The sequence below is a fragment of the Amia ocellicauda genome, chromosome 4 (genome assembly GCF_036373705.1).
Source record: "Amia ocellicauda isolate fAmiCal2 chromosome 4, fAmiCal2.hap1, whole genome shotgun sequence".
NCBI lineage: Eukaryota > Metazoa > Chordata > Actinopteri > Amiiformes > Amiidae > Amia > Amia ocellicauda.
In genome coordinates, this window is record NC_089853.1 from 28,719,530 (window position 1) to 29,007,887 (window position 288,358).

Below are 288,358 nucleotides of genomic sequence, written 5' to 3' on the forward strand. Positions count from 1 at the left end.
ACTCCTTTGCCCTTAATTTGCATGACGTCAAGTTAACAGCTACTCTTCCCGAGATAAACTAATACCATGTAAACCTTGAGAGGGAGAGGGTCATTTAATCTTTGACTCGAGCATATTGTCTCGACTAAGATCAAAACTACACCTTTGATAGCAGCAGCGATATACCATTTGACCAATTCATGAAAGTTAGAAAAAAATCATGAAAAGTTTGTGTTTTTCTAGTTTGCACTGATGCAACCAGTAGAAAAGCCAAGTCAAAAAGTCACAATCTGGAGCCCTGCTCAGACATGCAGGAGGTAGGTTTCATAAATCAGTAGCAAGCATGATACCATGACTAGATAGCATGAGCATTTGAACAAATGTCTGAGGTTTCCTGTTCCATTATTGGAAAGCACCTGACATTGCAGTCAGTCATGTTCATCCCTCAGAGCTCCCTGGTTTAGACAGTTTCTCGCTGGGAACGCATTATAATATATGCAAACAACTATGCACATGGACTTATGTTACAGTCTGCACAGACTGATCATTCTGGCACCACATTAAACAATCATGTCAGTGACCAAGAGCCAATTTCCTGACTTACTTACTGACTTAGATTCCATAAACAAATAGGACTTGTTTTCAAACAACACCATAAATAGCTTCTGCACTGGTATAATTAAAGGTGGTCGGGGAACTATTCGCACTATGTACAAATGGTTGTTTATGACATGGCGATTTAGTAAGATTAGCTTTATTACAGATGGGTGTTTTACCTCCAGATAATTTCTCCTCCAGCCAATGAGATTAGCAGAAGGCATCTATAAGTTCATAGTCTGTAGATAACATTGAAGAAGCTTTACGGTTTAATACAAGTCTCTAGGAAGTCTTGGCCGATTGCCTCAATATCTTGCCTATTGAAAACAAGGGTGACATCTGTTTGGCTACAACAGATTTTACTGTACCAGCAGGTGAAGTCCACTTCATCCCCTCCCAGATGGATGTAAGAGTCTGGGAAAATCATTGCCACCTCTTTGAAGAGGCTGCTCATGAACTGATAGCTGGAGTCAAGAACAGGGTTCACTGGGCCAAACGTCCCTGAGGGAACCGATCCTTTGTAGCATGGGGTCAGTAAGCCAGGCTGCCCTGAGAGCAGAAATACAACACGGAAATTAGCGACAACATCACAAGAGCAATGTGTACAATCTCCAAATCTGTTCTGTGCAGGTTGCAGTGGTTGAGGAGATTTGGAAATACATAACTTGTTTTGAGAATGTATGTAATGCAATCTTCCAAAAGATTAACCCATTTTAAATATTGTATCATTACATCAGTACCTACACTTAAGACCACCTAATGGTTTTAATGTTCTAGAGTAGTAGTGTATAAAATGCCATGGTTGACTGCCTCACACCATGCCTGACACAATGTTTCACACATATACACAGGTTTACCTTTGCTGCTCTACAAAATGAGTTAGATTTCTGAGTTCAAAAAGTTCCTTGAAGTGGCCTGATCCAGCAGCCTAGCAAAACTGAGCCATTCATTGTCCTGGTTCACTGGCTACCAAAAGCAAGCTTAATATTCAAACTTAGAGCACAGTGAGTCTTGCCGTGCTTTACCTGGTCCCCAGGACTGGGTGTGGCCTGGAGTGTCAAACTCAGGAATTACTCGGATTCCACGCATCCTGGCGTGCTCTATAACCTTCTTCACATCTTTGATGGTGTAGATGTGTGTCTGGGAGTGGTAGGCCCCCTTTAAAACAAGGAGCGAAAAACTAACACATAGGCCTACACTCACCATTGTGCTGTACCAGTTTATTTACCTTAAAGTCAACAATTTGTTGTGCGCCTCTCTGGAGTCAAAGTTTAGTATTTGCTATACTTCCAGAAAGCCGATGTGAATGCTATGTTGGAAGTAATATTGCAGTTTAATTCAGCATTTTATATAGTTTTATTTTCCATCCATTAGGTTGTATAATCCCAACTCCACATCTCTGCTGTACTTTACATGAGATCAGAGTCACAGCGGTCCTCCAACTTTACCTCCAGGACAACAAATCAGTCAGGCCAGGGAATGCGTTCTTTACCCAACATTATGGTTAAAGCCCAAGACTGTCAGGATTTGTAAATTATTATTTAATTCTCATCAGTAATCGTTCGTGTGAATCAGGAATTAGAAATATCCTAGTTGATAGGCAACAGTAGTTCAAGAGGGCATCAGTCCTGCAGGTTTTATGCTTACATATACAATTTCCATTTTAACCTTTAAATTATTAGTACCTCAAAATTAAGGACCTAAGTGGAACAAAAAACAGAAGACCTTTTGTGTCTCCAGCGCTTCAATCTCCTGGACCTGATTACTGGTTCACTGCATGTTCCTTGTATTCAGTATTTTTGGAAAGAGCTGCTGTTGATACCTTCTTACTAAGGTCAGGAAAGGTGATGCTCTGGTATGGGAAGGAGGGATCATCCACAATGTGCCAGTGAAACACGTTAAACTTGCTGTAGGCCATTGCATCCTGTGTAGGAAAAGAAGAGTTTTTTGGTATGATTTTAAGCTACCAAAGCTGCTGTGATTATTTTTGTTTTCTCAAAACATCCCAATACCCTTCCCCCTAACAACATACTATGGGAAATGCAAATCAATTTAAGCTAACTGACACTTATTTTGTACCCTGAGCTGACAAACCTGACAAATCAACATAAGCTTCGATGTAAGAACAAGATAGCGAAGCCCCATTACCAGTGTCTTTAGGATGGTGTGGAGAGGTAAGTAGTGTCTGGAAGAGTCCAGTAGGAGTCCCCGGTGTTGGAAACGGGGAAAATCGGCAACCTCTGTCTTGTTAACATAATACTAAGAGGGGGGGAAAATTCATGTAGTCAGTGCTTTCTGCTGAGTGGTCGAACTTCCAACACACAAAAAGCATCACATATTCTGTCCTTTAAGAATCAACCATCCTACTATGGCTATAACTGAAAAGGGTTTTACAATATTGATTGATGAAAACACCAACCCACACCATGTTCTCCATTACTCATTCCAATCCATCTCGGCAGACTGATCACTGGTGTCAGCCCAGGATTCAGGATTTGTTGCACTGTCAAAGAATGTGCTTTAAACGCCGAGTGCAAGGTGCTCCTCTGTGTGATCTGCACATGTACACTTTCAAAGATAGTCTTTTTGCTTTTGCATGGTGCCAAGTAGCCACACTGCAGTACAGTGTGATGCTCCATGCTGGGCTCAGAGCACTGGTATTAGTGTTCAATGAGTGTATAAATACCCATCTTGAGCCCTGACTCCAAATTGTCTCTGCAATGATGAACAGTGTGTTGGTTCTGTGATTATTTATTCATTTTGAGAGACCAAGGCAAGATAAATGATCCTTTTATTCAATGTGAGTGAAATGATGAAATGCATCTTAACTGAGCAATTGCACAACTGGGTTATCAAATTAGATGAGAGAGACACTCCGTCTGTATAACATGAACACTTTTTTTCTGTAATCAGTACTTACAGTGCCAACATCATCCTGGTAAACAAGCTGACTGAATGTCTCCAAGCCTTATGAAATAAATCACATGAAATTTAATGTTACATGTTTAAGTATTAATCCTTGGGTAGACCTTTAATACTTCACACACACATATACATATACACTCACCTAAAGGATTATTAGGAACACCATACTAATACTGTGTTTGACCCCCTTTCGCCTTCAGAACTGCCTTAATTCTACGTGGCATTGATTCAACAAGGTGCTGAAAGCATTCTTTAGAAATGTTGGCCCATATTGATAGGATAGCATCTTGCAGTTGATGGAGATTTGTGGGATGCACATCCAGGGCACGAAGCTCCCGTTCCACCACATCCCAAAGATGCTCTATTGGGTTGAGATCTGGTGACTGTGGGGGCCAGTTTAGTACAGTGAACTCATTGTCATGTTCAAGAAACCAATTTGAAATGATTCGACCTTTGTGACATGGTGCATTATCCTGCTGGAAGTAGCCATCAGAGGATGGGTACATGGTGGTCATAAAGGGATGGACATGGTCAGAAACAATGCTCAGGTCGGCCCATTCTCCTCTGACCTCTAGCATCAACAAGGCATTTTCGCCCACAGGACTGCCGCATACTGGATGTTTTTCCCTTTTCACACCATTCTTTGTAAACCCTAGAAATGGTTGTGCGTGAAAATCCCAGTAACTGAGCAGATTGTGAAATACTCAGACCGGCCCGTCTGGCACCAACAACCATGCCACGCTCAAAATTGCTTAAATCACCTTTCTTTCCCATTCAGACATTCAGTTTGGAGTTCAGGAGATTGTCTTGACCAGGACAACACCCCTAAATGCATTGAAGCAACTGCCATGTGATTGGTTGGTTAGATAATTGCATTAATGAGAAATTGAACAGGTGTTCCTAATAATCCTTTAGGTGAGTGTATATATATATATAATAGCATCCCCCAGCCATCGATTATAATGATATTTCTGTGCAGCGCACCATTTCTACACTCAATTTAACTAGCAAAATACATATAGGCAAGAGCTAACAACATATTCCAAAGTGGGTTTGAATGCCAATGTTATTCCCACAACTTAAATTCCATCTCATTACTTTTATTTGGTTATGCACAGTCATATGCTGAATCTTGGGTGATTTTTGTTGTTGTTTTTAATGAAATAAACATTGAATTACATCACTTGGTTTTGTTACTTTTTGTTACCCAAGTTGAAACTAGAACTCCACTATTCTGTCCCATTACATCACCCAAGGTTTGAAATTTGTTATCTACATTGCTAATGGATTTTCTGAAATGGTGTTGAAGCAGAGGTTGATAGAAAAGAGCAGGATACCTCTGAGTGCTCCCCACACTGAGTCTGCAGTCAGCATCCCCCAGCCATCAGCTACACTTAGCATATCTGTAAACACAGAAGACAAACAGCATGCATCATTTCTTATATTACACAATTGTGGTCAGATAAATAAATAACTAGTCATATTTCCCTTTTTCTTTCACCCCAATTGGAATTGCCAATTTCTGAACTCAATTAAGCACTATAGCTTAGGTATTGTTTCAGGAGACAAGGTATGTATCCTCCAGTTCAATATCAGCTTGTCCAGCATCTCTTCACTGGCTTTACAGTGAAATATAGAATTGATCCTGAAGTCCTGCCACTGACCTATAAAACATGTTGCCCAAGAATACCTAAGCATGTTTATAGTCCCTAAAATTGATGGTCATAGTGGTCAACCAGGTCCCAGGATGCCAGCTATCTGGTGGTCCCTAAAATTAGCAACGGGTAGAGGCCCCACAACCTGTGGATTGGCCCTTGTTAGATATGCCCCTTCTGTCTCAGGTTTTAAATCCAGGCTGAAGACATATTTCTTACATAGTCTGTACTTCCTAACAAAAAAGGTTTCTGGACATGTTGCACATTAACATCCCAGAGGGTGGACCATAGAGGTCTACAGCACCCCTAGTGGCAGACCCTTTCCCCACATTCATACATCATCAGATCCTCTGACTCTTGTGACATCCCAGCACTACCAAAGGACTTTGATCTTTATTTGCTACTAACTACTACCAGAAGGGAAGGCAACCATTAGGCCTAGGCCTTAAATCTTGAACGCCCAAAGAGTTTTCCTATAACAGTCTGTCGTTCTGTAGGAGCTTTGTGGGTGTTTATCTCCTCCGTGCCTAATGGTTTACTTTACTTTTTGTATTAATAGCACAAGCTTGTGTTGTTTATTTCAATGTCTGAAGTGCTCTGTGGCAACTCAGCAAAGGGCAATATACCAAATTGAACAGAAATTAATAAAGGACAGTGGATGAATAGTGGTTTGTATAGTAAATAAAGAATCACTGGTTCACTTGGGTTTGCAAGCACTGCTACTTCAATCCATGTTGGTCTCAGCCAAACAACAGGAAGTGTGTGCAGGACGTAACAGGCAGAAAACTCACAGTTCTCTTTGGAATCCAGGTCAGGGTAGCCATCACAATCAGCTACCTTTACATTCACAATCAGTCCGCCGGGTTGTGCATTTACATAAGAGGGTCCACCACGGGCAAAGACATTCTGCTTCTCTCTTACTGAGAACAAATAAAAAAAAATAAAAAAAACAGTATTAAGGGGTGTCCACAATTGCATTTGCTGAAAAAGATGCCCACTTCCAGAGAAAAAATAATATTACAAGAACATTTGACAAAAAATATTAACCTATTCCCAACCCCCCATCCCCCATCCCCACATTATTTACTGGTACATTAACTATCCAAGGGCACAGGTTTGGCCATTGCTAGAACCATCCATCGTTGCAGGTTAGTTCCTTCATACACCCATATATAGTATAGTCATAATGACTTATCCCTCACGTTCATTAAGCAAAGACCTATTGTAAATACTAAATAAGACCAACAAAGCTACTCACTCAATACAAAGGCTAATATGCAAAGTACCAGTATTAGTTTAGACTTCATATTTTCAGCTCTTTTTACAGTTTTAACAGACCTGCACAAAGCTCCACCATCATCATTGTTCTGTGAAACCTCGCTTAAGCAAAACACTTTTGTAAAAGGCCTTACAAATGCAATCTATAGCTCCATGAGCCCCTTTCAAAAGGTATTTGAATACCTGATGACCAATACATTGACACAGCTATGTTAATCATGTGACCTGACAAATGACCAACTAAAATCACGCACAAAAGACTGCTTGCCCTTTGTCAATTAAATGCTTTTGATGATTTTGATAGTTCATAAGAATAGCCTAAACTACTACTACTACTACTACTACTACTAATAATAATAATAATAATAATAATAATAATAATAATAATACATTTTAGCTAACATGCTTAATATTAACATTTATCTGAAAGCACTAACATATTACGTATGACCATGTTGCAAAACAAAACCTGTCTGTAGTTGGCCAATCACATTTAAACAATTTATTTTCATGTACTGTATTGTTTAATTGCTTTATGGTACAATGTGCACAGTCATATTCCTCAGAGCAGTATCAGTCTCAGCAGCTGGAAATGTTTTGTAGCTGAATTTATATTAAGTTTATCTAGCATTGTTCTGTTTGCATATACTGCTATACGTGCTTGCTTGGCATTAATCTTTCGTCTTAATGATTTGTTCTGCAAATGGTATGAAGTCTACAGTAGTACATGTAGTTTGGGCGTGAATTAGTTAAAGTCACATGATGACTATTCCCAGCACCAGTTCTTCAGTGCTGTCTGACTGACGCTGCCAGTTTCCAGTGAAAGAGGAATTTCAAAGTAAAGGCGGAATATCAATGTCAAGTATACGTGCATCTCCACCATGAAACGCAAAGTGGTTTCATGATCTGATAAGAGCTGATCATCGCGATTGTGTGCAGGTCTTACGACATCCCCTCCACTGCATTTCCGCACTCTCTCATCCGGCGTTTTATGAAATAACCACCATTAAACCAAAAGTCTAGATTACGTAAAGTTACCTGTTCGCAAACTTTCACCGTAACCCGGAAAAGTCAGCATGAAGTATCTCTTGAAAGCCGAGTCCAGGAGCGAGCAGCCGGGCTGCGCGGCGGACTGCTTGGCGTACTCCAGGCTGAACACTTGCGGGCTGAGCGGGTACCTCTCGGCGGTCTGGACAAACTGCTGGGGCAGCGGCCAGACCCCCTGCGCCCCCGGCACCAGCAGCAGCCAGAAGCCGAGGCAGGAGAGCCACCGTGCAGCGCTGAAGCGGGACCCGCTGCACTTCTGTTCCCAAAGGGAGACATCCATATTGTGAGATGGAGAAGGAAACCGGGTCGTTTTGGCCGCGGTGGCGAGTGGCTTTGGGATAAAACTCGGCCGTCCGGCTGTTTCCACAGACGCAGGGCGGAATAGCAGAGGCAAGCGGCCGCAACCAGCAACACGCAGCTCTGCAGTCATATGACACACAAGCGCGACCACGTGACTGTGACCTCCGCACACAGCGGGCGCACTTCCGGGTTGAACTGCGCACCCGTCTTTTTCCAGATGTACAGGAAATCTCGTCCCCTCTAAACACACACACACACACACATTTCACAGTTGACACAATTTAAGTGTTTTAAATAAATTGAAGTTTTGTTTGTAGCCAATTTCTATATTTAAGCCTGTTTCAAGATGGACTGATTATGAGGATAGCTCATCTTATTAGGTTGAATTATATTTACCATTCAAATCAAATTGTATTTTGAGTGAAATAAATATTTTAAATGTGTAATTTGTCAGTTTTATATGCATTATTTTTAATTAACTAATGTACTGAATTGTTAATTATTTCCACTGGTTGTGACATATGGAACTGTTCACCCCTGATCTAAAGACGTTTACATGTACATAACTGTTTAGACACACTAATCCAGAATCTCCTGAAACAAATGCAAATTAAGATAAGTAAATAATTGCCATTCAGTGATCATTTAACCTAAAAGATAATGGACTGATAGTGGTGGGGGAGAATGCAGGGAGGGGTAGACAATATTTATTATATCCCTTAATGTACTTACCTCAGTCACCAGCAAACATCTGAGCCTGAATTTGAGCCCCAGTCCTCCTAGCTTCTAGACCAGCACTTTTTACAATCAGTTACAAAGGGCTCCCCTTTTAAATGATCAAGTATCACATATGTCAACCTCACACTGCCCTCCTGACCCTAAAACAAAGTACCAGAACATGATCAGGAGATTTTCAGAAGAGAGCTGCTCCACCAGGATTTGAACCCAGGTGCTAACCAGGATGTAGTGCAGAACTTAATGCAGTATCTTGTGTATCAACGTCACATTGCACTGCAAACCAGCTCAAAAACAACAGGAACAAGAAGGATAAACAGATGGTGGACCAGGATTTGAACACAGGTCCTGCCAATTTACATGCAAGCACTGCATGCAGTGGGCCACAAAGTATTCTATTACTTAATCAAACATCTGGTACAGTGAGGGGGAAAAAGTATTTGATCCCCTGCTGATTTTGTACGTTTGCCCACTGACAAAGAAATGATCAGCCTATAATTTTAATGGTAGGTGTATATTAACAGTGAGAGACAGAATAACAACAACATAATCCAGAAAAACGCATTTCAAAAATGTTATAAATTGATTTGCATGTTAATGAATGAAATAAGTATTTGACCCCTTCGACTTAGTACTTGTTGGCAAATCCTTGTTGGCAATCAGGTTTGCACACATCTCAGGAGGGATTTTGTCCCACTCCTCTTTGCAGATCCTCTCCAAGTCATTAAGGTTTCGAGGCTGACGTTTGGCAACTTGAACCTTCAGCTCCCTCCACAGATTTTCTATGGGATTAAGGTCTGGAGACTGGCTAACCTTAATGTCCTTCATGGCATAGTGTGTTACCAATTGTTTTCTTGGTGACTATGGTCCCAGCTGCCTTGAGATCATTAACAAGATCCTCCCGTGTAGTTCTGGGCTGATTCCTCACCATTCTCATGATCATTGAAACTCCACGAGGTGAGATCTTGCATGGAGCCCCAGACCGAGGGAGACTGACAGTTATTTTGTGTTTCTTCCATTTGCGAATAATCACACCGACTGTTGTCAGCTTCTCACCAAGCTGCTTGGCGATGGTCTTGTAGCCCATTCCAGCCTTGTGTAGGTCTACAATCTTGTCCCTGACATCCTTGGACAGCTCTTTGGTCTTGGCCATGGTGGAGAGTTTGGAATCTGATTGATTGATTGCTTCTGTGGACAGGTGTCTTTTATACAGGTAACGAGCTGAGATTAGGAGCAGTCCCTTTAAGAGAGTGCTCCTAATCTCAGCTCGTTACCTGTATAAAAGACACCTGGGAGCCAGAAATCTTGCTGATTGATAGGGGATCATTTCCCTCATGAACATGCAAATCAATTTATAACTTTTTTGAAATGCGTTTTTCTGGATTTTGTTGTTGTTATTCTGTCTCTCACTGTTAAAATACACATACCATTAAAATTATAGACTGCTCATTTCTTTGTCAGTGGGCAAACGTACAAAAGCAGCAGGGGATCAAATACTTTTTTCCCTCACTGTATATCAATCTCACACTGCCCCCTCTAGCACTAAAACAATGCACAAGCAACATATCTTTAAAAGACATGCTCTACCCAGCTTCAAACTCAGGACTTACCAGCTTTGAGACTAGCACCCTGCATGGTGAGACACAAATGACTTCTCATATAGCTTATTGAAGATCTGATATATCCACCTCAAAGTGCCCCAACTGACACCAAACCAATGTGATTTACGGAATACTGCACAAAGATTTAAACCCAGCTTCTGCTAGGTTTCAGGCCAAAACGTTATACAGTGAGCAATTTGAACTCAAGTCCTGCTAGCTTTAAGACTAGCGCCCACAGCTGTGAGTTACCAGGGACTAACACCTTTTGTCCTCCATGATCTTGTACATCAACTTCACACTGCCCCCTGCTGGGCTTTAACATCCTGACTCACACCCCTGCCACAAAGACAGCACTATAAATCCAGCTTCTACATAATTGTGGGACAAAGACAACAAAACAGGCAAAACTATACAAAAAAAAAAAACTATACAGTGTGATAGTTAGGAATCCCTTCCTCAATGATTTGTAATGTCAGCATAATCCTGTCCCCTCAAGCAAGAAAACAAACAAACAAAAAAGAACTGCACAAACGTCAGAAGGTGGATTGAAGCACTCGTAAAGAAGGTTTTGGAAATAAACACCAAAATTATGATAAGTCACTGCCCAGTATGGACTTGTACATGTACCATGCTTACACATGGGGACTGTGACAGAGGAGAGAAGATCACTCCTAGAGCATTGCCTCTTACACCTGTGAACTGGATATTTCAGGTGGACCTCAGGAACATCAGAAACCACATATATATATACATATATATCAACAGTGGATTGATATGGGCTGATGGTGATGATATATGAGGGGTGAAACCAAATAGTGGAGACTTTGTCTATTCGTTAACGCATCTATGTACAAGTGAATCCAACATTCGGAAATACAAAAATTAACATAATTTAATTTAAAGCCTGTACTGATGATTGGCTCACTATGTAGCGATAATGAAGATTGACTGGAGAGTAGAATGTGTTATTTCTTGTCTGTTAACTACTTCTGCTAACAGTGGCTTCGTCACAGAAAAGTTCTGCATGGCAATACTTTGACAAAGTAAATGAAAACTAAAATATGTGCAGTGCATAGACTACCACACATTTACAAATGGTGTAAACCCACCAAACTGTGGCATGAGCAATGACAGAAATGGAAAGCGGAGCAACAAACAATATTATTAAGCTGGTTACATTACAAGCTATTGCCTATATAGGATATTTATATTTTTTTGTGCTGGAATTTGAATGCATAGGTTTGTTTCCAAATTGATTTAACGGACCAGCAGTTTACAGAGTGCGGTTTGAAAACGCGGGAAAAGCAGATTTTCTATTTAAGATCGTATAAAGTAGGCAACTAGCAAGTCTAATACATTTTGTATTTCACCGATATAACCAGAAAAAAAATTGCCACATGTTTCGCCACACAACCAGGTTAGGCCACCTTTGACTAAGAATTTGTGACCGTGACTGGGGCGGAGTTTTGTAAATAATGTTGTCGCAGCAATCCTGAGTGTTACTGATGAACCAACAGGTTGGTGACATATGTAATGCTAACTATTGTCACACATATGTCAGAAGTTATATATCAATAAATCACGCAAAATATATCCCAAGGCATAGGCAAATATGTTGCACTGCTTTACAATGTAGACTATGGGTAGTTTGTTTCATGTTATTTTTTTATGTCAAACTTTAACAAATCAAAAATTACATCTTGGTATAGATATACATTGAATGTAAGTAATTTCATTTTTAATTTAATTTAGTTGATTTAAATGTGCTGCAGTATATGTCAAGACCCCACTCTATCCCATGATATTGTGATCTATGGTCTCCACTCAGTTCACTGGTTCAAATGATCTGTAACCGCTGGGTCCTGTGACCACAGTGCAAAAACAAACATGCACCACAGGACACTAATGTTAAGACATTTGCGTCACAGCTCACATTGCTAAACTAATATTAAAATTAAATTGAATATAAATGTAAAAACAAATACACTTGTGTATGTCAGGGTACAACTGTAATTGCACAATATTCAACTCTTTATACAAACACCTCATCCCCCAAAATTATGTCGCAAGTCAAGACCAATGTTGAAACCTATTCAAAGCCATCATAAAATTCAGGAATAAACCATAAAATATTTGTTTAGAAAAATGAGAGATTTAAATAAAGGCAGAATGAAGCTCTGGGCCCTCGTATACACCTGTATATCAGAGATGCATCATACATACACACATGTACATATGGAATAATTAAGAAAAAAAAAAACACTATTGCAACCGAGAAACACAAAAATGTGACAATTGAAAGTGAAAATGTTAAAATGGCAATGGGACAGAAATGTATATACACATACATTCACACTAATATCTAACTACATATTTATATCCATAAATAGGCCTACATATATTAAAAAACTATCTTTTGTGCAATTAATGTTAATTTATATACATAGAGTGTGTGTAGTTTTGGGGGATAAGTAGGTGTAATGTGTGATGCAATACTTACCGTGGTTTATCCAAAGATCCTTGCATCTTTCCTGGCATTTCAATATAACCTTTATGATCTGGAACCCACAAGCCTAGGATGCTTGGGATCAGTAGTTAATGGTACTTTCTGGCTAGGCCATAGTTTTTCCAACCATTGACAGTGGTTTGTTTGAAATACTGGTAAATGGTCAGCAGCTGTAACAATTAGACAACGGTTTTACATCTGTTCTGGAAATGTACTTTTCTTTCATTTTAATTTCCCTTTTCTAATCCAAATACTTTTTGCAAAAGTATAGATACAAATAATTCTTCAACAATGCACATTGTGGTTTGTTTTCTGTAATGAAAAACACTTCAAACACTGTAGGCCTTTTCTTTCTTTGCATTGCACGACTCACAAAGCACAGAGCTAGATATTTGAAGGTGATTACAAAACCAAAATAAGCAAAACTTTAGCAAAAAGAGGTGCATTTTCTTTTGGGGACAGTCATCGTTTCTTAAGTTTATTGACACAAGACAGGTATTTATGGGATGTTTGCAGTCAAATTCAGAAGGGGGATTACACAGCCAGGCTATATATAAAATATTTTACAAGATTCCCTGGCTATTTGCCTTGCATTTACCTCACAGCTATTCTTGTCTGATAATTCACACAAGACTCTCTTCAAAGATTTTTTTTTATTTTTTTATGACATTTATTTAAATAGTACAGTCTTTTTTTTTTTTTTTGTCCTTTTTTAAGAACTGTTATAACCGATTAAACCAATTGGGTCTGCAACTCCCCTTTCCCAGAATGTTTTAGAAACTGAGAAAAAAATATCTATCCATTTAACCAATTTGTATATCATATAAATACATGATATATAAATTGGTTAACTTCAGTGAAATGTTTTTTATTTTTTACTTCAAGGGCAACATTTCCTGCATTACATGCAGGCTTTTTGTTTTTTTCAGACTGCCACACTGTAGGAAAAAAGTACATTAACAATAAGGAATACCCACTGTGACCACTCAGATACAGGGGGTGCCTTGTGGTGAGAAGTCTCAATGCAGATAACTTGAATAGTTTCTGCCTTGTATCTCAACTAAAGAAATTAAAAAAATAAAAATACGACATTTTGGTGGGAAGCATTGAGAAGTTAATTGGCATTTTTTTGTACATTCCTGTCCAAACAGCTCACAATGTTAAATGCAAAAGCTTTAGAGCATCTATAACAATCTGTTTTTATACAAGTTGTTTCCAAGACTGTTTAACACAAAATCGATTTCTTGGGCCCCCCTAAGGCCCCTTTTCTTTTTTGCCACTGAAGCGTCAGTTAGCCCACATGAAGGGACTTGTTTAAAGCAGCATTAAAATATAAAGACAGCAACAAGAAAATTACAAAAAGTTAGCCCTGCGACCACCAGCTCCAAAGAAGGTTGCCATGTAGATGTGATTACACCTGTTTTTGTTCAGAGATCTTCCTCAACTCTACAAGCTTTAAAACCAAGCATTTTCAAAACACTATTCTGCTGCCATGTTCGAATGGCCGACGCCTTGTTAGAGCGCACAGACTCTTTGGAGAAAGACTTCAGGTGATCCCAGCATCTCTTTCTCAAAGAATTAAAGCCTGTATTCTACCTAAACTGATTTTCCCTTTTTGACCTGAGGAAGTATTGGGAAGTTTATTTGGGGTATTCTGTTTGCGCTATTAAAATAAGTATTTGAATAAAAAAAAAAAAAGATTTTTTTCCTGTCTTCGTTGACAAGCATCTTGGTAAAGAAACCTAAATAATCCCCCCCCCCTGTGGATTACAGGCCATAGTATGCAGTTTTATGCTAAAAGCAACGGAATTTGAGGATCAAACATTTCTGCTCTAAATTATCAACACAAGAAATGCTAACCCTAACTTGGTTACTTCTTTTTGACTGAGAAAAGCCGAGGCTCAAAGGCTACTAAAGCACTGCTACGGTTGTGGAGAGCTGTAATGAAAACAATGGAGAGAGGGATGAATAGGTTCATTATCCTATGTTAATTATCCAGCCTCCCACCCTCCACATAAAATATTCAAATATAAAACAAAAAAAGCAGGGAGAAATACTTAAACTACACAGCAAATATACATCTTGAAGATTTGTAAAGAATAAATATTTTTTTGTAATTTAAAAATTATGCAAACACGTGCCACGCTTGCTCTTTAACTCTTCCATGCATATGCATTATTTACAATTTGAAAAATACTGATTTCCTTTTTTTTGTTTTGCTTTTTTGTTTGTTATTTTACTTAACAAAAGGTTGAACCCCCTTACAATCAGCCAATCAACATTCAGCAACCTGGAAGGGGATCTTCACCATGTACAGCATACATGGCTGACGGGACACAAAGCTGTGTTGAAAATAAAATGTCAGTCCATTTCCTACACACAAGGAAATGAAAAATAAAGCCAAAATGGAAACGAAGATGAAAAAAAACTGCAAAAAACTGCAAAAAACAAAAACACAAAGCTTCAGGTTGGAAAGATGAAGCTACGATACAAGCCTGGAGGGTAGGGTCTTTTTTTCAGTCTTTTCACTCCACTCTGCCGTTTACAATACTGTTGTACAATTTGTATTTTCTCTTTAATATTCTACCTTTTTTATTACAATATAATTTACTTAAAGTTTCCATTAAACAAAACAGAAAAAAAGATGATGCAAGGTTGGGTAGTAGACCAGCGGTGACAGCAGAGGCCCGGGCTGCCCAGTTGAATTGCATCAGCACTCTAGTGGGTAGAGTTATTCTTCACAAGTTCATGGTAAGCAGGGTTCATCCTCAATCCTCAATATACTCCCACAGGTCTTTCTCGTAACCTTCGTGCACGTGCTGTAGCAACACTCTTCGTCGACTCTCACAGTATCTGGGGATAAAATTACAAATGTTAGGGTTGAGGATCTTTGTGTATAATATTATATATAAAAAGCTCCAGGCTCACTTCATTCAACAGGATGGCATTGTGGCCCGAATACTGGTTAAATCAGCTGTTGAGAAGACGTGAGTGGTTTGCAACAAGTGCACAAAGAAAACACAGGAGAAGCTTTATTGCATGTGCTGGTTTATTAAATTTGGTAATATAGGAATATTCAATTTATCAAGAATTTCAACCACATTCTTCAGATTTAAGAACTGAAACATTCAATGGCTATGTGTATGTTCAGATAAGGAAAATAAACTAGAACAGCTGCACTCAATATAGATTTCTGACAAGACATGTAAAACAGTGGGCATTGGAGATAAAAATAAGTTTCTCTACGGAAAATGGCCAGGGACCTGGCAATGGAAAAATCCGATTAATTTTGGTGGAATGGTATGAATAAACAATATCCAACCCACAACAATCATGTCAGTAATGGAGTATGTCAAACTATTACAATTATGCATTTCAGTTAAAATGATTGGCACTTGAGAACAAAAGTGTGTGTTCCGAGTTTGGGTGATTGTACATTTTGAAGATAATGTGAAACTATTTATCCCTCTTACTACTGTAAGACATTAATGAGATTAGCTTTGGTGCTTCATTTCCAAGGAGATAATTTACCTTTATTTATCTCTTACTCAGGGTGACAAAGTTGTCACAATACAGTATAGAATACAGTAAAATAAGTGCAAAATACAATGTACAGGCTATAAAGTTAAGATGAACTAAAAACAAGTAAAATACAGTGCAGTTGCATCCATTGTGTGCAGTGGGTAGATCAGGCATAATGATCAAAATTACATTTAGCATTTATAACTAATGTATGAATAATAAATGAGAGAAAAACAGCAACTATGTTATGAAGGTATTATTGAGTGACGGCAAAGACTAATACAAATGTCATCAGTCTTTATGCGCCTGTATTTATCGTAGCGCAATGGGACTCAGTTTGGCAATAGTATCCATAATGCCCGATAATACAATGTAATATAATGTTTCTGTTTAAAGGCTACTTGCCCTGTCTCAATGTCTCGAACACGGAGCAGTATGGTCACACTACCACTGAATATAATTTAAACCCGAGCAGCTGCAGGGAAGACTAACCCTGTGCTCATTGCAACTCATCTTTTCTGCTGTCCAGTAAGTGTTGAAATTTCACAACCTTACAGCAGCTGTGATCATGATAACGGTTATATATTAAGTTTTAAAAGTTACTAAAATAATAGAATAGAATGGGAAAAATCAGATTAACTTATACACTCCTACTAACACATTATGGTATACATCATATTTACACAATAGAGAAGTGAAAATTAAACCGAAAATGCATTAAAAAAAAAATATATGAACGTCCTTTGTTTTTAACTCCTTCAGCAAAAGACATCTTGAAAGATGATGAGAAAGACATGCCCCACAAGCTGACCTGTATTTATCCTGTACTTTCTGTTTGATATCCTGCAGTGAGTCCTGTGAAATATCCCGCTCCAGATATCCAGACAACACCTCGGTAGCATTTTCCAAGTCTGCCTGATTGTTCTAAAAATATTAAAAAAATGTGTATATACATATTATATAAATCTATACATACACACACAAACTAAATGCAGAACCTCTTGAAACAAAATGCTAATTAATCCAAAGACTTTTACATGACTTTCAATAAACATCTAGCATCTCTTACCTCAAAGATAATGGACTGATTATTCTTCTTGAGGTAGAAAGCAAAAACGTAAGTGTACATAAGGGTGGCACGACACTGGCAGAGCACATCCACCGCCTTCTTCAGGAACTGCACCTCGATCCAGGACATGTTGTGCTGCTGCATCTCCTCCATCTTCTGTTTGACCTGAGCATACAGCTTGTGCTCGAAGCGCAGGCTCTGCATGTGGTTCATGTAGCGGTTGCAGTAGAACAGGTACCTCTGCAGGGCTGCTCTGGATCGCTGCAATATTGAAACGTCTACCTATTAATTGTCACCACATTGTCATTGTTTGTAAAACTGCAAAATCCCCCAATCATCCCTGCCCCACATCAATTCACATTGTTAAATATGTCTGTTACAGTAACTGCAACTTGGTTCCCTCATACTATTCTAAATGATTATGCTGTGCCCACGTGTTTAATGTGCTCAAACTTCACAAGTTTCTGCCCCCCTACACTTCCCACAGCTGTGCCCTCCAACTATCTGCAGAAGCACAAGATGCTTAGTCATCCTGTGAAAGGTTTTTTAGGTTTCCTACATAACATACAAACATCACTATCCCTGCTATACAAACAACAAAAACACAAAAAAAACTCAAAAAGATCAGAAGCCAATTGTAAAACTAACAGTAAACACTGCATGTGTAAATTTATCACATGATGGAAAGTAGTATACATTTGACCTAAACAGCAGAAAATATCTAAAACCAGTTTAAAAAAAACCTGAAACTAATCATTCCATAATAAACAATAAATGGGATAGAGATTTTTAACCTTTTGACATTTTGTATTGGGTATTATTTTTAAAGAGCTAGGTAGTTCCAACTGAATGGTGTTTATATTGAATGATGAAAATTTACCTCTTGTGCATCTCTTGCTGCCTTCGCATCATCTTCATTGTAGCGATTGCAGTTGTACCTTCAAAACAAAATAAGTTTCCTAAAACATTAATATAGGACCACAGCATCTTTTTCTTTTTACCATTTGCAAAATGTATTTTTCCAGCAGCATTATCACCACTTACCACACTGTAGACTATATTCACTGATGAGTTTAGTGAAACATACAAAACAGAGGTTCCAATTGTGATAGTCAGAAAAGTGTTTGAAATGCATCTTGTTGACCCCTATACAGATACTAATATTGATGATATACTTTAATCTGAGAACATTCTCAAATCAATAAAGTTGGTATATGTTCCAAAACTGAAAATTCACCAGTCCTCGCACTTATTTCATGCTGTGCATATACATTTTTGCCATTTTAATATGTGCACCCCCCTGCATAAAAATGCTTTATAGATCTGTGTGCTTCTTTACGGGGAATGTGGGCATCTGAGGTCAATGGCAAAATCAGGACTATTCATCTACTACAAATATTTCATTTTCATAAATAGTTCTAAATGATTACTCACCAATACAAATTTTACCTTAAGTTCTTACAAAATAAAGCCATTAAGAAGTAAAACTCACCCATACCAGCTAGCTCCATTTATAACCACGAATAATGGTTTGTGGTTGCATTTTACAGAAGTACTTGTCGGTTTGCTTAAGTTAATGTAGTATATGATCAGTGATAAAATATATAAAAATGCCACATAGGCAATCCACAAAAATTGAACTATACGGTTAAACACAGTACTTCTAGTACACTCTGCAACACATCCCTTGAGGGGTATCCAGTTTTCAGCCCAGACCAAACTGCACAACAAACTACCAAAATCATTTGAAGGTGATTTTAGTGGGAGGCTAAAAAGTGCTTAATTAGTTGTGTGAAGCCAATTAGAGGATGCAGAGAAAAGGGGTGTACTTAAGCAATACAGTAGAAACCTTTCTACATGTATAAACAAAATAAGATGCTTGTTTATGCAATCTTAAAACACACTGGCAATATGAAATTAGAAAGCCCATGATTCAATTTTACCTATGTACAGTCAGTCCCAAAGACACAGACCGATTTGTATGCACTCACTCGGATGTGGAGATTCAACATTGAAAGACCTGAGGTCTTGTCAGAAATTTAAATACAATAAATGACACATCAGCTCTGCATAAATATTCAAATGTATATGAATATGTATATTTCTTTGAATGGAATATGTAAAATGTTGTTGTATAGTTCCGTCTGTCTGTCTCTCTCCCCCTGCACACCCACTTTTCTCGTTCCACGTGTGAAACACGTGGAACAACTCTTCCTTCCCCCTGCACAGCCACTTTTCTCTTTGTCTGGTTCCACGTGCAAAACACACTGAACTACTCAATCCCCCACAGTCCTTTGCGCATCCTAGAATGCTTTGCGGAGGAAACCGTGACATCACCCCCGCTGCTTGGTAACCCTACACTCCCAAGGAGGAAGAGGAAGTAGAGAAGCGAGGGCTGAGCCAATCCACATGCACATCCGGGACACTGCCCCCTGCCGATTGGACATTATTCACCTTCTGTTTACAACTGTATAAAATACAAAACCTGGAAGAGAACTGTAAGAAAGCTGGTTGAACACGAGACTGATTTGTGTTCGCTTTTTCTTCCAGGCTGGCCTGAATAAAGACTTATTTTTCCAGGATTTCTTCAATCATAAAATTGCATTCAGTTCTACGTCTGAAGTTGACATCTTTGAATATCAAGGAGTAAAATGAATTGTGTTCCAAAATATTACTCATTACAGAGTTAAATCCACACGTTATGGCTATACAGGAGGCGAAGCATGCTCACAATAGATCTAATTTACTGGCAAGACCAAGGGTCTGTGATGAAGTTACTTGCATGTCTTGTGTATCAGGAGGAAATTAAGGGGGAAGTAAGTAATGAGGCAGCAGGGCTTTGAGAAATTCAATAAAACCATTTTAAATCATGTTAAATCAGATTTCCATCTCTAGTTACATAGATCAGATGCAAAATGACATTCACATACAATGGTAAATCTTTAGAAATTTAAATTTCAACTTACCAGGCAGATCCATGGGGCTCCCATGGACCCAGGCAAACCCAACAGAACTCTGCTTTACAGTTCTGGTTACGACAGACCATGTGATTGCAGCCCCCATCCTTCTCAATGGTCACGTGGCATTTGGGACATTCCTGAAGACCAAAACAGGGTTATTCTTCAAACAACATTTGCAATGCAATATTCAGATGTTCATTCTGAATTCGAAGACAGTGTGACACCCAAAGATTAAGTTCCAAATACCTTAGTGTTCGCTGCAATCCAGTTTGACGTTTCACTGTCATCGTCGCACTTTTTAATCCATTTTCTTAACCACTGAAAAATACAATGAGGAAAGGGCAATTCAAAAGTCAACTTTTTACTCTGGACTAGCAAGGTGTTTAATCACAATACTTAAATGTGGTGATGTCATGCTGTTGGCACTCTACATATAACCAATACATTTTATTGCACCCAGTTAATTTACATAAGTTTAAAACTCCAACGAACACTAGGGAATTGTTCTAAACTTAAAAATATATAGTTTCAGCACTTTCTTCAAATAAGGAAAATGCATGATCTTCTACTGCCCTGTAAAAAAGACTGAACTCCATGGAACTTCTAGGAGTTCTCTTCAAACACTTTGCTCAATTTTCTATGAGCCTATTAAAATCAAATGATGTAGTTGTTTTAAGTACCCCAGATTCAATGCACAATGCTCTTTGCCTACTTATAAAGACAATCATCCACATCCCTCATCATGTTATTTTGCAAGGTTTTATTTATTACCAAGACTTTGGTAATAAAATAATCCCCATTGTTTTCCTTTAAGAACTAACAAAAATAAAAGGGGGGGGGTTCATGTGCATCCATCTTCGGGGTCCTTTTAAGTAAAGGGGTAGACATCTCAGATCCATCTTTGATTAATTGAAGTAATTTATAAATAGGAATCCTATTCACATATTAAAAATGTAAATTGTCCAAGACATATCAACCAGCACACATTAAGACAAGTCACATAATGTGTCAATTTCTAAAAAAGAACAAAGATTGCCAATACAGTAATCCCTCAAGGTATCTGAATTTGATGTATCCAAGCAGGAGAATCAATTTTAGAAATGAGCGACATTCTGGTATATACGCGACCAAGCGTTTGTTCTTAATGTTTACATAAATCCATTGCAGGCTGCAGGGAGCTGGCAAGAGATTATTCTACTAATCTGAATCTTATTTTTGAAGCGCTTGGTCTCTCTCTACCCAAGCTGTGCAGACAGCAAACACAGTCACACACAGCTTGAGTTTCTGGGGAGGGAAGTGGGGTGCCTGCTCAGCCAGCCCACTCAGGGTTTTGCCCTTGTGAAGCAACATCTTGGCCTCTGGTTATATGCATTAAAGACAGCGAGTTCCAGGGGGCCTGATTGCAGCGATAGGTCTTAATGATTAAGATTGTTCAGTTGAGATCAAGGACATTTTAAGTGTTTTTATTTTATAGTGTTTTAAATCTTAATTGAATAGTCACTGAATATGACTTCAGGTAACTTTTTTTTATTTTTTATGGAGCATACAAAGGGTAAAAATATAAAATTCAGACCAAATATGAGACGCAATGTGATTGCCTAATCCATCCCAACCCCAACCCCCCCATCCCCCCCACCACACACACAGAATTTGTTCCTGGACCCCAACTATACCCCTTCCCGCACTTTCTGCGGGAAAAGTCAGAGAAGTATCAAGTATCATTCTACCTAAGACAGGAACCTTTTATTTTGCACGGGAAAACTCTGCCCACACTCGGGGAGGATGGGCAACAAATATAAAAGGGTCCTTGCATGTAGTCCTACCAACATTATGCATCTGTACTCTCAAAGGTTGAAAAGATGAGCAATATGAGCAGAGTAATGACGGTCCAGGATGCTCTGGAACACATCCTTGATCAAGATAGTGAAGTAGAGGAGGAAGTGTCTGAAATTGAAGACGATCTTGAGATCAATTCTGATCATGATGATAAATTTTCAGATGATGAGGGTATTGTCCCACAGCCATCAACTCCAAGAGAGACACTGATATCAAAAAATGGCCAAATAGAATGGTCCTCATCCCCGAACATGTGTCGGGGAACAATATCAGCTGCAAACATAATAAAGGCAGTGCCAGGGCCCACTAGGATGCCAGTGACTCCTGTCACAGATATAAAGTCTGCTTTTGAGCTACTCATTCCTGATTCATTTCAAAAAATTGTTCTAGAAATGACTAATTTAGAAGGGAGGTGTATTTTGGGGCAGGAGTGGAGAGAACTGGACGAAACCCATTTACATGCTTATTTGGGGATTCTCATCCTGGCTGGGGTTTATAAGTCCAAAGATGAATCGACAGCCAGCCTGTGGGATGCAGACAGGCAGGGCCATATTCCGAGCCACCATGTCTTTGGAGACCTTTCATATTTTCTCAAGGGTCATTGGGTTTGATAATCGGGAGACAAGAGCTGGCAGAAAGGAGAGAGATAAGCTGGCAGCTATTAGGACAATGTGGGACAAGTGGGTAGAGCGGCTGCCACTACTCTACAACCAGGTCCTAATGTCACTGTGGATGAAAGGCTGGTGGCATTCCGAGGTTGCTGCCCCTTTAGGCAATATATGCCTTCAAAGCCATGTCCAAGTCAAAATAAAATAAGAACAAATAAAACAAATGTATTGAATGTCTAGTTTTTGCCAATGTACAGAAAACACTGTTTGAAAATGTTTTTTTAAAGAAAAACGAGTGACTTATCATAAGTAAACCATGATCCATAAGGGGTGAAAACTTGATTACACTAAATATTGATTAAATTGATATTAATTGAGCTAAAGTTAATGTTTATGGAGAAAAAAAAATATATATATTTTTTTAAATCTACTTTCGGATGGTTAAACATGCACCGGGTCAATTTGACCCGGGAACATTATTGCTGTTCCTTATAGTTGAACATAACAGGAGTGTTAAAATTGTGTAGTGTGACCCCAGCATAAAGTGTAATAGGTGTATAAAATATGGTTGTGAGTAACACAGATCATTTCCATTGTTTGCAATGCGATAATGCTCCCTAACAATTCTCCTCAACACGTTTACCTTGTATGTTAAGGGATCACTGTACTTATATTGGATGTAATTGTGTATTTACAACCAGAATGCGAGAATAAAAATGTTTTTAAAACAGTTTCAATAAACTAACACCTGTTTAGGTTTCCATTACTATCCCCATCAAGATTAAGCTGGAAATCAGGACATGGGCTTTTACACTAGTTCTCAATTCTGAATCCTTACTTATAACATGCTCTACCCCAAGGCAGGATTACCTCATCATTTGATTTCCAAATTTCCCCCATTTAATTCCATGTCCTGGAATTTACAAATAACAAATGTCACCGCAGTGCTGCTTACCATTTAAAGAAAAATACTACAGTGTGAGGTAAAAAACAGTCTCATACCTTACACTTCACAGGATCATGCCAGTTTTCTCCACAGTTGAAGCTGGAATTAAGAAAGAGAAATGTATTCAATATAGAACACACTTGCTGTACAGGCATTTGAGAAGAAAACTAATGCAGGTAAACAAAATATAAAAACATTTTATTAAACGTAGGCCCTCAAGTGGCTCATCATATAAATGCCTATGCTATTAATACATTTGCCCTGTAGGGTGGAAATGTCTGTTTAGAATATGGCCGGCGATTGTGTTCAGGGGGCTCCAAGAGATATCACAGGGGTGGGATCTGTAATAGTTTTCATCAACTGCCCTGCACTCCTCCAACCAGTAACGGTAACTTGACAACACACATATTGAAGTCTAACGAAAACTGAAAGGCATTGCTGGAAAAAGGCCAAATGGATATTCCAGTATTCACATTTCACACTAAAATACTTAGGTTTGAGTAGCCTTATGAAATTAAATCAACTGTATGATCCCCATCAATGGAAATTTAATTTGGTGTTCCTTCTTAATGGTGCAGAAGTTAGGGAAAGCACAGAGTATAAGGAGCTTGCTCAAATGCTAGTTATGGCTAAAACAAGGAAGTCAAGTGCCTTTTTGCACATTTAGCAGCTTGCTGGGGAAATGCAGGTGCCATGATCAAGCAACAGGTGCACTGCTGCTCAGTCTACAGTTAGTTGGATGAAGATGTCACAGGAATAGCAAAGAAAGGCTAAAAACGTTAACTTGCAGCGATGCTGGCCTATTTAGTTAAGAATTCTAGTCATCAGAAACATTACAAATATTGTATGAAAATCACTCACCAAAACTGGCGTCCACATTTGCACCGTACAGGCTTGGCGTCAGGGTATTGGACTTTAACGACATGATGGCAGTCTGGAGCAGGACACCATTTTAACAGTCGATTGCACTGGAGAAGAGGAGATGACTGACTGATGACTGAGTGCAAGAATGCCATACTAAGTTGCACTCAATGCCCAAAAACCTATCAGGCCTATAGTTCATGGTTTCACTCAATTTCTTTCATACAAATCAAACAATTATGTTGGCATTTTTTAAAGTACTCATTTTCTCAACAATTAATATTGACATGCTTCATAAAATACAAATTCAACCCCCTTGCCTGCTGTGCTATCTCACTTTCTGTACTAATTAAATCAATGGAGAGCCTTAAAAAACAAAAATACCACCTTACCTCTACAAAACTATTAGTAATTAAATGTTGGTACTTCAACTTCACTTTTGAATCTGTAATCAGTCGCCTGTAGAGAAATAGAAGTATCCTTAGATTCAAAGAAATGCTACCAGCATCTGACACGTCAACAACATAAAAAGGTATGTATAGTTTTAAATAAGCACTGCATTACAGATATTTATACTTGATACAATAATTATTTAACCATTTAGCCCGATTAGACCATTGCTTTTTTCTTCAACAAACAAAACCCTTGAATTTTGTTTCCATTAAGCATATTATGACCGCAACTAACTGGCCTAGTCATTCCGGCTCAATTAACCTTCAGCAGGAGGGAAACAAATTCAATTTGTTCTTATGGTTTAATACTTAGGTTTAAATCATAGAACAAAACACTGAAAGGGAATTTTAACATTGACATTTCTGAACATCCCAAAAAAGGCAACTCAAGCCTCAGAGCTCTGCTTTGTGCTGCCTTTGGTCTATTGTTGCCATCTTCCACATGCAAGCACACAAAAACACAGTTATCAAGTGCTGACACCACCTCATTCTCTGTGTAGAGAGATCGGGATGTAGGTTAAAACAATTACTAACAGTATTAGTGTTGGGTAAGGAGGTGATGCAGAGAGATTAACATCAGTGCCCTCTACATGGGGACTTAAAGTTGATATTCTGCAAGACAACCATCTACATAGTGAGCTGATTTTTCAGGAAATAATAGCCTGCCCTACTTGTGATGCATTATATAAGATTTAAGCAGAACAAATCTACACTACTTTAATAGCAGTGAAAATACAATGATCTCTTTATTCATTTCCCCTATTCTGCACCAGTATAAACTTAAATACTTTGATGTGTTTGTGTGTATTGTCCGTTGGCCTACACATTAAAAAAACATGGAAAAGTAATACAAATAAAATAATTACTTTATGCTTCTAAACTGGTGAGAGGCAGCAGACAAAAGCTTACATTTGAATGCATTTACTAGTCTTTTTAAACTTTGCATATCTGCTGTTTGCAAATGAGAAAACCGTGGAATTAGAAATCAGAGCTAATTATCACTGTGAAATCTTTAACCAGAGACAGGAATGGGTATGGTGACCTACTTCTATTGCAAAAAAAGCACAGAAATTCCAGCTGTATTTGTAATTGAATTTGAAAAAAAAAAAGAAGAAAATAACTTAAAAACAGGCACCTGCTAAAAAACACAAACTGATTCAGTGTTTTACTTTTAAAAATATATTATACATTTAAAACTACATTTCTTTATGGAAAGAATGAAATGATTTAGTGCTTATGCTGGTCACAATCAACATAATAAGCAAAACACATGTACATCACAATACAGTAAGACACAGATAGGTGACTTTTAGATCAAAGACTACTTACATGACTGTATTGTCATCCACTAAGATATCGCAGCTGTGAGCAGGACAGGAAATGGTCTTAGAGAAAAAGAAAAACATAATTCAACTAATGCCACGATTAAACTGAACTCAAAACATTGACAAGCATTTTTTTTTTTTTTTTTTTCTCCTCGGGCCTACAACAGAAATGTCCATTTCCCTTCACTTCAGCGGTCTAACGGGCTTTCAAATGAGAAAACATACTCTCAGGAAGTGTCTGTCTCTCACCAGCATGCTTTATAGCAAGTACTTCAAATACATCAGCATTGAAATAAGGCATGGTTCTTCCAGCAGGACTTTATTCTAAACATTCTCACCATCATGTAGATCATATATACAGTTGAGATTTTAGCATGCTGTTTCTGTTTTATCTGGGTATAATTCCCAGTTTGGTTACTTCCTCAATTTCTCAAAATCCAAGAAAGTCCAACCTAATTCATATAGGAGGCAGAATAACTGATGATTAGCTTTCCCCACACAGAGAGAATGACTAAGCTCTGGATATTTTCAAGTCACTGAACCAAACTGAACATGAATGCTGAAGTCAATCTCAATTCTCAACAAGCAAGGTAAATATTGTGACCAATAAACATACCTATTTTCAAAATTATTTTCTACAATTAGATGGGGACCAATATCAAAACCAGCTTTGTTAAAAATTAAAATAATTCAAAGACCAAATCTTACCTGTCCCATTCCCTCCTCGATGATTTTGGTTGTTAAATATTCACTCCAACACTGCATGCAGAACTTGTGTCCACACTCTAGGCCAGTGAAGTACTAAAATAAAAATACTGTATTAGAGAACATATCACTAAAAGAACAAATGAAAACATCTATACAATCCTTTGCCTTCAAGACATATTGCCTTACGGCCCGAGTACAGTGGTTTTATTATCCTTGATGATGCTACAATAAAATCAATACCAATGAATCTGAAATTAATAACATAATAAAAAGCAAGCTGGAGTTAAAGATTGAGCTCCCACAGGGATGTACTCTCTTACTGCCCGTCACTTCTGTGTGGCTTTTTGTCTGTGACCAAATCAAAATGTACTTTTCAAAGACGAAACTGTGCCTTAACAACACTGGCATACATTAGGTCCTGGATAACAGGTTAAAATGCATGAACAAAAATCCTGCTTCCATTTCCATGTGGGCAAGCATGAACAATCAAGTATCCGAGAGCAACAGCCTCATTCTCAAAGCTCGGAAGTGCAACACAGTAAGTTTCTGCAATGATACAATGCAATGCAGTGTTTTGTTGTGTTGAAAATGCACACACAGATACAATTGATCAGTATCCTCCAATGCAAACCATGTAACAGAGACCTATTGTTTTACCTTACAGTGGCCACTAGAGCCAACCTCACATTAATCTCTGCAAGGACCACAGCTAGGCTTCAGCTTCCTTACTATTAAAATACACAAGCTGAACTTTCTCTACACTTGTGAGACGAGAACATCTCTCTTATTAAAATATTTGCCAGGAGTCATTATGTCATATGGCACCCACTGGGAATATACAATTTAGGAAGTTATTTCCTTTTTTGCTAATTACACTGATAACTACAAGACATTTTAAAACAGGAAATATACTGCATATTTGCAGTAACAACTAGATAAAACCTAGCAGACCACAATATCTTTAAATTGTACAGTAAAGTTATTCGTTCTCAAGCTGGACCAAGTGCAAATAAACCTTTTCACAGAGCAGTGTGTAGTCTGAGAGAATATAATATTAACATGAAAATAAAAATCATTCACACTAAAGATATTAAAAACAGAATTAACTTAATTACAATTAAATAAGAATTCCTTGTACATTTGAAGCTAGTGCATCCTTGGCGTTACTGGCAAATTAAAGATGTGGGGCTGAAACTCAAACCGGGGGACTGATTTCTTAAGGCAGGAAATAGCACCTCTGGACACTAAAGCAAATCAGGAAAGTAGCTGTTGTACAACATCCAACCCTCTAATTCAGAAAGAAAAGTATCATTAAATACTTAGGCACCACAAAGCTCTCACTGATTATTTTATGTTAAGTAGATTACTTAAAAATAAATGTTCATAACTTGGGAAATGGGAACAGGTAGTTTTGATTCCATTTGGAAGGAGTGCTGGTGTACAGTTCTCAGCTACTTATTTAAATAATTGTGGGAAAGGCTGGGTGTCAGGAACTTCTAATTTCACTCTTTGTGTAAGGAACATCTCAAGTAAAATAAATAAAGGTTTCAAAATGTAAAGCTAAGCAGATGCCTGGTTGTTAGCAATGGAAACTTATGAAGCCAAAGCCTTTAATTTAACACCTTTTCAGAACAAACTAATTGAATCCAAGCAGAAGTATCATCCCAGATGTGCTTGAATTCCTTTTCTATTTTTTTTTTGGTTGATTCACAAATTTGAAGGGAGGAAATGGATTTGCTTTCAATGGTGCTGCTACTTACTGGGATGCAGCCTGAGAATTAAAAATCTAGTAGCTATTCAGGTGAAAGACCGCAATAAAATGAACATATATTAAGTTATTCAATATTAGCATATTTTAACAAAGCATAAAAACATTTATAATATAATCTGCTAAAATAAATCACCATTTTAATTTTAAGCTAGAAACTGCTGCTTTGTAGAGCACATTTCAGAGTGGAGGACAAATCAAAACTCCTACTTGAAGCATTTTGAAGGACATCAACCCACACACAGAACATAACACCCCCTAACAAACAAAATACATACATACATATTAACCACAAGTTAAAATATTGTATGCATCAGAAAAATAACTTTTCCTTTTCAGTACCTAAAGCAGGATACAAATAGTTAAACCTGAGCTCATGTCTCAGTTCTATCTTCCGGTGTGCTAATTTAGTAATCCTGTCAAGTGATTAGTGTGGATAGATGCTCAGTAGAAATATCTTTCAATAGCCTGGCATAGGCCTCATAGTTCACAAATCAAAATCGTTTTCAGAGATGTCACTATATAAAGTACTGCCACTTGCATTTCAAAACTCCATGCCAATACAGTCAAGATGTTCAATGGATGTACACCTCATTCACTGTTTACTACTCAACACATGCTAGTAGTACTTTTACAAGATGACCTGCACACAAGGAGAATGAAAAGCCTAAAATCTTCAGTCCAAATGGGATTTCTGCCACATACATGTGCGTGGACTGGGTGGGTGCCGTTAGTAGGTACTGACCGAATTAGGATAGTTCAGGTAGCAGATCTGACAAGGCATGTCCTGTGCAGAGGATCTTGTGTTCATCTGGCGTGTCCGAGACTTCTTACTAGGGTTTATAACGTGACATTCTGAGAACAGCTTCTCTAGATTCCCATCGAAGTACCTGTGGAAGGTATAGACCGTTAAAACAGGCAATTCCAAACACAAAACCAGGGGATGTTGTTATTCTTCACAACTCTAAACATCTAGAAATAGTGTTCACTTGACTGTTGGTTGGGCAAGTTGACGGATGACCCCCTGCATTTTGAAACAAGACATTAACATAACATCTTTAGGCTATTCAATATAAACTTTAAATAAAAATTACCAAAATTAATTTATAATTATTTCAAGCACCTGATATTTTGGTGAATTACAGAGTACATTACTAAAAATGATAAAAAGCATAGGGCAGGTCTTGAATATCAAGTTAATCTAAATCTATATCCATCTACAGAAATATACACATTGTATTTTTTTCCATACACAAGATGACTCAGTTATTTAGTTACCTTTCCATCAACTTCTCTTTGTCCCAATTAAAGTGGCTAAGAAGTATTCTTGTAATAGTTGCAGGGTTCTAGAAAACAGAAATAAATAATTACGTTAAGCCTGAAACAACTACAAGATTTGTTTCGATTCTCATCCCAAACAAATAGTTGCTTCCCAAGCTGCCCATCTCAAAAACACTCACCTGCACCACAATAAAAATACAATAGCAGAACAAAGTTAAAATACAAATGTACAGCATTTCATAATTTAAAAAAGCTTTTGAAAGAAGTATATATTTTAAGTATTATGTGCAAAAAAAAACATATGCATCCCACTTCTTCACATGACTACTGCAGTTTCTTTGACTTCTCTGTAGACTTGATTAAATGTTTGATGTTGCAAAATCAAAAACTGTGTGTGGTTTCTGGCAAGTGCCAAGATTAGCTTACTTTAAGAAGTGGGGTGGGGTTACAAAGGTAAAGGGAGCGAATGTATGAACTCAGTGAAAAAGGGCATTTTCCCTCTATCATATTTTCCTATTTATTATTAATTGACTGACTCCATTTCCTATAATTGTGTTAAACCAGTTTCTACATTAGTTCTCTTACATGACTGAAGTACAAAGAAATTAGACTCTCGCAAACACTGTTCCTCTGACATACACTGTGATGTATGATTAAAGTAAGGCAACTTTCAAATAAAATAAATCACAATTAATGATGGGTAATGCTGGAGAATCAACGTGCTGCGATCATATCATTATAACGTACTCTATCGAATGGTAAACCATGCAGGAAGGAAAGAATCACAGAAAGACCAAGTTTAAAAAAAAAAAAAAAAAAAAAAAAAAGCATTTCAGTTAGGTACAGATTCAAATGCAATTTTTGATTTCCCCTTGTCAAGTGTTCTCATTCAGTTAACATACATGTAGGTTATTGGAGCTAAAAGCACCAACTGAAGAACATACATTTCAACAGATGCATGTTCTGACATAGGGGACCACCCGATGGAGGTAGGCTTCTTTGCTAGATTACATGCTCAACAGGGAAAGTAATAGTTTTAACCGCCATACTGACCACTATTTAAAATCAATAAAACATTTTCCTACGGATTAAAGCACAGCTGATTTGTTTACATCAGAAACGGACATGCTACCTACAAAGTATTAATTTCCGATGACCATAGTTGGCACTCGGCCATCCTCAAACAAGTTTCTGAATGAACTAAGTCTATCCGTGGCCAATCAGAAGTCATCAAGCATGAGATACATGCTAATGTGAGTGGGTGAACTGAGATTTTGACACTCATGGCTAACAGTCTGCACCCCCCCACCCCCCACCTGGCCTTCTATACGTCCTGTGTGTGCACAAAGTTCAGTTTGTGTTTAATTGAATCACAAAACATTATACCAATGGACCAAAGACATTTCAGATTCAGATGTTTTATTGCGAAATCAAGCCCCCTCTTTTTATGACACTTATTGAGAAGAGAAATCTTCAGAACTCTACCACAAACTCTATTCATGCAGCTCGACGAATGGTAGCCTTGGAGACGTGTTATCCTATTGCCAAAGTTTCTTGAAGATACCCAATCATCACCCGTGGGTTTGAGGTACCCTCCCCACTTTATTGACCACACATTTGTGCAAAACCTTTTTGCATCCTGTTCCCGATAGGGTAGCAACCTTCCCACTAGCCTCAAGCGTCTTGATGATGAAAGTTACAGATGGAAGTTACATTTCGACTTTGCACAAAACCCTGAATATAAAGTTTGTAATGGATCAGACTGATAGAGCAAGTCCCTAGATGGGGAATCTGTTTTTGTAGGTCTCTTTTTAAAAAAAAAACAATCCATGATAGCTTAATCATCCTGACTCATCCCACACTTACATTTAATACATCAACTCCTGCTAAACCTTTTACTGACTAATATTAAGCCCTTGGAAGGACTTCTTGTAGAGAAAACAAAAAGTATTTTGTCACCATGGAGCAAATGTCGAGTTATACCAATAAAACTTAATAGCAACCAACTTCAGCAAACAGACTTCATCCTCTATTATTCTATTACGTAAATTAGTCATGTGGTTGCTAATTTACAAGCTGAAGCACTTTTTTTTTAATTTATGGTTGACTTCATACAATGTGGTTAAGCCCTTATTTATTTTAGGTTATAAAATGACCATGCTTAAATCCGCAAATAATGTAGGGGGGAAATGTTGAGGAAATGTAAATTAAAGTGCAGTCTACATCCAAGATGATTTGCTTTGGTGAGAAGGCCAGGAAATCTATTACAGAGCAGGATCCGAGACATCCCAACTGTGATGTACAAAAATCTTTTAAATTAATGAGCAGCAGTGTGACCCCCTTATGCTCCAAATGGTTAAAAATGCACAAGAGTCCAGCATTAGGATTCAAGCAGCACAAGATGAAGGAATGCATATCTCTATGGAGATATAAGGACAGAGATTTAATAAAAAGGAGCTAGGGATTAACTATACTATTTTTAGATGAAGGGACAACCACAATGTAATGCCAGCAACTCTAGTGACCGCCTGCAGGGCTAAAAGTAATGGATCTACCGGTTGTCAAAATGCAAATCCATCCAAATTTTCATCTATACACATATCAATATACACACATGATAATACAAATCTGATTTTAATCAATCTATAATCTGACAAGTTCAAATGAGGATGGTGTCAGAGCTTCAGATGACTTTCCTTTGTGGATTGTGAGTTGTCGGTATATTGTCCATACGTAACAGGCTATCTGGAACAGGGGAATTCCACAGCTGTTCCAGTGTAGTATCTCACAGCAGGCCTTACTACTGAGGTGGAGTAGAGAACACCGTCATTCAATGTATGTGCCTGTAGGTAAATATACATATAGTATAGTCTGTACATTACATAGATAAAAGGAAAAAGGGAAAGTTGCAGGTGTCCGGAGCATGCTGCCGATTGTAGGTCATGCATCTCATCTCATTTGAACGTATTCAAATTCAGTCTTTCACCTGACTAATCATATCCTAGGGGATTCTTACAACCGAGTCACCTTTTCCACATGAACAGTTCCCTCATAGTGACAGTCTTGTGAAAGGTTCTCATTAAAGTATTTAAGCAGTAGGAAGTTTCCTTCTTGCCTTTCTGCTAAAGCCAATTGGCAGGATCCCATTTTGTCTATGGGGCAATCGGGAAAACACTTACAGGGGTTTCAAGAAGTGTCCAAGAAAAGAACAAAAACTACATGAAGGGGGTATTAGAAACCCAGGGAACCAACCACATTCAATTTCTTAACTCCTGGTCCTCAAACTGCCTATTCGTGTTTTGGCAAACTCAGGTATTAAGGCAGGGCAACTGAATCCCAAATCACAGGAACATAGTCATAAAGGAAATCTGAACCAGCAGGTAACTTCTACTAGGTCCCATACTTTTACATTCACCGGGCATACACAAGGACTGTTTACCCAGCCCCATCCCATGCCATGATAGGGAGGAGAACATGTTTGCTCATGGTCACCCACTGAACATACACAATCCTTCCTATTAAGTGCCCTGCTGCTCTGCCAGAGGTGTGGAAGTCAACTTATTTATACAGGAGAGGCATCAGAGGAAGTCTGTTTGCACACAGCCCTAGGAGTGTGTGTAAGTTTAATCATGATTTTGTTTATTTAAATGGTGCCTATTTTCTCTTTTCTTTCTCCACAAAAGAAAGGATTGGCCTCCAATAATTACATTTGATTGTGATTAATAAGCAGTCAATACATGAGTTTTAAATACACAGATATACTTTACTGTAAGAAACACTTGACATTTTTCTAAACTGGATAGATGAAATGGCATGGAAAATCCCGTTGTAATACTAAACCTGGTGCCTTCACTGCACACATTCGGTGGTAAAACTGGAAAGAAAAATATATATCCGCTGAATTTATCTTATTATTGGTATATGGAAAGTGATTATACTTTGAAAGGAATGGTCTCCATTGCTTGTGTCTGTTGTTTTGCCAGTGCTCAAAGTAGAACCTTAAAATGTGAATCTAAGCTTATTAGAAATGGCAAGGCTGAAGTGAACTACAAATTACAGTAAATCCCTGACCTAGAGTAGCTCAGTGAGATCTGAAGGCATAATGAGCACAGTATATCTGGCAGCACAAAGTCTGCACACTAGTTTGTGGTCTCCCTTCCTAAATGTTGACTTTAAACAACTGGGACTATTCTTTAAAATTTGTATAGAGAAAATGCAATCTGAACAAGAATAGTTATTGTTATTGGTATTTGTTATTTGAGAGGAATAAATTAAGACAATGTAGACATTGGGTCCCAACAGCTCCGTGAGAGGGGGGTGTTTCACTTTTGAACCCAATATGTAAAATAGGAATAAATGTGCTCCTAATGCCAGTTATAAAAAGTTGTGTATAGTTGCTGATAACCAGGGCAGACATCTAAACTTTCGTCACCCATGAAAATCAACCACGTAAAAGCATTTAACAAATATGTGCATGTATGTATGTATGTGTGTATATATATATATATATATATATATATATATATATATATATATATATATATATATACACACACACATACACATACACATACACACATATATACCAGCTCAAACTATATATATATCTAGAGAGAGAGTATGTAAATGTATATTGGTAAAATGTGCGTGCACTTAACTCATTCATACATCCAACATATGCACTATAATGAGGTGCCAAAAACACTGTGCCTTTCATACCATAGTATCCCCCCTTCCCTCTTATATTGACAGATAAACGTATTTCTTTTTAGCAACACGTCTACAAAACAGCAAATGAATTGAGTTTTGGTTTGAGTCAACGGCATTTACAGATTCGGATCAGACGAATCGGCTTCTAAAACACCAACCCGGATCAACTGAAATGCCTGTGTCAGCACCTTCTCTAAATAAATAAAATTACATTACATCCATGAACATGCATGAAAACATCAGATAAAGGCCCTATGGAAGAAAATGTGGTCGTTTTCTAGAATTTAGGTTTACTCGTCTATCACCTAGTTAGCTAAATAAACTAGTGGTATGGTTTTCTAAAATGGTACCGCGAACTAATCGATGTACCGGCCCATTGCCGACATTGTTGTCCGGAGAAAACTACCAATGTAGTCCGCGAACTCCTCCATGAAAGTCGCTTGAATACAGAGCTGACAGTTACATTAAACTACCTTTGTTACACTTTCAGACGAGTACTTTATCAACAGGAGAGGCATCGGTTCCGCCATGTTGTTGTTGTTGGGCCTAGAAATATATCATCATTATGCAGGTGTGTAGTATGCATTAAGACGTCTTCTTATAAAAGACCCTTTCACACCGATTTACAGAACCAGAAAAAGGCGTCGTTGTGAAAAACCCATCTCATGGAGACAGGTAGAAAGTATTAAATTAAGACTGAACACCGCCCTGCTAAAGTTATTTCACTCACTCTACAAAACACTACACTTTTTCTTCTTCTTCAGTAAATTCATTTTCAAAGAGGCATTTCCCGCACTCCTACTGGCTCTTAATATCCCCATTTTGTTTTCAACTGTCTCTTCCCATTCGTAAAATAACCATATACCTGCTGCCATCTCATTCTGCCATCTCCGGCCTACCACCTTCTCCTCATCCCCGGCCTTTCCTGGAGCCGGCTTGCCTCAAAACACCTCACCTGGATGACCTCGTTGACCTCCCTGATGCATTCCACCATGTGCTGGAGAATCTGCTCGGCGGTCAGCACTTCGAAACGGTAGTCCTCCTCATCCTGGCCGGGCCCCAGGCCGCTACCGCCGGTCTCTCCGCACACGTCCCGCTCGCCGCCGGCCTCGGCAGGATCGACCAGCTCCACCTCCCCGAGCTCCAGGGTGTCGTCTTCGGGCTCCTCTTCGGCGCTGTCTTCGCTGCATTCCTCCTCCTCGTCGTCGAATTCATAATTGTAACCCTCGTCCGAGTCCATTACTATGTTAATGTTAGATTGAGACAAGTAAAGGTCCAAGAGCGAAAGGTATATTTACAGGAAAAAACTAACAAAAACAAAATAAAACAAAAAATATTTCACACAGACTAAAAAATTTCAGCCGCAGAGAAAATAACAACACAAGCGCCGCCGCTGCCGAGCCAACAAAGAGACGCGGCGTCACGGCCTGACGACACCAGCGCGTCACCCGGATCAGACAAGAAGCGCCGCCGCCTCGCTGTAAATAAAGTCCGTTGAAAGAGGGAAAAAAACTTTTGGTCATGGATTAACGCCATGTTGAAAATCTCCTCAAGCGATATTGGCCATATTGAGTGTGGCACAGATTTTTACAAAAGTAACCCATTATAATACTTGCACATTTAAATGATTCGGTCACAGATTAATGTACTCCGTATTTAATCTAACCCAAACCTTTAATATGCTAAGGTGTAACTAGTTACAGGCCAAATCAAACATTCATTGACTGGTTATGAACTGGAGCTTTATCCTGCTGCATTTATCTGTAGATCTCCAAAGTACACATGTGTATTTGTGAAATATGTCAACTAGGAAATTCATTTTATCAGTACATGGTGCAGATCCTGAACTATATTCCTGCAGTTCGTTAGACGGGAGGAAAATGTCATGGATATTGGGCTGGGCCTTTTCAGTGCCTTGAAAAATAAGTCTACTTTATCACTGGTTAGAATCAATATGAATTAAACCCAGGTGTGTATCTTGTGTTAAAAATGCATATATAATAGATGAGTTCATCTAAAAATGTGCATCTAGACTATACAAAGTAGTTCAATAAAAACAAGGACAACAAAACTATATAAAAAGCTGAACAGGACCCGTTTATTTCTTGTCATTGCTCAGTGGATATTTATTACTCACCCATAACTCTGTGTTCAATCATATGTCTATTAACAATTGGTTAAACATTTTTTATTAATAAATTGCTGTCTTGGACAGCAAGGGATACAATTTTAAATTAACAATCTGAATTCTGACAAAATAATTTGTAATATTAATATCAAACTTAAAATTAATGCCTCCCAATACAATTTTGGTTATGCAAATATATGTATAACACATTTATATAATGGGTTGTATCAGAGATCACATGGTTTATAGAGGCTGTTCTTTGTGAAGGATACTATAAAAGGTATGGTTATATTTATTTTAAATGAAGGATCTGAATACGATGTGCATCAAAAACAACTTGATGGCAATGCATGGCTTCATATGTTGTGCAAGCTGATCACAGTGGACCGTCAGGAGCGAAACAGAGTAGTTAAGGAGCACAGTGCTGAAACAGTTCATGGCCTGATTTTACACCTTGCCTAGAGAGAGAGAGAGAGAGAGAGAGAGAGAGAGAGACTGAGACAGAGAACACACACAAAATTACTACAATTTTAAATTGAGAATATTTATTAAAATTGGAAAGCAACCATTGTAGGGCTAACATTTTAGAGTACAACTGTAGGACCCTTGAATGTATAAAATGCGTTGACCATTTCATAACTGTTATGCTCCCACCCACAGCAACAGGACTAACAGGTATCAGTACGTGGGCTGGTACATTGTTAACACCTGAGGAGTTGTTGATGGCACAGGACAGATGGGCAGATCTCAGCCCAGGCTCAGAAACACTTACCTGGCTGTCCATCTGACTACTCCAAACTGCGTGTGGTCTCAATCAATCAAAATAAATAAATACATTTCAGAATCTGGTTCAATGCACTTAAGCTTACTGAGCTCTGCGATACAGTTCCCTGGTTATTGTTCCAGATCTATGATGCAGTTGGGCCTATTGTAGACCAAGAGTTTAGATGCAACAGATGTAGGAAGGGGAATTAACAAATTCATCATGTTCACAACACTCTGCTTTCCAGACTTTTGTCTTGCAGTCTACATGCACTAGATTCATGTGATGAGAAGTCTGTAGTCAAAATGTCTGTGTATTAGTGTACTACTAATGATGAATTTTCAGGATACAACTGTAACATATTAAAAGCATAATCTATTACCGTCAGCATTTTATTTTAATAGAAAGAAGGGGGTGACCCTACTCCTTCCTATTATACACAGCAATGACCTTGTTTTCAGAATTGTACACAGGTAATAAAATCCTACCTTGGAACCAAAATGACTTTGTATGTTGGATTAATTTTTCCAATATCACAAGTCATAAAGAATTACAGGTCAGGGAAATATAAAATAAAGCAGTAGACCTAATGCAGTGTGTGGAGTACTCCCCTCAGACTATAAATAATTAGAAGGGAAGACTGCTTACAGCAGACTCTTACAAATATAAATAAATTGACTATATGGCTTTTCAACCTCCCTAAGCATAACAGCCATGTTTGTTTTCTGTAAGCCTCAATATTACTGGTTAAGTTGAAGCACCATAAAGGCACAGACTTAATTATCTTCTTTTTTTTTCTATACTGCAGTAGCTTGGGATGGCAATAGGCAACACAGTCTCATTTGCTTTGACCTTATTATTGGACAGGGACTCTGTATAAACTTAGCTGGATGAAACTTGTATATTTAAGTTGATCTTTTCAATGCACCTTTTCTCTATCTTGCTTTAATCTGTATTTCATATAAAAAAAATAACAAAAGGACGATTCATGCAGCATCTAAATTTGATACATGTATTCTGTGTCATCCCCCTGTCTCTTTGCCCAGAAACAGATTCAAAAGCAAAAGCCTTGCACCTGCAGGAAGAAATCCTGGATTTATTTTACAGGATGGCTTCTATCAAAAATTCTTTGCTCAATGGACTGCTCTAGCCTAAGTTTCTTTGCCACAAATAAGTCACAAGTTTTTTGTCCTCCTGTCTCCATTCTGCTGATTCAGTTTCACTGTTGACTTGAAGCAGGACTGAACAAGCTGAACTGGCTAGGCAATGTTTTCTGGGCTTGGCCTTGTTTCGGCTTTCTTTTAGGTGAGCCTGTGGTACCCCATCCCCTCCAGCAAATCTCCTGGCATAGCAGACACAAGTGTCACCACACCTGGATGTCCCTGATCAAGACTAGATGACTAGTAATCTTGGTATGGCCAGACACTGTGCTACTATATACTATATACTATACTAGGTTTCTTTGTTAAGAGACTGTTCAAGAAGAGTGCTGTTCTGCTTGAATGTAATGTGTGCAGTTTATGTGGTGTCTCTACATTTCAAAATGTATATCACCTGTACACTTGTTCTTGCAATTTGAGGCATTTCAGACCACACACAGGGTATGCCAAGAAACCTTGTGTGTATTTCCAGGAATCGATGCACCAGTCTGAGGCCGGTCAGGGCCCTGCTTGAACGGAAGACGATGATCAGAGACACAGAGACCATGACTGAATTCCCATTCAGCCTTTCAGCTGTTTTATCACAAACCAGATTTTATGGAATAGCAAATGTAAACTTGCAAAGCTTGTGAAAAAATAACAAAAAATAATACTCAAAGCTTAACCAAGATAGATGTAAAATATACACAACAAACTGTATTTTCGACTCGTAATGGTTGGATATAAAATGTATTGGGACACCAATACAAAATAAAAACATGAAGTTTGTTTTTTTCGCATTTTTTTCTCCATTTTGTTTTTTAAAAAAAGCCACAGAGTATTCTACAGAACGCAAAGGTCTTTGTACAGAAAGAAGCAACAGTAGGGTTTTCTCATTTCCTACACCATAATAAAACTTGCAGCTCCAATTAATTTCAGAGGCAAAATAACAATAAAAAATAAGAACAAAACAAGAACAGCTGCCAACTGCTAACCTATGACACTACAGATACACAAAACATAGCTTTATATTTAAAACACAGGATATGTAAGAAAATGTATTTTGAAAATTGTGAAAAAAGTGCAATACAGGTTTGACTGTCTACAACTTAATAGTTCAATTCCCCAATGGGTCCTTTTCATTTTTTCATTTTTTTTTTTTTTTGCTCAACTTGGAACAAGTTTTCTAACATTTTTGAATCCATATGTAAAATTTCTTACAGTTATATTAACATTCATGAGGATGTACATTATGAGAAACATGATATTCACAAAAGTAGAGCTAGTATTATGATTGCAATGACATCATTCTTTGGGTAAAAGGGTGGAGGAAAAACAAGTGTAACAAACATTTTAATTGTTTATCTTTTTAACATTTTAATTGTTTACAGAGCTTTATATCTTTTCTTCATATAAAACCAACTACATGTTAAAATAACCATTGTCTGGAGGTCACGTTCAATAGGGAAACCCTTTGCAATTATTATTTCAAGTAAGTGACTAGTTGGCAAGTTTAGTTTCCTTCCCATTAAAGCATACTGAAACCTAAAGGAATATGTGTGTGGTGCCCTGCCAAGGGCATGTAACATGAACTCCAGAATGCACTTTACCTACAGCATCATAACTTTTTCATCATCTCCAGAAGGAGTTTGTATTCTATAGATCTGAAATCCTCAAGCCATGAAACCAGTATTTGCTGTGAGGTGTTACCTAGAATAGTTCTGAAACTGGGTCCCCAAGAAAGCCTGGAAACATTTCACCCAGCATATGAAGGATGCTGATCAACTCTCTCAATGATGAATACATTTTGACCATATAAGAATCGGTTTGACTGAGTTTACTGTGGATTTGCAGCTCCACATGACTTAGATTATGATTTATGATATTTAAATTTTGTGATATCAGTTCAAGCTGTTGGGGTCCCAAATGATAATCCAAGGTGTTCAGTTTAAAGAGTTCAGATACCCATGATTCAGAAAAACTGATTATGGGATCAGGGAAAGGTTGGTTGGGAGAATGGAGGTTTAGGATGCGACTAGAAACCCCACTGTGGGCACAGGGCTTAATAGAAAAAAATTCCACTGGCCAAAATTAATTAATGCTTTCTTAAGGTTCAAGATAAGTAACATTTGTCTGTCTTCTTAAGGAAAGGTATCCTCAGAGGTCCACTGAAATTCAAATTCCACAATTCAAGATATAGTTTAACAAGAACTGTGGATTTGACAATTAACTTATTCAGCGAGCCAGGATCATACCTTTGAATATGGGCTCCCACACAAAAAACATATCTAAGTTACAATGGGGAAATAGTAACTTGATGTAACAATCGTCTCAATTCATATAAAATTAAATAAGCCTCACAACATTCTCCCACTGGCTAGAAGCTTATTGAGCTACAGGATTTCAGAGTGTTCCCCACGTGTGCATCCTACAACACTGCAATGATCGAGAATGAGGCAGTTTATATATATCAAATCTATATAGATATAGATCTATATATATATATACACATTTATAAAATAAAAGAAACATAATAGAAAATTATAGAAATGTGGCACAATATATAACAGAAAGGGGAAACAGGCACATCATTCGCTCTGATCGCTAGATAGAAAATGGCCGAGTTATGGAAATCAAAAGATCAGGATGTCCTACATTCACCTCACATGAAAAATGGGGCAATTTATGAAAACGCACAAGTAAATGACACACGAATGCAATGTCCAAACACTGTAGATCTGTGCCCAAGAGCACCAAGACAAACACCGGCATACTTTTTATTTTTTCCCCCTCCTTTTTCTTTTTCATAGAGTTACAAAATGGTGTCTGTCCGAACAACGGTCCCTCGATGGTAACCACAGAAAAAAAGGAGCTCCCATCATTGGCTGTTGTTGTTGTCACTGAGTGTTATTTCTTCTTAAAAACTTGAACTGTCTCCTTAAAATGGCCATCTCCTTCCTGAGAGTAAGTGAGGTGAGCCAAGAGTTTTAGTTTGTGTTTTTGTTGTAGTGTTGTAAATCTCTCTTCTTTTTTCTTCCCAACTATCTCGCCCCCCTCCCCCCCAATTTTGGGCAATATTGAGACATTCCTTTGCGCTCAGGCTGTGGTGATGGCATTGAGGTCCTTCATCAATCCCTCCAGATGGGCCATTTCCTCAGTCAGTTCATCCGGCTCATAACTCTAAAGGAAAGGAACAGGGTTAATGCTGGGGGTGGGGGCGGTCTGGGGGTGGGGACAGAGGGGTCAGTCAAAAGGACTGCAGAATTAACACGATAGGGGGATTATCCAGCCAAAAGCAACCATTGTCATTACGAAGTGAGTAGTTACAAAGTGCGGAGCAAATTTGTTATTTCAATTGGTGGTTTAGAAAGCAAAAAATAAAAAGAAAACGACAGCAGCCAATAGAAATATACAGAAACAAGCAGAGAGAACAAGAGGGGAGGAACAGCAGAAGAGAGAAAGGAGATAAAAACAAAATGCTAATTAGAAAAATAAATCAATCAATGAATCCCTTTTTGTCCCCTTTTAATGACAAAACCAGTCAGGAAATTATATATATATTTGGGGACAGGAGGCATTAACTACAGGCAATTGCACATAATAAGGCTGATGTCATCGAGGGCTTCTGTCAGCAACATATCATAGCTCTAATGAACGAAGGGGCAGTGATGAATTCCTCAGCAATCCTTTGTTCTGCTGTCCCTTTGAAGTAGCTTTACCATTAGTTGTTGTGGTATTTTGTGAAAAACTGCAACGTATAATGAGTTATCTGAAGTCTTATAAATCTCATTCGCAGATGCTGTCTAACATGGATGTAAAATATAGCAATTTATGGTCCAGTCCACATTCGGTGGCTATAATAAGTTAAGCAGGATTTTCCAACTTTTCCCTGGATACTCGCAGGTAATTCAACATAACAGAAAGGGACCCTCAACCACTTAAGGGTCCTAAAGTTAGCCCTTTTGAATCCCCTGTATGGCTCATTAGCTGAAAGCCACAGACCCAGAAATTGAAGATACCACTTGTGAAATATCACCTACTCACACCTACCCTTACTGCCTCCCAAACTATGACTAAAATCAGACGCCATCAAAAGAGGGAGCAGGGAATGCACTCTAATCTCAGAGTCCATCCAAATAGTAAAACACTAAGTATTTAATATACACATACACACACATATGCATGTAAAGAGAGACTATTTTGAAATTACAAAAGAATGCAGTACAGTGGGGGAAAAAAGTATTTGATCCCCTGCTGATTTTGTACGTTTGCCCACTAACAAAGAAATGATCAGTCTATAATTTTAATGGTAGGTGTATTTTAACAGTGAGAGACAGAATAACAACAAAAAAATCCAGAAAAACGCATTTCAAAAAAGTTATACATTGATTTGCATGTTAATGAGGGAAATAAGTATTTGACCCCTTCGACTTAGTACTTGGTAGCAAACCCCTTGTTGGTCAGACGTTTCTTGTAGTTGGCCACCAGGTGTGAAAACATCTCAGGAGGGATTTTGTCCTACTCCTCTTTGCAGATCCTCTCCAAGTCACTAAGGTTTCGAGGCTGACGTTTGGCAACTCGAACCTTCAGCTCCCTCCACAGATTTCCTATGGGATTAAGGTCTGGAGACTGGCTAGGCCACTCCAGGACCTTAATGTGCTTCTTCTTGAGCCACTCCTTTGTTGCCTTGGCTGTGTGTTTTGGGTCATTGTCATGCTGGAATACCCATCCACGACCCATTTTCAATGCCCTGGCTGAGGGAAGGAGGTTCTCACTCAAGATTTGACGGTACATGGCCCCGTCCATCGTCCCTTTGATGCGGTGCAGTTGTCCTGTCCCCTTAGCAGAAAAACACCCCCAAAGCATAATGTTTCCACCTCCATGTTTGACGGTGGGGATGGTGTTCTTGGGGTCATTCCTCCTCCTCCAAACACGGCAAGTTGAGTTGATGCCAAAGAGCTCGATTTTGGTCTCATCTGACCACAACACTTTCACCCAGTTCTCCTCTGAATCATTCAGATGTTCATTGGCAAACTTCAGACGGGCCTGTACATGTGCTTTCTTGAGCAGGGGGACCTTGCGGGCGCTGCAGGATTTCAGTCCTTTATGGCGTAGTGTGTTAACAATTGTTTTCTTGGTGACTATGGTCCCAGCTGCCTTGAGATCATTAACAAGATCCTCCCGTGTAGTTCTGGGCTGATTCCTCACCGTTCTCATGATCATTGAAACTCCACGAGGTGAGATCTTGCATGGAGCCCCAGACCGAGGGAGACTGACAGTTATTTTGTGTTTCTTCCATTTGCGAATAATCGCACCAACTGTTGTCACCTTCTCACCAAGCTGCTTGGCGATGGTCTTGTAGCCCATTCCAGCCTTGTGTAGGTCTACAATCTTGTCCCTGACATCCTTGGACAGCTCTTTGCTCTTGGCCATGGTGGAGAGTTTGGAATCTGATTGATTGATTGCTTCTGTGGACAGGTGTCTTTTATACAGGTAACGAGCTGAGATTAGGAGCAGTCCCTTTAAGAGAGTGCTCCTAATCTCAGCTCGTTACCTGTATAAAAGACACCTGGGAGCCAGAAATCTTGCTGATTGATAGGGGATCAAATACTTATTTCCCTCATTAACATGCAAATCAATTTATAACTTTTTTTTAAATGCGTTTTTCTGGATTTTTTTGTTGTTATTCTGTCTCTCACTGTTAAAATACACCTACCATTAAAATTATAGACTGATAATTTCTTTGTCAGTGGGCAAACGTACAAAATCAGCAGGGGATCAAATACTTTTTTCCCTCACTGTATGTATTAACCATATTTGTAGTTGAAAGAATTATTTTCCTTTCACGTAAAACTTGTGACAGCAACAAAAACAAGTGACAGCAACAAAACCAAAAACCAAACCAAACAAAACAGTGCAATATTTGCTCAGTATGATGTAACATTCATATTTATAGTCTATATAAAATAACACACATAAAAATGAACTGTGGATTTCATTTCTCTGAGCTGGCGCTGTGTTTATGTTTGTGTGAGGAGTGTGGGTTTGTGCCCAGGCTGTGCTGTACTCACGCTCTCAGCATCTTCCAGCATTTTGCTGGTCTCGGGCACGTCGGGGGCACTGGGCACAGTGACTGGCATGGGCGTGCGTGTCCTCCCCAGCGTGCCAATGGAGGCTGTCTTCACCGAGTGCAACTGGGAGGCTGGCCCTGCAACCGGAGGACACATGAAGGAGGAGGATGGGTGGGGTGTCTTTTACTGATATACAAGTAAAGTTTATGAATGCTAGTCTTCTATGCTATTCCATATAGAGGTGTACTTGCTAGGAGTGACCATCCATACACAATAATAATAATAATAATAATAAAATATGTAATTAAAGAACATATGAAACCCAAGCTATTGACTCAGCATGTGCTTAATGTCCCTACTGCATTGTATCCCCCTCCTCTCACCTGTCTGGGTGAGCAACGGGGTGCTGGGCAGGGCAGGGGACTCAAAGGTAGGGTTGGAGGACGGCACGGCAGGCACTGCGAAGCTCTTGAGGGGGTGTGTGGGGCGCACGTGTGCGGTCGGGGGGTTGTAGCTGGGCTCCTCCTCCGGGGGGGCACTCAGGAAGCTGGTTGCACTGTCGGGCTCGGGGTGCTCCACCGTGCAGGCTGGCTGCACTGGCACAGGCAGGGGGTCCGCACTGGGTGTGTTCCTCACCGACTCTGCAAACACACAGCACAGCATTACAGCCCACTGCCACCTTGTCTGTGGGGACCCTCAGCGGTTTGTTGGGGGGACTGGTGATTGTTTCTCCTGCCACGTGTTTTGGGAAGAGTTAAACCAGCAGACAGAGCTGGAGTTTCTATTGTTCTGATCTATGAAGCACTGTAAACCTTAAAGCATATTGAGTTTAAACCCCCACACAATTATATTTTCTTCAATAGGATAAATTAAAGATTTTTTACAGGTAATGTAAAGATGCACAACTATGGTCTTCCAGTGCTTGAAAAAACAAGGTTTAAAAACAGTGATTCAACACCAGTCTTTTCAACAGTACTTTCACTTCATTTGAGTTACAGAAGCAACACTGTTTTGCAGCCCACTGTTGTTGTTTATTTAAAAGTTAAACTCGCCAAGTTTTTCAAAGGAAACACAAACCAAAGATTTTGCACCACCTTATAGGCCACACATAAACCCGTACACAATATATGAAAATTCAGATTATTCTTTCTTATTCTGTTACATTCTGAGTTGAAGAGATTAATTAAAGTATACATAATTAATTTCAACTTGCTTTAATACACTCTTTGTCACTTCTTTCATTTCTAGGATATGGTAGGACTCTCTATAACCAGTATTGACTGCAGGGGACTGTGAATAACCTTCAACTGAGGGTTCAGTTTGTTTTCAAATGTAAACAGAAATGTTATATTCCAGCACAGTCACCCCCTCTATAAAACACACAAAACAGAATGTTCCCATCCCAGCCAAATCATTTCCAGGGTCTGTAACAGAATCAGCAGTTATTCTGTGAATGTTACCAACATTAGTTATTTGCAGCAGAAACAAAAAATAAACTGCCTGGTCATTTAACAGCACTTTAGAAAGCATGGAAGGCTGTATCACGCATCAAACTAACATCTTGTGTGGCACAATTCAAGAAATGGAAAGCTCATCTCTGTCAGGGTTGACTGCCCACGTGAAAAGAAATAACTTGTTGTGCAAACACAGCCAAAGGACTGAGGAAGGAAAAAAAGAAATGAATGAAAACAGGGCACCTGGCAACCAGCTATCAGGAGACAACACATTGCTTGAGCTTCAGTACCATAAAGGAATCCGTGGAAGGCATTAGTGACAGCTCTCCTTGTTTTGTAGTATACGTAGACCTTTATGTCAAACTATAGAAGCCACTACCTTCAAGTTCAACTGCACTGATACCCAGAGCTTCTGGGAAGAATGACAGACAATTAAGTTACTGCAGAAAGAACATTTTAAAAAGAAAGTGTTATACATACAATAATTTAGTAGATACATTCCTCATTACCTTCTAAACTGCTCCCAGAATTCCTGCCACAGTAGAAGACTTGATTCTTTAAATTTAATTGAAATGTATTAATTTATTCCATGCTAGTATTTTATATATGTATGACATTTACAGACATGGCGAGCAGGGATGCCTCATGTTTAATAGAGAACCACCTGTTTTTACGTTATGACATTTTTATGAGCAATGTCATGACGTTATTTGAAAACTACTGAAAAAATTAAGTGTCTTAAACTACAACCTTCATACTGGATGCCATACAATAATGCTTAGGAGTTACAAAACATCCCTCAATACAGCAGTACTACCTGTATCTTTATAACAATGAGAGGGAAATGTTTACTTAAACACACCTTTTTTCTTCTGCTGCCCAGTGTCTTGATTGTCTTGCAGAAACTGACAGCTGGGCTCTGAGCGCAGGATTGGACAACCATGGTGTATCAGAGTTTCAAAGCCTCTTCAGGCAATACTTTTTAGTGTCGAAATATTAAACTATCACCTCAACATTTTATTTGCACTAAATTTCATGTTGATGTGATTCTTTGTTGACCAGCTAAACCTATCCTCACCATGCTGCTCATTATTCTGATATGCTTCTCAAGGGGCGGGCACATACAAGTTACATGGTTCATGGTTCATGGAACAATGGCATAGTCAAACATGGGTGATTAGGAGGCTTGGTTAAGATTGATCACATTACATAGATGGTTGTTAAGTACACATAGAACTGCTGCTTTGGATTACATAACATTAGGATGGCTCCTCATGAATGTCAATCAGAGGCCCGGCCCTGGCGCAGGCCTCAGGGATGGTGCCCAGGCTGGCAGTCTCACCTGCGGAGTTGGCCCTGTCTATGTGGGAGATGGGAGTGGCGAGGGGCCGTGGGTTGATCTGGTGATGGAGATAGCTGCGTGTCGGGGAGGCCAGGCTGCCGGAGTGATAATGGTGGTGATGGTTATCGAGGGAATGGATGGGGTGAGCACTAATCACAGCTGTGAATGAACACAACACAGAGAGATGGCATTTACACTCAGAACACACACACAGGAGGGAGGCAACACAGAAGCAGCACAGCCGGACACTGTGCAGGCAAACAAGCAAAGATTACTGCCTGCAATTTGGCTATAGTGTGAGCTAAAATAGTCAATTAAATGTGTGTGTGTATATATATATATATATATATATATATATAAAAATAATGATTAAATCAACATAATTCACAAGGTAATTCAAACCATTTGTTCTGACTTTTGTGAAGACTTGGAAGTTTGAAAAGAAAGTAGCCAGATGAGAATAGAGATCACTTTGCCAGCTGTATTAAAATTATATTCTATGCGTACTAAGTTAATGGCAAGAAAATACTATGCTTCTAATTGATCTTAATTCTTCAATTAATTTAACAGTCTGTAGTAAAGATGCTTACAATTAATTTCAAATTGCACAGTAAACTGTTTTTAATATCAATGTAAATGAACACACTGACAAGAAATCAATACCTGGCAATTCCAAGCCTACAGCAATAGATGATAGTAGACCAGAGAAAGGTATTTCCCAGGAGGTAGCGGTCTCTTATTCTGTACTACATAATACAGAATACATACTTTCCAGCATGAATACAGTACGTACTGTTTGTAGAAGACAGTGAAAAATCTGCCAAATTGAGCAGTTTATTTTTGCAATATGGGTAGGATTGATGTACCTGTAGACTACCAACAAGTCTATTTCATCTCAACATCCCATAAAGAAAAAAAACACTGTTCTACAACAGTGTGTGGTTAAAGTCACCCTCTTACTGAGGGGAGAGAGGAGTGGCAGAAAGAGACCGCAGGGGACTGGGAGACAGACTTACGCTGAGGGGGCTGGGCATCAAAAGGCATCATCATTTTGGGTCTCATCCCCCGCCGCCCTGCCAGCGTTGACATGCTGTCCTCCGACTCGTGCCCTGCAAATCAAACACCGACCGCCCTGTCAGACTGAGTCACTGCCCCAACGGCCTGGGGAGAGGCACCTCCAGATATAACCCGTGCCACTGTGGAGCTAGCCACTCAGGCACCGAGATGCCCACCTGCTGGTTAATTGAACCCTAATGAATGATCTGTCCATTTAGGAGATCCTGTGGAATATCCAATCAGATTCTGTACAGGAACCCACCTTCCCATGGTGCCTGGCAGTCTTTCAGTGACAAAGCGGTAGATTTCCTTGTAACAGTATTCCCTTCAGTTCTCAAAAGATATGTTTCTCAGGTTTTTATAAGTTTCCACGACATCACCCTTCATAGCCTCTGGACCTTAACCTTTTTAATTTAACACACATTTACACACTTAACCAGCTGTGTTAGTATTTTTATACATCTATAGTGATATAGTTTTTGGTCATTTATTCCAAATACTTCAAGGAGATTTCATTTTTGTGTTTCAGACCTGATAAATAAATGTCTAAAATGTTTCAGAACACATGGGGACCCTATTTAAACATCAAAACTATAATTTCAGACAGATTGTACCTGTACTCAGTTTCTCCTAATTTAATGTGATACTAAGCTAACAGTAGGCCTCAGTATAAGTGTTTTAATGTTGGTGTTATACAACTCTTTATTGGTAAAATTACCTCTTTTCACAATGGCTTTACTGATGTAGTTTGCAGAAAGCTCTCCATATTTACATTATCTCTTGCATGAACAATGTTTTTGCTTTATTTCCCTCTAGAGGGCAGTAAAGAGACACATATAGTCCTAAATATATCTAGATACCAATTAAAAACACACCTGTGCAGTTCTATTGCAAATAGAGTGATTTTCAGGATTAGAAATGAATTTGAGGAATTTATAATCCTAGTGTATCTTTTCACGCAAGGTTTCAGTTAAATACTTCACACTGCATTACCGATGGAATTTGGAAATATCCCACTTAAGTACTCCACATGGCTAATCCAGTTTATTTCCTATTTTGTGACTTTTCATCAAATGTAATTAGTTTCTTCGAAGTGGGATAATCTTTCAATTACCATATTAAACATTATATTTTGTTGAATATTCAGCAGCCAATAACTTCTCCAAACAATTGATCAGTTAAGCCTTTTAACACGTCCCCAACAGCCTGACGATGGGAAAAAACAAAGTCCTTTCCTCGATTGTGTGGATGTTAGCAGCATTTCAGTAGTGATGGTCTGCTACTGACCTCAGCTAGAGGGACCATCTGTGAAGCTAGACACTCATACCATTACCCCTGTCCTGTAAGTTCCAAACCTCTGATAAGCTTTTTGAGTGCGTAACACTGCAGTGTAATCAGGACTGGGCACATTGAGCTGCCCAGAGGTCTGCAGCAGGGGCACTGTCAGCCAGCAGCCTCACCACGGTAGGAGTTTCGGCGCTGGTGGATGGTGTTGTCCATGGTGCTGTCGACCGGCGTGATGTCCTGGGAGGTGCGAGGGATGGGCGTGTCGGTCATGACAGGGTTGGGCTCAGGGGACTTGTCGATGGGTTTGAGCTCCAGCCGCTCGTGGTGGATCCACAGGTCGGGGGGCTTCAGATCCTTGGAGTTGCCCTTGTATTTGTGGGAGCCGTTTGCCGACTTGCAGGCCGCCCGCTTCCTGTCGAGTGAGAGACCGCAGAGCGCACATTGAGAAGGGGCAGAAGAAAGGACAGTGGCGACGCGTGACTTTGATTATCAGATGTGGGATGCGGAGTAAGAATCTCATTGAGGTTCTTTGTCGTGGGGAGGCTGAGAAACAGTTTTACAAATGGCGCCTACCAAACTACGCCAGAGGGAAATTAACTCAAGACTCACAGCACTCAACACAGAGCAGCCCAAGAAGCCACACTGCACCCTGCAGCCAGTAATACACTTAATTGACAAAAACACAGCTGCTGGTCAGTGTAACCAGGCACTTACTTTTTCTGCTGGGAGGTGGTGCGGCGGGTAGTGTAACCAGGCACTTACTTTTTCTGCTGGGAGGTGGTGCGGCGGGTACACATGACAGCTACAATGACCACGATGATGATGGTGAAGGCCCCCACTGAGATGATGATGATCAGCAGGATGCTGTTGTCCAGGGGCTGGGTGGGACTCCCAGAGTGACCCGGTTTTCCTGAAGGACAGGGAGAGGGCCCACAGTTATACAGCAGTGTGAGGACCACTAACAAAGACCACCCAGCTTCCTCACAATTCTGAAAAATAACTTCTGCACAAACAACCAGAGCTAATTTGCCTGAGTAACGATCTAGATAAAACTAATACAGTTCACAATGACATGTTTTAATATATGTAATTCTCTGTGTGGTGTATGCAGGGATATATAGATGTAAAAAGTGCCCTTATTCATGCACCCATAGCTGCTCCAGCCATGCTAGAGGAGAGAGACGGTGGTTTCAGGATAAAGTTCTTGCTGCAGATGTATTGTTACAGTATTTTTAAGTTATAGTGCTGCTATTTTTAAGGTGTTACACAGATGTGGACATTCCATAATCACATGTAAAAGCGCAGTGTATTATTTGTTATAGATTAAGAGCATAAAGCAGCCAAAAAGTGAAAAACTACAAATACATATTTTTAGAAAGCAAGAGCATAAAATCTGAACAAAGGAATCCATTTGGTTTCAACAATGCAAGATGGTTATAAAGTTTCCTCACTGTGCATAGTAATGGTTCATTGTCCCCCATGCCCACTAAAGGCACATAGCGTCTGCATTAAGGCTGTGGATGACTCAACCCTTGGAGGTTTTTGGGAAACATAGTGTGTATATATCTGGCTATACAGGTACACACACACTTCAAAGTAAATTGAAGAGCAAGACCATGATCTGTAAACAGCTAGAAGCATCAGCACGACTGTACGTATTTTCTGATTATAAGACTAATCACAGACACAAGACTTAAAGATATATGAATGGCAGAAGTAAAGGTGTACATTACCAATTGGAGGGCCAAAACCGTTCTCTGAATTAGGGTTTGGGGGCGCTGGCCTCCCAGAGGAACCAGAGGCTGCATAAACAGAGACAGGATAAACAGTTCAAAACAACTATTGACAAATAAGAAGAATGACCTGGGCCTCGTTATGATTTATAAGATAAGACACTCAATGGCAGAGAGGCAGCACAGAGTGCAGGGGGAGAAAACAAATATCCTTTGGGTCTGAAATGGCAAGTCAAGATTTCTGTCTTTTAAAGTTTCACAATCCATGGCCTTTCTTAAGAGGTAAGAAAACATTTTGACAAATGCACATGTACATTTATCTGAGACTAAAAGCACTGCATTTCCCAAAATACCCTGAAGCAATAAGGGGCTGTATTTATGGGCGCTTCACTTAAACTGCAGCTGAGGGCTTGATGCTTACTTTATTTTCCTTTATTTTTGACATGACTGTAATAATTATTCCCACACAGAACATCCTGCCTGATACAAGTCACTCAATCTAGATGTTGAGAATGCAACACAGACATGGTAACAGAACAAATGGTGGTGAAACAAAAAAGTCACTAAAGACTAAACGGCAATAAAACCCAGCAATGTTTACAACTGCATGTTTCCCAACAGCCCCCTTCATACCCCCACAATATAATGTAAAAACTTTCACCATGCTAATTTCAGACTATATAACAAAAACAAACAAAAAACTTTGGAGTTACGGAGATACAGACCAAAGCTTGTTCAAGGGAAGCATGCGGTGTCGTTCGAAACTGATACTTTTTTCAGCCAGTAAGCAGGAGGAATGTTAAGCTCTGATCCAGGAACTGGGGGGGTGATCTACCTGGTCTGAGAATGACTGGTTGGCAGAACATCAAAACATATTTTTCTGGCCTTCATTTCTTTGCTGGTGCAGGGTCAGTGAAGCCAAGAACTCACCAACAGCCTATGCTAGTTTCTCAAAAGGTGGCCAGTGCACTCATTTCAGATTAACGTCATATGGTGATTGAAATCTAGGTGCAATTTATAACTTACTAAATTGTAAAGCTCACAAAGCCAGATTAGGTTCTCTGAGGCTGTCTTCTAACCTAAGTTTTCTTATCTCTTCTAGCCAGCTTGGGTGTCTTGATCCAAGAATTGAGCTTTTTTTTTTTTTTTGGAAGGGGGGGGTTGAGGTTAGATTTATTTATTTTTCATTTCTTGTAAATTAGGACCGCTGTGGTTGCTTGGGAATTGAAAAAAGCATGAGCAGAAATGGTGAAAGTAAACTCAAAGAATGTGAAGATAAGGTGATGAAGGAGAAGAAAAGCACCTTTACCTTGGTCATTAGCCATTTTGTCAGAAGATTCAGCTAACAGGTCAAGCACAAAAAGCAGGGAGAGAAAATACAAAGCAGTTCAGTTAGAGGGGAAAAGCAGGCAAGTGGGGTTGTTCGGGGGTGGGGTGGGGTGTACTTGGAGAAAAAAAAAAGGCTCTGGCTAATATAACATCAAGCTCTTCACAGAGAAGCTTTTGAATCAGTCACTTCAGTGTCATAAACCACCTGAGAGAGTGGAGGTCTCGGAACCTGGAAAACTGCTGACAGCCCAGAGAAGAAAACCCCAAATCTGTGCACAATAAAAATGTGAGGTCTGAGGCATTACTAATTCCCCCCCTCCATTTCCTGTTCCTATTCTATTTCATATCAAGCGAACAGTCTGCTTTTGCACAGTTGCTAGATTCTTTCATATGCAGCAACATGCTCATAGTGTTTCAGGACAGACCTGGTATATATCCCTTCAATGAATAATGACAGCTCTTTAAAATAACACACACACTTTAAAAAGAAAGCTACCATTAGCTAATAAGCACATGCTACATAAATACCAGAACACACAAGGGCTGCAGCTTTCGTCTCAGAATTATTTTTTATCAGGCTATTACTAAAACTTGACCATCCAATGCTAAGCCAAGATAATAAAATCTACTTTTAAAGGCAGGAAGATGAAAGCTAATCCCTTTTTTTAATATAGCTATGACACATAAGGAAAACATATAGGTCATTTTTAGTTGCAGACAACACTTTCAAGTCTACATTTCTAAGTTGTTCAAATTAAACAGAAAATTGCTTGGAAAATGTTGCCCACAGCTGGTAGTTTCCCTGGACTAAAGTCGCCTCAGAAGTTCCTTTCCTGTCTGAAGATTTTAAGTACCGATATGACAAATAGGATGAAGTTAACCGTTCCAAGGCATCTGTACTGTGCCACCAAGTGAACAGAAACTCGGTTTAAAGATAAATGCCTCTAGAAATTAAATAGTCAAACATTTAAATAAAAGTGTTCAGGGGAAAAGATCTGCTTGATATCCAGTGTTGGCATGTGCAGTCCTCATCACGTTAATCACTCTAGAAAACACACCATTACTTAACTGACGACCACATTACAAAGGTTAGTTGGCCTTATAGTATATGTTGGCCCAATGTAGTCAATTGTTTTTGGTGTTGGAAGGTACGCGTTTATAAATATTTCCTGAAAACTGTGTTCTATGAAGACCCTGAAATTCTGTGCCGCTAAAACATTAAGATCTGTTAGCAATGGAAAAGCAGGGGAGGAAACAAATGCATGCACATGGCAGCAATAGCCTTGAAACATTAATTCCCCCAGCTCATGAGTAGATACACGTCGCATATTGTCCGATAACAACTAAAACCCCTGCGTTCTCGTCAGTCTACCTTTGGGAGTTCTGAACTGCACAGCCTCAGACATGGGCCCCATTCCCTTGGAGTTGCGGGCCTGGATTTTGAAGTAGTATGGCGTGTCTAGGGTTAACTCCTGTATCTGGTGTGTCAGCCTGTTCCCCACCACAGGCTCCACCACCCAGTCGTGCACCTCAGCATTCACATTTGTGCTGTAATAGATGATGTAGCCTGGGACACCGGAGAAAGAAAAAAGAAAAATTGCCAACAGCCTGTGAACCCCCTTCAACCCCTTACTCAACTGTTCTGTCATAAAACACATTTTAGTGGCACAATCCAGCATGTGCTAACTCAGCTCAGGTTATGATTATCCTCTAAGTCACGCACAGTGCTTTGGGGAGGGCATGTCTGTAAGGTAATTGTATATTTCAGATCCAGAATCAATTTTTTAAAGCTGTTTTGTTAAATGCACCATGAACAACATTCTCTGAAATGTTGAAATATAAACACTGGCTCTTTACAACCTCAACAGAAGTACACAATTTGAATACACTGTTTGTTTAACACTTGGCACACAAAAACTGTGCCATTTGACAGCTTTAAATATTGTTTGTTTGCAATGCTCTCATATATAAATTTCTTTTAAGTCTCAACAAATTACAATTACTTTTACTGGTCCTCATTGAATATTTTTCTTTTTTTGTGAAGCTCCTGAATTACACCCAGGATGTACGTCTCCTCATAACTCACTGTACCTGTGATTTTCCCATTGGCTTCAGAAGGGGGCTGCCAGTTGACAATGATGGTGCGTGGCCTCCCCTCCTTGCTCACCACAGTCACGTCTTTGGGGGGAGAGTTGGGGGCTGTGGAAACAAAAGGCATTCTAGTGCATAATCCGTAAGTGTGACATGTTAAGGCCCCCCTCTAATTATACACACTTCCTCATCACATTTTTTCTTCCTTTTTGTAGGTGTTGGATTATTTCTGTCCAAAATGATTTGTTTCCATCTTCCAAAAAACAGACCAACAGCCTCTGTAAAGACGTCTCCAAAACGATAATTAAAATTTGCAGCTAACAGCAAAGCACGTCCACTCAGTTCATATTATGTTTTTACATTTCAGTTCTACCTAAGTCTGTTTGTTACAGCAAATGACAGGCTAAGCAGAACTGCCAATAAAAAAATCACACAGAGCACAGAAAGTAAGATCTACAAGGAAGAAATAATAATAATAAAAAAAAACATCAAGCCATAAATAATGCAAACTATTCCTAAACCAAAAGTGAAACGCACAGATCAGCGTCCAACACTGTTCTGCGTTTGAAAGCACACACTAGCTTGACCTCCCTTAGGATACTTCAACAATGTTAACAACAGTGAAGGAAAGTTATGAACACAGGGATGGACTGACAGTCGGGGGGAAACTGGGGGAGACCTTGGATTACTTACTGGTCTCAAAAGTGGTTCCGTGAGCAGTCATGCTCCATGTGCTCATTCGCCGGCCCTTGGTGACCATGACTGAAAATTCATACAAAGTGTTGGGCTTCAGGCCTGTGACCATATGACTGAGGTTCGTTGTGTTGGCCGTCTGAAAATAAAAGTAGAGGATACATTAAGCAAAATGAGACAACTTAGTACAATTGCCACTGCATTCAGACAACACAAAATTCACAAAGCTTGCTGACATTTGAATCCATATTCTTTTTTCATAATTAATGCCAGTTAAAAAACAATAAGACACAAAGAAGCTAAATTCAGAAAAGGGAGGGGGATAAAGATAACATTATACAAAGATACAATGCGATAGTTGTTACACAAGGTAAGGTATGTAACAAAATGGCATTGTATTTCTCTCCCATTAGAGAAATTCAATTAGTATTTTCTTCATATTTGATTGACTATTATCAGATTCTTCCTCAGTAACTAATTTCCCAGTTAGAGCTTGAGGGCAGTTCTACACTTCAGCCGCCGGGGGGAGCCCACTGCACATGAAAGCAGACCTGTAGGTTTCCTCAGTGGAGTTTAACAAAGAGAACACTGGATTCGATCTTAGAATCACACAGGCAACGGAGTGACGTTGGTCTTCATCTCAGGGTCTAACCTGCCCTTAACAACAAGGCAAGGGTTATTGGAGAACTGTGAGTCCAGACAGGCTGAAGCATTCTAGCGGAGTGAGAGTTAGCAGGCAATATCGAAGGCAGGTTTGACTGATCTCAACACACAAGGCAGTGGGGCGGCCGGTGTTGAAAATGGCTTTTCTGTTCCAGGGAGGAGATTTGCTGGCATGGCTTGGACAGTGCAAATCCAGTAGAGATTAATCAGATCTGGCCTGGCTCAGATCCCAAAAGAACTAAATAAAAGTCCTGTGCAACACTTACCCGTGAGCTGTGCCTACTCTCTAGCAGTTACGCAGTGTGATTTGAGAGAAAAGCGCCACTCAACCGCAAGTCTTCGGCTCCAGTGTACTACTTGAGATTCAGAACTCGTGTGATGTACAGAGCGGTTTAAACGTAAGTGACGGTTCTGTTCTATAAAACGAATGTGCTGATGTAAGGGGACTGCAGCTGTAACTAACAAGGACATATTTCTCCTCGCTGCACCTCGACTGCAGAAGAAGGTACAATTTTAGTACTTTCTATCCTCCTTGTAAAATAGGCTAGCGTGGAAAGGACTAGATTAACAATGCACAACCTCTCCAGCCCAGGATCCACAAAGAATTGCCTGTTGTTCTCAATGGACAAAAATACAATATCTAGTAAATGATATTTAGTAAAAAAAAATACAATATCTCAAATTAGGGTGTACTAGACTAGACTGCAAAGCAAGCGTGAGGCAACACTTTTTCTTTTTCACTGTGTAACGTGAACAGCATTTTTTTTTTAATAGATGTTACTACCAAGCGCTTGAAGTTGCAACATGACACATTCGTTCATATGAAGCTAGCAAGGCCTCCTTCAGTCGGAGGCACTAGCAGGCCTGTCATATTAAAATAACAGTTCTTGAAATCTCGCCTTACGCATTCATTTTACAGCTGGGATTGCTTAATGTGTGTGATTAGTATTCCAACTGTCTGATGTAATTGCGTTTTTATCTAACGTACAAATGTCCTTGTTGAATAATTTATAAATATCCCTTTGTCAGATATTTTCCTGCTAATGTACACATTCACCATTATTATATTTACCATCTACCACAAGTTACCGACACTTTCCTAATTATTTGTCTGCCCTCACTTTCCTTTGACATCATGGACGTTAAGATCTGCTAAGATCTGCTGCTGAGGGAGTGAGCTGAAATGCAGCAGAATGTAATGTGAATTAGTCCAAGCCTGGTGAAATTAAGAGGTTCAGTTACTGATCACTTTGACAACGATGATATTTGTATATTTACACAAGGAAGACTGGAAACCTTAAAAAGGGAACAAGAAAATAGTCTAGATAGGAAAAAAGGTACCAAGGTTGCAAAGTGGAGCCAGTTAAATCACGACTCCCACACGCAGTGAATCCCCATAGTCACATAGTACCTTGTATTTGGTGTTGGCAGGGATATTGGTCTTCCAGCGCACGGTGTAGTAGCGAGCATCGGTAATCTTCTGGTTCTTGGGCAGCGAGTTGTCGGCCCAGGTGACCTTGATGGTGTCGTGGCTCAGAACAGAGGCCTGAACTCCCACAGGTGGCAGCATGGGGGAGGGATCTGGTACTGGAGTGTATGGAGGATTGAAAAGGTCGTATAAATCAACTTCAGGGTCTAAGGGGTCTGCGAGCAGTTAAAACAATGTCAAATGATAATTGGAACAAAATAAATAAAAATGAGGCAAGGTAAAAAAGCAAGCAAATAAAACCAAGGCGGAGGAGGGTGGGGGGGTTGTGTTAATGAGTTAACATGGAGGGAAGGGAAGGATGGTGGGGTCGGAAGAGGGTGAGGGAGTGGGAGGGGGTGAGGAAAAAGAAGAAAGAATATTTTATTAGTACACCAAGAGGCACTACCACTACAAGCATCAAGACCATGGTTTTCTAGAGAGCACTACTGCTATCACTACAAGAAGTAAAGTGAAGCGCTGGACACCAAGGTTCACTCTCATAATCTGGAATCGGAAGCACGATCTGCCGGCATGAGAGGGACAGGCTTGTGGAATTAAACACACATTCAGGTACCACAGAAAGAAGCTAGCCCATTTTGTTTTGGCGAATAAATTGTCATCGATATCAGTTACATTCTGTACACCGTGAGCATCTGCCAGCGGTTAAAATGGCAGAATAAGACAAAAGTTCTGCATTAAAAAAAAACAGCAAAACTCAGTGTTTTTCTGTTGGAGATATAAGTGATAAGAATGACAAATACATACTTGGGCCTAATTAAATGACTGTGAAAAAAGATTAACAACTTGTGTACAATTCATGCTGTCACTTTTAAAAGTGGCAATTACTTTACAATTTTTTTTTTTATTATAATAATAATAATAATAATAATAATAATACTAAAGTAGGGCTGCCTTTTCTGCGTTTTCATACACAGACGTCTGGTAGTAAAACGCATAATGGAAACACACCCTGAATTTGTGTAAACATTTTATGAACTGTGGCTTAGATGTAATCCAGTCCTAAAATATTCCTAAAAATAACCTGTCTACATACTGAACACTGCATACACAAAGACAGGAGTGATAAGCAATTCACAGTACTAAACAGTGCTTGTCTTTATATACCACAAACACATCCTCTGTCCTATGCAACATCCTTCGATATTCAGAGATGTCTTCTCCATACTGCCCCCTTTCTGCAGAAAAGAATATGCACTGATGTCTGTGTAAGTTGCCCCCTTCCCTTTATTTTCGGGACAACTTTTCCCGACAGTGATGCAGCAGACAAAAAAAAATAAGGTTTGTAACGAGGATGTTCGTGGGAGTCTGGATATTTGCCCGAGCTACTTGTTGCTTTCTCAGTCAGTGTTATCTTTGGAGCGAGGGAATGTGATGACCGTCTAACTATTATGTCAGAAAAAAATCTGTTTTCAAGACATCTCTGCCCACCACATTTCTACAGAGCACGCGTTTCGTTCAGATTTAATAACAGCAATCACGGCTGATCTGGACGCGCCCACACTGTTATTAAAAGCGTCTTGCCTGAAAGATGTTTCTCAGAGTGTAAAATCCAATGAATTTCCCCGTGCAACTGCCAGAGACAATGGGAGAAGAATCCACACCGGACCCTTCATAGAGCTGCACTACTAACAAGGACGGCTGTTCTCTTGATTGGAGGGTGGAAAGACATATGTAAAGCACTCTGGAAAAATGTCATTTTCACAGAGCCAGACCACACTGAAACATGATCTTTTTTTTCAGTAAAACTGGTGTAAAAAATGGGCTCTTTCATTATTTAGTAATAAGCACGAGTCAAAGTCAATAAGTGTTCACTGGCACACATGGCTGCATTGCAAGCTCTAAGTTTTCAGGATAAACAGGGTGAGAGTGTTATCCCCAGCAACACAGACTGATTTCAGTCCCTTTCAAGGTCAATGCTCAGCAATGAAATTCAGCATTATCATTAAGTGCACCCATATTTCATAACAGATGCATGTCTAAGTATTTCCATTGCTGAAATCCAGTTTACTTGCTGCACAGTCCTGTGGTGGGTAAAGTATTCTGCTGTGGAAAAATGTTTCTCGTGTGACACAAATTGCTTCAGCGTTTCAGCCATTAATCTGTAGTCTGGTTAAAGGGAGCTGAATAGGCCTTATTTGGTACATATGGTCTGATGTCTAACTGATAGGCGGCAGTGTAGATTGCGGCCTCTTATTTCGGAGGAGGGATCAGATACAGGTCTCGTATATTTTTGACCAAAAAAAAAAAAACACTTTCATCCATTTTCAAGAATTCCTTTTGTTAGGTAATTGAAGGCTCCACTTGGGCTTAAAAAATACATCTTTTGGCTTTATCAACGAACGAGAATGTGGGTACAGTACTGTTTAAGATAGTTTGATTGCTTGACACAATGGCTGTTCTTTATCCTGTACTCTGAATACTGATGACTGCATCAAAGCTTCAAAATGCTTCCTGATAAGAAGAGACTGTGGGCTCATAAAATTATATCTGGAAGGAACAGAACAGCATTCTACTTCTTTTTTTTTCTTCTTTCTTTTAATTTCACTCAAATCAAAATCATTGGTAGCACATATCACTAACATGTTTTTTTCCAATGTGACAAAAAAAAAATAAAAGTGTTTATTGTGTGGCAGTTTTTTGGAGTTCACTACAGCTCAGGTTGAGGCATGCAAAATACCTTGCTGTGCCATGTAGACAGCAAAGAGGCTGATTTTAAAGTATCTGTAACAAACAATCTGACAATTGAGTCACTGACAGCAGAGCTTGTGAAAATACCATTAGTAATGATCAGCTCTAATAATCTGAGGCTGCCGGTATCTGGTGTTGTAAATGTATAGGGGGCGAGGACCCCCCTTCGGCACACTGGTGTGATTTGACGGCCTATGAATTGAGTAATGAACGACAAACTGGATGAATGTTCCCTGAGCGGCCAGCTTGTGAGCTTTTTTTTGCAATTCCTCAATAGATAGCCTGTTTGTGCTGCTAGGGAAAGCACTGTAATCACTTTCTGAAGAAGGCAAAATTATTTAGGGATATCTTCCCATGTTCACGTGGTGTCTATACAAATGACAAATCCCATGCCACAAGATTTGTTTGGATTTTCCAGTGGCGTTATCCGTCATATTATATATTCGTTGATCACTCCATCCTCCTCTCCTGCCTCGCTGACCTTGGGATCTCTGGGACTGCTCTCACCTGGTTCTCCTCCTACCTCAGCGACCGGACCTACCAAGTGACATGGCGAGGCTCCTCATCCACCCCCAACCTCTCTTCACAGGCGTTCCCCAAGGCTCCGTCCTGGGCCCCCTCCTGTTCTCTCTCTACACTCGCTCCCTGGGCGCCCTCATCACTTCCCATGGGTTCTCCTACCACTTCTACGCTGATGATGCCCATATCTTCCTGTCTTTTCCCTCTTCTGACCCTCTCATCCCCTCATGCATCTCTTCCTGTTTGTCTGCCATTTCCGCCTGGATGCACTCACACCACCTCAAGCTCAACCTCTCTAAATCAGATCTCCTCTCTTTCCCCCACTCTTCCTCACCTTCTGCTGACCTCCCCATCTCGATCCCCTTGGAATCCACCACACTCTCTCCTTCTTCTTCCGCTAAAAATCTAAGAGTGACCCACGATCCTGCGCTCTCCTACTCCCAGCACATCACCACACTGACGCGCACCTGCAGATTCTTCCTGAGCAACATACGCCGGATCCGTCCCTTTCTCACCGACTACTCAACTCAGCTACTCGTCCAGTCACTGGTCCTCTCCCGCCTGGACTACTGCAACTCCCTCCTGGCCGGCCTGCCTGCATCTACTACCCGCCGCTCCAGCTCATCCAGAACTCTGCAGCTCGTCTGATATTCTCTCTGCCACGATTCGCACACGCTACTCCACTGCTCCGCTCCCTCCACTGGCTCACGATAGCGGCACGCATTCAGTTCAAGACTTTGACCCTCATCTACCGCTGTCTCGACCACACTGCACCAAGCTACCTTCAGTCACTCGTCTCTCCATACATCCCCTCCAGACCACTGCGCTCCTCCAGTGCCAGAAGACTAACTCTGCCTCCTCTCCACTCTCCTTCCTCCAGAGCCGCTCCTTCTCATCCCTGAACCCTAAGTGGTGGAACGACCTGCCCACCGAAGTCAAAACAGCAGAGTCCTTGACCTCATTGCGGCGCTTACTCAAGACGCATCTCTTCCGACAGCACTTGTAATATTAGTCCTCTATCCCTGCTAGATAGCACTTCAGCTTATTATGCTCCTCGCGTTCTTGATTGTTTTCCTCCTTGCTCCCTTTCCCGTAGCCCTTGTCTGTAACCCTACATATTGACAGCACTTAGCTTTCACCGTCCAGGATGTAGGAAGTCTCTTACTGTACTTGTGTAAATTGTAAATTGGAATTTGTAAAATATATTATTTTGAATTGCTATGTTTTAGCTAAGTTGAATTTGTAATGATTGATGCCGTGTACTTCTCTGTATTTTTGCACTTGTTTGCACTTATGTTGTAAGTCACTCTGGATAAGGGCGTCTGCCAAGAAATAATAATAATAATAATAATAATAATAATAATAATAATAATAATATTCAATTCAAAAGGCTTCTTGCTATTCCTATTTAATATTCTAAGAGTGATTCAAACTTGCTCAAAATTGTGTGTTGCTGCTGCCTGGCAGAAATGAAGTTTCCCTGCATACAATCCCTGGTTCATCGGCAGTTGAAATGAGGGATTTTTATTTTTACTGTAAAACCCAGATGTCCCACACTCATGCTGCAAATGAGATTATATTGGGTCAATCGAAACAGGTAGCTACTAACATTAAAAATTGGCTGCACTGCTAAAATCCATTTCTGTTGTTGATAAAGCTGAATGTAAATCCCAAGCGCACTGTATGAATATCTTATGCTAATCATATTTTAAGTGAAATATTCAAGGACAACTGGAACGGAAATATAATTTAGTGTGAATGAGGAAAAAATAAAAGGTTAAGGTATAATTCTTAAAATGCTGGTCTCAATTCACAACCAGCCTACAGACACGCGCATTTTGCTAATAATTTACTTCAAAGTGCTATTTACATGTTACAAGTAGAAAAACGCACCCTGAAGAAAAATAATGAAACACTAAAAAATTAATTAAAGGGCTCTTAGGTATTTTTCTGTTTCTAGATAAGCTGCCTTCCAATATATCCTCCTCTTACTTAAAAAAACTAAGCAGAAACAAACAAAAAAAAAAAGGCTTGTGCTACAACATGGCTAAACTCACTCTGCATTATAGTATAGAAAGTGAATTTTGGAGCAATGTACAGAAATAGTGCATGGCAATCAGGATTCGTGTTTGCTGGTAACAGGCTCCGAGGTGAAGCTGTGCATCGGTCTGTTCAGTGCCTTAATGTATGCGAAGGCAGAAAACTGTCTGTGTCTTGGACATCAACTTCATCACTTACACAACTCTCAGAGTCGCCACAGGGAGACTCGTTCCCGTTGCCATGGAACATGAATAGGAACGGGCTGGACTGAATGTATTGAATGTGATTAACTTGATGCTGTTTCCACACTCCAGTGTCCGATAACACAAGGTGATAATAAAGTCTATTTGTAAGCTCTCTGTCTGGAAGACGTGCTCAATGTCGACTCAAATGACTTGCAAATTTACTGTCATAAAAGGAAAAAGGACTTCAAACCACACAAAGTCCATTAGAATAAAGGAAAGAACATTGATCAAGGTTAGTGACTGAGCCTGGCTACCATTGGAAGAATTGACATAATTATAAAGAGAAAAAATCTTCTGAATAATCTGAATTTCACATCCTCAGGCAGAACTGAACACAAGGCCTCAGAGTTAGATCTGAATAGCTATTCAGGAATAGGCTGTATTTGTAGAGATTTCTCCTTTTAAAAAGACAAAAACCCCGAAGAGGCCGGATTCATTTAACCTGACCTTTCGCCTCAGGCTCCGTGCTGTGATGGGCCCCAAGAGGGCAGAGAAATTCACTAAAAATGAAGTGGAAGGGCATGTAGGACAAAATCCTGGAAACACTCCTTCAAATAGGGAGTGGAAGCTGTTGATGGGAGCAAACTAGACTGTCATACTGTGGAGGCTCATGTACTGGGATGTTTTCTGAAATGCTCTGCTGAGGATCTGGAGTCAACAGGCTTCTGACAACAGGACAGGTAAGATAGACAGAGACGCCTGTACATGTATGAGTGTGGTTGGTGCATTAAGACAGATAAACACTTTAATGGTGTTTTTTTTAATGGTTGTTGTTTTATCCCTCAGTTAAATGGAGATGTTCTTGTCCTTTTCCAGTATCGTTACCTCGAGGCAGTGTCCTACCTGACAGTGGTCTAGTGGCTGCACTCTCATACACAGGAATCCCTTCCCCGATATTGTTGAACGCCTTCAGTGTGATCACGTAGTGGGAACTGGGGTCTGCACAGAGGAGAGAAGAAAATGGAATCATTCAGTTAATCAAACGGCTGCTCCACCGAGACCTCTTTTCAAATTAATAATCTCCGCAAAGCGCATATTTAAACACAGTCATCGCACTTTTTTTTTTCCTGTATAATAAAGTGAATTATGAAAAACTTCAATTATGCACATCTCCCCCCCTGCCTTTTTGTTAACGGATTTTAACTCTCACTTTAATTACAGAGCTGCTTCTGTTCTGACAGTCTTTCACTCCTGTGGGAACGTGAGCCGTGTTATAGAAGGGAAATTTCTGTGTTAATAATGCAGCATGTTCTCATATTCAGAACAACTTGGTAGGAATAAAAAATAGAAGAAAAGAAGGTAGAATTTCAATAAACTGCCTTTATTGTACAGGCTGTGTTTGGAAACCTGCTACAAGTTCCAAAGCTTTGAAACATCAAGGGAATAGGTTTATTTTGAATTCAGTGGCATTTGACATCTTGCTATCGTATAACCTGACATTTTTAATAATGTTGCCACAATTGAAAAAGACTTAAAACTGGCACCCTTAAACCATTATGTCACCGATATAGAGCACTCAGGATGAAATCCATACTAATCTCAATGGAAACCCACAACAACGAATTTGAATAGAGTGAAATTTAATAATTCAGTGGTACCGACATTATTTATATATTTTTTTTGGTTGAAAATTGCCATTTCTGACAACAGTTTTCTAGTACAAACCTTAACATTTAACAGTTACATAGATCCCGGTGAAAGTGACTAATAAGCAATCTCCTAATGTTTTCATATGTTTCAATCTGAAAAAGACACTTGTTTGCAAACCAAGCCACACCGCTCAACACAGCACATCTCTCCTACCCAGGTTCTCGATGGTGTAGTAGCGCTGCTTATAGTCCACTCTGATGGTCTGGGCATGGGGGCTGCCGATGCCATAGCCAATGGCGTAGCCCCTGACCACGATGTTCTGGTTCTCGGGGGGCGTCCAGCTCACAACGATGCTGGTGACCAGCGGGCGGACGTGCAGGGAGCTGGGAATATCGGGGACACGGGTCTCTGGAACAGGAAACGACATGACCATTAGAGGAAAATAAATAAACTCTAACAGTATCTAAAAGACAGATTGAAGGTACAAAGTATTTTACTACCAATCTAAATCAATCTACAGCCAATGATTAATACAGTGCATTTAAAAATTAACTTAAATTTCTTAAAAATGTATGAAAAAAAAATGTCTTTATGTTTTAAGTGAAATATACAGCCAACATCAGAGAGCAGCAACAAGCACTAATTTTAAAATATTTTCTTCACAGTCAAATGTAGTCATAGCTGGAAACTTCAATTTAGGCACTTTAGCTAAATTGTTGTGTAAATTCAAACCCGTATTTATATATCTTATGATTTTTGTGTTGCATCAGTTACACTGGTAATACAAAATCAAGATGCGTAAGACATTAATCAGGACTCTCCAACCCTTAAGGTTTCTTTCCCATTATTTCAAACACAGACACATTTGTATAGCAGTGATTTAACATGAAACAAAAGATATATCGCTACATTAGTACTTGTGAGAAATTTGCCAGTTCAACCAAAACCACTGCATTTTCTTTCTTGACTGATATAAGATGTCTAAAACAATTAAATGGCTTTTACTCACTATAATTAAGTACTAAAGCTTTTGTGTAGTATGTCAAGGCTTCAGTTCCATTAATGATACATAAGGCAAGTTATTAACCAAACGTATATATACCACTAATCAGTTTGCTGTGTAATTATATTATCCTATTTACAACAAAGTTTATTTTCCTGGGAGCCTAAGTGAAAGGCGGCTTTGAAAAATTTAATTAAACATAGATAAATCGCAAAAGCCGGTCTTTGATCTTGCGGATTGGAAATAAAGACATATAACTTTCTTTTACTGTAGAAAAAGGGAGAATTCAAATGTATGAAAGAAACAAAGGAAAATGTATTATACAGATCTCTGTTTTGAGAAAAAAAATTTTTTACAAGAGCAGATGTTTTGCACATTTCATTTCTCTTTGCAACAGGACAGCCTAGAATGAATTCCAAACCAATGCATGCCCAAACCTTCCTGTGCCATCATTCAGATGACAGCAATAATAATAATGGTAATGAGACACATTCAAGTAAATGCTTTCTTTTTGAATGCAAAGAAGCTGCTTATGGATTAAAAAAAGAAAATAACCCCATGGGAAAACATTTCACTGCCTGTGACATCAAAAGCAGCAACAGTGAGTGTCAGTGAGTTTAAGAGAGACTGACATGAATCTCACCTGCACATGCTCTTCAAGAAGAACAACTATTTCAATTCATAATGAGGCAGCAGAATTTTCCACTACTCTTCTATGGCAGTTGTGGGCAGTTAAGACTTACTCAACATCTGTCTCTTGGTTAAATGGACACAGCCTTGCACAAGATTACGCATTTTCACTTTTTTGAGATGTAACTGACTAACACATTAGTGACTACAGCAGCCCTTAACTAAAAACTGAAAAGAGAGATTACTAATAGAGCATTATTTTTTTTAATTCTCAAAATGCCACGGCTATATTTTGTTGGGTTCTAACTTAAAAGATCTTACCATCCAGATCACTTTCAAAAGTCTCGGCCGTGCCCCACTCAGTTGGGGGGCCCGTTCCATTCACAGTGATGGCCGCCACACGGACAGTGTACTCGGTACCTCGCTCCAAACCTGAAAGAAAGGTGCAAAGGAACTGGCCTCATCACTATGTATAGGAGCGGTACACAGAAATACGGCCGGAAGTCTGAACAGTATCGTATATAGTCACGCCAAGGGAAGAATCTCTCCCCCAGCAGAAAAGTAAATCATTACAAGAAGCTAATGAACAAAACAAAATGCAAACAAGACAGAAAAGCAGAGCAGTTTGTTCTTGTCAGTCCGAGACACGATGATTAAAGGATATGAGAGCACAAGCCTTATTAAGAAGCACTACGCATGGTTTAACACATAAATATTTCCTCATGATATTTCTTCTCATTTAGTGTCCAATCAAAAGAAACGAGAAACAGAGCAAGATGTGAAACACTCAAAGGCTATATGCAGTGAGGAAGAACTAAACAATAAAAGGTTAACACAGACAATATTGTCAACTTTAATATTCATAATCTTGTTGCTGTCATATCCAGCAGTTGCTGTTCGCCTTGTCAGGATGTGAGACAAGACTCGCCACTGTGGGTGGCAGCAAAGGCTCACTCCCCCCCTGCGTAATGTAACAGCTCACAATGACAGTGAAATAAAAAAAACAGTAAAAACACTCCCAACTCAACACAATTGTCTACTTGTAAATGAGGTCAAAAAAATCTAATCCTTTATTACAATTCCCTTTCTTTGAAACTCCATTTAAAGTTTTAAATGAATAAATGTAATTATTCTTTTTGAGCTAAATGGGTTACACCCCAAGGCTGTTGTTGAAGAGAATCGCTGGTATAGAAGAGAGGTTAAGACGCTTGCTGTGCTGAAGCTTTTACTGAGCTATTGTCTCACAGCGAAGAGCAAGATTCCCCCTGGCAATGCGAAAAAAACACACGTGGCAGATTTTCAGGGCCGCCGATGTTTAGAAGTGCTCATGGTCTTCTGTGACCATAATTGTAGTTTCTTAAACTGAGAACAAGAACTCTTACCTCAGCACTTGGCCTTCACAAAGCCCCCTCACACTCATTGTCTTTCTCTTCAAGGAATTAAATACCCTTTAGAATGAATGAATAAAACGAATTCCATTTGCTACTCAGCATTTTTTCTCACATTTTTACTATAGAAAATTGTTTCAAAGTTCAAAACACTTTTTTTGCATTACATCTTCTGGAAATTGATAACATCAGCATCAATTAGAAAAAAGGACACACCATTGCCAATTGCATGCCTATATGTGGGTTTTCCCCTAGGGCCATTCAAAATCCTTTCAAGACCTGTGAAGCTATCTGCTTTTTCACACTTCTTGTGGAATAAGGGAAGCTGATGAAAAACACCCACAGGTTAGCATTGATTTTTCAGAATATCCTTATATTTCTTTGGGGCAAGATTTCTATCTTTAAATTTGCCGTTACTTCCAGAATATATGGAGCACAATTTGTTCTTGGGGGAGAGAGGAAAAAATGCTTTGTAATAACGCGCCTTTAAAAAAATCTGACAGTGGCAGAGGGCAGAAGCAAGTTGCTAGAGACTTCTCCACAGATACTGTGAGATGTAATATAATATGCTGTAAGAGGACAGGCTTGTGAGAAAGGTAATTCCTCAGATTTGTAACTTGATGAAACGTGGCCAATGCAGCACTCGTGTTATGAAAAGGCGCTCCTGCACTCAATTCAACCGTTGTCTGAAATCTCGCACTGATGTCTGTTCAGTTGTCATGTTTTAATGGCAACAAGGTGGCCGCTTGCGGTTTAAATTAATATTTCAAACCAGAATACTTTAACAAGCAGTTTGTTTTGACGAATAAATGAGAACTAAATAAATTATTCTTTCAAAGGAAGGCAGATTTAACAAACCACACAGGTCCAATTTACTTTGAAGAAGCGCTGTGAACTCAAAAACATATTTATTTGTTGCCACTGATCAGACTACAACCGTGAAGGGATTAGCATATCCACAGTTGAATTCCACTCTGTTATCCCGGTTAGCACTAGTTGCTCAAAGTGAACCGAACATCACAAACTCCAGTGGAATCCTGCTCCGGCCTGTCAATGCCAGCACATCTACACAGTGAAGATCGCGGCCCGAGTGTGCCTTTCAAACTCAAACTTGTGGGAACGCCTGATGTCTTTAAATAAGACAAGACTGTAGTGAAGCTTTAAAATATTAATAAGAATCTGATTTGCTGCTGTTTGTATGTTAAATGCAAATGCTGTCGTAGCCCTTGAGTTATCCCTAAGGCCACTGCTGGGGAAAAAAAAAAAAAAAACATGGTGTTCTCTCTCCAGGGCTCATATTCTGGTTAAATGGCTTTGAACTTACAAACATCTCTTCCTTTCTGCCCCAATATAATCGGAATCAACTTTTAAGTGCATATTCTCTTTGATGCCGCTTCTCAGTGTGATACCAGATGTATCTCTTTTTATTACTTTCTAACAAAACAAACAAAAAAAATGCTGAGATTGCATTTAAAATTTAATATCTTGCTGAGCTAAAGGAGTAGGAGTAATATTTTAAAACGTTATCAAGAAGGCATATTGAGAAGGAACAAAGACAGGGTATCAGATCATGAAATTTAAATAAGAGGTCTTGTGGAGCTGGCTTAGGACAGCTGCCTCGGCTTGTGTCATGTGATCAAAAGATGCCGAGATTGGCAGTGTGACTGGAAATTTCCCATGAGCCAGGCTAGGCAGTCAGAACTTGAGAACTAAGCAATCAAGACTAATAATTTACATCTCGGGACAAACTTTATTTGTGAAGTGGAAATGGCAGGCATTTTAAGTAGCATCTATCCAACATCTTTATTAGCCTCAGCCCAGTCTCTCCATCCCTGAAGGATTTTATTGATTTTGTTTTTACAACATACTCCTTTAAAAAATAAAAATAAATCAGGGATGCACACCCAAAACCTGATGTGCATCTAACTCTTAAAAACAGGCTTCCGTGTCTTTGTCAAGCCGTAGGCCTACAAAACCAGAGACTGTAGATAACGGATAATACATAAATGATGTCACTATAAAGGGAGCATGAGGAAGGAGGGAGCTCTCATCCCAGTATGCTGTTCGATGTGTGCGACATCCTTTACAAACAGCACAGCATACATAGAAAAGAGCAGTCATTGTAAAATAGCATTTTCTTCTCTAGAAACTGCCCTGCAATGGTATGTGTTCTCATTAATAACCACCCACTGTTACCTATCTTTGTCTTTTGGTTATGAACCAGCATCACTCGTGTGTGGAGGACACCATTTTATACTAACGGCCTGGGAAAATGAATACATACAGGTGGATATTAATTTCCTTCAGGTAGTCCTGGCTAAGAGATGCTCCTTTATTCTTGTCTAAGGTATTAGCGCAATGAGCTGGTGTCCCACGCTTAGGCAAGAAGTGTTTTATTCAGGTATGTTTTGCTGCAGTTGATATAGACAGATGACCCACCTTCTATGAGTTGGAAGAGCTGCGCGCCAATCGTGCTTTCAACAATCTCGCTCTTTCGCACCACTTTCCGGTATCGGATCTTGTAGCCGGTGATTTCTCCGTTTTGGGTGCCAGGGGGTGGGGGCTGCCACCGTACCATAATGCTCTGGGGGGTGGGAAAGAAGAAGCACAGACAAGAGAGCGATCAGTCTACTCTTCTTTATACCACACCATCTGACCGCAACTTGGGAGACAAGCATGTCATGAATGTAGTGGTTTCGCAGGCATTAAAAAACAGGAAACAGTTAAGAAAAAATACAGATCCAGGCAAGAGGTTTATCCCTGAAACCACCTGCCCACAACAGATTCAGCGCACGTCCACCACGGAACAAGAAACACAGCACTAACAGGAACCTCGGGCCTCGGCAGGAGAGATGGAGATGCCAAGAGTGTCAAAACTACCGACACAGTGTCAGTGGCCTGTGACAAACCTCCTTTCTTCACTGTTTTACCCCTCAAATGACTCTGAGAAGCCATGCATCTGTCTGCATAAAGCACATATGTATTTATATGTGTGATGCTGCAAAGAGCATTAGGAGAACCATAAAGCTCTGCATGAATAAATAAATGAATAATAAATAACACTCCTGGAGTTACCCTGATTCATGCAGTCTTGCACTGCAAGGCACTCGGAAAAATAGATGCAGCTCTGTAGCTGCAGGCTCACTAGCTTATGATGGGGGGTCTGCTCTCAGTGTGGTACAGGATTTAATTAATGATACCAACAGTCTCAGAGTCTGAGCCAGGGGAACTGCACAAAATTAAATCTTCAGTAAGTGTGATCAATTAGTTTATTTCCATTTTTTCTTCCCATTCCATTCCCATTTAACTCGTTACATTTCCCCCCCACTACCCCTGGAAAACACTCACTTAATTGGGTATTTAAATCACAAGGGGGAAAAGAAATGGTTCAACTTATATTAACAAAGAAAGGAGGGGGAAAAATTAGGATAGCCTCACGAGTCTCTGTACCTTGTAGATACTAAGATCACCCTCCATCAATTACATTATACTCTGACTTAAGCAGCTCTGGGAAAACAGCTTTAAAAGGTATGCCAGTGGAATGAAGAAAATAACAAATTAAAACATTTGGCTTGAATGGATCAAATGAGCGGAGCCACACGGCTGAGCTTATGGAGGAAAATGCAGGAGAGATGATAGGGAGAGAGACTGCAACCTGAGAGGGATTCAGCAGCAGGTTTGATTATATTTCAATGAACAGAAACACACTTCCATGCCACACACTGCTCAGGACCGAATCCTTCTGATGTTTTAAATTGTGAAAAACCTTCTAAATATGTATCTGTATCTTTTCAAAGCTTTGAAGGGTTATCACCATTATAGTTCAATCACAGGTACAGTGGGCAGTGGAAACGTGAAGTGGAAATATTAATTTGTGACCAGCCAGCTCCATAACCCATTCAGCCTTCGAGCAGATGTGCATTTAGCGTTTGAAGGTTTGTATAAATCAGCATAGTGGAATTTAGGAAGGAAGAGTGAATGTAGAGATAGATAACAATAACTAAAGCAAAGAAGAGATGAATATAGAAAAGATAGAAAGAAAGAAGTGTGTGCTGAGAATATAAATACACTGACAGATTTACAGTTTTCAACTCAACACAATCTGTTCTAGAGGTCAGTTCCCTAAAGATCCTTGTGTGCTGGACTTAATGACCAGCAGATGTACAAAAACCAGAGGAAAGAGAATAGAGAGACATGTATAATTTTTTATGAAGATAGGATGCATTTATACCAACTTTCAAAACAACATCTAAGTGACTGGAGTGTTGCATTTATGAAAATATTCCTGCCGTTATATAGCATTGTGCATTAAAGGACAATGCCTTTGTCCCACTTTTTCTCATGTCTTACCTTGGAGTTTAGCACTTCCAATGTCAGGTTCTGTGGTGCAGCGCTGGGGACTGAGGATTTAAAACAGAACAGCATCAGTGAGTATAAAAAGGAAAACAAAGTCACTTACTGTACTTGTGTAAATTGTAACTTGTAAAATGTATTATTTTGAATTGCTGTTTTAGCTAAATTGAATTTGTAATGATTGATGCAATGCAATGTATTTGTTTGCACTTATGTTGTAAGTCGCCCTGGATAAGGGCATCTGCCAAGAAATAAAAATAATAATAATAATAATTACTGATTCGGCTTTTGAAGGTGATACTTTATAGTAAATTTAATACTGTGTCAATGAGATTTTAAATCGGAAAACTGTTCCTTTTAGCACTTTCAACACCTTCAGTTCACTGTTTACTCTGCTGGTGTGGTTGTGTGAGACTATGGGTTTGTGGTTTGCGTTATGTTTTAAATAGGTGAAAATGAATCACAATTACATGTGCGTCGGTGGTTAAATAAAGTTCATGATTACATACATAACGTGAAGCATAATAACACAGGCTAAAGTATGCCAAATGAGACTCCCAAAAATGTATTATTGTGAAAACGCAGAATAGAGAGAGAAAAAAGCAACTTCTAGAAATGGACAAACCACTATGATTCAAAGGCCTGGTTTTCATCCTAAATGGGACAAGACATTCAAGATTATGTTATGCACACAAGATGGATTACGCATGTGCGTGATCACGCATAGGGACACAGTTCATTTTCACATTTAGTTTTTTTTTTTTATTGTTTTATGTAGAACAGCTGATAAAAACTAGTGATTTCAAATATTCAGGTGTTTCATTAGCACCCCCATTTTCTGACAAACATTCTTGGCTGCCACCAGACACACATTATCTCTGCAACTTGACAGCAGCCTCTGGCCCGAAAACTGACACTCCATCATCCTTGCAGATAAACTTGTCTTATCGCTTGACTTAAATGAATGGAGAGGCTAGGAAGATACCAAGGAGTGTACAGTGTGCTTAGTGTGGGGCTGAGTATCATTTATTAAGTAGACCATGATGAGAATCCTCAATCAAACCCGTAGACAAACGCCTGACAATGAGCTATCACTTATGTTATGCCATGGGGAGGGGAACGTGTTCTATGGCTCATACAGAGACAGCTTTTTAGCTTGAGAGATTTCAGTGGTTATTTTCGCTTATATATGGAGTGATCTTGTGGTTGCAAGTCTTCAGCCTTAACCCGTCTTACTCAGTGCACTTCTATAGCATTGTTTTTTCCCCAAATCTCTCCATCACCCCAGATAAAAACAAACATTCAAGTGAACGTGACACGATTTCATAGTTCCCGCTTGGTTTTCCGGATTACACATTAATCTCTCTCACCGTCTGAATAGGTCTGGGCTACGACATCTGCCGTTGACACTCCAGGGCCATGCTTGTTGTAGGCCACAACTCGGAAGCTGTATTCTGTGAACTTCTTGAGGCCATTCATGGTGTAGGATAGACCCGCCACGTCTATATCCTGAGACAGAGGAGACACGGAGAGCCAGTTACAAATAAAAAACAGATTTGTTAACCAAAAAAGGAATCCGATCCTTCGTTTCACAAGCACTCCAGCATGTTCAAATACGCTGGCTGCTGAGATGTATACAGTACATTAGGATACAGGTTACATTTGACTATGGTGGCCAACCTGTGCAGCTTTAGAAATCTGATGAGGTTCTGTGAAGGAGCCTACTTAAAAAACAAAATGGAATCTGGGACAAAATCCTATGGGTTTCTGAAGTTTTTCTATCCATTGTCTCAGTTAGATGGTGAGATTGTAAAATGTACTGCAGCGTTTCTTGTCCTTGCATTACTAAAACTACTGCCTTCCTTTCGAACAGGTCAGATTTCAAAAGCCTCAGTTCCATTTCCTGACAGGACAGACAGAGACTGGAATTGGGCTCCTTTCGCTTCCAACAGCACTGCGATTGCTCAGGCGGACTCGTTTAGAGAGCGTCTGAAAGAAATCAACTGGGCTGCAGTTGCTTCAGGAGAAGAAGTGACAATACAAACAGTTTTCCAAGTATTTTTTCTCCTATTTTTAAATTAAAATTCCCTCCTGGTTCAGACTCCATACCTCAGTAAGCACAGGTGGCACGAATCGGGTAATGCAAAGGAAGAACCAACTGATTACTTTTTCCTTCATCTTTTTCAGAAACCCCGCGGCTTAGTCCTGTTAGTTTTGAAATATACCCACTTAAGAATGTTAGTCCAAAGTTTGAAAAATGTCAGCTTGAAACCTAATTTCATTTTACCTGTATAAGCCGACAAAATATTTTGAAAGATTATAACATATTTTAGGTATCCTGCAGAAATGGGGGCCAACTTAAAGCATCTGTTGAAAAAGATGTTAATTGTTATATACTGAAGTCCTCAAAGAAAGTTCCAGCCAGTTCCACTAAACCTTACAGACCTTGAATGGAATATTTACCAACTGGGAGCATAAAACATTTAAAATTGACTAACATGTTCAGGTTCAATTCTGTGTGAACACCGTCACTATTCCTGGTTCTCCATCCCAATTTATGAGTGGTATTGCCTCCCTGGAGTCTATTAATTTAATAATTTCCTCTTAATAATTAATACAGTGGTAGTCTTCCCCCTTCAAAGCATACACTGCATTCTTGGGAAAATTACACCTCTGCACACCCACCTGCACACAGTCAATTATTCACATGAGAGCTAGCTTATTTCTCCCTCTTCGCCCACCTCTTCAGGGACAAGAGACATCATTACTTGAATTCTCCCTGACATTCCATCTATTATCATATTAAAAGCTCTTTAACTCTGCAAAGCCTCTTGTCTTACTGAGGGATGAGTGACTCAATACGCATTAAAGGCTGTGGGGGGGCTGGGGAATGTCGTGACCTGACGCACAGCCGGTCGTTCTGCAGTGGCTTGGAGCGATGCTTTCAAACTTCCACTCTCGGCTGACTGACTTTCCTCCTGACCCCTATTCTAACTGATGACCAGCCTTTAAAACACTCTTTCACAGTGTACAGCTTCTAACGCCAGGACATCCCATTTCTCATAAGAAAAGAAAACGGGGTCCATTTGGTCACTATTTTTTTTTTTTTTTTTTTGCTATTCTCCCCTGCCACCACAGTCTCACCTGCTCATTGCCCATGCCCTTCTCCATGTAGTACAGCTTGTAGTTTTGGATCTCGCCATTGCCAGTGAGGGGCATCTCCCAGCTGACAGTGACGGAGGTTGGGGACGTGGCAACAGCCTGCAGATTGGGGGCAGGGCCGGGCACTTGAACTAGAAGAGAATGGAAACAGAAGAGGCCATTTTCAGTGTCCTATCACCACAGCAAAGGGCAACTTTCTGCTCAATTGCCTTAGGTTGGACTACCTGTGGACTGTAAAGTTAATTTAACAATATATACAGTATGTGTTTATCAGTTTATAATGATAATTTATAGGTAACTGCATTATAACACTTACAAGGGACTGTTAAAAGAGAATTAGAGCAGCACGAAATGTACAACATCTTATGCAATAGATCACACAAAATTCAGCAACTACCACGAATGAGGTGCAGGATTACAATTCTCTTGAACAGGAAGCATGTGGAAGGATGAAGAATGAAATGAAAAGGTTTCAATGATCTGATCTTACTCAATGGGCAGTGCTATATTGGTTTTATAGATTGCAAAGCAGAGATAAGATGAGAATCTATAGTTTTAGGAACAACATCAACATCATTGCCTGGAGAATAACCACAAAACTCTTCTTTCCATTGTCGGCTGCTAGGCCAATAACTCACTTAAATATTAAAATGGTAAATATATTAAATCTACCTCCGGCGTTTATCAATCTTGGTAGCCGTCAGGAAACTAATGTTGCGTAAGCCAATTTCCGCATCTGCTGACTGATCTGTTACCACTGAAATTACTCTGATCATTCTTCAAAGAAAATGAACAGATTGTGGCTTCGTCATACAACACAAGGCTGTGAAATTGCGGTGCGAAGTGTCATGATATTTCTTTTTCATTTTTTTGTTGTAATTTTTGTTTTCAGAGCAAACGACAGGCTTGGTAAGTTTTGCAGCACCTCAAAACCAAGCAATAAGCAATTGTTTAATAAATTATTAAAATTAGTAATGAATGCACAAAAAGTCATTTAGCACTCAATTAGACAAAATCTGGCTAACAAATGCATCAATTCTGCAATAGAGGGGCCACAGCTGGACCATTCAGAGCTCACTATTATAATGAACTTCAGCTTCAGTCCATCAGTGCAATTATCAATTGGCTATAGTAAGCAATGAAAAGAAAACAGGTTTCAGCCTGAACTGAAAAATAATACAATTCAAGTATTCTTTAATTAGGTGTGGTTAACAGAGCAGGGAGAATTGAACACTGTTTATGGTGTCTAAGAGTTGTTTACTCTGTGGGGTCGTGAATCATTACTTTCAATTAACAGTCCTAGTCTCTGTTTGCAGCATCATTGGACACCAGAGAGTGGGTTTGGGTACCGCTTTAATCAAAATAATAATACTTGTCTGCTTATTTGTGGTTTGGTGCCACTGATACTGCATTCAGTTTAAAACTCAGTTAGGATGACATTTGTCTTCTCATCAGACACCTTTGGCTTCAGTTAGACTACTATCTGTATGAGCATGTGACTAATGAATGGCTAGAAATATCAAAAGACAACGGGTTATTCATTAGGAAGTTAAATAACATTAAAAAAAAAAGATACTAGATCTTTCAAGATGAACAGCCCCCGCTTGTTCAACAGATCCCATCAGACACAGGGTTAAAAGGGGGTCTGTGGCCATCTCAGGAGAGGGCAGCTGCTGTGGCTTTGATTGGGGCTGCTTGGAGGGATGGCTATGGACTCAGGTGTTTTTTTGGATCCAGGTCAACTATTTAGCCCTGATTCCTAATCTTGCGAGAGCCTCAATATGGTCGTCAGACACATCAGTGTTCTGACACCCCCCTGGGAGCCGGGCTCCTGCTGGCACACATTATTAAGCAGTGCACCCAGCCATTGCCAAAGACACAGGGAGCTGCAGAGCTGACCCAGAAAATACAGGTTTACAAAGCAGAGAAATCTGTCAGGGCTTCACAGCAGTCACGGCAGGAGAGAGGGAGATGGCTGTGGGAAGCAACAATACACTCAATGAATGTTAGGAGGCCACTTAATTAGGTATAAAACTTTTTGTATTTTTTTTTTTAAGAATTATTTATTTCTTGTTTGGATTTTACAGTCAAAAATTAAAATTACACCCATGGCGAGGGATTCTGAAGACTTTTCAATCAGACCTTTTAAGTAGTTATAAATAGGTATTCCTCCCACACATATCCTCCTTCTGAACAAACACCTTTTTAAATCTAGTATTTTCAATTAATTTCGGGAAATATCAAATGCAAATACTTCTGTAACATGTGAAGGCATGATAATGTCCTTTGTGGCTAATTTACAGCTGTAGATGTGACCCCTCGCTTAAACTTAATTAGCTAATATCTACCACAATAAACCCAAAAGGTCGTAGCTAGGGGTCACTGACTACATGGATAAATAAACGAGACCATTTCTGCTGTCCTCACGGGAGGGCATTTTTAAAGAGCAAGGGCTATCATTAATTTTTCTTGCAGTCTGTCAAAAAAAAACTTAAATACAAAGAGAATATATTTAGAGGTATTATATTCCTGCCTTAAGATTGCATTGTGGGTAATTAAGGAATAATGTTTGGATAACATGTAAATACTGGGGAAGGCTTCTCAAACCAAGCATCTCAGGGCTGGATATAAATCTGACTACCCTGTTAGTGTATCAAAGGGAGAAAGGTTGGAGGAGTCTATCATCTCCTTACAGTCTTGGTCCTGAATGTGAAGTGTAACAACCCTGGACACTTGAGCCTGTCACCTGTGGTCTTGCCGTCAATCTGTGTGGTGTTACAATGGCACATCGGCTATGAATAATGGAAAATGAAAAAGGCCCCAATTCTTTATCTTTGTTGTCTTGCAGGTCCAGAAACTATAAAGCAAAAATAAAGACATCTCTCCCCATGGCTTACCTTCAGGCTGTGTGGCCACCTTGAGCGGTGTGGAGCTCTCGCCCAGGCCGTTCTTGTTGTGTGCAGCTACACGGAAGACGTACTTGGTGTCGGGCATGAGGTTGTGGATGTTGACCTGCAGTTCTCCCGGTCGAGTAGTGTTCTCTATCCGCTCCCTGTCACACAGAAACCAGCACGTCAGACCCGACAAACACACACACCTTGGACGAATGCGAACTGCCGCTTAGGGACTGCACAAGTAGGGGTAAACAGCATATAATGGCTCGAACAAGGCCAACACTGCAAAAGCATTTACTAAGAAGGGCAGAACTTTTTCCAGTAACAAACCCTGTCATTTGTCTTTTCGTTGTTCACATCCTAGCAAGTCATGAAACCTATGGGCAAAGTATCAAGCAACTAAGTTTAAGATGTCAGCTCCAGGCAGAGGGTGTGTCCTCAAGCCGAAAATACAATGTTATTCTGAATTCGGTTGCGGCTGCAGGAGAAATGGTAACTACAGGGGCTTTATCGCTTCAGTTATGGATAGAGGAACAGCTGGGAGTGACAGACCGGAAACCAGGCGAACAGTTCCCCGGCAAACCTGAGAGTGACTACATTACAATTATAAGGTAAAAGCTGTCAAACTTGTCAGGATGTGAACAGTATAAACAAAATGAATGAGCAAGTTACCTAACCTGCTGAAGCAAACGTGTGCACACTAATACAATACAAAAACATGATTGTAATTTAGAGATATTTGGGAAACTCCAAGAACAAGTACATTTACTCAAACCTGGTCTTACTCATTAGTGAACTCTTCACCATCCCTAAGTGATGTATATATCACTGTACACAACTACTCAAAGGGATGAGCCATGCATTGGACATATCTTAGGTAACACACACCTGCTGGTGCCCTCCAGGCTGTAGTACACAGAGTAGGTGATGTTGTCTCCATGGGGCTCTGCAGGGGGACGCCAGGTCAGCTTGATGAAGCGGGTGGAGACCAGCGATGCCACGACGTCGCGGGGCGCGGAGGGAGTGGGGCCTCCACTGGTGCCTGGCGCTACATGGTCAGTAGTGGCACTGGTCAGTGAGGTGGGAGGGGGTGTTGGGATGGCAACATCTTGGCAAGTGCAAGGAAATGAAAGGCAAGGAAGAGGGAGGGAGGGAGGGCAAATACAACAACAGGGAATTGGGGAGGATAGGGAAGGGAGAGAAGGGGGACCACAAAATAGGAAAGAAAAGAAAAAAGAAAAACAGAACAAAAACAGAAAAAAAAGTAACAAAAAGGAAGCCATGATAGAAAAAACAAAAACAAACAAAAAAAAATAACATAAAATCACAATGGAATAATCACAAAGACATGAAGGCAACTACAAAAAAGGCCATTAAAACTGCAGGCGGACATGCAAGCCTACTTGAAAAAGAAAAAAAATGTATATATATATATATATATATATGGGAGGGGGGGATACACACCAATACAGATCAAGCAGGTCAATCACTGGTGGGATGAGATTGTATGAGGGGTAGGATTCTCTATCATAGTGGGGAAGAGCATAAAACATTCTCGAATAACCAACGTCTCCCCACAGGCTCTGTCCCGGCCTTTAATCGAGAGACTGTAAACCCACACCACAGCGGCCCCAAACTCTCTAACCTTATACATCTACAATAGATATTACTGAGAAGAGCACCCTATATTTAAAAAGCAGGGGTTGTGGACTGCTGCGGTGCCCCAGACACTGGAAGATCCTTACTCTGCATGCAGCACAGACTACAGCACAGCTACAGAGCAATTTTGAGCTGAATTTCAGCAAGTCTGCTGTCCATATATTTGTAGAAGATAATCTTGCTCCCCCTGTAGTATCTGCATGTAGCAATGTCAAAGGAAGAAAAGTTATTTCACTGAAATTATTTTTGGGGAAATGCATGACAGCCTTCCTTTAATCAGAGAACCTTCCTTGCCCTCACTGAACACTCACTGCATGTTGATTCACAGCCTAATTATCTGTAAGTTTTGGGGAAATGGTTACCCACAGAGAACTGGGGTGAAATCTATCAGAACCCATTCGACATGGATCACTCTCAATCCCAGACGTGATGCAGCACGCTACTGTCAATGGCCCGACGACCCAGCATCCCAGAGGTGAGAGACTCCTATTACTTTAGAGCCACGATTCTCCCTTGCATGCAGCCAACAAACCTAAACTCAGTCCTTCTATATCTGACACACCACTAGTATATTTTCTCGAGCACCTTGATAAATTATTATTGTGCACTTTTTTTCCTTGAAGGGAGCCCAGCAGACTAAAAAATGATCCCTCCTCAGCACTAAAGGGTAATCCATTATCTTAATTTATTAAGGAGCAGGGCAGCAACAGACCTGCTGAGCACAATAATAGAAGTGGAGGATTGCAACTCAGCTGTGAAAAGGCCAGCCCATTATGATGGGAAGGAATTCATTGGAACAAAACCAGATGGCAAACAAAATAAAACAAAACACACAGCCCTCCCATACCTCTATGAAAACTGAGACTCCTATACAGAACAACACACATCTCCAAACAATACAGGGCCACCTGGGAGTAACAAACACAATCAATTGGAAATGGAAAACTATGAACCACACACACAAATCAAGTGTATCAAAAGGATAAGCAGAACATTTCAAATTATAATAAAAAAATATATATGAGAATACTCCTCCCTTGTCCCTTGACCCCCTTGTCACTATTGATGCTCCACCTAGATGCTTTACCTAGTGGTAGGCATTTGGTTTCACACTATGCCATCAGACTCCATTATGGTATGGACTTCTCAGTGACAGATAGTCAGTGAAAAAGCTTCTTTCCATTTGTGATTGGTGTAATTCATACTGCATTTAATTCTCCATAAAAAAATGATGCATCCTTCCTTTTAAATCTACAGAAGGCTAACAAGGACAGATAACTTGCTCTTAACACAACAAATTTATATAAATATAAATCCCATTTCTGTTGTGGCCTATTTTTCCTTTACAACACTTTGCCTCAATGACACAACCCATTAAGCAGCATTTAAATCATTTGTTTTAGCAATTAAGGGATATGGTGAGGAACATTTCCCAGAGACTGGGAGTGAATCTCATAACTTAATGATTTGATAACTTAAAGATCCTTTAAAAACAGCATTTATTTCAAAATGGTGAAGTCAAAATAAGAAGGTAAATGACATTTATCCAAAATTCTGACACATATGTGCTATTTATTTTAATTGCCCCACTTTAATTGAAAGCAGAGACAACTGGTAATCCTGATTCTCAGTACCCAAGCCACCAGGCTGCTCCTCTCTGAACTGAGTAAATTAATTTTCATTCTAGAGCCCTATCCTTTACACTGATTGGGATGTCCAAGTGGAGAAAGAAGAATGAAGGAAAAAATGCTGTCCTTCAAACACAAGCCTTTCATGCGCTTATGCTCTGACAAGTTTGTTCTCTTCAGATCAAGCTTAAAGGATCTAGTTGAGGATTACCTTCAACGAAGATTTCAGTTGTTTTGGAGAACAAACTGAAAGGCTTTTGGTGAGTGAATAAATTGGAAGCCGTGTGTCAGAGATGAGAAGAAGGTGACGTTCCTTAAAACAGGAGAGCGAGGTGGGAGAGCTCATGGCCTGTGTGATGAACAGCTGGCATCAGGTGACTTTGCCAGTTGAAGCAGATGGCTGTGGCCTTTCTTCAGTGAGGAAATCTCTGTGGTTCCGGAGCCACACTGCCGGCCATATCAGACAACCAACCAACCAACCAAATAAAGAGTTAAATGCAACCTGAAAGTATTCTCTCAGGCTTTATACTTGCATTCACCTCACATCTGCAGAGTCGAAAGTGTTTCATATTTAATGTCTTAAACTTACCATATGTACCTTAAATCAATTGGTATATGGCTATGAAACAAATACAGACAATCATGAGTTAAGCCAGAAACATCGATGTTTGTTTTTGATACTGAGGTGACTTTTGATGCGTCAATACAAATTAGATAAACAGTGAAAAATGTGTTGGCAATTATGCTTCATATGGAACATGACTATAAGTTCAGTGTACAATGTGTCCAGTATCCCCTACTACCCACCAAAACTAGCCCATGATACCAAAAAAAAAGCCAAAACATGAATTAATACTTCAGAGAGGTTGGCGATTATAACATTACACATATGGTCATTGAACTCCCTTAGAAGCACCTCAATTTCAAGACCATCAGTTCACTGAAGCCAGTTATCCATTAAGACTTTTCCTTTTCATCAGTGCTATCTAGATTGAAAATGAAGGAATCCACTGCCTAAATAAGGCAGGTAGGCCGCAGGTCTGGCTGTGTTTAGACAAAGACAAATATAGATGGCTGTAATGAATAGAAACGCTAAAGAAATTTGCACAATAACACTTTAGAAGGCGATGCCTGACAAACTGCTCATTACAGAACACAGGCAGTCAAAAGCTGCTTAGCCTAATTGACCTTTAGTGCTCTGCAAACAAAATGGTTCAATTTGTTCATGCGGCATCTTATTTAAAAAAAGCTCATTCTGAAGACATGGCGCATTCTCTGTGATCAGATCTCTCTCCAGCTCCATGTGAGAGGGGTCTGTGTGTGTGGGCTTGTTACCACTTGCCAAGAGACCTCCACCACACTGCTGTAACTGGCAGGAATAAATTCAACCACTCTTCAAAGTACGTCTTTAGTTTGGGAATGTGTTTTGACTTGAAGGTGCCCATTGGATGGCTTTAGAGCATCCTGTATGATCTTGTTAACCACCTGAATTGTACGTGGCGCTGCAACACATTTTTATATATATTTTCATATATTTCCTCTGCAATCATAAGATTACTTATTTAGTTATCACTGGTCAAAGGTTTTCTATAGCAGCTAATGCTTGTGTTTTTCTGGTTGTAGTGCCACTGTCTTTCATAAGTTGGGTAAAACAAACCCAATAAAAGGCTATGTTTTAATTTCCAAATACAGACACTGATACACTTCTTTAGTATATGGATATGGAAGAGAAACCAGAAAGACGGCCGTGGGCAGCCTGCCACAGTTCACAACACTGTGTGTTGTCTTAACTCTTAACTGTAATTAAATCACTCCTGAAGTCCACATGACTTCACCAGTGACTAAAATAATCTTTTAAAGGGGGGCACAAAAGCTAATGTAATTCAAGATAGATACAATGCCATTGACATTAAAACTATAATGAAATCACTTAACCTGCTCTGTAATGCATTCAATGTGGGTGGTGTACTTCCCCTTACCCAGGCTGATGACCCACGCAATCGGTTCAAAACCAGATGATTCGATGAAATATATAGAACTGGAAAAATGAATATATAAATCACCTATAGAACCACATCCAACTTCAGTTTTAGTATTATGAGGTAATAACCAATCAGTTAAGCTCTACAGCATGATAAAAGGCACTATTGTAGCAATATTAACATCAGACATAAATATCAGTCTTTTTCCAAGCTCTGCCCAGCAGTAAAACGGGGTAACAAACCAGACGGACCTCAGTCAGGACATCCTCAGGAAATAATGGGAAAATCCAGACCGCCTAGGTGTACCAAACAGAATTGCCTACTGACGCATCTTAGGTAAACACATCCCAAAACACCCACCAAGAAAACAAAACGGAGCAATTTAAAAACTGGCACCGGGAATAACAAGCTGATCTCCCCATCGCACGAGCAGGCAATCAGTAAAAAAATGATGAAATTGCACAGTGGAAAAGTGACACCTGATAAGTAAAGTCTGACTGACCTTGGGGCCCTGCGTCACTAAATGCCACGAAAACATCCTTTTGTTCTAACCGTCGCCTCGCTGTAACCCTCCACATGCATCTCTCTCTCAAGGGTGTAATGAGGGTGGATGTCTACAAACACTGATACGAGTTATGTTGGATGATTTCCTGTTTTTTTTTTTTTTTTTTAAATAACACTCCAAGCTAGGAATTTGAAAAGAAAAAAAAAAAAAACTAAACTTACAAAAGACTGGAATTTATTTTATTTGACCCTTTGGAATCACAAACAAATCACAAAGAAGAATATTAGTAAGAATTAATATGCAGATATTTTGCTTAAATAGTCCTTATTCAGAAAGTATGTTGCTGAAGATGACTACATCCGTGGCTACATCTCTGTTTTCCACATACGGTTCCTGGTCTATAAACAACGAAGAAAAAGAAACTTGAAAGCGCAAGCACACATGCTACACCCACACTCTCATTCGCTATGGCAAAACCCCCCTGCTCGACAATAAGCCACCCTCATCCTACTGACAGGTAACAGGTTTAATTAACTCTTTATGCATACATAAAGAAACGGGATGTTCAATGTCTAAGTGTGCATCTGAATGCAAGCACATTTCCACCACTCATGCCGATGTTGCCACAACAGTATCCCAGAATTCACAAATAGTGAGCGTTATTTTCTGAGCACTTACCACCTGCTTACAGAATTAAAGCAGTTAGATATTATTCTTGACAGGGTACAGAATAATGTGTAACCGTGTAACTAAGAGGTTTCCATGAAGCCTTAGCCTTCCTCAGTGAGCGTCGGCTTGTGTGTCCTGATTTTGAGATGAGTGGCACAACAAATCAGGTCCCAGGATGCATGACTTAAAAGGGAGGCTTCCTGTAGTTTTCAAATTGAGATCTTTTACACATTGGTGGGATGTTCAGAGCCAGTCTATTCAGCCAGGTGGTGTAGCTCACCCATCTGCTACCCTGCGCACAACCTGAGTACTAACTGGTGCAAACCAAAATAATACTAACATGGCTCTTGATGCTAATGGGAACTTGATGCTAAGAACCTAGTAGTTGCCTTCGATCCTGCACTCTCCTACACACAGCACATCACCACGCTGACGCGCACCTGCAGATTCTTCCTGAGAAACATACGCCGAATCTGTCCCTTCCTCACCAAACTACTCAATTCAGCTGCTTGTCCAGTCACTGGTCCTCTCCCGCCTGGACTACTGCAATTCCCTCCTGGCCGGCCTGCCTGCAACTACTACCCGCAGCTCCAGCTTATCCAGAACTCTGCAGCTCGTCTGGTATTCTCTCTGCCCCCGATTCGCACACGCTACTCCACTGCTCCGCTCCCTCCACTGGCTCCCTATACAGGCGCACATTCAGTTTAAAACAATGACCCGCACCTACCGCTGTCTCGAACAGACTGCACTGAGTTACCTGCAGACCCTCATCTCTCCATACATCCTCTGCAGACCACCGCGGTCTTCTGGTGCCAGAAGACTAACCCTGCGTCCTCTCCACTCCCCTTCCTCCAGAGCTGCTCCTTCTTATCCCTGGCCCCTAAATGGTGGAACGACCTGCCCACCGAAGTCAAAACTGCAGAGTCCTTGACCTCCTTCCAGCAATTACTAAAGATGCATCTTTTCAGACTCTACTTGTAATTTAGTAATTTATTCTCCTGTAAGATTGCACTTATACAATGTTTTGTCATACGCTTGCTTTTGCATTGCTTGCACTTGTATGGTTTATTTTGATATCCCGTAAGCTCCCTTTCCATTAGCTCTTAACTTTGACTTAACATCTTGTCTGCACTTTTTGTCTGCTCAGCTTTTTCATTCTAGGATGTAAGACCTTATATATTGTTTACTGTATAGCTCGTATACACTTGTGTAAATTGTGAATTTGTAAAATGTATTATGCCTTGAATTGCTCTGTATTAGGGTATCTGTTAATAAATAAATACATACATAAACAAACAAACAAATAAATAATAACAATAATAATAATAATGAGGGAATGAGTTAGTCATACAGAATTCCTAACCAGACAGAGGATGCAACAACGCAGGTAGCAGACAAGGGTACACATGAAAAGCTGCAGGAAAAACTACTTGATTTACAGTATGTTGTAATGAACTACAAAAAGGCAGCTCCAGACAGAGTCATGTTTTTATGTGAATGGCTCAAACAGTAGTGATAGAAAAAAGCATGAGAAATAAAGGGCCTGGGATGATAGGGGACTGAAAAGAACGAAGCTACTAACAACCACATAGGCATTTTCTCATCTTGTGAGATCAAAGCATCATTCAATGGAGTGCTGAGCATCTGTATTAATGACCTGGAAGACAGAGATGGCAGTAGGGCCTACTGGAGCTGAGCTGAGCGGAGAAGTTGAGATGTAATGTACATATGAAGAAGGCTGAAAACACACAGCAAGCTACCTCGGCTCTGGACGGAAAGGTACTTCACAGAAGTAGGCTCAGTGCCAGGGAAAAGCAATGAGAAGATAGTGCAGAGAATCCCAATGTTTAGACAGAAGGGCCTAATTCTTTTTTTTAGTGTTTTTCCTCTAATGAATACATCAAAAGGATGAGTTTAGGATATACGACAGCTCTTAAAATCTTGAACAGCCTTTGATGGCATAATGCAGGCATACAGTAGGCTACATACTCCATGGTTATTGAGTAAAAAAAAAAAAAAAAAAGTAATCTGTTGCTCTCATTTGATTTCCTGATTTACAATTCTGTGCATTCAAACTCCCCTTGTGAAGTCTTTCACCATCAGCTCTCTCCTGAAATGACCAGCTCCTATTGCTATCAGCTGCCTGCGTATTCACGTTCAGCACACTCTGTTCTGCCCATACAAACACAAAAGCTGTTGCAGTATCTTTGTTCAGTATCTTTCTGTGTAAATATATACAGATGAACCTTTTATATATTACACAATGCTACAATATTTACTTAATATAATGCATCTCAGTTACTTTGCTTGAGAAATATGTTTCACATGAGAGGAATGGAAAATAGAAAGGGGTGTAATTATGCCTCGTCTGAGCAGAAAATTTAAAACAATCAATAATGTGCTGTTCTTGCTGGAGTGGTTAAATTTATTGCACTGACAAGGAAGAGTGGGCAAGCCATAGTAGTCCTAGTGCCGAACACAACGGGATTTAACAAAACACTACAATATTGTAGGCCTCGGCCCAAGCCTGCCCAGAGGTTTTCCACCACGTAGGAAACCGTTAATCTTCATATTGCTGACAAGAGTGATAGGGGTGAGAGATATCGAGGCTTGCACACCCTCTGATGAAGGGAATGTGTCCCTCAAAACAAACGAGAGACAGAAGAAAAAGAAGGGGGGGCTGCAGCAGGAAGGAAAAGGAGGAAAGCTTGATTGCTATAGAACTGGCCCTCCTGTCACAGGCACCCCTATAATTAACTTTAAAGAGTTCTGCCCACAAGCTCGGGCCGGAGCCAAGGCCACGTCTCGGGTGCCTTGCCCGTTTTTCCATGACCTCTGTGCCAAATACTGCCTGGGTTGCAAGATCCCCACCGCAACAACAACAGACACAAATAATGAATTCAAAATTAAATTCTGGACGTTGTCTAAAAATAATAATAAAAAAAAAAAGTAAGTTGGAACAAAACATGTAAAAAGTTGGTTTCCACAGACGTTAGGCGGTGCATTTGCTAAACATGTTTTTTTTTTTTTCAGTCAGCTGGGGCTAATTGTACTCCTCACTGCTCTACTGAAGCACATAATACAAGTGAAGTAAACCCAAGATGGAGTCACTGTACCAAAGTCAGGAAAAATAAACAGGGAGATTGTGCTTATTGTACTAACAGGACCCACTATACAAGTACATGGTCACCCTTCACCCCAACATGCCTCTTCTTTTATTTCTGTTGTAAAATAATAGTTATCATTTTTAATAATGGTAAATACAGTCAGACTGGTAACAGCCTTTAAGCTCTGGTTGAAATCCATCAGCTGTACTCTATGTCAGAATATCAACCCTTACAGTATGTTACATTTAGAGTTGTTGATCTCTATGGAAAAACATTTGCCCACTATTTAGTATCACCCTGCAGGCGTGTATATATTATATATAAACTCATCATGTCTTAATTTCTGTGATGAATAGCACTGTTAGAATACAGCTTCCAAGGTCTACATTGGTTTTAGAAAGCCAAGGTCAAGGAAGTCCCTAACTGCTTCAGAAGACTTGCTCATCTCTCTGCGTGTATTTTATTTTTTATATCCCAGTCTGCCAGCCAACACTGCAAACATGACATCAGCCTCATCATAGTCAAATTTCAAGCACTAGGCCGCCTTATGACATTCAGCGGGGAGCAAACATTTTAAATTAGGCTGCATCTGTTACATATTAATTGAATATAAATAAAAAGCCCAGGAAATAAAATCTCAGAATTCCCATTTGACTGAACTAAAGATGCCCAGTCCCCCCTGCTCTGAAGTGTGCCGTCTCAGTCCACCTCCGGGCTATTTTAATCATCGTGCCCATTTCATTTTCCTCAATTTGAAGATGAAAGCCGTGGAGCAACGGGACGCTCCCTCTGAACAGATCAGGCAGGGAGGGCGGAGTCGTGGTGGAAGTGCATCTCTGAACAGGATTAGCGCTGGCCCAGCATGGCAGGAGCGGGTGATGTCTTTTGGGGCGTCTATAAAAGCCAGGACCCATCTGCTGGGCCTGTGTTGAAACACACTACCCTGCCTGTCGCATACAACAGAGGATCATGACCGCTGGCCCTTTGGGTCTCAGAAAAACATGTTCCCAAGAAAGCTTAATCTCTGCCACCCCACCCTGGGACGTCATCAAAGTGCTTCTCCTATCTCAGCCTCCTCCTTTCCCCATACCCAGCATGGGAGCAGAAGCCTATTTCAAAAGATCTGTGTCGCTATAGAGATTTATTTATGATGATCCCCCCCCCGCCCCCATTTAGATTATCTTTTGGAAGAAAAAATTGAAAAAAGAATCTTTCAACATATGTCACCACAGCTGCTTTCGCAAGAGCTTTAAATCAAATGCTACGGTTCAGCCAGTTTAGATCAAAAAACATTACAGTTGATCCACTAATTTCATTTAGATGTCACAAATAAATTTATATTTATGCCTGCATTATGTTTCTCCTTTTAAACCTGACTTACCCTATCCAGCTTATTTTTTTTTAAAAAACACTTCTTTATCATGGTTCCACTAAGTATTTGTGAACCAGGAGTACAGACAAGAAGAGTAGCCAATTCATTACTGGTGGGCATAAATATAACAGCAATGTCTCACGGCATGCTTCACATCTTTGTGCTTTAAAGTAGAATAATGAAAAAATAGCGTGATTACAGTGGTTTCTACACAAAGTAAACAATTTGTGTGTGCTGTAAAGCCTTAACACAGCTGTAAAAAGTTTAAATGTTTGAAAGAAAACTAAATAATAAACTATATTTATTTAATATCAGTTCCTCTCTTTCTTGTAGTCTTTGTGGGGATAATACAAATAAAAGCTGTATTTCTTATGCTAGGTTTTCTGATGTAACGAAGAATCACTAGACGAGCCCAGTCTTTCTTTTAAAGGAATACATTATACCATGACTAAATAAAGTCAATTTAAAAAAGCTGTCCAGATTAAATGAATAATGTAGATTTATTTTGTAGATGTTTAGCCTTCCCATTCTCTGAACTTTTTCTAGGTTTTGAAGTTGCTCATAAAGCACCAGCTCGTTTGTTGCTTGACCACACTTCCTGTGGCTGTGGCCGGTCACTGTGGGTGCCTGTGTGCTGCTGAAGGTGTGTTTGTGTAACCTGTGTCTGGCCCAGCCCAGGTGTGGTGTTGCGTGTGCGGGGAGCTGCGGCTCGTCAGGGTCCAGGAAAGGGAAGCCAGCCTGGCCAGACCGCACACATCCGAGCCCTGTTCTCCAGCAGGCCCCATGCTGCCTCTGCCTGGGGAAGGGCAGGGCGCCCTGGCGCATGGGCTTTCATCTTCCGTGAGGATTAGATCCCCAGAGTGAAATATATATTGTAATCAACTTGTAGGTTACAACAGCATCCTGTGGAATCCATGCCCAGTGTCCCGTTAAGCTGGACTTAAACAAAAACAACATTCCAGTTTTAGGAGAGGTCAGGAATTTGAAATGGCTTAGCTTGATAGGTGAAACCCAAAAACTTTTGTTGTTGTTGCAATTTTACTTTTGTCCATTCTGTAGACACAGTAGAGATTACAAGTTTACTATTTGTAGTAAGAACTCTGGCTTTAAAACAAATGAGAAAGTAAATATTCAGCTTTCAGACGCATTTGGTTTCAAACCCCAGAGGACTACAGGGCAGAAAATCGGCCCACCCATGGGCGTAGGTGGAGGATTACAGGGTCGATTTTCGGCCCAACCTTCTGCCCTCTTTTTAGATTTGCATTTTATAGTCTGTTCTCAACGATGGTCCATTCCATAGTCATCTCAAAATGCTACCCATCTAACAATAACCATTGAGTCAAACTTCACACAGGGATGATAATCGCAGGCTTCAGGAAGCTGCAGTGAGGGAATCAGAAGTATCCCTCACTTCATCAGTGAACACTACTGGACATTTTACTCTTCTTGTAATAACAAGCATGTGTATCAGCCATAGTCACATGTGTAAATACAATAGAGGTTAATACAATCTGTCTGACTCTTCTCCACACAAGATTAAAAGCTTACTCATTTGGCCTGTTTGGTGTGGTGTGAGGATACAGACAAACTGATGTCCTACCGCAGAAGTGACGGCACTTCAGTGTTCACCATGTGCGACTGTGGATGTGAAGTGAAGAACTTCAGGGATCGTTGATTACAACGACAAAGCATTTTATAAATGCCTTATTCGCACAGTACATTTAATTATAGATCTAAGATTTTTTTTCTTTTTCTTTCCTCCACAACCTGTATTTACACATGGGCATAGTTTACCAGATGACGGCACTTTACTTTAAGCTGACAAGCACAGTAAGTATAATTGCTACATTTTACTGCACCGCTGAGACATCCTTGCTCAGATCTGTGAAATAAACAAATATAACGGGATCAGTCTGTCAACAAACCTGGCAACAGAGACGTCTTTAACATCTATCAATCACCTCACGGTGTCTGTGGGAGGCACTGGAGACAAGCCCATTGATCTTACAGAGCACAGTCGTCACCTGAGCATTCTGTTTGGGCCATGGAGCAATCTCCACAGCACAGAGCAGCACAAAACAAGAGCTGTACTTGACCGCCACTGTACTGTACTTCGACTGCACCTGTTTCACCAGTTCATTACTCCTTGGCCACTCAGGTGCTGTTTCAGGTTAAAAAGGATTCCTGACCAAACGCTGGCTTAATAATAATAATACAAATAATGAAAACAAAGCCATACCATTCCTCCTCGATCATACAGCAGAGAAGAAAAACAATAATAATCGGATTGGACAACCCTAAAGTAAATACGCACATTAAGTGATTAAGTGACTAGACCGAATCACTGCTGAACATGGGTCAGACCAGTCTTAACTGGAAGAAAATAGGAGACGGGAAGTAGTAATAGAGGCTATTTTTCACATCTGGGTTATAAACGCATTTCCAACCAAGACCAGTTTAAACCCGTAGACACTGAATGTTACAATATTACATATGTATGAAATATACTTGAGTAAATTTGCAGCAGGGTTGTCTCATCATGACAACTGACAATAAATCAACAAGTAACTTCTAATTAATTTGGCCAAATTGATAAACACATAAATATGCCAAGCATTTAAAAAGAAACATGTGTACATTCTGCTCTGCCTCAACACATGTCCTATGTAGTCCCTACTCACATATAAATCATGGACTTGCATAGACACTGGGCATGCCATGCCATACAAATGTAAGACTTTGCTACAATTACAGCCTATGGAATGTGGCTTAGAAGATATCTTCAGATTGTGACCCTTCTGAAGTTGACATCAACAGGGAAAGCAAATGTGTTGAATGGCATGTTCAGAGGTCTCCTTGTTTTGAAACACTGCTTCAAGGTTCAGGTAAGAATCAATAACTGGGGTGTGATGCTTATCAACATTTTCCATTGCAATCATTAGGGCAAATATATGGAAATATTTTCCCCAAAATAACTTTATTTTGTCTCCCCCAGCCCCCTCCTTTCCTTCCCTGCTCCAGTTCACACAAACATGGCAATCGCGTCGGTGTGCGGAATCGAGAGCCTCACATTTCTTTTTTTTTTTTTGGTGTGCTTCCAAGATTAAAACACCCTTTCTTCTTAGGAACATAATTACCTACTGCAATCTGTCAGTTCTGTTTCATGTAATCACAACCTGCCAACTAAAGAGCGGCTAGGAATAATGGTGCTGTCTTTTACCGCAGCATCAGAATCTGTCAGATTAGTTTAAAACTACAAACCCCTCGATTGCTGAAAATTGCGCAATGACGTCTACAATCATCTATTCTTTTTTTCTTTCGAAAATAAAAATAACAAATAAATACATTAAAAAGGAAAAGCCAGAAAGCATACTTCCACAAATAGAGCAAAAACATTAATACATTTGTATTGTTTTTAATTTCACGTTTTTTAAATGTCAGTCATATTCTCACATTGTTTAATGTACTCTCACTGAATAACACAACCATTTTCACGAATTCTGTTAAATAGCTTCTGCAAGTATGATTTATGACCATAAAAGGCAACCGCAATGCCTGGACTGAATTGTGTCCAACACAATGGAAACAACGTCAACAGATAGAATTAAAGAACTGATCAAAGATAACAAAATCCTAAAGGGAGCTGTCAGTCACTGGGATGCTGTTGTAAGACTGAAGTTTATATAATTTCGAAAAACAAAAAATGAATTTCTGTGGCACTTTTAGGATGGTGGTTCAATAGGATGTTTGGAGACAGGGCTTTTAAGACCCATCAGTGGCTGGACATGTTGAACAAGGGGGTTTAACTCATTCCACGCACTTAGCAGACATTTTTGCAGTTCACGAGTATTCTATTTTGTTTTTATTTTAAAAAGGGGAGAGAAAATCTGTTCTTTAAGGACCAAATTAAAGAGTCTTCGATTGAGTTTAACTTGGCCACCCTATCGTATAATTACTACTTTTAGCATCAATTCATGCTTTTCTCTGTCACATGTGTTTGTAACTGTGTACACAGCACCATTTGCAGTATAAAATGATATAAAAGCCCAAGGAGGTATTCAAGACCATGTGTTTCCTGTCATTTGCACTACAATTTGGGAGCAGTTCATAAAGTCTGGGTTTCTTTCTTTTCTCCCCCCCCAAATGGAGAACTGCAGTCCTTAGAGTCTCAAAATAACAAATTGTGGCTTACACACATTCTGTTATTTTCTGGTTTTATACAGAACCGGTATTTTCTGCTTAGTTAACAAAAATAAGTATTTAAGACAGAGGTGTCTCTTTGCTTTAAAGAGATAAGCAGCATGTTGTGCCCATGCTCTGCTAACAAGCCCCAAATTAAAATTGTCTTTGGTTTCCTTAAAGGCCACAGAGAGAATGATGTCTGTGATTGGTCCCACCCAAGAAGCCAAACTGTCCCTTAAAGAGCAGCATCTTGGTGAGGCCTAGCATGAGGTGATCCACTGTGTTGAACTCTATATTACTGGGCTTAGTTGCTTGGCCAGCCAGTGCTGACTAGACTCGTTAAAGAGGACTGAGGCAGCCTGCTAGACAGACAGGAGAGGGAAACAATCTGATAACCATTTGTATATTGGTTTATTTTAAAATTCTAAAATACAAGACTATACTCCACCCTTCACTCCTCCCAAATGTGTGTTTTAAGTGTTATAGTTTATAACGCAATAATTCTGTAAAGGGTGTTTTAATTTGTTATAGTTGATGTTTTTATTACTTTTTGTGGGGGGGTATGAATGACAGGAGTAACACTAGCCCTGCCTGTGTCAAACAAGGACAATTTATTAAGTTAGAATCCAGGGCCCTGGAGATTCAAAATGTATATTTAATGAAAAGTGCATTGACACAGAGGAAAGAAATGATTAAATAAGCCATCTTTTTAAAAGACTGTGAGATGATGGCATCATCAAATTAAATAAATAGAAAGTACATCTGTGTATTGAGCGGAGATAAATTAAGATGACAGAGAAGACAATACCAGCTCTACTTGTTGTCTGTGCTCCAAGTCCCAGAGGTGAAGGCTAAGGTCTAAGCAAGGACTCTTCCTCTCAGCCTGTCCAGATCACTGCAGGCTCCTTTCTGTGCCATTTCCATTATTTACTGCACAGATTGTTTCCTGGCTTCCTTAATCCACAGATCAAGTCCAAGAATGCTAATTTGCCCCCAGCAGGAAGGGGAGAAACAGAGCAGAGATAGGAGTGTTGATCGCGGTGACAGGAATATGATAGAGTTGGAGTGGGGGGGCGAAATATCCTCAAGTGGGGCGGACTGGACCCTGCAGGTGTGTGTTCTGCTTGGGCCAGCCAGAGAGCATGGAGTGTGGCCTTGGGGGTATCAGCCCAGACAGGGAGCCTAGCCCACAAGATGTCAGGGCTGAACAGGTGGCAGGGAATGGAGGGGAGAGGCTCCAGATGGCACCAGGCTGCTCTCGGTGAAGGACAGAGGGGAGGAACAGCCAGACACACCTTAAACCAAATTCAATTAGTTTGTCATGAGTCAACTAAGCACCTTAATTATCTCAAATATGCTCACACTGAACACCGACCTACTCAGGTCTGATGAGACTGATTAGAAGTTTGTGAAGGGTTAACCAATGAGGAAATCCAAGCTTTTAAATTGAATACGTAAGATCAATAAAAGATAATTACATAACATGATTAATACACTCAAATGTAGTACATACAAGTATTCTTTATATACCCGCAAGCTGGAGTTCAGTGATGCATTCTCGCTTTAAAGTTTCTCAGATCCGTTTTGTTATACAAAGCAACAACTGTTGAGTTCACATAGGCAGCTGCTACTGCTAATTAGCCTGCTGTTAGGTAAGCAATAAATTGGTTGTTTGTTAAATTAATTACATAGAATTGTAGTTTAACTCCTGGAATACACCTGTCTGTCATATTTCTAAAACACAAAAATAAATCAATGAATCCACTGAACCGTGATCACTTTTAGTTTATACTTTAATATAAAACCCTAATAAGAATAAAAACAGTACAAAGCGTATTAATATGATATCATTACTATTATATCTATTAAAAGATATACTCGGGGTGCTGCACACTGAGTAGAGTGTTGGGGAGTAGCCAGGGGAAGAGAATGCTGTGGAGGTTCCAAGCCTGTTACAAAGGGCCTCCTACATGCTCAAGTACATGTTCAGAACTGTTACACTACTATTCACTTCAGGGTGGCACAACATTATCACAGGGCTTGGCATTGCAGCCACCGTCTGGGCGATGCAACAACAAACTTTCCCTCAGCAGTACAGCCACAGGTGTGAAGTTGCAGCTGGACTCCATGCTCCTAGAGTTTTGCAACTGTATTAGGTACAGCAGGGAGGAAGAACACCTACCAGATTTGTAAGATCAGTCATGCAGTAACACAATAAAAAAAATACATAAATAATTGTAGCATCCTAGAACTGAGGAGAAAACAAACCATAGGCTCTCTGAATGTCTGATTAACATAATTGATTGACTCAAAGTCCTGCTAATTACATGTATATTATCTCACTGCATTGAGGTCCTCAGGCATTTTATCTCCTTTGTTAAAAGAGATGAAGAAATGTGAACAGATGGCATGCAACTCAGTGTAAATAAAAGTGTAAACCTACAGAACACACTGTAGACATTTAAAATAACTCAAGGTGACTGTCTTCAATGCAAGAAGAACCCCACAAAAAACAAACAGTCTAAGTTCCCCATTGCATCCACACAGCTAAAAGAAGGGCCGTCCAGTTACCAGATTAGGCTATTATTTAATTTATTTTGGCATGATGGTTTACTTCTGAGAGGGGAAAGGTTTTGCATACTGGATAGAAATACCTGTAATGACATACCTAATACTATCTCAGTGACTATAAGCAATGCTTGACTTGGAAGAACCACATCGATACTAAACTACTGGAAAGACAGGGATGCCAGCACATATTGCACCGAAATTAAGTATCTGAAGCCACATGTGTGAATTTCAAGGATGACTGCATTTCTCTACATGTAACTTTTCAGCGGTTTTCATTAGTGATCCACCCCCCATCACCCCGGAGGCTCCGTGTAACTAAAGACTGCCAATTCCTCAGTCTGACTTATTAGCAAATCCATCTTATGCCACAAGCCCAAACTCTGCCACCTCCTGTCCCGTTCGGCGGCTAAACCACCACATTGATTCAGTCAAACGTCAGAACAGATGGAAACTTGGGCTGGTTGAGACTTGTAAAAACTGAGCCAATTCATAGATGCCATACTTCAGATGAAACATTATCTCAGAATGTGCTTTGTGGGCTCCAAAGCTGCTATTAAACCTGCAAAGAGGACTGGCTCTGATGGCCTTGTCATTTCTTAAATCCAACTCTATACAGCAAGAGGAATTCATTGCCAAGTTCTTAACCAATCAAGAGTGCTCATAATGGCTAATTCCATAAACAGGGTTTCTGTGTCCAAGATAAACAAGTACAGTACCCCCCCCACACAATCTAAAGAAGAACGGAAACCCTTCCAGGATTAAATTCTTGACTGAAGAACTTGGTGTGGTTAAGGAAGGTATTTTTATCTCTGTTTGCGTTTCCACCTCAGGGTTCTCTCACCTCCCACACAGGCACTGAAAAGACACCAGGTGTGCTGCTGAACCATCAAGGGCAGCTGGGTACAAGAGGACCTCCCAGACTGCCTAGAGCAGCCGTTGTGTGAGGCCTGCAACACCTCTAGTGCTCCACATCTTTTCTGGTCACAGCAAAGGACCCTTGCCCCCGGTACTCACCATGATCCAGGATAATGAGCTGGGCGCTGGCCTGCACGTTGCCCACGTCGTTCTCCGCCAGGCACTGATAAAACCCCTCGTCCGACTTCACCAGCCCCAGCACCTGCAGGTTGTGCTCCTTCTGTAGAGACAAGCAAACAAACAAGAGGTCCAAACAGGTTGATCGGACATTTCTTTGAGCAACAGAGCTCAGGCAGCAACTCATGACACTGTAACAAATCTACTGCTAATAATGTGGCATAACAGTGGCATAAAAATGCATCTCACAACACTACCAATTATGAAAGTAATGCAACAAAGACATGTTTTCTTCTCTGTTTTGTGCCTACATTTTTCCCCATTATTTTTTTCATGCAGTAATTGTAGGGTTAAGATTAGAAGGAGAAATGAGCGCCTGCGACCGGATCAATGCTTGCCGGGGATATCGTCAACATAAGTCATTATCAAAATGGCAAAGGATGGAGGAGCTGCCGATAGCTGTAAAGGTCAAGCAGAAAAACAGGGCAATTAGTCACCTGACCCTCAGAAGGCCTATTAGTGTCTCAGGCCTAATTCCTCACAGATAGCACAAGTGTTATAGAATATAATTTCACTTTGGAGCTTTGCGTTTCCCCTGCAGGAGGTATTACACTCACTACGGAGCCAGAAAATGACACTTTGGGATAATGCTTTAGCAAACTATGATAACCTCCACACGTGAGCAAAGGAGGCTAAGGACAGATGGCTGTTTTCTGGCCTCATTGCCTCACCCAACCTAACCAGAAGCTCTGATCAGTTCAATCACTGAGCGTCTGAGCCCTAGAGGACCGAGCTGAAGCCCAGAGCTCTCCACCTGGCCCCATCCCAGCTACTCAAGGAGTTAGTGGAGGTGTCAATGGTAGCTACTTTTTGCTAAAAAGGTTTAACGTAGATTAATCTTGTTTAAATTCTAGTCAGTGTCTTGGAACCTTTGCAAATGGTCAGTCTAGAACTTCCCAATATTATCCATGAGAAAATGTTCCTTAAACTCAAACCCTTCCTGCAGATACTTTACAAGAAGCAAGGGTAAAACCTCCTGATCATTTAAAAAAAAAAGTCAAGAGACTCCTTCAAAATAACATAGTAATAATAACATAACCCCTTACAAAATAAGCTACTTGTTTTAACATGGCCTAATACACTAACACACACATCTGCAAGAAGCTTAGCAGACAGGAACCAGAACACCTCTCAATACGGTTTGACAAACGGGGGTATGCAATCCCATAACCTAATAATAACACGAGCTTAATGTGACTTTTGTTGCATGTGAAAATGAGTGAAATGGCTTAACGGGAACCTTTTGTACATTAAACCACATTAGCCATTTTTTTCTGCATGAAGTGTTTGGAACATCCCCTTCCTCAATGCTGCCATGTCCCCGATTCTCTTGTGTCCCCAGCTGACACTGGCACCCAGGGTGCAGGCATGGGTCTGACCCAGACTTACAATGATTTTGAAATAGTCACTGGGGATGACGGCGTCTCCGTTTTTCACCCACTTGACAGTGGGGGGCGGCCTGCCCGTCACCTCACACTCGAAGATAATATCCATGGACTCGTAGGCGTAGATGTTAGCGGGCTTCTTCAGGAACATAGGGGGGGCTGGAAGACAAGGCAAGACAACAGCATGGATTCAGACAGACTGCTGAGAAAAAGTTTAATGGTTTAGAATTAATAAAACAAATCCCATAAACGTGTGTGGCTGATGCCTATCCAAAGGCAAGTAAGAGGTGTAATGGAGACTCCACTACAATTATGATTCCTTATCGTAGGGGTCCATTGTAATCTTCACAGCTTTGACCCTAATGATTATCAAATGTTAGTCCTGCCATTACATTTCCAGTAGACATAATAATTAGTACCTTACTGGTGTAATAAAAATAAATATAAACACATTAACAATACATTGAGATTTGGCTTCAAGAGATAGTGTTGGTTATGACAAATTGACTGTTATACTGCCCTTATTATTGTTATTATCTTCAGTAATGAATACCATCATCACCCCATTACCACATGCAGAAAAATGTATCTGTATGTATGTTCTATCAACACTTACACAGTTCTGTCACAAAATAAAGCACAAACCTGAAACATATGCTACATATAACATCAGCCTGGAATCTATTTGACTTTCAGGGGGATATCATTTCTGAACGTGTTGCTATTTGGCAACCTAATAGTTTTTCCAGTAATCTGGTAGAAAAACTGTATGCATTCTTAAACCTAAACGCAATTCCCACCTTTAACTCTTACAGCGTGCACAAGAAATGCGTGTGCACAAATTTCAGCTGACTGTGAAGTGCAGGATGTTCCTGAAAGTATTCTTCATTTTAACTACATTTTATTGAAATCAAAACAATTTCTTAAAACAATAAGTAACTTGGAGTAGCGTGGGGGCCATTTTAAAATGTGTAATATACAGGACATGTGGCAGAGGCTTTGAACGTAAAGGATTCCTAGTGAATCTTCACTAATGTGTTTCTTTTGATCAAGACCCACACATATTCATCAAGCACTGATAGTTGGTTTCTTTTGACAGTACGAAATGAAAGAGGCACTCATACAGCATGGAGAAGAGAATGGAGAGGCTCTCTCTTAGACCTGACAGTACTAGTTGCTAAGTTCCTGCAGTGCTTATCTAAGGCCTGTGAATAATCCCACTTTCTCACTCAGTCTGCTGACATGCACCATTTACCCTAAATGGATTTCAGACATTTGGAACCTATTTGACGAAGCTGTAAGCACAAAAAAGCTAAAAATACTGGTTAAGAAACTTGGTATGGCTTGGAGCCACGTCTCTGCAGCCAGCAGCACAGGACCACAGAAACACAGTGAGAGTGACGGGGGAGTAGGGGCTGCCAGAGGTCAGATTGTTCAACAGGAATTCATCCTCAGGTTTGAAAATGGGACAGGAATGTAAAACACTTGTCAATTTCAGTCTTCCTCAGTAATACACAGCATAATTTTGAGTGGTTTGTGCCAAGTGACAACTCATCCTGGCTTGGACCTTTCAAGGACCTTTGATTTACTGTACCCATTGTCATTGCTGAAGTTTATGTTTATATACTGTTGTTCTTAGAGAAGGGGGAATAACATAGCATGTATTTAAAAACTTCTACTGGCTTATGTGGATGTCAACAGTAAGTCAAATCTCCAGTACAAGGAGGTAGCTGCAAGAAAGAAAACAAACACACACACACAAAAAAAAACTGGTAACAGATTAAGAATTGAGAATCGGATATTTATTTTTATTTTTGCTACACAAAGAACCATACAAGATCCAGCTTGGGCAATTCTTGAAGAATTATATCAGCTATCAAATAAGTAAAATGTGTATCCTTCTTTTGTTTTTGATCATACTAATGTTCTTATAAAGAAGGATACTCCAAGGTCAGACATCTAAGCTCTTAAGATTAATGTCAGTTTTCAAAATAAATAGCAGTCCTTAATTGGATTGTCTTACGCACTACAAAACTAAGTTGCACACTAGTCGTCTCATTCCAATTTAAAGACAACAAGGAAGCAAACGGCAGCACGCTGTGCAGCACAGCCAATTCCTTCACATGCAGAAACAAGCCAGAGAATAGAAATAAACACACTCTACAGTGGCTTTGATTCCTGGCCCAGCGCTCACTGAATTACAATACTATCCAATGAATTGTAAAACAAGAGCCCAGCCCCCACCCCCCACCCCCTGGGGGGCTAGAGCCCAGTTTTTAGCTAATTACAGCTCTGTTATTTTTACGATAACGACTTACTTTCAATGGCTTTTATTCCTCCATCCCAAATAAAAACAACCGAAATAATAACCCATTCATTTAGGATGTTAAACATTTTTCCATTCAAACTGCCAGCAAACCAGTGCAAATTCCACACCAATTACCTCAGCACGTCATGTCCCTGGAAGCTTTACGACCCCTCCACATCCCCTGTGCCCAAGCCTTTAAGAAGGACTAGGCGTCTGCTTTGGCTCTTCTAGAAAATACTCCCCTCCAAACGGAGAGCCCCAGGCCTCCAGGCCCAATCCAAACAAAATGTTGGACGTCAAGTGTCTACAATGAAAGGCTGTTGTCTACAGTATTATGTGTTTGGCTCTTTTTAATACTTAACATTAATGAGGCATAATAAAGTTGTCCATTTGTTACAGTATTTCCCTGACAGACTGCAGAGTCGTCTGCCCTTTAATCTCCATGCCAAAAAAAAACTATACTTGAACCAAAGGCGCTTCTCATCCCACCAAATCCAGCAAAGTGTCCTGAGGGACAATCTGTAAAAACATTAAATACTAAATATCATTATACAATAATGTCTAGCTTGAATAAATGCATATACATTTAATAAAGCCAAAATTCTCGATATCCTGAAATCACTTGCTTTCTATTCGAAGCGCTACAATTTATTCAGTGGTATTAAAATAATTACGTTAATACTTAAAAAAATCCAATTAGTAGCCTATGATTAAATATCCCAATTTCATGTTCTACAACTTTCACACGACTACAGTGCTAAGAGGCCACACAACAGAACAGTTAGGGTGGGTTAAGGGCAGTTGTGCCAATGCAAATGCAAGACACTGTCTTCGCTTCCTGCGGTGCTCATCTACCTTTAAGGCAGGCCGAGACTGGGACTGCCATTGAGGAGTAGTTACCTCATTTATATCTGCTGTTGTTCAACAAGTCTAAACGTAAAACCCAACACAATAGCGCTGCTATGTCTGTTGAAAGCAGGGGCACACTGTGTAGTGGTGCTGGGGCTTAGATGAGTGGAAGGCCACCAACCAGGCTCAGTAACTCCGACACTGGCCGGGCAGGCTGTTTTTTTTTTTTTTTTACAGAGCACACATTTGTTATGGAAACTGAACCTCCTGCCATTTAGTCTGCATAATTCACACAGATAAGATCTGTGGAGAAAGAGATTTTTGTTGTTGTTGCTGCTGGCGGGACCACCTTCACTTCAAGCAGCTGGTTCTGTAAGTCGGAAGCATGCGTCTCACACCCATGAGAGTGGACTTGTGACTAAAGTAAAGGCCAAAGGAAGGGCAGGCTCAATGTATTATACTATCATTGCTGGAGGATGCAAAAGGAGTATGCATGTTTTCAGATCAAGACATGCATACTTGTAACAATATTCTGTTTTGTTTAAATCTTCAGGATGATAACCTTGGAAAAGACGCCACTTTATGAAAACACAGCCGGCTGAGGTTTACTTAAGAACTGATGAACAGTTTACTTTATGAACTGTAAATCATTATGAAAATTATATTTAATATAATGAACTGAACTCCCTGTACTCTGCCAATACCCCTCATAAACTGTTTTAATGTCAGAGTGGTCTAACATTGAAAACATATTTTCAAGTCACTCATTTGGATAATATTAACAATTAACAATATTCATTTTCACAGTGGTATCAATTAGATTTTTGTACAAACAAAAAGGATTTTTCAGTAGAGGTCTGGTGGAGAGCTTTCTATATTAAAGCAGGTCTCCGTATGTCTGTGACTGAACCTCCTTTAGTCCTCTTAAAGTCCACTTAAAGAATACAATCTGCAAATTCTTTATGGGTTGTGACTGCATTTATTAAAATGAAACCATTGCAAACCATACTGTACACAGATCAGCCATAACATTATGACCACCTGCCTAATATTGTGTAGGTCCCCCTTTTGCCGCCAAAACAGCCCTGACCCGTCGAGGCATGGACTCCACTGGACCTCTGAAGGTGTGCTGTGGTATCTGGCACCAAGACGTTAGCAGCAGATCCTTTAAGTCCTGTAAGTTGTGAGGTGGGGCCTCCATGGATCGGACTTGATTGTCCAGCACATCCCACAGATGTTCGATTGGATTGATATCTGGGGAATTTGGAGGCCAAGTCAACACCTTGAACTCGTGATTCATCAGACCAGGCCACCTTCTTCCATTGCTCCGTGGTCCAGTTCTGATGCTCACGTGCCCATTGTAGGCGCTTTCGGCAGTGGACAGGGGTCAGCATGGGCACCCTGACTGGTCTGCGGCTACGCAGCCCCATACGCAACAAACTGCGATGCACTGTGTGTTCTGACACCTTTCTATCAGAACCAGCATTCACTTTTTCAGCAATTTGAGCTACAGTAGCTCGTCTGTTGGGTCCGACCACACGGGCCAGCCTTCGCTCCCCACGTGCATCAATGAGCCTTGACCGGCCATGACCCTGTCGCCGGTTCACCGCTTTTCCTTCCTTGAACAACTTTTGATAGGTACTGACCACTGCAGACCGGGAACACCCCACAAGAGCTGCAGGTTTGGAGATGCTCTGACCCAGTCGTCTAGCCATCACAATGTGGCCCTTGTCAAAGTCACTCAGATCCTTACGCTTTCCCATTTTTCCTGCTTCTAACACATCAACCTTGAGGACAAAATGTTCACTTGCTGCCTAATATATCCCACCCACTGACAGGTGCCATGATAACGAGATTATCAGTTATTCACTTCACCTGTCAGTGGTCATAATGTTATGGCTGATCGGTGCATGTGATAAAAGGATAATTTTCCTATGCATAGATATATACATTTATCATGATCAGCAGCAGCCTTTATTGATCTGCTGCTGGATAAAGGCCAAGATATTTCGTAACACAGATACATGTATTTATATATTTAACCCCTTCCAATAACTAATTAAGAAACCAGGAGAAGCTAGATTTCAGATTTCATCTTGAGTTTCTTTCTGGGTAATTGTTTTTTTTTTTTACAGCAGAGAATCGAGCGTTGCTGTAGTTTTGTTGTGGGCAGACTACATTATTGTCAGTCAAGCCTTCTTCAACCATGAATAGATTGTACGCAGAATCATGTGCTCTTCAGAGGTTGTTTATTGCATAGGGGACCATGACAACAAGTAGACAAGTCTTGATGGGAGTTCACGGTGAGGGTCTGTACATCTCCCAACAACCATCAGGTTGAGGGTCTGGCTTTTATTGCTGCATGAGGGTTGTGAATTTTCAGTCATGGCTGCTCATTTTGATGATTTGTTTTTGACAAATGGAGTTCATTACTTTCATTATTAGTTACCTGGAATTGAGTCCTCAAGCTAAATTCCAGTTTTACTTTGTAGTATTCCCTGGTGCTTTTGTTGCGAGTCTTCTGTGTAGTGGGCATCAGTTTTCCCCTTTTATAATATGCCAATACAGCTTTTTTGTAGTGCTGCAAATGATTTATTGCAAATATGTTTTTGAATATGAATCACAGCAGACCAAAAATATTTCTTAGGCATCAATTATTTGCCATTTATGCCGTGTATACACCTTTGAATACTCCAGCATGCAAGGGAATTTTTTTTTCCTGCCACAAGTGAAGATAAAACAGTTCTGAAAACAGGCCATTTTGCAGAGGAGTCAGTGTATGATTTTCTGATACAGGTGTCAAAATAAAAATAAGCAGAATGTCACGGCAATAGAATGGAACCTGCACAAATCTGAAACGCATCAGGATTTGATGTGAAGTGACCTGATCCCAGTTATAATGAGGCCAACAGAATTGTGGTAGGGGCAGTCTGGGATAGCTCTGACTGCTATGCTAGGTACTCATAAACAGCCATGGGTTTGTTAGAAGGAACACTGTGTGTCATCTGTTGTTGCCTCTTGTGTGTGTGTAACATTGGGATTCAAGTTTTTTTGTTGTATGGTATGTTTTTCATGTTTTTATTTTATTTTATAGAAGTTAAAATATGTTTGAAGATCAACTGGCCACCTGAATAAATATGATGTTATTTAGCAAATGCCCTCATCCAAGGCAACTTACTTAACTTAACAATCACTATACTCTACATATACTAAGTCTTGCAGGGGTAACAATAACTTCATCTACACATTATATTGAATATAACTGAGATATGAGATACACTATTACTTGTAAACCTCATTTTAACATTAACTTACATGGCCCACCTTCCATGTGCCCATTTCTGCACTGGAAAACACAATTTACGGATGTGTGTGAAAGTCCTTCAGTACATATCTTGCAAAGTACTGAGAACATTGTTTATTAACAACAGAACAAAAAAAAAACCCTATGTCTGGACACTGTGGTTTTACAAAGGCCTTCATTTTTTTTTCTAAACGTTGGAAATAATTTAAAGTGTGCAGTGCATACCACAACAGTATAAAAAAAAGCTAATTTACAGCCCCATAAGCCACTGGCTATTGCTGCTGTGATGCAATGACGCCAGGCAATTAAGACCGGCTGTGTCCGACTCCCTGCCCTTTCGTTCTTCTCTAAATGTGCTTGACGTAAGAAAATCAATGCTCTCACGGCACTAATGTATTAATAAAATTAAGGCGAGATCTGTGACGTATTGACCATCCCCTTCACATTAGTGGGCCCCTGTCTTCAGCTAGCTAACTCTTCCATGGAGGCCTCTTTCCAACAGCTTGCTACCCAGAGACACTAATCCAGCTCTCTGGGTCATAATGGCTTTCAGGAAGATCCATCAGTAACCTGCAACTCTTTTAAAGGGGGCCATGAAACCAGATACATTAATGTTTGTTTTTTAAATTATTATTTTCAGATATCTTATTTTCCTTTTACACATCCAGTCTAGAGTTCACATTGTATAATAGTGAATTGGTCTTACACTGGTCAAATGTGACTTGTACGTGCACATCGGCAGTTACAATAATTGTATTGTATTATGCCAGGTACCTACCCAATGAAAATGCTTTAACCATAGGCAGCACCTCAAACCTAGACTACAATAAAATGTAAAGATACACCAAATCTGCCACTACAGACATCTTAGTTATCTCAGTGAAAACACAACCCTAACCATAATGTAGGTCCATCTTTACAAGGGAAATTAACTATATCCCTAGTGCAGACTAAAATGTAACCCTACATTTGATCCCTCAACTAATTTCTAGTGCAACATCTAGGGAAATTAGTCAGAACATGGCATATACTCAATTTTAAACCCTACAACTGTTGAGTGATACTGCTTCCCATAATGACGAAACCTGTCTACAGGCAATTCTGTAAGGAGCTGTAGTGATTATCTCAAAGGCAGTGATCAAAAACAAAAAGATACAAGCACAGGGGTTGAATTTTTCATTCATTAACAGCATCAGCAGCCACACGTCTTTAGTGCACAGCTGCAGCAGGAAACTGGTGGGTCACTGTGGTGTGGTGTGTGTTTTATGATTCGCCACTGTTTGAAATAAACTATCCAGGCATGTGGACAAAGCTGATTTTCCAGGGATCCTTTGGGAAAAGGCTTGATGAGATCCTTGGATCAATAAGCTCCATGAAACCAAACAGGCAGGATGGGATGAATGGCCTGCTCTCAGTTTCACCCTTTCTTCTGTTCTCTCTGAGTGCAGAGCCGCATCAGTGTGGCATTAAATGGCCCTCCAGGTAGGTAGTTCAGTCATTGAAAACTCTCTCAAATTATGGAGGCAAGGCTAGCGAGGAACGAGGCTGAGCAACAGAGGCAGTGGAGTCAGACGCGCACTCCCTCGGCAGCCAAATGGCCTTGTTGCCTGAAGCACCAGGATTAAGGCCTCTGTACTGTCAATCTAGCACTTGGTGTACAATCAGAAATTCACTGCACATACTCACACCAGCAAGAGAGATAATAAAAAAATAAAAAATCTTTCCATGTCTAAATATAGCAGCTCTCCATAGAGGAAAGGGAAATAACTATTCCCAAAATGTAACCACAGGCTCATCACACCTAGTGCGGCGATCGCAGGACCACCACCAGCTGATATTAAAAAAACCTTTTTGCGTCACGGCAGTTCCCAAATCCCTGGAGGGAGGAGTCATTTGGTTTTCTTTTCCTATTATTTTTGTGGTCACTTTCATTCTGATTATTGAAAGACTACACACAGTTGCACACACACGCACGCGCACGCAATTTCTAACTGCCTCCCCATGCAGCCTGAAAATTGCCTCCCCCACCACAGTCCAAAAGTGCAAAACAGCTGAAACGCAAGAAGGCTCATCAAAATTTAATATTGTTCAGCAGGGCCAGGCAATGAAATTTTTATTGGATCCCAGGCCTTACTTCTAAATGAGGAACACATGGAAAAAACCGGCTCAAAGCAAGAAAAAAGAATAAAAGAAAAAGCAGCAGCCCCTCTCCCCTCTCCTAACCAACACCCCTATACAAGCCACTCAACATTCAGGCTTCGATTTTAGGCCCCTCTGCAGTGATACTCTCGTAGATCCCCCTAATTAAAACCTGCTGCCTTCCCTACTCTAATTTACGGTCTTGCCCTCTCCAATAAAGGTCGAACAAGTACAGTGCAGCCACTGCTCTTACTGTGAGGCCTACTGTATCGGTTTTGTTCAAGGGCTCCATTGTTCCCCAGGGAGAATTATAAAACCATAGCATTCTCTATAAATAAGTAAACAAACAAAAAAATAAATAATTAATTAATTAATCAATTAATAAAGGCTACTGGGCTTAGACAGCTACAGAACCCAGACCACAGAATACATGTGTAGTGGAACAATGTAATCCATGGAGTAACATTTAAAAAGGCATAATCTAAATTGTATACCAGTCAGTTTCTCTGCATCAACTAACAATATAAACTGGGTCCAAGCTGGTCCTTGGTTTAATAATGCCTGTGTGAGCAGGAATTCAAAAAATAATAAAGAAGCTGGTAACAAGCACTTTCATAATGTTCTTTTGCAGCCATTCCTGGATCCAAAAAGAAAACAAATTGCTACAAAGTGACTGATGGCCTTTCATTACCTTTCCCACCGCTGCCTGTACTAGGAAAACCAGCAGATATGTGGAATGTAGGCTAAAGTGAAGCAAATGGAGTTTCGGCAGCCTCAGAGCGGCAATCTACAAAATACAGGGCTATGAATTTTTTAAAGAACGAATTCTCACACAAAACAGTATTGTCATTTAGGAGATTAAAACATCCATTGAAGCCATGGAATTAAAGAAAGAAAAAGGCTTGGGAGGGAGGGGAGGAGGATGTGTCATTTAACTTTACAGCAATTTCTGTGTTTATGATGATGGTCTTGTTCCCCAGAAGGATGCTTAGCTCCTGCGCTTCTGAAAGACACATGCAGAACCATGGTTTTCACAGATAGCAATCAGACATCAGACATGAAGCGCTTGCCAGGCTCTTTGTGGAAGCCAGGAAGGGAGTGGGGGGGGAAGACCAAAGAGAGGGAGGGGGGGAGGGAGGGACTGGAGTGTGAGAGAGAATGTAGCCTCCATGTAAAGCGAGTGCAACTTTTTCTGCCTGCTCCGATGGCTCAGAACCGATTTGTAATTCAATGACAGTGGGTCAGAAGTGCTCCGCTCAGACACCCCGGTGAAGTGACCCGGATCACTCGCCCCCGTGTGCAGGGAATGCTAATCAGCCAACTGTACCGTTGCTCCAGCATAATTAATCAAACATCCAGCACAAAAATGAAGGTGGAAAATAACAAGGAATAGTGAGTGGCCAAAAAGCAACGCCACGCAGTTTTCCCTTCACTGCAAGCGCCACCAGTGTGTCGTCAAGGTTTTACAGGAGCTGGAGGGCGGCCGAATAAATCTCGCGCATAGACCCAAGCAATCATCAGCTCATTATACAGCGCAGATTTGCGTGAAAATCAATCAGCAGAGAAAACAACAAAGCGGTTATGTTCATTTTGTCTGTGTCTTGCTTTCTTAAGGTGAAGGTGCTTCAGACGTCTGCATGGTGGATCTCTTGGAAATCACCCGAGTATGGGCTAAATCTGTACTGGTTCACACGTGATTCCTAACAAGGTAGGCATTTCTGATGGTAGCTCAAGATGGAACCAATGCCATTAGGTTTCCAATGGGCAAAACCACAGCTACAAACCAGGCCCAGAGGGATGCAACAGTAGCAGGCACCCCGTCTTGTGAAAACATGGCTGCAGAGCTGAAGACAGGGCCAAGAATCCTAATAGGACTGAGGCATGGATCCTGGTGCAGAACAAGCTTGTTTACAGAATCATGTTTGTTACTGTCCCTGTGACATCTTCACTACTTGAGGGGGCACCGTTTCCATGGAGACTAATTAGATCTCATTTGTATTAAGTCATTAGAGCAAGGGAGACAGCTGCTGCTGGCTGCAACAAGCACCACCTTCTCTTTGATTCCACCTCTTTTTTTTCCTCGATACATCATGGCAAAGATGGAGTGATTCGACATACACTCTGCGATTTTCATGGTTAACTTGCTGTAGCTGTAAGGCTCTGATCTTCATAATTAGATGGAGATGTAATCCAGCTCACTGGAGGGGCAGACAATGGAACCATTTATTTTGTCTTGAGATGTTTGTACATGGCATCCCTCTGAGCAGACACGCGTGCTCTCATAGATGGCCGGCGCTTAAGATGAGGAAGGCCAGGGAGACGAGGATGCTGAAATCAGGTATCTGCCGGCGCTACAGTGCGGTGCCTGTCTGATAACACGAGGGAGCGAGGGAGATATGGCAGCCCACTGCATGAGATAGGAGGCACTCTGGGAGGGCACTTCAAAACTAATTTTGATTACCAAGACCCAAGCCAGGCTCGCTGTCTTTATGACAGCAATGATAATGTTTCTGCATTAGAAGACCTTAATTCTTTTTGTGGGCCTCTATGCACACTGTGCACAAATGCATTACAAATTGCTAGACATTTATTTTTTTATTTACATTTCTTTAGATGCCAAATGCTTTCTGACAGCTAGAGTGCATGAAGATCTGGCACACAGGCACAGAGCAAGAGCGAGTGCATCTGGAGATCTTTGATCAGGAGCTGAAGTGTCACTGTGGCGGCGGCACAGCACTTTTAAAGGGCTGGATTGAAAGGGAGGGAAATGAAAATTAAAAACCTGACAGGTAAAATTACATGCATTAACAGAAGAATATCAATGCAACGGGAAATGAATGACAGAACGAAGTTGAAAAAGGTTGTGGTAAAATTACTTCTTTTCATCCAAATGTTGGTTCTTATTTTATTAACTTTTCCATGCATTTAACAAGTTTTTGCTTCTTGGGTTTCAGAAAAAGCCTGACCAATGGAATTACATTGTGTTACCAACAACAGGCCTTATGTATGTAGAACTTTTGTTTTTACTTTATTTATTATTTAGATGGATGCAAATTGTTAAAAGAATTGCCATTATGCTCAGTTCAAGAAAACTAAGAATGCCTTCCACTTCTTTGAGTGATGGAAACTAAGATGGAAACTGTTCTCAGATAGAATTAAAAAAATTGAGTAACACCACACCAAGATATTGGATGACAACTTTTATCCTTATCAAACAAATGTGTGGGATTGGCTTTGAATTGCAACAAAGCACATACAAACAATGTACTCTTAATATGCATTATACATTTTTGCAGGATTTAAACCTCAAAAACAATTAAAAAAACTAAGAAGAAAACCGTTGGCCAACCACGTGTGAACAGACACAGTTGGAAGTCCACAGTAATGGTCTTCTCCATTCAGAGAATCTGGAAACTGACAGTTTATAATGAGAACTCTGGGGAGAAGCTGACTGGTTAGTGTGCGGCCAGGAAGGCCTACATAGCTACAGATAACCTCAACAGATCATGCTGTTGAGGACACAGGCAGTAGAGGAAGCCAGATGGACTCACTGACTCACTGTAGTTTAGCTCTATTTCTGAGAAACAGTTCCAGTGCTTTAGGGCACTATCATGAAACTCATCAGTTCCTGTTTGCATAGATTTTATGCACTTGGCTTCTAACACTAACTCACTAATGGTCTTTCAAGTTTAGTTTGTGATCTCATGCTCTCTTTGAAGGCTCACTGCTGCTCTAACATATGTATTTTTCCAGAAAACAACCAAATCAGAAGGTAAACTGATCCATGCCAAAGCTCTCTTTGAAATGCACTATAATGCAAAACACATTTAAGGACCATTTGGGATTTTGATTGTCTGTTCTACACGTAATTGTGTACATCATCATGTGACAGGTGTTTTTTATGGTTTCCCTGTCCTACCACAGCTGTGTAAAACCTTGGTTTCAAATTGCATGGTTTAGAGATTGGGCTGACACTGTCTGCTCCTCTCCTAAATCAGAGTGGGGATGCTATAGGGTGAAACAGCCATATGAACATTATCTATTCTAATTACATACAAAATATTTCTGTTCTGGTGCTGCAGATGTACATAAATAACTATTGGAAGTACACAATTAAAGAGTGAAAATTTGATTGTAAATGTCCCAAGGTCAGAGTTGGGATGACAGAGTATTAACGTGACAAGTGACTGACTGGATGATGCATTTTCTTCCTTTGAACATGTGTTGGTATGCACCACAACAAGGCTCGATTGTGTACCCAATTGTGGATGGCTATCACTTGGTTTATTAATGGAAGGTAGGTGGAATTCTTCACTTAGTAACTGAGCTCAGTTATCACATCTAAACCTATTCAGGCACAGGGCTGCGGTAAACAAGCCTGGCTGAACAACCAAGCATGAGTGCTCTCAGTGGGCCAGGTGGGCGCGCTCTCGCCTCTGCTCTATTAGTAAAGCCGAGCAGCTGCCCTTTGACCTCTGCCACTCTTTCACACCTCACTCACACTGCCACAGAACCGCCTGACAGGGGCTGGCCCTTGCGAACAGTGCAGGGGAGGATAGAAATAATTAAACTTGGAGAACAAATCAGGTCAGGTAGAGCGAGAGTGGGAATGAGCAGCTTCGGTATGGAGGGGAGCCGTTCGGAGAGGGGGGGGGGGATCTTGTGCCTCTCTGGGAAGAGCTCTGTGTCACACTGGGCTCCCCCGCAACTCCATGACAAACAGGCATGCTGAGGGGAAGAAGGAAATACGCCAGGGCTTCAGACAAGCTCCCCCCAAATGAGCCGCACAGAGTCTTCCACTAGACCTGCAGCAGTGTGATCCCAAACAAAGCATCTCTCTCTGATAGTCATGAATCGCTTCAGTTCACCACCCACTTCAAACAAACAGTCACTGCTGAAGAGCCGTTTGTTGTTTAAGCATCAATATTAAATATACTAAGGTAATGAGAAGAGACTTTTTATTACTGGTGTTATTAGTGTTAGAATTTCAAACAACTTTGTTCTAAACCAGGGAAAATGAATAATTCAGCAGGAAACTAATTCAGTAACTAGTAAAAGCTATTGTGATTTACTACATACTGTCATGATGCCCTTGGAAATGGGAATGTGGTCTTTAAAAATAAATCAGGAATGTAGACAATGTAAACTGTTCTTTTTTTTCTGTATTGCCATTTAGTCTGGATGCATAACGCACATTTCATATATTCACAAAACTATTTATCTTACAGGAAAAAAACAGAAACTATCAAATATTGATACTGATTCAGACAGTGAAGAGATAAGTGATTAAAGTGGGTTGGCAATGCAAATGAAACATAATAAGGTAAACAGCATGAAAATGACAATATGCATAGCTGCACTATAACCAGTTTAACTGGTTCATGATTTTACAGTTACGCAAACGGTTTCTGATTTTCATTTCTCTGTGGAAACAAAAGGGGAGATATGGGGCCCCAAACCTTCAACATTCAGCTCAGTCTCCCCAAACACCTACTGAAAAATGTTTGGCATGCACAGAATAATAAACTCAAAGTGGCTGCTTGCCTAAATACTGCATAAAAACAAGCCCCATTAAAGTTCAGAATTTTATAGCCCGCAGTTCCTGGGCCACTCAGGGCTTGTTTCCCTCCAGCTGAGTCCCTAAGGTTTTAAAACGTTGCTGTGTTAAAAGTGAAGTCTGCAGAATCAGAAACCAGTTAAATACTTGCTATACAACTTAGATTACTGAGGGATTTGGCAGGAGCAATCAGGAATGAAAAAATCTGGGGGAAAAGTAGATATATGGAATGCAGATAATAATGCTGAAAAGGATGGGAAATGGGACTGGTTTGGACACAATGTTATTTAAACATAACCAATGAAAAACAACAAGATCAGGCAGACTGAGGAAAAAAAAAAATATATTTTCACCAGATCCGAAAATAATGAAAGGTTAGCACACATGGAATTGTCTGGAATTGACCATCCAGCAGTTCAGTGGTGACAATCTATGTGAGAGCTGCACCCCATCATGAGTAAAAGGGATTAGGCTAGTGAAGTGATTACTTATGTAATGACACGATTAATCAGATGGTGAAAATGGAAACAAACTGAGAGAAGTGAGACTGGATGCTCTGATTAGCAAACCAAGGATGAGACAGACTCAGTACCTTGGATTGTCAGTTCAGCCTGGAACTCTGCGGTTTCATTCAGATTGCTCGCCAAGCAGCTGTATATCCCAGCATCCTCTTCTGTCAGGTTCAGAATCTGCAGATTGCCACCCCCAATCAATTCAAACCGGCCCTCGCTGAGAAAGAGAAAAGACAAAGACAAGGTTAGCATTGACACTTACCAGAGCAATAAGCTATTGCATTTGCATTTCAATACCGACGACTCACTTAAATATATTTACTCTGTGGGGCAATGTGTATTAAAAAATCAAATCAAGTTTTAGTCTGTTTTTATTAAATGTGACACCAAAATAAGAATGTCTGAGTATATTACAACCCCCCCTCCCCCCAACCCTGAGGACACTGGTCAATTAAAACAACAAAGAAAACAACCATTTTGCAACACACAGAAGAACCATGCAGGGTGAATGTTAATTACATTGCGTGGCCTTCGCTGAATACACTTTTCGTAATGAGCTGAAGACCAGCAACAAGAACTTTAAAACTTTAACCAGTTTCTCACAAAAAGTACATGTTTTTGTGCGTAAGCAAACATTCGGAAAACGTACCAGGATACATCCCAACCATAAAAGGTCAAACCAGACAACCGAACTGGCTCCATAAATCCTACTCAAAAGAGAATGAAACAAACTGAGAAATAAATAGATTGAGGGGGGACAATAGGAAGTGAAAAATAGAAAGTGCTGGCGGGGCAAATCAATGGTTTCCTGTAGGCATGCTATTGAGTTACAGGTACATTTAACATAAACCCCCCTCCCCTCCATGCACACACTACCTTCTCATGTTCCTGAAAGCCACCGACCTGCATGCACTGACCTTTCCCCTCCGACCCCACTAGTAATGGAGGAGAGGGACACTGGTGCAGTGTTGATTTAACTCGCCGCAGAGCAAAGGCGAAAATCAATAGGTTACAAGCAGCATAGCTGGAGAGTTATTGGCGCTCTCCGAACAAGAGATTGCCCTCTGGCTCACAAACACAGAGATGTAGAGATACCAAAGGCGGCTGTATAACCTGATCCACCAGCTATTGATTGGGTTTAAACATGTACATTAATACTATGATTTCTGTAGCATGTAGAGCTTCTCGAACAGGCATTTGTCTGATCCAACGCCATCTGTTGTACAGAGGTCCTGGTTACTCGCCTTTGGGTCTTCTGTGAGGTGCATTGGTTGCACCAGTATTATAAAGGGAAAATAAAATGAAAAATAACTCATGGGACATCGCCCACTCTTGCTGTGGCCGGAGGTCATTTGAATCAAACTGTCTGCTTGGATGCTAAGGGATATTCTAAGAACTAACAGAGAGGCTGCTGAGACAGAACACTATGGCAAACTAAGCTGCTCCAGAGCCCGAAGAGTGAAGCGCCAGGCAGACGTGACGCAGAGCTAATGACCGGTAATTTGTTCACACTGTGCACCTCCATGTGGTCTGAGACTCTTAAGTTAAGGCCCATGGAGGAGTAATCAAAACGATAGGCATAGAACCAGAGCTCCAGCTCACGAATATATAGAAAAGTAAATTTAAGCAACATCTAAAATCAACACCTTGGTTTCCAGGGCTCTCCATGATCTGTAAAACACCTCAGCAGAAAAAAAGAGAAAAGTATTTTCATAAAGGCTACTTTGTTCCCCTGGATTTGCACTTGCTAAATGGGACTCATACATCAACCGCCAAGAGCACACTTTGGTTTTGTATCCTTTACAATGGGCTTTTTACATGCTTTACAAAACAAACAAATACTAATTAGTGGCTTCCAAATGTTGCAATTTAATGCCGCAGTGACCCCAATAATGTTCAATTTCACAGATCAACATATTTCCTTTGAGTTGTACATTAATCCTCTCTCCACTCACTCTCTCTCCTGTCAAACTGCCTGCAAACCCTTAGCTGCCTCAGTGAAACTTTTCTCCATCACCTGCTTTGTCCTACTGGTTCAGTGAGATGCTTTGGATGAATATGCTATTAGCGATTTTCTTATTGCCTCTGCTAAGATTTATCTTATGCTTTGTACTCAAGACTATTCATACAAAAGATACAAAAGCGGCATCGTGAACTTGTCCGATCAGACTACAGGTTGGTGTGACGAAGGTTTATAGTCTGTGAAACAATCTGAAGCGTCTCATGAGAGTTTCAGCTGACAGGCAACAGCGAATTTGCCCCATTTCACCTTAATCACGCATCCCTGTTCAAAAACAGTATCGCCACACAACATTGCAGCTGAAGAAGAGACGCCCCTAGAGAGTTTCGTTTATTTAAAGATACTTGAAGAACAACACTCCCTGATACATGATAGCTTGTTAGCAGGTACTCCCCGGTGACTGGGGTAGGTGAGCGTGAATTAATTAAAAATGCATTAAAACAAATAAATGAAAATGCGGCAATCTAAAAAGCTATTTTTAATTAGTTTCAAATTCACACTGTCACCATGTATGCAGATTGCGCAAGGTATTTGAGGAGGCAGCGTCTAGCTTTCATCTGGAGGTTATTTTAGACAGTTGCAGGTGACAAAGTGTGTGCTGATTAGAAGGTGTCAGCTCACATGCAAAGCGAAATGTTCCTTCACGTAATGACATGCCTTTGTGAAAGGTACAGGGTACTGCTCGTCCAATTATTATTTTTTTTGCCTTTTTTTACCTCTTTAGCGAAAGCAAAGATTTTAACTTGAATTCTCTTTGTAAGCAGCAGCTCAAGAGATAAATACCACAGATCAGGTTTGACTCGGTGGTGTCAGGTAGAGAACTGCAACTCTGAGGACATATTCGATTCAGTTAGCCCAATCATGCTGATCCAACAGTGACCAACACTAGAGATTCAATATCAGCAAAGTAACTAGTGATAATAAACCAACAATCCACAGCCCACAACAGACACAAGCAGGAGTCCATTCTTCAAACACAGAAGTAAGGAATGAATGGTAACTGGAGCTGCGGCCAGCAACCCAACACACTGACTGACTGCCAACATTGGTTATCTGGGGCAGAGGGGACACAATCAACAGAAGAGCAAAGATTGACACACTTGTTTCTGTCGGTTCTTTTCCGAGCTACAAACTGTGACACAAAGGACACTGTTTGTCCAGCTTTATACAGACTAGCAGTGGAGATATTGTCTGTAGAACATGTTTCTGCTAAACCATTTTCAGTACTAACAAGGCTGGAGAATTTTCAGTTCATTTCCTTTAGAATAAATAAATAAATAAAGGACAGAGATTGTGAAATTCTGCAAACAATTTTTTAATGCGTATTACCAAGCCACAGAAAGACCGACAGCTGAAATGTGGAGGAGTATGTGAAACAAAACGTGCAGCCTCAACCTGCTCTCTACATTAGCACTGTTATAATAAGGGGAATCGTTGGGTTTCATTAGCTAAATACAGGACAGAGAAAGAGAGAAAGCATCAAGCCTTGAGTACAATCTACACAATCAGTGTGGTTTTAAAAGGGAATGAGAGAAGGAGAGAGAGGCCCTCAGTAAGAGGAGCTAACACGCTCTAGTGAGAGAAAACAGCTTGATTGTCCGTTTTCTCGGCTCCCAAACTCCCCACGTCTGCAACTCCACTTCATTACCCCGGCACTCTGCTGCAATTTATTATCCCAGCGGCTGCTAGTAACTCAAACTCATTTCCACAGAAACCGACCAACAAATCTCTGTTTGTCCGATTCGCACTGTTATTAATGCCTTCCCAGATAGTATCACAGCCAGACACCCGCCCCCCACCACTATCCTCAACTGACAGACCTCCACGTAACCAGGGAAATGGATCAAGCCTTTGGAATTGCTCTTTGCTCAGCACTGCCCTCGTCTCCCACAGCAGGCTCTGCACAGCTCCTCAATCTCCCCCCCTTACCCTCATGAGGCATCTGCACACAGTCCACCCCCTGCAATGCCTGAGCAATGAAGTTTGGAGTCATGGAGGGGGGGGGGGGGGGGAGTCATTGCCATTACCTGGTTCAAAGCTGCCTCTCCAGTTAAGTACAATTTTATAGTAAACTGCTTTTACCATCCATCCATTTTCTACACTGTTTGTCCTGGTGAGGGTCACGGTAGCAGCATACTCAGCAGGGCGGGCCAGACCTCCCTTTCCCCAGCAACAGATTCCAGCTCCTCCTGGGGGATTCCCAGGCATTCCCAGGCCAGCCATGAGATATAATCCCTCCAGCGTGCCCTGGGTCGGCCTCGGGGTCTCCACCCAGTGGGATGTGCGCAGTTAAGCTGCACCGGCAGCTACCTCAACTGTGCACCTTTTACTTCCCCACCTCACTCCCTGTCAAAGAGTTTGTGCACAATATAAATGATCATTCTAGGCATTTTCATCAACCACTTTCCATTATATCCCATTACTGGAAGCATGACTAAAGCCTCCTCCTGTAAGAGCATCTCCATGGGTTTTTATAGGCAGGTGGACTTGTGCAATGCAGAGAGGAAAAGGCGTCGGATTTTATTTTTAAATGAACCCCCAGAATTATTTTGCAGCATCTCTGGACCATGTGTGCTTGAGGAACCACATCAGCAGTTTTCAGTGACAAAAAGGCATGTATTTAATCAACAGGGAAAAACTTCAATCTTCAGAGGATTCCAGTTACCAGTTCCATTTCTTCACCACCGAACAGCAAAAGAATGGAAAGTACCATTTCATTTAAAAATCCAATTATCAACCTAAATTACCGAGTGCTGTCCCAGCAACCAAAAGAACTAAGCCCTGTAACTAAACTGCAAGTTTCTTTTCTCTCAGTAGTGACAAAATGAGTGAAATGTATAAATATCAAATTTTGACATTTCTTTTTTTTTTTTTTTTTTTTTTTTTTAATCTTCACAAATCAGTTCTGTGTTAGTAGAAATGAGCATTGACCTTTTCATTAAAGGCTTAATACTAGATATCTGGAAAAGGTGGGAAATGAAAATAACTCCTAGAACTACTGTATTGACTTAAGGAACCCTCTTAACACCGAAAACACCTTTGGAAAATCGTACTCAGCTGAAATTTACCTTCAAATGGCACCAAGATTAAGTGATTTGCATGGTACCTTTAAAATATATCACATTTTAAATTAATTACAGATCCAGGGCATTTAGAAAACATCTAATCTAAAAATTTTGATATCAATAAGTTCTCTATCCCTCTCTCTCTCTCTCTCCCTCTCCCTCCCTCCCGAAAAAAAAAGTTTTGCAAAACCCTATTCTCACATTTGGGGCGCAGTGAATTGAAATGGAAATTGAAGTAGATAAGATCAAATTTGAGATCTGATAGGAAATGTGTAAGTAACAGAAATCTGTTCCAAGATAGATGTGTTAATTTTCCAGGCTCTTATAGTAAGTTGATTAAATAATAATGGAAGGCTGATACTACTGAAGACCTGATTTCCAGCCACAATTTATATGTATGTATTTAAGTTGGCATTAAGCCTATATAGAAACAACAGCAATAGCCCACAGCAATCCTATATCACATGTGAAGACAGACACATTTGTGTTAGGGCACTTCCACACCTAATTCACTTGCAAATACTTCTAATTGTGGTTCACTTGCAAACAAACATTATTATTATTATTTTAAAAGATTAGGTTTAGTTAGTTTCACACCCGGAAAATGTAATCAAACTTGAAATTCTTTGAAAGTAAATTCAAGTTTTTTTGTGTAGTGCACCTGCAGGTTTTATTTTTAATGTTGGTATGAGAACCAGAGTGTAGATAGATCCAATACTTTAACTGAAGAAAGGACTAATTACTTTTTCAACAATAGGAATTACCCTTATAATACTTACCCAGCATAGACATACTATATCAAATACATTTTTTTAAGTTTCAGATCCCTCTGAAAACAAAAAGTTTCCCGGCTTGTCATACTAAAGGATTTACTTTTCCCTTAACCAGAGAGGAATAGTTTAAGACAAAAGAACGAACACTTTAGTGAAAAGTCTTTGAAGATGCTGGCATAGATTGCTGCTGTGCTTTTCTATAGTAGGCACTTGAGAGGGATTGTTCTGAAATACCCTTCAGAGCTGAGCCCCTACCCACTCCCACTGATCTTACATGGTTTCCACAGTATCCTCCACTTGAAAAACTCTCCCCTGTACACGAATGAAGAACTTGATCTGCTCTAAAATGGACAGTAGCCCTGACAGAGCTCCCCTTCTGTGAGAACGGCGTGTGTGCAAATCTTCAGCTCTCTTTGCGTCAGTACATAGAAGACACCCCCAAACCCCTGGACTCTATTATCAATACCCAATCTTTTGTAATAAAAGCACACACCCCCCCGTCCCCCTTGCCTCAATTCCTGCCGAGTGCTGCACTCCCTTGGTCTCCAGTTTCTTCTGAAACTCTAATAAAAACGCTATAAATTTTACATGGAGGAGCTGAGCACCAGCCAAGAGAGAGAAAGAGAGAGAGAGAGACAAACCCACCGTTAATCTTGTTCATACTGGTACTGAACAAAGAGCAATAAAATTGCAGGCCATTAACATTGATTCTATAAAATTGCCTCAAAGGTTTCTTTCCCCCTCATACTCACTAAAATGGGTATTTTCCACCAACTCTTTTGGCTGCATTTCATTAAGAGCAATATTAAGAGGCAGGGAGATAGGTAAACAACCTTCAGTCAAACTGATATCTGATGAGCAGAACATCATGTTGAAATTAATCAGATGGAGGAAAACAACAAGAATCACAGAGTTACCTGACTGGTTAATACTGGGCTGGCAAACTGGAATTGAACATCTAAGCAGGGTTTCGACAAGTGACTAGTTTAAATTGACTGATTGCCAGGAAAGACTGAAATGGGGAAGAATTTGAGTGGTGCACTAAGCCCCCAAAAAGGCTTCAGAGCATTTTGCAACATTCATTTTCTCTCCCAACCCAGTTCATTGTGTCAGCTGTGATTAAGTAGAAGTGGTGTTGGCTGACGTAGATGAATAGCAAAGCCAAATACCAATTACAACAGGAAAAATAAAATTAAAACTAATCCAAAGCACAGGTATGCAAATGCTGAATGAAATAACAGCAGAAGCGCAGTGCTGCTTTCAATCCTTAACAGAGGAGCTCCTTGGGCAAGCTTTAGTTCTGCAGTTTAAAAGAACTGAAGGCAAAAGTATTTATCAGGTCTCTGTAATGGAGCTGTCAGAGAAGCGAAACCCTGGTGTAAAATCAGAAAGTGCTCAGAGAGTGAGGGAGAGGGAGCTGTGAAATTGTCACTGTGTACTGAAGCCACAGATATGGGAGCAGCTACAGCTCTTTCTTGCCAATAAGCCTCCAGACCCAGAGAGCTGTTGAGACTGGAGATGGCAAGAACTCCAGAGGGGGAAGAAAAAGTAATCTTTTTATATTTGGTCGGCAAACAAATTTTAAAGCCTACACACACTTCATACACAAGTAAATATAATAAACACAATAAGACAAATTAGGGAGAGGGAGAGAGAGAGAGAGAGAGAGAGAGAGAAAAAAATACTGCTTTTGAGATAGAAGGTTGATTTACATACAATTTCAATTCCGCTGCCCATACATTATTCATCTTTATTATTGACTTGTGCTGAATTCTATTACTGTGAATGCATTTTTTTTCTCTCTCTCTCCTATTCGCTAGGACAGGATGTAATAGCGGGGGGCAAGCAATGCCAAACTGCCAAAATGCCATGTCTCTTGATCTTGTTAAATATGCTGTAATATTGCCCTGTGCTGGACCAACACCGACACAAAGTCTGGATTCTCATCTGGAGAACACATCTGAACAAGGGCCTGCAATATACTGCGACCGCATTTGACAATGATTGGTCAATTCCTATTCCATACCACGTGTGGCACTAAGGGACACCACAGACCGACACTTCTCAGACACTTAAACACAACATTATCATGACTGAAAATGAACTGAGCTTTGAGTTTACAACAATGCTCAAAGACCACACAATAACTCCATGTCAGTGACGGGGCTCCAGTCACATCAGATCTGAAACGATCATTGCATTACTTGTATGGAATTTTATCAATTTTTCCAGTTACCACAATAAAGGGTAGACAAAGCTGGGAAGCAAACTAGCAGAGAATGCTGGGTAGGTTCCTTTGGGGTGCAACAATTTACTATGAAATGTACTCCCACAGTTCTTCTCCTCCAAAATGAATATCTCCTTTACAGCAACTGCTCTCAAAGTCAAACATTGACCAAATATCTGACATAAAGCAATTCAGCACTCAGAATGCCATTTATTGCAATTTCACAGGGACCCCCACAGCTAAACACTAGCAATGAGTTCCACGAGGGCACAAGTGGCATTCAAATCATACCGGCCCAGACAATAGAAGCCCTGTGATGCCCGACAGGGGTGGTCGGTAGTGTGAGCTTTCAGTTAGTATTTATTTCAGTTTTTTTCAGATGGATTTTGTCATCCAGCTCATCTGCCAAAACACTCCACGTTCAGCTGTGGTACAGAGAGAAATCCAATGTTGATGCTCTCGAGTCAAGACCCCCCCGTTTTCTTCACAGCTTTTTTTTTTGTGTGTGTTTTCTTCAGATTACTGAGCCAGAGGCTGTCGTTTTAAAGGCGGTGGCCCCGGTCCAGCTCCAGGCAGCCGCGCTGTGAGTTTAGAGCCTTCAACCCACTCTCTCATCTGTCACACTGATTCCTCTAGACGGTATCGTTCAGACACCTCTCTAACAGCCAGTGGCAAAATGTCACTACAGTAAAGGTCACAGCAGTAGATCAAACATGGCCACAGAGCACATTGACCACAAGAGACAGAAATGGTGGAGAACAGAGCATTATTCTTAGAGAACCCAATTAGGGTATTCTAGTGCTGCCTTTACAGAAGATTCCCTGCTCATTTACCTGGCAAACATAAAAAGTCAAACAGCCAACAGGTCTCCTGGCTCGGTGGTGAAGTCAAACAAGGCTTAGCATTTCTCCAATTCTTTCACAACATACTGGCCCACTCTGAGGTAACTCTTAAATGTAAAGACTTGCCAATAGAAAGGCCGGTGTTGAGGACGCCCAAGGTGCTCGAGCATTAGAGGGGAGTTAAGACTACTTATTGGGAGCCATACACATACATAACTTCATGGTTTAGACAGAAGAAACATAGCTAATGACTTCTCTTGAGGCTGAGGTAAATATTCTTGAAAGATTTACAGATGCACACCACCTAGATTCAGAGGATACCAAAGAGAGTTACATGTAATGACCAAAATGTCTTATAATTACAATAGAATTTCAACCCACTTGGGAACAGAAATGCTTCCTGTTTAAATCATTTTAAAGACTGCTGGCACCAGAAAGGCACTAAACAGGTCTGTACCGGGGCCCAAGGGTAAGGAATGTGAACTTTTACATTCCATATTGTAGCTCCCTCAATATACATATTTTAATTGTACTATAAATATAGAACAACTACATATGTTACATTCTTGTAAAACTATACACCATCTGTGACAACTATATATAGTTTACTACAGCATGGCATTTGGCCTACAATCGTCATCTCACATAATTTCAAAGATCATTTTCAAGAAAATGTAATTGTCATTTAAGAAGGGTAAAGGCACATAAGCTACTAACACCAAAAGGCTTAATATTGATTTTGTAAAATATAATTTCATTTTAAACAGTCTAATTAATTTTAACAAAATAATTCTGGATTTGGGTCTGCCTCTCGTTTTAGATGGGTTGATGTGACTGAAGAAACCTGAACCACATTTGAATTCCTGAAGTACAGAACTCTGCAAGAGTCTGTGATCACCTCAAAGGACAGCGTGCAAAGTTTTACAAAGTTTCTATCTTCTTTCTAGGAATAGTCAGTTTCTGTCTTTTGTAGTAAAGAATCAGAGGTTGGCATTATAGTCTCACAGGATTGCCAGTTTCTTTTAAGTTTCTTAAAATTGAAAAACAAACCGGGAAAAAAAATTCTCATATAATTCTCATCCATATGCTGTTCACAGCCTTTTAATTCTTGTCTTATCGTATTTCCATAAAGGCTTGAATGGAAACTGCAGCCTTACCTAAACAGAACCGGTGGTAGTGCTATCATCTAATTAGACTCTCCCGATAGACTTCTCCTATCTGTCCCTCAACTCCATGCCAATTACGGGCTGACAGCATTCTGCTCTGAAGCTTCCCTATGCTGGAACGAGGAGGCTCACTGAATGAGGCAAACAATCTACGCCAGCGCACAATTTTAATTGTCAATGTTGGCGGTAAGAATTTATTTTTTAATGAATCCTGTGCATGTGCTTTGTTAAAAAAAAAAAATATATATAGAGAAAAAAATTACCTCAATGAAACGGAGACCTCATATTAGTTGAGAACATCTTGAGTAATTAACATCGTAATCTAATAAAGATTTATACCCAGGGGATATTTTGATTCACTGCAATTAATAGCAGATATTCTAATTAATATAACAAATTTAATATTCTATTTAACTACCCCATTATCCCTTTTTGCCTATAATTTCTACCACTAGTTTAATATTCAAGTCAAGATTGAAGACTTTATTATGAACTGTTGGATGTAGGGGGTAAAAAAGACAACTTGACATGGTGGTGATGAAAAGGTGGTATTACAAGAAGGCCTGGTTTTGACAGATTAGCCTTAAGCGTCCTGCTTTGGTAATCGACCTATGAAAGGGTTAACAAGGGAAAGGAGGACAGCTCTGGATCTTGCTGTTCATAACTAAATCATTAACAGTCTCACTCTGGATATGGTATTTTAATTTTCTGTTTTCCTCCACACTTACTAATAATGCAGTGTTTGCAGATGTGGAGAAGGCTGAAGCACATTAACACCTCTCACAGTAGGCACCACAATGCTAATTATTTACCCTCGCAGCCCGCACCGTCGAACATCGAATGGGCAGAGCCTGCAGAATGGGAGACTGGACAGATCTGTGTGAACTCCAGAAGTGTGGAGATGTTTTGGGATGTTGTGTCATTATATAACACACAGAACCTGTCATAGCTTTAAAGTCCCAGGTTCTCAAATGGCCTATAGGGTGATAGCCTGTCTGGCAAGATGACTCACTAGAGCTTGTAGGTTTGATTCCAGGGTGTTTGGATCAAATACTGTGACCAGGAGGCCTAAATGACATCAATGACAGATTTAATGTTCCCAAATTTGTCTTATTTAAATCTACTACAATGTTTTGACCTTTCAAAGTGTGGCATTTCCAGGCCTTTTCAACTCAGATGCAATGGAAAGCTTTTGAAACACTGGGTCTTGGAGCTACTAACTGCTCAAGGAAGCATGGTGAAGGATCAAATGGAGAGGGTGAAGTGTCTCACTAACCTTTCTTCAATAGGCTTTTCACCCAACATCCATGTAACTGTGGGCGTGGGGTACCCAGTGGCCACGCAGGGCAACAGCACACTCTGACCTATGACCTTCGTCACAGGAACTGGTTGCCGCAAAAATTTGAGTCTCCTCTCCACTTCATTTTCTGTAAAGGGACAACCAAACATGCACCAGTTAACACACTACATTTTAATCAAAAACAAAAACCTGTGTACCTTTAAAGCTATGAGGGGCCATTGTTACAGCTAGAGGAGCCAATGTAGGCCCTTCTTTACACAAAGTAATGTGTAATTTTTAAAGGAACTCCTCTAACAAGAACAAATGCTGGAAGTCTGATATTAATAAGACAGTTTGTTGGGATTTTTTCTCCAAGACCTAATCGTATTCTTTAGGTCAGTAAGCTACCATCTAGGGTAATGGACTGAGGTTGTAAATTGAGACCATTATTATATATATATATATATATATATTTAAAAAGGTATCTGTTGCCAAGGGCTGTACTTACGATATCTTCTGTAAATGCACTTGTCTAATGCATGTGTTTATTAATCTTTTTTTTTGTCACTGGATGCATTAATCCAGTTCTATCACTGAGATGTATTACAGCACATAATTCTGAGTCATGCATATTGTTCAGTAAAACATGACTTGGTTTTAATTAAAGTCACATTAAGGAAGGGCAGAAATACATAAGCCATCACAAACATCTTTTTAAAGATAAAAACACCAGAGGGCACGAGTTACTGCTGATTTACGATCTCTAATACCTTACCTAGCTATTACACAGGGCACTTAACAGCTCCAGTAAATAAAGTGCCTGCGAGAATTACTGACACAATGGAATTCAGTAGTCTAGCCAAAGGTAAATTATAGTCCTGCCGCTTGATAACTTACACCCCAAACACAGCCACACTGAGAGCTCTCTCTCCATAGGAGTCCGGCCCCACTTCTTTACGCTACTGATTACATATAAGCCTAAATCATCTGAACAGTCAGCATGCACTAAAATTATGGCCCCATTAACTCTTTTAATATTGAACTGATGTATTTCTTATTTTCCTTGGGACGCCGGGAATACTTTTAGACTGAACTCCACACACCCCCACCGTACTCACTACAAACCGAGCACGGCAATGTAACGGCAGCTACAGTACTGTACTGTCTAGGAACAGTCCCGCTGCACATTTCGGCATCCTCGCACCCAGTTTAGGCTAAGGCTATTCAATCTAAGGGGCTGTGGCAGGTGGGATAAGACAAAAAACAGAACGGGACCTTTTAAATGTAAACAGAAATAGTAGGGCCTGAAAGACAGACTGATCTGTATAAATATCTGGAGTGATGAAGCAGGCTTTATCTAAACTGAGCTAAAGACAGGGCACTGGACATGGAGGTGAGAGGGACACCAGTACGCTACCTGGTAGAACCTGCAGCTCAGCCTCTTCACTGGTCTTTGGCACGCCCACGTTCTCCACCACACAGCGGTAAAGGCCCGCATCAGCTTCCGAGGCATTGCTGATGACCAGGGCTCCACTGGGCAGCACAACAACTCGACTGCTGAGCTCCACAGGCGCCTTATTCAGCTCCCAGCGAGTGAAGGGCACCAGGTCCAGATTTACTTCACAACTCATCACCTCGCTGTCCCCCTGAAACACGGTGGCAGCTTCTGGCTGGCTGGTGAACCGGGGCAGACCTGCGGAGAAGGGAAGGTATGGTCATTGAGGTACAAACTCAGCAGCCATTTCAGGAAACATGTGGAAAGTGAAGTTTTTGCCTCTGCAAGGGAAAGTGTTAATTGAAACAATCAGTAAACTTATCATTCACACTACTGGAATTCTTGATTTAGCTGTTTTGTATTCCTCCTTTTGTTTTTGGAATGAAAAAAAAAATTGGTAGTACAGGAAAATTATCATGACATATAAATATTTTCATTGGACATAATACTTCCCTTGTGATTTGGAGCCAGATTTTGTTGAGAACGCTAGCCTGCCAAGAGCTGTCACATACAACAGGAAGTGGTGTTGAAGGTTTGGTGAGTAGCAGCACTCCCCCTCAGCCAAAACATCCCTTCAGTGAGTCACGAAATACAGCTCAGGAGTTGGTCACACTTCCAAAAAGATATCTGACTAACAAGTGAACTGTACGGTCACTGCCTTCAACGAGCCTCGATGTTCAATCAACTAGCCCCCATAAACACCTTGAATAAAATGGGGGAAGTCAGAAGCTTCAGACTGCAGCTAGTCTGTGTCAATTCTAATTTAATCTCTGGAAATCCTGGACAGGACGAACAGGTCAAATTACATTGGGCTTGCAAAGAAATGTAAAGACACCTACATTTGATAAATCCTTATAATTTCACCCATGTACAGGAAATATAAAATATAGGGAGAAAGCATATATTCATACACAAGTGTGTGCATTTAAACCACATTATGGTCTTATAGACTGCGAGGCTACAACATGCTGAGAAGGGTAAATAGTGTTGTTCTGCTATCTGAGGAATTTTAAATGGAGTTTAAAAGACCGCTTCAGTGGAGAGCAGATTCCCGCTGTGTAAAAATGCAAGAGCGAATGAAAAAATATGCTGAACGCATTCAGCCTTCAGGTTTGCTGTTAAAATGTGACAGAGACATAATGAAAAGTGGGGAGAAAGCCATTGACTTTTCATGTCTCGCCTAGTTGAACAGTGTTCACACTTCAATTATGAATTTCCACAGCACCACACTAATATTGTAACAAGTCCCCCCCACCCCCAGCCCCCCCTGATTAGTGTTTAGAGACACAGTTCGTTGTTTCATTCTGATACTGACATTACATGGATGAAGAAAACCAATTACACTCTGTTCCTGCAATTGAAACCAATATATCAAAATTCCCTCTTAATTGACTGGGCAGTCTTTTGTTTTTAGCATTCCTCTCCACTCTTGTCTGTTGTGTCCCAACACTGCTGATCCTAATCCTGAAACTTCTGTACTGTGACTATACCAGTATGTACATTTAGACTGTAGCATAGTATTTAAAAAATACTCGAATCCTTAAACTTGGACAAAAAGTACCCCAGCTCAGACTGCAGGATGTGCTATCTTTGCATCTGGGCTGATTCAGTGGCCCTCCTTTCTAATAATTTCACCTCGTTAACAGTCAGGCCTTAGTCCCTGTACAGAAAGCACACCGTCTCTCTGGGAACACATTATTATGGTAAAGGCTAGATCAGTTGAGCTGGCCTCTCCCAAGCCGGGTATGATCTATGCTACGATAATATTGGATATCAGACCTCTACTAACAGAGAGCATATTATTTGGCAATTTTTTATGTATTATTCATAATTGAAATGCTCCAAGGAATTGTCAAGTGGTGTTCGATGGCATAAATATTGCGGCCACTCTAATCTCCCAATACCCCTCCACATCTCTGTCCCTTCACTGTAGTGTAGCTCATGCACCCAGCAAGCTGAGGGAACATATTTAAACAGTAATTCGAACCATTTTCCAACCTCGTTATGGGTCATGTTTCTTTGGAATATGCACAGGAGAGGAAAGAATGCCAGTTTTAGGGCTCCGTTTAATAAGAAATAAGCTCCCTTTATTTTTTTCTGCCCACAAACAACAAGTTCAAATTTCACCAACTCAAGGAAATTTGTTCCCCTGATGTTAAATCCTTCACTTTCCTACAGTTTCCAGGACGACGGGTCCAAAAACAACAGTGGGAGTGATTTATAAAAGGTGGGGAACACTCCGTGAGGAGGACATGCTTCACGCTTCACCCAAATACAGACCTCACACCAACTCCCCGAGCTGCTGCATACCACTGGCACACACACACACACACGAATACCACACCTGAGGCAGGGAAAAAGACCCGACAGTTCTGAGTGAAATCCTAGAGAAAGATTAGTACCATACACTCTGGCCTTAGGTAAAAATTGAAGGAACTATCAGAGTCCATTCATTTACCACTTGAGTATCTCACTATTGCTGTGGACACAAATGAATTGAGCTCAGGAGGTTGTGGCAGAGGACCTTTGTCTAATACAATACTGTAGATCTGTGAGGCAATTTAGCTCAGCCGATATACGTTAGTGGCACAGGGAAGGGCCATTAGACCAGGGGAGCAAGTGTAAATCAAAAAGAGCTGGAGAGAACCAGTGAAAGAGTGGAGGGACACGGACTGCCTAGTGGGCTGGCCCTGGAGACAAAGAAGCGCTTGTGGCTACAGCAGATCATCACAAAGAAAAATAAGCCCCCCCCCCCCCAAAAATCATAAAATAAAAACTATAGCCAGATAAAGATGGGGGAAAGCATACATAGAAGGAGCATGAGTCTCATAGGTAACAAACACGCACTCAAGAGCGGGGCCTGGATGCCACACAAAGTAAGAATTTAAGTGAAAAAACAAGTAGGCAAACATTCAGTTCTGAATCCTGTCAGGGTGTTTTAAGGGGCCTAGCTTTGAGTCGCTCCACAGACAGGAAGATATTCATTTATCCTGGCACTTGGGTCACGCTCTCAAACAGGCTGGTTTGGCAGAGCTGCATTTCCACCATCCCTGTGCAAGACTGCAGATGCCAAGGTGTCAGGTACACTGCATTTCAACGGCTTTGAGGCTAAACCCTTACAGCCTGTACACGAGTCGATTCTCTAGCAATGAATAAAAACACACATTAAGGAAAAGGCGTCAGAGAAGTTGTGGAGATGTAAATCCCCATGAAAGACTAAGCCCACAGTCAATCGCTGGACGCGCGTAGCGGCTGCTGGTTTGGCAATACTTTCTTTACTGTGGTTCGAATGCTGACACGCTATCCACCAAACGTGGCTAGTTCATAAGTAAGGGGCCTATTTTTGTAAGAGCTAGTGGAAAGCTTAAACACAGATCTCGTTTGGTCTGTTGTCTTTCTTTTTTCCTTTAAAAGTGCGTACCAAATATCCTTACTCTATTGTTTTGACTTACATAGGTTGTAAACTGTGGTAAAAAAAAAAAAAAAAAAACAACAACTAGGCTACCCAAACACTTTTTGCTAAATGTTCTGGTCAGGAAAGCCAGACACCAGACACACAGCGAGTTGGTAAGTCAGTGCCAGTAAAAAAAACAGAGCTAGTGGGGTTTACAAGATTCACGGTAATAGGTGGATACTTTTGCTCTGAGCGTCTAATAAATATTCTGCTCGGATTTACAGAGGAAAAGTTTTCCTTTCATTAAAGTTTTATCACAAATATAAAAATTAGAAGTGTTCTGTCCTCTCCCCAATTAAAAGACACTTTTAAATGTCATGCTCTATTCACATACAGGTTTATACATCCCTGACAACATCCACACAAAAAAATAGCTCAATGGTCTGTGATGTGACCTAGTTCACTGTTAAGTCAGGACCAAACTGACACCATGTCAACTTTCAGAAGCCTTACATATTTCATGACTGTTACATTGCCAATTAATACTTTCTAAGGAGGACAGAATTTTACTTCCTGCTTGTGATACAAGAGCAGGAGAGAGAGACAGAAATTGCATATTAAAACTAGCTAGTACCGGGAGACATCTTATCCTATCAGATCTTATAGCCTATGCTCAAAGTGGAGCTGGTGTTAAACCTAATATATCAAATATATGTTAACCAACACCAGGAAGAGTGTAGAATCCAAACACTACACATTTCATTTAAATCTCACTTTCATTCTGCAAACACATGGCAAAAAAGTCTGAAACGTAACAAAGAGGACCAACTAGAGATGTTCTTACTGTAAAGACAATCTAAACAAAGTAATCACTGTAAGCACAAAACACAGAAACACTTATTTTGTGCTGTCTAAATGTGTATAGACCACCCTGTGATGGACTGGTATCCCGCCCAAGGTATAGGCCTACCCTGCCTTGCGCTCTAAGACCACAGGGTTGGGCTCCAGCTAACTGGGACCCTGTAGTGTACGGGATGAAGCTGTTACTGAAAATGGATGGATAGATGTATATACACTCGCACTACACATATGATGGATGCCACAGGTATAGGTACCCCTGTTGCACAAACCCTAAATTGGAAAGACTGCATTTCTGTGTACCTACTTAAACAAAATTGCCTTGGTGGTGTTTCAAAGCACTCTCCTGGGCTACAAGCGATTTAGCCGCCCAAAACACACAAGGTTTATAAACACTACAGAAGAAACAAGGCTGGATATAGAGCAGAAACCATGAAGCGCTCAGTCGCCTCTTAAATAATGGAGTTTAGCAATAAACCAACACTGCCTTCCAGTCAGAGAAACATATTGCAGAAACATCCGAGCACATCTGAGATCCCTGCAAGTGTAGCCAGGGTATAAAATCACATTAACCTGATAAACAAAACTGCCAATTATTTTAGGTTACCAAGCACAGTATAACGTCAACAAACAACAATAAATGCACTCAATAATTATAAACCGCCACGACATGTGAGAGACAATCCACTCCAGTGAAGAGCTGCTTGAAGGACAATAGGATGGGTGCATATATCATCCCCGTTTGCCTTCCTACACTGTGGCGCTCAATTCAAAGTCATCGCATTATTTATTTAGCTGTAGTTTTACTTTGTTGGGCTTCAGGCTGAAACAACTGTGACAGTGGTCTCTGTCCTGAGGAGGCCTGTGGACACATCCAGTTGAGGTCAGGAGAAAGAGTTCTGTAATTAACTTCCCTGTGTGATTCTGGCCCCGATCCCAAACTGGCACAACATTTGGCACAGTCACACATGAGAATCCTCGCTTTTCCAATAAAAAAAACATAGTACAGGTAATGAGCTTCAGTGAGGTTGGAGACACTGCCGAGTTAAACTGACTCTTAGGGGTCCTGATTAGCCACAGAATGACTCCACTGGCTGACTGCAGGGGCAATTTGTACTTGTTTATTATTCTGGTACACCATATGACAGCCATCTGCTAAACTACCAAGCATGCACAGTGCAGCGGTTGTCCTGCGTATATATAAAATACAGTTCAGTGTGATCATGTAGAACTACGTACTAATATTAATCAATGAACAGGCACCGTTTTTATCAGACACTAATATTATGGACTTACTATCGCCACCTACTGGCATAAAAGATCACCACTTCTTTTTAGAGGGTTGAGATTACAATTAACTGCAGCCGTCATTCCTGCTGTGTTGAGATATATAGACAGGCATAATGCATGGGACTTGGAAAATAATTTAGACAATACAAAATGTGTATACACATTATCTGGTTCCTACTGGGAGCTATGCAAAGCTTAATGCTTACTAAGTTATTTAAAATACATCATCTTTGGTTGAATCACAACATGTATTTTTCCCGCAAAGGGGACCGCCACTTGGCAGAGTGTTATCTTCTATGAAACCAAAGGATGCAATTCTAAAGTCCCATTACAGGAGATACACTGAGAAAAGAATTTAAAACTAAAACAGCACAATTGATAAATAAAGTATTTATACAATACTCAGTTGGTAATGTTCTCTTGTAAACATTTTGTTTTGAAAGCCTTCAAGTAAAAAAAACACAATTATAAAATGGTGGCATTCCACAAAGAATAACAAGAAAAAATAAAATAAAGCCTAACTGTACTACTTGTAGCCCATTCTATGCTGGCCATGGTACAGCAACATGTTAACAAGAGCACAAGAGCAGTGTACTGAAGGTTGAGAAAGAGAGAGAGAGATGCAGCTGACGTTGAGAGCGAGAGGGAAGCACGGTTGGAGAGATTCCCACTGTAGTGCCAGTCCAGGGCTCTCCTCTCCTGTGGGAACCGAGTGCAGAGCGTTTCAGTGACAATCACACACACACTTCATCAGCTGCACTGGCACTCTCTGCGGACTGCTCTCTCCCAGATCACACCTCATTACCTCAACTGCAGACTCTGGGAGTGGAGACCAGGCACTGTGAGGGCCCAATATAGTTTCTGCGAACAGCTTCTTAAATCACAGTTGGAACTACAGGAAAAGCATATCCCCTTTGCCTGGTTTCGATATTGCCTTTCATGTTTGTTTGTTTTTATTAGTTTCTCTCCATGTCAAGGTGAAGAATAGTTCACAGGACACCTATCTACAGAGCTGTGTTATTGAAGGCTCCGTCGGTCACTGGAATAACACCGGCTCAACACCATTCATCTAACAATCAGACAACCATGATTCAAAGTAGCCACCACACTCCCAAACATAGGTTGACTCAAAAGCCGACCACAGCGCTTTAAAATCAAGAGCAAGAAACCAAGATTTATGACGCCAACCAAACCCACCATTTGCTGATACTGACCCAGCAAGTGAGTGAGCAGCAAACACAGGGAGACGTCCTGAATATCCACAGAGATCAATGTAGGATGTAGAGGTTACACAACTCATCCAGCTGCAGGTCTCAATGGGAGAAACCATTCAAGATAAATGGGTATTCCAACAAGTAAATCACAACCTAGTAGAGGCAGAACTGCAGGCTCAAACAAGCCTGAGTTTTCACGCGTCATGATTAATGCCATACCTGCATTCAGTCATAACATACAGCCGAGTATATCCTCATGCTTTGTTGGAGTGGTGCAGCACCAATCTCTGTTAACACAGTACTTAATTTGTCGCCACAAACGACAATCATTGCACAATACCATTTTATTGTTCTTAAAAAAATAATACATCAAAACTAAGTTACATTCAATCAATCTGTCTAGACAAAAAGGCTGGCTTGAGCGTTGGCAGATGAGTATTGTAACATAAATCTTCCGAATGACAGACTGACACGATCATTTCAATATTCAAACGGCACACGGGGAGGGGCAGAGAGCAGTGGAGCACACACTTCCATTGTCTGGTTTAGAGATGTACTTGTAGCCCTCAAATGGTTTGGGGATAGGAAAAAGGAGAGCTACGGCCTTAGTCACCATGGAGACCAAAACATCCAGAACATGGATTTTCAACTCTTCAGAGAGATGCCAGTACTGATGTTACCTGCTGTTCAATTGCTTTGAGATTGGAACAAGAAAGTATATATTATACACACAGATATATAAAAAGAGACATGAAGGAGGGATGATTTCAAATGATACAGGGTTGCATTCCATAGATAAGCACCGTGTGTTCGATGCCTCACAAACTGACAAACACAAGACCTTTCAAAACTGCTCATGTAAATTCTCAGCAGTTACACAGACTAACATAAGTGTATAGTGAAAAGCCTTTCTTTTACATATAGGATTTCCGAACATAAACTGAACAACAGAGGTTTTAGAGAAAGATGCTGGAATAGGGGGTTCAGAAACACCTAAAGGAATTCTTATACCTGCAGTTCTGAGGAACCATGGAGTTCAAATTAGACTTAAAAGATATATTACTGGCTCAGATACTGTCATGAAAGTCTGGACTACCTTTGCCATGTGTCATCTCTCAAAGGAGTCAAGTTATCAGTGTCAGCATTTCTATAACTCTAATACCTCTTATCTTTGGATTTGTCTTCACCTCAAACAACTTCTGAACCAGCTGGCTTCCACCCCTTTCTCAAAGAAACAAGCTAGCCTGCTACTTTAAATGAGTGGCCGCTCAGCAGACACACTTGGACCAGTAGAAGAATACACTGTTACAAACACACTGCAGCCTGGCTGATTCCTAATTTAAAATGTATTTATTTTGGTTCCCAAAGAGCACACAGATGGCTTCTACTACTTCATGTGCAATAGGTGACTAATGATACTCTTCCCATTTAATCTGGAAAAAAATGCAACACAAGCAAGATATATAACAGCTGGCTCGCCTTAAAAATGCTGGCTATGTTTTGTGTGTGTGTGTGTTAAAGATAATTGTAATACTAAGTGTACTCCTTAATCTGTAATTTTATCTGACTGGCATGAATCCTCTCTCTCTTTTCCATCTCATGATGGAATTATCCATTATGTGCAAATTGTGTAGTCTGCAGAACTGACTGCTACAAAAACAAAATAAAAAGATAAAATCTCCCCAAAGTCATGTTATGTTACTCAAGTTATGATAAAACTCTGCTAAGATTGTAACACAAGCCTTGTAATATTTCCAAACTTTGTTTTAAATTCTTCACAGCTCGTCAGTCAGCTTTCAAAGACTCCAACATAAATTGAATTAGCATGTGCTTATGAATTGAGTCATAACATTTAGCATTGGCTGTATTTATATCCATTAAATCATCTGTTATGAATAGTAACATTCAAAGCCACTGGGAATGCAGTTTCCATCCAAGTCCTTTCTCATGTCCCACTGGGAGGGAGATCATTCCCATTGAGAATTATTTTATGGCCTATAAATCATATACTTAAAACAAACCTCTTAGACTTGTAACGGGTATTAACAAACTAATCAACATTACAGTGATAGCATGGCTGCAAAAAACATTTTCTTGGACGAAACACTGTGATTGTGGATGTATAAATGCATTTAGTTAACTAGCTTTTATTAAGTGTGATGCCGTATAGATGTTGTAAATGCTATGTATTTTTGTAGAAGGTTAAACTGTCCAACAGACACTAACATATTTTAAATTCCTGCTCCATCTAAAGTAAAGACTTAATTGGAAAAATCCACTTCCACTTTTTCCCGTCACCACAAGCAAGTCTTTCCATGTGCTTTATTTAATTCTTAAAAGGTGCATTCTTCACAAGACTTATACAACAGGTCTCTCCATGTTCATCCTCCATGAAGCAGCAACAGCTCCCTCCTGCAGTGAGTGCAAGCATGCAAATGAGTCTGTCACACCCCCAGCAACACCCCAACCCTCCACCCGCCACACACAACCAAGATGTTTTCATTAATGGCAAAATGAGTTGTATCAAAAACAATGCCGACTGCATTAGGTTTAATCATGTTAATGTCTTATTTTATTCCGCAGAACTTGGCTCATTCTTAGCCCGTTTACGCTCTGACCTTCCGCAGAGGTCGTTGCTATGGAGACGGCTGCACCGTGGGAGCTGCGATCCCATTACAAAGCTGTGATAAATGTGTTGACGGGACACAATATCCCTCTTATCAGGGTGTTAGGTAGCGCCTCTACAGCACTCGACAGTGCGGCCTTGCCGTAATCACCGCCTGGCTGGGAAGAGACGGCTCTTGGAGGAGATGGGGAGGCCAGCTAAATTAACAAAAGACTCCCCGCCACCACATGGGAGGCCCAAGTTCAGTGCATGCCTCTCCCAGATCTGTTATCAGTCAGTCTTAAAATAATAATAATGCCTTCCCTACAGCACAACAAGCTGACAGATAAATGAATACACACACCCCAGCCTCATACATGATAGATAGGTAGATAAATGCAGAGAAGAATAACCGATTACTCCCTCTTGCTGTGCACTTTCAGATTTCCGTTGCTGCTTATTGTGAAGCGGACAGTCTTATCAGGAATCAAGAACATCTGCAGATCCTATCGGTCTCTCCGTTTATACTCAGGCTGAGCCAGAGCTAATTGTGGACTGAGGATATGTTAACAAGGAAAAGAAAATGGCCTTTGTTGCCACATGCAATTTATTTACTCTTACTGCAACAAAAAACACATTCCTCCCTCCATTATAAAGTGCTAAGATAGGATAGCATAGAGAGAAACCCCATCATATCTGAGAGACCGGGTTCAGGAGCAGGTATGATCAAAAGTACTGTGCGTCTGTCCTAGTCCAAAAAGGGCAATAACTCTTCATAAGAAATAAAATAAAACAATACAGAATATCTAAGAAATGCCAGGCTCAGATTACTCCTAAGGCAAGAAGACAGCAGCTAGTAGAAAACCTATGCTTGCTTTATAGTGGTAACTCCAGGAGCTTCCCTTTTGCTCTGAACTATAAAACGTGCCTGCTTAATTCACCCATCTTTCTATTTATCTATCATTCCATCAGCCATCTAAGGAAATGTTTCATTGCTTTATTAAAATAAATATATATATTATTCAGCAGTCACACATATGTGTGACTGCTGAAGTAAATGCAAACAAAAAGGTAACAGTTTCTCAGCAGGATTCACAAGCTGTAACATGGAGAGAATAATTTCTCTTTGTCCCTTTGAGGTGTCTCTTACAGAGAGACACGGCTGATGTGTGGCTGAGCTCTGTCCAATCAAGAGGTCCTGTCCCCTGAACCAGGGAGTGCGTCTCACCTGGAATCCCTCCACCCCTCCTGGAGTCTGAATCCCATCAAACAGAGGCGGTTTCCAGCTCGTTAGCCTGTCAGCGCTTCCCTGGCCAGCACTTCCAAGACTTGTGCCGGCAGCCTTAAGTCATCTCCCTCCAAGACCGTGAGTCAGTAACAACCATGGGAAACAGCTCCTCCCCTATGGTTTCTGCATTTATTAAATGCCAGAGTACATAGGGAGAAGGAAAGAAAAAAAATAAAAACACACCAGCTACACCAGTAGCTCCGAAGAAGAGGCTGCATAAAACCTACATGGAGAACAAAGGGGGACACTAACCTGCTTTGTGTTATGATTTTTTGCAAGATATACACTTTTTCTCTGGTGTAATAAAAATAAATAAACAAATCAAAATACTGAAAGATTACCCTGGGCATGAATACACTAAGCATCTGTGTACGCATGCCTGTGTGACTGTACATGTTGAACCTCATTCTCCAGTAATTAAACACTTGGCTCGACTGTGAAAAGATATCTGTAAGTTAATTAAAGACAAGAATGGGGGAGGAGACAGACAACCAAAAAAAAAACCACTACAACATAAACAAGGAGAAAAAAACATGTACAAGACGGAAGACTACAGGAACCCGCATCTAGAGAGATCTGATCAATTGGTGCAGTGTGCCTTTCTGGGATTGCCAATTCAGACCAGCATCATGCGAGCTCATGTAATCCTGACAGAACTGACAGTGAAAAGTGACAGACTCTGTGGCTAACTAGCAAGGCAGTGCAGAACCACAAGTTAAATCTTTATCTTGCAATTGAAAAAACAATACACTGGAATATATTCTGGGCTAGGTAACCTTCTGAAAGAGCTAGCTAATGAGATGTAGGGACTTTGCCTAGGCAGGTATGAGAGACAGACAATGCCAAATCTGTTTGCACAATCCAAGGTGTCAGCAATTCCCTGGGTACCAGAAGGGAAATCATTCTATATGTTGCAAGGTTATGTAAATACAGCAATATGCTTCAAAAGTAAATACTTGTTGTTAATCTTTGATTTATAACCTTGATCACTGGTATGTTTTTAAATACTGTATCAGTGTGAAACAGGCGGTCTTCTGATGCCAATCAAGCCTGTGCGTTTGCATCTGTGCGGAGATGGGGAAAGCTGTACAGATGTTTGATTTCTAGCTGTTCTTGCAGATGTGCAGTGTGAGAAGAGGCCCTGGGAACCATTAATCACAGCTCTCGTCTTCCCTGGGATACAGCATGGCGCTCTGCAGGTGACACTAACACTGCATGCAGACCTCATGTTTCAATAGAGCCTCTGAGCAGACAGTGCCAACCAGTTCAGCAGACCACACAGCCTGGATCAGAGGGCCAGGAAGTCACCCCCAGTGACCAGTCACTGTCCCCTACAGCTTTCCTCCTCCGCCATCCTGTCTCATTGTGACGAACCACAGAGAGAGACCAAACTCTGCATTCATCACCGACACATTGCATCCCCATTCACTGTCATGCTGAAAAGGCAAATGACAGGCACTTGTCTATAGAACAGCAGTACTACAGCTCCTGTGGTTGATTTTTTCTTGTATGTTCATTCATAACATTACAAAACAAAATCTAATACCCTGAACTAACACTTACAAAATAATTGATTTCAAAGGTTATTAATTTTGCAGCAGTATATGATTAAAGACATGAAACAAATGTGGAAATGCAAGGAAACGCTATACATTTCTATTCTGTCAAAGCCTTGGGGAAATTACTACCACGTCAAGTTTTTGTTGTTTGTTTTTTCTTCTTTCGTTCAAATGCAGTAAGAGAGAAACAGGAAAAGTTATTTTGCCCGTAATCAAACTAAAATCTGTTTAGTAATCAGTCAAGTGTGAATTGGATCGGGGTATTTTTGGTCATAAACTGACATTTTGAGGTGAATTTCCCAAGTGTATTAAATACTGCTTGTTATTTTATTTTTATTTTTTTAACAGAATGCAATAAAGCAATCTTCAAAATCTAACAGCAAACGACAGAGGAGGTTAACTTAAAACATTTAGCATTTCTCTCCTACAAAAAATTCTGCTGCAGACCAGAAATCCTCAGCGTGTACATGAGATACAGAAAACATTGCTTTTCGGTGAGTGTCAAAAACTACACAGCAACCATTGTTTTAAGTATTTGACACCCATCTCTAACCTAATTAGAATCAAGGACATCCAGACAATTGGTGTACAGCCTTGAGGTGGGGGTGCGAAACAGAAATCAGGAAGATCTCATCTCCCATCTCGAGAAGGCGCCTACAACTGGGCCCCATCACAGAAAACAGAGGCAGGATCTGGGAGCCAGCGAAAGTCTCTTTATTCAGCGCTCATCAGCATCTTATCTTGCCGCCAGGTTCCACCTCCTCCCAGCCATTCTGTGGCCCCCACCTACCTGACACCTCCGCTCCCTCACTCAGCACCATTAACACTTCAGCTCCAATCACGGCTCAGCGTGGAAAGGAGACCTGCAACCTCCCTGGGGCCATTGCAACGAGAGTTCAGGGCGGCCAAGTGAAGTGAGGACGCACTTTCTGCTTTTCCTTTTCCGAGCATGTTATTATTATTTTATTTTTTACCCCCTCTTGACTGAACGCTTCTGCAAACGAAGTGAAACAATTAAAAGAGGCTGATGCAAGCCCTGGCCACTTCTCCCATTGAAAATGTATGTTTTTTTTTTAAGCTTTTTATTTGTTTTTTAGATGGAAGAAGCACTAGACACTGTCTTTAAATTTATGTGCTCCAGTGCTGGTCTGAAAACATATCGTTTCATAGCAACAGACCCAATATTCCTCCGCTTAGAGCAGCAATTCTAATACAGATGTGCTTTGTGTCAAAGGCTAGACAAACATATCGAAGAGCTCTCGGCTAACACTGGTTTGACCCGCTACAAGCGAAAATCAATCGAGCTGGCATAAAATCTAACGAATAAATAAAATAAAATATAGTCTACAGAAAATGTATTAGGATAGGGATTTTTTTTTTCTGCATCTCTTCTGCAGGTGACATTTTTCACTAGTCTGCTTGCTTACCATGATAAAATTCACACTTCCTGACTGGCCATGTAAACAATCTTGCAGGGAGAAAAAATATATACATGCTCATCTCAAACTGCTGGATGGCAAAAAAAATCTAATCCAAGCAGTTCACTACAAATACTGAGTGGTATCAATTCAGCCTGGCAGGGGTAAAGGTCTTTTAATACACAGTGCATATGGAAGTATTCAGGCCCCTTGGGATTTTTCACATTTTGTTGCGTTACAACCCGAAAGCTTGATGCATTTAAAATGGGATTTTCTTTTCCTTTCACATACACAACCCACTCAACACCTTGAAGAGTCAATAGATTTTTTCATTGTGAAACAGTACTGTGTCAATACTTGGTAGAACCACCTTTGGCAGCCATTATAGCTGTGAGTCTTTCAAGTTGGATGAGTATAGTTGGTGGACAGCAACCTTTAAGTCTTGCCATTCAAGTCCAGGCTTTGACTGGGCCACTCTAGGACATTCACTCTCTGGTTTAGGCACTATACAAAGCATCCTCAATCTGTGAAGGGGGATCAAAGTAACTGGTTATGTTGCATTGCACTATACACCTCCATCAATCAGGCCAATATATTAATCAGGATAAAGACAGGTTATAATTAAACTGTCAACCTGGATCCATGGATGCAGTGTTTTGTTCTATAGAAACATATCCTTTTTCTTTCCTTATTTCTCATTCAAGTCCACATCTCCTGTCAATTAGAAGCTACATCAATGTACAGAGGACAACAGGAACTAAATGTAAAGAGTTTTCAGTTACACATTTAAAAAAACTCAGTGGTGTGCAAAATCTGGCACAGAACAGACTGCCAAAATCACTTCCTGTCAAATCCCTTCTCCATATTTTTCATTTTCACTGTTTCTGTGGTGAAGGCAGAATTGCTTTAGAAATTGTGCAGTTTAAGTTATGGTTGAGTAACTTTTTTCATCACGTGTGTTCAGCCATTCCAGTTCAAGAAATTGTGTTCAACTGAAATGAGAGATTGGTATTTGCATGGCCATACATGAATCAGTGTAGGAGCAAAACAAAGCTATCTAGAAGCCTGTATGTATTTGAGTTACGTCTGTGGTGAGAAATACTGAGGAGTAAAAGCTGCAACCACACAAGTGTTTCGTAATTATTTGCACCTTTTTGTTGGTAACGTAAATACACTCAGAAAAATACATATACACACACATACACACCCATTAAAATGTGTGAAAATCTAAAAAATTACGCACGAACTTTATAACAAAAATTTAAAGGATGAATGTAGTGGTGAGCCAGATTGCATTGTTGTAATAAACATTTTTGTGGTTTTATGGATAAATCCTTTGTGACATTCCTAAATCATAAAGTGTAAATGTAAACGTATAAATATTTTAACTTCAAATAATTAAAAAGAGACTTCATTGTGAGATGATTGTGAAAGGAGCCAGGGACTAAGGTAAGATTAATAGCTCACGGGCAACTGGCATGGATTAAAATTTCCAAAAGCAACAAGAAGCTGGTGGTCACACTTATATGCGCAAAATACCCCTTGAAATGCTGACAGGAATTATACTCACAATGTAGACCCCGAGATGTTGCACTGCCAAAATAAAACACCTCGAACATCGGCGCACCGATCATGATTTCCTCGTTCGAAAGCCAAATGGTGCCCATCAGTTAACAGAGAAGGGACCGAGAGACACTGAACATCAATTTAACAGACATATCAAGCTGGAATTAAAGGTTGTAAGAATGCCCTTAAGTCTGAATAAATTACATATTTTAATACGCAGGTCAAAATATGACTAGATAAGTGTAAAGTTGGCTGCTATTTGATCGACATCTTCTCCATCCTGCAGAGGGTTTCACAACGTAAACCCCATTCCGCTTCAGGCTCAGCACGGAGAAAAGGACCGCAGGGCATTGCGAGAAATTAAATGGCAGTAGACAAAGGATGGACGGCTGCGGACACATCTTAACAAAAGGTCGTGGGTGACGGAACAAATCGGCACATCAAACTGTCAGTTGTTTAACATGTGGCTTGGGCCTTGAGATTCTTGGAAACTAACAGCGAGCCAAAGAGCGTAACTGAACAAATGTCCTTCTTTAACGTCTTACAATTATGTTCTCCCGTGTCTCATGATGAGTAATTTCAAGATGTATCATCATTTCAGATTTCATTTATTCTTGCACATATCCCCGCAAAGGTTCCCTCTAAAAGCACTTTATTTTCATGAAGTAGGCAGATTAGCTACACACCACAGCTTCACTTCTTTCTGTAAAAGCCTCAGAGTGCAACACTTAAATAATTGCCCACAGCATTTGAAATCATTCAGCTCTAAACGGGTCCTTTCACAAGCCGCTTTGACCAAAACTGTTAAGTGTTTGTAAAATGGAGACACAACAAGAAAATCATATAACTGAACCCAGAAATGAAAAATACTTTTAAATACTGTTTACATAAAACACTTCTTTAAAATGTTTTTCTTAAACAAAAAGAAAAGAACACATTGTACTATTACTTCTGGGGAAATTGCCTTACATTTCCAGTGATTATCAACCCACAGCCTTTTAGACAGACTGCTTCATGTAATGGATATTGAAGGAATGGAAGAAAAACAAAAAGCTGTCAAGTTTTTATAGGGTGGGTTTACAATTTTAAATAAAAATGTACTACACCCTATAAGTCAATAGGATCTCTGTGCATATAGAAACTGCATAAAATCAAAGAATGAACAACGCTCACTCAGCAACAGCTTAGCAATGGGTCTCCAGAACAATGGCTTTTCTGAAGCGTCTAAATCAGGGCGTTGAGTTGCGTAGGAGCTGCAAGGTGTCCCTTCCAGCCCTGTCTTGTAGGTGAATTTTGTGTTTGAAGAGAAAGAGGAAGCAAGATTTCCCTCAGGGCCAGATTTCAAAGTGTGTCTCTTTTTTCTCGTTTTTGTGTTAAAAGGCTTTAAAAGAACATATGCTATTTTGAAAAGGTTACCATTTCGGATAAAACTCTGGTGTCCTCAAGGGTGCTCTCACTTGCTTGACTGGAGAGATTACAGCTAACAGGGTCTTGCTCTTCTCCATTTCTGTCCTTTAAAAAAAAGTCACCACAAGCCAGGAAAGAGACAAAAACGAAAAAACGAAAAAAAACGAGGGGGAGGCAAAAAAAAGGAAAAACCGTGTGCTTTGCTACAGTATCTCCTTTGTTATGCAGATGAAGCTGCAGAGAAGCACATTTTCATTAAGGCAGACGGCTATCTCATTCCGCATCACTAAAGGTGTCCAGCGGCTTCAGTGCACACTGATAAACTGGAGGCCTGCAATCCTGAGACAGATTAGCAAAATAGCGAGGCTTGCGGCAGAGGACTTGGCTATGCAAATCCCGGCAACAGACAGCAAGGATGCAGAAGGGGGTCTCACTTCACCATTTCTAAAACCCAAATACTGAAGTACTGTGGTTTCAACAAATTTAAAACATCGACCAACAAAGGCATTTTATTTTTTTGTACTTATTTTCCTACACATCCGCTTTTAAGTAATGTGGAGAGAGGATTGCTACGTAAGGATAACTTTGGTCTACGGTAGGACTAGTCGGTTTTCTTTAACACTGCATGTGTTTGGCATAGTTTCTATAAACTTATTGGAATTGAGCATACTTGCCAAACAAGGTTACTTTGTTGGTTGACATCTAACTACATCTAATACCTGTTTCATGCACAGTGAATCACCGCAGCGGTGGCTTTGTTTTGTTCCCCCAGCATTGAAAAGGATGTGTTTTCAAAATCTTAACAAGCACAGCACTCTGCTATTCTGTGAACAAAGACCCACTGGAAAATAAAGAAAGGAGGTGAGATTACAAACAAACTCAAATCTGTGCAACTGTAACGTGATACATCAGAGAAACGTCCTTTAAATAAAAAAAAAAAGGGGGGAAAAGAAAAACCATTCAAACATGGAAAGCAGTGGCATTTGAATTCCATTCATTCTTGGGGCCTCATTGTAAATTAACCTTTCTGGTTGAGTCTGGAATGATGTTGTCAAGAGTAACTATTTTAGCCACTCAACCCCCTTGCAAAATTACCCGAGAAGTCCACAGTATCTGGTTGCACACAAACCCTGCCCTCAATTACAGGTAGGCTGAAAAAATTGAAGGAGATGACAGGATGTATAAGGGGGGGTTATAGGAGGAGAGAAAGCCAAAAGAAAATGACCACTATGGGGAGTACAGAGGAAACCAGGGCTCAGGTTACCAGGTTTTCAGCTGGTGAGGCCCCCTGGCCCTCCAACACTCAGGAGCCCTACTGAAACTAAAACAAATAAGGGTAGGGGGACTTGGGAAGACATTGAGACTGTGCGTCTTACAGGGTCCGAACCCTCATTCAAGGCAACTTTCTCCTTCATGATCCCAAACAAAGGGACGTGGGGGTGAAGCGACTGGAGCGAGAGAACCGAAAGACACAAAGTGAGAGAGACTGCAAATGGGGAGGGGGGAAATACCAAGGAAGGTGCATGAGTTACAAGCAAGGATGGGGGGGATGAAAATTTGCACGCACACACAGAACATAAAGTCAGTGAGAGAGAAGCGTTGAGATAACAAAGGGAGAGGGTTGTAAAAATAATAACACTAATACAATAAGGGTTGTGGAAGACCAAACACAGTCCTTTGTGTATTTTGTTTCTTAACTGGAAATATAGTGCAATGGCAAATCTGTACACTTCTTATTTTTCCATTTCCCCGTTTTTTTCCGATGTGGTGTATGAAAGCAGCTGATTCCTAATAGTTATGCATGCGCACAGACCAAAATTGAATTGACTTATCCATACAAATCCCCGGGGAAGTCAGACTATACATTTAAATCTAAATTTTGATTCCTCATTTCATGGATATACAACATTAAATGAGAAAGCAGTTGTTTTTTTCCAGATTAGAACACAAGTACATAATAAAAATAATAATAATAATAGCAGAATAGGTACTGATGCATATGTGGGTTTTTGCAGTAAAAATAAAGACTGTGGTAAAGCAGGTGTTATGTGCAGCACATCCAGTGTATATAAATAAGTCTCTCCACACCTGGTATGTTACGGAAAGTCCATTTGCTCTACTTTGAAGATTAGTTTGTGTTTCTTTGTAATACACACTGCCGCTGGGGTGTTTGTACACATAATTTTCTCATAGGTTGTCAGCAACCTGCAGGAGAAAACTGACAGCGTCATCAATCACTGTCAAAGGGGGAGGTGGTGCTTACAGAAATAGATTGTAAAGATAGGAGAGGAGTGTGAAATGTTAAGCAGTTAACAAATAAATCCAGAAGATAAAGCCGCTACAGTTCTGTGTAATAATTAGGCCGATCTGTCGCCACCTGAACAGTTTGTATCCGGCTTCATTCAGGATTTGTAGCAGATCAAGAAACGAAATATATATGATATTTCAAGCAGTTAGTATCTTATAGAGATACATTAATTATAAAACTGAGTAGGGACAAAAATGTAAGCTGCATGGATGGCTGCATCTTCTTACACTCCAAAGCAAAGAGTTTCAGGGTTGTAAGCCAGAGTTAAGAATAGATGAAAAACAAACCCTCCTATTTCTATGGCTGCTATCAAAGGGAATTCTAAACTGAACTGATATTGTATTGCTGTCCCACATCGCACCGCTGCTAAAGTCACTGTAATTTGGTTGACACTATGACTCCAATTACTATACGATACACACCAGTTCCCCAGCTGTACTCTGTTCTGTAATCCTCCACACAGGGCCAGTAACATTACAGTGACCTCTGTGCCCGCCGATGAATACATGTACAGTATGTAAACTCGTTTAAGGCAAGCTGTTCAGGACTTGTGCTCCTCAGACATGTATACACACACAGAGACTGTCAAGCAGAATCGCACATGCCTGCAAAGCAAAAAGCCCTAATCTCCCGAGCAGCAGTGGGAGCTGCGAGCAGAGTCCCCCGTCACAGCAGTCTGTCAGTCTGGGAAGAGCAGATACAGTGTCGTTGTGAGGGAGACCTGCTGTGTGCCCCACAGGCACCACAATCAGAGAAAATGCCTGGGTTTTGAAAATGAAGAATGATGGGAAATGGACAGAGTGGCGGGGGAAAACTAGGCTCTCTTTGCAAGGACATCTTGATTTTAGAAGCAGAAAAAGGGGGAGGCGAAGATGGTTTGACGTTACCAAGACGTTCCGATGTTTTACTCTTTGGCTCATCACTTATTTATGTTAACAATTCAAAGACCTTTCTTGGGGTGATATGATCTCCTTTTTCTCAAGCATTCATCATTTTAAAGTGGCTGACTCATTGCCACCCCTAACCGAAAGGCATACAAGAATGAGCCTCTCCTAAGATCAATAAACAAATGAGAAGGTGCTCACCACAAAAAAGGTATCGTGACAAATAAAAAGGGACTGACTTGATTGAGGAGGACAGGGGTAATTCATAGGTCCATGGGCCACTACTGTTCAGTGGCCGTTACAGTGGTGACCAGCAGCCAATAAGAGATTAGATACCCTTAGTAGTTCTATATGGAAGGTAAGGCCATTGTGATTGCTGTGACATTCTGGCCAAGATCAACATACAAGCATGTCAAGTATTGTCTAACATACCAACAACACTTCAGAAATAGCCGATGTTCACTGCTGAAGAACCTCTGTGCAGGGAGGCGATTACCTATCCACTGAGCTTTGCGTTTCAAAGTGACATCTGCCACACAGCTACGATATCCTTACTCGCATTCAATGTACATGATTTACACAAAAGGTGTCCACTGCTATTGTGTGTTTTTTGATTTCCAATTTCCCTGTATTGTGCCGATGAGTTGTATGAAAATCAAAATCAGATAGTCAAATCGGAAGTAGAGCAGCTGATTTATGAGTTATGCATGTGCACAGACCTAAATTCAATTGACTTATCCTTATGAATCGACAGGTAAGCCCAGGTCACACCATACGTTTGCATCTTAATTAATACTGATTCTTCATTTCATAGACATAACATTGTCTAAAGAAAGCAGGGATTTGTTTGCAGGTTTCAGAACACAATTACTTTATTATTATGAAAGTAGGTACCGATTCACACATCTCTCAGCTTTTTATGGGGTGAACTGTCACAAAGCCACAATATCTTTACTGTGGTTTACTTCACCTTCAATGTAAAGAACACGATTTAAGTGAAATGTGTCGACTGCCACTGTTTTCAAATCAGGCGATTATTATTTCTGCAGAGCCACAATCTCAATAAAAGTAATAGTATTTTCAACAGTTCCCCAGGATCAAAGATAAGTGAGGTGTATGACCCCTTATAACAGTTCAAGTAGATACGGGACACAGAAACGGGTGAAAAAGGCCCAGTTTTGAATTCTCTAAGTGTGTTGCTTATGTTATCCCACTTACGTGTTTTTCCTGTTTTGATTTTCTTTGAATGGAAAGAATCTGCAGCAAAAGTAAACACAATCCATGAATCCGCTATTATCAAACCCATGAAATGCAGCCGTTGGGAGAAGTTAGCAGACTCGTTGGTAAACAACTGTGTAATGAAGGAGAGCAGGTGGGGCAAAGGGGGGATTGAAGAATCAGAGGCAGATGGAGCTATGCTAACGAGTGTGGATGGAAGAGTTTAACCTCAAGATTCGGGAATGAAAAGCAAGGATGGGAGGCTAAACGGCGAGTGAATGATGGAGTGTGAAATTGTTCCGGGAATTTAATTCAGAAAAACAAATCCGGTGGAAAGACTAAATCTGCTGAATAATTTAGCCATTAACAGAAATCTGTATCATGTGCCCATCTTCTGAGGAGATTAAATGCTGAAAGCCCTGGGACAAGTTTAAGATTTAAAATGCTAGGATTTAGAACCTTTTCATTTTATTACATTTTTTGGGAAGTGGTGAAGGGGGTATAAACAGGATTTCAATGTCATTTTCACAAATCAGCCTTGTTATTTAATTTTAACATGGCTGTGGGTAGCATTTTGTGTGTCCACAACAGCAGAAATGTAGTAAAAAATAATTGTAAAGGGAAATAAAATGAAACCGTACAAAAACTAGAAATGGCTTACCTCAATTGTTGAAGACTTCTCAGTAGTTTTTACATTTTGAAATGATATGCACAAAAAGATACAACTTTAAGAAGCATCCCTGACTTCTTCCCAATGCTAGGGATAAATAATTGAAACAATGAAATAACTAAAATGGCAATTGACCCGAAATATTGTATAATAATGTTTTCATTGCTATCAGGCACACCTGGGCTGTGGGACGGTTTTTCGTACCTCAAGCACTCCCAAGGGTTAAGCTGAAAGTATCTAGCAGGCCAATGTGAGGAGAGACAGAATACTCATTACTGAAGTCTCACACTCTGCCCTATCATTTAATGGAGACGGCACCTGAATACAAATAGCGCTACACTGCCGAGAGGAGAGATAATCCCTCTCTCAATAAATTTATCTGTCCTTGCCTCCTCCTCCGCCAAACAAACAGATGGAGAGAAGGGAAAAAGAGAGCTTTCATAAGCAAAAGCTGGAGCTCTGCAGTCCTGTCTCTCTCTGCGGGAGGCGGGGGGGAGGGCTGCAAGAGGAGAGGAACACGCTTTTTGCTCATCAATCACAAATATTACACATCAATTTGTCGGCATGCTGCGCTTTCTATCGCTCTACATCTCGGAGGTCACACCACGCAGCAATTTCCAGCACATTTGGAATGTAATGGCCCACTCCAAGTCGGCACAATTAACCTTTTTATTACCTAGCTGCCGGCAGGTTGGAGAAGACAGATAATTGTCTTGTACAATTTCACTCCTCTAAGGGTTTGGGTTTAGGGTGGGGAGTGATTTTCTTTAACCTGCGGGTCTGTTGATCGATTTAATCTGAGACAACCCAATCTGTATTTTCTAACCCTCTAAAATACATCTGAAAAATACTTATGCTTTGGTCATAAAAATCTAGTGCACTGAAGGATGAAAGAATATTAATCCACGTCCACTTTCTTGATTCACTGAAGCTGTATTTTTGTTTCAAATTCAAGTCTTTGCAGCGTCAGGTACAAAATGTGGGCTGATGAAGGACATTAAATGTACCCATTGTGTGAAAATGCCCATGACAAGCAGCAAAGACACATTTATTTCAATTTTCAGGAAGAGACACAGTGTTTATATTCCAAAAAACAGACAAAAAAGCATCCCGAAAATATTGTATTTCACACACAAAGGTGCCTCAGCTTAGGAAACATGAAGGCCATGTTGAAGATGCCATCTCTGGGTTTATCAAAGTGCTTCGTAGGTCGTGCAGATCTCCTCTCACATTTGTCAAACGCTCCTGATTTTAGCCAAAAGAGGTGGTTGCCAAAAGAGCATAGGTAATTCAAAGAAGCAAGTGAAGGCAGGGAGCAAGTTGAGAGCACCAGACAAATGTCCACACTGTCCCTCTGCCAGCCTGAAACTCTCTCTGGGCCAGAATAGGGGACACACTGCAGACATGTATTAGACTCAACCCTATGGAGTTAAAGGCAATGAGGCTGGGGGGCACTGGCTGTGGAGGTTTTGTTTGTTTGCATGTGCTGTTTCACCGACATTTTTTTTTTTGTTAATTCCCCTGTGAAATTGTGCACTGTACTCACACTTAAAGACCCATAAAATACTGTGCACACCTTCAGGTGTAAATCATAATTGAATCCCCACCACAACAACAACATAAACTGCAGCCTATAAACAAGCTCTGCAACAGCCTGTAATCCCTCCTCTAAACCCTGAGATCAACAGCCACGAAAAAAGGTCAAACATGCACTAGTTTGTACTACAGTGGATAACACCATTTTGTATTTATAGGGAATAAAAATTACCACGAACATAAGGTGTCTGCTTACTTTTCTAGACATTAATAGCATCAATGAATGTATTTGCATTTAGTAAGGCCTGATTTGATCATTAAAATGTATTTTAATAAAAACCTACATTAAAATATCAATAAGAGACCATTACTACCTTCACTGTTTGAGAACCAGTGTTATATCAGAGCCCACCTCAACATTTTAAAAAGGAGAGTATAAGTTATTCCAGGTATTTTTTCCACAGGGACACTGGTGTAGTAGAGTCACAGTAAACCATTCGTAAATAAATGTGTAGGCAAATCAAAGCTATTTTACTGCTTTTAAATTAGGTGTATCCAGTGGCTGAGATACATATGTGCAGCAACATGAAATATACTCCTGTACACACAACACTGCTACGTCTCAAAAAAAAAAGCACACTCTAGCAATCTCTCTCACTTATAATCCCAAATAAAACAATCACATATACTTGGATACAGATCCAATGCATCAGCTCTTCATGTTGCTTGTTAAAGAGCATCAAAGGCATCAAAGACAACTTCATGTTCATTTCATTTTCCTTTCCCAATTGCACATGGTGCTGCATGTGTGCAAACTCTTCAAGCACCGATCTAAAACAGTCACACACATCTAACTAGATGCTTTTGGACCTACTACCCCTCGATTCCCTTAAAGGAGAGAGATTCCCGTTACCCCCGACACACCACCCACCCCCCTTCCCATGGAGTGTGTTGGATTGTTCCATGTCTCTTACCGGCAACACTGAGACGCGCCGTGCGGCTGCTGATGGTGCCCAGGGTGTCCACTGAAGCCACACACTGGTACACGCCCTCATCTGGCTTGTTGTGTTTGGAGTGCACCACAGAAGTGATGAGCAGGGAACCGTCAGCGAGGAGTTGGCGGCGGTCGTCGGAGGCCAGGTTGAGGAAGGTGCCATCCTTCTTCCACTCCACCCTGGCCAGGCTATCGCTCTGGGCAGAGCAGTTGAGCACAGCCGGAGAACTGCGCACTGCCAGGGTGTCCGTCGGCTCCACCGAGAACCAGAAGGGAGTGAACCGCCTCACGCCTGAGCCTGCGGAGCAATGACAACACAGAGAGGGGTCAGTTGTGCTGCATCACAGGATCAATACATGTTAGGAATACCAACTGAACATCTCGCACATTTGCTTTGAGTTAAACATGCTGACCGTATTCATCAAGCCAGGCCTACTTGCATAAATTGAAATATTGAGGCTGAGGACACTGAACCATCTCGTTAGAAAAAGGTATCGTGTCTACGCCAGTTCACTATAAAGGCAAGAGAAATGCAAGAACAGGCACATTTCTAATTTGTCATCCTACATCTTCTACTGTACAGTTCACTCCACATGAACCACTCACTTCCACTCATGAACCTAAACCTTGTAGTAATCCAAGTCTTTGATTTTTGCAGTCACCACAGTGAGGCTTTGCCTACTGAATTTCCTGCCCACCTCCTACTGCTTCTCCCCAGGTCTGCTGCTTCCTTTGTTCCACACAGATTCACAGCATAACTTCATATCCCATCAAACCCCAGGACAGGAGCAGGAAGCCCTGTAGCGGGAGACTGCTGTGGGGCAGGATGATATCATCTTCTGCTTCAATCGAAGTATCACGCTGTTTAGTTTAACCAAATGGCCTACCTTTCCCTATGAAGACTGGTCAAAAGACCCAATATGACATACAAAGCAGCAGAGAGGGGAGTCTGAAAGTCTAGCATGTCAAGTTTTTCCAACTGTGTGCAACTTCCACAAAATTATACTTCACCACTTTCTTCAATGCATATTCTTCACAATGTAATAGGTCATTTTGAGCAGCGGTTTGTGACTGTAGGCACCTCAACTAACTTGACAGGCAGTGGTGCTGTATACCGTCCATGTTCTGAATCCCTTGAGTGTCTTATTTATGCCTTGACTTCATAGCTCTGAAGCTGCTGGTTAGTTATCAGGACAGAAAACCACTACAAATACTGACTACAAAGGCTTCACTACGCCTTTAAGGGCATTAATCAATACACCAGGAGCAGGCATCTGCAAAAGCAATAATGCAAGCAGCAACTGTAATCATTGCAGTCCCTTTCTCTGGCGTTCCATCCAGCTTTCCTGTACCTCCCTCTGGGAGAAGTGGCTGGGAAAGGCCAGGAGGGGCCTGCGTGCTGCTATTTCTGCCCGTGATTGGCAGGCGCTGTCCTCCGCTCGCTCACGCTCCACACAGGGCCTTTGCCGGGGTCGAGCTCACATCGGGAACGCAGCCCCGATCTCCCTGGCTGCTGACGGCTGTCGGCGTACTCTGTCCTGACAGATTAGCGGATACTCCCAGCACAAAAAAACTGCGGTGAAAGCTATAAAACAGTTGCTTTTGTTGGCTCTGGTGCAGCATATACACTCCAGCCTGCTGGCAGTGCTAAAATAAGATAATGCGACTCACTAGGGAATGTTAAGCTGGCTTCAGCTTGTCTTGGATACAACCATAGCGTTGTAGCAGTTTCCTTTCAATACAATACAGACATGTGGATATGATTAATGGACAGGAGATAATCTCATTCCTATTTACAGAGAAAGCATCCACTGTTAAGGCGACAAAGAGTTTCTTCGTCATCACGCTCCTAAAGAACTGGAGTATAAACATACCACTGAAGAATGTCTTGCTCTCAATTCAAGGTGGCTGAGGTATTCAACATGATCACACACACGCACTCACACCACTGAAGATTAAAAATGCAGAAGAGGCAAAGCCCAAGCAGCAAATGATCTTGTTATCTTCACACAGACTTTCACTTGTTTGCCACTGAATCAATAACGTATGTCTTCAGAATCCACATTAAATTAAAATTAATTAAAAATTAATAGAAAAAAAAAAAAAACATAAGTAGTTTGCCTGTTCCATGTCTTTAAGCTGCTTTGGTAGTGCAGAGGAGTGGGGTGTGGATAGTGCAGCATTGAGGGCCTTCTCTCCAGCTGGCTATCAGGAACATTACTGGGCTAATCATGACCGTCTTTAGCAGAACTCCAGTAAAAACACTGGGGAGCTCAGTTCAGAGGTGTGGAGCTTTGGATGAGAACCGAGCCAAAACGCTGGACCATCTGCTCTGTTACCATTGGACACCTCCCACCACAAGCATAAACTTCTACATCACTGCTACACTTCTGCAGGTCAAATCAATTGCCTCTCTAACAATGCACAGAAGGGATGTTTCACAACGGCAACAAGATTGCAGACAGTAGAGAAGATCTAAGTGCTGGACAGACGGTGTGGAAATGGTCTTTACTGACTGCTACGAATATCAAGCACAGAAGTAATAAAACAGCCCTTGTAATAGATACCTTAGCTTTGTCTTGACAGAACAATAATTCATTATCTTTTTTTTTTTAACTGTCATCTCTCTTCTCACTGTATTACAGTGCATTTGGCCTGCTTCCATATGGTTGTCACTTCTTGGTCTAATAACCATAAAGAGTCAAGAAGTGAGTGTGTCAGCAGGACAAAATCCACACATCACAACATTCTGAATCCCACAGATCACATTTTGTCATTTTTTACATTTGCACTGCATCCCTGGTGCAACAATGATCTACTTCCCCTGTTCCACGTTTTTCAACTTTGAGTAACGTTGAAAAAAGCCATTTTTGTTTTCCTGACAAACTAATAGTATGTAGCCTTTTCAAAAACGAAATCAGAACATTCCTGCTAGTTCTCTTATTTCTTGCACATCCCACTGTATAATGCTCTCTGTGGCTTTAGGCTGTTGTCTGAGCTTGAATTGTCCTTTGCCACTTAACAAGCTACTCCACTAGACTTTTAAAGTGGTTGGAAAGGAAATTACTACCAAAAGCAAAATCAGTGTTTTGTTTAGATCTCATTGACATTAGCTTTATTCATCATAGGATATAACCATTCATTCTTGAAAATGATACACCAAGCTAATACAAAAATGACATTATAAGCAAAATATCTAAATGATCTGCACAAATTGTTTATTCATATATTTTCACACATTCAAGCATTACACCAATTGTCTTCTACAGATACAATAAAAACCTGTAAAGGTTTGTGTATTTAATCTTAACATTAGCTGAAAAGCATATATTCCTCCTGTTGTTACAGAAATAAGACTGATTAAATGTTTTATGAGCATACAAATACGAGCACTTAAAAAGGAAACTGCAATGAGGGTGGATACAGAAAGCCATAAATAACTGGGAATCATGGACAGAAATACATGTTTTAAAAACCCTGGAGGTTTTAGATTTAATCCTTACTGATATACAGAAGGAATGGGTCATTTGGCTAGCTTTCATATTTTGCTCCACGGGTCAGATTGTACAGATTGACAGCAATGAATGAAAAATGCTTTTCTTCTGATGGGGCATTTCAACATCATCAGGATGTCATGCTCTTCACAAACACACACAAATCCTATAAAAGACAAATACACACAGGTCTTCTGCCACATGTTCTCACAGACACAGACAAAGCAGCGATGCTTCAGCACTAAGTGGACACTAGACAGTGGTCGCAGAATACATGACCCTCAGGCTGTAGGAATCCAGTTGCTGGCTTTTCACACACCTACATGAGAAGCCTGCCTGAAACACATAAAGTACAGAAACATATCCTTCAGTTAAGAGTGAGTCCACTGGATGGGCTATTGGGGCATAACTGCTACCTTACGCCAAAACAAAAAGCATTTTACATCTATTGCACCATGTACATAGTATCACATGTAGCTCAATTTAAGGCCTAGCAGCCTCAGGGAGAGATCCTTTGCAGTGCAGTAGCTGAATTGCTGAAGAAAATGATTCTGAATTTCACGAAAGACTTCCTTTCCCAGAGCAATCTTGACACTCATCAGAAAATCAGTTGACAAATTCGTCCTTATCTTGTTTTCCGCCGCGCATGCAGATCATTCCATGTCGGAAGCTTTTTCCTGCACACAACCTTGGAAACATTTTTATAAAACCAACACCCACACAGCCAGGCAGGACCGGATGCAAAAAAAAAAATCCCTTTGACTGAACATAAGTCTTGATGTGTCCAAAGACTTAAAAATACTTAATTGTTCCTTCAGTGGAGGAGAAGGTGAACTTTATGTCAGAAAGCACATTTAAACTGCAGAAGCCGAATCTGTTGCGCTCTGCATTCAGCCCAGAGTTTGACTTGTATATATACACATTGCAGACTTCACTGAGCAGAGCGGAGATGGGAAAGAAAATGAGGCTGTCTACTTGATAAGTATGGACTGTTGCGGGTGTCCTGAGCCCTGTAAAATCCACTTTATTCTCAAGTCAAAAGTACATTTGAAACCCCTGGCTTATGCCAACCATGGGGAAATGATTCCTTTTTGTAGGGAATAGATAAAACGAAATGCATTTGTTCTGTCTGATCTGCCTCATTCTCTTGCTTTCCTTGCTGTATCTTATTCAGAAGTATCAATTCTACAGAAGTAAGTATTCAGGCAGCCGAGACTAGAGAGCCAAGATGGTAAATGGATGGATCTAGGCCGGTGTCCAGATACAACTTCGGTCTCCTTTGAAGTCAGTCCTGCAGTCAAGTTTGTCTCTTGTCATTCTGGTGCATAAACCTGTCACTATCCAGAGCGAGAAGGGCTTTACAGCAGCACAAAGGCACTCTGTGTCCTCACCTCCCCCCAGTGAAACGGACCATCGAAAGCACAGCCAGTGTGTGGACTGGAAACAGCCCAGTACACCGAGACAAACACTGCAGAGCACAGAGCAGAGCAGGGCATACGGAAGATCTTCCCAAAAGCAGCAAAAGAAAAGTATTCTGAAACTTGCAATCAATCAATAACCATGTTTTAATTTTTCATTGGTTTATATATAAATAAATACAATAAGGATACACAAAGAGCCAGCTTTCATTATCGTGCAGATTGGCCCTTTTGACTGCAGTGAAGACTCTTACATAGACATAGGACATAAATGTTTCCAATCTCTTTCGGACACAACACCAGGTGCTGAAAGCAAAGCATTTCCACAGGAATAAGGAAGACTTAATCATCACTAGCTTAAAGAGGTCACTCTTATACACTTTCTACTTGATCAGTGTGGAACACATAAGCACAGATTCTGCTTATCCTAGGAGATCACCATTATTATTATTTTTAACATATTAAAAAGAGAAAGACCCCTAAGGTATTGCTCTAGAGAAAGGATTTAGAACCATCTGACCTTCTGCTGCATAAATATCACCAGATGAGCAATATAATTTCAAATGATTTGGGATGGAGGGGAGATGTGAATTATAGCTGCTGTCACAGGTAAAGACTTTATTTTGCAGATAAGCAGGCACCTTATTTCCTTATTTCTCTTTTATTCCGCCCCCCCACCTCCCCACCCCCCGTTTTCCTGCTCTCTTTGTCAGTCAACTCTGTTATTCCCTCACCATGTCAGATTCTAATTAGTCAGACTGAAAATGCTTTTGCCTCCATCCACCTACAGACTCAATTACTCCAAAAGCTGACTTTTATCTTCAGCCACCACAGTTTTCTGAGCTGTCACCATGAAATACACAGATAAATTAACAGCAACATGTATCTTTAATTATTCAGGTGGGGGATTACTGACTGGCAAATATACATTGAAGGACCTAAAATTTGTCTGACACAGGAGGTATATGAAAGCATACAGTGTGTGGTGCAAACGTCTCTTTCAGTCCACTAACACAATCCAAACTGCGTGACCATGCAGATCAACACATTCGGAAGAGTGCCAACTTGCAGGGGGAGAAAGCCAACAGTGTCAAAAGGCGGTCAGATTGTTAACTATACTGGAGAAATTTTATGTCACATCCAGAGGAATTCTTTGTCCAGAGAGCAAAATTAAATCTAGCCTATAATCTGGAGATGTAAACAGTCAAATCTGGGCTCTGCCATTCCCCTACAGAAGTCCTAGGGTGGCTGTAGACAACTGATCAAGCACCGAGAAGAAGGTAAGAGTATAGTAAACTGGGGGACTCTTGGCTTGGCACACAGCACCTTCCAGGACTGGGGCAATGGAAATGCCAACTCTGCTCTACACAAACATGTGCATCTCAGTGCAGGAGAGCAGGGACAAGCCTCTTGGCATTATATTTGCCAACTCTGATACTTTGTGCACAATTTTTTTTTTTTTTTTTAAATTAAAAACGTATTTCAAATTAAACTGATCTAGTTAGATTTAGTTTAAATTTTTGACAGCATGCCAGGTAACGTGATCTTTAGCTATGAAGTAGCTTCACCAAGTCTTGCTTTTACACGGAGCTCCAGCTGTTTAATTTATACAACAATGGGGAGAGAAAAAAAAAAAAAAAAAAAAAAAAACTCAGGTGCCTAATTAGACCAGGAATGGCTGAAATGGTTTCTCTACAGGAACCTTACTCCCTCCTGCAGTATTATTAAAATAAACAATGTGGGGTAGCACTGATGCTAACTAAGAGTGAAAATCACAAATGTAATTGCAAAGACTTAGGCTAAACTTGTGTAAATTTTAAATTTGGAAGTCACACAAAATAAACAAGTTGTTCTTGGCATGCGTACATAATGATTTTTCATTCTCATTACAGCTTCAAAAATACTGAATAATTGTAGCCATTTAAATTCAGCCATGGCAAGACAGCACTGTAAACCATTTTTATCCCAACACAGAACTGCTGTTATGTGTGTGGGGGGGGTTTAAGCTGGGTGACAAAAGGGCATCTGCCAGCAGGCAAGCTGAATAGATTTATGCAATTTAATAAGAAAGAAAAACAGTTTCCAATTACAGGAAAGGCAAACCACTATACAGGTGTAAATCGCTTCATAGTGCAATTGTCTTACACAAAGACAGCTGGCCAAGTCTTAAACAGCTGGACACGAAGCCAAAAAAAAAAAAACTTGTGTTGAATTAGTCATTGACAATACCTCTCACTTCTTCCACTCGGAAAAAGGCAGTAAACAATAAGAAAGTAGAAATGTTTGGCATTTGAAAAGGTCCCTGTCACAAGGGAAGAGAACGGCATAGCAATGGTGAAAGACCTTAATTGTATATTTTATGATTTTATTTCTTGTAAAGGCATGGAGCACCCCCCCCCCCCGCTTCATGAACAGCTGCCCAGAACAAAGCAAAGTTAACCAGGGTTATGTGCCAACACTCTGCTGAATGTCTACCTTACTGATAGCCTTTTTGCCCCTACTATAATGTACTGAAGAGAGCAAGGGTAGCACAAAATGAATGGTGCTGCCGCTTTCACCAAGGATGCTTTATCACCTTGGCACGGAGTCAAATGGCAGATTAAAGAGGAAAAGAACCAATTTTCATAGCTCACAAGGTCCCATTTAAACAGCCCCTCAGCTTCCTCTGTGGAGTATGAGGACCAGTCAGCACACTCACGGAGAAGGGCAGAGAGGCCGCGAAGAGTGTTTGGATGTTAGTGTTGACTGAAGGCACAAAGGGAACGGAAAGGCAAATGTAAAACTTACGACACTTAAGACTCAGTAGAAAGTAGAGTTTAACCTGTAACTTCCCAGTGATAATATTGCAATATTCTACACTAATTTGTACGGTGGCTCGTTGAGGACATGAAAAAAAATAAAAATAAAAATTGACCATCTGGTTATGTCGTGATCACGACATAAATTACCTGTCGACATAACCAGAGGGTTATTTTTAATTTTCTTCATGTCCTCAACGAGCCACCATACATTTGATGCAGTTTAGCCAAAAAAAAATAGAAATGCAGGTCAGTACAGTGTCTACCGCTCCTGTATGTTTTGGAAACGGTGATCATTCTGCCATCACAAACACAAAGAGTTCTCCTCATCAGATCACCTTCCTCCTCTACGCACGGCAGACAGCATGATATATGAAGAGAGATCTCTGTTCAGTCTTGCCCATAGAGGTTCCCTGTGGACTGAGGATTTGCTGGAGTTGCCCCAGAACGTGTGTTAACGCCTGACAACCTCAAAGCAGCAACCTGCCAGAGCAGTGCATAAACGCAGACCCTTTCCTCAGAGCACCTCCTTCAAATCCACCTCTCTGTCCTTTAAAAAGCATTAAAAAGTTGGTTGACAGATAAGGGGGGCTGAGAGGAAAAAAAAAAAAAAAAAAAAAAAACATAACAAAATGAGAAAAGTGCCGCCCTGTGGCCCCTTTGTGTGGCACCTTCCACTGAGCACTGTGAAAGACCTGCTCTATTCTCCTGCCAGCGCTCTCCCCTCACCGAGACCCAGAAGTACGTGCCGCAAAGCCACATTTAGAGCGATGAATAAGGTGCCTAATTCTCTGTCAACACCAAAAACACACTGCGGTTAAGGAAGAGTTGGCCTGCTCAAATCTCACACTACCTCTGGCTTTCTGTGACCTGCTGAAGGAGAGACTGTTTGCGGGGTGCTAGGGCACAGACGCAGAGAGCAGAGAGCTGGCGCCGCTGCCCGCCATCGCGCCCTGGCAGTGGCAGAGCTCTGTGGCTTGGCAGCTGGGCCTCACTGCATGCCAGCAAGCTTTTGAACCAACTTAAACAAGATCTGTAGAGAAATATCTGTGTCAAATGCTGAAAGATGTTATTTAAGAGATCGAATATCTATCGGTGAAATGACAGCTAAGCTGCCAAATCCACTGCTGGGTTCTATTGACTTTTTTTATTTTTCTCCACTGCCTCCATCTTCTTTAAATTGCCCAGTCTAAGCAAAGTCCACCGTTTCAAATCTGCCTTCAGAAATGGCAATAGGCTGATGTAAATAACTCTGACAGGCTCTCCAACCCTGTCTGCAGTTCATACTCAAGTAGTCTCAGATAGGAATGCTTCACTTGATGGGAGGAAAATGAATGGATGGATGCATGGATGAATTAATGCTTTTTCATTTGGGGGAGAAATGAAAATGAATTAAGTGAAAAAACAAAAATACGGAGATAGTGATGCATGATGGGAAATGGGAGAGGTCGCCCGTAAATAATTGGCTACACATCTGCTGACCGGCTGTTTAACCTTGGTCAGTCAAAAGCCAGTTCAGGCCCTCACACTGCCATGAGATGTTGGCAGTGTAAAAGTCGACAGAGGGGAAAGAGGGGAACATCTCTACGTCTCGTAATTAAAGAGGCCTCCCCGTGGGCGTGACATTTCATTAGCAGCAATGGCCAGAAAAGTATGCAGGCGGACAGGCGGGTTCTGTGTACTCCCTCACTGTGTCCACGCAGCAGAGGCCAAACACGGAGAAGATGCGCTGTCTCTGCCAAACATGAACACCCTGGCGAGAAATGTGTGACTTTGATAGCCACTTTAATTAGAACCACTAACTGGACTGTTTCTCAAGTGTTATCTTTATTTTTTGTACTATTCTTTCCCAGCATTGCGGGAATGTTCAAAGTCAATTATGCAGTATAAATTCTCTGCTGTATGTGGTGCAGAAACCTGTCTTACACTGCCGTATTCACTTGAAACGTATGCTTTGTAGAGATTCAGACTGAAGGAGCACTTTGTCTTTTTACCAAAAGGCTTCCAAGTAAGGGTATTTTGCTTTTGCTTGTACGGTTCCAAGTAACCGACAGATTACAGTAGCTGAGTGTGTACAGTAGTGTGCCAGGGATAAAAATTACAGCAAGCTGAAACAGAAACCTGGACAATCAAAACTATTTAAGTGCAGTGAGGCACATCTGTACTGGGATTTGGGTGGGGGTGGAATGAACCAGTGTAGGAAACTGCCACAGAAAAATAAATGAGAATAAAATTACATGGATGTGTCTGATCATGCGGTCAGCCGAGGTCAGCGAGAAAGGCCTGAGAATGAGTGTCTGTGGAGGAGGATTAGAGAACATCAGAGCTGCTCCCTGCCTCTCTCTGATAGCGAGTCCCAGGAGCTCGGAGGCAATTTCACACCGCAGGCTCCCTTTTCTCATATGAACACCTTTCACCTGCGCCGGACACAATAATTAACCACATAGATGGGAGCTTTATCGCAGGCAGCCATCAAAGGTTCCCCCCCTAGAGCAGTCAGACAATGCTCAGCCCTGGGCCCAGCCTGCACACAACAGCACTCTCCCCTCCTCCTTCAGTGCATGTGTTGTAGCGTGTGTTTTCCAAATGTGCATGAAAAACAAAGGATGTTCTTTAAAGGTGATTAGTGAGTTATTTTATAGTGTGTGTGTTTAAAGTTTGATCTGAGAAATCACTTTGTAAATGGTGCTATTTAAAACTGTGTGAATATAAACACGCACATTAAAGTATACACAAAACATTTGCATGCCATATTAATGGCTTTCAGGAGACTATTTATTTTTATTTTTTTATTAAAGTGCCCAATTATCAGTGTAATTGTTGTGCCATATAATTACCAAAGGAAAGATTTAGGTTAAAAATATGATCTACAGTTACTTCTAAAGAGCATCTCCAGATGCTCATTTAAAGAGTATTATTTCTCTTGGAACAATTGCATCCCTTAAAAAAAAAAAAAAAAAATACCTGCCTTCACACAAATATGCTTGTGGGAATCCAGTGTCAATTTTAACCAAATAGTTTCTTTCTAGCTTTCAAAGTATATACACAGGTAAGAGCTTAGTCGGTAAATAAGCTGCCATGATAACTGACAATCCTGTCACAACCTGTAAACCCTCAGTCTGTGCTCACTGTTTCAAAGATTTCCGGGCCTGCAGTGTTTCAGTCTGCCGATAGCTGTTGGTAAATGACAGCTTCTCTCAAAGTGTGTGAAGGTCATGTATTCAAATTGAAGATCCCAAAAAAGGATGGAGTTTGCTCAACTGTGATTTTGTCAAGTCTTCACTCTTTCCATCATTACTGTTGAAACCTAAGCTTTCAAGATGCAGAAGGGCTACTAATTACCCAGGATCCTTCCATTTTCTTTCCCATAATCGATATGCTGCCAACTACCCACCACACCTTTGTGACCAATCTTGTTCATTGCCCGATTAGTAAGCACATTATTTCACCAATCAACCTAAAGCAGAGTTTAAGTGGCCCTATAACAATCCTATTTCAGGGTGGTGTGTCACTCAGAAAGCTGCCTATAATTAATACACTCTTTATTCCTCCGAGTGCATTTTATCACAGGCCTCTCCACGTTACTGGGAGAGAATAATAAAAGACCACACAAACCAGCCCATAATTGTCATCTCCAATGATAGTCCTGCTGCAGATAACTCCTCAGCATGAGAGCACGGGAATTAATTGTAAGAAAATCAAGTGTGACAGCCTAATGCTGGCTTCTCCTAATGATACAACACTATTTATTAACAATGCCGTCTTTCACAGATTATCAATGTGCGTTTCACACTGTCGCATGGTGCCGGACGCATTGAGGGCTGAGGAATGGAAGTTGTCACGTAATTCGTGAAGTGAAACTTGGGGGAATAATTCTCTTGCCGAGGTCTTATCGAGTTGGTAAGTCAAGTGAGATTTTTCATCCCTTTACAATCCCAAAGCCAGGCGTGAGTGAGCAATGAGATAGTATTTGTCTCAAAGTAATTTTTTTTGTTTTTAATGAAATACAGTATGACTTTTTTCTCATTAAAAAAATGTAATATACTTCTGTAGTTTCAAAAAGGCAACCACAGAGAAACTGTCGGATTTGTATTACATAGGCCATCAATTATCCATGTTTCAATTCAATAACATTTTTTGTTGGTGTTATTCCAGTTTTATTATTATTAAAAATGTTTTGAAATCTCTTGGAAACATCAACTGCTGAATAACACGCATCGGCCCATGACTCACAAGCTGTGCATAGCCAACGGGAATGTCAAAGAATTTCTAAATTCAAAAAGTTAAAGGCCGTTCACAATTAATTAGCCTAGATTTTTATCAGTAACTGAGATGTGGACAAAAAAGGGTTTTGAATGCCAAACACAGTTAATGGTCATGATGGTAATTATTGAACTAAGCAAATAAAAAGGAAAATGATCCTAATTGCTTCCTATGTTAGAATAAATATCAACATATTCATTGACTTAATTACAACAAACAGGACACAAATAAAAGTATTTAATTCAAAATCGAGCTACTGTGATATTGCTGTGGGTAATGTCCCCTCACATTGTTTTAAATTAACGCATTTCTACTCTTAATTAATTCTTAATTTACATTTTCTACTGCAATTACTTCAAAGCCCGGACTCCCCTTCCTCCTCAGCACATATTTCTAGAGCCAGGCTTTACCCTGGCAAATTACCATAAACAAACCAAGCCAGAATGCTTTCCGTTACCTCTAATTTTCTTATTTTGTGGATGGCATCAATGAAAATAGTAATATCAAAAGCCCAGCAACGAAGCTCCCACACAAACACTGTCGCCGCCTCTCCCTTCACATTCTAAAAATGTCCATAGACAAAGACAATATGAGAAGAGAATAGTCAATTTTTCTACTGTAAGACAACATATACACACAATGGGCACATAACAGCACAACCTACAGACCCCCAAGTTGTCTTTGAAAATGACAGAATATTAGTGAAGATGACATTCACAACACTACAGGCATCGCTATGGACCCCTATAGCCACTGTGCTGGCCAGTGCGTAGCATGTTCGAAAGCTGCAACTGTGGAGCTCCCAGCTTCCCTCACATTTCCACAGGACAGCAGCAGTAACCGCAGCAGCAGCAGTGCATATTTCCTCCTCTTTTGCCGAGGCTCAGACTCCCTGGCTTATCAGGGGCAGCCTCCAGATGCAGTGCCGGGCCGATAATGGGATTGAGGCTTCTGGGAATCCCACAACTGCGACACTGTCACCAGCCACAGCAGCGCTCCCGGCTCCTCAGGAGATTACAGGCGGCGCTGACCAACAAATCCCATTGTTTCGTCTGCCAGGGAACACTCAGCGGAGATAAGGCCGAGAGGGATGATTAATAGAGCTGTGGTGATAACTCTCAGCCAGGCCAAGTCTCTCCCTCTCCCTAGTTGATGGAGAAACCTCTTTCAGATACGTCCCCTCCGGTACGCATCAAAGACAGGTGCACAAACAGCACACGCTCAGTATTGTGTACATAGGCGTGCTAATGGTGTACAGCCGTGTCGAGTGAGCATCACACGTCTGGTTATCTTTGCTCCTACACAGCCACTCATTATTGGGCCATTAAAAAAAAAATACAGAAACCGCCATGTTTAATTGTGCAGCTTTGACTGAACGATAATAGGCCACACAAGACTGAAAAGAAAATGCAGCAGACACAAACACAGCTGGATCTGGTCCTTGTAAATCGGACACAAAGCGGATATGTTGGAAGCACCATGGGAACATTGGACAATGTATGGTGCTCATTTTAAGAAGGCAGCACTCCGGACAGGGCCCACATGCACGTACACCCACGCACAGTATTTCAGTTAAGCTTCAATCATGTGCAGGTTAATTCTTGGCTTGGCAGACAGGTTTACTTCATTAAATCGATGCTGTGCACAGTAGAAGCCTGTTAAAGCGGTCTTAATTAAGAGATCACTCCAAAACTAACAACACTAACTCAGGCAAAGAGCACATTATAAATCAATCCCAGGGATAATATCAGACAACACTCCACTGCCATAAAAATCTGTAACTTGGTTTTGGATTTACAGTGGTAATTCGGAAAGTGAAACAGGTCAATTTCATGAAGGAATCAAGTACAATAAAACACTAAACAGGCAGTGTGGTACTACCAACGCCCTCCAGAGTAGGCCTAAAAGTAAAATTGAATCTTAACCTAAGCACAGGCAAGAGGGCCATCTTTCAGGGATCTTGAGAAAAATCCTTTCACATCAAATGCTTACAGGACATGACCATAACCCATTTGCGACTTCCGTAAAAGAGATTCCTGCCATTGTGTGTTTTGTGTCACAGTCGATCTTCTCATTAAAAACAAATAAAATAAAGAGGGCCACTCTAAACAGCTACTAATTTACTTTTATTGCTCAAATCATTTAAAAGCCATAACAGTTCAACTGCAGGATAAAGACCTCACGGTAGAAGCTTTATGGCTTTTAAATGATTTGAACAATTAAAGTAAGCGGTGGCTATTTGAGACTGCGGCCATCTTTAATGTATTTTATTATAAAAATATTTTGAGTTCAAAGCTCGTAAAATGAAAACTGGATGATAGCAGCAATTCTGACTAATTATATTACAGTTTTCCAATGTTTTACTCAGTGCGACCTCATTTATAAATTGGCACCATTTTTTCCAACATCAAGATGCTACAGACAAATTTGACCTTTTCTCAGTATAAATATTGCATAACAATATATGGTAATGTGGTTTATACTTTCAGTTTAAAAGCATTTCAACTTCATTTTATATTTACAACAATAACAAAACCAAACAAAACCCAATAAACAAAAATCAGCCTGAACCTTTGACCCCATTTCTATGTTGTGCAACCTTGGGCTTTGGGAACCACTTCATTAAATGCACCATAATGCAATGAAACTTCAAAAGTCAACCTGCTGTACAAGCTCTCGGCATGGGAATGAGTCAAATCCATAAACAACGTTAGGTGCTGTCCCTCTTCCCTGAAGTGAAATGCATTCGTCCCTGGAGGATACACTTGTCACGTCACCGACTCACTTCAAAACAAGCGGTCTCTCGGAGGACAGTTTTTTGAAAACAAATACAATTAACACCATCATCTGCAGTAGTATACAATCTCCAGTAATGCAAACTAATATCTGGTGGTCCCCATATATGATAAAAAAAAAAAAAAAGTTTAAGTAACCGATTATAACACATATACAAGATAGTCTAATGCAAAAACTGTATATCCGGTTTAACAATAAAATACATTCCAACATGCATGAAAGGTTGTGCATAGGAGTCAAATATGAGAAAAATAATCAAACTAATGAATAAGTATATACTTCTCATGAATTAAAAAAAAGTATGTGATGCAACTGAATTATAGGCATATACAAATCTATTCCTAATTAGAAAACCTAAAAATAACCGTTAGACCATTTTTACCTTCCTCTGCCTGCAGTCAAGCAGTCAAACAGTCAGTCTGGTTCTGAAATGCTAGGCATCTGGAGATTTGAATCACCTTGTATGCAAAGATGCGTGAGTCTGCCAGTCTGGGTTTGCGTGTGCATGTGTGCTTGTGCATGTGCGTTTGAATGAGATTAGCAGGGCCTCTCAGGCAGACGCAGAAACAATCGGGCAAAAAGAGAGCAGCAGACTGAGAGCGAAACCGAGAATCAAAGGGAGGCTTTGGCAACATTTCTTTGGAGACATGTAAAGCCTATTTTTTGATGCTGTCACTGTCACGAAAAAAAAGAAAGCTGCAATCTTTATTTGTCCTCTACTGCTGGCATTTACACCTCCACATGTTTTCTGTTTGGGTTCTGATTACAGAAAAGGCTATTAAACACCCCATACAGTTAAGAACCTCATAACAGAGAGATTTCAAGCAAAACAATCTGAAAATAATGTATTCTAGACAGTGTTACTTCTAGCCAAGAGGGGCAGCCTTATCGCTCCTTGCCTCTCCCACGTTCAGCACCACAAGACAGCTTTCACTGGATAAAAGTGGGATCCAAACAACCTCCACGAACACGACAGCGCTAATATCAATCTGAAACAAAACACTGCAGTGTCAGGACGAGTTTAAGCCCCCACTCTCTGTCTGTTAGCAATACTGGCTGAAGGGCTATGTCCAATTCCTTCAGGTTTCCCAGGTACTACTCACTGGTTTGTCAGAAACTGTCATTTCTGATCATCAATGACACACACACTCAAATATAGACCCAGCACTCTGAGAAATAATGGATTCTTAGAGACAGCAGGACCACACACCTGATGTATTGTGTTGTTAATGCTCCACATTAGATTTAAAAAAAAAAAAAAAAAAAAAAAAATGTAGACCGTCCAAGTACTTCACTCATGTGGGAAATGCATGGCAGCCCAGGTCATTTGTTACATAGTTTATGTCTAACAAACACCCTTCAGCAGTTAAAATACAAACAGATCTCAAGTCGCAGTTAAAAAACACATTAGAACTTGCAGGAAAATGTACGCATTTTAAGTGGGTTTTAGAGTCATTAAGTAAACCCTCAAATCTAGCTTCAAAGCACTTTGCAAGTGAGTCTTTGTTCTTCACTGCTGATAAGGATGAGGGTGTTTCTGCATGTTGTGCACAATTCTGAAGAGATCTTTAATTGAGAGCACTGCATAGATCAAAGGCTTCAGCTAATATTGGGCTTTATTACCAATGTACTGAAACGGGAAACTACTTAATAACTTTGAAAGGCTGTGGTCAAATACACCAAATGTATTAGCAAACTAAGCCTTGTATACGAGAAACCAGTTATTAAAAAAGGCCCCAATCTGCAAGTATAGAAAGAGAGCTGAAGACAATGGATTCAAACATAGGAATACGCACAGTACACTGCTCAGCAGGGATAAACAGGGACACTACAATGGAATGGTGCCCGTCTTTCCAACTCTTGAATAGCAATGCAACTTGAGGCAACCTCTAAAACAACTATTCTGGCAACCGGAGAAAAATGATGTCTAAACAACATCTTTATCCTGTACAGTGTTCTTTCTATACGGTAACTTCTGTAAAGGGGATAATTATACAAAAGGCAAGCTACACTACAGCGATAACAGAACTTGAATACAGACGGGGCAGGTGTCATTAGCAGGAGCTATTTGCACCGATCGTATCAAGCTCAAGCCGATGAGAATTTCACAGCCGTTCCACTGGGATACCCTGGTATGCAATTGTTTCTGGAATCAGGACTTTCTCTTCCGCAGTCTTTGTTCTGCTGAAAGTGTTTTCCTTTCATTTAGTGCCGTATTGTTCTGCAGAGAGTCTTGCATGTCTCTTGGTAGCCAAGCACACGGGGAAAAAAAAAACAGCAAATGAAAGTAATGTAAAAAAACTAACTAAAAAAAGCTTGTTTATTAGGGACACTGCTGTGCAGATGAGAAAAATGTAAGTGGTGTGACAAGTAAACAATGTCCTGTATTACACACATAATGAGGGATTGAATCAAAAATAAAAATAACTATAAAAAAATAAAACTGTTTTATGATTAGCATTAATTGCCTCTGCTGTTGTGGAGCAATCATTTTTCTCTGGCAGTGATGGGCTACACATTTATCATTGTTTATGCTTATCTTTAAATCCTCTACAAATCCATGACACAATATTGTTAGTAATAAAATTGAAATTCCTTCGTTTATACCTGTAAAGCAATCATATTTACTAAGCCGGGAGTATTCTAGGGATATAGTCATCATTTTTTTTTTTTGTTTGCTTTTCTTGCACAGCACCATTCGATGAAGATTCCCCAGTGTGCGTTAAAGTGTGAAGAGCACTGTGTAGGAACTGGTGTACTAGGGAAGGAATACGACTCACGAAGTGTGAATATCAGTGCTGAAAAGCGTGCCTCAGTTTTGTTTACACAAGGAACTCTTGCAACATTTCCTTTATCAGTCGCTAAGAGATAAGCCAAATAAAAAAAGCCAAACTGAATGGAGACTGCAGTGAACACAGAGCTAGTAGGTTTATTTAAAGCTGTAAACAATTTCCGGTTCGCTCATGGGCTGTATGTGCACCTAGGGTGGAAGCGGTTGGAACGCCTTCTCCTGAGGGAATCTGAGATAGAGTGACCAAGAGAGAGAGGGCAGGAGACTGAGGGGGTGAGACTACACAGCATACAATGGATTCTGTCCAGTCCCATCACTATCTTACAGATTCCATCTCTGCGCTTGAGAAACAAAAAGCACAGCAAGGAGCAAGCCTAAGCACTTGACACAGACACTTCCTCCAGTAGATGAGATCGCGGTAGACTAAAAAGCAGGCTTATCTGCAGGCCAAGGTGCCTCTGGAAACGGTAAACACTGGCTGCACAGAGAGTTGCAGGCCTGGCTCTAGGGCCCAACCAAAAAACCCTGCCACTCTTGTCACGTTGGAGGCTTCAGAGCCCGCCGACTCCTATCAGCCAACCAAATCAGTGCTGTGTTATCTAGACTAGATGCAATCGGTGCCGCAACCTGAGCTCCTTCTGGCTGGAAGCCACTCAGAGCCAGCACTGCCAGGCAACAGCAATGTAGACATTCACCTTCCGACTATCATTGTTGTCAATGTTCAATGTATGCCAGTAGGCCAGTAGGCCAGTATGGAATATCAAAGTCATATTAACCCCCACCACCCACAAAAATAAATTACTGCATCAGCGCATGTCCTGCTATCTATATTTACTAAAGATGATGAATAATTTAGCCATAGATATTGCTCAGTGGCTACATCTTGTGTTAATGCTGTAAAGAAAAAAAAAAAAAATGAAAAAAATGAATAATGGTCTTATCATTGGCTTTTCCAGTTTTCCTTTGGCTGGAGGTTTTCCCTCAGCTTTTAAGCATAGGTTTCATAGGTTTGTGCAAACCCAGAAACACTTCCATCTGCAAGTTTGCTACAAGCACTGTTAGCACACCACAAATAGAAATACTGTGAAAATACAGTAAGAGCGGTATAGGCCAAGGCCCTCAGAAAATGGTACTATTCTGTATGGGACACCCGCTGTTCCTTAAGGCACTATCAATCTTTTCTTGGTTCTCTTCATGTTCATCTTAGCAGTGTCTCTGAGCCTGGCACACAGCAGATCTATAGACAGCGATGTAGAAGAGCTCGCCAAAGCAAATCTGTCTATCAATACAGAGGGACACACTTTTGCACTCAATAAATCTATTGGCTGCGGAGTTCTAAAGCCAACCATATCGACCTCACCCAGACCAATTAATCGAACCTGTGAAGCAGCTGGGGGAAAAAAAATACAACAGCACCGCTTTGAGCTCTATAACTGGGCATCTCCATAAATCAAATCTCTTGTTGCTTAAGTGTTTTATTTTCAATAGCTTCAACAGTAACATCCATGAACCTACTCATGGGATTTACTTACTGTGGGTATAACGTAGTGACCATGACCATTGCATTTCACACCTCTCCACCCCATTACCATTCCTTTATAAAGCACTTTTGTCATTTTGTCATTCTGAGAAAATCTCTATTCTAGAACCTAGATGCTACAATCTCCTCTCTCTCCATCTTCATTTCAGACAAAGTGGGACCCCAATTACCACGACCATTCATTCAGGCCCCTGGTTCTCCAGATTATCTGATCTGTCATCACTGTGGGAGAGGCAACTTATCAGTGCATGTTCCATGAGAGCATTGCTATTCAGAGAGCACCACTGCAGACATGCAAAATGCCTTAATTTGTGCATACAACAAAAATCTATTCATTTGAAGACCTAGAGGAAACAATGAAAGTGTGAAGTAGTAGGAATTATTAAATGTCGCCTGATCTGTAGTGAGGATGCTCAGCTTCACCAGGGAGAGCTGGAACAAGGTAAAGCAAACAGGGGTCTGTCACACAGGTTTCAAAGCCCTATAACACCAGCCTCAGTCACACAATCTGCTTTGTGCTGCCGCGGAGACCCGGACAATGATGATGTGTGCTTTTAGAAGGCACTCCTGGGCAGAGCGTAGCTTCTGCGTGTGAGCAAAGAGGACTCAAAACAGAAGCGCACACGCCAGGCCTGAACTCTTAATCCCCTTTACAAGCCTATTTTTATGCCTCACGTCTCCGCTTTCACAGAGCTCCATTCTCATTAACGTATAAATACATTTGTAGCCGCTGTCCCCCAAGTGCAAAGAAGAGCTTGTTAGCACCGTAGTTACTGAAAGAGGTTAAACAGAGAGCACTGAATTCCCCATTTGGGATTTATTTATTTAGTCCAGAGATTACCAATAATTAATGAACTTTCTTTTCAAAACGGCAATGTTTAAGGTATTGGAGGAAGTGCCTGTGTCACACAGCCATCTGCGAGCTGCGCAGTAATACGATAGTTGAATCACTCTCGGGCCTGATTTTGGCAGAAATTATAAACACCAGTTAAAAGCAATGGTGGAACATTTATGTGGTCTTAATCCTATCTCAAGTTATTAATTGAAAGGCAAGTCTCTGTATAACTTTATAGTTCATGGGTATTAGCTATATTTAAAAGACATGACTGGATAATACAAAGCTGTACAATTTTTTTTTTTAAATTAAAAATATATAAAATCAGACCAAATAAAGATAACTTTTTTTATTGTATTATTAAAAACTATATATATTGGCATATACAAAAGCATTGGCATATACCATACTCTCACAGCATTGCCCCTCTCCGCCCCACCCCCAACCACTGACAATCTCAGCATCCGTTCCATGTGCGTGTTAAATTATTCATTGTATCTCGCCGATTTTACATTTAGGATGTACTGAGTTTGCACTCAATTCATTTACAAAAAACAAAACACAAACACTATTGTAATGAACCTCTGTCGTTGCTCGGGACTCTATACAGTACATAGTCTGTTCTGAATGAAATGTATCAAGCTGTTGAGTTTCTGCACACTGTGGCACTGCAAGCGCTCAGAGGAAACAGACTCCTTGTACACGCACTCACAGCAGCTGTGGCACTATGATATGATGAAGTCAGCGCTTGGGGATAGAAGCAATTGGGATTCAAATTATTTCAGCTCTACCTCTTTGTCTCAGTGCTTCACAGCTAATACTTGCATTCTGGGGGACTGTATTCCCCCATCTAAACACAGGTAAACAAAGGAAATAATTAAAAACAAAACCTGTAAGCACGCAGGTTCCACCCTTTCGCATAATTGTTTTTTGTTCAGTTTTCTTGTTTATTACCTAAAAAGTCAGTCATGGTTGTAGAATTAGACAAACAGGTTGGGAAAGGGGACTGAACCACATTACCAATGCACAAGAAGAAGATACTGTAGACTTCAGCTATAGAAATGCTCCAACCAATTGATTCTGTAGTTATTAGCTTTCTTTCTAGAAAATGAAAATAATCCATAACCCCCCAAACCAAAACAAACAAACCAAAAAAAAAAACATTAAACATAAAACATTAATTGGTTTAATTTTGTTGGGTAAATAAACTATTTATTTTGAATATCTGACATGGTGAGTAAAATGTGATCTACTGATATTTCTTAATTGGGTGCCTAATAAAATATTTCCAACAATACCTAGGAAACAAACATAACAGTCAAGAGAAGGCCATTGGATCCTGTTGTAAGTAGCAATTCCAAGATGGAAACCATTTTGAGACACTGCTCTTCCTCAAGTAGACCCTTTTCTACACAGACTGGAATGTTTTTCACCATTAAGATTCTTTCAGTCTGATGTTCAGCATCATGTGGTCTAGTTAAACAGATGGTATCAGATTCTCAGAATAGTGGTATGGGGCTGTTATGAGCTTCGAGGAGCATGATCGCTGCCAGAAGAATGTGGCATTTTGGGAAGAAATCTCGACATCCCACTTTGGTCTACAATAGCAGAGACTGCTTTTCAGAAGGCCTGTTATATATTAGCCAGTTCAAACATTCCAAAGCATAGAGTAACAGAAGCCTGGCAGACTTACACACACCTCCCTTGTCAAACGACTTAAACTCTGTAAATAAATTAATGAATGGGGGCAAAACGGTTTTAAACATCTCAGCTTGGCTCTGGCAAAGGCTGGCAAGTCTTCAGAATTCTTTGATGCAAGATTTAGGGGCTCCTGCTGGCACTCTCTTCTCAGCTCAGCACAAACCGCACTAACAGACTATTTTATTCTTAATTTCAGGAAAATAAAGCAAGACACTTGCAGGATAAGGCACATGAAGCATGAGAAGGCTTATGGTCCATACAGTTCACAATTATTATTTTCTTGTCCATTTATGTCCATCAGGAAATTTGCGTGCTGACAGGATGGCCCCTGTACGATCTGGCAAATAGCTGCTGTGGCGTTGAAAGGTGGGGGTGCTAATTGGTTTGGCTCTTTTGATCTGTAGACGGACACTGTAATCCCCCTTAATCACATTAACATAACCTCTCACAGCCAGCAAGGCCGCAGAGACTAGCGCCAGACTGCTCCACTAGGCGGAAAATCCCCAGACTCATTGCACCCAAACCAGGGAGAAAACTCCAGTACGCCCCCAGTTTCACTGCCGAGCCTCACTTTCTGTAGAACTCGCCCAGTCCCCTCAATCTGTGTAAGAAACTAGTTAACCGGACAAAAAGGGCAGGCATGAAGAGCATGACCTTTAAACTCTTCCACTGAATCTCACATTTAAATCAAAATTGTCATTGTCATAGAAATAATAGAAACTGGATATCTTTTGGAGCAGTTGCTCTTGGAGCTGTTGGCCTAAGCCTTTTGGCTGCCCATTAACATCAAAATATTTACAGACCCCCCGCTTATTGCTCATGTGAATGTTTTAATTTCGCTGAATTTCCCTCTGCCGGGTTATGATGTAGGCAGACTGAACAACATCTATCTAAACATTTCCCGTGACATTCTCAGGGACTGTTAGAGTCCTCTGATCTGCACCTCTGAACAGATCCTTTACAACAGATAAAGCCAGAGATGGGGACGTTGACAAGCAGCTGCGCTCACGACACAGGCGCTGAGCTGTGCTGATGCCGTCTGTCACCGGGTGCCTGCTCAGCATGGGGGACAGCCGATTAGGCACTGGGTATACAGAGGCCAGTATGGCGCTTCTCATGGGTCCCCAGGCAAGACTGGCAAAACGGTCTGATACACTTAACGCTGTGCAACATATTCTGCATCAGTGAAGTGTACCAATGGGAATGATTCAGTTTCTTTGTGTGTGTATCCTTTATAAAGGGACACCCAGCCCACTTTGGTTTATCTACACTCTAAAATATCTAAAGCAGTCTTAAAATGTATGGGAGGGAACTACAATTTGTCTATATCCTATTATACTATTTTCAGGACAAAAAGGATAGAAGGGGGAAAAAGCTTCTTCAGGGTGCATTCAATAATAAAGCTAGGCGAATGAAAAAAATAATAATATTTGCAACTATCACTATATGTGGACTATGTCAGAAGGTTATTTACACTTAGAATACATTTCGCTTTTTTTTTCTCTCTCCTTTGAATTTGACATTTAGATAACTCTGTCTATGAATGCAGAATCAGCCCTGTGAAGATAGGCTCAGCGCTGTTTTCCCATCTTGGAGAGACTGGTAATCAATGTTCCCAGAAGTGGCCTGCGGTTGCTTTCATTTCCTCACAGGTCTGTCCAGAAATAGCCCCCATTGTTGAGGCTAAACCACCAGTGGGTGTCTGAGCAGAGACCCTGGTAACCGGTGCTAATCCTGTTGCAGCTCCAGCATTGCTCTCTCTCGATTTTTCGCTAGCTTGCCTTCCAGGCGTGGCTCACGTCCAGCCCAGGACCATCAATCAGTGCACAATTACACTGGAACAGTCCGGGCCTGCACAATTACTGCCGTGTAAATCCTTGTAAACCACCATTAACAGGCACGTACACACACACACACTCTGAGGCTCTCGCACTAGTCATAGACTCTGGACATTGACAGCTTCAAGGAACACTGCAGGGGGGCGAATGTGTGTGTTGTTGAAGAAGACGACGAAAAAAGGGGGGGGGTCTGGCATCGCCGTGGGAATCACATACCAACTGTTTCCATGGTGACCTTCTAGCGGTGACAGGCATTTCACAATAACCAGCATACACATTCCCCAAGGGACTTTTTGCTCCATCCTTTGCCTGAGGGAAGGGAAGACGGGGAGGGGGGATCTGGAGAGCAGGACCGAGAGAGGAGTGCGAAGTCAGGATGCCTTAATTTTCTGAAATTCACCCCTCCAAATTCAAAATGTTTCTTATTCTTTACAGCATTTAGATGTTAAAACAACAAAGAGAAAAGACAAAGGGTGGCCCACTTCCTTGCCAGCGAGCCCTGGCCCCAGGCTGAGGGGAGCATAAAGTGACTACTGAAGTACAGCAGAGACAAAAAGGTTTCCCTGCTAACACAGGTGACTATTGTCTTGCAGTGTTCAACATTCCTGGCAGCTCTCCAAGCTGAGTCACTCCTGTTGCGCTGCTTCAACTGCATTCAGCCCCTGCAGGCAGACAAAGGCCCACAAAGTTTCTACTGTTTATATACCGATGTCCTGTAATTATGGCCAAATAAATAAATACATGTAACCCGAAGAAGTAGAGAAATCGTGATTCTATTTGTTACATTTCTGACCTGTGAATATTTTCTTTATTTTTTTTAAAGTGATAAATCCCTTGTTTGTCAAAAGAGTGTTGATGCTTTTTCTTTTGGACCTTATCTGCACTGTGTTCTTGCATGCATGTGCTTTAATTAGTTCTTAGCAAAACTGAACATACATTTTGCATGTTGGACACATGCACCCAAGACCTTGCCTTCTGATCCTTACAAAATGCCACGAGCACAGCCTCACTAAAACACATTGGAACATGAGACGGGCCCTCTCAAAAATGTCAAGCAAATAGAGCACGGTTAAAGCACCAGAAATGAACACCAGCACAATAAATACTGTACAGCAGTTTCGTCAGAATGAAAAAGCATTAATCCTGACAGGAGGGGTTTAAAGCCAGACAGAGAGGATCACGTTTGGTATTAGGTGAGTCCACACAGCACTAAATTCAGAGCTATTGGTTATGCTGAGGAATAAATTTTGACATACTCACTTACATGAGGGACCAAAAAAAAAAAAAAAAAAAGAAAGCAAGCAAATAAAGGATTAGTGGAATATTGATGATCGTGACATGGCTTTAAAAATCTTTAATAACCTGAGTTGGTGGACTGAGGGCTCCCCTTTGAAGATGACAAGCATTTTAGCAAACCATTACAATGCTATGTCTTAAGCACACACACCAGCTGGTGTGAAGAGGACTTTCATACACCCATGAAAGCTATGTTCAGGGGAAGAAATGTTGAAAGAGATTGATCAGAAACTAAACCCATGTTGGCATAGCAGTCACAACGTTAAGCAGATAAATCTACAAAGGCAGGTCTTACCAGCAACTTTAGTAAACAGGCCAAATATTATGTCCAATCATAAATACAAAATATCAGATTCACCTAAATGTGTGTAGGAAATTAGGAATATAAACGTTTTAGAACACAATTAGACCAACACAAGAAAGAGAGTGCCGTTAGACTGCAGTGTGTTTAGCCTAGTACAAATACAAATCAAATGAGACTGAAAATTCAAAATATCTACAATGACAATATGACTTTGCTAATAACAGTGCCTTTTCAATGCAGGGACAATGCAACATTTGAGTTCATCCTATTGTTCGAATGGTCCCATTTTCGAGCTGCTGGAGAACAAATCATTTATTTAAGGCTGATGTTCTGCCGACTTTTTAAGTAGCAGCTCCATGACAACAGGTAAGGAGGATCTTTTTGCCATTGTCATCAGAATGCTCGCAGTATCGACCAATAACTACTCTGCGGTGCTGACAAAACACTTTAGGGAAACACACTGAGCATCTTTCCAAAGACACCACTGACAGACTGGTTCTGTAGTGGACTCTAATGTTTGAGCGTGAGAGGGAAGTGGGCAGAATTTGTCAATTCAAAACTTTTAAAATTGTGGGAGTAAAACAAGATCACATATCCCTTTTCCAAACTGTGCCTACTTTTAAACACTAGCACTTCAGCTGACCGTCAGTGTATTTGATGTGTTTTTGTTTTTCTAATGCACTGAATCAGCACGCACATTTTAACAGATTGCCTTCCTTGAGGCCATTAACAGCCAGCCTACACAAGCACCATCATAATACACATTCTCAGAGCAGTCCTGGCTTACAAAATACAATTCAGGCATAAATTGATTCAACATGTCTTCCTCAATAACCAATAAACTACAGCTTGCTTTTTATACCCTTTTAAATGAAGAAAAGGAAACAAAAAAAGCTGGATTTCTACTAGACCACTCCCTTGCCCAAAATGCTCAGAAGCGGAGTTGCGCTTCAGTGTAATTACAGGCCTCACTGATGGACAGATCTTGCTCCAAGAGCTATAAATTGGAAGGAGGTGGTTTTGGAGAGGAATCTGAGCCACACTATCCTAGTCCTGCAGTCTTTCAGGAGTACACACACACATACACACTAGAAAACAATACCATACAATATAGGCTACTCTTTAGTTTAAAATAATGTAAAGACACACATGCTCAACATCTTTTGTTCAGGCAGTCCATCTCACACAAGCATGTTTTAAGATTAGATAAATAAGTCAGCACCTTTATCTTTAAGCAATGCCTTAAATAAGAACTACAACTACAGTATCAATATCCAAGTGCACATAGGAACATATAAAATCAGTTAAGTTGAACTAAGAACTTTAGAAGCTTTGCAGAAGTTTCTCACTATGTTGAAGACCAAACAGTTTATTTGGAAAAGCTACAGAACCAGGGCAAAATGACAACCATATGAAAAATACAGAACTGAATGATTCCTATTTACAATCTTGTAAACTAAGATCATTATCCAGACACAGTGCCAAAATAAAATAAAAAAGGACATGGCAAATCTCCATAGAAGCCACTACCAGAATACTGCAAAACTACAAAAGACATGTTGTTTACTTTGCAAGATCCAGCCAGTGGAGCCTCCCTTACACCAAGTTTCAGACTGCATTTCCCAGGAGAGAGAAACATAAATTCACTGATTCTTTCCATCTGCAATTCAGACTACAATATAAGAGGAGCACAGAGGTCAAGTGAGCGGCCCTAGGGCAACAGACTGTGAGGTCATTTCAAAGCTATATATTTATTTTATAACCCTGGGGTTACCGCATGAAGAATAGCCTGTAAATACACATCAAGCCATTAAAAAGACCACATCAACAAATGTCTTAACACTAGATTACACATACAATAAATCTTATTGATTAAAATAATAATAAAAAAACAACTGCTTGCATGACTTTGATATGATGTGTAAGAGATGGAAAACCTCCAGTGATCAATACAAATCTCAGCTGTGTAATATCCTAAAACATACCTTGAGATGCAAGGTACATAGGCCTACTTGGTGAAACAGAGAACTGCAACATGGTCCGAGAGAGACTCAAACCACACAGTGACTCTGAGCAGTTGAGGGACACAGCTAAAGGCTTTTTAATTCTTGTTCAGCTATGAGCCCCATAAAAGAACTTACACCCAACTAAGGTGTGTCCATATGTCTTTTATGGTTGGTTTGCACTTTCTCCATTTCCTTTTCACACCAGCACGCAGAAACCCTAACACTTAACAGCTTAAGACTTAATGTGATCTGTTCCCAAAACAAACTTCTGCCTCCAAGCTATTGTATGAATTCAATAACCTGCAAATCTCATGTCCATTGTGGCAGCTTTTGCCAGACTGGCTTAAGTGGCATTTGCTGGTCTTTTTCGCATAGCTCAGATTGCAGCGTTTTCCACCCCTAAAACAAATAGCCACCAGTGATGACCTTTGGCCTTGATACATTCAGCAAACAACCCAGCACAACAGAGTCAAACCCAACTTAAAACTTCCCATACAGCGGGTCATAGTTGGGTGGAACAACTGAGACACCAAGCTCAGCCCCCAAGGTCATTTTTGCGGTTCTCTAGCCGTTCTGTGCAGAAAAAAAAAGAGACAGTTTATCACAGCATGTTGTTTCCAAAAGCCACTCTCAAACCCCCATAATACACACAGTATTTCCCATGTACATTAATTTGCATAACATTTCAAGGCCAGGCAGCAGGGAGGTTAAAAAGACTCACACATCGCTCATTGCAATGCGTCGCCAATTCCTCGGTAGGAAATATTCAGAGACGTGATGGCTGCCCTCTCTTTAGAAAACACTGTGCTCTACACTACCTGGAACTGCTTCACTAACTCTACCAATGGTGCACAGTCACGACTGCCCACCGTGTAACACATCAATGGAGACTGCCACAGAACCACATGCACCTAGGCCAACAGACATGCAAAGACAAATGTAAGCACACATATGCAAACAGGCAGACAGAGCCAAGCTTACGGAAAACGCATACACACACGCGCTCAACATCTTTTGGCCAGCTTTGCCTCCAGCACAGAGTTAAGAGACAGACTGCCTTGCTGTAGACTTGGGTATTAAGAAAGACCAGACGCTGTTCACTGTAACCTGAGTTTGCCTGTTGAGATGTCTTTTGCGGTCCAACCCCACGAGGCCCTTGTGTGGGCAAAGCAATAAAAATGCCGTCTTCAGGTTTAGACTAATCTTCAGCACGAAGGGGAGCACATGGAGGGGAGGGAATTAATTCAAAATAGTCACATCATTGTTTCTTATCAACTCTTGCCAAAAATCATTATCCAGATTTTATTTATTTCCCTGTGGTTATTTGATTTGAAAAAAATCTATATATATATGTTCTAATGCAAATTGCCTTTTTACTTTGGCCAGGCCTTCTGGAAGTGATTTGTAGGAATGCTCACATAAATCACCACTTTTATAGGTCTGATAAATCTCTGAAAAATCAATCTCTGTACACTTTCACTGTAGTGTTCTCAGCTTCCTCTGTAGACATTGATGTAATTTCGAAAAAAAAAAAAAAACTCCTGTGATCAGTTACATGGCTGCCTTTTTTCATGAGTGTCACACAGAGAACAATGTCAAGACATTCAGTACAAAGAAGTTGCAACTCAGACAAGTAACTAGCCCATTCATAACTGAAATCCTAATCTGAAAACTAGTTAAACATTCCTTACATAGGTTTTTATGCATAGAAGAAAAGACTGTGGGCTCTGCAGGCTACACTGATTAAAGAATTTCAACAATTAATTTAGAGTGAAGGGAGATCAATCAATGGGCCCTTTGTACCCCTCGCTACCACCTCAAATTCCAAAGAGACTCCTTCAGTTGCCTGGTCAATATGTTCCTAGCAAGGCAGAGCTAGGTAGTGCTATAAGACGCATGGCATGAATATGCAACAGAGAGCAAATACATGTGCACGTCAATTTCCATACAGGGATGTGCGCTCACAAAGTCCTATACACCCATCATCTTAAAATTACTCCAGTGTGGATCAAGCATTTGAATCCCATTGCAAACAATTAAAAATTATTCTTGAGAAATTCAAAATACTGTAAATAAAATGATGCAACCAAAAAAGTGGCCAACACTGAATCTGAAACCTATGCTAAAGATCAAATGAATGAAATAAATCAAAAGGGAAAATCTCTAACGTTACAAAACTATATGTAAAGGCCTACACACTCATGTTCAGGTATGCATATGTAGTAATGAAGTTCAGTCTGTCAAATAGCTGATGGATAAAGGCCAAGATTGCTCCACAAATGGAAACAAACACACACAGTTTCTATTAGACAACTGGAAGTGACATTTGTCAGGTGTAAAGTGGTTTTAGTAATGGCTGAAACTCAACAATACATTGCCATCCCTTGTCACAACAGGGGCCATGGACTGAAGAAATAGCCTATTGGCAGCTCAGAACTGACACAGCCAGAGCTCCCCCCCAAGACTTCACATGCACAATGAACAAACACACCTGGCACAGTCACAGCACAGGCCCCTGCACGGATCACCTTCACGAATCAATTGGAAATTATGTCCCCCCCATCTCATTTGCATAATAAAGTGAGCATAATTACAACCTGTACTAATCAGCCAGGAAAATGCAATTCGTCCTTTTCTTTGATTTGGAATACGGAGCAGAGATTAACAATGTCATTCCACAGTCCCACAGCTGCACAGGGACATGAGTGGAACCAATTGAATTGTTGCCTATAATGCAATTGGTTAGTATCGATAGAAAAGGGAGCATCACAATCTGCCGGGCAAGCCACGGAGAGTATATTAAAGAAAGGGAAAAATATCCTCATTGCATTAAAACTTAGGAGTGACTTAGGAGTACAATAATGTAAGAGACAACCAAGAATGCCTGGAAGGGCCTGTCACTCTGGTAAATGACATGGCAGGGTAAGAAGATACAATGAAGAATAGCCCTCTTCATTTATTTGTCAGATATGCAATTATTAGGATGGATAAAACTAGGTGTAGCATTTAATTTCAGGGACGACGCGCTCTCCTTTCTGAAGGGGTTTGAGGAAGTGCTCAAGAATTAGCCGGAGGGAGAATTTACGAAAAGGAAACAGTGGTTTCCATAGTATTGCAGTCATTCGTTTATATCTCTGCACTGCATCTACTTATAACCTTGAAGGAGACAAACAGCAACAGTGGAGCTATGACTTGTGTATAATCACTCACAGGGTATTAAGTAAATATTTTTGCAGTAATAATAACAGTAACAGCAGAATTTTGGTGCCATTGGACATTTCACAGATACAGTGGGACAAGATGTCAGAAAAAAGAAAGTGTGGTTACACTTGCAGAAGACACCCTGAATTTTTCCATCGACATCGAGGAAACGGAACTGTCCCTCTCAGACAATCAAAAGGCCATATTCATTAAAAATCCAGCTCACCTTACTGGGAGCCATTTTCTCCTCACTGTAGCTTTAATACACACTTACAGACCAGAAGGAGCTCAACCGAACATACACAAAGCACTCATTTATGGATGTATGATTTACACATTGTGCTGCTGCTGGCTAGACTAAGCTTTTAGAGGTCTTTGAACTATTCACATATCCATGCAATCACATTATTTTAATTCACACTTTAACTACAGGACCATGCATGAAAAACGCAACTCATCTGTAGCTATGTAAAATAACTCACCAAACCCACAAAAATACATTTTAAGATCCCACTCCAGCCATTATGGTTCTTTATCCTTTAACCGAAAGAGACTCCAAACCACCACTACAGTCCTCCCAGTTCAATCCATGGAAATTTGTCAGTCTGTAGGACCACTGTAAGCAGACACATTATGTAATTCATTAAACAATTAACAAGTTAAATACATTACTACATTAGCAAAGAGCTTTTCCACTTTCTGCTTCAAATGCCTCTAGCTGGGACACGGCCAGGAGAGGAGTTGCAGAACAATCTCCTTCTCAGAAGCCACAGGGTGCTTAGCAGTCACAAGAACCAGAAGAAACCACAACTCACGCACGGCAGCCTATAAGCTCTCAGGGAGAGGGTCTCAAAAGACAAGAAGCCACAGAGTCAAAGGTGTGTTTCTATTTTAAGGACAGCTATAATTCCAAACAGTACAAGAGCCTTCTTTAAGCAAGCCTGACATATAACGTTTTTATGCAGATTTTAAACAATGCCTACGGTGGCCTGGTGTTTTTTTCTGGCATTTATTTATCAAGGCATGTTAAATATGTATCTTAATATTCACAATGTAACAACCCTTAAAGATGGTTGAGCACTGAGTTATAAAGAAAACATGAAATGTGAAAAATGTGTGGCCAACGTGCCAAACGGACTTTCATAATAAAATGTCTTGCGAGGGAAATTAGCCCTACATGTCTGACTTCGAAACTGTGCAAATAAACGGATATTAAATTATACATTCAATTTGGTATTCAAAACGGATAAGAATTTGGCTCACCTGGTGTTTATGTAGCCTAGACGCCACTGTTTGCAGAGGCCCATGCTACAGTCTCTGACTGAATTATTTCATATTATGCACGCTCGGCTAACATGAATGGCAATAATCTACAGTGGTCTCGTGCCTACACATAAGCAGGAAGAACGTGTACTGGAAGATTCATAAAGTTCACATGAAAATAAAGTAGAAAATCTCATTCTTCATGACAAATCTGCAAAATGTATCACCGAATTGGCTGGCGGCACGCATGGTTTTCAGTGCGGCCTTTTTCCGATACCAATCGACACGTACATGCGAGTGCAAGCCTGTATCCAGCTGGGGTGGCGGGAGGATGTTCACAGCTCTACTGACAGAAAGGGTTTGCCACAGTACAGTCATCTTCTGCAGCCTTCAGAAGCTGCCAGCTAATAGTTCTAATGCAATAAACCCTTAAATACCCAGATTTACAGTGTCACATTACACCCCATGGTTGTGTGCATATTCAATCACTTCTAACCATATTACCTCGCAGAGGCTTAGAACAATCCTATTGGTTGGGGATTAAGACAGAAGCCTGCTGGAACTGAGTTAATCTGGGCTACAGCGCCAAACCAAGAGCCCTGTGTGTGCGGAGCAAAGAATGACTGTTTCAATAAACTGACTTCCCCCTTCCTTGGCCAAAACAAACGGCACACACTGACACCAATTTGCAAGATGGTATCAAAGCGTGCAGCTGAGGGTTATTGTAATGTGTCGAGCACACACCACTACATATTGCACTTGTCTCCAAGGGAATTTGTCTGGCATGGGGTTTTCCTTGGAAATCAGGACAGTTTGTTTTCACAGTTATAGTTTAACCAAACAGCATTAACAAACGATAAGTGGCAAATACTTAAATATTAAGTTGGGGGGGTGGGGGGGGTTGCAAACTATTTGTATATACTAATAATGTGCTTGTTTTAAATCTGATTGTTTTACCCTTCCTCAGTGCATTTAGCATTAATAGCAATTAGATACAATACACATATGTTCATTAATTCAAGTAATTCTGGACTCAGCTATTGTTCTGGGGTTTCATATGCTCAGTATCTGCTAAACTGTACAGAATGATATCATATACATTACATCACATCGCTGAGGGCTATGATAACGATACAAACAACTTATTTTCTAAGGCACACAAAGCATTCAATTTTATCTTCCAACAGGGGCACAGAGGAAAGGCATACTCTGCTGGAGATAGTACGACCCCTCAGGATGGTGTTAAATCACTTCAGTGCTGTTCAGGCCACACAATTGTTTTCTATTTTTATACAGGAAAAACAGCATACAGATCAACACAACCAGCCAGAAACTGAACAGACTAAAAACCCCATGATCCACAAAACCAAGAGGGCTGTTTCCAGTGGGTTGCTCTGTGCGGCTTAAACAGCAGAAGTGAAAAAAAGACACTTACAGGGTAAGACAGAGGAGTTTAAAAATAAAAAAACACATTAAAGAAAGGGCAAAAAGAAGGTCTGAGACTGGAGGGATGGTATTGCAATATATTTCTATATCTCCAGATGATGGTGAGAAAACAAGTCTATAGTGTTGATTGGTGTTATTTTTCCCAGACATTAAAAATGCATAATACCAACCATCTACCATATTGAAGCCTTTCTGAACAACTTACTTTTGTGGAATAAACATATTTTTGGGCTGAAATGATATTGAATATACTAGTTGTGTGCGTCTTTGTGAACAACACATTTCCACACTGTGATCGAAGGTAGTTCCGTGATTCGTGACTTATCGCTCTCTGTACACTGCAACTGATCCAGACATGAGAATAAACACCTAATCACAAACTACAGACCAATAATCCATGTATACGGACACAGAATATAACAATCAAAAAACTGAAATATAATGGTCAAAAACATAGTACCAACTAGCTGCTTCCAGTTTCATAGATGGATTTACCACTGACTGCATGAAGGGATGGATCAAGTGTACACTAAGTCTAGTGCCTTTCACACAGAGAAGGAAACTTTTCAATGTCTTCTTCAAATGGCAATCCATAGGGAACTGGGAAGACGCCCCAGAAGATTCCACTCAGGTCTGATGGGAGTACTTTGTCTACTCTCCTGCCTCAAAGTGGATTTTAAAGGAAACAAAACATTCAGATAAGCTCTGATTGATTTTGTTTTTTGCTGAAGGGATAAAGGTAGCTTTCACTGGGGTAAATTTAATCTGACAGAGCTGACATGAATGAATTTTCTTTTCCCTCCGACAGAAATAGGGTGACCTCAATAGTACACAGGCTGTCCTACATTTATCCAGTTTCCACTGGAGGTATTAATGTATTAATGAATCTTGGTTAAAGCTGATTACGCTTGCATGTTAGATTGATTCCCATAAGACAATACTCTTACCCTCTCAAATGAAGGTGACTTGTTTAGCTGCCACGAGTTCTACAGCAGTCAAGACTTAAGCTGTAAAAGTCAGGCAATACATACATTTCTGAAAATGATTTGCAGACCATCACTGTCGGAGTTGGGGCCGACCACACGTGCCAAAGAGGAAATTCCAACTTCAAACATTATTGCATGCTGGTACTGAAGTATGGCAATTAGCATATTCAAAATTTCAAAGTGCATTCTTAACTACTGTAGAGGCCACTTACGGCCACTGATGAATGTTAAGCTTAAAAGGACTTTGGAAAAAAAAAAAAAAAATCTAAAGCTGTTTAATTAGGATAGTGGGGTCGGCAGGGATTTTTTATTTTATTTATTTATTTTAAAGGAAGGTGGGGGGGGCATCCTTCGTGTCTTCTCTTTAAATGTCTCCTGAACTTTTCCAGACTGTGAAGGTGTTTCAGAGCAGTACTGTGTAAACTCAGAATCGAGGGAAGGATCTGTATCTCCCTTTCTAAAAGAAAGAGGAAGGTCAGGTGAGGTAAGGTCCTTTGCTGAATGGGGCAGAGGCAGTAACATTAAGCCAACTGAATTTAAAAGTCCTCTACAGATGGAAGACGAGACCAGGTTAACTCCACTGTAAAGGCCGTGACTTGTGCACACAGCTTAGCTGACGGGAACAATTGTTGTAATGTAGCTCATGGATAGTCTATCTCAGGGACTTCAGGGTTGGGAACCACTGGGTTTGACCCTTGGAAGGCTGTAGTTGTGACCCCCCTTGGCATCACACCATCAAGAAATGAGGTCACAAATACAGGGTGATGTTTGTTTGTTTGTTTGTTTTCATTGTTGTAAATACAAAATGAAATGGCAAGAACCCAAATGCTGAATGCTTCAAGTTATGAGTAGAAACAGCATTAACGTGTGTTGTAATGTAATATTTATTAAGAAACAAAAATGTTGATCTGTGAAACATTTTGGGGTCAGAGAAAATTTTGCCATTGTTCACATGGGCATTTTCCACATAAATGGTTGGGAAGCACTGATCTAACCACTACTCTATACTGTCCATTGCAAGGTATGAGGTGCCTTGATCACCATTTATTTTAGTTGATAAAAAATCTGAACCAGCTTTAAGGTACATAACACAGACTAAGCATTTAAAATACTTTTGTGAGAGATGCCACATCATAAAACATAATATTAACCTGTATGAGAAACAAGTGCGTATATGGGATTGGTAAATACAATCATATATACGATGACCCAATAACCTCGTGGCCCAGAAACACTGAGAAATACTCCTGCTTCATGACAGCAGCGAGGGATGTGGGTTGGGATGGGAGAGGAGCACAGCTCAGAGAGTTTCTCAGCATCAAATGAATAAATCATTTCAAGGTGCCTTTGTTAGAAGAGGCAATTAGAAATGCTTTGAAAGTAATCAAATTGAGCATTTTCCTCACATCCATTAGGAGTGAAATCCTAAAGAGGCAACAGAATATATTAACAACAACCCCCCTTCCCCTTTTCTGCAACCCTACCCAATTTATTTGCCATCCCTTACACTAATTCTTATTTTGAAAGCTGTATGCCAAGCAGCAGTGTTAATGAGAATTTAACATTGCTGCCAAAGGCTGAAATCTCTATCAAGCAACATACGGAGGGGGGTTTGCACCTTTCAAGGAAAATGTAAATCTCAGGCCATCTGATAATATGATCTGGTATTGGCATTTCAGGAGAGAGAGAAGTGTGTGTGTTTGTGTGTGTATATGTATGCGTGTGTGGGGGGCGGGGGGGGGGGAGTAAGAGATAAAGTACTAATCTATTTTTTATTTCCTCCTGAGGGAATTAATTAAACTCCCTCAGTAAAGACTTACACACCACAGCTCAAACTGAGGGCAGTGCTTTTAATAGAAGACCAGACAAGATTAGATGCCTTAGTTCGGGGTAGGGCTCTTAAAGGTACCAGGACCTTTTTATGTAGCCCAGCTCCTCCTCAGTCTACTGGTCAGCACCCCACTTGCAAATCTATTCAAAACACCCTCATTATTTAAGGGAATTAAAACTTCACTGAGCAAAACAGTACACCAATTAAACTCTCTCACAAATAAGACAGCCTACCGGGGGTTCTTAATGGTTCAAAAGAACCATCTAAATTATATTACACGGGACAAGAAAATGCCATGATTACCCGTGGAAACAGACTGCTGTGCTTTTATTGGACACCAACGATTCAGGAGATTTCTCTATGGAACCTAATGCCTGCGTTACTTGAATTCTGTCATGTTTTTGTTGTGGTTTAGTTTTTAGTTATTGTTTTTTTGGTTTGAACTGATGAGCACACCTTTTTAGCAATTCAATTCTAGTTCGCTAACTGGTGTCTACAGTTGTATAGGCAATCCCCAAAGAGCGTACAGTTAACAAATGTTATTCTTTCTTTATGATCTGTCTTGTTAATGCTGACCATGGTTCTGGGGAATTTCATCGTCTCAACTGTTCCTGAAGAATAGACTGTCTCTGCTGCACTGTCATTTATCTCTCTTACCCAAACGTGACAGCGGTCCTGACAGAATCCTCCAGTATGCCAATGTTTACTTCTAAGATCCTAAAGTATGATTTATACTATTGCATGTCCTAGCCCAGGCTTATTTGTCAAGAGAAAACCGGCAAAGTCTGCCTTCAGAAGGGTATTGTTTTATTTATTTATTTTTGCTACCAGCAGCATCTATATTTAATAAAGCATCTCTTAGTGCAAAGAAAATCTGTTACAGCAAACACAAATAGACGAGGCCCCACCAGTGGTGTGGCTCGGCCAGGCCCTCGGATCCTTCTCTAAACAAGGAACGGCTGGAGCCAAGTTGTTGGATAATGGAAAAGGTAATGTTCACTCATTCATTTATTCGACTAAGCAGCCTTATATATGAAAAATATATATTTGTTGGCAACAAATGCATGCATTACAAATGGTAGTCAATACACGGCCCTACTGTTCAGAGGAAATACAAGCTCTAAACAATGGAATTGTGGCGTAGCATAATGCTGAAAGCTTGACATTGGTTCTGTTACAGCATGTAATAATACTCATCTATTATATAGAGGAATTACTTACAGCAGCACTATCACCATAAAAGCATAATATGTTTTTCTGCAAAGCGGCAAATGGAGTTGAGCCAATAACGAAATCTGTCCAACTTTGAGGGACAATTCTGTCTTGAAAACATTGAAGCGTTATAAACTCCCATTTATACTACAGTGAAAGTCTGGTACTTTAGTGTAGGTACTGTAGTAATTATCATACAGTTCATGCTAAAGACGTATGTATTAATTTGTTACACTGTGAGTAAACAGTCCCTCTCCCTCTCCCCGTCTCTCCCCCATCTCACTCTCTCACACACACACATTCCAAAGTGATGCTGGTTTTAAATATTTATGCCTTGTTCTCAGCGCATCCCATTTCTCTCCTTCTCTCAGACCTCACTCTGAGACACAGAGACGGCAATGTAAACAAGGTCATTAATTCCTTTACTATGGGCAGGTACACAACCAGGCTGTGGGCTTCCCATCTGCAGCGCAGCTCTCCAAGCAGTTGAAGTCTTTGCTCACTGGACTAGCTACCTGTCTCATCGCATTACCAGCCACCAGACTAGAGTCACTGAGATAATGGGCCTCTCAGAGGGAGACACAGTTCATACAACAAGTAAATGTAAACGCACACAATGCTGGCACTGATAGCTGACAACTGGGAACAGGAAAAGGCAGTGAGGTCTAAAGAGCTAAAGCACTAATATATAAACATAACTAAGATGGGGTTAAGAACAACCAAGTACCTCTACCACAATTAAAAACCATCTCAGTGGTAAATATGGAGATCAGAGGATATTACCAATGAACATACTATAGAATAAAATAGTTCTGCTTTCCTTTACAACATTGATGGCATGTGAACAAATGTATATTAAACAAAAAACAAATCTCTGTGATGCCACCACATTCTAATCTACTCCAATTCAGAATTGATAACCTGGATCAGAACCAAGACAAGAGACAGGAGGAAGGGACTAACTTCAAAAGCAATATAGCTTATAGCATTATAGCCTGAAACCATATAAAGTCACTCATGGAACTGAAAATGAGCTCTACATTGAAGAGAACTGAAATAAATAAATACAGCACCCTTAGGAACAACTAAAGAGGGAAATAAAACACACGTAGCAAACCAATTTCCACTCGAGTGTGCGTCTTCCCTTAGCGAGATCTTGGGAGCTGGAAAAAAAAGCAGAAGTGCAACAGAAACTCAGCAGCAGTGGAAATGAAGACGACTCAGGGAAAAGCACAAGAGAGCGACAACAATCCCTAGTTCATTCCCAGCTCAGGCTCAAGCAGCAAAAGAACTTCCAGTATGAATTTCTAAACAGGGAGCGAGCGCAGGGGATGAATTATTTATCGCCGCCCTTTGCTTCATGTCAGTGGCTCCACTGGATGAAATGATATTTATGGAGCCCCACGGGAAAGGAACGGAGTTAAAGACTATGGAAGGTAATGTAAAAGATGGGAGTGCCTTCTCACATGCAAGGTGAGCCACAGAAGGCTCCAAGGAGACCAAATAACCAAAGGATTGAAAGAAACAGCCTGGGAAATGACAGGAGGGTAGTAAACACGCATTCTTAAAAGAGAATATGCATATATCAGCCAGAGAAACACAACTGGCTTTCCGGTGAGAGCCTACGTGTGTTAGGTTGACAAGAATACTGATTGGAAACAACTCTATCACAAAGGACTTCAAACTGCTCTGGGCCTCTGTAAAGAAATTAAAACAGTGACAGCAGCCTTGATGCAGCTCTGTTACAGACTTCACACGTGTGGCGTTTAAGAAGTGTTAATTCTGACGTGGTTGTTGATTCTTAACGTAAATGCTGGTCACATATTTTACAATGACAATTTCACATAGGCTTACAATGTTTATGTTTCATGTTTATGTGTCATCTGAATGTCAAGCTGGTCTACATAGAAGGAGAAAGGAGAAATGAATGCATCATAATGTAGTTTCTAGAAAAAGCAATATCCTCAAGTTTATTGGCATTTGTGCAGGTTTAATAATGTTTAAATAAGGCACTTTCATCTTAGTGGATACGTAAATGATTTCACAAGAAAAAAAAAAGTAATTATCTTTAGCAAAGGTGATGTGAAACAGCACAGAAAATCTGTTGAGAGTGAAAGGTGGCATCAGATCCTAAACATTTCAAACCAGGTCACCACTTTGACAATTTCCTGGAGGGAAAGCGTTAACAAGAATAAAACCAATAAAACCAGGATACAGGTAACAAAGAAAAACGAGGACCTGTCCTCTAATGTCTTCTACCCTGTTCTAATAACTCTCTTCAAATGTGTAACGATTCTGGATCCGATTGTACAGCAGAGGAGCTGCCAACTGCCTTGGCAACCGTTTGACTTTCACCCGTTTCCAATCGGGTACTGTTCTGTAACATCAGTCAGTGCTGCCAGCTCAATGTGAAGATGGATTCTTGAGTGTTTGAAAGGCCTCTACCTGCAGGCTACTGTTAGTAAAAAAAATGGCTTTATTTAAAAAGCTCAGCAACCATCTCTTGAACAGGAAATGAGATGGTACATCTAGTAAACTACACTGCATTTCACTAGCACACCAGCTCAACAGTGTAGACAAAGACCAGTACTTGAGGGAAGTGGTAAAACAATAGAAAGGACTGCTAACACTCATCTTTGTGCCTGGGTCTCCAAAAGTAGGCTGCACAAACCACGGATTATGTTAGGTTTTCTCGTTTTGCTTTTAGTTAATTTTCTGAAACTGGAAAGTTGATTACATTGAGGATTGTGATCCAATTTAAATGTAAATAAATTCCACAATCTTTTTCCATGAGGAACACCACACACCCTTGCATGGAAAAACACAACAGCTTGATAGAATTTCACAAATCATGTAATTTATAGTATGAGGGAGACAATTAAAATATGGAATGGAATAAAATAAAAGTCACCAGCAATAATGGTCACAAGCCCATCTTTTTTTTTTTCCAAAACCTCTGTGGGATCAACTGACCACAAAATCAAATCAAATTTTCATGTATGAAAAGCAGACTCTCTATGCTGGAATACAATGAGCTTCAGTTCTGCACTGCTGTAGCTGGGCCATTATTCAATAATTCCATATTTCTTCCATTAGGTAACACTATACTTAATAAGCATTGCTTTACCAAAATCCTTGGCTCTGTTCTAGTGTAGCCTATAGGCTAAGTTGGAAGAAGGATAAGAAAGCATTGCTGTTTGATTTCTGTTTGTCAAGTTTAGGTATATAATTCTACACAAAAAGCCAATAATTTGGATTGCCATGTCCAAAATACTGTTAACTAAACAAGACAAAACAAACAGGAAATTAGAATTCTGTAGGGTAGATTATTTCATTACTTAGATATTGATAAAATAGGAAGTGATTTTAGGATTTTTTTCCCGCTTCTGTTTTTGCTTATTCCAACCCAATATGCAAGGCTGCCATATCGAACATAGACTTTTTTTATTTTCCCGTTTCAAATAGCAGGTTCAGTTTGTAAGAAAATGCTCTGCAAAGAAGGCAGTGATGCTAAAATATCTCTTATGCACAAAGCAGCAAGGGGGCCAGGTATAATTTTCTTGGCACTTATGCTGGAAGAGTACGTCTCTTTTCATGCAACCTAAAGGGAAATACTGGTCTCCTTCAAAGTTTCTATATTGTCTGCCTTCCACTGAAGTCACGGTAGTGTTTTCTTTTATTGCTTGGTAGCATGAGTGCTTTTTGCATGGACAACAGAGGAGTATTCTGTGTCCAGTATAAGTGTGCTGTTAGTAAAAGCAACCAGAAAATTTCTGTGCTCCTTTGTTTGACGTGGTATATGCCATCGGCTTCTGTCTAGCAACAGTGGAGTCTGTGCGGAGAAGCCTGAAGAGGGGAAAACCCTTTTCGACTGGAAGAGGAGGGCTGCTGGCTGTCATATTAGGCTTGAAGCTGTAGCCCCTCAAAGAGAGAGGATGACTGGAAAATCCCTGGGGTGGGTAGGCCTCAGATTTGATTACAAAACCAATAATGTCTTCCACATATTTATTTTGTAGCTGCCATTCATTACTTGATTAGTTCTGTAATTATAATGGCACAGTAATGCACAGAGGGGGAGGGGGCTTCCCTTGCAACAGCCACCCCCCACCCCCCACTCCCCTCCCCTCACACAAAGACAAAGAGTGAATTGCAAGTAAGAGGAGATTTTGGGTTACGTCTGGTGAATAGCTGCATTTTTCTCCTTCTCTCAACATTTATACTTACACACTTTGCATCTACTGGGAATTTTCATATACAGAAAATCTATCACCTGTACTTGGAAAAACAGGTGACGTTACCGTCTCTTGCAAGTAATATATTATATTCTCTGCTTGGCTTCATCTTGTAATTAAGATCTTTAATCAAATTCTGCCATAACCACAGCTTCTTTTTGCCGTTGTTTTGCTTCATGGGTTGAGCTTAGAAATTATTGGCAAATCATCAATGTGCACTTATTATCATTACTATTATTTTATTTTTAACATTATTTATCAAGCAGACACTCTAAATTGAGATTTTATTAAGAGAATTGTCAAGTCTGGGCAGAGTCATTCTGCTTTCCCGGGACCTAATTAGCTGCCAGTGTGATGGTTATTAATTACCAGGAACTGCCTGTTAATGGATGTCTGAACTAGCCTCCTCTCCATCAGGCCCTGTCTCCATGGCGACCTGTGGCTCAGTGGCTGGGCCTGCAGGATGCGTCTCCTGTGTGAGCAGGAGTGATGGCCATCCTGCTCGGCGCGGCTGGCTGCAGGCAATGGGAGCCCTTTGAACAGCAAAGCCAAGCAGCTGCGGTGGACTGCTTGGCAAAAGCAAATGACCCTTTCATTTTGTAAACCAGTCTCCCTCAACATAGTTTACAGAAAACCTGTTTGTAAACATTAGCCCCAATTTCCCCAAAACTACATATTATATACACTCACCTAAAGGATTATTAGGAACACCTGTTCAATTTCTCATTAATGCAATTATCTAACCAACCAATCACATGGCAGTTGCTTCAATGCATTGAGGGGTGTGGTCCTGGTCAAGACAATCTCCTGAACTCCAAACTGAATGTCTGAATGGGAAAGAAAGTTGATTTAAGCAATTTTGAGCGTGGCATGGTTTTTGGTGCCAGACGGGCCGGTCTGAGTATTTCACAATCTGCTCAGTTACTGGGATTTTCACGCACAACCATTTCTAGGGTTTACAAAGAATGGTGTGAAAAGGGAAAAACATCCAGTATGCGGCAGTCCTGTGGGCGAAAATGCCTTGTTGATGCTAGAGGTCAGAGGAGAATGGGCCGACTGATTCAAGCTGATAGAAGAGCAACTTTGACTGAAATAACCACTCGTTACAACCGAGGTATGCAGCAAAGCATTTGTGAAGCCACAACACGTACAACCTTGAGGCGGATGGGCTACAACAGCAGAAGACCCCACCGGGTACCACTCATCTCCACTACAAATAGGAAAAAGAGGCTACAATTTGCACAAGCTCACCAAAATCGGACAGTTGAAGACTGGAAAAATGTCGCCTGGTCAGATGAGTCTCGATTTCTGTTGAGACATTCAGATGGTAGAGTCAGAATTTGGCGTAAACAGAATGAGAACATGGATCCATCATGCCTTGTTACCACTGTGCAGGCTGGTGGTGGTGGTGTAATGGTGTGGGGGATGTTTTCTTGGCACACTTTAGGCCCCTTAGTGCCAATTGGGCATCGTTTAAATGCCACGGCCTACCTGAGCATTGTTTCTGACCATGTCCATCCCTTTATCACCACCATGTACCCATCCTCTGATGGCTACTTCCAGCAGGATAATGCACCATGTCACAAAGGTCGAATCATTTCAAATTGGTTTCTTGAACATGACAATGAGTTCACTGTACTAAACTGGCCCCCACAGTCACCAGATCTCAACCCAATAGAGCATCTTTGGGATGTGGTGGAACGGGAGCTTCGTGCCCTGGATGTGCATCCCACAAATCTCCATCAACTGCAAGATGCTATCCTATCAATATGGGCCAACATTTCTAAAGAATGCTTTCAGCACCTTGTTGAATCAATGCCACGTAGAATTAAGGCAGTTCTGAAGGTGAAAGGGAGTCAAACACAGTATTAGTATGGTGTTCCTAATAATCCTTTAGGTGAGTGTATAAAAGGCTGATTCAATGTTTTCTAGGACAAATGACAGTTTAAACCATGCAAGATTATGCATTTATTTGGCCAATACCTCTATCTTAAGCCACATACTCAAAATTAATGAGAAAGTGGAAAGTCAAGGTTATACAAAAAGTAATATGTATAGATGGGTTAAACCAAAATAGATAATGCTATTATTTTCTGTGCAGCAAAATATAGCACAGGAAATACAACAATACTTCCTCCATTGATCGAACCATAATTGTACTGTCTTGCAATCCCTGCAGTGTGGAGCTGTCCCGTGCAGAGCTCAGATGTGAAGTGAATCATTCCCATGCTTGGAGCAGGTTTATTAACACATTGTGTGACAAGAGTGGGATAAGCAGACGCCCTGATGGTGAGGTAAAGCTCACAGATAAAGAAGGCCAGTGTGCTGAGAGAAGCGAGTACACTATGAGAGCCCTTATGCTGTGCTCTTGCTTGCTAATCTTTAAACACAAGGGCAGACCAAGAGCCTGACAGCACAGTCCCGATCACAGAGACAACAAGCTCTTCAGCATGCTGCTCGTGAGGAGGCTCTCTTGCTGACCACTATTGTGGAAGCTCAAAGGATCAAGCAGCTTTCACTCACCAATAGCATCACCTACCTAATCCCATAGAAATGTAAAACATGGAGGAAAAGATGCATTACTCTGTATTGAGCATACTGAGAAAGAAAAACTGAAGTGCAACCCCTAGATCTCAACAAGAAGCTTAATTTAAGAAAATGTGGTTTTCAGTTCCAGAGTTTCACAAGCAGCCACTGTTTGCAAGAGTGGTGCTCTAAGCATTTTTCAAATAAATACAACACGAACTTTAGCCACTCCAAAACTGGATGAATCCCTTGACGCCACATAGCATATGGTGTGCTAATGTGAAAGCCAATGTGAATAATAATTTAAAAAAAAAAAAGAATGCACCAAGAGAACAGAAATATCTCCGGTTCCCATAGCAGCACTGAGACTCTGTGATTAATTAGCTGCTGAGAAACTATTTTACTTGGGATACAAGTATGTTGGGGAGGCAATGAGGAGGGGGGAGTCAAGAGGGACAGGGGCTAGTCCTTTCAAACCATCCTGCCAATTCCCTCACTAGTAGCTCCTCGCATAACCAAGATTTCACCATAAAACAAATCAATCATAAACCAATTAACCTTTCTGCAAGCACACAGGCCGGCAGAATACAGAAAGTGTAACAATGCCAAGCACAGAAAAGGTAGTATAGCTTTTCTGGGCTGGGGCCCAAAAGTCTGCTGCTTTATAGATGCCAGTGAGGGACAGGGATTGGTGCTGCAGGCTGATGTTAGACTGTAACTCATGCTCTCACACTGTACGAGACCCTTCATCAGAAAGCAGGTCAGTCCACTTTTTTCCATATGTTTTTTATTAGCTGAAGACAGCAACCAACTTCCCATGCAATGCAGAGAAAATGGGAAGTTCAGAAGGTATACAAAGAATGGATTCCACTTCTCTTCTCATGCTGGGAACCTAGCAATTTAAAAACACAAAATGTTTTTTTCTTCAACTGGGAAATGCTGAGCTGTCATTGTTTTTGTAGGAAGCCAAGCAGAGGGAAGGATAGGAGCAAGGTGCGCTATATTTGAGGAGGGAGACTTCCCCTGAATAAAACAAACAGCTACCATATGGATCTTTGGAAAATCCCCAGTACCACTGGAGAGAATCTCTTCACATCATGGACTTGGAACTACCTCAGCCAGCAGCCGCCCCGTCTGCTCCCCATCTCTTACCTCCATATTCATCAGGCCGAGGGGATCAATGAGGTGACAGGAAGACAGATCGCTTTAGGGAAAGAGGCGCCAGCGGTCAGGACATTTTTCAGGGGCAGCACGAAGACCAACCCCCCCTGAACACCACCAGCGCTCTGATGAGCCATCCTCCCCCAACCCAATATTACTGCCCTCTCAGAACCATTACCAGCAAGCACAGAGCAGGCCTTCACAGCTGTATGTTGGGGCTGTGATTGAGACTGTTGCCGTGTGGCAGAAATGACACCTTAACCGTTCCCAAAAGATCAAAAGAGCTTCACGGTTCATCACATTATTTTATGTAAATGAAGGCAGTATTCATCCTTGGCCTCAGAAAATCTAACTTTGATCCGGGGTGTTCAGGATTTCTTCATATTGCCATTATGCAGGGTCAGCCAGAGAGCTGGTTCTTGGCTGTGCTGGAGGGTGGTACCTGCCCATCCAGAGCAGAAGATACCATGGTTGCACATCATTACTCTCCCTGTTCAACCACCACACAGGACCACTGGCTTCTCACTGTTATATTGTGATGAAAAATATGCGCAGCGAGTGGGAGAGACAGAGTTATGATGTGACAATCAGTTTCTTTCACTTACATGACAATTGTGTCATCAGTGCTTTACTGGAGAATCCCTTCCACTCCATAAAAATGCACATCTTGTGTGACAATATGCATGGTAGGTTGGGCTCTACTTTGACTGTGATTAGGTTTCTCTGTACGGGCCAGTGCTCTCATGGAACTCCATACTGCCGGGACAGATGTCAATGTCAGTTTCACTAAAATCACTACTTTAGAGACACCAGTGTATGTGCTGCATGTGCTTTTCTTGAATCCCACTTTTCAATTTATATCGAAGGATCAAAGTCTGGCCAAAACTGAAAGCAAAAAGAGATTTCTCTATCGATTTCCACTTATTAGCGCTTCTCAAATACTGAGAGTGTGTCAACACCAGGAGTGCAAGACTCGTTTCCTGTCATTTTAAATCTATTGTTTGTGCCTGTATCCGTCATTTGTTACAGTGCTTTATGAGATACCAAGCACTGGACTAAACCATCTGTAACAGGAGACAGTCGAAGAATAGAACAAAGAAAAAAGAAAAAAGCCAGCGTTGGGTCGATATCATGAATTTCATCCCTGAATTCACAACATGAAGCAGTACAGAAAAATAAAAAGTAAATAAAAAAATCTTGACATGACGTAGGGTTTTTCTTCTCGCCTTATCTCAGCTGTCTCTGTAAAACCTTTTTCTGTCAACGCTGGGTTGTTTTGTTGATTTTTTGCCACATCGATTTTATTTTTTCCCCTCGGCTGCGGTGACAGGTGAATCCAGCTGTCCAGAGAGATTCCCTTTTATTCACAGGCTGACTCTTACTGCATCTTCACTGAGCGAGGGTGCTGAGGAAGTAGCTTGCCCTGTTATATAGGCTACCCAGTGTGCACTGTTCAAAGGGGCCACACAGACCCTCAGAAAAAAACTTGACACACACAACCTCTGCTGTGAACTGACTGAGTTTGAATGAAAACTCTGCCAATTAGATGTCTCACTGGATTGGCAATGCAAAGAAGAAAAAAGAAAAGGAAAAAAGACCTACAGTCCGAAGATCACTGGTTCAAATCCACTTCTAATTAAAGCCTTCAATAATAACCCAGGTACTACCTAGCTACAGGGAGTGATCCAGTTGCTCATATCCATCCATAGGAGGTGGGTTATGTTACTCTAGCAGAAGGAAAAGGGTAGACAAAAAGCTGGTTGGGGACAAAAGAAAAAAAAACAGTACAGTATCGAGTCATGCTAGAAGGTGCTGAATGCTAAGATGAAACCAATTGAAGGTGACTGTCTCTTATGGCCCTCGTCTAATTTGTGAGCCTACATTATCGATTCAGTGCTTGATCAATACAACAAGCCAAGTCAACTAGGGAGAAAAAAAATGGATCCGATTCCTTTCCTTTAAAGAATACCTGGAACACAAAGACAATGCATCCCGAGGTTAGCAAAGCGATCAGAAGACCCAGCTTGAGAACATCACTTAAAAACAGTCGCTGTGGTGCCTGAATACAAATTCCATATACTGCTGGTTATCTTGGAGCAGTTTATTAAAGCGAAACTTGATTTCACTGCGGCTGACTGGGCGAACCTAAACACATCTTTCCACAGAAAGTGGGGCAAATCCTCTGCTACATTAATCTCACAAACATCTAGCTATGAAACACCTGGTCAATGGCTGTGCGTATTCCAAAAAGGCACGTGGGTATGTCTAATGCAGAACAGCATCACTGCTGAAGTCCCTGATCTAGGTGGCAATAGCTGGATTAGCCTCCAGTCAGCCAGTACTGATGGTAAGCTATTTGAGCTATAGCTTATTCGTGCCATTTTAAGCATATGGGCGTACGATGATTCAAAGACAACACACCTTATTCATTTCTTGTCTAAAGACCCAGGCTTTCCATTTTAGTTTAATCAGGATTCCTTCACACCTTTCTGTTCTTGAATTATCACAAAAGGCTACACTTCACACCCAAATACAGCCCTGTATTGGCCAAACATGAAAGGGGTGATAGTAACATGAGAAAAACGTAGGTTTGCACATTCATTATTTACACGTCAAATGCTGAACCCATGAAATGTAAAAAATAAATACATTGTATTCTTCAATGATACATGCAGAAAAGTCTCAGTCCTTGTCCACTGCATTTTTTCCTCTAATCAGTATGAATTGGAAGTGAAATCATTAAGTGAAAGATACTTTCTTTCAAAATATCTATATTTATTTTAAAGGAATTGTTTATAATGGATGCATACCAAATAATTGTAATTAGCACTACTCAACCCCTGGGGGATTCTTCTTTAAACTTAGAAAATAAAATGACTGAATGTATGCACTCTAATGTCAAATTAGCATTAAATCAGCCAGGTGAAGTTTGTTTGTAGAGGTCTGTTCCCTCTGAGAGTGTCTAAACTAGGTCAAGTGAGAAATCTCCTACAGGACTTCTATTAATTAACACCTGGATGTCTTCCTACCAATTACACGAAACCTATCCTTAGATTGTAAACTGTTGAAAGGGTTGACTGCATGTTATCAAAGTTCTTTCTTTTTCGTGTTCATCATAAACTTGAGGTTTAGCAACGGCTAATTATGGTGCCAACAGCTTCCTGCAGACTACTACTGTGGCAAAAGCACAAAATAAGTTAATTTGCCAGTGTGTGCTGCTCTAATTGCAGCTGACCAATTTTCACACTAAGGCACTGTCACACAATAACACGCATGCAAACACGCGCATACATAGAAGCAACAGACACACAAGCGTCCCTGTGAGGGAGGGTGGTAGCAAAATTGCATGCATTTCACAACCCCCTCCCCATCAGGGTCAATCAAACAGTTTTAATAGAGATGGAGAGCCATACACAGACTCATTAGGCAGCCAAGCTCAGTCCCTGGATATGAATTTCAATAGGGGAGCAAAGGGGAAGCAGCATCAGGGAGTGGTGGGGGAGAAGGCCTTGGTTAATTTAGGTTTGCAGCAGTCTGTAATGGGGGAGAGAAACTTGTATCCATTATTATTATTAATGGGAGTGGACCCCGTATGGAGTCCAGGATCTAATTTGGCCTTCTCTGGGCAACGATGGCAACACAATCAAATTGCTTTGCTTTTCCTCCATCCCATTGGCTTCCTCTTCTCTCTCTCGCTCGCTCCATATACCCAAGTACCCACAGTGTAGCTCAAATCTATTCAAATCACTTCTCCATCGGGTCTTTAAAAGACTTTCACAAAGCCAGAACTTCTACAACCAACAACCAGAGACTATAACCCACTGCTGCCAGTGAGTGGCAGAAACACATCTTTTATATATAAAAAAAAAAAAGGACATGGAATCCCTCAGTGGCTTGACTGCTAAAGGATTACACTGGTATGGAATCATCATTTTTTTCTGGGAAGCAAGTTATGGAACAATAGGCAGCTGAAAGCAGTGACTCTGCTACCTCCACAAAGACAATGATTATGAACAGGCTGTGCTGATATGAACTGAATTTGTATACTACATACAAAATGGACCAGAGAGGAGACAAAAGACTGCAGTGCTCTTTACATTTAATGATTCTGTTTCTACACATACATAGGAAACAACCATCAGTTTGTTCGGAGAAAGACACTTCATTAATTCCAGGATTATTTCACTTTTAAGTCAAAGTGTTACTTTGAAGACTTTCTTACCTGCCAGAGCTATCTTAAAATTTGAGAATAGTATGTGAGAAAATCATACAAAATATCTTCATGCATGGAAATAATACCATCACAGAAGCGATTTTTTAGATTTTTCAAAAACCACTGCTAAGGTGGCACAAAATGCAGGCAATATCCAAATTGCTATTATGTAATAAATATTTTTAAATACATTATATTATAGTATGCAAACACACAAACAACCTGTTTTTGAGTGACTTGGGCTAAAAGAGCCATTCCGACAGCATGGAGAATTTAATTTAAATTAGGCAAACGAAGGTGTCGGCGGGTGACAGCGAATGATGAAGTGACGCTAAGCACAGAGCTGATAAATGGAAAGTAGATGGAAGCTGTGTGGTAGGGGGAGGGGGGGTTATTGATTGTGCTGACTATGCTCAGAGGTTGGAGGGGGGAGGAAATGTTTAGAAAATGGACCCCGGGTAAGCCCAGCGGGCAGCAGTTAAAGTCATGTGCCCCCTGGGATGTCAGAAGACACAAATGCCCCCGAAATGAGCTTCCATTGGACACGGTAAAGATTCCCTATCCCCCCTCTCACACACAATACATTCACAGTCGATTGATATTCAAATAGGGAGCTGAAGCAGTGAAGACGTGCTGAACAGCCCAGTTCACTCGGGTCCTATAAAGCACTGACCTTGAACTGTTTAACTGATTCACAATTACGTAATTTTTAGGAAGGCCTTACACGCTGAACACTAATAATGGCTGACACAGTCCAAAGCATTTTCATGGTTCATCATCGTTATATTTTATTGTTGCTTAATATATATTTTGAGTGAGACTGAAATCTACCCCTCACAAGGCCTATGGTCAACTTCAGACTCCATGATTGTGATAATAAAATACACATTCTTAAAAAAAATGAAAATGAAATTGACACGGGTCGAGCCTTGAATTGTTAATGATGAATGGTGCTCCTCCACCTGATGAAAGGACTTCAGTGCAGTCTGCCTTCAATGTATTTATTGAAAAACTGTCACGTTTGAATGTCAATTTTAGCCAAAGGGACGTGTACTATTGCAAAAGATATGAGGACTCGCATACAATACACACCATCTCCCCATTCTAGCTCATCCTCAGTCATCTTCTATTGAACAGCTATTGCAATAATTATGTATTTATTAAAATGTTTAACCACTCTGTGAAATTTACATTTATTCTACGACCCTGATAGCAAATTATGGCAACAGCAGCTGTATTTCCATAAACACATGAATGCACTAACCGTGCATTATGAAACAATATTGAACACTTCACATTTCAGAGGGTAAGTAGAAAAGCCCCGAGTGTAATATGTAGACTGAAGTTACACAATGAGCGTCACTGAATGGCTCGTCTCCATTTGAAGGGCTTCACTTTAATGGAACATGTTTAGGTTGACAGGTTCTTTGCCCAGCTGGTCTCTGGTGTGTTCGACTTCAGGTTAGCATGGTATTCTGAAAACAAACTACGCAGGTAAGTTCTGACCCAGGAAAGGCAGAATGACCATGTGCCGCCATTGTACTGATAGCAATCAGGGTGCAGTACGTTGTATGCTGCACACAGCCACTGTCCACACCCATGCAGACATCACTGTTGGGCCCTGAAATAGCACAGGAGAGTGGCCTCTCACAAGAGAGAGTAATGAAAAGCAGGTATTATTGCACCAGAAGTCAAGCAGTAATCTCTTTGCCCAGGGGAAAGCGTATGGTGACAGAAGTCTCTGCCACAGTCTGACAGGAGCTGTAAAAGTATTTCACACACTTCAGCGGCTGTGGTTTTACAGAGACGCGTGATGCACATATTGGGATGTTGACGTTACACACTGTATTGTATGACTTCTAGGATACAAAACTGTAACGGATTAACACAGAGATACAACCACTAAACCTCCATGAGCTCCGTTTACCCGGCAGCTTTTAGTCACCTTTTAGAAAGTAATTGTTTGGACAATGCAAGACTACAAGACATCAATGTTTTTGAGTGTTGGAACCACCACTAGACATGTTAAGAAACTTAAATTACACCCACATGTTTATAGTTACTAAAAGTTCTACAGAATGAGCTTTAAAAATAAAAAAACAAATTGTGTTCAGGCTCACAATTCTGAAGCAAGGCGTACCTTTTGAACACTTTATAAAGCATTTAAAAGAGTCCTAATCACTACTAACAGTTTCTTTCCAAATGGAGAGAGCAGGGCTTGGAAAAGGTATGGTCCCTCAACTATTCATGCAGAAACAGCTCCCTGAGCGACAATGAGAAGCCAGCGGCATGGTCTGCCCATTTCCATCCTCTATTATGATTACCGCCCAGCTCATTCATAATTTTCTAAATAAGAACAGCAAGGCTAATATTTAGTCAGTGAGCAAAAGCACGAGGCTCCCGTTTCCTAATGGCTTCCTGCATTTCAGAGAATTGTTTCCCCTCAGGAAATCTTATCCATACAAGCCACTCCAATGCTGTAAAAAATAAAATAAAACAAAGACCAGGCTGTAATTAGGAGGACAAAGCCAACTATTTAACCCTTGTTTACAAAACAGTGAAGGTATCACTTTAAAAACTCTGTATCAACAATTACTGGTATTTTCACCATTTCACAGAAGATGGGGGGTAGTAAAGCAGTGAAAATATCTTGCAAACAATCTGCACTTCAAAACATGTATTCACTGGTGGCTTGATGTATGGAGTAACTTGGACTATTAGAACTACAATTCTCTGAAGTTGAAGAGGACCTCTTATTTTTGCCAAGAAACATTTAGCCTAACTGGAGAGCAGGCTGGTGGCCACGGCAATTCCTTCTCTTTAGAAAATAATTACCATGGTTTCCAGTGTGATGTTCCAGTACAGTTGCTATATATAGGAGGCTTTGCCCCCGGGGGCACTTGAACCCCTGACCCCCTCGGGCCTGCAAGGCATGCGTGACACCACATCACCCGAGTCCCACTGTCCTGCCAGGCCCACAGATGTGATGGCACATATTCCCTCTGTCCATACACAGCTGAGGCTCCCAGCAAGAAGTGCCAAGAGGCAGAGAAGTGGATTGTAAAGTGTCCGGTCACATACATAAGAATCAGCACCCCGCCTCGTCAGCCCCTCATAAAACCTGTGACAATTGTTTCAGAGAGGAACCTCTGCATGGCACGTTAAGGGGACAAGGATGATAGACAAAAAGGCCATCTCTCTTGGGACTTTTTGCACACAACCTTGTCAAAGATGACTGATCAGTCTCAGCCGAGCAAAGGCACAAAGGACACAGAGAGGCATTTTGTGCATCTTAAGCGGTATCAATTAAACAAGTTTTTCACTTGGCCCTGAAGAATGAAGTGAGAGAATCAAGGTGCATCTCTTTTATTCTTTACTTTCAAAGTTGCTTTTTGGTGAAGTCATTGGATGCTGAAGTCACAAGAGACAGGGTTCACCATATTGTTTAAGGACAAGGATTCAGCCTGGGCTAATGGCTTTGTAAATCAGTAATTCTTACAGATACACTGACCCTCCATGACCAAAAGCACAAAAGGTGTACATTGACTTTTATCAATATTTGTTTTGTTTGCGAATATGTGCTTGCTCATCTAATGCATTAATGCCCTTTATTCATGAACTTGTCCCCAGTTAAGGTTGTAAATTATAGCACAGTTACCCACTTCACTCGATATGCCAGATTTTTCAATTTCAATTTAAAACCCATTAAAGACATAAAGGAGTACTTTGTTTGCCGAGCATTGCTTACTTGTTGCCTTTTCACGCGGTCCACATGTGTTCCTACTTCAATTTTTCAATTGACATGCTAGTATTTACATTTTTTTTTTTTTTTTAAGTAATGACAATATAATACAATGGAGAAACAGTCCAGTATTGCACAGCAGTAAGCGTATGCCAATGGTGTGACGTTCATTGGCTTCCCCACTATATTTCCTTCCACTCTTCAAATACAGTAGCATTATAAACAATGCTGAAGAAACCAAACAGTAAAAGAAGATCAAAACACCTGCACTATTGTTTAAATCAGACCCTAAAGCTGTACCATCACTACATTGATCATGTCTTGTCCCCCCGTCCACAGAGCAGGGCTTAATTGCCTTTCGTTTTCCCCTGATGCATTATGGGATGCTCCAGCACAGAGACATCGGTTCTCAAAAACTGGGTGATTTGCATGACACATGGTCCTGCTGGGAGAGGCACAACAGCAGCTGCACTGCTTCACATCTGCACCTCCCCCCCTCGCTCAACCAGAGAGAGCGCCTGTCAATCACTGATCCCAGGTCAGCAATGAACCAGTACGGGATACGGCACCAGTGGGCTGCCTTCATCACGGTCCTCATTCATCTCAAGAAACCATCCCCAATCCTCATAATGAAAACAGGATCACGTTTCGTCCCTCAACCCTTTACAAATTTGAAATGGGTCATTTCCCACACCTTTAAAGAGCATTCGTGCCTTCCTTCCTTGATGCACTAAACGCACATTAGGAAGGTAGTGGAGAAGATACAGGAGGTGTATGGTTATTGTCTTGATGGCTTCAGTGTGTGATAGCTAGGCTGCTTTAAATGGCATATTCAATTCTTACAGCTTGCATTTATCAGACCATACATGATTAAGGAGGTGCCGCAGCTAGTGAAGACCACATGGGTGCATTTGAATTATTATTTTTTTGAATTATGTTTTTGAATTACTTTTTTTTTTATTAAAGATCTGAAACTATAAACATTGTTAATGGTTTTATAATAGGATTCCAAGCCCTTTACGGTTTTTATTTTTAAAACCCTTTCCAGTGATAATACACTGACGGTAATCAACGATAGGTATACATACATCTCAGACTAAATCCAACAGCATTCATCAAAACAATCATACAGGTAGGGTTTGATTCACAGATCCCACAGGAGCCCTTCGCCATGAAAAACCACAAGTACAAATTGTGGGTAAAGCAACCTAACAGCTTACCTACTAGCCAGGCATCTCAGACAGGAAACCTCATTAAGGCATGCAGTAACAGCTTGTCTTTCCCCCCCAATCTGCACCCCCACCCCCCTCACACTCAAACACACAATCCCTTCAGACACACGACATCTGAGTCCTGAGCCCAGTGCTGGAATGCCACAGCCAATCCGCAGGTGCTCCCGCCCGCTCTCCCGCCCTTCCTTTGTGTTGGCATTCAACCCAGCGCTACCATATCCTTCCTGGGGTCAGAAGTCAGGGTTCAGGGGTCAAAGCCCGAGGAGGCTCTGGATTCTGGAGCAGCTGGTTTCCATCACTCCCCGTCAGGCACCTCCAGAGCCGAGGAAACCCCTCGCTCCCTGCCTCCCAGGGAAACGCGCAAAACCCTCTCCCCCTCCCCCGTTACTCTGAGGAAGGTCACGGCTGTATTTCGATACTGTACTGGAACTGCAGTCTAGGATACCGTGTAGGAGCTCAATCACAGGCTGTCTTTAACACAGAAGAAGACAAAAGGCTGACCTGCTCTGCACATCTCCACTGAGGTGTATTGGGTAATAAGAAATCAGTAACCCCTGCAGGAGGGAAAAACCCGACAACTGTCAAAGATGAAAAATACACCTTATTCCTACTGTATATAAATTCCATCACTGGCAAGTAACTACCTGACATGCTAAATTTGTGACATATTAAAACATTTATTAATTTCGATACTTCTCATCTTGTTATTCTTATTTAAACCTTTATTTATTAAGGTAGGTCACTTGAGAACAGATTCTCAGTTGCAATGATGACCTGAAACTGGTGACTAACAAAAATATGGACAAAATCTGGCAACATGAAATGACAATGTCTATTGAACCTTGTGAGAAAGTTACTTTATCTAAAATGAAAAAAGGTTTAAGATCAGCCAAGCACCATTTTTAAGCTTGGGTTATTCTTAACCTTTTGATAAAGTAGTTATTTTTGGTAATGTAATTAAAAACAGTAACTTGCTGCTTCAAAATGTGGAGAAGAAAAAACAATGGACATTATGAAAAATCAGAAACCTAAATCTGGTATGTAAGTCAAAACAGGATATACACAAGGAAAATGGGTCACAGCAGGCATCTGAGGATGCTTTTATTTAAAGAAAAAACTAAAATGTCCCTGCTAATTCGGTATCTCAATCAGGACTCTTGGAACTTGATAAAATGATCAAATGTTTTGATACAATTACTTAATAAAATAAAAATCTATCAATTTACAAGCACTAGAAAAGATTGTACAAAAAAAAATCAAAGCAGGAAGGGGGGGAAAACAGTGAACAGAAGTGAAAAGGCAGAGAATGAAAACATTGCTGCAATTCAGGAGGTGCAGGCGCTCAGCTCTCCAATGAATACACAAACTGCTGAGGCTCTCGCTGTGGTAACCTATGGCTCTCAGACCGCCTGCATCCCCGAACTTCCCAATACAGTTTCCTGGATGGTGCAGGAATGGGGAGGCTGCTGGGAGGGTGGTCTTCAGTGGTCCCCCCAAGGCAAGCGTTTGCAACAATAGACCTTAGAGGCTGTGTTGCGAAACCAGCCACAAACAAAATTAAAATTGGACCGCTGTGTCACATTACATTACCTGCTGCAGGGCAAGCCTCCTCCACTGCACAACAAAGGACTTACAGATAGAGGGAGGGATGAACAAGAGCTCGCATAGGCCTACTGCATTTGCACAGCTTCTGGAATCTATTCTTCATATTGCATGGTTATCCTGCCAAGGGTCAACAATTGTCAATTCTTCCCTTCAAAACCTACTGTTAGTCTTAGGTTAATCTACCATGGGTCAGTTACTATAAACACAGGACACTGAATATTATGCAAGTTTCTACCCCAAGCCTGAAAACTATGAGCCCTGAGAATTTGTAGTAATACTTCCAAGGTAAACAGACGTGATAAGAAAATGCTTGGTTTGCATTCAGTGACAGTCCAGCTGAAAATACATATGTGGGAGCCTGACCACAAAGAAATCTGTTTAAGAAAACAGATACCACCCAAAAGTTAAAATGATTTAGAAACTGAACAATGTGGATCTGATTTAAATGATGCTCTGATTATTTTCATTCCAATTTCTTCATTCTTCATTTCTTCCTGTTGTTATATGGACCCCTATTATGATCAGCCAGTTTCAGTACTGCACGGTATCAAAACTCCAAAAAAAAATTAAGATTCACAAACTTAGAACTGCTTACTAAACACAACAAGAACTTTAACCCAAGAGGCCCTTACTCAAAACCAAGCTTGTGAAATGGAAATCTGAATGGATTTCCTCCTGAAAATATGCCATCGATTTAACTTCATATAGCAGAAGATTAGGAACAGAAATCACCACTGCAGCAGTGCAGAAAGCACACATGGGGGAATTTTGCTTTACCTGACAAGACAACTACTGTAATAATGTAATTAACACCTGCACTCTGCTGGTAAGCTGCAGGGATCTTCACCTCTTCTTAATTTTAAGTATGTCAGGCATGTTTGACAGATTAACATCAGCCTTTTCTTCTTGAACATGGGAGGATTTCAGCCAAAAGCCCCACATTTTCATTGTTAAACTGCTGGCATGCAAAGCAATCATGATTTTGCAGTGAACGCAGGTCTGTCTACGTCTGTCTACAAAATCTCTGCTCATTCCAAACATGGGACGCTTCACCTGAACACCAAATATTAAGCTCATTTTATGTAAATATCCCCAGAATTGCAAAATCCTACACCCTCCAAATGTTTTAGAAATCTCTTAAAAATGAAATTCTGCTTTTATAGGCACACAGCTCAAACAAAAGGCTGGACATCCTCACCAACAATTAAACCTCCAGATGAAAACTGATCTCTACTTTAAAAGAATATTCCCACCTCTACAGGGCGTATTCAGCTCATTTCGAGGGTTAATTAGCACCTTAAACCACGCTGTAATTATACGTCCTGGAACTCATTTGTTTCAGCACTGCTAGTCACTGGATTTCCTATAAAGATAAAAACCGCAGTACATAATGGGAAGTCTCACCTATTGCCACAGCAGGCGTTTAAAAAAAATGGATTAAGTAACACTTATAAACAGGGTTCTGGAGCGCAAAGTGGAGCAGTAGAGTGAAAGGTTGTTGCCTGGAAGCCTATATTTCTTCCCCCCCAAAGGTTTTTGTGCTGAAAGCCTCGAATGAGATGGGAATGTTTGGGAAGCATTTGACCTGTTTGCATTTTTATTAATTTAACAAATTTCAGCCAGAGCCTGGAGCAGAATACTTCAAAAACTGGTCCAAATCCCTACTTTTAAAAAGGTTACTTTACATTGTCAAAACTTTTCTGCACATGTTCCTCCGGCAGTTCTTTTAAACGATTGGCTCAAAGCCCAAGTGCTCAAACCACACACAAAAAAGTGTGCAACATTTTTCAGATCTCCCACGAATTGGTTATTACACTTTAGTCTAACAGGGATTCATTTTAGAAAAAGCAGGGAGTAACAGAGGAACTTTAAAGATGAATGACATATTCCCAGAATCCATGAGCAGAGCTTTATGTATAAAATATATATAAAAAAAATAAAAAATTCAAGAAGGCCACACTCGTACAGTACTTCATTAAGAGCATGGGTACTACAAACAACGCACAACACCAGCCGTTCCTCGAGCCCCCCCTTCACTCCCTCTTGTAAAGTTTCAAATGAAATTCCTCTGTGAATGACACACTTGAGAGAAAAGCACAGAAGCCAATTAATAATTCACACGCTATGAAACGGAGCGGTTTTGAGTTTTCACCTTTTCTCGGTCAAGTTAATCAGAGTTTATTTGGCTTGGGCGCTGACAGTCAGAGGTACTCTTTCTGTACAGTGTTGATAAAGCGCCGGCCCATCGCGGGACGGCACACAGATCTCTCTGTCTGGGGCTGCCAAGAGCTACAAGCAGAGAACAGGCCGGCCCGTGGTTTATTTGGGCAGTTCTCACAAGCCTCTCTATGTAACACCCCCCTCCCACTCCCCGCCTGTGTTTGTGTGTCTCCTGCACATGAAACGATTCTTTGACCAGAGTGTGGAGTCAAGAGAGGTGGGGCGGGGAGCGAGGGGGAAAGGTGCATGCTGCCACAAGATGTGCGTCTCCTTCAAAACTCGACCATGGTACCTGTGAGGTATTCACTGGGGCCTGATAAAGAGAATATGAAAGTACAGTAATTAGGGATGATTCGGTAAAGGAAGTAGGTCAGCTGGTTGCCCTGGCATTGTTGAGATGCAGAAAGCTTCACCGCTTCAAAAGCATTCTTATTAACAATCTGGGTCAGGGTTAAATGGGTTCAAATTACACCACGTCCCATTTGGAAGCCGCCCGTGCTGCTGGACTTCTGTGGCAAACATTTTTTTTTCCTTCATTTTTTCCTTCAGACATAATAACCACACTAGTCTAACACAGTGACAAGGTATCCCACACAGAGCTCACTTCAAGCAACAACAACAAAAACAAACTTTTATTTAATTAATTTTCAAAATGGAAAATTTCCAACAAAAACTGCTGCAGTTAAAATAATTATACCCAGGTGTCTGTTTTCAAGGTGGAGTATTCCAGAAGGTGCAGTAAAATTCAATTAAAGCAATTTAATAAAGTAAAAAAGAAGAACTTTGGTTTTCCTTTTAATTCTCAAGGCAGAGAAGTTTGGCCAAGCATAAAGAGTTGAGGTTAAAATAAAATAAAATGGTATTAAGGTATTTCAGAGTTTATAAAAACAAGACTGCAAGAACTCTCTACCCAATGACTGAGATAGTGTAGCTTGAACATAGGAATAATTCATAAAGCATTTATTGCACTTATTTACTAAATTATTTTACAAAACAAAATATTTAACTACCTACAGGGACTGAATTAAATAAGTATCTTAGATTTACGGTATACACAGTACTGTGCAAAAGTTTTAGGCAGGTGTGAAAAAATGCTGTAAAGTAAGAATGCTTTCAAAAACAGACATATTATCTATTAACATTTATCAATTAACTAAATGCAAAGTGAGTGAACAGAAAAAAAATCTAAAATCAAATCCACATTTGGTGTGACCACCCTTTGCCTTCAAAACAGCATCGGTTCTTCTAGGTACACTTGCACAAAGTCAGGGATTTTGTAGGCATATAGTCAGGTGTATGATTAAACAATTATACCAAACAGGTGCTAATGATCATCAATTCAATATGTAGGTTGAAACACAATCATTAACTGAAACAGAAACAGCTGTGTAGGAGGAATAAAACTGGGTGAGGAACAGCCAAACTCAGCTAACAAGGTGAGGTTGCTGAAGACAGTTTACGGTCAAAAGTCATACACCATGGCAAGACTGAGCACAGCAACAAGACACAAGGTAGTTATACTGCATCAGCAAGGTCTCTCCCAGGCAGACATTTCAAGGCAGACAGGGGTTTCCAGATGTGCTGTCCAAGCTCTTTTGAAGAAGCACAAAGAAATGGGCAACGTTGAGGACAGTTGACACAGTGGTCGGCCAAGGAAACTTACTGCAGCAGATGAAAGACACATCATGCTTACTTCCCTTCATAATTGGAAGATGTCCAGCAGCGCCATCAGCTCAGAATTGGCAGAAAACAGTGGGACCCTGGTACACCCATCTACTGTCCGGAGAAGTCTGGTCAGAAGTGGCCTTCATGGAACACTTGAGGCCAAAAAGCCATACCTCCGACGTGGCAACAAGGCCAAGCGACTCAACTATGCACGAAAACACAGGAACTGGGGTGCAGAAAAATGGCAGCAGGTGCTCTGGACTGATGAGTCAAAATGTTAAATATTTGGCTGTAGCAGAAGGCAAAGCTTCCTTGCAAGTTTGGGGCTGCATTTCTGCAAATGGAGTTGGGGATTTGGTCAGAATGAATGGTCTCCTCAATGCTGAGAAGTACAGGCAGATACTTATCCATCATGCAGTACCATCAGGGAGGCATCTGATTGGCCCCAAATTTATTCTGAAGCATGACAACGAGCCCAAACATACAGCAACAGTCATTAAGAACTATCTTCAGCATAAAGAACGAGGAGTCCTGGAAGTGATGGTATGGTCTCCACAGAGCCCTGATCTCAACACTGAGTCTGTCTGGGATTACATGAAGAGAGAGAAGCAACTGAGGCTGCCTAAATCCACAGAAGAACTGTGGTTAGTTCTCTAAGATGTTTTGACCAACCAACCTGCTGAGTTCCTTCAAAAACTGTGTGCAAGTGTAACTAGAAGAATTGATGCTGTTTTGAAGGCAAAGGGTTGTCACACCGAATACTGATGTAGATATTTCTTCTGTTCACTCACTTGCATTTAGTTAATGGATAAATATAATCTATTAATTTCTATTTTTGAAAGCACTTACTTTACAGCAGTTTTTCACACCTGCCTAAAACTTGTGCACAGTACTGTATTAATTTGTCTTCTCAGGTTGAAACTCAGGCTGTGGTTTTAGATATATGGCTAAGAGGTAAGCTAATTAGAGGAGACTATTGCTAGGCTTTTGGAAGAATATTGACTAGTGAATTATCTGTATTTTCCTGTTAAATTCCAGTTATACTCTATTGCTCACATTAACTAATCCCTGCAGCACAAGCATATCAGAAGACATTTAGCAAGTTAAAAAAAAAAAAAAAAAAAATTAACATTACAATACATTGAGACACTTTTCGTGTCATCAGTTATTCAGCTGTAGCAACAATTTCCCTTAGTTCCCTACCCACGCAGCCATTTGAGTAATTTAAAGTTATGGATGTATATATTTTAAATACAGAATAGATACCAGATTGTGTTTATCTTTCAAAGGCTGCCCTTAGGGAAAGGTTAGCGTAGCGTCCTGTTTAATTTTATTTCTTTTCCTTCCCTGCTTTCATTTGGTTGTGCTTCATCAGTGAGACTTGCTGAAATGTGTCATAATACCCTCCAGCTGCGAATACCAGCAGAAACGTGCCTCTGTGGTAAAGTCAGAGGCAGGAGGATTTGAACTGTAAAAGCTGGAGTCACACAAGGAGAAAACCTCGCCAAGTCTGCTGAGAGCGCAAAAAGATGTCATTTTAAACAGACACAAAGCCAGTACATTAAACTCAACAATGATCACAAGATATGCAACTTCCCACATCTCTAATTAATACCTTGCATTCACCGAGGTTACTTTCCACCTCCCCAAAAATATCAGTTTAAAAATGTGTTTCCAGTGATGGATGTTCTTTATAAACAATAAATTTGCATTCCTGAAACTAAACAGACAAGAACACTTACTTCTTGGCTATCTTTCCATTTTAACAAAAAAAACCTGGCTGTGATCCATTTCTGCACTTTATCCCTCCTACCACAATCCAGCTGCCATCTTGTCAAACATAACATGTAACGTTTACATTGTGCTAAACGGCCAATTGTCACTGAAGACTAGAAGTCAGCTTTTATTAGTGAGAGTATGCCAATGTGGCAGTTCACTGCACTGCTGACTTACTGTGACAATTGCCTGTCCAACGCTAATGGCTATATACAATGGCGTGGAATTAGTATACTGTACAGTCTGAGGAAACCCAAGACGTTTTTGTTGAATACATCGGAGACTATGTTCTCTGAAGTGCTGGCATTATGTGAAGCTTTACTCACAGAACAGAGGACATGACAATCCACTCCTCAGCACTGGCCGTCTAGGACTTCTACCCAGATCGTACCCCTCCAAAGCCCCCTGCTGACACAATCCCACATTCCACAGCTCCGTCAACCGCAACTAATGTCAACAAAATGATTAGGAGCCCATCTTTCGTATCCCCTTAAAAAATGGCGAGCAGAGACAAGCCAAAAAGCCAACAGTGGTGTTGAGGCAGACAATGTTATGCCAGACGGACTTGTTATTTTCTAATAGGATGCCAAAAAAAATCACACCAAGTGTAGCGACTCTCTCTCTCTCTCTCTCTCTCTCTCAAACAATACACATTAGCCTAGAAGGAACACAACAGAAGACAATGACAGCAAAGGGGATTTCTTAAATAACGAAGAAGAAATGGGGAATCAAGAAATGTTCCATGTTGTCATGTGGCCTTCCCCTCCTAAAAAATCATCCTGATACAATGCTAAATTGTTTAACAGGGTAATATTTCTTAACCACGGGGGTCAGCCCTCAGCTCCGTTTCATGAAGTGTCAGTTTAAAATGCCTCAAAAATGACGGAGGATATATATTTTAACATCCACTGCACTTAGCAGGCAAGCTCAATCAATATAACACTTCAGAAGTGAGTTTCTCAACCTCCACCACCTACCCCCAGCCTCCTTCAAAAACACATTGCACTAAGTTTGAATCCAGTGAGTCATTTTCTCAGCAAAACCAAAAATGAATATAGGAGTACTATTCAGAATTCCTAAAAAACAAACCCAGAAACTATAAAAAGGCAAACTCTGGGGTGGGGGCAGAGCAGCTTGGCCTTCAAAATACAGAAAAAAGCACAATGTTGTTTTTTGTTTTGTGTCAAAAAGGCCATTGCAAACACAAAGTCACAGAATGAAAAGATAATCGTTTTTTTTTCCTTCAGACCACAGAATAAGAGCCACTTACTGCTAGAGGAAGAATAATTACTTTCCTTTAAGCCAGGGGGAGACTGCAGCCAGTTTCAAATAAAACTGATAATCCATTGATTTTTAATTGCCTAATTGGCCCTTTAAACCAGCCAGAACCCTATATGCCTTCACATTATGTGCTAATGATGTCTTTATAATGCGGGTTTGGGCATGCGAGTCAACAGACTTGAGACTTGTGTGCCTTTTCAAAGGGTCTGTCGTAAGCTTTCTTGTTCCAGCGCAGCCTTGACATGAGCCCCGGGACACTTTCCCTTCCAGCTCCTCAGTCAGAGCTCGCTTCCCCGAGCATATGCAGGCAGGCAGGGCAGGCATAATGAGACTTCTAGTTGTGTTCCTGAGCTCTCTAGTCACAGTCAGAATTCCCTTTGATAAAAGCACCAGGTATGCATTAGCTGCCAAGATGAACAGAAATGGGTAGGGGGCACGTTGCTGAACCCTTGGGCTGCTAGATTGACATTCGCCACAGCCTGACAAGATCTCAGCAAGGCAGTCACTTTCATGTCAGTGCTACACCCTGCAAGAGGAATTCTGCCCAAACACAAGACCAGGGATGGCTTTGCAGTGTCTCTATTTTCCAACACCATGGTTCTCAGCTAATGCTAAGTATTTATCTGCCAGGACAAACATCTTTCCAATCCAATCGTACTTTGCCTCCCATCTGAGACAGAAGCCTGCATTCAGATGGGAATGACAGTTGAGATTTCTTACCGAAGGAATGGAAGAGAAAGGAAAAAACAAAATCAGGTCTTCTGAAGTACTTAAAAGCAATGGTAGAAAGAAAGGAAGGAAAGTGGCAATGAGACAGAGAGACAGGTGTGAAATGAACATCAGTGGGCACCCAAGCTGTGGAGAGTAGATTGCAGGCAACATCAAAATGAGAAGAGAATACAAAAAAAAAAAAAAAGTAATAACCCTGCTGTAAAAGTCTAATTGATGAAAAATATTGCTCAATCACTTGTGATATTTATTTACTCCCTTTTCAATAAATTACACTGCAGTGGTACTATACACAGATAGCTCACAGCCTACCACAGTGCAAATAACGTGCAGGTGAAAAGACAGAAAATTTCAAATAAAGTGCTTAGGACACTCTTTTAATAGAACATGTTAGGAAGCAATAAAATGTCTGTCTTTGAAAGACTGCCAGCACATCACAGCGGCTGAGGTAGTAAACAGGGCTGCAATCTGAAACCATTGCATTCACACCGGAGGTAACCCCTACACTGGGGAAAGGAAGAGAGAGAGAGTAGTAAAACAAAATCCAGGTCAACAAAAGGACTGATTATAATGAAAAATATCAGTGGAACAGAAGAAAGACTATTCTGGAGGTTGCACCACTTCAAATCAATAGTATAAAAATGAGTAAAATGAGTAAAAGCTTCAAAAACACACAATTTCACCACTCATTGCTTATCTTAAAAAGGATGAACACACAAATCCACAAGCAGTAATTTTAAATGCTTTAATGGAATGAAATGAATCTTATTTTGACAGTACCCATTACCATTGAATATTATGCATCGCTAGTAGGAAAGGCTATACAATGCATCCTGTATATTTAACCTCTGACAGTTTGTGTATTGCTTTGCTGCTGGTATCAGTCAATCAGGACAACACAATTTTCATATTCACTTTGTCGACATCGCATTTACATGGCTCGATGTACACATTAGGCAATTAGCCAAGGACTAATGGTCTATTAGAATTAATAAACCAGCTCGAAAACTAGCTGAAGCAGCTGGTAGCCACAATGACCTACCGGCGTGAAGATTCAATTGCAGATATTTGTTAAAGGAGCACAACACCTTCCTGCATTCAGATAAACAGCTGAAATGACTGAGAAATGATCACAGCATTGTATTAAGTGAACACATTTTTAATATCAGAATAAATAAAGACTAACTGAATTCTATTGGGGACTAAAATACTAAAATTCTCATAACTCAAGTGTGCTGTAAAGTACTCGTTCCTCAGAACCCTATACAATTCAAATCCTTTTCTAGCTGTGTAGCCGATATTACACAGCAGGACATGAAGAGATTCGGACACCAGTAAGTATGCCGTATAGAATATAATAACAGGGAAGGACACAAACAGGATGCACAATGCGTGTCACAAACCTGTTTCATCTACACCCTAAATCTAACCCACAAATCTGTTCTTAGCTGGCTGTTCTTCCAAGAGGAGGAAAAGAGAAGCTCAAATCAGCCCTATTTTTTATTTAATGCCAAACACTTGATAGAAGAAAGCAACTACAACATATGGCACTTCATTATAGTAACAATTAGCTAATTTTACTGACCTCTTTCCATCAATAACTTTCACCGAAGTTTATTATCTTTTTCCCCAGGGACAACTGGCCCTATCTCCATAACCTGGCTTTACACTGACAAGAAACCTCCGAACGAGAAGTTTTTTGTGTGTGTGTGTGTTTTTTGTTTTTTTTTTATTAGCCAAGCTGATGAATCAACAGCCTGGCAAGCGGAGCAATTATCCCCTCCAACACGAAGAAGTCATCAGGAGATTATCATTGAATCTAGTGCAGATATATGTAATTAGTCAACGGCTTGATCTAGTCTAAACAGCGAGTAGAGGACTGTTGCTTTAAGTGCTTCAACCACCTCCAATCATTGTCCGTCTCTAAAATACACACGCGAGGTTGTCTCTTTGACTAGAAATAAGCACAAATGTACCGCACCATTGGAGTAGATTAGAATTAGACACTGCTTTGAATCTTCTTTGAATCTTCATCTGAACTATATTTGTGGAGCTGAAAGAGGGGTGGGCGGGCATGACAATGGAAGATAAATACACTGTATTTGCATTACAATACTGCTATGAAATGTGCCAAGGCAATAATACATTGAATCACACAGAACTGGCATGAGCTTACAAGATGCGAGTGAGATAAGTACAACTAGTTTATAAATATTAGATATTAGAAGACAAGTCATTTTTCAGACACTCGCAAGGCCTCAATTACCGTGGAAAAATGCAATAAAAAGCTATAATAAAGAAACTTTAGAGGAAAAAAAAGTATGTTAAAAATGTATTGCTCAGTGATGAAAGACATCGGCTCCTTTGAATGTTTTTCAGATTACCCTTCTGTCTGTAACACTGCTATGCGGTGAAATAGTCCCTGTTGATTACTAGGCTAAAGATTCATTCAAGTGGCTCTTGACTATCAATACGCCTACAGTACAATCGATAGAAAGCTCACACAGAAACACAAACCATTCTCATGGCCCATCAGACATCATAATAGCTTGTTCATTCCCCCTCACTATAACCCTTTTTGGTGCAGGACCTTCCAATAAAGACTGACTAGGAAGGGAACTTTAGAAGCAAATGCAATTGGCCCTGTAGCTGCTCTCAAGGCACCAGTCACCTCACCCCCTATTCAAACACCATTCCTCTGGATTGTCTCTTGTTCTTCAAATACCAGAACAAGGCTGCAGTATTGGAAAGAATGTAAATGGAGGGATGTTAAATTAAACACTATACAGACAAATGTGTGTGGGTTGGTGCCGCTTGAGGGAATTCAAATTAAAGAAATTGCAGAAGAGACAAGCTAATGGCAGTGGTCACTTTTCTTCTCATTCATCTGCACTTTCAGTGACTACATATTTCATTAAATAGACAAAAGCAGTGAAACACCGCTCAAAATGGTACAGAACAAAACACTGTAGTAGAATCTGCCACAGTGGGGGTGCGGAAAGAGAGGGGGTTAATCATGATGAGTGACATGTAGAAATGTCCACAGTCTGGGTGTTTTAACTCACATTGAAATAATGTTTTTCAGTTAAGAACAATATTATACATATTTTAAATATGACAAAGATATGTCTTCCAAGTGCAGGGAATGAAAGCTTTGATTAATCCTATTATCCAAAGTAGCGACAAACTTTTTCTTTCTAAACCAGTGGAATTCCACTGTAAGGGGAATAAAAGGACTTAAAGAAAAGCATAAGACACATGTAGGGACGTGAATCTGGAAAACAATTCCGTCCTGCCACACAGGCATAACGGCGCTGCCAAAAACTGCTGCAACATTAACCAATAAAACAGCAAACCAATGCTTTTCCATTAACTAGCAACTGAGCTACGACGGGCTCTGTAAAGTATTTCTACAGAACTATCTTATCCATGGGCTGACTACTATTCAGCTCTCCGCCTCTCCGAGATACATGACTTGCGGCTCAAGTTATATTTGTGAGTTTCAGCTCCCCACCCCAACCCCAACTAAACACCAAAAAATATGTTTTAAATGAGCAGACGTTATTTTCAGGACCCCACAATTAGTAATTTGACACTGACTCTCCACATTCAAGCCCCATTCCGATCTCCTGGAATCCTAAGAAACTCCCAAAGGAACTCCCCACTGCCCTTAATCTCCTGGTTTTATTGCTTTCCATGCAGAGCTGGGCCATTCCACCCTGCCCCCATCCCTTCCTTTGTACTGCACTCCAGCACAGTCTGAGATTTTAAACCACTGTTGAGTGCTGTTCATTTCAGTCCAAAGCTTTCATCAGTTTCTTGACACAAAACACCCCAGCTACCAAACATAGCAGAAGAGTGGCTGCCTACTTCAAATTATGATCTCATGGTAATTTGGGGGTGTTTTGAAGTCAACCCCCCTATCCTGCCCCAACAACAACAAACGAATTTTAGGAAAAGAATGAAAGTCATAAATATGAAACGGTTCGCTCTAAGCTGCTAGTCCTTTATACTTTGTCTTACTCAATACAGCACTTGCACGAATTATTACCACACACATTGTAATTCAGTTTGGGGGTGATGTCTTTGTATTGATGCTTAGACAGAGTTATGTCACTGGTTGTGACTTTGAACATAGCAAATCGAATAAATATTGTCATGTTTTTGCACATTTGATCGCCTCTAGGGAGCATATAATTGTTTAGCTGTAGCTGTGTGATCTGTGACAGTCTGTTATTTCAGAATGCAAAGTCACTCTTCTCTGTGCAAGAATCCCAAACTCCATTCTAAATAAACACTAAAGGAGGCACTCTGATGGGCTCAAATTATTACCTGTTTGTGGTTTTATCTATGCTGCCCTAAAAATAATGACCAAAACAAACCCATCTGACTCATTCAAAACAAGAATAAATGTAATTTTAATTACCCTTACCATATAACAAGCTGTGTGACTAAACAATTTTAGTCCAGTCTGTGTGTTAATGTTTCAACTTAAAAGAAAAAGTGTGTTTTTTCCAACAAGATATATATATATATATATATATATATATATATATATATATATATATATATATATATATATATATATATATATAGATATATAGATATAGATATAACGCATCTCTTGCCTGACAGACAAGGTAATGAGGCGGAATTTAACAATGTATGCAGCAAAACGTGTTACTGGAATCAATCGAGTACGCAAAACATAATGTTACAATATTGCGACTGACACTGCTTAATTTAATTCTGGTATCCATAATATAGTCTTAGCTGCTCTTGACTCTGCTCTGTACTATGTGTAGTAGTATAGTAGTATAATGGTCGCGTTTGAGTAGCGCAGGTTTCCGCAGTTCTGTGCGGATCTGCGCTGCTCCGCCAGTGGGGTCGGCGGGATTGTGCAGATCTGTGCAGAACTGCGGAAACCTGCGCTACTCAAACGCGACCATTGCCTCCTTCTGTATTCGTCCGGCCACTAAATAAATCAAGGAGACGGGTTAAAGGTCAATTATCCCCCCACACACACACACACTTTTTGTATTCGGAGAGCTCGGGTAGTAACTCATTTTCATGTTTTCCCTCCAAAAGGGAATCTCTCTAATGATATGCATTTGTTGTAAATATGCAATTCTTCATTCTACTGGGGAAGAAGCAACATAATATGCAAAAAGCGCCCAAAATACGGAACGGTGAGGACAATCCAACACGAAGGTACCCGCACGGCGAGGTGCACCCAGCACACAGCACGCAACGACGCAACTCGTCCTGCGGAGAGCCTCACACTCGGCTGCGCTGCGGATCCCCGGCCGCCTGTCTCGGCACAGCAAGACACGACCATGAATACAGATCAACGTCCAGCTAATACTCGCCGTAATCACAGTCATCAAGCGAGCAACAGCGTCCATATCCAGTTCCCAAGTGCTCTCAACGCAAGCCATTTCAACCCCACACACCCTCCAGCCTTGTATGCCGTCCAGTGGTTTGGGGTCACATTTGTACACGTTAGTTTTATCAGCTCTATCTTAGTTGGCTTCGTGGTTTAGTTTGGCATGCATTTTCTTCATAGATGTCTTCAACCTTCACCGTCCCGACCCCGTCTCCACGTTAAAGCACCGTTTTTTTGTTTGGTTTTTTTAAGATAAAATAGATGAGCTCCCTGTGTGTAGCGCATCCAGCAATTAACAACCATTCACAAAATCTCTGCACGCTTTGTTTTGCCCGTGTGTGTGCCCAGCAGGGCGAATCATAAACACCAGCAAGCGGGGCATCATGCATAACCCATTTCATCAAAAGATCAGGAGAGAAATGTACACACACACACACACACACATGCGTATGTGTTCTGCAAAGCGTGCTTACTCAGTGTTTACTAAATGCGGGTATAATCTAGCTAACAAACGCGCACAGAGACCCTACTACTACTACTACGGTGTTGTAGTGCAGATTTGCGCAGTTGTGCCCAATTGTGCACTTTTTTGGGGGTAACAATTGGTTGAAAGGTGCAGGAGTGCGGAGGTCCTCGCTGAGAGCCGGGCGCCGCGGGGCTGTCGCTGCTACATGCCGATACTGTGCCGGTGCGGGTCGGCACCACCACCCGCGTCCTGCCGAGGCGACTCGCCGTCTTCTGTTAACTCAGGCTCTCCGAAATAACACCACGAAACTACCCCGCCGAAGAGCGTTTCTGCTGGCTTACCTTTGTCGGCGTGTCTGGCCACGGTGGTCGAGCCAAGAAAGGTGAGACAGGAGAGAGAGAGGAGCAACCGTGCTCCCCACTCCGCCATCACTTTTCCAAAAAAGAAATGTTTATATATTGCAAAAAACCTCGGGGGAAATCCGTGTTTTAATCCTCTTCGGTTCCCTTCTTACAGCCCTCCCTCCCACCCCAGAAAAGCTATCGAAGAAGTCCGACGTTTCGCTCTGATGTGATCAATCACATCCGGGATCAGCTTGGCTGGACGCCGGCCGGGGGAGACATGCAGCGGCAGCAGGAGTGAGGAGAGGCGAGGGGTCGGCTTGTTTTCCTGAACTTAGACGGGGTAGAAAGCAGCCTGAACTCAATCCATATCCTCGGGGGAGACGCACGGGTAAATAATTGCATCGATGATAAAAGAAAGAGGGCGGATGAGCAAAAAAAAAAAAACAGGGAAGAAAACACAGAAAGAAACGGAAAAGGGGAATCCAGGGGACAAGGACAAGCGAAAAGACTTGTCGAGATCCGACCCGTCGCTGGAGACGCAGCCGCTGCTACTGCCCGGCAAACGAAACGAAACGGCAGCGTGGAGGGGCAGGAATCCGCCGCGGTCCCCGGAAAACAGGGCCTGGAGGAGCGGGGAATGCGGGATTGCGGACTCCGTGGTGGGAGGGGGACAAAACCCGGCGTGGAGGGTGAAGGATTGGGATATGTGTTCAAACATTGGCGCTGTTTAAATAAACATACAGTAGAGCACACATTTGTTTCTAATTCTTTTTGACAGTGAAGCCCTAGTGATAGGTCTAAATATTATACACACAATATAGGTTTCTTTTCCATAATTCAATGTCCACTTTTTCACAAATGTCACTTTTGACACAATACATAGAAACAATAATATCATGCAACTATGTGTCATGGATAAAATACAAAACTTTTAATTTAAATGATTTAAAAACATGTAAGTCATGCTTTGTATATTCTTAAAAGTGGTGATCTAAGGTTGATCAGAATTTAATTTAAAATCACAGATCTAACATGAGGCTCCTCAGAGACATAAAGATATATATATATATATTCATATTCTGAAAAAGTAATTGGAGTTTTCACTACAGGGAAAACAATAATCAATTATAATTTAGTCTTTTTCATGTTTTTTTTTCTTTTCAGTGCCTTTTCAATAAACAGACTTCTTATAAATTATGCAGCTGAAAAATAACATGAAAATAAATTAATTTCATTGCACTGTTTGTATTCTCAATTATTGTGCATATATCTAAATGTGCTGTGCATGTACATGTTTTTCACCCATGCAAGGGTATAGCCTTTTCCAAAGCAGTTACAGTACTACTACACGATTTCTTAGCAGAGTAATGACTTGGGGGCTGCTCATGTTGTGCGAGAGCCAAATATGATTGCTTTGGGCTAGTTTAAAAATACGTATCATATAATGGAAGACAATCATCAGAATACTATATGTGAAAATGCTAAAATGAAAATTATAATATTAAACACCAGTCTTCAAGATTTTCCAAATAACAAAGGTTATTGATCGCTGAGCCACAATGGCGTTCTCTTCAAAGAACATTATTCTGTTCTCGACCACCAAGTGTTTTGGTTCATTGGTGTAAATGAAAAACATGGTCGTTGAATTGTAAACTGTCCAAATAAGTGTATTCTTGGAAAGTGTTTATGTAGAGAACAATAGTGTTGATGCACAGGAGGGCTAGGTTGATCTTCTTTCAATGTGTTATTTATTTATTTATGTATTAGTAATTTCTCTCTTGCTTTGTTTGGAATTGTGCACAGAATGCAGATATTTATACTGAAAAGGGTAGAAGGCAAAGGCCTTGAATAACCGCCATTGTTTTCTATAAGAAACTCTTAACACCAGAGCACAGAGATGAACACGCTCCTTTGCAGTGATATTTTCCCATGACCAGTCCAATTTTAAGCTCGGCAAAAAGAAGGGAATAATTGTACTTGCAATGTTTGTGCTGCACTTATTTCCTGAGCTGTTTTTCCCTTATTTAGTGTAATTTCATTAATTGCCTTGTCCCTCATTTATATATTTTTTTGCTCCATCCCTTTTAAACAAGTCCAGCCTGTTTAGTGAGCATGGCCTGATGTTTCATGTAAACTGTGATGGCAGTATAGAAACTGGCTTTCAGAAGGTTCATATCTGCCATGTTTTCACCAGTATTACTTCTGCTCAGACAGAACTGGCTTTGTATGAATTGAGATGTTATTGGTCATTATTGTTCCTTTTAATCAATAATACTGTTTTTATGATATTGTTTTTTGCCCAATGCAAAAAGACAATATTAACTATCCCATACTGTCCAAGTCCAGTACTAGTTAACACAGCTAGTGTAGGTATCCTAGGGTATCCGAATGTGAATTAAAGACAAAAGGTAGATATTTAAACTATTGCTTCAATATTATGCATGGCAGACATGCAAACACAACGAAGAATGAATAAATAGTCAGTGGCATAATTGACAGTAATGTATAAATAAAAAAAAAACATTTTGAGTTAGTGTGAGAGACAATAACCCATGCCATGGAAAAAACAGAGACATTTAATATTCAGTATTTGCTAAGTGCACATTGTATATTATTAAAATGGACAATACATATTAATGTGATATGAACTAGAATTAATTTGCTTTTGGTTATTATTTTCAAACCAGGGATGAATATAGATGTAATTATTTAAAAACGTAAGATGCATTTATGTAAAATGTTTCAATTACTTAAACATGAATCAATAAGTGTCACTATTTATAAACATTTCAAATTATGTTGAAAAAATGTATGATTTAGAAGAAACAGAAAAGTGTGGTCTTTTAAGATAGTACTCCCTCATAGAACACCTTTCACATGATCTTCTACAGCACTGTGCCTCCTAAAGCCATAAAAAAAACACTGGTATTCATTTTAAGGACCACAGAAAAGAGTGCCACCCACTGTCCCATGAATGTCATTACACTCAGTTTAGAGGCCTCCCTATTCAGTTCTCACCAGGTTCTGTGTTTCTGAGAACTAAAGATTGATTGTGTTTCTTCTCCAGTCCCACTATACACTGAGTAACTTTGTGAGGTGGTAATGCATTATGTTGTTCAATGGGTAGCAGTGTGGAGTAGCAGTTAGGTCTGTGGACTCTGGAGTCCTAAAAATCTTGGAAAAAGGTGTCAATTGAATAAATACATTTTGATTTGTATTATCATGTTATCTCTTTCTTGAACACAGGAAATACATACCAGGATTCAGGATAACGGTGAAGGTAATTAATTCATGCATACTCAACGACTCATTGACAGATAATGAGAATGTGACACCCCTCGTATACCGAGTCTCATGATTTGAGATATTTGTTGCACATCACCTCCAAAATTATTGGCACTCTTTGTAAAGATGAGCTAAAAAAAGGCTGTATAAAATAAACAACACAGGTAATGAGCTATATTGTAATTGTGGAATATATTGTACTTTATTATTTAATAATGATTCAAGGGAATTCACCAAAATGTATGTTCAATAAAATAGTGAAACGGTAAACAGGAAAACAGGAATACAGTTCCTTAAGACTGAGATGGACTTTAAAAAGTAGAATGTCTTCTCTGAGCAGTTGTATTATTATAAAATAACAGTTTTCCCATATTTCCGAGCATAAAACAAAGCTCATTACCTGTGTTGTTTATTTTATACAGACTTTTTTGTTCATCTTTACCAAGGGTGTCAATCATTTCGGAGGTGACTATCTAATTGAATCATTTTGGAATTATCTACAGATAACTCAAATATGTATCAAAAGTGACACTACAAAACTAACATGTGAAAGCTGACGCATACACATTTATATCCTTCATTGTTCATTCATACGTTAGGCCGCTCTGTTGGTTTTACGTTTTTCTCATTTGTAAAGCAAAAATAGTGCTAACAACACCATGAACTTCACACATGTGATTTTTTTTCAGAGCTTCTCTACAGTTCTGTAATTAATTAGTAGCACAAAAACTGAGACAGAAGAGTAGAAGAGAGAAGCAGCAGAAATAATGAATTAGCTGATGAGGTCCCCTGAGGTTTGCATGTTAGAATCTGTTCTGGTACAAGATAAGTGTTTATTAAGACATTTTAACAGTAAGGAATTTGCAATGTTTTTTTCATCAGGTGTATGTGTGTGTCATGAGAAAATACTGTCAATGTAAGGAAAACTCAGCAACTATATATGCTTGGATGAGCACAAAACTAGATCACAAAGTGTTAACTGAATTAATGCACAACACAGTGTGTTAAGATGAACAAACAATCGCTGGTGAAGCTACAAGGCGAAAGTGTTCAATAGCTAAGAAATTAATCTACCACACCAAGAAACGCGACTCAGAAACCAGTCACTGTGTTTTGAGATGCGCTGCAATACCCGATACACAGGGGATAGATGCACACCCACCGTTAGTAATGAACATACATAATGCATACATAATAAATGCAGCACGCTTTTATGAGTGTAGGTTTACAGTCATGGCTACTGAGTTAATGACTTCTAGCAAGACACATTTATTCTTCCAAGTATGTCAAGTATCAACTCCTCAGGCAGTTTTAAACTGATTACCTGCATCTCCATCTGGCCCAATATTTATTTTCATGCTTGTAAAGAACATTTCACAAAAGCAATTGTCTCATGAACCTCTGCATTGGTTTTTCAATGACTGTAGGAACAGCTCAGAAATACAGGTTAACTTGTCCTCTGGACAGCTGAACAGTGTTTATGCACAAAATGAATAACTGCTGTCTGTAAGTGAAGCTCTCCCTTTGTGTATGATTGCCTGCAGATGCCGAAAATTGGTCCCAGAGTAGTCATTGTTAAAGACAGTGCTAAAGGGATACAACCACAGACCAAGCTATGGGTTACTAAATACTCACAAGACGAATGAGGGCAGACCAGGGCCTTTTCGATTTTTTTGTCTTCCAGCAAATTACATTCTGGGGCAGAGATTTTTGAATTTTCAAAAGCAGTTATATTAGACTAGGTCAGACTAGGTTAAATTTACCTGTGTGGGAAAATGGTAGTAATGATACTAGAGGGAAGCTAAGAGTTTCATATATTTTATTGACATCTATTCCAATCCAAATTGAGTTGTGGCAAACAGGAGATCAACTAGTAATAACATTGAAATGAGAAAAGCTCCCCAGCGGCAGGATGGAGCCTCCCACATTGGTACATGAATGCTATACAAAGAAATGGGGATGAATACAAGACCATCTTTACCACAGAGGTACAAACCCATGGAAATCTTTGGCTAATTAAAATGTCTGAGTCTCCCTCCCCATCCCCCTCTCAATAAGCACAGGAATTTAGATCAAAACATTTCAAACAAGCCTGGAATTCACAGGTTAACAATTCCCAAGTTGGACTGTCACAGACAAAGGCTTCCCTCATAGGGGACGCCATTCATTAGGAAATTGCCAACGGTATTTAAGACCAAAGAAATAAAATTCTCTCTTTTTTTCTCTGGAGCCTCACAGTGATTTTATGAGTATAAATCTCACAATTGGAACACAAGATGTCATGCGGTTCCAGTAATATTTCTCTTCTCAAGCAGCCTGAGCACTGCGTTCTTTTCGAGTGCCGATACAATGGAAGTTGGAAGAAAAAGAATTTCCAAAATGCACGTGATTAAAATTAATTTTATCTTTGAATAAGAAAAGCTAATTATTTGAGTGCTAGAAATCTGCTGCAAATAAAGGTCAATAGGAAGCTGGCAGGGGTGACAGATTGAGGGGAGGGGAGATCTCCCCAGCTCTGCTGTGGTCTGATATGCTCTTACTTCTGCAATATCACTGCGGGGAAGCATTTTCTTTTCTGGGAACCATACAATGAAACAGCATGGACAGTGAGAGAAATATGATGCCTGGCTGCTTTCAAAAAGTGGACTGGAATTAAAGGGGATCAAAGTCACAGCACATTTCCACAGAGATGCCACATGAGTGTCCAGATATATATGTATGCATATGTTTGTTTGTTTCTTCCTTTTAACATTTGCACAGCTTTTGCTATGCTTACATTTTCACAGTAGATTGATTTCTAGATATTTCCTAATGGTGTTGAATTTCCTGCCCTCATGTCTGGAATGATTCAAACTTGTATTTGCTGTATTGTGCAACAGTTTACGCATTGTGCTGCAAACACTGCTATAGTCTTTTTCATAAATGTGCAAAGAAAAAACAACTGTCCCCCCTCCCCATTTTGAAAACAACAAAAAGATATGTTGCAACATTAGAACAGAAATTAAATTAATGACTTATACAACGAGAGAGTCCTTCTCGACTTCTGAATGAAACCCAGTTGCTTGGTGTGAAAGAATTCTATAAGAACATTTCATATGTCCCATTGTTTCATGCGTCAGTTCCACTGTAATCTTGGTGAAAAATATTGTACCCTGACTAAAACAAGAACTTGACAGAGCATTACAAGGCCCAGCTGCAGAGTTTTAGTTACAGTGGAGGTACACTGAAGAGATGCTGTGTGGAATAAAAATATGTGGATTCATTATTCAGGGTGTGCAGCAGTCAATACATTAAAGAGATGATCTTAACAGCTCGCACTGTTGCAATATTGCTGCACCATTTTCAGTTGAAATATAAACTTGCTTATAACATGCTACTGCGTTTCCTTTTATTACCCTAGCAAATGACCGAAAATGTGAAACTGAAGATTGAATTTAATATTAGAATAACCAAAATGTGGAATAAAGTTGCATTATTATCCTGAATATAATTCTTGCAGTGGCTGAAAAAAAGGTGCATTGTAAGTTTGGAGAGAAATTCTGCAGGAAACAGCAGCATTCGCACAAAGCTCTTAAAATTAGATGGCTCACAGAATTTCTTGTGCTGCAGTGTGTGTTCTGTGATCATGGCATACCTACAGGAATGATACCTCAGAAGTAGTGAACTGGAATTGAAATCCTGGACCAACACCCTTCTGCCATCAAAAGGATCTGGGTTCGGTCACTCTGTGGAGGAATGGGTGGCTTTTGAATATAAAGTCTGCTCTGGGTTGGCCTGTTCTCTGAAGATATCAAAATTGTATATTTTGGTTCTACTCCCAACAAGGGCATGTGTGGCCCTATTGGGCACCTTGTTGCCCTGTCATTTGTCAAACTCCATTTCCTTAAGGATCGAGGGTTACAGAACATCCTGTGTACATCTGAATCACCCTGAAAGAGAAACAACAATCAGTGAACGGTTTTGGATGACGGTATTTTTATATATATTTTTCTCCATGTAGAAGGTTACAGATGTACAGGGATGGATCCAAGACCTTGTTCAGCTTTATTGATCCATCTATATCAGGTTTTATCGAAGCACACGAGCGAACAAACCAGAGCTTGTGACCTCAGTAGTAGGACAAATTACACTCATGTATAGATATTAGCTTACACGAGTGGAGGGGGGTGGGGAGAAATTGTAATGGCTCTATGCACTGCAAAATGGGAATCTTATTACCACATATGGGAATGCTTGAGCAAACTCATTGATTGATTGAAAAATGGTCCATAGATCTTCATAACCTTTTCTAAGACCGCACCACTGCTAATATCACCAATGAACCACAATAAAGATCAAAGACAGAAAAGAAACACTTTCCTCTTATATTGCTGAATTCCACCACAGGGGAATAAAAACCTGGTAGAGAAAAGGTAAATGAATCAGAACTGAAATAAGCTATTATTTATCTCCATCGATATTGGCTTACAGCCATGCCTTTACACATCAGGACACTGTTTCTGGGCTCTGTCCCACTAGAAGTGTGGCGATGCCTGAATTCATCAAAATGTATTAGTTAAACATTAAGAATGTCTACATTTATGCTCCCCATTTTGTTGTATATGATAGTACATATCAGGTAATATACACTCACATTAAGGATTATTAGGAACACCTGTTCAATTTCTCATGAATGCAATTATCTAATCAACCAATCACATGGCAGTTGCTTCAATGCATTTAGGGGTGTGGTCCTGGTCAAGACAATCTCCTGAACTCCAAACTGAATGTCTGAATGGGAAAGAAAGGTGATTTAAGCAATTTTGAGCGTGGCATGGTTGTTGGTGCCAGACGGGCCGGTCTGAGTATTTCACAATCTGCTCAGTTACTGGGATTTTCACACACAACCATTTCTAGGGTTTACAAAGAATCGTGTGAAAAGAGAAAAACATCCAGTATGCGGCAGTCCTGTGGGCGAAAATGCCTTGTTGATGCTAGAGGTCAGAGGAGAATGGGCCGACTGATTCAAGCTGATAGAAGAGCAACTTTGACTGAAATAACCACTCGTTACAACCGAGGTATGCAGCAAAGCATTTGTGAAGCCACAACACGTACAACCTTGAGGCGGATGGGCTACAACAGCAGAAGACCCCACCGGGTACCACTCATCTCCACTACAAATAGGAAAAAGAGGCTACAATTTGCACAAGCTCACCAAAATTGGACAGTTGAAGACTGGAAAAATGTTGCCTGGTCTGATGAGTCTCGATTTCTGTTGAGACATTCAGATGGTAGAGTCAGAATTTGGCGTAAACAGAATGAGAACATGGATCCATCATGCCTTGTTACCACTGTGCAGGCTGGTGGTGGTGGTGTAATGGTGTGGGGGATGTTTTCTTGGCACACTTTAGGCCCCTTAGTGCCAATTGGGCATCGTTTAAATGCCACGGACTACCTATGCATTGTTTCTGACCATGTCCATCACTTTATAACCACCATGTGCCCATCCTCTGATGGCTACTTCCAGCAGGATAATGCACCATGTCACAAAGGTCGAATCATTTCAAATTGGTTTCTTGAACATGACAATGAGTTCACTGTACTAAACTGGCCCCCACAGTCACCAGATCTCAACCCAATAGAGCATCTTTGGGATGTGGTGGAACGGGAGCTTCGTGCCCTGGATGTGCATCCCACAAATCTCCATCAACTGCAAGATGCTATCCTATCAATATGGGCCAACATTTCTAAAGAATGCTTTCAGCACCTTGTTGAATCAATGCCACGTAGAATTAAGGCAGTTCTGAAGGCGAAAGGGGGTCAAACACAGTATTAGTATGGTGTTCCTAATAATCCTTTAGGTGAGTGTATACTACCATGTTCTCCATCCTCTGTGGAGGAGAGACATTATTACTTTGCTACTACTTGATGTTAGTATTTTGATTTGTCACTTTCCCCAGATTCCAGGTGGGAAAACATCTACTTTTCCTGCTTACAATATCTAGCTCTCTTTCATTCTGTACAGAGTGCTGTGGGGACTTGTGAATAAGTCCCAGCAGCACACAAAGCTGTGTGTGTTTGTGTGTGACAGTATAAATAAGCAATATAAATCAATTCAATCCCTCTATAAAGGTTAAACATCTCTTTATCAGGCCCTGTCTTTGGCACTCGCTACTATTCTCTCTCTTACATTCTTACAGCTCTGGAAGCTAATAATTCATCTCCTGTGAGTTAGAACAAAATTAGATCTTATTCCTTTGTTCTCACTTAGTCACTCACTGTCAAAGAAATCGCAATTAATCAGAGAGGGGAAGCAGTTGGATTATTTTACAGAGAGTGGAGATGATTGGGTTTTCACATTAGTTGCTTAGGTGCCTTGGAGGTCCAAACCAAGAAACAGCGCAGGAAAAACTGGCAGCCCACAGCAGTGCTGGAGTAACTGCATTTCAGTGGGAGCCACTGAGGACCTGCAGTGTATGCCTAGTATGCTAGTGTCTATAGGACAGTATGACATTAATATTTCATAGTGGTTGTAGATGTACATCCTTGCCCACGTGGGAAAAGTGTGTGGTGTTTAAATTCAGGAAATGAAAGGTTTCTTTAATGGCAAATCATTTTGCACTGAGGAATTTCCTAGGTACACCTGACAGCTTGGACTTTTTCTCCATTTATTTCTCCTTTGCATACATTCTCCTATACATTTGGTTGATACATACTATACTGTAGATGTACACTCACCTAAAGGATTATTAGGAACACCATACTAATACTGTGTTTGACCCCCTTTCGCCTTCAGAACTGCCTTAATTCTACGTGGCATTGATTCAACAAGGTGCTGAAAGCATTCTTTAGAAATGTTGGCCCATATTGATAGGATAGCATCTTGCAGTTGATGGAGATTTGTGGGATGCACATCCAGGGCACGAAGCTCCCGTTCCACCACATCCCAAAGATGCTCTATTGGGTTGAGATCTGGTGACTGTGGGGGCCAGTTTAGTACAGTGAACTCATTGTCATGTTCAAGAAACCAATTTGAAATGATTCGACCTTTGTGACATGGTGCATTATCCTGCTGGAAGTAGCCATCAGAGGATGGGTACATGGTGGTGATAAAGGGATGGACATGGTCAGAAACAATGCTCAGGTAGGCCGTGGCATTTAAACGATGCCCAGTTGGCACTAAGGGGCCTAAAGTGTGCCAAGAAAACATCCCCCACACCATTACACCACCACCACCAGCCTGCACAGTGGTAACAAGGCATGATGGATCCATGTTCTCATTCTGTTTACGCCAAATTCTGACTCTACCATCTGAATGTCTCAACAGAAATCGAGACTCATCAGACCAGGCAACATTTTTCCAGTCTTCAACTGTCCAATTTTGGTGAGCTTGTGTGAGCTTGGTGAGCCTCTTTTTCCTATTTGTAGTGGAGATGAGTGGTACCCGGTGGGGTCTTCTGCTGTTGTAGCCCATCCGCCTCAAGGTTGTAAGTGTTGTGGCTTCACAAATGCTTTGCTGCATACCTCGGTTGTAACGAGTGGTTATTTCAGTCAAAGTTGCTCTTCTATCAGCTTGAATCAGTCGGCCCATTCTCCTCTGACCTCTAGCATCAACAAGGCATTTTCGCCCACAGGACTGCCGCATACTGGATGTTTTTCCCTTTTCACACCATTCTTTGTAAACCCTAGAAATGGTTGTGCGTGAAAATCCCAGTAACCGAGCAGATTGTGAAATACTCAGACCGGTCCGTCTGGCACCAACAACCATGCCACGCTCAAAATTGCTTAAATCACCTTTCTTTCCCATTCAGACATTCAGTTTGGAGTTCAGGAGATTGTCTTGACCAGGACCACACCCCTAAATGCATTGAAGCAACTGCCATGTGATTGGTTGGTTAGATAATTGCATTAATGAGAAATTGAACAGGTGTTCCTAATAATCCTTTAGGTGAGTGTATATATTAATATTTTTCCTTAAAACAATGTGGATATAAAATTTGATCAGAACACTTTAATTCTAATTTGGGGTGATTCTGGTCTACTCCACCTGTTCACCTGTTGATTTCCTCATTCTTTTCTCTCTCTATAAATATCTCCTGCAATGCACAAGATGACATGTGAAAATAAACTGATCATACATACTTTGTGCGAGTATCCTCTGTGCACGTGGGATGTGGGCTCAGTGAAGAGGGACTGATGCACTGAGATGGAGCACCGGTGTCCAGGCAGCTGTGGTCCAGACAACGGCCTCTCTGTTTAAAAGGAAGACCACTTAAAGGAAAGCTGGGTATCAGCTGTGGCTCACTTGAAGATGACGGCCTACAGACTCCCATCAAGAACCATCAGGGAACATAGTGGGTGCATTCAGCATGCTCTGCACTTCCTCTATGCTCCCAGTTGACTCAGGAAGCCTGATTGCATTTGAAGGTCTCCCGGTGAGAAAACACAGTAATTCTGAACAAGAACAACAACAGCACAGACACACAATATAATGCGCCTGATTGGGTCCACTATAGACCAGAGAGGATGAGGCTACTTTATGTTAAGTTCCCCCGGTAAGCCATCAGGAGGATATAACTTGCATCTCATACCCTCTCATCTCACCAGTGAGTAAAGGATTAAACCTCTCAGCAGCCAAACTCAGGGATTACAGGGATTACTGCTGCATAAGAAAACACTGGCGGAATTAAACTGATCGCAGTAAGCAACAAAACCTATTACTTCAAGAAAGATTAAATGGCTGGAGGATTACTCCAGCATATGCCAGATCGGGTTTGCACTGATTGCTTGGAGCACTGCGAAATATGCTTTAATATCTCAGCGTTGCCTCCCAAGCTTCTCCAGCTGAGAGCGGCTGCCAGCACAGACGTGTGTGTGGGGGGGACGAGACCTGCGGCGAGCTCTACCTGTGCTCTCTCCAGAGGGAAGGCACAGAGAAGCACACAACCCACAGCCTGTGCGCATCACCGTATCCTAAATCACCGGCTTGCAAACAAGTCGACAGAAAAGACTGACATGGAAAAGCAGAAACAATAGGTTTCTTATTAAAAGCTAAAATCGAGACACTCCGCACCGAAGTACCCTTTTGTACGTAGCCAAGCAGAAAAGCTGCTGCATTTCAAATTCGCGATGTGTGTTGACTTAGTCTGGTTGCCCGATGACAGCTTTGGCAGCCCTGACGAGGGGTTCTCATGCTTTTAAAAATAAACAGTTGTGATGTTAACTGGCATTAAATTAGAGGTGAACTGTATTCATCAAAGCATCATTCTCCTAGATGCTGTTCAGTCAGACCTTCTACAGTCCTACTGTCTCGTGCTCTCTACATGCGTCTGTCATTCACACGACTTATTTTCCTCAGGGGGGTCTGTGGTGGTGGGGGCTTTCTTTCCCTATTATGTAAATATAAGCAATCCGCCTAAATCTCACGATGGACATGACACATCGATTGGACTAGGAAGTCAATTTAACCCCTTTCACTAAATTCAACAAAGCCACAGTTAAAAATAAATAAATCATGTAATCCAGCTAAACCCACTGTCCTTTGGCTAATCTTCAAAATACGTCTCTATACCCACACACAAACATTTTCTAAGAGTTAGTAAAAGACTTCCATAAACCTATAAATTGTGATTACCTCATTCATTCTGTTTATGTTTGCTTGTAATACACGATTAATAACTTGAATTGATTCACCTAGACTGCATATTAATTCTAATGAGGTTTTGATAAGCCTTTACCTACCTGCCTGTACAGGTGGCAGTTGTTTATCTTTCATTGTTATGGATACTTTAACAAATTGAGCATTTTATAAGCTATTCATTTTTCTTTCCTGTGAAAACAGTTTGAATCTGCTTCCACAGACAACACCACAGAGCTGTGCTCATTCTAATATTAGCTGAAGTCCTCAGAATGCTAATCCAAACCTCCTGATGTCTGTAACAGTGGTAGTTGTGTAGTCTACAGCTGCTGTGCCCCTGGCTCTCACGGTGAGGGAAAGATGGGAGCATATCGCTCCAAAGAGCAATCTCTCACCGCAGTGACATAGTACCTAGTTCAGCAGGAACCAAAATAAATTACCACCCCATGATATGCCTGCTGCATGGGCAGATTTAAAATCTCTGATGGTTGAATTTACATAAATGAGCAATTCTTTCCCTTTTTCACAGAATTATTTTTTTCCTGAATGGCCATTTCTCATGAGGATGTCATAATCCTTCTCTTTTTGAATCAGGGAGGCATAACTATCTTCACATCTATCTACAAATGCTACTACCGTACAATGGCAAGAAAACCAAACTGCCTTGGCTAATGACACTTTAAGGGGTATGGGAGCCTCTGAGAAGGGTTGGTAGCTGGACTGCAGGACACAAATAAGGAAAAATATAATTATCTTCTTAAATTATTAAGGCACAGAATTTTGTTTTAATACCCTAGCTGAGCTTGAGCTTTGTTTTAGGTTCAACCTTGTGGTCTGGATTCTGAATTACTATGCAATAACACAAGCAAAACAGGTGGCACAAAATGCTTCAAGGAGTGATTGCAATCAAACAGTCCCTCACAGAACAGATACATTTGATGCAGGGCAGTCCCCTTCCCATCTGTACTGATACTATACACAGAATGGATGGCTCTACTCCATAAAAGCAAAATCCCTTATAAAGATGGTTTGAATCCATGATTTCTGTTTTGATTTTCCAGTTTAATCAAGAAGCAACAATAACAACACAAATTATGCTGCAGAAAATATTACAAGATCTAAGCTTGAGGAAATTAAGTGGGGAAGTGAATCATTGTAACACAGGCTTTGGTGCATAACACTTCAGCAATGGTCAGCCCAACCAAGCATGCTGTGGTTTGATCAGTTTTCCAACCTCACTTCTCCTTCGTCAGCTTTCAGGAGACTTTTTCTCCCTCTTGAAACTGTTAAATTGTTGTTCATGCATCCAACAGCAACCCAAGTGCCGACAACAGACTCTCACTGAACGTGCCTAACACTGAATGCAAGAAGCAGAAAATGAAGAGGATGCAAGCTATTCCTTTAACAGAAAAGTCTCCTGCTCAGGGAGAATGCAGGTCTCTGTTGGCCAGGGAAAGATCTCCCAAAGAAGCTGACCAAAGTAGTTTGGAGTGAAGCAGACTCGTCCCCGGTGCCTGGCAGCTGCTTTGCTTCCACAGCAGATGACCGGCAGTACCACAGAGCTGGGAATAAATCCACTCCTGCAGGCATTAGAGAAATGACAGCACAATGAGACAAAAGGCTCAAATCATCTGCTGTCAGAGATAGGAGCAGATTTGGGGACTGTTTAGAAAGGGCTGCTAAGTGGCTTCCTACTTGTTCTTCCTATCAGCTCAGAAAAAGGCAATTTACATCAGAACATTCTGCCCGATCTCAAGCTGCGTCGGTAAACCTCGTTCGGATTGCAAGGAGAAGGGTTTTTAAAGTTCACATTGGAAAAGACCTGCATTGTGTAAGGCTGTCGGGAAACACAAACAAACAAAACCAACCAGAAACATTTCCATTCATTACAAAAAAATCATACAGTATTAATAACAGGAGCTAACACCCCAGCGCATAAAATCCTGTTTTGCTACATATTTGTGAGCCAATTCTAGATTGTAATGCGCGTTAATAATTTTTGACCCACTGAACACATTTATTGGTAAATATTATAGCACTACAAACAAATAACAAAAGAGACAAATGCAGACTGTCTCCTCACAGCCAAAACATGCTTTGTACCAGGCTTTATAGTTTGGTATTAAACTAACTGAACCTCTTAGAGGAAACCAAGAGGGACCAGTGCCTGATTACAAACAAACAAACAAAAATATTAATTCTGATCAATTTCAAAGCAGCTTCTTATGACAAATGTTATGATGAAGTAACACATAAACTCCTGCCTTGGTACTCCCAGATCAGACCAACACTCAAAAGTGAATTAATACATTTCTGAGATTTTTGGATATCTGACATTAACCACTCATCAAGAAAGCAAAAAACTTCTGTGCCTGCAGAGCCAATTAGATCGGACAGTACTGTGACAAAATCAAGGAGTCTAAATAACTTTCCTTGCATGTTTACACAGACCAAAGGATGGAGTGTTTTTGTGTTGCTGTTTCTACTAGATGACAGTTTATTTCAGAGAGATCAGAATCCCTCTTTTCATTTGGCTCTGTGGTTTTCAAGAAAATAGTTAATTAATAAATAAATAATGAAGAAAAACCAGCGGATGACTGGTAACTGGAAGATGTCAAAGAGTTTGTGTGAAGAGGATAATGCCATCTTAAGTGTTTGCAGTTCGCTCTGCCCTCCTCTGTATAAAACTAAGCCTCTGTTCTGAACTAGAGAGTGACACTCTTGGCTTTTTCTCACATCGCAGCAGGGGCTGCACTGAAAAACAGCTTTCACAGACTTACTGGAGTAAACAGAGCCTTCAAAACGAATACGGAATGTGCTGTACATCTTAAGACCGTGGCTGTCTTTGAATTAGTGAATTGAAATCTATGGGGGTCAGACACATTGATGAATATTCAAGCCTGCCATATTCCTGATTAACCCATCAAATCTGCTTTTGAAGAGTTACTGCTGTGCGCTATGCTAGGAACATGCTGTGATTAAAAAAAAAAAAGACCTATATAGGACTGGTCTTTAAACATACATCATAGTAAGGGGAGGCTGAAATGATAAAGATGTTCAATATCTGAACTTAATTATTGACTGTGCTCAGTAATGCTATCAATTTACACAGGAAATGTGCTATCAACTTTCTTGTTAATATAGGCCCCGTTGCATTAATTCGGCATTTTTCCTAGTCCAGAGGGCCTCACTACAGATTACTGACCATTAAGAGGTAATTCAATGAAAAACACTCCCTAATCTGCGATAATGGCAATTATATGTCAATGCAAGGTATTTTGGAGTGGAGTGCTACATTTGACACACTAACTAAGGTCATATTAAACAGTGTAAAGTGTATTAGAACACTATTTGTCCAGGATAGGGTCCTGTGACAATACCTCTAAGCACTAATGGTTGGATTTTTTAATGACAACCATAAGAACCAATTGCCTTTATATAGATGTTGTTCAGCATGCATCTTTTAAAATCAATCGCTATGATGCTTTAATGTCTAAAAACCCCAAACCCAATAAAAACTCATTGAATCTCACAGTGATATTCAGGAAGAAAAAACAGAATCTTAGGCCTATATGCCTCACCAAATATGAAGTCAAGGCAGTAAATATCAATTTCAATCTTACCCCTTTGAAGTAGATAGGCTACTTGCTACCTGGTCTGAAAAGATGAAATTACAGACGATTATACAGTTTCATCAAGGAGTAAAAAGCTAGGTCTCACACTGAGAAAATATTCACAACATACTTCTGCTGCACAGATTGACAGATAAGTAAAAATCTGCCACATTACTGTTATGGAAGGAAAGACGTGGCTCCAGCAATGAAGCCAAATAATGCAATCTGTTCTTGTGAAACAGACTGAAACAATTAAAAAAAGAAAAAAGAACGTGTCTCGTTTTCATTCATATCTGTCACGTGAAGTGGCAAGTACTACGACAGAGATCTCAAATCCGGAACACACATTTCGCTCTTGTTTTTCATGAGATGTATGATCATGCACCAAGTCAGTGCAGAGTCCTCAAAGCATGTCATGTATTCGTCAGTGCATAAACAGTTCCACATGGCCCCTTTGTTCATGAACCAGCCCTGGTCTTATTCACAGATGAACGGAAAAGAAAGCAGATCAGTTCGGAGGTTTAAGCAGAAGGACATTAATTCACAGAAATGGCCAATTTCCTTTAATGCAGGCATTCCCAAACTTTCTCTTTTGAATGCATTATCTTTATAGCCCACCCAGTTTAGACATTCCAGTATATGAATTGTTATATTCAGTATCAACAGAAAAATACTAAAAGCTGTATTAGATGGCAAGCCATTCAGAAGTAATAGATCCAAGCATTTGCATAGGCATGTATTAAACTGATTATTGAGTGAAGCTGGCTCTGCACACTGGGTGAAATTTTTTCAGGCATTTCTGTGGTACCCCTGGGCTAACTCTGAGGACCCCTCTATTACAATCACTGGCTTAATGCCCAATACAAACATTGTCAAGGTTAATAATGTACCATCCAGAGGCAAGCTTTCAAAAGGTGAATTCTGACTGGCAAAAGATTTACACAGAGAAATGTGCAGAAACTGAATTAAAACAGTATTCAGGCCATTTAGCCCACATGCTGACAACCCCAAAAATATTCACATGATACAATCACAGTTTAATTTTGTCAATGAATGATGGGAAACTAAGTGCAACCAAAATATAAACATGAATTGTTGAGATATTTTTTTTAGCCACTGGCACATCTAATTACTTGATTTTAATCATGATAACTGAGAAACCTGAGGCAACATTTTAGGAAAATGCCTCACAGATTTCTAATCAGTTCCGACTGCACAGCGGTGGAATATCAACTGAACGGTGTTTGTATTTTTCCATGAAGTCACAAAGAATTAATTTGGATTTTTTGTTCAGTTCACTTATGATGTTCTAAAACCATTATTCCCTCGAATCTGATAAAGTACAGATGATTTAATTATTTATAAATGTGTTTAATAGCTTTATTTTCACAAGGTTGGAAAGGTAGAACCAAACATTAGGTGGCCTTTCTTCTCATTGTCCTCCTTGTTTGTATTTCTTTTCATCCAGCCAGAATGCCCCTCACATTCAGACTCATTCAGACTCATTCAGACTCTTGCAAATCCTCCCATCGATCACATTGGGTAAAGCAGTGAAGTTGAGAAAGGCATAAAGAAACCAGTAAAGATCTCTCTGGGAATGAAAGAAGAGTAACCTTTTCACAGGCAGCCGGCTTTATCCCCTACCAATATGTTAATGTGTCACAGAGAAAAATGATGCATCAATCGCTCTTCCATTTAAATCTATTACTGTGACAGAATGCCCTAACAGGATATTTGTTTTCATGTTTGTAATTAGGACTTCAGACGTAAAAGGCCTATTTATTTACCAAGTCATTATAGCTCATTATGTCTTAAAATAAATAAATAAATAAATAAATACTCCTGAGAAATTTTTGCGTACAGTCTGGTAGACTGAAAGGTCATTTGCTCTCCTGATAGATGGTTCACTCACTTCCCTTATAGCAATGATACACCATTACGCCCTCAGAGCAGAGATCAATCACACAGCCTTATGTTTGATTTGGTTAAATTAAATCAGGAAGGCTACTTCAGCAAGGCTACAGTTCAATGCTATCAAATATATGGGATACTGCCTTTCCAAAGCATGCACATGAAGCTAAAAGGGTTATTCAATTCCCCAAAAATAATGCTGAAATAAGGGGTATATAGGCAAGAGGTCAGCAACCTGAAGAATTCCAGGGTCTAAGATTTGTGTCATGTTGAGAGGCTTCAGTAAGCATTTGTTCACAGTCAGCAATTTAAAAAGCTTGCTTGGTGAATTTTGAGCAAATCGGTTCACTAAATTTGTCAATATAAGAAACTCACACATTCTCTCCAGTGTCACCCCAACAATGTATATTTAGATATATCAGTACTTTTCTTATTATCAGTAAGAGGCTGCTGTGTTTTCCTCATTTCTTAAAATGGTTACATAAATCCCAGCTCTAATTAATCAATACATTAATGTATTATTTATGTAATCTATTCAGTTTCAATACAGTTGAAGTGTGAATTTGGAGCCAATAGCAGGTGCACCTTAAAACTGTGAAGGATTAACCTTGAACCTCCAAATAACTTGTCAATAGGCCTAGACCAAATTAAAGCTTTCACTTCTCAGAGAATCCCAAATTACAAACGTGTTATTTAATTTATCAATGCAAGAAAGTGGCTCCCAACAAGTACATTCATCTGCAAGCAAATTTAAAAGAATAATTAATAATTAATAGTTTGGCATGGGTTGGTCAAAGTTGTGATTTGGTCTAGGGTTATAGAGCTATCATTTTCATTAGAAAAATCAACACTGCCCTCAGTTCAAAATGTCGTTACATCATCACTTTATGGCAGTCGGCGAAAAGGTTACACCTTCTTCAGATCAATAACATTTACTGTCCCCGTGCTGACAGTCTGAAAGCTGTGTCTGGGTAGAGCAAGACCTCATTTAAGAAAAGGGAAAAGCAAGTGGACTGACAGCAGTCAATGCGGGAATACCCTCTCCTGATAGCTGTGACTAACTCCAGCAACTACCCCTGTAAGGCTGATTGCTAGACGGCCTAACTGCACCCCATATTGTCAAACCTCAAAGAAAACTCTGTGCAGATTGAAGGGACCATGTCCAAGGTGTAAGAGATGGCAAACTATTTCTGTGGCTCTAAAATTGCACAATTTACCAGTAATAAAATAAAACAAGGACACGATGAAAGGTGGAACACAGTTGCGTTATAAGGTTAACTGCTAGAGAAGGATGAAAGGACCAAATTAAATAACTTAACCAGAAGCCTCTTCACCTCTGGGAAGGGCATACGTGTGCACAGTGCTTGATGCCCAGACTAATGAGAAATCTAAGAGGGAATAAAAGAGAGAATAAAATGATATTACAGGTGTAGTCATGCTTCGCTACCAAAGTGCCCTTCCTGAGTAAAGATAAAATAACTTTAAAAAAACTAAATGCATTTTTAGGGGAGATCCAGTGAGTGTATGAAGTTCTGAAGAACACCTCTTTGTGTCACACTCCTCAATAACATTGAAAACTTTCTAAATATGGCATAAAATAGCAACAAAAGCAAACACCTTGACAAATGCTGAGGTCTGTCCTTTGTTTGTTGAGAATATTGATCACTCTGTGATGTATACTGGATGCCCCTGTTTAGACAGCGACCTTCAAATGAAATCCGCTCGGTTCCAATGCAGTTGTGTGGCAAGGTCCTCTGACAAAACACAGAGGTTCGGGTTCTTATTTCAGCTTCATGTTACACAAGGACTGCAAAGGGATTTTTGTCATGGTTTGCTTCAAGCTCCAAGACAAGATGGATAGATCTGATATCGGGAGGTTAGAAGGCTGCTTGTTCTGCATGCCATTATGGAGCAATTCATGTCTGCTGGGCTTCATGTTACTTTTAATTATGATGTAAATCATTGGGTCAATTGAGCAATGGGTTCAACTACCCTAGTCTTTAACAGTAACTCTGAAAGATTCACAGTCTCCCTGACGTGCCACTAAATAGTCACTTCAGGGATTAGCAGTCTGACAAAAGTAATAGCGGTGTAGCCAGCAGCCAGTGGACAGTGGAAGTGACAATTGGACACCTCTTTTAAAGAGGGCATTCTTTGACTTGGGCTCTCAATTCTCATTATTTAAAAAGGGAATTTATATGGCAGGCCTGCAAATGAAAACTGAAGGAAAGACACAAAGCAGCCAATTTAAAGTCAGTTTACACACCACTCAGCAATACTCGTGCAGAAAGGACTTGGACATCCAGAGTAGGATAATTATCAAATTTCAACACCGGGTTATCCTTCTCCCGTGCAAGGTCCAGTATCTGTAGGGCAAACAGAGCAAATTAATATGAGCTCAGTCACTCACGGTTGGGAAGTACATTCACTCCCGGCAAAATTGGAATGAGGAGCTGAGTGCAGCATGTCAGAATAAAACCGTGAGAGAGAAAAATCAGCAACGTATCCTGGTTCAGCAAGTAAACAACAGTAGGAGCACAGAAGCTATACACAAGTAACATTTCTGGTCAGTGAGCAAGGCAGGTCACAGACCGACATTAATTACGGCACTGCAGTACAGCATATATGAGATTGCGATGGGAAGGCCAGGGGGTTAGGGACTAAAGGAGTCTTACTTGGCACGTCCTTGTAAACTCGCAGGACTGGGAACTTGTGGAGCAGAATAAAAGCATAACTGTGGTGAGGATGAAATACAATTTAGTTTCTCATTATCTGATGATGTAGATTAACTGGTCTTAGAAGTGAGAGTATTATCAAATAAATGAATGTCTTGCTGATAGCTCACTGCTACAATCTTTGCACTAGCATGGGGGATGACATCAATATACATGCAGTGTCTGAAACATGTGCTGTCAGACCGCTTGCTTCTTTTCACAGAGTCTGCAGGGTCCAAATTTGAACCCTAAAGCTCTAAACCACTGCTTCCCAATCAGTGTTTCAAGCTATGCCCATACAAATACATACCGTTTAGTTAGTTAAGCAGAAAATCAACACTAACCTTAACAATATCCTATATTTACTTGGGACTCTGAGTCTAACCAAGCCCAGAACTAATTTGAATACTTTCATTAAATGCAAAGTGTTACTGTATTATTCAAAATATTATTCTGCAAACAACTTCCATTCACAATTTCATCTGTATGTGAGAGTGAAACATACCACTTAACATATTTCCTAATTTGGGATCATCAGTTGATTTATTTTTCTTTGAGATTTTATCTAATACAGATATGGCGACTAATTAGAAAAACAGATGAGTAATATTCAGCATCTGCCTTCTGAACTGTGATACTGCATTGCTTCGAAGAAAGGACAGATTTTATTTTAAATATAAACAATTGTATTACATCACCTAGCCCTTTCTTAGCCAGAACAACAACCTGGACCCCAACCCTAGTTAACACCAAAAATTCAAGCTAGGCCTATACAAATCTACAGCCAATTCAGTTAAGTCAATAGAAAAACAACCCTAACCTTAACAAAAGCCTACGTTTAGTGGGGAGTCTAATCCTAAACTAGACCGAAATGTAACCCTAATTTAATATGTATGCTAGATTTATACACAGTTGTATTACAACAGGTTACCTGTTGGCTGTAACTTACCTTCTCCTGTTTTAAACTTATTGTAACATTTTCAAATTCTGGCTACAGCATGGAATTTTGGAAAAGACACTCGAGATCCATATTGGGGTGGGCAGGAGCGGGTTTGGCAATCTTGCAGCCCCAATCAAAGCTCAGTTTAGGGTCCCCTGTACCGCTACCAGTTGTGACCATTTTAACGTCACCACACACACCAGTGTCTGCCACAATCCTATGCCATTATGGGTGGGCTACAGTATCATCAGTTCACTTGAACTAAAGTGTTCTCTGTAAGTTAAAATAGGAGAGTGAAAGACATCTCCTTACCTTCTAGTAGCTCTTCATTTTACTGGCTTTCAAGGACTGAAGCTGGCCAAGTTACGATAGCTCAAATGTGTCATCATGTGCGCTGAATGAAATAGATAGACATGCGGACAGGGTGTGTAGGGCACTATGAAATCAGCGTTGTGGAGAAATATGAAATCACAGAATTCAGGGGAAAAAACTAAACATTACAACAAAGTTTAAACAAAAACCATATAAAAAACATTGAAATAGCACAGTGTACACGATCTGTAAAAACAAATGTAAAAAGCACTGCCTCTCGTGCAACTTCACTCTCGTTACTGTAGCTCCCTTATCAATTGAGTGAAAACAACAACCAATAAGTTATAATTGCATAGCTTCTGATTGAGCCATTCTCTCAACAGCAGTTATGATTTGTTGGCTGTTTACCTGGTATTTCCAGAAGTCAATGCAGTGTCAGTGTCACCTGGCAGATGAAATTCAATGTGGTCAAATGCAAGGTATTACATGCAGGTAGCAAAAATGTCCACTACAATTACACTATGTGAGGAATAGAACTAGAAGAAGTAACGCATGAGAAATACCTAGGAGTCTACGTCAAGTCTTCAAAATCATGAAAGACATCGACCATATCAAACCAGAGGAGCTTTTCCAGATCTGCAGGGACACATGCACTCAGGGACACAAATAGAAATTGGGCTTCAAGGCATTCAAGACGGAAAACAGGAGACACTTCTTCACACAGAGAGTTGTCACGATTTGGAACAAATTCCCCAGCGATGTGGTTGAAATAATTAGTTATTAATGGACACCAAACAAGCACGATGGGTCAAATGGCCTCATCTCATTTGTAAACTTTCTTATGTTCTTATGTCAGTGGAATGTCATTCCTTGCAACGGGCTTAGCAACAACGATACTAATAAGTCCTTTGCTATGAAAACATGGAAAGCTCTGACGTGGTGTTTTAAACGGGGCATTTTAAATCCTTGAGGTTCTTTTGGGAAATTAAGTCCACCCGCCAATACCTTAAACACTATGTTTCAAGGTTTCCTGCAGCTATATTTTAAAAAATCGGTGCCTACAGAAGAACCTTGTTCTTACTCTCACTCCATCCCCCCACTCAAAAACCCCCCAGAAAAATTTGCAATCAAGAAAAATTTATCAAATGTGTATTACTTTAATTTATCTGAGAAAATAAGAATTTTGTTGCAACTTACAATTCAGCTTGTAATGTAACACTACTACAAGGCATCAGGGGCCCCAAGCAAGATTGAGCGCCGCACATAATTTTATGTTAACTTGGTGCAACTTGAGCTTGAAAAGGTTGGAAAAACACTGCTGTAGACCACATGTGCTTCAGGGTCTTTACTGATTTGACCCACTGAATTACTGAATTCATGAATAATTAGTTATATTACAACAATATAGCTGATTTTAACAAAGAAGTGCACAGAAGTGGATTTCCGTTCTGGAAGATGGATACTCCTGCTGAAACTAGGGATATGAATGGATGACATTTGGGAAATGTTTATACTGGGCACAGTTCAGCCTACCTTGGTAAGGTAGGACAATGGAATGGATTGCAATTGGTGCATTCTCAGAGACATGGAGACATCTGCTCCAGTGACATGTCTGCCTGCCAGCCACAGACAACATGCCATCGCAATAACATGATTTCAAACAAAATTGCAATGCAAGCTTGTTTTTGTTTTATTAATAGAACACGGATGACAAACACTCTCAGTCTCTCTTCTTTGTCCATGATTTTTATAATTAGTTCTCATTTCAAAATTAAGAGCATTAGGATTTCTCTTCTAATGAGATTCCCTGGCAGCGGAAACACACGTGTGAAATAGCACCTCGCAACGGCACATTCGCCGCTGCTCTGCATTTTGCACCATTCCTAGTTAACACCCTCACGCCTGTTAATCTGTTCTTGCAACACTTCCATCATGAAGGTCATTACGAAGAAATGCCTAGTGAGACACTCCCATCTGTGAGTCGGAGAGCAGACTTGGCCTGTAGTAACTCCCCTCCCTTCCAGCACCGCACATCCCACGAGCACAGCGCAAAGAAGCCACTGATATCAGCCCTCCAGCAAAGCTACAGCACAGAGTGGGAGGGGGTGAGAAAGTCAACAGCCTCAATGAATATCAATAAGGAGGTGCTGTATATCATAATCCTATGGACTGTAAATGAAGGCATCTGTTGTGCTGCATAGAACATCTTCATATACATTATGCAGCTACAGTAATTAGATTGCTTGTGTGTATAGCCAGACAAGCTTGTCACTGCATTCGATGGCAACAAACAATTTCAGAACCACCTGTCAGCCTTCAGTCATGTACCACTACAAGAAACAAATGAATCAGACCTGGGTGCCACCAAGAGGTTAAATTGAAGGACCTTCAAGTTTCAGTGACTGGATCAGACAGGAACATACAGTGCGTTTGCATGTTTGCAACATTATTCCATCAACCTGTGACTTTGAGAGTCATAAGCATAAACAAAGTCATAAGCATTAAACATTCTCAAGTGCATTTATGAAGCTTGCAGACAAGGACTGAGATGGGAAGGTTGGATAAGCTTGGTTCCTCACCAAAGAAGTATGGATATCAGAGATGAGCCCATACAAATGAAGAATATATATTTATTTGTAGAGAAAAACAGTACTGAATTCATGGCCTGTTTAGACAGTTGTCTCTCTGCAGATTATTTTCAGGAACACAAGTCAAACAAAAGATTTCAACACACATTCATACAATAACTGATGACTTCCAATATAGCAGGTACTCCTCAATCCCTAAAGAAACAATATGATCGTTGGCATTTCAGTGGAAGAAAAGGGAGATGTGATTAATAATGTTGACCTGCAGCATTAATAAAAACCAATGGAGCTTTCACTACATTAAACTATATTGTGCCGCAATGTTTGCATGGTGTGTGTATGTATATGTATATATATGTGTATATATATATATATATATATATATATATATATATATATTATATATATATATACACCGATCAGCCATAACATTATGACCACTGACAGGTGAAGTGAATAACACTGATAATCTCGTTATCATGGCACCTGTCAGTGGGTGGGATATATTAGGCAACAAGTGAACATTTTGTCCTCAAAGTTGATGTGTTGGAAGCAGGAAAAATGGGCAAGTGTAAGGATCTGAGTGACTTTGACAAGGGCCAAATTGTGATGGCTAGACGACTGGGTCAGAGCATCTCCAAAACTGCAGCTCTTGTGGGGTGTTCCCGGTCTGCAGTGGTCAGTACCTATCAAAAGTGGTCCAAGGAAGGAAAAGCGGTGAACCGGCGACAGGGTCATGGGCGGCCAAGGCTCATTGATGCACACGGAGAGCGAAGGCTGGCCCGTGTGCTCCGATCCAACAGACAAGCTACTGTAGCTCAAATTGCTGAAAAAGTGAATGCTGGTTCTGATAGAAAGGTGTCAGAACACACAGTGCATCGCAGTTTGTTGCGTATGGGGCTGCGTAGCCGCAGACCAGTCAAGGTGCCCATGCTGACCCCTGTCCACTGCCGAAAGCGCCTACAATGGGCATGTGAGCATCAGAACTGGACCACGGAGCAAGGGAAGAAGGTGGCCTGGTCTGATGAATCATGAGTTCAAGGTGTTGACTTGGCCTCCAAATTCCCCAGATCTCAATCCAATCGAGCATCTGTGGGATGTGCTGGACAAACAAGTCCGATCCATGGAGGCCCCACCTCGCAACTTACAGGACTTAAAGGATCTGCTGCTAATGTCTTGGTGCCAGATACCACAGCACACCTTCAGAGGTCTAGTGGAGTCCATGCCTCAACGGGTCAGGGCTGTTTTGGGACCTACACAATATAAGGCAGGTGGTCATAATGTTATGGCTGATCGGTGTATATGGTTCATACTTGGACTATGGATTTTTTAAATTATTTTAATCAGATTTATATAGATCACTTATCCTTTTTAATCTTTTTTAAAGTGAAATGGATTGCAATCTGTTTTTTTAAAGTAAATCAACATAAAAAACTAAGAAGCATTTTGAAATTATTTTCTAATATTGCGATTTTTCTTTGGTTGTTAAGTGCATTTTTGAAAGGTGTAGGAAAGGCACATTTTCCCCTTTGCAAAAACAGTAAAATAAATTAAAAAAAAAACCACAAGATGGAAACAATTACTTTTGCTTAAATACAATTGTTGGGCACTAGGGCTATTTAGAAAAAAATAGATGTTTTAACTACGAGTATTTAAAAGGGTGCAGTATTTTTTCTTTGTTTTTAGCCACTCAGTTTGCCACCTTTGTGGATTAGTGTTTGATTAAACACATTTTTAACATGTTCAACCCCACAGAAAAGTAAGGAAATGCAAGTAATATACTGGAGAAACAAACTGCAAACATTTCCTGCTCAAAGGATCACACAGGTGCTGAATTTGCCAATGAATAATCCAACGTCCTCTCCTGCTCTACCCACCTTTACAGCAAAGTCATAATACTCCCCACATTAGCATTGACCTGATCAGTACCAAGACCCTCCAACATGGTCAGATAATGAAGAAATACTCACAAATAAGCGAGCACCCCTCATTCCACACGGATTAGAAACCTTATACATTTTTCAACACATGAATTGTTCATTTATAAACTGTATATTTTTAATAATTAAAGATACAATGGATTACAAGTGGGACACACCACAGGATGCTTCATAAATATGCAGTGCGCTGTATCGGGGGCACTATGAAGAAATGCTGAAATACCGCCATGGGGTTTTGATGGAAGGAAAATTTCAAACTCAGCATTGTGGATAGTGTGTAAATTGGTGTCATCAATGCCATGCAGGGTATTCATACACAATATAAGGAACAGCGTGCGCAGTTATAAGATTGTCATAAGAATGTTTTCATGGGAAAAGAATGGAATAACATTCTGTAAGTGTCACATCAAGTTATAAATTTGACAATAGATTAGCAATTATGTTTGTTTACATCAGAAATTATTATTAATATTATTATTAATAGTCAGTACTACCAGTATTAATAACACAAACACATATTTCCATGCTAGAACGGATCATTTATCTTGTTAAAATATGGTGGGCGAGTCGCGTGTGAGGCGATGGGGAAATGATGTTCTTGTACACGGCTCCTGATGAACAGAATCTGTGTGGCATATGGAGCTCCTCTGGTACAACTTGTTCCGTCCCGCTGAACAGGTGTAGAAGTGAGTTGCTGGAAGGGAAAACTTCAATAATCTGTCGAGCACCAACTGGCTGCGCCTGCAAACGGCTCACTGGGCTCCTTCACGGCGTGCCAGGGAGCCTTCGAAAACAGCGCCAACCCCCGCCGCCAAGACACAAGGCTTTTCATCCGCTGTGCCAAAAACAACTCTCCATAAGCAGTCTGAGAAACTCCCAGGCCTTTCTGAGCACAAACTGTAGGAAACAAAGACCCTCACGGCCGGGGACTGGAGGCAGGTTTGGGGCAGCACTGCAGGCAAGGCAGGTAGGCCAGAAGCAGGCCTCACAGGCACCACAGGCAACGACACCTCACCCCCGACCTCAGCAGTAAAGTTTTTGCTACATGGATGATATTATTTCAAAAGATAGACTTTGTTCTATCCTCTGGATATTATTATAACCATACTCTAGATTTTTCTCTTTTTTTTTTGCATTGTGTAAATCAAAATACAAGCTTAAATAAAGAGCCCCATTTGCTATATGGTCTTCCATCCTAAGGCACTATAAAAAAGAGCTGCTGAGCTCTTTACAATAGCAAGTGAGTAAGGGGATCTAGGTTTAAATATCAAGAATTTTTTCTTGAATCAATCATTTCAGCTCAATTGACTGCAGCTCGATTAGCGTTATTTTCAATGAGTCCTTTAGACACCTGTATGATAGGCAGATGTGTATTGATATGTTAATGTCCAAACAGGAACCAACAATAACCAGTAAAATAAGTATAGACTTCCATTGTAAGACAACTGTAGTAGTTACAAGAAAATTATTTTAACACAGTTTCTATTTAACATTGTAATATACCAGTGTTTCAGGCAGAAGTTTAAGCTTTTTAGGGATTATAACAATCTCATGGTGTATTTTCCAATTTAATATTTCTCTTCAAAACATATCACTGAAAGTGAATCACTGCTTTTCTGGGAGTAAATTATTTTGAAATTAAATATAAATGCTAATAATAAAAAAATGAAATCTTAATTAATTAATTTAAGTGACTCTAAAGAGACATTCTCTCCTGATGAAGTAATTATGAATCCTTTTGTTTAGAGAAAGAATCCACAGGCCAAAATGTCAAATTCATCATGTGAAAAACTAATTTTAAAGACCATTTGCCAATTATCATGTCTCTTAAGGAGTTAAATTAAGTGCTTTTTTGCATAACACATTTTTATTAAAATTAAAAATGTCCTTTCTTTTACTTCTCATTAAACTTCACATTTGTGCTCCTTCCTATTGTTTTTCTGTTACCCATTTTGTATAGTGCTGTCATTTCATGCCCGTTCTCAGATTTTTCTCTTCCCTGAGACAGCTGTTGACAATAGGACTAACGGGTAAGTGAACTCAACAGTGGCAGAGGGGAACTTGGGGGAGGGCCCTTCTCTGCTCCCAAGCGTAAATTCTCAGTCTCATCACGATACGTGCTAGACAATCTGTCTTTCTTCACAGAAGTTTCTTAAAGGTTGAGATAACTGTGATTCACTACATCGAAACATTACACAAAATAAGTGTAATGCAAAATGCTGCACAGCACAATTTGTGCATACAATTATGTTTTAATTTCTATAATTATAAAAAAGACTTTAAAGAACTACAAGCTAATGGTGAGTGCTTTAGGTAGAAATCTTGCCACTTCTGACTGTTTTAAATTTACTTGTATGACATTGCCAAGAGTGGGGGTTGAGGGTGGCAAGGCAGGGCATACCCAGGGTTGGACGCCAGCCCCTGTATCACCAAGCCCTTTGCTTTAAATCAATTCACATTTAGATTTGTATAAACTTTCCTGTTTTAACCATTTCCAGTTCTAACCCTTTTCAGTTTTTATCCGAGGTTGTCTGCTCACAGGTCAGTATAGTCTGTGTTATAGAATCCTGGTGATAGAGTTGCAGTTAATGTCAAAGGCAGGTTTGAGCTCGGCTGCCGACCCCAGGAGACCCCATCAGTGCAAAGTGAGCCATTTATGTAGGATACATAAATTATGGAAAACAACAGAGGTCTCCTCCACATTATACAGTCTCGCAGGCCTCTGCCACAGCGCAGTGTAAGCCCAAGCACTTCAGAAATATGATTAAAGCAGCACACTGGAAACGACTTCAGAACTAATAAACAAATGATATTCATTTAGATTCTAAAGCATTTGCCTTCAAATAAAGACCTTGTTTCAATGTTACGTATACAGCACTTTTTGACGTGCCTATCATGCGAATGTACTATACTCTGTAGTGACTGAGCTATAGCTCTTCGGTTCCCTTTCCCATTCCCATACAACACGTGATTCCTCCCTTGTGCTTTCACTATGGCCCACCAGCCCCGCATATGTATAAGAGCATGTATGAAGCAATATCCTTTAAGCAGACTCTTCAGGTATGTTTTTGCTGACCCGGCGGAGCACAAGTTTATCTCAATGCATCACAAGAGTGCACAATATGTGCTTGCTTTTAAATAACGAAATATTACACAGTAAACCAATAGCTTGAATAAACTCATACAAAGGCCCCAATGAAAGACAACACACCGTTTAATAAAAGTGGGATATAGAAATCCTGCCAGCAGAATCCAACATTGCATCTGACCTTTGGAACCTATTAGAAATGCTCAAGTCCATCTCAGCTGATCAAATCCAGCATAAGCCCATTCTTTATCATTTACTTTCAAAAACTTCACCAGACCATTTCACAGGCAGCCGTTAAAACCTTGACCTGCATATCGCTTAGAGCCCCGTCATGCCCCGCTGTTGGAAAAGGTTAAAATCGTGAAGGAGGCCTGGCAGGAGTTAGTTTGTTCAAAAACAACCTTTGCTGACCTTCCTCTAACCTGCCCTTGACAGTCAGCCATTTTAAGAGGTAAACAAACATTACTTTAATTTTAACTGCCTTTTCAATGGACATTTACAGCCCATGTGATTGAAGGCTAAGGTCAACTGTCAAAGGAACACAACCCAGAGCCCTAATCAGTTTACAAGGGTGAGCTGAGGTCAGACTGTGGGAGGCCGTGTCTCCCAGAGTCATGGAATTTGGCCACAAGGCTGCCAAAAACCACAAGGATTCAACCTTTTTTTCAGATACCATCATCTGAATCTTGGGGGAAATCTCCACAGACCACACAATAAACAGTATAATTGAACACAAATGTAACTAAGACCACTTCCATCTTGACCTGTATCCCTTTTTAAACCTTTTCATAACCCGAGTACATCCTTCAGTCTAGCAAAAACACTGAACTAAGCACTGAGCACAGCCCTACAGTTACAAGTTAGTAAGGTGCATTGGCATTCAGGAGTTAATGCAAAATGTTAATGCTGGGGTTGATTTATACATTACAGACATCATGTACCTTTGTATACTTTGAGTCCCCAGTTGAAAAGTATTTTTCCTAAAAAGGCATTTATGCTACACTCACACTGATTTTACAGTCAGAGTTATACTGACTGATTACGAGACGCAGGCAAGGTAAATCATAATAATGTGTTATTAATCAGCTCTGAACTTCCCAGCAATTTACTGCAGATTACTCTTCAATTTCCTCAGACTGGACTCACAGGGTTGACTGCAGGAAACCAAAGATACACGACAATCCCTCAGAAGAAAAACACAGCACAATGAAACAAAACAAAATTACAGATATTCTAAAGCTGATTACTGATTCTGAAATTGATTCATTTAGGGGAACAGACATCAAGGGGCTAACTGAAATGAGAAATATCTTGATTTACTACCTGTGCTAGCCTACCTCACATTTCACCCATTAGCATCATTAGATTAATAATTAGTCATTACCAGATTTGTTAGTCCCAGTGTTTAGATGATAACTTTTAAGACCATTAAAAAATCATTTTCTTCAAATTCAGGGCATTTTTGTAACTACAACTCCCATCACATTACACACACAAACCCAAGTCCATAATTTGTCAGAGAATGTATGTGTACATATAACATACATGCAATTGTGGGTCTGTTAGTCCTAATCATCTCTGAAGAGACACACTTTTTGATCGGTGGATGGGGAAGGGAATGCTTTTGCCATTCTTATTATGGTATCGAACTGCCATAAGCATCATGAGGAATTGCACCCATGTGTGACAAGGAACTCGGAATACTAGAAGCAAAACAGTAAATCTTTCAGACAGAATTGTTCTACCAATATAGGGTAAAGGCAACAGAATCCTCTCAAATCAAACCTGCACATAGATTCATTTTATATGGCTGTCCCCCCCACCCCACATTCCCTTCATTAAAATCTTACATACGAGTCTTTATGTCAGAAAGGCTCTTTTATATACAAGATGTGGTACAATAGAGTTCCCAGAAATCAGCATAAATCTTTGATACAATAGACGAATATGCCTATAATGAGATATTAAATGCGTTAGAAGTGACAGCCACATCACAGGCAAGCCCCTGAGCACTTAAGCCATGCAGCCGAACACGTGACAAACACTGTGAGACCAAAGTCTACCAGTGAAAGGAGAAATATACATCTAGTCAGCCATCTAACTTAGGGAAGTACTTTAATTAGAGCTTTTACCCTACATTAATTAAGATCCCATTTCTGAATCAAATAGCCAAAACATCTCTTAGACACTCACACTCCCAGTTCCCTACTGAAGCAGTTAGGATTTTCAAATGTGTTTCATTTGTGGAAAAAGGAAGGTGTAATTAAACTAATTAATGAGTAGACAAATAATGAATAAACATGTATGTAGAGCACCCTGACAAAATTGCAGCTGAATGCCACAGTGGAAAGGTCTTAATTTCCCCAAGTTACTGCTAATTTTTGCTATACACAGGAGCTTCTGTCCAACCCAGCGGGAGATCAACACTGGCAGCCTGCTCTTTGCAGTCTGCACTCCCCAATGGGACAGCAAGCTGAGACTATGATTCTACTAGAGAGCCAGCTGACAAACCTGAAGCCCACATTTGTGCCCTGCGGGCTTTCCAAAATGGAAACCAGTGTGCCAGGTCTGGGTGGTGGTAGTGTATCAGCTGCTGCAGGACTTGACAGAGCAACACAAACACAATAGGCTTCATGAGATTGAAGCAGGGAGAGCAGAGGAGTGATGCACAAATTAAATCTGAGAGGATAGCTTCACCATCATTGCAACAGGCAGAAGAGGCTAACAGTTCCTGTGATGCACACAAGAGTTGAGGTGCATGTTTACTTAGCTGCCAATGCAGTAGGCCATCTTCTTCAATTTTTAAAAGATGGCTAAAGATATTCTAGGCATTTGCGATAGAACCAGCTATTCACACTGAAATGTTGGGATTTGTTTTTGGTGTTGTTTTTTTTTATTATTTTTCATTTACATTTTTGAAAGGTGTCTTAATCTCTTTGACAGCTGTCTTTAACAACTGGGAGAAACACCTTTGCACATGAAGCCACATCTGAAACACCTGGAAACCAAAGCTGCTTTAGGGAAAGCTTCACCAACAGCTTGTCATCACTTTGAAGGATTTCATTCAATTGATAAAAGGTTTATTCTGAGTCAAAGCGCACTACCTCTCCAGGGCCAGATCTGTAAAAGTGGCTTTGTTCAGAAGAAACTATAAATAATAGCATGTTCCACCATGTGTTGTTTATAGACCCATTTTAAGTAACTGTTGTCTAACCTTAAGCACCAAGTGTAAACAAACCTTTGCCAGCTTTATGAATGACAAGGTGTACTAAATTGAGCCTGATTCCAATAATAATAATTAAAGTATATGCCAGAATCAAATTTAATGGAATAATATTTTTCTACTACAACGGTCTACTTTACACAAGCAAGCACTTATTTTAGTGTCACCTCCAAATGTGTCAAAAAGGGAGGAGAGAGAAAAATAACCAAATTCCACAGTTGAATATTATGAACCATAACTGAAATGCAATACCTGGAAAATTGAGGTTTGAAAGGGGAGGGTAACTTGAGAGACCAGAAAAAATAGAAAGGGGAGGGGGAGATAAAAGTAAACAATCTGATTATGCAACTGTCCCTTTGTTTAGTAAGGTTAAGGGTAGAGATGGGGTCAGCTCTGTGTTCTTTCTGATTGCCTGTTGTCTCTGAGCTGCACCAGCTATCTCACAAGTCATCAAGCATCCTGCCCCACACTCCCCTCTCTTCCGATCTGTTCACACTACCTTTAATGAGAGCCTGCTGCAGATGGATTGAATTACCCACCATCGCTGGGCCAATTACCGGACACTCTCTCCCTCTCTCTCTCGCTATGTCTGTGCGGCTCAGGCAAACAATAGCTGTGAGCAACTCTCTGAAATCAAAGAAGGAGGGAGTGTGAGAGAGGAAACAGAGGGAAGCACAGAGATGGCTTGACCCACTGCTGTAAAGCAACGGTATCCCATTTCCGAAGATTACTTGTCATTTGCAGCAGCTAAATTTATTAAGGTCTTCTTTGTGGCATCCACTGGGAAGGCGACGTCCCACGGTAACGCGCGGCCAAGCTAAGGTCAGCCCTTAATGGTTGCTAATGGCAGCTTCCATATGTGCCGTTTCCTTGCACAGTTTGTATCTGGTTTCCCTGTCTATTTATTACTGCGGGGCCCTGTGGTAAACTGACAGTGATCGTTCTTGCATTTCAGTACTGGACATTAAAGCTTATTATGAGTGATAGAGTGAAGATGATAAATGAGTGCTTGAAATATAATTAGGGTAAGACTCCAAGATCTTTTTTTTTTTTTGGCTTAATAAAAGGTTAGCTGGACTGTTCGCATGCAGCATCGAAACATTATTCTCTGTTGCTTGCTTTAACAGACCCTTAATCTGCCTGATTACTGTACACAGCAGAGGTCTCTGTCAATTACTTCATTATTTATCACTGCTAATTGTTCAAATGATCTAGACACAATAACACAGCTTATAAACTATTCAAACTATCATTCTTCATAGGAATTATTCCAGTAGTTTCTCAAAACACATCTCAAGGAAGCATGTCAGAAAAGCAAATTAACCTTGCGCCATGCCACTCTGTGGTGCAACCCTTATATTAGTCCCACTACCATTTCCTGTGTGATTCAAGGTTAAGAAAGCACGTTAGAAATTATAATGACAAGAGCAAGGCAAATGACTTTATTACAATGGAAAATGATGGTGTTCATATAAAAACAATACAATTTTGATTTTAAAAAAATAAGAAGGACACCAAAATACTCCTGTAAACGGAACCAAACCGTTCACTGTGGACAATCCACTCAAGGACTGCATGTTCTTTGGGTTGTTATTCCAAATGATTTGCATTTAAATAATGCATTACTGGTCAAAATTATTCGGTAACACTTTACAATATGTCTCCTTAGTTACAGTGTATTTACATAATAGGTCCTAGCAACTAAAGTACTGTGCAAAAGTTTTAGGCAGGTGTGAAGAAATGCTGTAAAGTAAGAAAGCTTTCAAAAATAGATGTTAAAAGATTATATTTATCAATTAAATAAATACAAAGTGAGTGAACAGAAGAAAAATCTACATCAAATCAATATTTGGTGTGACCACCCTTTGCCTTCAAAACAGCATCAATTTTTCTAGGTACACTTGCACACAGTTTTTGAAGGAACTCGGCAGGTAGGTTGACCCAAACATCTTGGAGAACTAACCACAGACAGACTTGATGATGTTGAGATCAGGGCTCTGTGGAGACCATACCATCACTTCCAGGACTCCTTGTTCTTCTTTACACTGAAGATAGTTCTTAATGACTGTCGCTGTATGTTTAGGGTCGTTGTCATGCTGCAGAATACATTTGGGGCCAATCAGATGCCTCCCTGATGGTATTGCATGATGGATAAGTATCTGCCTGTACTTCTCAGCATTGAGGAGACCATTCATTCTGACCAAATCCCCAACTCCATTTGCAGAAATGCAGCCCCAAACTTGCAAGGAACCTCCACCATGCTTCACTGTTGCCTGCAGACACTCATTCGTGTACCGCTCTCCAGCCCTTCAGTGAACAAACTGCCTTCTGCTACAGACAAATATTTCAAATTTTGACTCATCAGTCCAGAGCACCTGCTGCCATTTTTCTGCACCCCAGTTCCTGTGTTTTCATGCATAGTTGAGTCGCTTGGCCTTGTTGCCATGTCGGAGGTATGGCTTTTTGGCCTCAAGTGTTCCATGAAGGCCACTTCTGACCAGACTTCTCTGGACAGTAGATGGGTGTACCAGGATCCCACTGTTTTCTGCCAATTCTGAGCTGATGGCGCTGCTGGACATCTTCTGATTGTGAAGGGAAGTAAGCATGATGCGTCTTTCATCTGTTGCATTAAGTTTCCTTAGCTCTTCAAAAGAGCTTGGACAGCACATCTGGAAACCCCTGTCTGCCTTGAAATGTCTGCCTGGGAGAGACCTTGCTGATGCAGTATAACTACCTTGTGTCTTGTTGCTGTGCTCAGTCTTGCCATGGTGTCTGACTTTTGACAGTAAACTGTCTTCAGCAACCTCACCTTGTTAGCTGAGTTTGGCTGTTCCTCAGCCAGTTTTATTCCTCCTGCACAGCTGTTTCTGTTTCAGTTAATGATTGTGTTTCAACCTACATATTGAATTGATGATCATTAGCACCTGTTTGGTATAATATAAATATAAATTACTATATGCCTACAAAATCCCTGACTTTGTGCTAGTGTACCTAGAATAGCCGATGGTGTTTTGAAGGCAAAGGGTGGTCACACCAAATATAGATTTGATTTAGATTTTCATTCTGTTCACTCACTTTGCATTTAGTTAATTGATAAATATAATCTATTAACATGTCTATTTTTGAAAGCATTCTTACTTTACAGCATTTTTTCACACCTGCCTAAAACTTTTGCACAGTACTGTACATGTGTAGTTACTCATAAGAACAGTGTAATTATGCATTATTACAATGTACATAATGTGTAAAAGTGGGCCCTGTATAGCTCAAAATGTAGCCTCCTGGTGGGCATCCGTACCAGACAATTGTGTACTTAACTATACCGTTAATCATTTATCATTTATCATCATACACATTAAGTACATTGTAATAATACATAATTACACTGTTGTTATGAGTAACTACAGGTGTAGTTACTGAGTACCTACTATTTAAATACACTGTAACTGGGAGACTGATTGTAAAGTGTTACCAAAAATTCTTCAGAAATTGATGATTTAACAGTGACCTATAAAATCGTGCAGCAGATAGTTGGTCACTTCTTATTTAGGGTCCTTAAAATCACACACACCCGCTTCCATAAGGTACAAGTGCTGAATGTTTCCACGTCCAGAAAGAGCACAAAGAGCTGAAGGGTGTCCTGTCTTGCGAAGCCTTTCTACTCTTAAGTTTGTTCTTGCAAGACCCCCACCATGTTCCTTTGTTCGGTTGGGCAGAAATATCAGATGACAAGAGGGCAGGGCAGGCCAGGCCTTTCCCTGGCAGTTTAGGTTGCTGCTCAGATTGAGTTACAAAGGGCAGCTACAGGGGGGCTGTTCCCTTCAGGCCAAAGATTGGGGGCACACGTCACGGTGTCTTACATCGCTACTGGTTTTAATCAAGCATCCGAATCTGTGGGATGACAGCACAGAAGTCTCGCACTGGAGTTCAATTTCTACAGCCAGCAGCACAGAGTTAAAAATCTATCCCCCAAAGAGCTTATTTAAATGAATAAATACATTCCTATGGTTAAGCAAGTTGTTTCCGGAGAATCAAGCGCATTACAATGAATCGTCTATTTGCCTTTGTATCCCTAGACCAGCATATAATTTGGGAAAGAGATTTACTTTAGAAACTCACATCAGTAATTAAAGCATCTAGCATTATTGGGAAGACACCATTCTTTACATCAACAAAGGATTTCAGTATTATGAGTTAATAGTGGTTTACCATGATCTGTTTTGTCTTCTAGCCTTTGTGCTAAACTGAATGCAACAATGTAGAGATACTATTGTATCCTAATACTTATCATCTCACCATAAAAAGAGGCATTTTCTTCCATTATGTTTTGCATGTTCTGAGGCTCTCTTGAGATTTTACAGACTTGCCCTTTCCATCACCCATTACATGAACCAACCTTCATTATTAATAACAGGTGTCCAAATGATATACCACAGAAAAATCTTAGCAGCCTAATTCTGTGGGATTGTCAGCAGCCTTTTCGAACAATTCAATCTACTTTTAATAGTTCCAGCTTTCAAGTAGCTATCTTTGATACAAAGCCACCGCCAAGCACATTGAATGCTGTTAAGAGTACCTTCATTACAGCCTCTGCCTGGCTTCAGAGCACAGTGCTATAATGAGGAGATTTATGGAAAGCCCACTGTATCACCATTGCAAGTTTTCTCTTTAATCATATCCCCAGTACATGGAGTACGGCCATTCTTACTCAAGAATCTGTCTTTCACAAATCCCTCTCCACTGCGTTTGTCAGTTTGATGGATGGCAATTTAGGGGGTTGGATTTTAGTGACAGGTGAGCATCAGTACTGGCTGGAGTCAGTGACAGGATGGGGAAAAGTGGCACATCAAAATGTATATCAAAATCAGAAGGGATTTATTTTTTATGTTTTTATTGTGTAATCAGATTTACAATTCTGATGTGTTGTGAAAGCAGTGAGGTCTGGATCTCAGGTAAAAAAAAAAAACACCTTAATAAAATCCTATTCCTATACCTATGCTGGATTCTGCTTTGCATTTAGAAAAGAAAAAGAAAGGTTGTGGAGATAAAAAAAAACAGAAAAAAAACATAAAGTACCAAGTAGGTGAGTATATCAATATGTCAAAAAATATTTATGAAGGGTTTTCCCAACAAACACTGTTCTAAGGCTGCCGTTAACTCCCACATACACTGAAACATTACTAGGGGGTCCAGTTTGTTGTTGCTGCTGCTCTTGTAACTTGGATCCTTCAGGAAGTCAGGAAACCATCATGTTGGTCCTGTTCCCACCATTGATAAAAACTGAAAATACAGGAGCTTATCCGCATATAGAAAAGGATGCGTCAGCCCCTCTGAAATGCATTTCACCAGCTCTGGTTTAACACCTGTTGAGCGTGCAGAGATTTAAGGAGGTGAACGACACAGCTCCAGCTTAGCATCACACCCTGGCACAGAAACAAGGTGACCTTCAGGAAGGCTGCTATATTTAAACCAAGGTCTCAGAGTCTCTCCCAAAGCACGCGGTGTCATTTACTGAAGAGCACTGAGCCCGAGGTACAGTATTGTGGGGAGACTACGTTGCTCTGTGGTAACTATGGGGATGTTTGAATCAGAACCTAGCAGCACTGAAGAAGAAATAAAGAGAGAGGGAGAGAGAGAAAGAGGGAGAGTATACCATTGAGCCACAATAATGTATGTAACAGGTTTAAACCAGGGTTTCCTCACTCCATTGCAGCACCGTTAATAATAACTGACCGTGGCTCACTTCAAAGGAGTCCAAGGAAAAACTCCAATAAAAATGATAACGGTAGGATCAGGAATTCGCTTAGATGTAAAAGAATGCACTGGAGGGACACTGATCGGGCAAACTCAGTTGGTCTGTCGAACTTTCCCTGGTAGATAAACAAACCCTGGCAGACACAGAATTCTCCACGGGAATCGTCAACAGAAATTAAAAACATGTAGAGTGGCTGGGGGAAGATAACTTCTCAACCTTTAAGCAATCCATCATCTGGTGTGGAACAGTAACAGCTACTCAGGTAATCTAAACCTAGCACTCAGCGAAGCCTGTGTTGTGTTTGAGACTTTGTCGTCCCGTCCCTTTAGCCCCTTGGCAATGGGATATCTAGACTGTGTTTGTTTTCACTTTCCCCTTTTTACTCCGAAATGTAAACTCCTCACCATCTCTAATGGAAGCCGTCTTTCACCTTCGGTCACCTTTTGCTCGGTGGCGGAGCACATTCCTGCCGTTGCTCAATGGGATTTTTGAGGGCTGGGAATGAGCATCTTTCACTGTTGACCTACTCTCGCTAATGCAACCCTTCACACTTATCCCAGAGGCTGCCAAGAAATCGTGTGCTTAATGCTTTACCTGAAAAAGTGTAGCCCACTCTTGCTTTAAGTAAACAAAAATAAAATAATGCAAGAAAAGAATGCTTGAAGTCCTTAGATCTTGTAAAGTGTTTTATTATGACCAGTTTCGAAGAGGCTTGTAATAATGAAGAAGATGAAAAATGTTATTGGCTGCACTCACACAGTAGGCTACTGTCGCTTAAACATCTAACCAAAGACCATTGGTCTGTCCAAAAGGGAACCAGTGTGTGGTCAATACAAAGCTTGCCTCACATTGTGAAGCTAAGCAGTCCCTTGCATTTGGAGAAAAAAAAATATCTGTTGAGTTTGTTGCCCTTGTTTGCTCTCAATACTCTCAGGAAGTGTGAACCATGCCCCAGGAATTTCAATGGATAACTCAGCTGTCATCACTTCTGAGAAGGTGGCTGTCTGTCTATTTGAAAACTGACTCTGTTTCCGCTTAGCAGAGTTGTTTGTTTTTACAGTTTCAAAAAAAATTAAAAATGGTTCCATAAGTAGATGAACTAAGACAGCAGAGTCATCGTTGTTCAAATACGGCCATTTTAAAAACAATCACTGTTCTTGTACTTGCAATGTGAGGGCTGGCTGATGAGCAGACAGATGCGCTATAGTGTAATTTAATTCCAGCATTATTCAGCTTCTGGCTTCTTAAGGCAGTAAACGTTTTGCTCACAAACCGTGAAATTGTGAAAACTAATTTTCGGTTTCATCAAGTTTCACACTTACTGAGAAATTGAAAGGCAGAAGTGCCAAAACCTGAAACATTAAAGAACATTATTACTGATTAATCCGTCCATCACCTACTTATAGCAGGTACAAGCCATAATTGCTACACCTTTCATTGAGATGACGCGTATATAATGTGCCGCTTAACAAATCAGGGTTTTGTTCTGATATTCATAGGTGTATAACAGACCCAAGCAATGCCAAGAAGAATGACACAGTTAAAGCTAAATAGGCAGAAACCTACACTGGCCAAAAAACTTGAGGGGAATTACTGTATTGATATTATAGAGTAGGAAATATCTGTATTTGGGTAAGCTGATTCAATATTGAAGTACATATCTAGTGAAGATATGTTCTCTGTGCTATAACAATAGGAACACAGACACGCTTTATAAAAGCATTATGCATATAATGTTACGTGAGATGCCAACCCTGTAAAGATTGAGATTTTTTTTCCCTTTTATCCCTGTGACCATTTTGGAATGAAATTAATGAAAAAAATATTAACTGTAAGAGTCATGTTTTCAGACACCTATACAAATGTAGAAAAATATAGACATTTGTTGGTCATGGGTCTGACACTTTTGAGATTAAAGGCATGAACCAAAAACACCTTCTCAAGAGCCTTCTCTCTCCTCTTATGTGTGTGTGTGTGTGTTTGTGTGTGTGAGAACGGGCGACAGGCATGTGATGTATTGAATGTGATGTGTAACAGGTGCATGGCCGAGAGGGGGAGAGAGGTATGCAGCTGTCCCTGCAGACAAGGGGACATTCTCCCATCTGCCTCCCTGGATGTGTCCCCCTTCCCCCCCATCACAGACACCTGAAGTGCAGTGACCCTGAGCCTGCCTGCCCAGTCACAGCCAGGGGGCAGCACCCCATGTAAAGGGCCTCTCTTACAGAGGCATTGCCCTCTCTACTCACCTGCGCCTTCTGTCGCCACTTCGCCAACTGCCGATCACAACACACACACACTGTACAGCACAATACAGTGTAGATGTCATTTTCACAAACGAGACATGTCCTTTAAAGTTAAACTGGGATGTAGAACCAAACACAGATGCAGAAAGTGTAATGACATTTGGGAGAGAAACACAAAAGTGAAGCACTGAATAGATGAAAGAGCTGCCACCACCATTCATTTGTCGTGTGGAAATGGTCTGAGGTTCTCAGTCTCTAGAACGGAGCTCACAGGCAGATGCCATGAGTATTGTGGTTAAGATGCAGTCAAGCCATCTGGCACTTCGTATGTCAGTGAAATAGTTTATAGGGAGGGAAATTTGAAAAAGCAAAAAGCAGCTGCATATAGTAGAAAAGCCAAAGCTCATCACCATGCAGTGACATTTTCAATAAAACTAGCCATATAGTCAAAATTAATAGATGCACCAAGGAGCTCACTGCGGACAGGGTCCAAACTTACAAAGGTTTGCTCACCTTGAATCAAAACACAAGACAGATATCGCATTTGCTTTTCGACTAAGATAATTTAAAGCAAACTGTGCATCAGCAGGTTAGAACATGTCGCCAATTTTAATCAAGTTGCAAAATGGCCACACAACATCAAGTGCTTAAACGAGATTTCAGAAGGATTATTATTTAATTCTCATTGTGGACGTGATGAGATACACATTTATTGGATGAAACAGAAATACCTGAGAAATACACAATTACAATTATGAGCAGAATAACAAGGATCTTGAAATTGCACCAGAAAAATACATCAGCAAAAGGGATAACTAAAACAGGATGTGGCCGCCTCATCTTTGCTCTCATTCATCGGCAAACTACTCTATAGAGTAACAGTCCAAAAACAACAAACCAATAAATAGCTTCAGTGGCATTTCATAAAAGAGTATCACATCACCTCAGCATATGTTAAAAGCCAATCAGGATGTCCAACATAAACACAGACAACATGCAGCTTTACATCTGCCTGTCTGTCAAATGTCCAGTGTTGTGAGATTCCATTTCTTCCTTTATTTCTACGTTCCAAAAGTAATAGCTTTGCCTTCAGTGCTACACATTAAAGGTAAACTCTTAAAAGTCTGCAGAAATACAAATGAATGCCTGTCAATGTGAGTACCAACACACAAACAACTGTAAATACTGTATTGATATGGTTAAGATAAAAGCTGTTAGAAATTGCTATATTGCACCATGCAGAAAAGCTTTTAGAAGCTTTAGACCTGTCTTCTGAACACCTGAGCCGATTCTTCCCATGATAAGAATGTCAAAAGCCACAGCATGCGCAAGCTTTGAGACAGGCAAGGTCAATAATTACAATAGCTACATTAGAGTTCTTCTCAAACACACACATTGAAAGATTCCAATCAATGGCATCCAACTAGCCAGTGTGAATCCCTGCTGCCACTTGGCGGCAGATATAAAGTAACCACAAGATTTGCTCACACTGACAAGCTGGCCAGTAAAGAACATTATTAGGAGTAACCTTTCTCATTTTTCTGTGTCGTATTTCAGAAGACATGACATTAAATACAATGCTTTAAATTAAAAAAAGCCATACTGACAGCAGGAAAGCATATGGAAAGCACAGGACAGTAGGGTTCCTTGATGAAACAGTCTAAACCTCTCCTCGTGGCCCTGAGATCAGGTGGTATAACTGAAACACTTTAACTGCACAGTGTACCAACCAATATTATTGGGTTCTTGTTTCCAAAAGGAAGCTCCCATCTTAAAATGATGCATTGAATACAGCAAGAACCAAAAAAATGATACAGAGTGCAATGATGGACTGATGTGATCCACCTCATACTTTCTAGCCAGAGAAACAACTGGGGGAGATACTGAACTGCCTCCTGCAGAGATTCTTCATAGAGAATCACTGCTGCTCCACATGTATATTTAACAATCGGGTACAGAGCAAAAAAGTTAATTTTAGGTCAACTTGTAAAGGAAATAGGGCTCATATCTGTGCCTTAAACACACCAAGCTGTTTAATCTGAAAACCCAGATGCCAGTGGAAGGCAAATAAAGAGAATCTAGTTGACTGTAGAGAAGATCTAACAGAATCATTAAAACCATAAAGAGAATAGAATTAAGATAAATCAGCCAAGCTCCATCTAATCAACTATTTATTTCCTTTTATTTAACAGTTTTCCTTCCGTTTAGAATTCCAAACTCAGAATGCACTCCACACAAAGAAGAAAATGGATAGTCCTCCAAACTTTGTGCTCCTGAAAAAACAAGCGATTTTAATGTTATATATATATATATATATGTTATCTGTTATTGTGTAGAACTCTTTGTTTCCACAAATGCAGTCATGGAGCCAGGAGTCCAGAGTCAGGAATAAACAGGTTTTTTTTTATTACGAAGGCCTTCACAGAGCCAGGGCACACACAGGGGGCCTGTACATGTCTCCCTTCCGAACTCTGAGCTGAGACCATGAATTGACAGAGATTTATACACAGTTTCAGCAGGTTTAGTGAACAACAAAACCACATAATGAAACAGACAGAGTAGATTTGAACAGAAACAATGATCACATACTCATACTTTTGATCACCTCAGGTTTATTATTGGGTCAAGAAGTCATTCTATGTCCAGGACAAACGTCAGCCTTGTAGATGCTGCTGCGGTTTTATATATTTAAGAATAGATGAGCGGCCTGTCTGCTGAGAATATGGAAAGGTATCCGTTTTGGAGTAAATGAGTAATGTGGTCTGCTTGTATTTTGGGATTGTACTGTCTGTACTCTCTGTAAAACATACAGTGACCAGGTCACTGGGGTCTTGGTAAAATTCCACTGACACTGGCAGTCCTTACTATGGATAGGAATTAATAGTGTAAAGCACAATTATTTCTGATTATAGTTTTGAATCTTAATTCTACAATTGTGAAATGAAAACATTCATTATCATCATTCAACAAGTATCTGCAAGAATACATAATCCCCAAAAAGCAGTATTGTATTAATCAGACACTATTATAAACCATCATCAGGCCTTAATCCTACTTCGAATAAAAATCAATTCTTGCATTAGTTGTCATAGTTGGCAGGTGAAAATCAATACGCCACGGAAATATAATCTCAAACTTGGTCGTCCAGCTCATCCAAGCAATACAATTATGCCTCTTAAAGCATTTGTTATTCACTTGTCTTTTACTCTTGTCAGAGATGTAATTGTGTTGCCTGGCCAGGCATTTAAAACAATGCAATTACTGCATTCAGAGCAATTACAGTGTGGAATGCAGTGATTTATGAGATACTCCGGTGAACGGCTGACCTCTTTTCGCTCTCTAACATTCAGGGCACATACTCTGCTTGCTCTTATCAGATACTCTGCCGCCAGGCAGTGCAGGTTCCAGTGCAGTCACTGTTTGCACTTCAAGATGTCGCACTGTACGCTGGGCAGCTGTTCTGAGCAAGATCAAAAAATATCAAACAATTCAAACTGGGATGTTGCTTGGCTCATGTTAGTTTATTCTGCAACGTACTGTCAACACAACAGCCGGCTCAATAAAGCTGCTCCTGTATCATTTTAATTTGCATCCTACATGTTACAAGGCAGCATCTCTCTTGGGAATATAAGGATCATAGCTGATGTTGAACACTTCCCATTGGAGAACAGGCTCGAACCGCTGGGACTATCAGCACTGAGATCTAGGCAATCGAACGACTAATTTCAACCACTGATATGATATGGCCCATCTGTTTAGACTTGCTATGATATATTGCGAGTACCATTAGCACTTGCTGTGGTCTGCTGCACGCAGCACAAAGAAAGCATAGCAGTATCGTTTTCATTACTTCAGTCCTAGCAGAAGACCTGCCAGATCTGATTGTGAGCACTGATATTACCATTACCTTAAAAGCAAAGAAGGTGGTGACTGCTTTTATAGCAGGCTGCTGCATGCATAGAACAATATACATTTATTAATATGTGATGACAGAGCCAGGCATAATATATATATATATATATATATATATATATATATATGTATGTATGCATATATATATCAGTTTAACATAAAACCGCAGACTATTTTTTTCTCCCTCACTTTGCAATTAATCATCTTTGACAGAATTAGTGCGAGACAGGCCGACAATCAAGCACAAACCAGGAGTCTTTTGCATTTAGGTGTGCCAAAGAATTTGCCATTACCTTATTGTTTTGTGTGGATTTGCACCGCTCTGAAACACCTCCAACAAACCCTACAGACAAAAACACACACTTTGCATAAAGCTCTGATGTTAAAAAGCCTTAATGCAAGCACACTGTAAATAAATAAATAAGCCCAAAGATGGGTGTCATTTTGGCAGTACTGCACCCTTTGCTAAACTAGTATCAAATGACTGATATCACTGAAAGGTGACATCACTGACATATTGATTCTGCAGACAGCTGAATCTGCAGCTTCAATTATTTACAAGCAACTTAAGAGACAACAGTTCCTAATTCTTCCACTGGATCTGTAGTTGTCCCCCCCCATACATACACACACCTAGTAATGTTTCAATTCTCACTGTGAACATGTGTAGTTCCCCCCGTTTTCTCTGAGACTGAAGCCAGTAGTGTGTACAAAGAGTTGTGGACAGTCTGCTGGAGACACATACCAAGGCTTTTAATTCAGGAAGATCTTATTCAAATCAGTAGAAACGGTATGGAACAACAAACAGTACTGCATGTATCGGCTCCCAATTATGCCATCAGCTCTGATAAACCTAAACTCTGCTGAGGAATACAAAGCGGATAATTCGATGAGCATTCACTACAGTGTAATACACAGCACGTTTCTTTAACCTGGTAATTGAAAAGAATTAGCCAGAAGCTGTCAGGTCCTATCGTAAATAGGGTTGTCAATGCCACAGGACTGTCCCTGAATTTTCAGAGAATTTCAGATTAATCTCTTGCAAGCTGCCTGCTAGGTTTGGGATTTCCAAAACAGATTTGCAGTTTTGTGCTAATTACTGTTCTAAGCTATAATAAATAAGTTTTCTGATTGATTTGGCGATACAGAGTTGGCTCCGCAGTTAACTGCTTACTTAGCTCAGAATGGAGCTAAGCTAGTGTGTCGGTCACACTACAGGATGAAAGCCTGGAAACAAAACCTTAGGAGGAGGAGTCTGAAGTCTTATATAAAAAACGGGATATGATATTAAAGCTCAAGGCCTTACCTCTTGCAGCCCTGGGACATGGGGATTCCAATCTGAGTTGCAACTGATCTAGACAGAACTATTTATTTCATTAATTAACCTGTACATTTAGAGATTTTACAATTTCCCCATGAACAAACAGGTATTTACTTAAACTTGGATGTGCTGTATACATAAATCATACGAATACAACTTAACAGGTCACAATAGCTAAATCACTGACTATCGGCATCTAAGATGTCAAACTATAGTTCTCTTTTTTAAATGAGTTTGCAAACAGTAAGAAGCAAATTCCATAAAACCAGTTTGCAGAGAATTAAAATAAGCATTGCATTTGTATTTATTTTGAGTTCCTCTATCAATAAGTTCAAATGTTCAAGATTTTGGTGATACTATGTGAAATTTGCCCTTGATGTACTTCCCTGATCTACATTTTCGCCAGGGATTAGGGACAGGCTGTGGACGTGGAGGTCTGCGGTTTACACTGGGGCTGCATACAGAAGACCTGGCAGGAGGTTATCTGACAGCATCTGGCTGAATCCTGCACTCGCCGCTAGGACGCTCTCTGCCTGAACCACCTCTTCACACCAAAGGGATTCTCGTTGCCAGCAAGCCGTGAACGCAATGTATTTTTAATTGCCTAATTGTGCATGCAAATAGTAAGAATATGCAATGATATAAGAGATAAATCTGCAAATCTGCATAACAAATGTGCGCTTTATTTGATTATGCTTTTAATGAGGTATGTGCAATTACAGTAGCAGATGTACAATGACATGGGACACATTGTATTAATACAGCGCAGCGCATCTGATTGAGAGTGACGCCTGTCTCCACTCCTTGAGACTCAATTTCAAGGGACAGCCAGGTCTCACGGGGATACAACCTGTGTGTCTTAGCAGAGCATGATCGTTTCATTCACAGTGAGAGCCACAAGAGAACATTTACCCTGTTCCTGCAGCACTGGTTGCAGGTAACACAAGCCATTTCTGCTTCCTATAGGTCACAATTGACCAATACATATTTACTTCAAAAACTATACACCGTTTCAAAATGATTTAAATAACATTTCAAATATATTTTTAAATCTGTATACTTTCAGGCACGACTTTGCTAAACTGTAAGTGATTTGTAAATACTTTCAATCTAATCCAGCCCTGAGAGCACTTTCATATTTAGATGTATATACTACACTATGTCATTAAATAATCACAAAAAAACATTCAGTCTGAATTAAACAGGCAGTGATCATTACTATGATCCGATAATCAGTTTTCTGAGTGGGGTGCTGAAACAAAACGCATGAAAAGAGTCGTGAATGGATTCCACTGGCTGGCCACCTGTAGCATTAACAAAGGACACCTGAGCTCCTTTAAATGACTAATATTATTTATAGGCTGCTATACTGCTTTCTAAACTGTATATTGACTGCCCCTTCCCTCCTCACGCCACAGAAAACCAGAAGAAAGGAATTAAAATAAATAAAACACAGCTTTCCCTACCCAGGCCTTGTGGTTGTGCCAGGATTGTGCTTACACAAGTGAAAATGAAGGAAAGGAGAGAGGGAGAGAGGCAGAGTGTGTGTGTGTGCGTGTGTGTGCGCGTGTGTGTCTTGTCGATAAAGCTCTGTGGGAAATCAATGGGAACCTGGGAACTTGAGGGGGATATTTGGTCATATTCATTAAACACCTCCCTGACACTGGAAACAAATAGCTTTGCAAAAATCATTAGCACAAGCTCCTGCACCCAGAGCCATGAGAGCTATTCCTCCTGAAGAGAAATGCAGTCCCAGGACCTGCCCCCTCAGCTTTAAACCACACCAGGAACGGAAGGCCTGCCTGATCCATCTCATTTTCCACAGGACACCATGAAAGAGCAATGATAGATAAACCCTTTCCAGCATAGATTATGTGCGCTTTGTGGCTATTGCTCACACTCTGTTTACTGTATCTCTGTGAGAAGCTTACTTTTTAAGTCATTAAAACTACCATGGCAATCAATAAACCGAGAATTGTGATTTTATTCTTATTAAAACAGACAAAAAACCCAGTCCGGAGCCACACTTTTCATGGGAAATGACTCTGTTACCGCCCTCTTGTTTACAGTTAGGCCTATAGAGTGATGAGGCTTCTACCTAAATTAATCGGTGCCATTTTGTAGCACTTATTATAAATGTGAGTTGTAAATTGGGCAACGTTATATATTCAGGTGTGCACAACACTGAAACACTTTCCCCTGTCTTGTCCCATCTTTTATACACTTATTTAAGATACAGATTTTTTTAATTGATTACCTGTGAACCAAGTCTTGTTGGGGACTAACTCTCCTTGCATATTGGCGTAGGAATTGGTGCTACCTCCCCTGAAATGGCGGCCCTCTTGCACATTTGTGCCCCATGTGTTGGTTAGCCCACTAAGAATAACAGAATCATGTTGTTGCTGACAAACACTGTACAGCCTGATTATTCGAAACAGGTGGGTCACTTCAGTATTTAACGTTTTCTGACACGCAGTTCCTTATGAAATCTCGCAGGAAAGCCTTTATATTCCTTTTGACAGATTTCCTCTACCGATTTCACCACAATATCAAGGCAGTTTGATATCCCTGTAACAGTGAATCACGAATTATTTAAACTGTTACTGGATCCTCCACATTTGATCTGCTGAGACTGATATCAAAGACTTTCTTTTGGTTTAGCAAAAAAGGCCTCTAGGGTTTTTATGTCCTTTTGCTCCCTTTTAAGCAGAATTCTGGGGCAGATGTCAATGATCCAACATAAGTGTAATCAGAATGTCTGGGGTAATAATGATAGTAAGAAAACTAAATGAAATAAAACCAGTTTAACTTGTAACGACTGGATCTTTGATCAAAAAGAGCATTGCTGCTGATGAGGAGAGAATGTTTTTGTTTTTGTAAACGGTCATTACTTTTAACTCACCCCACACACACACACACACTTTGTAACAGATTTTTTGAGACAATACATTTCTTCAATGGCTATTTAAGCATTTCTGATGACTACCCATGGGGGTCAAATATTTAAGACAAAAACATCTACACATGGGACTTCCACTGCAGTAGTTTCGAGAAAGCTAATAAGATCAAAGCACTTATTGATGTTATTGGAGCTGAAGTTACATCTTGAATCATATGCTGTCAAAGGAGACAACTTATGGATGCTGACATTGCTTTGGGAAAAAGGTCAGGGCACTTGCAGAAGACAGAATATGGGCTGGAGATGAGCAGTACAAGGGAAAGGAGGAAACCGCTTTCTTTTTAATTTAAGTGTTTTCTTGCACTCTGACCACAGAGAAGGGAAAAAGAGGACCCGTGCAGATCTCCTGCTAAGAAAGATCACCTCGACATGAAAGACTGACCAACCAGTATCGCAAGTAAGATGTACTGATGGGGTGGTGGAGTTAGATCCATTAAGGACCAAGGAAATAACCAAACAATAATGAAGGAATGTTTCGGTTCACTGACTCACTGATTTTAATTTTTTCTGGTTCTTGGAACATTTAGCTGTTCTTGTTGGTGCCTTTCCCACAATAGCTCTGAGAGACACTAAGATGATTTATATAAACAAGGACAGAGAGGGTTATAAACTATAACCTACCTTTTGAGTGAATTATGAAATCCAGATGTTAGTCATAATGCAATACAACCAACTTAAAGATTCATGTCAGCAAAGAATAATTCACGTCTGGATATTTCACTTTGTAAATACAGAACACTCATTGCAATAAGCTCATAAAAAAATACATTAAACGACATATTAACAATAGTTAGGAATCTCTGCACACGTAAACATCCAATTCTGTGCAATGTTGTGTCGTTTCTGTATCTGATATTGTTTTCCAAAGATGTGTGAAGTTATGATCTTTACCTGACTACAGGTATTGCTCATCTGCTTGTTCCCATCTTTCCCTTTCCCTTTTATCTTTTGTTCTACAGCACTATGAACAGGTGCTCCATTTCTGACTGTTGGGCTTCCATGTAATATATGTTGAATACTTGTAAAATGTAAAACTCTCTCCTACTGTTTCATAAATAAATAAATAACCACATCAATAGAAAACCTCTGTCACAAAGCAAACAAACAAACAAACAAAAAAACAAAAACAACAGCTAATGAATATATTTTTTGGTTTTGGTTCCCCCCACCCCCCCCACCCAATGTGAGTTATGCACAACTGACATCCTCAAGAGGGAAGGAACGAGAAAGTAAACCACACAGATAAAACATCTACGCACAGCTCAGCAGGGGGTCTTTGAATTTTGTGTGCGAGGATGGGAAGATTGGAGGGAAAGCCAAGAGCTAGAGCCCTGGCTGCTGTCAGAAACGAGGCCTGTTTGCTAAGCATTGTGAAATTGTTGTCTTTTTCATTATAATACTTTATTTTCTTCTGATATTTCTGCAGGTACTTCATTGAGATGCACAACCTTGATTCCCTGTTCCCTTCGAGGCTGAAGGCATTAAATCAAAATACATTATGTGCATCATTACACCACCTAAATTACAAATTAAACGCAAAGCCAGGATGTATGACTTGTGACATGATACAATAATCCATTATTAGGGACATGAAGGATTTCATAAAACCAGTGAAGCTAAATCAATTCATTATGTGTAATGGCACTAGGAACACAGGACAGATAAGGCTTAATTGTGATTGTAAATACCACTTTCATTCAGGATTCGTGATCATGTCAGATTACCTGCCTATGACAATCACCGGCAGACCAGGGCAGCACATTAAGGAACAGCACACAGACACCTGGCACTTGAATCTGTTCACGCTGTGGCGCCAGAAAAGAAAAAACACATACAGTCTGGGCATCAACGGGCAACATAAATCACTTGCTGTTCAGGATTTACAAAATTACAAAAGAAGAAACATCCATCCAAAGAAAAGAGATATTTGTAAAAAACTAAAATCAATGTATTGCTACTGCATTGCATTGCATCTTCGTTTTACATGGACTTCAGTTTTTTATATCTCAAACAAAAAAGGTTTCAGTATGCTATACAAAACCAATTGGCCTGTATAACACCATATATATACACTCACCTAAATGATTATTAGGAACACCTGTTCAATTTCTCATTAATGCAATTATCTAACCAACCAATCACATGGCAGTTGCTTCAATGCATTTAGGGGTGTGGTCCTGGTCAAGACAATCTCCTGAACTCCAAACTGAATGTCTGAATGGGAAAGAAAGGTGATTTAAGCAATTTTGAGCGTGGCCTGGTTGTTGGTGCCAGACGGGCCGGTCTGAGTATTTCACAATCTGCTCAGTTACTGGGATTTTCACGCACAACCATTTCTAGGGTTTACAAAGAATGGTGTGAAAAGGGAAAAACATCCAGTATGCGGCAGTCCTGTGGGCGAAAATGCCTTGTTGATGCTAGAGGTCAGAGGAGAATGGGCCGACTGATTCAAGCTGATAGAAGAGCAACTTTGACTGAAATAACCACTCGTTACAACCGAGGTATGCAGCAAAGCATTTGTGAAGCCACAACACGTACAACCTTGAGGCGGATGGGCTACAACAGCAGAAGACCCCACCGGGTACCACTCATCTCCACTACAAATAGGAAAAAGAGGCTACAATTTGCACAAGCTCACCAAAATTGGACAGTTGAAGACTGGAAAAATGTCGCCTGGTCTGATGAGTCTCGATTTCTGTTGAGACATTCAGATGGTAGAGTCAGAATTTGGCGTAAACAGAATGAGAACATGGATCCATCATGCCTTGTTACCACTGTGCAGGCTGGTGGTGGTGGTGTAATGGTGTGGGGGATGTTTTCTTGGCACACTTTAGGCCCCTTAGTGCCAATTGGGCATCGTTTAAATGCCACGGCCTACCTGAGCATTGTTTCTGACCATGTCCATCCCTTTATGACCACCATGTACCCATCCTCTGATGGCTACTTCCAGCAGGATAATGCACCATGTCACAAAGGTCGAATCATTTCAAATTGGTTTCTTGAACATGACAATGAGTTCACTGTACTAAACTGCCCCCACAGTCACCAGATCTCAACCCAATAGAGCATCTTTGAGATGTGGTGGAACGGGAGCTTCGTGCCCTGGATGTGCATCCCACAAATCTCCATCAACTGCAAGATGCTATCCTATCAATATGGGCCAACATTTCTAAAGAATGCTTTCAGCACCTTGTTGAATCAATGCCACGTAGAATCAAGGCAGTTCTGAAGGCGAAAGGGGGTCAAACACAGTATTAGTATGGTGCTCCTAATAATCCTTTAGGTGAGTGTATGTATGTATATATATATATATGTATATATATATATATATATATATATATATATATATATATAGAGAGAGAGAGAGAGATGTGGATATATGCATATAATTTCTATACATTGCATTGGGTGTGTTGAGAATCCTACCCTTTGTAAAACACTATTACTATATAATTAAGCTATATTGTACATATCATTACTTCCTCTGCCTACTGTTATTAATAGAATAATTGCCCTTATGCTTGGTATGATTTTTATGTTGCTATATATGAACACTCATACCAAGAGGGAGCTTTGAATCGATCGTCATTCCTCAAATGGAAAGAATCCAGATGAAGTTCAAGCAGGAGGAAAGCTGGCTATCTTATTTTTCGTCACAAAGTCTCTGTACACACTTCATCGAATCTCCCAGTTATTCACATAATTGTGGCAAAAACACACCATATTAGTATCAGGAAAAAAAAAAAAAAAGAATAGTTTCCACTTCAGAATTCAGTCTCACTTTATCCGTTTTCATTCGGGCTCATTACTCTCTCTGGGGACTTCAAAAAATTCCACCTTTCGAACAGCTGCAATACAATCACAATTTCAGGCAGAAACTTGACATGATTTACAGATTAAAGTTAATACTGTCTTGCACGCTACATCCTTCAGTTGATTAGTCTCACAACTTCCACAGGGGTTGTTTGTGATAGGTGACTATTAGAATGTAAATGTTTCCTTTGTAGCTGTCAAACTTCAGTATTTTTTTAACTTTCGGAGATAAAGCTGCATTTGTTCTTTTAAGCTTCCTTTCTCAGAGGGAAGTTAAAACTGAGTGACGAGCAACTGTCAGGGCCAGGATTGTCAATCGATAGTTAAGGAATGCTGTGTAGGCTTTGTTTGAAGTCTCCATTGTGTGAAGTTAATATATATCTAACTGCACATTTTGTTGTTTTAAATCAACATTTTTATTCACTATAACTGTTGACTGTTTTTAGTTTTTGCTTTGTTATATCAGTAGTGTTTGTATTAACCTTGTAATGTTGTGTACGTGCAGAAAATTAGGGTATATTAGGGTTTCTAAAACCATGTTAGTTACCCTGGATAAAGACGTCAGCTACATTAATAATAATATTAATAAGAATAATAATGTTTTCCAATTTCTTCTAGGCCTCATAATGATGCACAACATTCTAAAGAAAATAACAATTAATAATTAAAATAGACTGGCATGAGATTCATCACATTAAAAATAAATCAGAATTTATCCAATTAATCATGTTTATCAAGGTAATTAATCAAGGAAATCAGTAGCTATGTAGGAACGAACAGCAGAAAATCCCAGGGACTCTTGATGAACTGAAAGCTCATGACCCTGATCTACATAAGTGAATACAATACTTCTCTTGCATGCATTTGATTTAATCAGAAGGAGCTTTTATGTATTTCCATTTTGCTTATTTGCCTGCAGAAAGCAGTAGCTGTCATAAAAAAGCAACCGTCTACTGCTAGTGCTGAATACTTAGTGTTTGAATAGAGCGACCAGTTGAAAACGGCTTTCTTCAAGGCCACATAAAGACCCTGCTGATTTCTGCAATACCAATTGTTTTCTTCCCCACTTCTCAGATTATCTGTTCACACAGCCCGATTCCTCCGTGGCTCCACTATCTCCCTCTGATCAGTCTTGCGCTTCTCCACCTTCAGATCTGCGAATGACACTTGTATGGTGTAAGAAACATGCCTGCACACTGTGCCACATCTGCCACATACTTTCCAGTGTTTTTTTTTAATGAAATGAAAAGAATTTCATTCAAAACACATTTCACACCACAAAGTCCAAACCCCTGTTAGCCCCTGCAGCTAGATTGCAGGATCAAAGGGCATTTCTGAAATCTCTCTCTCTGTTGGCTCAGTGGCTTAGCCAGCTACACCACAATGTCTCAGAGCAACAGCCCTCCACAGTCCAGGGCAGCAAAAAAAACAGTTCCAGCAAGGAACTCCACCACACGTGAAAAGAATATAGTTTCTGGATGGAATAAAATGCCTTTTCAAAGTCATCCAACCTCACCCCCCCACACACACCGTAATAGTAGGCAAGTCAAACACCAATCGGGTCAATGGAGACAGTTTGAGACCAGCCATTTTCCTCTGCCTCTCCCTTACTGAAATACAACCCAATTTCATTATTTATTCAATTGAAAAACAAGCTATCAATTTGTTAGTCATTATACCAGCATGCTATTTTGAGTATCAATATTAATAAATATTGTCCCCTAACATGACTATGTATGAATTGTTGAATATTTCTCTAATGCCTCTTCACTCAGATTTTAAATATTGTAGTCTACAAAAAAGCATAGTTCTCCTTCCTACTGTATAATCATTCTTTCTGATTGCAACAGTGCTTGCACCAAGCTAGTCAGTTCTCACTTTTGACAGCCAACCTGAGAAAGATATTGATTTCAAATAATTAAATCTTTCAAATAATTCATTTGAAATGCCTCTAAATAATTCAACATTTCACCAGCAATCAAAATACTTGAATATTTATACATATTTTTGATTTCAAATAAAGTTGGTTTGAAACCAATTCAATTATTTAAACACGTTTGGAATAAATGAATAGGAAACTTTCAATATTTGAAACCAATGCTGTTCCCAGGTCTGCCTGACTCATACGTGTTTTTTTCTAGTATGGATTTTTGTTGCAGCCAACACTGAAAAACAAAACAAGCTTATTAAATAAGTAAAATGGTGCGACGGCCTACCAGAGCTGACAAGGAATTTGGATTGTTGACTAATAAGAACATCATAAAGGCTATAAGTAAGAGATGACCAATGAGCTCAGATTCTTATTCCGGTTGCTGGCTGTCTATTGATCCAGGAATCTCATCACGTAATCTCTTGAAGGGTCCCAGGGTAATGACAATCAGCCTGGCTTGACAGTCTGTTCCACCCAATTTGCATGAAGAGCTGCCTACTATTTCTCCATCCAGAATGTGCCAGCAATCAATTTCCACTTATGCCTATCAGTCCTGGCCTCATGTCAACATTAAATACCTCCACTCTTATTGCCCCACTAAAGAGCTGCCCTTACTTGGACCTGGGTCCAAATATTCATGGAGATATTTGGTCACTTTTGCAGAGCATAAATGTCATTTTTATAACAAAATACGGGCATTATTTTGAATGGGATCACAACACAGCACTGATGTGTTTTAACGATCTGCCATTTTTTGTTTAATTGACTGAAGAATGTTTATTTAATATTCAAATAGTGATCTAATTTGGATCTCTATATATATAGGATATTTACAACATGGTGAAATTAAATCAAAAGTGAATAAATATCTCTGTACATATCACGATACAGAATAAAATATCTCACAGGGTGATGCATTTCTATAAGCACAGACAGAGATGTGGGCACCTCGGCTGAGGGAGAGAATAACAAACAGGTGGCTTAAACAAACGAGCCTGACGTCATCAGCTGTGACAGCTCTGGTCCAGGCAAGTGAACGTCGCCCTCTGCTGTCCCGACGACCTAATTACAGGTCACCGCTCACGGTTCACCTGGGGTTTCGGTGTCTGCCTGGGGAGCTGGCCAAAACTGAGGTCCGTTTTCAATGAAAGAGCTGATTTTGGAAGGATAGGTTTGATTCAGCTGAGCAGAAAGTCTTTCTGAGCCGGAATCACAGTAAGTACCCCCTTCTGAAACGAGTTACGCCACTGTATATCAATCTTAAACTGGATTGTTGAGGGATCGTGGCGGGAGGAGACAATAATCAATGATTTGGCATACCTAACAGTTCAATTAAGTAATTAAGAGCTCAGGAGGAGGGCTCCAGCGCCGGTTTGGGGGCCATTGCTTTAGACTGGCTGCCATCGTCTGCTCTGATTTCGCTGGGAAGAATCACTGTAAACGCCGAACCAGACACGCATTTGCATTAGAAATCAAAAAAGAGTGCCGCCATTCTCATTGGACCCTTTCATTCACCGCCGGCCAAACCAAAACCGGGGGGTGTAGCATCATTTAACATGCACATGTATGATTCAACTCTTAAACCAGGCTCTTGCCGCGGAAAAGTAAACAAAATCTTTACGAATACAAATAAAAAGGAGACGCTTACAAAACACAGATAATCACTTCTTAGAAAACGCAGCGTTTACTGCGCAGTCGTGCAACCCCCTGTTAACCAGCATTTTGTACGTAATCTCAACAACTCCGCTGTGCAGTGTGCGTCTTCCGGGTACGGGAGGGATTCTACAATGGCAGTTACGCAATTTGTTACGGCGGTCAGCGTGTTAGCGGTGTACACAGTACGTAAACGTCTTTGCGAGCCACAGGGGAAGTGGGTTGCGCTGATACCGCAAGGGGTGTTTCATCAATCTGGGTGCGCCGTGAATTGGCGTAGGTGCCATAGAAGAGATGCCGTTGTAAGATACTGCACTAAGCAATCCAGACCCTTTGGTTTCAGACGTGGCGGCCGGTGTGAAAACGGAGGTTCACCCCAGTTCAGCCCGCTCTCAAATTTGACCAGCTACGGGTCCAAGTCCTGCAGAATCCATTACCGGTTCGTACCCAGCTTTCCCTATAGACGCCATTAGACTAACCTCTTAAACCGTCTCCTTTATTGCTCATGCACGCTTTCTGTGGGGTCCTTAATTGTGCAAAATGACTGTAGAAGTATGCAACATTGCAATACACAAAAATAATAAACAATACAAATCTTATCTTTGCATTAAATACATGTTTAATTTGAGGGGGGCAAGTGGTTCTTAAAACCTTATTTCTGTTCTTATGTTACGTATGACTCCTGGAAATGAATGTCTTAAATGAATCAACATAATACGAGTCTGCTTGTATCAGCATGTATTAACTTAAACGACTTTATGCAAATTACTTTGCTTGCTTATAAATTACTACTCGGGTTGAATGAAGAAATGCATTATGAATTTATTCAAGCATGTGTATTTATATTTATTTTTGTATATTGGTGCCCACTACAGAAGGTTACATTGTACTAACATTCCTTGTGTTCATTTCCCTAAGTTGATAATTGTCTAAGATGTCTTTAATGGATACTAGAAAATGAAAGGCACAATTTTATTTTTCATGTATTCTCGCTCCTACTTAAAAGGTAAAGGTAAAAGCTCCACCACTTTTTCATTGTGAAATAACGTTAACAGAAGTATAGAATAAAAGGAAGTAAACTGATCTGGTTTCCGTGCTACGTGTAGGGTAGCAAAAGGACATTGAGATGGAGTTGCATTCCAATAAGGTTGCCTAGGACGTTACATAGGGCCAACAGTGATGTGAACAATATACTTCTGTTTAGTGATTCATTAGCCTACATTCGTCGCAGTATTTACAACACACGCACACAACTGTTTGATGCATTGTAACTGTACAATCATTAGTACAGTAAAAATCGAATAAAATCTTCCAATAACTTCATCCCCGTTTTGCTTGTGTAGCTTGGCATTTCATAAGAGAGCAATAATTGCCAGAGGGGTTTGCCAGTATTTGTGTTATCCTTGAAATCCTATTGAAACTGTTGAAAAGTATCATGGAACAGAAGAATTGTCAGCAGTTGTCTAATGGCATGAGCAATTAGTAGATCTATTAAGCAGTACGCTTTAATCTGTATCCCAGATACCCCCCTGGCAGTGAAACACAACATTCCAGTAAAAAAAAAAACACCTGTAGTGAGCTAGAAAACAAGATTCTTAAAAAATATATATCCGTGTTGTATGAAGAACATGATGTCTAAGCCAGATAGCAGCTGAGACCAAGGGAAAAGCATAGTGCAGACACAGATGTTAGCCGCAGCTTCATATGTTGGTTCTTCTCACATCACCCACTTTACTTTTAGGTTTTAGGCAAGCCTCCTCTACCCAGCAAAACCAGAGTATGTGGCGCAAAGCACTGGGGGTGGCCGTGCTGGCCCTGAGCATGGGCTACTTCTACCACTCCGACTCCGAGCTCCCTGAACGGGCTCTGCACTACCTCACCGTCACCCTCCGCAACCTGCAGGGAGCGTCCAACACTGCTGCGGTGGAGCAGACCATCTCTGCCGCCTGGGAGGCTCTGATTACCGCCCCTTCCAGGCAGTGGAGCCGGGTTGCCGTGGGGTGAGTCAGTAAGCAGGGAGTGAGGGACAATGATGTTGTGCTTTTGCTATAGCCTGTAAGACACCCACTATTATCCAGCAGGAGCTAATCTAACCACTTTTCTCTCAGACCATATGGTTGGGGCACCCCCTCACTCCCAGCCCAAATGTAGTTAATTTCTTAATTTAGTTTATCCTTCTCCATTCTGTAGTTTGTGTGGTTTACGGTCGTTTGTACTCCCCGTAGTGTGTTTTTGCATGGCTCTGCAAAATAGTTTTGCAGCTGCTGACCTCGAAACCCTAGAAAAATCGAGAATCGCTGAGAATCTGACAGAATATGAAACGCATTGCAGAAGTACCCAATGTGTAACTAGGATAGGAAGTGGTAATAGTTGTGAGATGCTATGCTGGTATTCATCAACACTGCAAACGAAATTTGTGGCAGTAGTGTGATTAGGAGATAATGCTTTGTGGAGGATGTTTTGCACTGCAAACAATTAAAAAAAAAAAAAGGTCACTCTCCATTGATGTCCTTGATTCAGGGTGTGTTTTTTGTGATCTCAGAATGAGGTCCCAGTATTCCCACTGAGAGTATGATTGAGACATTGAAGTTCTGTGTGAGATCCAGTTTCTAACTTATAACCCCTTCTTCTGCCACATATCTTGTGTCCAGGGTCAACGCCTGTGTAGATGTGGTGGTCTCGGGAGTGGGGCTCCTCCAGGCCCTTGCTGTTGATCCCGGGGTGGGGCGGGATCACGAGGTACTGCATTCCAAAGAGGACCTGAAGGAGGCCTTCATCCACTACATGGCGAAGGGCGCTGCTGCGGAGAGATTCTTCAGTGACAAAGAGATCTTCCAGTGGATAGCACGGGCAGCTGCAGAGTACCCTGGAGCTCAGGTAGCTGGACACACAGTATTCCTATAGTAGGAGGCATGTCTTGAAGAAGTCTAGTCTTTTAATCTCTAGTCTGCTACTCTTTAAGTATATTCAGTGTGCTCTGGAATAGAAATAATGCTTAAAGTTCAAGTGTAATTCAATACCAGCAGTAATTATTAAATACATTGAACATTTGCAGTTGAATGCTATTCATATTACGTTTCTTCACAACCTAATTCAGTGCAAACTAAGCTTTTAAGTTTTTCAAATTGTATGATTAAGTGTAAATTCCCAAATTCACAGCATTATATAAATATATAATGTATAATACAGGAGGACTAACCTGGGAATGTATTTTATCACCTCAGATTACTTTTTCGTCCCTGCATTAATTGCATTGCTTCAGTTCCATTGAGACCTACATAATTAATTTTGAGCTAATACTTGATCCCTGAAGGACTGATTTTTTTTTTCCCAGTAATTAAACATTTTAGTATTGTATTTTCTTCTAATTACATCTAAACTCAGGAAGTGAACGCACACTTTTGTGAAACCAGGATACCATATTGCTATTTAGACTCAAACAAAACAAATTACGTGGTTGGTAAAGTTGTTTAACTGGTCTGATGGATCTTGCTTGTGTACTCATCAAGCATGACGCAAACTCCTCTCTGTGAATCTAAAGATCTCCTTCATGCCTCACACTGAGAGAAATATGCAAAACAGACAGGTTCTGTTTGGATTCAATCCAATTCACAAGATACACTGGCTTATCATTGTGTATCTGTAAGACCCCTTACAGAAATGAAAGGTGATTGTAGTTTGTAGACTGATTAGTCCCACTGTCGTATCATTACATAATTGTTGTTGGGATAAGCTAAATAAACCATGAAGGAGATCCTGCCAATTCTTAAAGTTAAGAAGTTATGTTTTCTTCTATATATATAAAAAAATTACATTTTTTACAGAAAGCTCACACAAAACTAATCAGACATTCACAGAATCAGACTTCTGTTTGAGTAGCTGCTCAAAACTCGCACCTTGTCCATGCTATGAAATAAGGCACTAAATCCATTCTGCCTGTTTTGCGATTGCTCAAAAGGACTTGCATACCCAAGGCAGATGTAGCGCAGCCGAGTTTTGAAAACATATTTCTTAAGGCTATCGTTAGAAAAACCGCACCCCTATGAAGGTTACAGTCTAAACCATTTGTATAGCTTTGCAAACCATTTTCATTTATGTGCAGTACATGTTAAGACCTGTTGACCTTCTTCCACATGAAATTGATCAAAACAAATGCTTTTGATGGATACATGAATAGACTATCAGAATTGTATTATAAGCATGTTATTCAAATTTTAAAAGCTTTGGCCTTTTCTGTGTATTTCAGCTCTATGTGGGTGGAAATGCTGCTCTCATTGGTCAAAAACTGGCAACATACCCCCAGTTAACGGTAAGTGAGGTTGTGCTGTGACTGGGTACTGGGGAAAGTGTAGGTAGATCTGACACCAGCTTAATGTATAAGGATTTTAAGATTGCCAACAAGCTGATGTTAAAAATAGTATCAATGTCACTTTAAAGTCTTATAAGAACAATGGATTCTCTGTGTCCCACTAGAATGCTTTTTTGTTTTTGTTTTTTGCAGTATGTCTTTTTCCCCCGTGTTTCTATAGAAGACACTTTTGAATTTTACTTTTAAGTATAGAAAGAGGCTGCACTGACAGCGTTATGGTGAAAGAGGTTTTGTTTAACGAGAAGCCATTTTAATTAACATGCCCTGCTGAATTAAAGAGTGGCTTGCACTATCTTTTGTATAATTAAAAATAAAATGATATGGTATTGGCTGCCTAGGAACATCTAATGCTTTACTGGTGGCGTTTAATACATTTAAAATTCGAAGGGGGTAATATGACACCAGAAGAGAAACCGAAGCTTGGATACTGGATAGTTAACTCCCAGTCTCAGAAAGTGAATGACAGGTGAGTACCTTTCTTTCCCAGGTGCTGCTGTGTGGCCCGGTGGGGCCGAAGCTCCATGAGATGCTGGATGAGCAGATTGTGGTTCCCCCGGAGTCCCTGCAGGAGACAGACGAGTTCCACCTCATCCTGGAATACAAGGCAGGTAATGATGCCCAAGCAGCACAGTGGAGTAAATAAGTGGTCTATACCACAATTTGCAGTTAAGATGGATGCAGAGACCTCCGTATTCGTGCACAGAAACACTCCATGAATAGTGTACACGCTTCACTTCCACATGCAGGAGAGACCTGCTCCTGGCTAGATTGCATTAAGCTCTTTTCTGTTCTCTGAAATATTTCCTATTTCTTTGCTCATTAACTGACAGGTCTTTTTTAAGATGGGGGCACTTAAGACCGACATTAACACCTTAAGTGCCCCCATCACATGTCTGTTCAGCTTTACAAATCTCCCCCAGCCTGCACTTGTATTCGCTATACAGTTAAGGCCCTTGCTGTCTGTCCTATGACTACCTTATTCAGCCCTGGTGGTGAGCAGTCCTCTCTCCCCTCTGTTTCTCAGGGGAGTGCTGGGGTGCGACTCAGGCCCCACACGCCAGCCGCTTCATCTTCTCCCACGACCTGACCAATGGGGAGATGAGCATGCTGGAGACCTTTGTGGCTAGCCTGGAGGAATTTCAGCCTGACCTGGTGGTGCTGTCTGGCCTACACATGATGGAGGGCCAAGGCAGGGCACTGTGGGAGGAGCGACTCAAAGAGGTCAGTGTCTTAAAACAGGAGACTCCTTGGTGATTGTTGCTTTTTTTTTTCTTTTCTTTTTTCAGAGTGTAGGCAATTGCAGGCCCTTTCCATATTAAACATTACAGGATTTCCCTTATGTGCATGAAACTTGAATTGAAAAGGATAAATCTCTAATATTGATTTAAAAACAGGGCGTTACTATTTACTGGACAGAATGTTTTTTTCCATATGTAGAATTTATGTCCTTCATAGCTTTCTCAATATAGGTATTTTAAATTTACAGGGCAAACTTTAACAGAGCAAACAGTTATTGTATCTCTTAATTCAGGTAATGCATAATCTCCTCTCAGGGGTGTTTGTAGGGTGGGATGGGTTGGGTGGGTGGTATGAATAATTGCCTAAGACTGTGTTAATACAAGATTAGTTTGCTTGTTTGCCGATGGTGAAAGTCAGTTAAAATCCATTACCTGCACCTTTCGTTTGGGAGTACCTTGCCGCAGGTGTGTTTATTCAAGCAGTAAAAACCCCCTGTTAACAGCAAGGCATGGCTATATGACGGGAGGTGACGCCAGTGTTTTTTGAGCCATATGCTGTCCTGATAACGCAACAGGTGTGGTGTTCTGCTATCCGTTCACACCTCTTAATGATTGCGAAGTAGATGCATGCATGCTTCCTGCTGATCACACTTGGCTCCAAACCAGAAAACAAGATTGTTTTGACCCTTTATCACAAGCACATAATTTCCCCCGGGAGGACTGCTGTAAATTAATTCTTAAACGTAGAAAAATCATACAAAATTAATAAGCCTCATAAGGATAAGCAGTGTGAAAACGTTTGAAGAACAGAGGCGGCTATTTTCATCATCGAATTTTGCCGCTTCCAATGACGCCTTCCAATAACTTTGCAGTCTTTTAGCACAGCGTGGTGTCTTTCAGCAGAGCCACGTTATCCCCGTAACTGGAGGATGCCAGACAATTAAATCTCTGGTTTATGAGAGATCTGTTTGTAATCAAGAGCCCAAGTGGACACCTGATGTTTCCGCAGAAAGACTGGCACAGCGACCTGCTCTTTACTGCACCCTTCTCTGTGGTTCATGGCTTGGCTATGATTTTTTCCAGGCTGTGATTTCCATCTCCGATATCCCCAATGAGGTCCCTATCCATCTGGAGCTGGCCAGCATGACGGACGAGGATTATATGGACCTTATCATGAGAGAGGTACATATAGGTTTAAAACAAGAACCAGATGCATGGGTTAAGCTGTATATAGTCACCTCTGCATTGCTGTTAGAAGGCAAGCTGAATCTGCATTTTAATATTCCTGGTGAGCTGCTGAATTAGGGATCCCCTTTGGCTAGACTTTAGATGTCTAATGGTTTGTGGCCCTTTTGAAATTTTAAGTTTTAAGTAAACAGTTATGATTCAGAATCGGGGAATAGAGGTTGTTGCCATTTCCCCAATCTTTTAACTTGGTCAAGCCTTTTGGAATTTGTTAACAGGGTTCTGGGAGAGATGTCCCCCTGCTTTCTATTGTACCCAGAAGCAGTCATTATCCAAACAGGGTCAGAATGGGAGAAACTACATTATCAGATCGCTTTTCTGTTCCGGTGTGACATACCACTAACATCCAACACCACAGCCCAGAGCCACAATGCACAAAGTGATGAATATAGAAGCTGAACAAAGTGTACATCTCAAGATACTGCTTTAAATTATGTAACAGAATTTAATTAAAATGCTTTGAATTATGTGGTAATGTACCCTTCCCATAGTTATTAATAATTTTGTAGGCCATAGAGTCCGCTTGGTGAAGGAAATTAACAATAAAATATCCTTAGATGCAATACATTACAGCTACCAATGGAAGACTTAATCATGTAATGAAAAATATTCCAATCGCAATCCTATTGGCTTCTAACCCATGAGATTGTACATGTGAGGTCAGCAGTCCTTTTCAAATTCCACTGTGTTTTGCTCTACTTAGCCGATGCTTAGGATTTAGCCATCACCTACCTGACTGGGTCTCTTGGACACACCAGCCTCTCTCTGTCTCTCTCTCCAGGCCAGCAGTGTTATAGACAACCCATGTTATGTTCTGTTAGCAGGTCCTGCCCATTGTGAACTCCATTGGACTGAACGAGCAAGAGCTGCTGTTCCTGTCACAGGCGGGCGGGGGACCCCACTCCCACATGACCTCTTGGGATGGTGTGCCAGATGTGGGCCAAGTCAGCGACATCCTCTTCTGGATCCTGCAGCAGCACGGACGCACGGACCCCGAGTCCGAAGCCGACCTCACCCGCATCCACTTCCACACCCTCGCCTACCACATCCTGGTCACCGTGGATGGCTTCTGGGCCAACCAGGTGTCTGCTGTGGCCGCTGGGGCCAGGGTAGCTGGGAGCCAGGCATGCGGGACTCCGAGCATCGATGTCGGCATGGTGGCCCTCAAAGCCCCCCTGAAGTTCCACACCTCTCACTCGGAGCCCAGGGAGACGCTGACTCTTGACCCCTCCGAGCCCGTGACCGTCTGGCACCGGGAGAACGTCTCTTTTCACCTGACGCCCGTGCTTGTCTGCAAACACGCACTAAGGACAGTTGGGCTCGGGGATGCCATTTCCGCAGAGGGACTCCTATATTCTGAAATACTTGAGCAGTAGTTGACACTGGTGAAAAAGGGATCTTGCTCTTCTCAGCAACGTGCAGGATGAGCACAAATTCTCTCTTTTTTTTTAATTGGTATCGGGAATGACTTGCCACATGATATTATTTTCATGGTTGTGTAGTTCGCACTGTACCACATTATGCACAGACCTTGTTTACCCTGGGCCCATTTTAAGCCCTTTTATGGTCCTAGCAGTGTAAAGCACTGTTGTTTATAGTGTAGCTGGATTATTCTTATGCTACAGATGTACACGCAGGTTAGACCAATTTAAACAGATGTACAAGATTTGTCTCGAGCTGCTACCGAGCATTTAAAACTACAGGGGGGAGGGTGTTTAAGCTGCAGTGTAGACTTCACAAAACACCAGCTTTATTTTGGGATTGAATTAAATGTACACAATTGTGTTCTTTATGTTCTATCCTCTTTCTTTCAGTCCTATTTAAATCTTTAAGGATATCTGCTTGAGATTTGAACATACACACCTACTATATCAAGTGTGATACCCTTCTAGGATGAAACCACAACATTCATCCTGGTTAAAAAAAAAAAAAAAACTCATGAAAAACCTTCAGCCATGCGTAACTTATCATCCTTTTCCATGGTTTAATAGACAGGGAAGACCATTTAGATTGATGACCAATGAAAATAATACCTTGTTGCGCAACTGTTAGCATAAGTTAATTTGAAGAAAGTAATAAGTCCTTACGTGTAACAGCACTGTCCAAACCTTGGTGTACGGCGTTGATGAAAGATTTCTGTCATTTTGATACTGAAGAGTGGTCTACTGTTAATGATTGGTACATTGATGATGGAGCAAGAAAAGAGTGCATCAATACAAGATGCAATTAGTCTTATTAAATCTTATTTGTTTATACATTCTCCTCCAGTAAAGAATATATTTATATACATTACTACAAGTTAAACCGTAAGGTTGTTTTTTCTTTTTGCTTCCACTCCATGGTGTGTTTATTCAAATTAAACTTAACGTGTGGCATTGCCTCACCTCCAGACTACCACAGATATTGCAAATAGCATTTGAGCTCCTCTTGAGCTGTGGATTATGCAGGTATATTTATGGTAGTATGTTGTTTTTCATCCTTCGTAGTGCTCCCACTGTTTCGCTTTTAAATTCAAAAACGGTTTTCTGTACATTTGGCAGATACCTACTGTTTTTTATTCTATGTGTAACAATGTTGAATTAGCATTATTCCTGATTGGGGAATTTTGGCTAGTTTTGTTTTTAATTATTTGTCCATGAAAAGACATTTGAAAACAAACAAATCATAGCTTAATTCATCTCAGTTGACCAATAATGGGATTTTCTTCTGGAGGGACAATTATTATTCAGGGATTATTTTTTTGAGCCAGGTTACACAGACAGTCTGTGGCTGTATATTCAATGCCCTTAATATTTATACTTCATGTCTTAGCTGATTTGATTGTAATGCCATCTTTAAACATTGTTCTAACCCTTTTTTATTAACTGAAACACACACACATATATATTACCATTGTGATGCTATGTGAAGTAAATTTTCATAAATACCACTGATAACATCATGATTAAAACCATTTACAGTTAATATAGCAGTAGACAGAATATGGTTACCCTTAAACAAGTGAAATTAGCCATTCTAAAACCTAGTTAACCAAACTGCCTTTTTCATTTACTTTAAGGATTGAACTACCCAATTGCTCCAGCAGAGAGCAGTCTCTTCAGGTCATAGGTGAAGGAGCCCCTGTGGAATTCCAGTACATGGAAAGGCAAGTCCTTACTGCCTGTGTCTTACAAGTACTGAGAATGGTGTCTTCTGGCCCTACCTTGGTATTTCAATAAAGCTTTAACTTTGTGCTCAGAATTTATGTAGTTGGACATCAATATACACATCTGTGTGTACTGCACATCACTTTGAACGTGAGATAAATGTTGTTACTCATTCCTGAAATCCTGAAAGGAAACTTTCCATTTCTCAAATGTGTTTTGCTAGCCTTACAAGTAAAGTTGCCCTTGTAAATTAAAGCAGATCCATCCATTGCTATATTTGTATCACCTGTTTACAACACTTGTAGAATACTTACATTTGTAATCCACATGTTCTCAATAAGCTAATATTGTTACACATGTACATTAATCTAAAAGGTAAACCTAAACAACATGTCTATGCAACAAGGCATTATTAATGCTTCATATATATATATATATATATATATATATATATACACACACACATACACAAACTATTCTAGTAGATGTTACAAACGTGGGGGGCAATAGGAATCCAGTAATTACAAAATATAATTACTGATATGGACAAAAAATTCAATATTAGTTTTGTTCGATTGCTTATCCTATTTTCTCTTATTAGCTCTTGAATAGTAGTAGGTTTTATGCATTGGTCAAGTGCCTTGATATCCTTGTGATTTAAGGCTCTGTGTATAAATGTGGGGGGGGAAAAAAGCTTAACTATATACAATATTACATTAAGAAAAAATGTATATCAGAAAAACTGTAGTTTTTGAAAACTAGTATGGCACTTTTAAAGTGGTACATATGTCCACATAGAATGAGAGATTCTTATTTTTTATTAGAACTTTCAAATTTATCTTTTAAACAAAGGCTTTTAATAGTCTCAAGTTCAGGGTAAACATTTGTATCAGTTTCTGTTGTCTGCCCAAAAAAATATTGTATTGCTTATGAACAACCAGCAACCTCCTTCAACCCTAATTCTAAATATAGAAGTAGTTCATACTAATCTGATCTGAATGACGTGCATATTTTACTACTGGATTATTAGCACCTGTAATGGTTGAAACAGTTTGTTTGCAGATTCCAGAAGTGGAGTGTACTGATGTATGGGAATAATGTATTAAAAACCTGTAAGAAACAACAATCAATTTAAGGAAAGCACATTTTCTTGTAAATGTCCTATTTTTGGTAGACTTGATTATTGTTATTTTAAGTAGTTACAAAGTCTTTATTCTTGTTTGTCACAATATCCAGAGTGTGTCTTAAAAGATGAGGTAAATGGAAAGTCTTCTGTATCAGTTATTTCTCATCTCCAGGTGTGAATATTGGGTGATAAGCTAAGTCCTAAGTCCTCCTTACTGGATATAGATATTGATAAATGCAAATCTGTTTCTTTTAAACAACCAATAAAATGTCTTGGTTTTCCTCTTAAAAAAAGTTTCCTCATTCATGCATTTCTCATTTATTATGATGAGTGTTACAACAAAAAGTAAAACTACTGTGTGCATTTCTGCATTTCATGCCAATTCTGTATAGATTTTTGTATGTAGGTCAAGTTTGAATACAAAGACTATGCAAATCTGGCAGTCATTTTTCTATGGATAAAAATAAACAACAATAACACTGATTGGATAGCTTATAACCAGGA

At 40.4% G+C, this 288,358-nt stretch overlaps 4 protein-coding genes across 12 annotated transcripts in view; 1 reads left to right on the top strand and 3 right to left on the bottom strand.

Moving 5' to 3' along the window:
* Positions 1–7,927, bottom strand: part of hexa (hexosaminidase A (alpha polypeptide)) — a 15,230-nt gene extending 7,303 nt beyond the window's left edge. Inside the window, exons 1-8 of one of the 2 annotated variants that reach the window (XM_066701750.1) lie at positions 7,473–7,926; positions 5,948–6,076; positions 4,839–4,904; positions 3,497–3,543; positions 2,725–2,835; positions 2,399–2,500; positions 1,602–1,734; positions 945–1,125 (exon numbers count right to left, since the gene is read on the bottom strand). In XM_066701750.1, coding sequence (XP_066557847.1) covers positions 945–1,125; positions 1,602–1,734; positions 2,399–2,500; positions 2,725–2,835; positions 3,497–3,543; positions 4,839–4,904; positions 5,948–6,076; positions 7,473–7,911 — 1,208 coding nt within the window. In that variant the 5' untranslated portion in view covers positions 7,912–7,926. Of the gene's footprint in view, positions 1–944; positions 1,126–1,601; positions 1,735–2,398; positions 2,501–2,724; positions 2,836–3,496; positions 3,544–4,838; positions 4,905–5,947; positions 6,077–7,472 lie in introns of both variants that reach the window. The other variant, XM_066701751.1, reaches the window with a different exon arrangement.
* A 5,334-nt stretch (positions 7,928–13,261) lies between these two features.
* On the bottom strand, positions 13,262–36,106 carry arih1 (ariadne ubiquitin-conjugating enzyme E2 binding protein homolog 1 (Drosophila)). The gene is made up of 14 exons (XM_066701752.1): positions 35,625–36,106; positions 29,957–30,024; positions 29,424–29,568; positions 26,911–27,003; positions 26,207–26,262; positions 24,818–24,884; positions 24,426–24,532; positions 23,621–23,663; positions 20,421–20,492; positions 20,181–20,311; positions 18,095–18,152; positions 17,215–17,475; positions 16,957–17,069; positions 13,262–15,476 (listed from the first exon to the last, which is right to left on the bottom strand). The coding sequence occupies exons 1-14, from the start codon at positions 35,907–35,909 to the stop codon at positions 15,392–15,394; spliced, it is 1,584 nt and encodes a 527-aa protein (XP_066557849.1). The 5' UTR covers positions 35,910–36,106; the 3' UTR covers positions 13,262–15,391.
* A 3,313-nt stretch (positions 36,107–39,419) lies between these two features.
* Positions 39,420–220,596, bottom strand: LOC136748200 (neogenin). 6 transcript variants are annotated; one of them, XM_066701756.1, is made up of 29 exons: positions 219,911–220,596; positions 150,297–150,614; positions 126,030–126,305; positions 124,610–124,760; positions 113,321–113,457; positions 98,576–98,730; positions 97,109–97,229; positions 79,308–79,467; positions 78,423–78,577; positions 75,508–75,656; positions 73,734–73,872; positions 72,361–72,410; positions 70,450–70,594; positions 66,944–67,054; positions 65,203–65,397; positions 64,243–64,338; positions 57,830–58,062; positions 55,756–55,894; positions 55,063–55,170; positions 54,344–54,538; positions 52,952–52,984; positions 51,643–51,711; positions 50,672–50,819; positions 50,083–50,321; positions 48,583–48,675; positions 47,567–47,725; positions 45,154–45,411; positions 44,771–44,907; positions 39,420–41,879 (listed from the first exon to the last, which is right to left on the bottom strand). In XM_066701756.1, the coding sequence occupies exons 1-29, from the start codon at positions 219,996–219,998 to the stop codon at positions 41,796–41,798; spliced, it is 4,341 nt and encodes a 1,446-aa protein (XP_066557853.1). In that variant the 5' UTR covers positions 219,999–220,596; the 3' UTR covers positions 39,420–41,795. The 6 variants fall into 6 exon arrangements, with proteins under 6 accessions (XP_066557853.1, XP_066557850.1, XP_066557852.1 ...); XM_066701753.1 differs by having other exon boundaries at positions 79,308–79,527; positions 219,911–220,595; XM_066701755.1 differs by having other exon boundaries at positions 57,830–58,005; positions 79,308–79,527; positions 219,911–220,589.
* Positions 220,597–276,149: 55,553 nt separating this feature from the next.
* Positions 276,150–287,002, top strand: adpgk (ADP-dependent glucokinase). Of its 3 annotated transcripts, none has more exons than XM_066701763.1 (8): positions 276,150–276,292; positions 278,472–278,730; positions 279,382–279,607; positions 280,977–281,039; positions 281,587–281,707; positions 282,124–282,320; positions 283,421–283,519; positions 284,404–287,002. In XM_066701763.1, the coding sequence occupies exons 2-8, from the start codon at positions 278,510–278,512 to the stop codon at positions 284,956–284,958; spliced, it is 1,482 nt and encodes a 493-aa protein (XP_066557860.1). In that variant the 5' UTR covers positions 276,150–276,292; positions 278,472–278,509; the 3' UTR covers positions 284,959–287,002. The 3 variants fall into 3 exon arrangements, with proteins under 3 accessions (XP_066557860.1, XP_066557859.1, XP_066557861.1); XM_066701762.1 differs by lacking the exon at positions 276,150–276,292 and adding an exon at positions 276,982–277,169; XM_066701764.1 differs by lacking the exon at positions 276,150–276,292 and adding an exon at positions 276,983–277,169 and having other exon boundaries at positions 284,407–287,002.
* The last annotated feature ends 1,356 nt before the right edge of the window (positions 287,003–288,358 follow it).

Excerpts from the sequence above, each read along its gene's own strand:
- arih1 (XM_066701752.1), bottom strand. The coding sequence starts at position 35,909 with ATGGACTCGGACGAGGGTTACAATTATGAATTCGACGACGAGGAGGAG. Across the intron at positions 20,312-20,420 it reads GGATTGCAGCGAACACTAAG|GAATGTCCCAAATGCCACGT; the intron begins GTATTTGGAACT and ends TTTGGTCTTCAG. Across the intron at positions 17,070-17,214 it reads ATCAGTCCATTATCTTTGAG|AACAATCAGGCAGACTTGGA; the intron begins GTAAGAGATGCT and ends TAATATTTTTAG.
- LOC136748200 (XM_066701753.1), bottom strand. The coding sequence starts at position 219,998 with ATGGCGGAGTGGGGAGCACGGTTGCTCCTCTCTCTCTCCTGTCTCACC. Across the intron at positions 79,528-97,108 it reads GCTCATTATCCTGGATCATG|ATGTTGCCATCCCAACACCC; the intron begins GTGAGTACCGGG and ends GCACTTGCCAAG. Across the intron at positions 45,412-47,566 it reads AGACAGGGCCAACTCCGCAG|AGTCGGTGAGGAACACACCC; the intron begins GTGAGACTGCCA and ends GTGTGTTTGCAG.
- adpgk (XM_066701763.1), top strand. The coding sequence starts at position 278,510 with ATGTGGCGCAAAGCACTGGGGGTGGCCGTGCTGGCCCTGAGCATGGGC. Across the intron at positions 279,608-280,976 it reads CAGAGTACCCTGGAGCTCAG|CTCTATGTGGGTGGAAATGC; the intron begins GTAGCTGGACAC and ends TGTGTATTTCAG. Across the intron at positions 281,040-281,586 it reads CAACATACCCCCAGTTAACG|GTGCTGCTGTGTGGCCCGGT; the intron begins GTAAGTGAGGTT and ends TTTCTTTCCCAG.